General features: G+C 41.2%; 7 protein-coding genes across 10 annotated transcripts; 4 read left to right on the top strand and 3 right to left on the bottom strand.

The window, feature by feature from the left end:
* The first annotated feature begins 19,951 nt into the window (after positions 1 to 19,951).
* Positions 19,952 to 84,481, top strand: LOC145404482 (uncharacterized). Its single transcript, XM_080276021.1, has 17 exons — positions 19,952 to 20,393; positions 26,208 to 26,326; positions 26,679 to 26,812; positions 28,392 to 28,503; positions 29,576 to 29,779; positions 30,454 to 30,586; positions 31,676 to 31,779; positions 34,222 to 34,414; positions 34,628 to 34,996; positions 45,245 to 45,572; positions 45,811 to 45,925; positions 46,447 to 46,591; positions 48,128 to 48,211; positions 52,313 to 52,432; positions 77,588 to 77,615; positions 80,782 to 80,913; positions 82,032 to 84,481. Exons 1-17 carry the CDS (start codon positions 20,273 to 20,275, stop codon positions 84,445 to 84,447), a joined length of 4,857 nt encoding a protein of 1,618 aa, XP_080132147.1. The 5' UTR covers positions 19,952 to 20,272; the 3' UTR covers positions 84,448 to 84,481.
* Positions 84,482 to 102,119: 17,638 nt separating this feature from the next.
* l(3)mbt (lethal (3) malignant brain tumor) lies at positions 102,120 to 114,392 on the top strand. The gene is made up of 11 exons (XM_080275947.1): positions 102,120 to 102,221; positions 103,576 to 103,713; positions 104,213 to 104,408; positions 106,186 to 106,442; positions 107,271 to 107,352; positions 107,386 to 107,567; positions 108,223 to 108,373; positions 109,045 to 109,315; positions 110,635 to 110,875; positions 111,341 to 111,859; positions 112,296 to 114,392. Exons 1-11 carry the CDS (start codon positions 102,120 to 102,122, stop codon positions 114,390 to 114,392), a joined length of 4,236 nt encoding a protein of 1,411 aa, XP_080132073.1.
* A 4,928-nt stretch (positions 114,393 to 119,320) lies between these two features.
* Positions 119,321 to 123,563, bottom strand: mRRF1 (mitochondrial ribosome recycling factor 1). Of its 4 annotated transcripts, none has more exons than XM_080275854.1 (6): positions 123,446 to 123,563; positions 122,829 to 123,055; positions 121,929 to 122,069; positions 121,150 to 121,360; positions 120,496 to 120,655; positions 119,321 to 119,481 (listed from the first exon to the last, which is right to left on the bottom strand). In XM_080275854.1, exons 1-6 carry the CDS (start codon positions 123,448 to 123,450, stop codon positions 119,395 to 119,397), a joined length of 831 nt encoding a protein of 276 aa, XP_080131980.1. In that variant the 5' UTR covers positions 123,451 to 123,563; the 3' UTR covers positions 119,321 to 119,394. The 4 variants fall into 4 exon arrangements, with proteins under 4 accessions (XP_080131980.1, XP_080131981.1, XP_080131982.1 ...); XM_080275855.1 differs by having other exon boundaries at positions 123,442 to 123,461; XM_080275856.1 differs by lacking the exon at positions 122,829 to 123,055 and having other exon boundaries at positions 123,442 to 123,537.
* A 2,027-nt stretch (positions 123,564 to 125,590) lies between these two features.
* LOC145404428 (uncharacterized) lies at positions 125,591 to 162,552 on the top strand. The gene is made up of 9 exons (XM_080275945.1): positions 125,591 to 125,710; positions 128,314 to 128,339; positions 132,700 to 132,800; positions 137,418 to 137,632; positions 138,695 to 138,836; positions 155,411 to 155,553; positions 156,207 to 156,281; positions 157,750 to 157,870; positions 162,482 to 162,552. The coding sequence occupies exons 1-9, from the start codon at positions 125,591 to 125,593 to the stop codon at positions 162,550 to 162,552; spliced, it is 1,014 nt and encodes a 337-aa protein (XP_080132071.1).
* Positions 162,553 to 171,493: 8,941 nt separating this feature from the next.
* LOC145404333 (sterol O-acyltransferase 1) lies at positions 171,494 to 199,910 on the bottom strand. The gene is made up of 13 exons (XM_080275853.1): positions 199,877 to 199,910; positions 183,674 to 183,750; positions 182,546 to 182,715; positions 181,710 to 181,877; positions 181,283 to 181,428; positions 180,460 to 180,587; positions 179,464 to 179,630; positions 178,822 to 178,957; positions 178,173 to 178,310; positions 177,232 to 177,336; positions 176,568 to 176,715; positions 172,497 to 172,633; positions 171,494 to 172,078 (listed from the first exon to the last, which is right to left on the bottom strand). The coding sequence occupies exons 1-13, from the start codon at positions 199,899 to 199,901 to the stop codon at positions 172,013 to 172,015; spliced, it is 1,611 nt and encodes a 536-aa protein (XP_080131979.1). The 5' UTR covers positions 199,902 to 199,910; the 3' UTR covers positions 171,494 to 172,012.
* Positions 199,911 to 200,653: 743 nt separating this feature from the next.
* On the top strand, positions 200,654 to 222,117 carry LOC145404332 (uncharacterized). The gene is made up of 14 exons (XM_080275852.1): positions 200,654 to 200,727; positions 205,908 to 207,193; positions 207,395 to 207,557; positions 207,972 to 208,079; positions 208,399 to 208,681; positions 210,277 to 210,431; positions 212,596 to 212,774; positions 213,122 to 213,230; positions 214,020 to 214,278; positions 215,682 to 215,788; positions 216,630 to 216,824; positions 217,898 to 218,050; positions 218,664 to 218,873; positions 220,871 to 222,117. Exons 1-14 carry the CDS (start codon positions 200,701 to 200,703, stop codon positions 221,813 to 221,815), a joined length of 4,179 nt encoding a protein of 1,392 aa, XP_080131978.1. The 5' UTR covers positions 200,654 to 200,700; the 3' UTR covers positions 221,816 to 222,117.
* Positions 222,118 to 223,401: 1,284 nt separating this feature from the next.
* LOC145404427 (uncharacterized) lies at positions 223,402 to 242,951 on the bottom strand. The gene is made up of 13 exons (XM_080275944.1): positions 242,870 to 242,951; positions 242,313 to 242,682; positions 241,668 to 241,812; positions 241,215 to 241,364; positions 240,673 to 240,858; positions 240,205 to 240,372; positions 239,945 to 240,054; positions 239,136 to 239,286; positions 238,499 to 238,723; positions 237,849 to 238,020; positions 233,034 to 233,152; positions 227,850 to 228,909; positions 223,402 to 223,409 (listed from the first exon to the last, which is right to left on the bottom strand). The coding sequence occupies exons 1-13, from the start codon at positions 242,949 to 242,951 to the stop codon at positions 223,402 to 223,404; spliced, it is 2,946 nt and encodes a 981-aa protein (XP_080132070.1).
* Positions 242,952 to 255,000: the final 12,049 nt, after the last annotated feature.

Genomic DNA, 255,000 nt, shown 5'->3' with positions numbered 1-255,000 from the left:
AAGTGAGGCAAGGTGAGGTGAGGTGAGGTGAGGTGAAGTGAGGCAAGGTGAGGTGAGGTGAGGTGAGGTGAGGTGAGGTGAAGTGTACACAGTGACTCTCGTGTGTATGTGTGTCGCCACGTGTACAGGAAGCCACTGTGTACATAAGTGTGCTGCTTAATGCTGTGAATCTTTGTTTTTCCCCAGCACAACACTCACTCACTCTCTCACTCTCTCACTCACTCTCCCTCTCACTCTTTCACTCCTTCATTCACTCAAACCCTGGCCGACCTTGAATGACCCAGGAGCTGTATTACTGAATGAATTTGTGGCCACCTGTGATGACCCTACCTGACCATCCCCCTACAGCCTCCTACCTGACCCCCTCCTGCCTCCATCCCCACCTACCCCTCACCTGTCCCCCACCCCTCACCTGAGCTTCGGGGCCCACACCTGGCTGGGTAATTAATCCACAGGTGATTGGCAGGGTGGTCAATGGTAACCATATCTTTTATCATACCACTCACACGCCTTCTGTACCTGGGACTGTAACTATCTATCTATCTATCTATCAGTCTATTTATCTATCTATTTATGTATCCATCCATCCATCTGTCTATCCATCTACCTACATACCTACCTATCTATCTATTTATTTGTTATATTTATTTATTTATTTATGAGTGAAGAAGGGTGTACGTTGGAGGGTGGGCAGCGAAATGGCAGGGGGCAGGGCGATGTGGTGATTTGTCTGTGACCACCTCTTACGGGATTAAGGCGTCTGGCTATAGATAGATAGATAGACAGATAGATAGACTTTTTATGCGTTATTAAGATTGAAGATATTTAACACTGTGTCTTTAGCTTAGAATCAGATTTCCATGAGAGGCTGCTTGACCCTCTCTTTTTTCTTTTCCTTTCTTTCTTTCTTTCTTTCTTTCTTATTCTTGAGGCGATTAAGGGATTGAGAGGGAGAGGAGGAGGAGTGGCTGATGTCTCCTTATCCCTTCCATCACCAATCTGTTTTAATATGGTTGACATTGGAAGGAGTTGTGGTTTTATTTCAATGACATTTTTAGTAGTGGCCATTTGGAGAGGATGGAAGGTGAGAGACTAACGAGGAGAGTGCATGTGAGGTGGAAGGGGAGAGAGGGAGGGGGAGACCGAGGATGAGAGGGAGAGATGGAGTGGAGAGGTTTATGAGAGAAAGGGGGGGGGTGTAAGTTCAGGGGAGGGCAAGCAAATGGAAGGGGAAGGGTGATATATGGGCGATTTGTTTGTGGCTACCCCTTACGGAAATTAGGAGTCTAACTATAAATAGATAGATGGATAGAAAGATATTTTTAGACCATATAAATACAGTCAGAGAATATTACAAAGCCTTGAATAGCAGTGTCACCCCCGATGATACGGGGTAATTTTCTTCTTCTACCTCTTCTTCTTCCTCTTCTTCTTTCTCCTCCTCCTCCTCCTCTTCTTCTTCTTCTTCTTCTTCCTCTTATTTTTCTCCTTCTCCACCTTTTATTTTTCTTCTTTCCTCCCCTTGTTGTTGTTGTTCTTCTTCTTCTTCTTCTCCTTCCTCTTCCTCTTCTTCTTCTTTCTTTCTTTCTTTCTTTCACACTGATTGTTTTCTTCAGTAAATGAAATAAAATGACGATCATGGGATGATGATGATGATGATGATGATGATGATGATGATGGTGGTAATGATAATGTAAATGAAAGAAGTGTGTGTGTGTGTGTGTGTGTGTGTGTGTGTGTGTGTGTGTGTGTGTGTGTGTGTGTGTGTGTGTGTGACGAGCCGGACAGAGTGTGTGTGTGGGTTGTGAAATGTCGACCAGTTCCCACGTGCTGTGAGTTGTAGTTTTTAGCTGAGCTGTGTGTGTGTTTTTCTATATTGAGGTGTGTGTGTGTGTGTGTGTGTGTGTGTGTGTGTGTGTGTGTGTGTGTGTGTGTGTTTTCTATATTGTGGTGAGTGTGTGTGTTTTTCTATATTGTGGTGTGTGTGTGTGTGTGTGTGTGTGTGTGTGTGTGTGTGTGTGTGTGTGTGTGTGTGTTTTCTATATTGTGGTGAGTGTGTGTGTTTTTCTATATTGTAGTGTGTGTGTGTGTGTGTGTGTGTGTGTGTGTGTGTGTAGACTTAGAAAGCAAAAAATAATTATACACGTACTGTTAAACATGCTGGCACATATAAAAAACTCGACTGAAAATAGCAACACGACAAGCTGTACGAAAAGACGCAAGTTCGATCCGGCTGGGGCAGGGAACGATTTGATGTACATATTTTCATTTTAACAGGCTTTACTGATCTACAAAACTCACAAATATACGACACACCAGCTAATACCTTTACAGAAAATTAAAAGAGAGCACCCTAGCATATCTATACCGAAAACAGTGTGAATGTAAGCACGCGACACACTCATACAGCTTTCCTCATGCGACAGGTTATGAAAAGAAACAATACCAACATAGTGAAGGTGACACGATATTGGCATCAGTGTGAGGCTAATATTAACCAGTGAGCTAATTTTATAGAGAGAGAGTGAGTGAGGCCACCAGTGTCGGGGCTGCAGGTGGCGTATACACAGAACCGGCCTTACTTCACACACATTGACCTGTGGGAACGACGCGACATTTACTGTGGAGATGCGTAAGGTGATGGAGGGACGGATGTTAGGGCGTGCGGTGGTGACGTAGTGGTGACGTAGTGGTGAGGTGTTGGTGACGATCTAAGCGGTGACGCCATCACACATTAGTCAAGTGTAGCAAGAAGCATTGAACCACTCTCAGTGCCGCACGTACGCACTACCTAAATACCCTCACACAGCCATGTTTTATTGTTTTATAATATATGTATGCCTACATGCACACACACACACACACACACACACACACACACACACATACACACACACACAATCATATATATATATATATATATATATATATATATATATATATATATATATATATATATATATATATATATATATATATTACTAAGCCAGCAGCATAAATCCGTCACCATGCATAGCCCGTGTTGCTTGGTCATTTTTTGCTACTTGGGATTATTCTTGACACGTTTCGTTTTGTGTGCGTGTGCGTATGTGTGTGTGTGTGTATGTGTGTGTGTGTGTGTGTGTGTGTGTGTGTGTGTGTGTGTGTGTGTGTGTGTGTAAGAGAGAGAGAGAGAGTTGATACAGCATATACTACAGCACATCAACTTGTTTCTCATTTTTTTACCTCATCATTTTTTTATATTCCTCCTCGTATTAGCTTTATAATCCACCCCCCTCATGCTTCTCTTCTTTCTCCTCCTCCCTCTCTTCCTCTACTTCTTTGCTGTCCTTATCTCATTCTAGTAGTTCAGTTACTCTCCTAGGAGCTGCCAATAGCATGGGCCAAGCGGCCTACTGCAGTTATCCTCTCTTCTTATGTTCTTCCTCCTTCTCCCCTTCTTACTCTTCACGACATTCCATCGCTTTTGTACAGTTTAAATTGATGCTTCAAAAAGTTTGTACCCTGAGTCTCTCTCTCTCTCTCTCTCTCTCTCTCTCTCTCTCTCTCTCTCTCTCTCTCTTTTTCCTCCATTACTATTGCGATTATACTACGACTACTACTATTACTACATATACTATGACTACTGGCAGTAGTAGTACTACTACTACTACCACTACCACTACTACTACTACTACTGCTAAGCTAAAATACTGACTAATTTACTCCTTGGCTTACTTGCTTACTCACTTCCCTACTTACCAACACAAGAATAATCAAACAAAAACATGTGCCAAACAGCCAAACACATTTCCGGCCACCCAGTCCACGTTTTCTTTGAAGGATGACTGTGGTAATCTGCTTTCCCTACCCACCACCTCCTTCTCCCTCCCTCCCACCTTCCTTCCCCAAATTTCTCCCTCCCTCCCCCCCTACGGCATCTTGGCAACGCACTCTCTCTCTCTCTCTCTCTCTCTCTCTCTCTCTCTCTCTAAGGAACACTCATTAGATGTCATGCAAAGCAGCAAAACCGCTGAACGACGAGCAGGAGGCAAATGACCGTTTTCTCATCGATTAAGGAAGCTCCCTAACACATTTTCCTAAGCAATTTATTTTGTTTATTACACATTACTGTCCTAGTCTTAGATAAATCCTTCAAACATTGCCATCCTCTGCATATATATCATACAAAAGGATTTCAACCAAGCTTATCCAAAACTAAATCGCTAAGGAAGAGGTGTCAGGGAGCCCCCGAAATTAAAGACAACTGCACTTTCAAATTTCTACAAGCAGAAACATATATATATATATATATATATATATATATATATATATATATATATATATATATATATATATATATTTCTATAGCGGAACACAGCGATGAAATGGAGGATGACTGCCCTAATTCCTCTAACTTCTATACATGCATCAGGACCAGATTCATCACTTTGGAAAAATGGGGGAGGGCGTGAGTAATAGCAGAATTATAACTCAACGTATTGAAGTATTCCAAATGTCAAAATGTGCTATATGTGTACTTCTTTTAAGCATAGGAGTACAGCAGTAAGGACGAATGTAAGGACAGTAAGATATTTTTCATGTATGTTTTATTACATACTTTTTTGTTTTTTGAAAGTCAGCATTGGTATACTGAAGATAGGGGGGGTACGGTCCCATGTCCTCCCACCCACCCAAATCCGTGCCTGTGGAAATATTCCGAGGAAATGTCAGGATTGAGAATATTAACAACTTTGTACAAAATAGAAGAGTTACCCATTACAGTTTTCTTTGATGAGAGAAAACGTTAAATTTTCATCGTTAACATTTACAAAAAGCATATACCAACTTTCATATACCTTCATCGTTATTTATTCATTTACTGATTTATTATTCCTAGTCCATGCGATTTTATTTACATTATGAAGAGACTTTTCGAAATAGATACGTAAAAACGGAGGAAGGAGAGAAGGAAGGATGAATAGGAGAAATGAAAGAAGGAGGAAGGATGAGGAACAAGTGAAGGAGGAGAAAAGGAAGGAAACAGATTACCGGGAGAGAGAGAGAGAGAGAGAGAGAGGCCTTTCGTAAGCTGAATAAAATCGTCTGGAAATAATAAGAAAATAATTCTCTCTCTCTCTCTCTCTCTCTCTCTCTCTCTCTCTCTCTCTCTCTCTCTCTCTCTCTCTCATTTAAGAAATTAATAATCTCTTCATTTCTTCTTTCCTGGTCTATCTGACTCTCTTCCTCCTTTCATAGATACTGTAGTTCATTCCTCTCTTCCTCCCTTTACGGCTCCCGCTTTATCTTTTCCTTCCCTCCCTCTCTCCCTCCCTCCCTTTCTCCCTCCCTCATTTCTTATCTTCTTTCCTTCCTTCCCTCTTTCCCTTCCTTTCTTTTTCTTTCTCTCTTTCTCTCTCTTTTTCCCCTTCTCCTCTTCTTTAGTTGTAAGTTTATATTTTTCCTCTCCCTACTTCTTCACTTCCTTCCTTCCCCCCCCCCTTCTCCTATTCTCCTCTTCTCTCTCTCTCTCTCTCTCTCTCTCTCTCTCTCTCTCTCACACACACACACACACACACACACGCATCCACACACATTTCTTGACTCCCTTACAATTGTGTTTCTCTCTCTCACACACACACACGCATCCACACACATTTCTTGACTCCCTTACAATTGTGTTACTACTTCTACTACTACTTCTACTACTACTACTACTAATTATAGTCGAATTATTATTATTATTATTATTATTATTATTATTAGTAGTAGTAGTAGTCGTAGTAGTAGTAGTTGTAGTAGTAGCTGCAGTAGTAGTAGTAGTAGTAGTAGCAGCAGCAGCAGCAGCAGCAGTAGTAGTGGTAGCAGCAGCAGCAGCAGCATTATAGTGGTAGTAGTAGCAGCAGTAGTAATAGCAGTGGTAGTGAAAATCATACAAATACTACTAATACTAATACTACTACAAATACTGATACTAATAACAAGAACAACATAACTACACATAAGGATAACAATAACACAATATGTTCTTCAGTAACTATATTTCTTCTTCACTGATAACAAGATAACACACTTCCTGTTTACATGTATGGCGTAGGAGGCTCCCTAACACCTCTTCTTTGGCGAATTATTCGTATTATCCTGCAGTATATTCTTGCAGGTTCTATTCAGCCCGTTTTCTTTACCCTCTGATGTTCGGGGAAACTCTAGTAATGATATGAATGTCCATGATGACTAATGTTCTCCATTTTTCCTTTTTATTTATTTATGCTGACTCCTGGCGATTTTATTCAACACAGGAAGGATTTTTCGTACTAATGAGGTTGATAGTAATTCTCTCTCTCTCTCTCTCTCTCTCTCTCTCTCTCTCTCTCACACACACACACACACACACACACACACACACACACACACACACACACACACACACACACACACACACACACATACACACACACACACACACACACACACACACACACACACACACACACACACACACACACGCACACAATTCACAAATTTAAGGATATGTACGATAAATATGGTTTAAGACACGGGACAGTACGAGCTTGACTCATTCCTGTAAAGATACAATTAGGTAAGAACACACGCACACACACACACACACACACACACACACACACACACACACACACACACACACACACACACACACACACACACACACAATTCACAAATTTAAGGATATGTACGATAAATATGGTTTAAGACACGGGACAGTACGAGCTTGACTCATTCCTGTAAAGATACAATTAGGTAAGAACAATTAGGTAAGAACACACACACACACACACACACACACACACACACACACACACACACACACACAACTGGTTGGATTTGCCCCATATTTAGATTTAATGCAATAAAGGCTGATCTACATGTTTACTTTGACAGGGAAGCGTCATGACAAATAATAATAATAATAATAATAATAATAATAATAATAATAATAACAATAATAATAATAATAGGTCACTCCTGATAGAGATCGAAAGATTATGGACCTGTACGCAAGCAAAGACCAAAGCCATTACCTTAAATATGGGCCTTGTGGTTCTATAATGTTCTGTGTGTATGCATCACGGTATTGTTCAACTGTCGTGTTTATACTGTACAAATGAGCAAAAAACACACATTATGCAGTTAAATATGACGTCCTCTGATTCCTAAAACCTTCTACAGCAGAGTTTTGTGTGTGTGTGTGTGTGTGTGTGTGTGTGTGTGTGTGTGTGTGTGGAAGAAAGTGCTGGCATTTTTTTTTTTTTTCAGAAATGTCCTTTCCGCCATTTTCTCCTTCCGTCTTCCTCTTCGTTTTGTCCCTTATCTTCTTCAGTCTCCTTCTTCCTCGTCTTCTGCAGGATGTGTGGAGGGCGTCTAAGATGTTGCCCTGCGGTTCTTCCTCCTCCTGCAGCAGACGACCACCACCGCCGCCAGAACCAGAATCCCCACCTCCACACTCAGCACAGTCACGGCCATCTCGAAGGTCCAGAAGCTGAGCAGGGGCAGGTCCTCCAGTCCACACTCGCTCCAGTCCACATCCTTCCCCTCCACTGTGAAATAACGAATGGATCCAGCGACCATTGTGGTGGCCTTTTGAACCTTTCCGTTTACGCCCATGTAGAACCGTTTGCCGAAGTCGTTGCCGGAGCAGTTGAGGTAGAGTGTTTGTGGCTTGGTGTAGATAGTGACTGGGTTTGCTATCTGGTGTGTTTCATTGTCAGTCGCGTAGTAAACAGTGATGGTGCCGGAGTAAATCATAGCCCGAACTGTCAGCTCCGTGGGGACGCGCGTGAAGTTGAGAGAGGTGAGTTCTTCCCATAGGCACTTCTGAGAGGGCGTGGGCGTGGGCGTGGGCGTGCTAGAGGCAAGGGCGGGTAGGAGAAGTAGTGTCAGAGCCAGCATGTCGTCTAGGGCGGGGTAAGGCGGGAACTGGGACCGATATCTCCCCTATTCGCCATCACAACATACAGGAAACACAGCCCAAGACTTCCTGTTACTGATATTCTACCTACCTTACACCTCGCTACACACACACACACACTCTTCTTACACACACACACACACACACACACACACACACACACACACACACACACACACACACACACACACACACACACACACACACACACACACACACACCAATCTCTCAATCTCAGGACGTCTTCACACATATACACATTTCTCAAAACAGGATGCAGGAAGACAGTGATAAGGAGCAGCTGATAAGATTACAATATTCGTATTCACGTATTCGTATTACGTATTCGTATTTTAGTAGCAGGAAGGCAAAAAGATAACTCTGTATATACGTTTTGATTTATATTTCCTTTTTTTGAGTTATGGATGAATATTACTTTGCATTTTATTTTATTTTATTTTATTTATTTTCACATTTTATTATGTTTAATTCATTTATATATGACTTTTATCCTATTTGTTTATTCATTTTATTACTTTATGGGATTATGAATGACTTTTTTTACCCTTGTTTATTCTATTTATACATTTTATTATATTTATTTTATTTATTTATACATCCCATTTTATTTACTTATTCATTTTATCATTTTAAGGGATTATGTATGACTTTTTTTTACATTTTTTTTCGCCTCTTAGGGATCATGAGAAAAACGAGGATTTTTTGTACCATCTTTGTTTTTCTAGAGATAATTAAAAGATTATTATTCCTTTTTATTTATTTTCCGTATTTCCTTTATTCTGGTTTCATTTCTTTTACATGTACAGTACGTTTCAGGCATTGTTAAAAAAAAAAAAAAGTAATTTCAATGATCATACACCCAAAGCAGACTCTGTACTCTCTTTTATCAACAGACTCTCTCACTCCACATTACCCGCGAATCTTTGTGTTTCTTATTCTTTCCACTCGACACAACGCTCAAAATATCCCTCGCTAATCACCTTTCTATTCCTCTCCATATTAGCTTTCCACATTCATGCCACACCAGGTTCTGACATACTCCACTTCCTTCAGCCTCAGTACACTTCACTTCACTTCCCTCTCCATCCGTGTTCGCCTCATAACATTACCTCGTACAGTCTGCTCCGTCTCCAGCCAGTCCACTTTCAGCCTGCGTCCCTTCTTTCAGTTCTGCGTTCTTCATTTTCAGTCCGCCTCCCTTTGCTTACGTCTGCCTCTCTGCATTTTCAACCTGCCTCCCTTCGTTCAGCTTTATGTCTCTCATTTATACCTGCATCCGTACGTTCAGATCCGCGTCTCTTCATTTTCAGCTTGCTTCCCCTCGTTCAGCTTTGTCTCTCATTTTCAGTCTGTCACTTCACTGTCAGTTCACCTTCAGCTCCATCTTCTTCCTTTTCAACCCTTTGTCACCTCTGTCTGTCTTAATTTTCAGTCTGCAGCTCCTCAGTCAGTCCACATTCAATCCTCGTCCCTTCATTTTCAGCCTGCATGTTCTCAGACAGTCCATCTTCAGCCTGTTTCTCTTCATTTCCAGCTTGCATGCCCTCCTCGGATTCATCCTTCCCTAGACTGGACATGTTCCTAACCTGGACGCTGGTGAAGGTTTGTTGTTGCCGTCGTACATACAAGCACGCAGCCACACATTCACCCAGCACCGCCACCACCAGCACGCCTGCAATAACCAGAGGGACCGTGGAAACAACGTCGCCCATTTTCGTTGCAGTCTCGTTTGAGTGTAACACGTCTGTGGCGTGTATGAGGTTTGGCGTTGTGTGAAAGGCGTTCGTAGCTGTCCAGATGGAGTCCAAAGTGGTCTGAGTGGAATCTTGGATGGTGCTGAGTTTAGTGGAGGGTGTGGTGTGCGTGTCTTGGTCATCCCTAGTTGTTGTTGTGATACCTGTGTCTACGCTGCATACCTGCAGGTCTCCCTTTACCTTAAAGCCGTGAAACACGTCGCCAGACACTGAGCGTTGTACTGGAGTCTGTCCCGTGACTGCGGCACGAAAGGCCTTCCTAGTCTTGCCCTCGTCGGAGTAGTTGAGGTAAAGACTGTGACTACTGGCGTTAATAACAACATCCAAGAACGAGAGGCTGAGGGTTGAGCCGCCACTCCCCACAGAAGCCGTGACAGAGAGGTTGGTACTGTGCTGTCGGGCTCTGAGGGTGAGACGTGTCGGGTTGTCAGTGAATGTTTGTTGTTGCAGCTCCACCCAGTCACACTCCTGGGTCATGGGTAGAGATGTGGCCGACTGATGTGGCCACAGTGCCAGCACCAACGGCCACACCGGAGCCAGCCTCACCACCCACATGATGGCGAAGCAGGGTGAGGCAGGGAACTGAAGGAAGGAAATGAGGAAGCTTGAGGCAGGCGACTGAGGCAGGGTGGGGCAGGAAGTGAAGCTGCAGAGAGAGAGAGAGAGAGAGAGAGAGAGAGAGAGAGAGAGTGCAGGTACATATACAACACCGAGCATTTTCCTATAAAAAAAGAAAAAGTCAACGCTACTCTGTTGCAACCCTCCATCTGACCAAGCACTTCCCCCACCTCCTTGCACACCTAAGCAAGCGCATAACAGTCCTCACCTCACCCCCTCCTCTGTGTACCCTAGAGACATTAAGAGTTTCAAATTTCAGTAGTTTATCCATGGTAATAATGAAGTTGTGAGCAGATCTAATGAAAGTATGACCCGTGCTTTTTAATTTAGGCAGCCATTTTGTATGATTACATAATAGATACAACCATGAAACTTCATACACAATTAGATATTCATATAATCATTTAACATGTACAATTTCTGCCTCCTTGGTATAATAGTTGCAAAGTATTGATAGAAAAATGCATTGGTCCCTTCAGATTCCTTGCACAAGCGGCAGTGATATATGAGATTCTTATTTTTTGTACTTTTTCATTATTTTCAAAAGAAATAAAAACTACTTAGGGCACAATTCTACCCACCAAAAGACACCAGTTCACTATCAGACACATATCTACTTGATATTTCATGACTCTATAGTGAATACTTTCTGAATTCTGGCCCGGAAAAGAAATCTCTACGTGACCTAATGTTGTTAATTGATCCCAGTGATAACAATACCCTCCTCTGACTTCGCCAGGTGGAGGATAAAAAAACAACTATGGAGGGACGATAGTTGGCATAGGAGTATTGGTGGAGCCTCATCGTTACTGGTATACTGTATTTTCCATTTTACAGGACACGGTTTTATTGGTATACTGTATTTTCCATATTGCAGCTCACGGTACTTAATCCTGTAGCCTATATTATGCTTCATCCTATGTTGCCCCCTCAGGAACGCAGGAACCTGGGGCTAGGCAAGTTGGTCCTGAAATTTAAGATGAGGGTGACCAGCCTCACTCATCCCTGAGTGGCATTACGTGAGCAATAACCTCAACCATCCCCTGGATATAAACCTTCACCGACTCAACCCGACTGGAGTGCTTTAATTACACACTAAACCACCAGGCACCATAATTTGATTATATGATTACCACCCAGCGCAGTAAATGGTTTCCTGGTGTACAGGAAACCATTTGGCTTGTCACTCAATGTAGAGTCACCCATATGCAGAAGGAAGAGGAAGGAATGATGGAAAGAAAGACAAAAGACTGAGTGTAAAGTCTCCCGTAGGCAGAAGGATGAGGAAAGAATGAAGTAAAGAAAGAAGAGGAGGGTAGGAAAGGAGCGAGGAGAGGAAAGGGCAGACAGCCGAGAGCAGCACCACATCGAGTGAGTGGATGGTGAGCGACCCCACCTACCACGAATAATAATAATAATAATAATAATAATAATAATAATAATAATAATAATAAAGAAGGTATCCTGTTTATCAGTCAGGGGAATTGATAACTTTATTTACATGTATTTTATTATCAGTATATTCTCAGACCAAGAGAGGAAATGAATACGTTTTCTCGCTCTCTCTCTCTCTCTCTCTCTCTCTCTCTCTCTCTCTCTCTCTCACACACACACACACACACACACACACACACACACACACACACATACACAGAAAGAATCAACACACCCACCCACACGCACACACAGGAAGAATCAACACACACACACACACACACACACACACACACACACACACACACACACACACACACACACACTGGGAGAAGTAAACACAACATGTTTCCTATCAGTTTATTTTATCAATTAATTTCTGTCCCAATAACAGAAGCAAAATTTATTCACATTCTTTATAAAAAAAATTACGTGCATTTTTTAACCAGTATTTCGTAACACTTTCCCGTTGGCGATCTATGCTTCTTCTTACGCTTGATATTCCGTTGTATATTACTGAAAAAAAAAAAAGAGTCGATATTAAGGAGATAAAAAATATAAAAGAGAATAACAATGTGTGATAAAGAAAATAAATCGCCAAGGAAAGGGTGTTTGGAACACTTATATGGGAATTATTTTAAATGGGACTTTTTGTGCTTATATACTTATAATAAAAGTATAAGGTGAGAGAGAGAGAGAGAGAGAGAGAGAGAGAGAGAGAGCGAGGAAGCTACTTGTAGATAAATATTCACAGATAAGAAGAGAGAGAGAGAGAGAGAGAGAGAGAGAGAGAGAGAGAGAGAGAGAGAGAGAGAGAGAGAGAGAGAGAGAATGTATACTGGCATTATTAACAACAAGATATATTTTGAACAAGAGAGAGAGAGAGAGAGAGAGAGAGAGAAAGGGGGGGGGTGAACTTAGCTCACTCTTCACCTTAAGTTGGCATGAAAATCAACATCTTTCCATATTTAGTGCTGAGTTGTTGCGTAGACTAGCACCAGAATATAATGCTAGTCACGAAGAAGAGCTGGAGCCTCAGTACTACCGTTTTCTAGCACTGAGGAGCGTGGAATAGGCTGAGAAATAGCGAAAATCTGTGATAAGTTATTTTCTTCTCTCTCTCTCTCTCTCTCTCTCTCTCTCTCTCTCTCTCTCTCTCTCTCTTTTTTTTTTTATAGAGGGTGAAAAAAAATCCATATCAATTTACAGGCGTTCTCCATTAAAAAACGTGAAAATGAAAGGAGTATAGCAAATGTTTACTTAAAAATACAGACCTAGAGAATCATATTTAACATCTGTATTTTGTGATGTACTGTATACGCAAAAAATACATACTGTATATTCTCATTTTATTTTCCTTCATTTTCATCTTTTCTGATTTTTTCCTAACCAAAAATCACTCATGTCACTCTTGTTCCTGAAAAAAATGAGGGAGGTCTTCTTGGGTCCCTCATATTTTCATTTTTACCTCCATTATTTTGGCCTGTTTGCTTCCATCTTTGTCTGCTTCATGTGGGCCTGTCTGCTTTCCATCGCATCCATATCAGCTACAGAGCACTTCATCTCTGCCTGTCTGCTTTCAGTTCTGTCCCTATTCAATTTACTGTGTTCAGGGGCGCTGCCAGAATTTTGTAATAGGGGGGGGACCTGCATTTTGGTTGTTATTATTTTTGAAATGCAGGTGCCTGGTATTACAAGAGTGTCTAGATTAACAAAAAATGTATCTGGTATTAAACAGTAAAGGAAGTAACCCAAGAATCAATCATTAGTACCTGAATGAATAAATTAGAATATAAACATACGACTCTGTGACTACCTTCCCATTCAGTTTTTTATTTTCATTTTTTTTTTTTTAATAGAAAAGAGGGGCCCGTGTCTCTTCTCCCTCCCTTAGGACTATTTACTTCCTTTTCCATCCTAACCTACCTCAGAGCAATTGGTTTTGGCCTATTCACTCCCCATTCCTTCTTTGCCTGCTTCATTAGGCATCATTTGAATCTCCCCGTTTCCTTTTCCATCTTTGTCTGTTTCAGCACTCTTCATCTGGGCGTGTCCGATCCCTTTTCCATCCTTCTTCGCTTCAGCATGGTTTGTTTCGACCTTTCTGCTTCCTTCTCCATCCTTCTCCATATCAGTACGCTTCACCTGGGCTTGGTCGCTCCCCTTTCCATCCTCCTTCACTTCCGTATCGGTTGCTTTGGCCTGTCCACTCCCCTCTCCATCCTTGTCCACTTCAGTACGCTTTGCTTGGGCCTGTCCGCGTCCTCCTCCATTCTTGTCTGTTTCAGCATGCTTAGCCTGGGCCTGTCTTCTTCCCCTTCCATCCATGCTGTTCTCTCCGCATCCCTGCTCAATCACCTCCAGCTCAGTATGCTTCTCTTGTGTCACTCCGCTCTTCCCTCCACTTCCCCCAGCTTCAGCACACTTCTCTCCATCTTTGATCACCTCAGTACAATTCTCTTCACTTTCTCCAGCTTCGCCACTCTTCTCTCCACCTCTTGCTTCATCCTTGACGATTTCAACAGACTCCCATTCAAGTTCCTCTCCGGCCGCACAACTCTTAGTGTACGTGGTGAGTATGCCTTCGATACGTCCCACCTCCGCCTCCCTCAGACCCTGTATGCCACTGAGCTGGACACTGGTGGAACGTTGGCGCCTCTGTCGGGTGTACAAGCCTGCAACTATACACGGGGCCAGCAGCACCACCACCGCCAGCACGCCCGCCACAACGTTACGTGCAGTCGTAACAGCGTCTTGCACTTTGCCTGAGGTCACGTCATTTGTGGTTCCGTCGATCGTAGGAGTTGAATCTGAGGTCTGTGTGGAGGCCAGAGTAGTACCAGTGGATTCTGAAGTGGTCTCCGTACGGGCCAGTGGAGAGTGAGCGGATTCCGCAGTGGTCTCGGTGGGGTCCAGAGTAATTTGGGTGGATTCTGAAGTGGTCTGAGTGGAGGCAGGTGTGTGTTGAGAAGTGTGAGTGGAAGTAGGTGTGGGTTGAGTGGTGTGAGTGGAAGCAGACGAGGGTTGAGTGGTGTGAGTGGAAGCAGACGAGGGTTGAGTGGTGTGAGTGCTTTGGTCATCCCTGGGTGATATTGAAATACCTGTGTCTGCGATCTCCTTGTCCCTCTTCACTCTGAAGCCGCGAACCACGTCACCAGGCACTGATGTATGTTCTGAAGTCTGTTCCGTGATTTTGACATGAGTGGCCTTGTTAGTGTTGCCCACGTCGGAATAGTTGAGGTGAAGACTGTGATTGCTGTCGTCAACAACATTATCCAAGAGTGGTCCGTCGTTGGCTGAACTGCCATTCCCCACAGAAGCGGTGACAGAGAGGTTGGTAGGCCTACCGTGCTGTCGGGCTCTGAGAGTGAGACGTGTCGGGTTGTCGGTGAATTTTCGTTGTTGCAGCTCCACACAATCACATTCCTGGGTCATGGGTAGGGATATGGCCGACTGATGTGGCCACAGAGCCAGCACCAACGGCCACACCAGAGCCAGCCTCACCACCCACATGATGGCGTGGCAGGATGAGGCAGGGAAGTGAGGGAAGGACCTGAGGAAGCTTGAGGCAGGGAACTGAGCCTGCAGAGATACACAGTAGAGACAGCAAAGGCAGCTACTCCACCAGCCTCACCGCTCACATGCTGACGCCGCGGAGGTAGGACAGGAACTCAAAGACCAGAGAAACTGCCGAGTGAGAGATATCGAGGTGTCGTGGAATCTAGTGTTATTCTCCCAGCAGCTCTTCCTGTCTGATAATTATGCTGCTCCACACCTGCACTCAGATTTACAAACACGCTTACGATCGATTCTCTCTCTCCAGTAACGAAGAAGAATTTTGATTTCCAGGAAGAAGAAACATGTTTTTTCTACTCTTGTCTTTCCTTGTTATTCTCGTCAACTCAGGATGTTTTGTAGCACGTCTTCCTTAACCTTTAATTTTCTTGTTACAAAATTTTCTCGCGGGTACTAATTATTATTGATTATGTGTGTGTGGATGAAAGGATGCGAAGATGTATATTGGATGCAAGAGTTTATAGAGGTTGGGGGAGTGGACTTTCTGACCACTACTTGGTGGTGGCCAGAATTAAAGTCCAAGTAAGATGGAGGAACAGAAGAAGGGAAAGACGAGAGGAAGGAGTAGTTGCAAGGAGAGTGGAAAGGTTACAAGAGGATGAGAAAAAGGCAGAGTATAAGAGAGAAGTGGAGGAACGATTGGGCAAATATGAATTGGAGCAGATGGGGGACGTGGAAGGTGTGTGTAGAATATTTACAGAAGAAATATGTGCAGCATGTGATGTGATGTGTGGAAGGAAGAGAAGACGGAGGGGGGTGCAAGGAACAGCGTGGTGGACTGAAGAGGTGAAGCAGGCTGTGGCACAAAAGAAGAAAGCATACAATGAATGGATGAGGAATAGGGGCGTGGAAGAGGTTGAGAGGCGGAAGAGAGAGTTATATGTAGAAAGAAAGAGAGAGGTGAAAAGATTAGTAAGAGAGAGTAAGAAGAGAGTGGATGAGGAATTTGGAAGGAATTTGAGTGTAAAGTGGAGGGACTGTAAGAAAATGTTCTGGAGAGAGGTGAAAAGAGTAAGACAGGGTGGAAGTGAAGTTAGCAGGGGAGTGAAAGATAAAAATGGTAGATTACTAGTGGAGAAGGGAGAAAAAGTGAGCAGATGGAGAGAACACTTTAAGGAATTGTTGAACGTGGAGGATGGAAGTAATGCGAGTATAAGTGGCTGGGGAATGGCTGGGAGAAGGAGGGAGGTGAGAAGACAGGAAGAAATCAGTAGGATAGAAGTTGTGGAAGCAATGAAGAAAGTTAAATCAGGGAAAGCCCCAGGAATTGATGGAGTGTGTGGTGAAATGCTGAAGCATGGGGGAGAGATAGTAGTAGAATGGATGTGGAAGATGTGCAGATTGGCCTGGGAGGAAGGTAGAGTCCCGGAGGATTGGAAGTCAGGTATAATTATTCCCTTGTACAAAGGAAAAGGGGAAAAAGAAGTGTGTGGTAATCATAGGGGCATTTGTCTTCTTAGTATAATAGGAAAAGTGTATGGTAGGATACTTATTGACAGAGTTAGAGAAAGAACAGAGGAATTAGTTGGAGAAGAACAGGGAGGCTTTAGGAAGGGAAAAGGTTGTGTAGATCAGATATTCATTCTCAGATCTTTAGTGGAAAAGTTTCTAGAGAAGGGAAAGAAGTTGTATGCGGCTTTCATGGATTTGGAGAAAGCATATGACAGGGTGGATAGACTAGGATTGTGGAAAGTGTTAAGAATATATGGAGTAGATGGGAAGTTGTTGAATGCTGTGAAGAGTATGTACGATGGTGCGAAGGCTGCAGTGCGTGTGGATGGTGAACTAAGTGAATTTTTCTCTTTGAAAGTTGGGTTGAAACAGGGATGTGTCATGTCTCCATGGTTGTTCAATCTGTACATGGATGGGGTAATAAAAGAGGTACAAGGTAGGGTAGTGGATGTTGGAGTGGCCCTGGTGAGAGAGGATAGTGTTTGGAAACTCCCTGTGCTGTTGTTTGCAGATGATACTGTGTTGTTGAGTGAAGACGAAGGGGAGCTGCAAGGCTTGGTGGATGAGTTTGGGAGAGTGTGTAAGAAACGGAATCTAAAGGTGAATGTAGGGAAGTGTAAAGTGATGGTCTTTGAGAGAGGTGAAGTCAGTGAATGTACAGCGAGGTTGGATGGTGAGGAATTGGAAAATGTGAGTACGTTTAAGTACTTGGGTAGTGTGATGAGTAAGGATGGAGGTTTGGAGGGTGAAGTGCTTGAAAGGGTACAGCAGGGAAGAAAGGTTGCTGGTTCTTTGAAAGCAGTGATAAGAAACAGGGAAGTGAGCATGGAAGTGAAAAAGTTACTACATGACAGTATTGTGATACCAACTCTAACGTACGGAAGTGAAGCTTGGACGTTGTTGGAAGGACACAAGTCAAGAGTGAGAGCAGTGGAAATGAGTTATTTAAGAGGAGCCTGTGGAGTCACATGGAGAGACAGGCTGACGAATGAGGATATAAAGGAGCGTTGTGGTGTTGATGTGGATGTGATAGGAAGCGTTATGAGGAACATACTGAGGTGGTTTGGCCATGTGGAGAGGATAGAGGGTGAAAGACTGACGAAGAGACTGTATGTGAGTGAGGTGGAGGGGGAAAGAGGGAGGGGGAGGCCGAGGATGAGATGGAGGGATGGGGTGGAGAGGTATATGAGAGAGGGGGGTGTGAGTTGGGAGCAGGGGAGTGAAATGGCGGGGGACAGGGCGACTTGGAGGCGATTTGTTTGTGGCCACCCCAAACGGGACTGAGGCGTCTGGCAATAGATAGATAGATAGACTAATTATTATTTTTTTTTTAAGATATTGCTTAAGTAGAATACAAGATATTGCTTAAGTAGAATACAAGAATACATTAGCAGCTATATATAAAAATTTGGTGATAAGGAAAACGTACAACGGAGGTTACAATGGTACGACCCTAAAATAAAAATATGCATTCATCATTCATGGCTCCTAATTTGGAAATGCATACTAGAATCAATGAAAAAAAAGAAAAACAGATTAAGACTGTCTCTGATACCATGATAAACCAGACCAAATTAGTTACATCCTTTGATTTCTTTGACTAAGGAGACTGCACCACGTTTTACTGATTTATTGTGCTGTTTCTTCTTTGTACTATAGTGTATGTTATTAATATCTTTTTAATAACAACACAATTGACAGATTTGGTAGCATGCTTTACACAAATATTGGGAGTTTTATTTACTGAGAAGTAAACAGTTTTAGCCCGACGTGAACCCTCTTCAAGTAGAGAGGAAATGTTTTATCTTTATGTGTGTGTGTGTGTGTGAAGGAGGATTCAGGGAGAGTTAAGACGAGATCAGGGGAGAACGAAAGCAGCGGGGTTGTAGGAGATAGATAGATAGATAGATAGATAGATAGATAGATAGAGAGAGAGAGAGAGAGAGAGAGAGAGAGAGAGAGAGAGAGAGAGAGAGAGAGATTCTATCTATTTGTATGTGTGTGTGTGTGTGTGTGTGTGTGTGAGGGAGGAAGGGAAGATCCAGGGAGAGCTAGGACGAGATAAAGGGAGAAAGAAAGCAGCGGGGTTGTAGGAGAGAGAGAGAGAGAGAGAGAGAGAGAGAGAGAGAGAGAGAGAGAGAGAGAGAGAGATTTCAATAGATCAAGCAGTTTATTCATTCATTTACATCCACACCGAGATGTGTACATACATTTGTAAAAAAAAAGAAAAAAGAAAAAAAAGGAAATTTGTACATTCCTTTTCATGATGTGCCATCTAAATTTCTTTTGTGTTTTCTTGAATATCACTTTATGGTATGGTTTCTTAGCTGGAAGAAGGAACATTGTGTTTAGTATAAATGATCAAAAGAAAAAGGCCATCTTATCTAATCCGATCATATCTTCTCACGTACGCTACACTCCACCACTTCCACACTGATCTCCAGTCCCTCCCCTACCTGATATTCAATCTCACATGTAATGGAAACCAGATTATATGATTGGTTGTCTTTTTTTTTTTATCATCCCCAGTTTCTTCATCCACTATCGTAAATGAAATACAGTTTTGGTTCTTGATTTTACATATCTCATTTCCACATGGAGCAGTGATTTATGCATACAGTGAAAATGGCTCCTTATTATTGAATATTATAGGTGACCTCACTTCTTTCATCGCTAGTACCAGCTTTCACAAGATTAGTCATGCATTATACTCACGTTTTTTTTCTAACTTCAGCTCTTTTTTAGTCTTACAACCTGACGCATCTCGAAAGTTCAGAAAATGAAATATACGAGTAGTTGAACATGTATTTTATTTTATACTACATTTTATATCACTCATTTATCTTTCCTTATTGCTTCCCCTCTCTCCCTTTCCCCTCTCTTTTTTACTTCTCATATGTGGCTCCTCTTCATCTCTGACCACTCACCTCATTATCAGTCTACCTTTCCTCTTTCGATCAACCATATGCACATTATTTGCCCTTCTTTCATTCTTCATTTGCACAACGTAACTAGACTGGGAACAATGTAGCTCAAGGCCGATCAGAAATAAGAATATAACAACAAAAACCAAATTCAAGGAGTATAATACAATGCTGTAGTTACCCCGGTCAAAATGTGGGGGTGGACGTTTTCTCTTGTGGGTGTATTATGACTGAACCGGAAGCAGCCATCTTACACAGCTGAGCGACTTGTGACCCTCCTCTTTCCTTCCTCCTCGTTCCTCCAGCCCTCGGGATGAATCGGTAGTTGAGCCTAGTGACGTGCAGTGATGGACTGACATGAAGGTGCACAGAGTAGTATTTAAGGCGAAGGTGAAGAGTTAAATAAGCTGCCGCCATTACCACCACAAGTCTTCCACCACCGATAACCACCACAACAGTTATGGGACCTGTCAATCTATAAAGCTAAATATTGCCCCCGAAGCTTTTACTGTGTCCCACCCGCCCAGGAGTAAGTCGATGTTGAGCAGGGCTTCAAGCTGACCAAAATGAAGAAGCTGTTCGAGAAGATAGACCATTCCAAGAAGGACCAAAGCCACTCGAGTTTCATAGGCAAGGTATTCGTGGTGGGACGAAACTCTGTCACTGTGGAGGAGGTCATAGCTGAGGGTGAGGATTTTATATTCATTTAATTAAAGAATATTTTAATTATTTGAATCCCGGAAAAGGAAGTAGTTTTCTAATTTTCATTTTTTCTGTGCTGTGGAATCTGTTCAGAGAGAGGAATATTTCAACCACAAAAATGAGGTAGTTTTTCAGATTTTCCCAAAAACTTTCAGTATAGCTGACTTGGGCTTCTGTTGATAAATAAGAATATTTGAACAGTGGAAAAGGGGGTAGTTTATTATATTGAATATTTCCACTGCTTAGGATATTGTTGAGAGATGTGAGTATTTGAGGTTCAAAAGGAAGTAGTTTTATAGATATCAGTACAACTTCAGTGTTCAGGCTGCTGTCGAGAAGTACCGGGTAAAGATATTTGAACAGCAGAAGAGAAAGTAATTTGTCAGATTTCCCACCTTTTTCAACTTTATCTTTCTGTTTAGAGTTTAGTAAATATTTTTTTTGAACCTAAGAAAAGGAACAACTCTGATTTATAAAGTATCATCAATATTACTGTCCTTTTTTTATAATCATTATAGAGAATGGTATAGATGTTTGAGATTAAGTTTGGTAAGGATACTAGATTCAGCATGGTTAGGTATGGTAGCTAGGTTGTCTCATAATTCCCTTTGACCTTCCTGTTCTTTCACACTTTTATTAAGTTCAGCCTGAATCCCCAAGCCTGCCCTCTTTATGAAATAGTTTTGCCTATTAAGGTGGGCAAGAATTGAGAAAAATCAACCATACTGTACTCCCTTTACTCTAACTTGGCCTAAAATTGCCCTCTCACTATCATTAAAATGTGATGCTAGTCACAAAGATGTGCAATGGAAAGGATGTAGAGTTGTAGTACCGGTACCTGTATTTCTTTTTTTCTCACTGGCATACATGAATCAAGCTGCAATAGAAAAAATATGTGGGCCAAGGAATTGGAAAATGTGAGTACGTTTAAGTACTTGGGTAGTGTGATGAGTAAGGATGGAGGTTTGGAGGGTGAAGTGCTTGAAAGGGTACCGTACAGCAGGGAAGAAAGGTTGCTGGTTCTTTGAAAGCAGTGATAAGAAACAGGGAAGTGAGTATGGAAGTGAAAAAGTTACTATAGTCTCACCAATCTAAAACCAAGGTTTGGGTGGGGTCTGGCGCTGGGTGCAGCCATGCCATACTTCCTAAACGAGCGATGAGTAGATTCTGTTATATATGTAATAGGCATCACAGATAGGTACACACATACTAGTACAATATAAACGTAAGTATTCTAGCATATCAAAGGAAGGTAAACTTGTAATGCATATGGCTCTTGTACATCAATAAAGAAACGTGGCATACATATTTTACAGTGGTGCTGAAAAAAATGTAGTTACTTTTACCGACTTTCACGGTAGTTCTAAGCTGGGTAAATAATGTAACAATTATGTTTATAATATAATTTGAAGGAATCAGTAGAACATACGCTATTTTCTTAATAGAAATAAATAAGTTAAAACACTCACGAGCAGCAACATCCAGGCCCATACTGGGAGTTAATCCATTGGAGGGAGATTAAGCTTCTGTCACGTGCTTCCACTGTTCACTTTGTTATATATATAACTTAAATTATATTTATGACTTAAATTAGTTTGTCTTTACACACACACAAAAAACACACACACACACACACACACACACACACACAGAAGTGGGTGAAGTCATGTCAGGCCAGGTGGCGAGGTGTGAGCGGACGAACTCTAACGGTGTCAGGTCAGCCACTAGCCAATCAGAGTATAGGAAACAAGGCAACGCTGTACGCCGGGAAATCCCCGGCTGGACTCCACCCAAACCTTGGTTTTAGATTGGTGAGACTATACATGACAGTATTATGATACCAACTCAAACGTACGGAAGTGAAGCTTGGACATTGTTGGAAGGACACAAGTCAAGAGTGAGAGCAGTGGAAATGAGTTATTTAAGAGGAGCCTGTGGAGTCACGTGGAGAGACAGGCTGACGAATGAGGATATAAAGGAGTGTTGTGGTGTGGATGTGGATGTGATAGGAAGCGTTATGAGGAACACACTGAGGTGGTTTGGCCATGTGGAGAGGATGGAGGGTGAAAGACTGACGAAGAGAGTGTACGTGAGTGAGGTGGAGGGGGGAAGAGGGAGGGGGAGGCCGAGGATGAGATGGAGGGATGGGGTGGAGAGGTGTATGAGAGAGAGGGGTGTGAGTTGGGAACAGGGCAGTGAAATGGCGGGGGATAGGGCGATTTGTTTGTGGCCACCCCAAACGGGATTGAGGCGTCTGGCAATAGATAGATAGATAGATAGATAGTGCACTGACTTATGAACATATTGAAATCAAGAAGGCAATAGCTAAGAAAAAATTCTGAAAATACAGTAATCAGTTTCTGTCTTGTAAGGCTAAACTACAATACAGTATTATCATCCATTTCTTGACGTTTACCTGGATGTGTGGAAGATGTGATTGTAAATATTAACTATGTAGGTTTGTGTGGAGATATGTTACTTACCTTTTTATGGTGGGAGCCCCCTGACCCCTCATTAATCTGGGTTATCATTGTGTACCAGCAGAAGGGATAGGATATTCACTTGCCAGGTTTCTTGGTTAGGTTTCACAATAATCATCTGGAGGTAGCAAGATTATACTGAAATATACATTAACAGATTTTTTTTTTATAGCCAATATTTTAACAAGTGCCTTTTTTTTTTAAATGTATAGGCAAAGAATATTAGTACTGTAATGTTTTCCTCCAAGTAGTAATCTGTAATGCCACTCAGGGATGAGTGAAGCTGGTCATTCTCATCTTAAATGTCAGGTTCAACTTCCCTAACCCCAGGCTCTGCTTCTCATGGGGCAACATAGGATTGGATGGTGGATGGATGGACGGATGTAATCTGCTGTAACATACGAAGGCAGGGGGGTAGGGAGATTACCATACAGTATAACTGTCACTTCCTGCCTCTTTAGTGCTTGTCCTGAATTGACATCAAACCTTCGTACCTTTCATCTCTAACCCATGTGAATGGTACAGGAACAATTTAGTTAGGGTGATTTTTTTCTTGTGTTATACAGGTGTGATTTGTTATGAAAGCTAAAATGTAATGTTTTGAAGATTTTCAAGCAGACATAGTACAGTATTCTGCTTTCAGATATTGATACAGCAGTTTGACAGCTAATGACAAAGGAGGAGGTGTCCACCACCTATTAACTGTGGTGCCAAAGCTATCATTACAGTTAGGACACTGCAGGGGTTGATATGATCTGAGATAGGTTACATCAGTATTGCTTCTGCAAGTATTACTGGTACTTTGTCAAGGGATCATCAGGAGCACTTACTGTATGTGTACCCTGAGTGGCAGATAATGAGGAGTGTAGGTAGTGAATGTGGTTTGTTCATATTAATGTTTGTGGAATAATGTAGAGTAAAGCCTTACTGTGTGAAACCTTACTAAGGGAAGACCCAGTCTTATAAAAATAAAGTTTTATGTAAGCCAACTTTCACAGTATCAAGAGTTTGTGGATATAACTAACGCAGTTCAGTATTTGAGAGAAAAGTCTGGTGTATCAGTATGAAACCTGAGAGAATACTTTATGGATAGTAGTGCCTTGACTGTGGTGATGTATTTTTGTAGTACTGTATATATACAGTATTTCTGGTACTACCAGACTAGTTAATTTGGAAGAGCTCTGATAGTAGTGAGAAGGATAATGAAAACTATAACCTTTTCAGTGTCTATCCCAAGCTGAATATAACCATCTTGAAGTAGGAACAATAAAATAGAAACGATGTCATTGGATGGAAAGGATTAATACATTCCTTGTGTTATAAAGAGATTAAATGAGTTCAGCATAAATGATACAATTCTGACAGCTATTCATGTCATCATCCTGAGTGACTAATGAGCAGAGGCCTTATCACAGCTGTTTAAGGACATTCAGTGACGAGTACCTATCACTGCCAACTTGCACCGGAAATGACAAAAATTACTCTGCTCAGGAGAGGCCAGACACAGGATGGTGCACAGTACTCATTTATTTGTTAATCTGTTATTACATAATGTCTTGGATATGTACAGGAAAATTGGTACTGTGAGGGAAGCAACTACTGTATATATAAGTGGAACTTGCTCTTGGTTTATAGTTGATATTACCAGTTCTGTACTTGACAGTATTAATGTGTATATATATATATATATATATATATATATATATATATATATATATATATATATATATGTATATATATATATATATACACCGTATATAGATAGATAGATATATGATAGCGCTACAGTCAAGTACTGAACTGGGAACATCAGCTATAAACCAAGAGCAAGTTCCACCTATAGTTGCTTTCCCCATGTGTGTGTGTGTATATATATATATATATATATATATATATATATATATATATATATATATATATATATATATATAGATATATATATATATATATATATACCGGTATTTATATACCAGTATATATATAATTTTCTTCTCCTAATGTCTCTGAATGCTTTTGTTCAGTTTATTTATTTATTTATTTTTTTACTGGAGGGGTTTGACATTGCCTTAAGTAAGCATTCCACTGCTGGAGGTTATATGTTGAATAAAATCATCTGGAGATAGCAAGAGTAAAGTGAAGAGCCTTCCTCTTGCTGTAGGCAGTAGTGAAGTTAACACATTCAGGCAGTATTGATAGGATTTGGTTTTCCCATATCTCAACACATCATCCTCTTAAGAATAGTTAGTTTGTTGCATTCGTTCTGGTACCAGTAAAGAATTAAGTGTTTATGGTTCATTTCCTAACCTAACAAAGATCCCAAACCCGTCAGCCTGGTTGATGGTTACATGTTGTCAGATTGGTGAGTCATTTTAACTAATAACCAGGGTGACCCATTTTTACCTCGTAACTAAGGCTCATTGAACTTCATGCAATCACAACTTACCACTCAGGTTGTAGGAGTGGTCCAGTTGCATCAGGTGAAAACAAGCGGACATTAGTAGAGGGTATGCCTTTCATTCGCTTAGTTATGATTGTAGGTGATGTTGGTGAGGTCATGATGCTTCTTTCAGTTCTCATTTAGTTTAGGATTTGTCCTGGCAAAATGTTAGTTTTTGTGAAAACTTTAAGTGGTAAAAGCATCTTGGTTTTTCCACATAGGGGTTTATAATCATCATCATCATCATCATCAACTTGAACATCATCATCACCATCCTCATCCATATCTCTTTTCTTACAGAAGGACACGGTGAGGAAGTCTGGGTGTAATATTCCTTGAAGGGAGATGAGCTTCTAGTAGGGTCACCATAAAATAAAAAATAAATAAATAAATAATAAAATGGAGAAGGTATAACGAATGGTCACAAGGATGATACTGAGCTTGAAAAAGTTGCTTTATGGGAGATACTGGGGAAGTCATAGTTACCAACCTTATGTGAGAGGAGGGGGAGGGATTTGGGTATGATGTACAAAGGTGTAAAAGGACTGCATCAAATGGATAAAGAAAAGTGATTGTAAAGGATTACGAGAGGACAAGAGGGCATGAATTTACACTTAGGAAAAGTGTCTTAATGATGTAAAACCAGTTAAAGTCTCTCATATGGAAGTATGGGTATTAGGAAGAGCTTGAAGTGCAGTTGATGCAAACAGGGGATATGCATGTGTTTAAATGTATAGTGGATAAAAATAGTTATGGAGACAAGGCAATATGAGCTTAGATTAGATTGTGTATATATAATGTACTGTACTGTGACTAGGTAAATATGCACACAAAATACTTAACTAGGTTATGTGTATTCATTGTTTTCCCTTTCCATTACAGGGGGATTTGCACTAGTATTCCTGGTGAAGGGCAGCGGGGGTGTCCGATATGCCCTAAAGCGCCTGTATGTCAACAATGAGCAGGACTTGGAGGTGGCACGCAATGAGATCAACATTGCGGTGAGTTGGTAGCATCACTTTGAGGTGTGATTCTCCAAACATGGAAGTGTCTTTGTCAGAAATACATTTAGATGATATGGACAAGACATATCTTTTAAATGAGAGGACTGTACCTTTTATACTCTAACTTGGCACAGATTTTTGTCCTTTTGCAGCTTGCTTCACACAGGGTGATAGCAAAATGAAGCAATACAGTACAGGGGCTCAGCATCATTTTTTGTAGCACTTCTTCGTGTCTAGTCCCCTTTACTAATGTTAATTTATTGTTACAACTCAGCATTTGAAATGAGATGTCATATTTAGGCCAAGATAGAGTAAAAGAAGACTAATTGACTCGTCCTTCTTGGTACAGAAAATGTTAAGTGGTCCACGTACAGTGGTGGGGTACGTGGACTCGTGTGTGACCCACATAGGTGGTGGAGTTTACGAAGTGTTGCTGCTCATGACCTACTGCAAGCGACACCTTCTCCACCTCATGAACGAAAGGTCGGCTTCCCTCATCCACTATTTGTTGTTGTGGCCCCAGGCTCATCTGAATGTGAACCTGGTGGACTACAGGCTGGAGTTTCTCTTTTCCTGCACTCTGCCATCCTTCTTTTGGGGTATAGGGAGGGATGTTCTGGGTACATTGGTGTTACCACATGAAGACATCCCTCTCCAACACTTTTCACTGGTTGATATACCTGTACAGTTATTTCTCACTTAACTCCTTCACACCCAGGATGTATGTGCTGTGCCCAGTAGTATGTCCGCGACATACGCCTTTACGTCCTATTATATCAATGTTTTCTCAGTGCTTTTCACTTGGTGGTACAGAGGTGTGGGAGTATTTTCTGAGTCTGGTATAGGCCACTGAAGCTCTCAGAAGCTCTGCCCACGAACCATTCATGCACGTCTGGGTGCAGAAGAGTTAATGCTGCAGATATGTTGCAGAAAATTATGATGTTAAGTTAAATTTAGTATTATTAAGTGCTGTAAGCCTGCAAGAAAAATTGCTTCATTCACTGAAAGTCATATTTAAGTTTGCAAGCATCAAAATATCTCAGATGTTTTGATTAGGGGTATGTGAGTACTGTACGAGGTCAGTTCAGAGAGTATGTGACCATGGCATAGTAGCTAACCTATTGAGCTAGGACTCTAATGCCCCTCAGTGTAGGCCCCTTCTGACTTGAAACTCATAGCCCAGTTTTTTTTCCACTGCCTGAAACATTTTTCACAGTTGGTTTTCGTCTGTCTACTGCAGGTGCTTCATCGCATTCATCATAATCTCTTCACTTGTTCCAATTCAGGAACCCGTCAGCGGAGTTTTGAGCCAGGGCAATAGCCAAAAACCACTCAGGACCATGTCTGGTGAGTAGGGAGCCTGCTGGACCTGTGCGATGTTGTGCTTGGCCAACAATCTCAGAAGCAGTTAAGGAAAATAGGCAGGGGCATTGTCATGGTGCAGCTTCCAACTTGCTGCATTCCAAAGGTTTGGTCTCTTCCACAGAACTGCATCATGAAGACAATGGATAACGTTGACTTAGGACTATTTTTTGACAGCCTGACCTTCTGGTGCGTATTTATGATGTACAACATCACGGTAGTCAAAAAAAATTGTCAACATGCGAGTGCATTTCACCTTGTTGCGGATCAGTTGTGCTTTTTTTGGCCAAGGCAACCCTGCATGCTTTCACTGAGATGATACTGCTTTGGTTTCTGGGTTGTACCTGTACACCCAAGTCTCATCTCCATTGATAGAAGTCTTCAGAAAGTCTGGATCTTGATTTGGACACTCCAACATGTCTTAAGCAATGTTCATCTGAGAGATCATGATGAATGTGACAAAGTACCTGCTTTAGATACCAAAAACTGACTCTGAAAAATGTTTCAGGCAGTGAAAAGAATGCTGGGTTATGTGTGTTAAGTCTGAAGGGGCCTACTTTGAGGGGGATTAGTGTCCTAGCTCAACAGGTTTGCTAGTTATTTTTTCAGAGCCTAAGGTTGGATACCTTCTGAACAGATTCTGTTCACAGTGTTAAATCTGATATGATGATTATGGTGATGATTTTAACTTTCATTTCAGGATCAACACAGGGCTAACTGAGGCTGAAGTTCTTAAAATTTTCTGTGATGTTTGTGACGCTGTATCCAGACTCCACCACGCCAACCCTCCAGTCATACACAGAGACTTAAAGGTAATGTTTGTTTGGTGACTGCTTTTCTGGACTGATTAACAGACAGTCTTATGATCAGTTCCCTATCATTACTTTTTTTTCTTTTTCCTCCAGGAAGGACAAGGAGAATGTAGAATCTTCCCTTGTCCTCTGTTCCCTATGCAAAAACAAACTTGAATATTATAAGAGGAATACAAATAGTTTCATTGATATATACCGGTATATATATATTACTTTGTAAGAAGATGAGGACGGGAGAATTCAGAAACTATCTTCGTCTGTGCTCTTCCTGAAAATAAATGTGTTGATCATAAGTTTGTTAGTTAATCCAGGCTTTCAAGCTGGCATAGCAGCTGGTGTTTATGGTATAAAGAAGATACAGATGCAGATACAGTTGTCTTGTGCAAAATAACGATTCCTTACCACACAAAGGATCATGTATCCGAAACCTGCATACCTGGAATTTAATCCGATAGCTGCTACGTACCTCATATGAAGAATAGCATGTGACCGCTACGTACATCATATGATCAAGCTCTCTCTCTCTCTCTCTCTCTCTCTCTCTTTTTTTTAAGGCGTGCTACATTTTTCACCCAAATATCCTTAAATGGCATACCACGGCCAAACTAAGGTAAATAATGAACTCCTATTTGGTTTTCCTATTCTTTTCCCTGCACTCTTTCATGTATAAGAGCAAAAATTATTTTTTGAAAAAAAAAAAAAAAATGTGCATGGGGGGATCGACCACAAAACCTAATGCCACAGTTAATGGGTTAAAAGCAAATTATGTTAATGATATGTAACACTTCCCCTTGCAGGTTGAAAACATCCTGATCAGCAGTGGTGGTAGCTGTGTGTTATGTGATTTGGACTAAGAATACCATGAGTGCATTTTTTTTATTGTCTTCATACCATTTCATTCAATTTTTATATTTTATTCATGGTGTGGTATTTGATTCATGCTGTTTTCACAGTTTCTTTCTGCTTTTGTATTGCATTTTGTTCATTTGGTCTCCATGCAATTATATTAAGCTTAAAGTTATTCATAGGAACCAAAGTGATGATAAAATGGCAGTAACACTTTTCATCACAGGTTGAGAACATCCTAATTAGCAGTGATGGTAGCTATGTATTGTGTGACTTTGGTTCGGCCACGTCGCGGGTGCTGTGCGGTCCGGGAGATGGGGTGGCCAAGGTGGAGGAGGAGATACAACGCTACACCACCCTGGCATACCGCGCCCCGGAGATGATCGACCTCTACCTTGGCCGCCCCATTACCACAAAATCTGACATTTGGGTAAGTTTGGCTTCAACCCCTTCAGCCTGAAGATGTTGTTTGCCCTTTGCACTTTGGCTTGACATCTTGGAAGGGTTAGATAGATTGATAGTTATGTACAGTAAGGCTGTGATATAAGTTGCATTTTTTACCTTACAAATTTGCTATTAAATTCATGGTAACTTACAGAAAAAGTGTCCTGTACATTTCCATTTCGTCCTTTAAAGTTTTCCAATTTCTCTTAACCAATGCACCAGTTGTATTGTGATATTTTTTCAAATTTTGGAACACATCCTTGTACTAGAAAGTATTAGATGTACCTTGAGATAGTTTGATTATGTGGAGAGAGTGGAAAATGAGAGACTGAGTAGGAGAGTACATGTGAGTGAGGTGGAGGGGGTGAGAGAAAGATGGGGATTGGGTGGAGAGGTATATGAGAGAGGGGGATGATCTGGAGAAAGGACAACCTGGTGGTGGAGAGGTGTATGAGAGAGGGGGTAAACTGGAGAGAGGGCAGCCTGATGGTGGAGGTCACTGTGACATGGAAGCAGTGCATTTGTGGCAGCCTCTTCAAGGGTTAAGGCATCTGGATGTAGTTAGACAGACAGATAGATATAGATCAATCCTTGACTTGCATTGAGGTCTCCCTGTACCCGTTATTTTATCAGCGGACGGTATTCCAATCTTCCTCCTAGGCACTTGGTTGTCTGCTGTACAAGCTGTGTTTCTTCACTCTACCTTTTGCCGAGAGTCCTCTGGCCATATCTTCTGGAAACTTCACTATCCCAGACAATGCAAGATTCTCCAAACACCTTTTAATGATCATACGTAAGTGTTTGTGTGCTTATGTTTTTTGACTTCTTGATTTTTTTTTTTTTTTAATAACAGAACAGAGGAAGGAAAAACAAAAGAATAAAAAAACAAAAACAAATTCATGCACCAGATTACTGGTGTCCGCTGTTTATAAAATATCTGTAACAGTTAGACTTGAACAGCAGTAGGTTGAAGTCTGGAGGGAAACAACACTGGGGAAGCGAGTTCCAGAGAGATGCAGTTCGGGGAATGAAAGAATTCTGATAGGCAGAAGTTCTGCAGTATGGCTGAGTGACATTCCAGTCATGAGTGCTGCCAGCTGCCCGTGTAGCACGAGGGAAGGCGTGGAGAGGTGACACCATGGACGCAACTTTGTCTGAGCATTTGCTGTAGAAATATCTAAAATAACGCAAGGGAGGCAACATTCCTTCTTACTTGTAGGGGAGGTAGTTTATTAGTAATAGCAGGGTTATTAATAATTCTAACAGCTTTGTTCTGAATTTTGTCTACTTGTTTTGATGCAACCTCTCCACATCCGCTCCACAAGGATGAGCAGTATTCAAGCTGAGAGCGCACATGACTCTTATGAATCATAACTAACGGCTCATCAGTGAAGAAGTTACGGACTCTGTACAATACTCCAAGACTCTGCTACTGAAGTGTTTATTTAAAGTTCCACCTGAGAATTTTTATATGATAAAGTACAGTGATGAGAAAAAGAGAATTGTTGATAAAGCTTGTAAATGTCGATCTTGCACTTGTACAGTTAAAGAGGAATATGAGAGTAATTAAATTGAAAATAAAGGCATACTTTAACTTTTCCATTTTATTTTGAGGGTAATTAAGCCCAAAGCAGGGGGAGCTTGTAACATTTTGTTCTTTTTATGACAGTTGAATGAATGTGATGAATGGCTTCATATTAAAGCTCCTCTGTGTCATTATGTGATTGCTGCAGTTTACTGTTGATTTAATTGTTTAATGGCAAAGACAAAGAAAAATAGCACGATGATCTGATTGGATACAAGACAGTGAATTCATAAGTATGGAGAGGGGAAAAAAAAAAAGGAGTTTACAGTCTAGTACCGTATTTTTTAATTCTTTCAGGATACATGCTGGACCCTGACCCCGACACTCGACCTGACATCTTCCAGGTGGCCAGTCTAGCATATAAGTTGGCAGGCCGAGAGTGCACCATAAGGAATAACAATGTAAGTCACACACACACACACCTTTATTCTGCTTGTTATAGTCTGTTTATTCTAACTGTGGAAAACTGAGCCATGCCCTTAGTGTGAGTGCCAACCTGTGATAGAGTGATTGAGAGTGCTCCATCTTGAATATCAGTTCGTCACACACACTTACTCGGTGTACTGTAGTCTGTTTATTTTAACTTGGCAGATCTAGACCTTTCCACCAAGTTGAATGCTGAGCTGTAATTAATTTGAGGTTGAGAGTGATGCATGGTGCAGTGTTGAAGAATAACGGCCTATTATCCATTTCAGAGGCGGAGTTGCGCTGTTTTTCGCAAATATCTCCTAAGCGAATCGTTGGATCAGTATGATATTTCAACACAGTACTTTTGACATCCGGGCCTAATTTATGACCCTTAAACCATACTGCTACATATGTTACATTAGGAGTTTACTGAAGGAAATTAAGCCTAATCCAGTCATCAAATCTAAGGTGTTATACAAAATCGGACGAGTGCGACTGTGTGGGGTAGCTCCTCCACTAACACCCTGAACAACCCTCAGACCATTCCTTCCCTACCCCCCAATATCGCGTTCACCCCCTCCCCGTTTCCCTCTTCACTCCCAGTCACACTATCCCTCTCCCATCTTTGCACTTTCGTTTTCTTTTTTCATTTTAATTGCATACATAATATTTGAATATGACAGTATGTATATACTTATCATACATTAGTAATATTATTTAACACAGTTACACAGTATTGTAATAATGGTAATAATTTCTCCGAGAAGGTTCAGGCAACAAGTGATACAATTTGTAGTTCGTGAATTGCAATGGTTGACCATAAACACTGCAAACATATAGGCATAGCTTCTGTTACATGTACGTAATCATCCTGATGTACAGTACTTTCTACGCGAAATACGACTTGCATCCATTGCAAATAATCATATCAATACGTGTACAACTACATAACATTCTTACATTATAATACAGTGCTGGGATAATGAGGGAGGGACACAAGAGTGATGAAGGAGGCGAGGAGCTCGGGGAGAATAGGAGGGATAACGAGGACGAGAAGGGGGAGAAGTAGGGGTAGTTAAGGAATAGTTTGGGAGGGTGTTGGGGGGGCAACACTTTCCTTCGAATGCGTCAACATGACTAGTTGACTTTCTGTTATTTTTCACGAGTAAACTCCTCACATAACAAATAGCAATATGGTTTAAGGGTCATAAATTAGGCCCGGATGTCAAAAGTAGTGTGTTGAAATACCATACTGATCCAATGATTCGTTTAGGAGATATTTGCGGTAAACAGCGCAACTCCGCCTCTGAAATGGATAGTAGTAGTTTTTGCAGTAATATCAATCTGTCATCTGCTAGGGTGGTTGAAGCATCTTTGCCAGGAAATTTACAGCAGTTACTTTCTTATTTCAGGGTCCCACTTGTTTGAAATAAAGGGATATCTGGTTATGGTGACCAACATATTGATCAGGGAGAACTGGCCACATACTTATTGGTAAAGTAGCTAATGTGGTGGTGGGATAAGGCACTCCAACCAGATATGGCATGTAAGGGTTTATAGCTGAGGGGTGGGTGGGTTTAAAGTGAGTATAATGTTACTCAGGTGAAGCACCTAGTCTGTCAGTCAGTTTATAGTCGGATGGTGTAATCCCATAAGGGGTGGCTGTTTGTCTTTGAGTTAGTTGTTTTAAGAGGTGGGACACTAACCCTCCTCCAACCCACTTGTTGACTTGCAGGGAACACGTGTAAGTTGGTTATATGGTTACCACCTATTAGGCATGCCACTCAGCGTAAAGCCACCTGAAAATGAAAGAATAATAATAAAAAACAGAAAAAGATGGGAGAAATAGGAAGATAAGAGGACAGACACAGAAAAAGAAAGACAAAGATGAAGGAAGAAGTAGGCAACACTACATCAGGTGAGTAGATGATAGTTGTCACCACCTACCCCTTAAGGACTGGGACTAATTAGCCCATCCTCAGACCCTTATGCTCTTCATGGGACAAAAATAGAGTGGATGATGGTGGATGGATGGCTAATGCCATTGTTTGTCAGTTGTGTAATTTTCTTGCATCAGTATCTTCTGTGATTTTTTTTTTTCTCTCTCTCGATGGAACTGAGCTTTTGAAGACTTGGCTGATGTGTAAATGCTTTTGTGGTTCATTTTGCTGGACATGCCATGTGATAGTTTTCATTCCCAAGTGTGTTTCTCTCTTGTGTCCTGCATATTTAAAATTTTGTGCCCGACTGAATTTCTTGACACGGTCATTGGATCAGGTAAATCAATTCATAAATGTCCTTAAATGACAGTTATTTTTTATTCTTACATATCTCAGCAGTTGTCTTACTTCCCTGCCTGCAGCAGCATGTATTATCTCAAATTGTTTGTTTATTTTTATTTTAGTTTATTTATTTATTTTTTTGTGCCCTGGCAGAATTCCTCGATACAATCTCTAGATCAGCTGAGTCAGTTGTTGAGTGAGCGTGAACAGCAGTCGTCAGTGAAGCTGAGTCGGGTGAGTCAAGGCCCAGTGATCGAGAGTACGTCGGTGGCCCCCCGGCAGCGGCCCAAAGCATCACAGCACCCCACTGCACCCCATCCTCTTGGCCTCACACTCAACACACAAGGTCTGTACACATGCATACCGGAAATTTTTCCATATACTGTACTTGCTGAGCCTTATGTAGGGACATTATACAAACCAAACTGGATGAAACCCTTCCGAACAATGACCACTACACTTTTCATTTTCCTGTCTTCCAAGTTAGGAGTGAAGGATGCCAAGGTTAGGATCAAATTACGTGTCATTCACATTGATGATAAATTACCATATTTTACAGCCTTGAAGAGAAATATTGCAACATCAAGTGATAGTGGTAGCACACAGCAGCAGGCTCCAGCTCAGCAGTTGACACAGCAACAGCAGCAGCAGCAGCAGCAGCAGCAATCACAGATGCAGCAACAGCAACAAGTCCCACAACACAGCCAGCCAGGACCTCAGCCAGAGCTGAGTCCCACGACAGCCTTTCCTCCGGCTGCACTGTTTGGGCCAGGCACCTTCCCCCCAGCACAGCAGTCCTTCCCTCCTAGTCAGTTTGCATCAGCAGCAGGCGGCCCTAGTGCAGCAGCGGCAGCCGGTAGCAGTCATCCCTCAGGCCTCGGTGCCCCAGCTGGCTCAGGCTCCCTTGAAGCATTTTTCCCACCCTCAGGTAAAGCACCCAGTGCGAGTCAGTCATGTTCTGTTGCCACCAACCCTTTCCTCTCGTATGTTCCTCCCTCAACCCCCACCACAGCCACCGCCACTACACCTCCTGGCACTAACACTCACTCACTGCTTAATCCTGTAACCATGCATGCTGGGAGTTCTTGGTGGAGGGAAATAGTCGAGGGTAATGCAGCATCCATGCCCAGTGCTCAGACCCCCCAGGTTGCCTCTGAGGACCTGCTAAGCTTTAGCGAAGTTAACACTAGCACCAGTGATGCCTCTAACATGGAAGCAGCTAAGACACAGATTATGCGGATGTTTGGGGCGAGTGGGTTGGCAGGTGAGATGGGGGCAAGAGTGTGTGGTAATGCACCCCCTAGACATACACTTTCTCAGGGGCCAACGTCCACTCCACACTCACGCCCACTGACTGTGCCGGTGAGGGTTGGCTTCTCTGCTGTGAGTGAAAACAGTTATGTGATAAATAACAACGGGTGTGGGTGGGTGGTGAAGGAGCAGCAGTGTAGCAGACAGATATCCACAAATATCCGAAATACTGTAGTTCCCAGTGTACCCCCTGCCCACTGCCACCCCTACGCCACCCTGTCTCGCCTTCCCTCCTCTGTCTCCCTTGCCAACAACAATGGCCATGTCTCCCCGACAGATAATGGGGATCTTATCCAGTTCTAGTTTATATATGGTTCATAATGTGACTTATTCTCGTCTGCCATAATCATGTTTACCTCAGCTATCTTAGTAATACTCAAGCTTTAACTTAATAGTGTTGCTCAAAAGAAAAAGGCATTAATAGCTAATGCTATGTCCCATATTAGTATATATTCAGTCTTCACTGGTATGTGATAAAGTGGCATATATATAGCTATATATATATATGTTTATGACAAAATACTATATATATATGTATATTACATAGAATGTGTTCACTATTTTCAAAATACATTTAAGAAATACGTACGTTAACGTAAAAACAAATCATATATACGGTATACAGTACAGTATATGCATAATATTTGCAATGGCCTGCCTTGTATATTAGGCAGTTGTTAATGTGGGTGACACTGCAGTATTACTGATCTTCCCAAGTTACCAATAAAAGAAGGGCCCAATGTGACAGTGTTTTCTTTCACACCTTCTCTCTGGTGCGCTTCTTGCTTAACATGGGAGGTTGGTTGGCCTGGCTTCTCGCTCGCTCTTTAACCCCTTGAATCTGGCGATGTGTTAATGTATTCTTTGCTACTGCCAGACATTAATATTGAATTTTGGAGAGCCCTTTCGAACAGGACAGGGTAGATATAGTCTTCATTAATTCCTTTACTACTATCCATCCATCCATTATCCAATTCTACGTTGCCCCATGAGGAGCGTAGAAACCCTCATGGAGCAAGAAGGCAATTTAAAGAGAAACTTTTTGATGTGGAAGGAATAGATAAAGTCTTCTGTTAAACCCTCACTAAAGGGGTCTACCAGGTTCAATAAACTCATCTGGCATAGCAAGAAGTAAATAAAAAATATAATTGGATTGAAGGGGTTAACTCTGACACTTGGTTCTTACTGGCCCTTCATTTATGGGTAATGGTGACAATCTTCTGATCTCCAGTAGCTCAGCACATAGACCTTGCAACCTTAGTCATAGAATAAGGAGTTTTGAAATCGCTTTTTTTTTTTTTTTTTTTTTTTTAAGGACTATTCACCTATTAACTCTAAACCCAGAAGTGTCTTTTTTTCATTTTGTTCTTGCCCTCAGATGATTTCATGCAGTTTTGGAAGAACTTGATGAGCTGATTGGGTTGGATATAGCCTTAAATAAACCCCTTTAGTACAAGAGGCCATTCCTAAGCTGAATGAAATCAACTGCTAGTAGCAAGTATAAACCAAGAAGGATGTTGCCTGGAGTCAGGGGTTTAAAACTGATGAATAAAATTAGTCTGCAGTATTGAGCATTTTTTTGAACTGATATGATAATAGAAAAAGGCCAAGACTGATTGGCTGTGTTGACATTTGATCTATATTGCACTCTTTTTTTCATAGTGCACTCTCTTTAGCAGAATTGATAACTGTACATTATGTAACATTTATTTCAAAACTCAGGCAAGTAATGTGAATTCTTAATGAATGATGTAATTTTCTGCATGTTACTACATCTGCTTTTTAAAAGTTAGAATTTAACAGTTACTTATGAAGGAAATAGTTGACACCTTTTCTTTTCATGGGAAATATTTACTTTATTTGGGACAGTTGAAGGACCTTGCCAGTTCGGTTCATATCTCTTCAGTTTGCTTTGTGTATTTTTCTGACTATTTTCAGGGTGATAAATTACCTTTTCCTGCTGAAAAATTTCCCACTGTTTTTATAATCACATTGCTTAAGCCATACCAACGGTTGTTTGGTTCTGGTGTAATGGAAGGTTCTTATTCAATGTACTCAAAGGTGGATTTTGTTTCCCAACTGGATGCTAGGAGATTAAATTACTAGGTACAATTAAGATAGGTTAGGTTAGGTTTAGTTAAACAGTTAGGTTAGGACAGTCCTTTCCACCAATTTGCTGGTGAATCAAATGAATTTACAGTGGAACATAGCTGAAAACAATGGGGAAACAGATTAACCATCCTGGAAATAATCAGAAAAATATAACAGACCATCATGAAGAAGAACTGATTTAGTAAGGTGCTTCTGGTACCTTAAATAAAGCATATGTTTACTCTTTTCACTATAACCAGGGTTCCTTGTTCATGGAAGTAGAAAAGATTTGACTCCTGGAATCTCTACAGTAGTTCTTTGATGAGAAAGGTGATAGTTTCTCTTTCATTTGAAGTGTTCATTTGCCATGTGGTTTGTTCTGATAAATTGGTTCCCAGACAGGGTATGAGTTTATTGATTTCAAAATAAATAAGAGCGTCAGGTTGATAAATATAGTGATTGGTGAGGAGAGTCAGTTTCAAGCCTGTACTCTTTCAAAAAGGCATGTAAATAGACTTGTTTATTGCTTTATTTTTATATTTTATATATTGGTTATTAATTTATCCATTTTCTGTTGTTGGCCTGTTTTGGGGTGAGATATGGGCTTGGAACCAAATTTTCTCAGACTGAAGGGTAAATTGGAAGGTCTTGCAAATTCTGAGACGTCGTGTGGTGAGTGAGTGAGTGTAGGCCACCACATATATGCTATGATGCACATTGCTTTTATCAGCACAAAGCTTAATGTCATGACTGTATATTCGTCATAAATAATGTCCGCATTCTAGATGGCATAGGAGATTTCATATCTTGTAGCAATTCATTTTGTGTAATGTATTACACCTTAATATTCTCATGTATATTAGTTACAGCTTATTAGTGGCACAGTTTGCATCAGTAACTTACATGAGGATATCAAGGGGTAATGTGCAGAATAAGTTGTTAAAGAAGAGGTGTCAGGAAATCTCCAAAGCCGCATACAGTATGACTCTAAATGTCCACCAGCATTCCATATCAGAGCACATTTTAAAACTTGCACACTTGCTATTTTGCATGATTATATTGTTTTTTGCTTACATTGCACCACTATGCTGATATTTAAATAAATTTCACCAGACACAACAAAACTTTAGAAAGGAAATTGTCATTGATGATGAGCAGACAGTTTGGGAGGTTATTAAAATACTTCACTACAAAAACAAAAATGGATGCTGTTTATGTTCTCCTTTGCTTCACAGTAAGCATAAAGAGACATCCCAAACAATTTACCTCTCTCTCTCTCTTTCTGTTATATATATGAATGTATATTTATATATATATATATATATATATACACAACATATACAGGGCTCTTGCTAACTGCCGATGGTTGCGAGCCATTTGGCTCCTAAGGTTTCAGATTTATGAGCCAAATAAATTTTTAGTAGCCAAACTGACTACGAGCCGAAATATTTTATGAGCAATAAATATATTTAATTATTTACACATTGTGATGATTAGAATCATAAAATGAGGTTTTAAACATTCACATTGGTGACAAGGAAAGACTTAATAATCAATCACCACCTGCTTTTTTGTTCATTTAAGTGAGATTTACTTAATTTCTAGTTTACTGGGTTTTGAAGTGGATGTATTTTCTCCTCGCCAAAAGGCGACTTACATGTAAGGTATGTTCACCAAAAGGAAAAAATACTCGCATTTGCAAGCTGTGGCTCACCAAACAAGAGCTCTGATATAAATATATTGGCATAGCTATTAACAAAAAACAAAGCAAGAAAAGTTGCTTCTTTGCCTCCATATTTTACTACATGTTTCTCATAATAGATAAGAACTGTTAGTACAGTATTTGTTAATATTATGCAATCAGAGTTATTTTACAGTACAATATGCAGAGATTTGATACTTGCTGTCTAGCTTCGTAAGACAGGTTAATGAATTAATTTGACTTTTCATTCTGTGTTGACAAAGCTGACCAAGCAGTCAAAAGACATGAGGACAGCACAGTAAACATCAGTGCTGGGTTAGAAATAAAAGGTAAAGTGTGGAGAGTATTAACCTGTTGGGTTGTTAATAATAGAGAATTATAGCAGAAAGTGAGGAGGTAATGGTAAATAAATTGAAAAGTATATACCAAAGCAACAGGTCTTAACCATCTTATTCCCTGCTGAGCTGCAAACCCCATATGAGGCACAGTGAAGGTCTGCACAGGTTAAGCTGCAAGCCTCATATGTGTCACAATTTACATTGGTTAAAAAGCAATGTTAGGGGAGGTACGCTGCCTTACAAAGAATCTGCCCAGCAGGGGTTAAACTATACCTTAGGACAAATTGTGAACAAAGTCTGCAATCCACATAATATATTTGGATATATAAGTACACAGGAAAATAAATAAAACAGTCGACTGATTGAGTGCAGTATAATTATAATAATGAGTTACTTGAGAGGAGCATGTGGAGTGACATGGAGGGACAGGTTGACGAATGAAGAAGTGAAGGAACGTTGTGGGATAGATGTGAATGTGGTTGAAAAGATTAGGAGAAATACACTGAGGTGGTTTGGACATGTGGAGAGGATGGAGAATGAAAGACTGACTAAGAGGGTGTATGTAGGTGAGGTGGAGGGAGGGAGAGGGAGGGGTAGACCGAGGATGAGGTGGAGGGATGGAGTTGAGAGGTATATGAGGGAGGGGGGGGTGAGTTGGGGGGAGGGGAGTCAAATGGTGGGTGACAGAGTGACTTGGAGGCGTTTTGTCTGCGGCCACCCTGTGCGGGATTAGGGCGTCGGGCTATAGATAGATAGATAGATAATTATAATAGGCATCAATAAATCTTAAGTTGTATGAAAGATGTCACTAAAATAGATCTGCAAAATTTTTTAGAGAACTGAATGTGGCCAATGTGGCCTACAATAGAGACCTTGATTTTGGGTAATGACCCAAAGTTGAAAGACAGTGAGAAAAAAGGTTTTCTGAAAGTAAATACAGTAGATATAAAAGCAAAGTAATGATGTTTCTAAGGAAACTGATAGTTTCTTTAAGTATGGAATTATAGACGAAAATTTTTTTTTGGATGGATCATGCAGCAAACTCCCAATTATCCGTTGTTGCTATATCTGGTGCTATTGGCTTGGCTCTATTATGGCAATATCCAGCAAAATTATGCAATACCTGTATCCGGCGCTGAAACGGGATGTAACTGGCATGTCCTAAGCTGGTGTTGAGATGTATTAACTAGCTTTTAAACGGTAGCTAACCAGTGCTGTATTTATTTTATCATTACTTTACTGGATTTTATGCTTAATTTTCATCTTTAACTAATAGACAAGTTTTTAGGATAGAGGGTCAAGACAGATAGTAATGCAGTATCTGGCTCGATGCTGAATATTGAGCTGATGGCGGGTACTATGCAATATCCGGCGTTTCACGTTGTTTGGCGTAGGGCTTGGGTGAATTACGCCGGATAATTAAGAGTTTACTGAAATGGGAGGAGACAGTCTTGAAGAGGTGGAGATGTATTATGCAAATGTGTTATAGATTTAATGAGATCAACCCTGTAAGGATGAAGTACTTCGCAATGGTGGGGGGGGGGGGAAAGAGCCTCAACAGTTCTGTAGGCGCTAAAGAGATCGCTTTAGGGAAAAGTGTGATAGACAGCAAAGAAGGGTATAGGTTGCTTGGTTGTGTAAAGGGGGTAAAGTGCCACAGCAAGATGTAGTTAAAAGATTAAAATCCAAGAAATAGTTGGGGTTTGTTGCTCACATAATGTCATCCAGGTGCCTGCGGCTGATCATTCTTGTCCTGAGTATCTGGACTGAGTGTAAAGGATGTGACATTGTTTGTAGAAGACAGACTTCAATAGTGAATGAATGATGCTTTCAAGAGTATGGGCTACAGAGATTACTTTTTCAGAACTTGCTGCAGCCATAACCAAAATGGTTTAAGTAACAGAACTTCTGTGAAAACTCTGGTAAGGTAGAAAGATCTGTTGGTGTGTTGTGAGAGGCATAGCAATATATGTATATATCTGTATCCATCCATCTATCTATCTGTCTATCTATATATGTGAATACTCAGAGACTGTATTTGCAATTGAATAGATTATGAAGAGGAGCATTCAAGAGAATGGTAGAATATTACAGGAGTGAGGGAAGTAGTAGTGTAAGATTGATATATAAGATGAAGTAGCCTGGCGATGGTTCTACCCAAGCCATAATCTGCAGAGGAGTTCCCAGGAGGATTCTAGGTACTAAGAGAGAGTTAGGAAAAGTTACTGAATTTGCTTTAGGATTAATACTTGGTTGGATAGTCTTCGAACTCACACTTTGTCAAGGTGTCAAGGGGGGGGGTTAGGTAGACTGAGGATGGGGTGGCAGGACGGAGTTGAGAGGTATACGGTATGTGGGTGTGTGTGTATTGGGGGGGAGAGGGGGATGGATAGAGGGATGCCTGGTTAGTGAAGGGCAGGGAGATATGGAGACAAGTTATTGATAATCATCCCTCCAGTATTTAGGGAATCTGGTAGTAGATGACAACAAATAGCCCTAGCATTATATCCATGTAAATAGTTCAGTTGTAGTGACTTTATGATATTTTGGTGCACTGGAGGACAGCATAACATTAGTGAATCTGGTATCTAGCCTACACTCTGAATCTGGTAATTCATGATAGTGTAGAGAGATCAGTGTGAAGAAGTAATGTTTGAGGATGGCCAGGCATTGAGATACCATTACGACTGAAGGTGGGGAGAGATGCTGTCCCAAGTAGGAATGATTCAGGTACGAGTAAGTGGTGACGAGACTGACATCTAGGACTTCCCTTGACTGAGAAGATGGAGGGATGGCTCCTGAACATTTCCTTAAGGGAGAGAAAGACCAGTAGGGAAATGCAACACAGCTGGTGTGAAGATTGGTGATATAGTTAGGGAGAGTAAAATGAGATGATTTGGCCATGTGTGGTATTTTTTAGAGGTGGCAAAAATAATCAGCACTAAGAGTGAGGGGGAATTCCTGAGGGAAGAAATGTGAGAAGAGGACAGAGAATGAGGTGGTATGATGGAATAGAGGTGCGCATGAGGAGGATTGGAGCCACGAAGGAAGTCGTGAGGGATTGAATGTGATGGAGACATCTCATCAGAAGGGAAGTTGGTCCCCAGCTGATGTAGTACAGACTATCTACGATCATCTAGCCCATGAAGATTTATATCAACAGAACAAAATTTGTGTTAGCCCAATCAAATTCTAGATGTACCAATAACAGAACGAGTATATTGAGACTGAAGCTGAGACTGCAAATTTCGGGAAGTGTTTAGTCTGCTATTAAGAGAGAGATGGAGCTTTCGTCTGCAGTATTTCTGAAACTCGGTGTGGACTTCATAGCAAAGAAAATGTGAAATAAGGCAACTTTTAATGAGGAATTACTGTTTGAGGAATATTTTCTCAGTGGCCAAGTGAAAAAACTGGTATGAACTGGTTGGTTTTTCTCTTGTAAATCCCATGCAAGCAAAAATCTGAGTATATGAAAAGCTGCAGCTGTATTTTGCATCTTTTGATATGTTATAAGTCCACAGCAATTTACAAAGAAGTTGCTTATTAACCAGTAAAATTCAATGATGTCTGTGGTTTGTTCTTGCTATGTCCAGGTGCCATTCAGCAAAAGAAAGGTCTGTCACATATTAAATAGCTTAATGAAGGCCATATCTAATCCCTCCTGTTTGAATAGCACTTTTGATACTGAAGAAAATCTGTTGGCTGCATGAATAATATGTGAAATATATCGTTGAATTAAAGTCAAAGTTCCATTGGTGCTTGTAAAACTGATTTTCCAGTTTCCCCTCAGTTTATAGTACCAGTTGTACTAAAAAAAAAAAAATGATACATGGAGAGAGGGGTAGGGGAAGATAGAGGATGAAATGGAAAAATGGTGTGGAGAGGTGCTTGGATGAAGGGAAGATATATAGAGGGTGAGGTGGAAGGATACGGAGGAGAGGTATATGATTGAGGGGAAGATAGAGGATGATGTGGAAGCATAGGGTGGAGAAGTATATGAATGAAAAAGGGAGAGGAATAGGTAGAAGGATAGGGTGGAGAATTATATGAATGAGGGTGGTTTGAGCTTTAGGTAAACCAGCCTGATAGCAGAGAACAGAATGACATGGATGCAATTATTTCATGCCCACCTCCTCTGGGATTATCCCATTAAATCTGATGACATACTGTTTTATTCATAATACCTCCAAATGATTTTTTTTTTTTTTTTTTTTTTTTTGAGAGACCATTTGTAGTGCTGGAGTTTGAAATGGACTCCATTTACCTTATCACAACCTCATTGCTCTCATTAAACTGAAGAAAGTCATCTGGAGGTAGTAAGTTCAGCATTAAAACTAGAAAACACTCAGCAAGTGCATACCTCCACCAGTGCCAGTGGTATTAAAAAGGATCCAGATCCAGATCTGTGGTGATATTGTGTGGAATACCTAGACTTTGAATTTGCCCCCAAATTTAATTAATTGTTCCTAGACCCTTGCCCCACTCTTCCACAAAATTTTATTGAATTTCATTGAGAACTTTTGGAGATATTGTGCAGGACACATAGGATCTAGATCTGGATCCAGATCCAGATCTGCCCCCAAATTTAATCAGTTCTTTCTTGGCCCATGGCCCACCCTTCCAAAAAAGTTCATTGGAAATCATTGAGAACTTTTGGAGATGTTGTGCAGTACGATCTGGATCCACCTCAAAATTTAATATCTTCTTCCTTGGCCCGTGGCCCACCATTCCAGAAAATTTCATTGAAATTCATTGTGAACATTTGGAGATATTGTGTGGACAGACAAACAGGCAAACCTAGGTGAATACATAACCTCCTCCAACTTTGTTAGCAGAGGTAAAAGCTGACATTGGATTGAAGGAGTTAAGGTATCTGGTTATAGATCTGATATATAATGAGGACTTGTGTAGTGTCCAGGGGAGAAGGGTACTGGGCCATATTTGATTCAGTCCCAGAAGGGATCAAAGGACTATTATGTAGATCCCATTACCTTCTGTGTACAGTAGTTGAGAAACTGAACCAGTTTTCTAGATCTCTCTGCCCTATTTATTTTCAGTTCAAAAAATCTCTCCTAGCCTAAATATAGTCATTTAAAATTAGAAAGGATGTACAGTAAAGGCCTAATGCTCTACACTTCTGAGTCAGGGATGTTTTCCAAAATGACAACATTTTCCAAGCAAATAAGTCTGTAAATCAGGAGAAACAGGTATATTACCATTATTGTTAGCAGTGGAACTGTTCAGGCAGTATTTCCATAATTTCCACAGACTTACAAAATATATCTAGAAAGGTAGCTTATAGCATGGACTAGCTGTCTATGGGTAGGTAAATTTTTAGAGTATTGTGGTTTGTGAAGTGAAGGAGCATTATGGCATTAATGTGGATGTGCTGGGAGCCATAAGGAGAGAATGGAGAATGTGAGGTTGGCTAGGAGGGTGTATGAGAGTGCAGTGGAGGGGGGGAGGCCAAGGATTAGATGGAGGGATGGGGTAGAGAGGTGGCTGTATGAGTCAGGGGGATGTCTGATGGCAGAGGAGAGAATGACACGAGACAGTTAATTTGCGGCCGCCCTTTTGGAGATTAAGGTACATTGATATAGTACATTGATAAAGAGAGAATTGTTGTATCTCTTCCATCCCTCAAACAATTGAAGAAGAGATGTTAGTAAAGTAATTAATGCAAAGAGAATATAAAAGGAAGCTCTGTAAGTTAATTTTCCCCAACCCTACATAGGCTACCCTGACCCATTCCGAGAAGGTGAAAGTGAGGGCGGCAGCGGAAGTCACAACCCCATCAGCAGTAGTACCGAGGGTCTGTTCCCACCCCACACCCCAGGCGGCAGCATCAGCACCGGACCCCAGAGTCTCTCCTTAAGTCAGGGTTCCATTGGTGGCATGGGCGCTGGTTCAGGAGTGGGACTGGTGAAATACGAGAGTGATACAACGGGCCTGAGTCACCACCAGCATCACCAGCAGCTTCCCACCCCAGCCTCACCCACACCCGGCCCCCAGCACCCACGCACTCACCGCCGCAACGTTTCAGACACTTCTGCCTTTAACAAGTGAGTTTTTTTTTTTTTTTTTTTAAGTGGTTAATAGGAAGAAAAGAGGATTGGTTAAAAAGCTATTGCAGATAAAGCAGAAAACTGAGTGTGGTGTAGGTCACATGTTGTTAGTGTTGGAGTTTATTTATTCATCATCATCAATGCAATCCTTGGCTCTGTTTGAGGTGGTGTTGATGATGATGATGGTGATGGTGATTAATGTATGCAACACCTTATTTGATGCACTTTTCCACAGGACATTTGCCACAGAGACGACGCAGTTCCTGGCCCCATTTGAGGCATCAGTGAAGGGAGCAGAGAGGGACGCGACTGCACCTGTCACTACCACCCAGCCTGAGGAAGCCACACAGGTAAACACTAGTGGTGATCAAGTGATCAAGGAAATGATGTGTGTGTGCAAGGATGCATGTTTGATCCCAGACAAAAGCATCTTTTTTTTTTTCTTTTAATGCACTTTGCACACACACACACACACACACACACACACACACACACACAATCATGCACGCACCAGATGGTCAGTTGATTGAAACTCAAGATAAAAAATGGGTGCCAAGCTCATGCCATGACCTCTGTATGTATGGAGAGAATGGAGAATGAGATATTGACTAGGAGAATGTATGTTATTTGGATGGAGAGGGAGAGGGGAAGGGGGAGACCAATGCTAAGGTGGATGGATGGGGTAGAGGTATGTGAATGAAGGTGATGTGAGTTGGAAGGAGGGCAGTGTGATGGCAGAGGATTGGATGATATGGAGGCAGTTTGTTTGTGGCTACCTTCTTCTGGATTTAGGCCTTCAGCAGTAGATAGGTACTGTAGATAGAACTTAATGTAATCCATCCTGAGTTCTGATTGACTTGCCATTTTTCAGGAGGGCCTGGTCAGCTCTGAGGGCAACCTTGCCTCTGATGTACGTGCTTGGAACCCCTTCAACGACATGACCCCCTTCAGTCAGATGTCTGAAGATCACATCTTTGGCGCTGAGTTTGACAAGATCAGACGAGGTTCACAAAGTAGTAAGTTATGACGAGTTCATATACAGTACACCCTCTTTATACTATACAAGTATTCAGTATGCAATAATTTGCTTCTATGATCAGTAATAATTTAGGTTCTTTTTTTGTGTTATGGTTGTTTTTCACTTATACAATTGCTGCATTGCCCAGTTTCTTGTTATATGACTGTTGTTCCCTTTTATACAATTGCTAGTTAACTTCATTATTTGATCGGTTTTCAGAAATGCATCCCAGTCATAAAACTAGGATGTGTTGTATATCCTTTCATTTGAACATGCATCCATGGTCTTGTGAAATCCAAACACACAGCATTATGGTTACTTTTGATTTTCTAAGTGGGAATAGGAGGAGGATTATTAAATTTATTTGTTGGGAAGAAGTCAGTTTTATTACAGTACAGTAGGGCACCAAGTTTTGCGACATCCAGATTGATGAAATGCACTTTCGCAGCGGCCATCAAATATTCCCATGACTGAACATTTACAACAAAAAAACACAGTTTCGCGTTCTCCAGCACCACAAGTTTTGGATTCTCACCACTTCGATGCCAGTGCCAACACTTAGTTTTGGCCTGCCTCCCACATGTTTTCATTGTGTCTGCAAGTTGACTGTTACACTCCCGCATCCTTGATTAGTAATTGACAGAAATGTGTCATCTTGTGCTTCAAGTGGAGCCAGAGGTGGACCAGGTGACAGTGGAAATGGTGTAAGAAGGCGTGAACCTGGAACAGCAGGCAATAAAGGGAAGACCAAGCATGACTACCACATGGGGGGAAAAAAACGCAAGTATGATGATGAGTTAAAAAATAAAGTCGTGGCAGAAATGGAAGAATTCTCAGGCTTTGTGGAGGAGCAAGAGAGGCAAGCTTCAAGGGAGAGGCATAACAGAGTGAATGTGCTGCATCAATGGGCACAACAAGAAAGTGGTGATGATGATGGAGATGGCGTTAGAGGCAGTGGTGGGGCCCACTAGCCCAACATAAAGCCTCGGATACCCCCCTAGCATCAAGTCTATTAAGCCCATCACCCCAGTCCTTCTAGAGAGTGCTGTGTTTGAATGGAGGGAGTCTATTTGTTGTATGTATAAGCCAATACATACTGTATTTAAGTGTACTGTACTGTATTTTATGATGTTTTTAATTTTTATGTTTTATTGTGAGTTACTTTATGATTTAATGTGTTAATAGCAACATCGCAGGTAACTAAGAAATATTTAAAGTAGGAAATACACAAGGGGGATGAGTTTTCTTACAGGCCCAGTCCCTGTCAGCTTATTTCCCATAAGGTCAGTGCTTCAGCTTTGGCAAAATCAATTTTGGCGGCACTTTTCATGGTCCCTATTATGCGCGAAACTTGGTGCCTTACTGTGTTACCTCTCTTGAAGTTTGGGATCATCTAATTAAAATAAATGAAAATAATATACAGTAGTTTTTCCCATGATTAAAAAAAAAATGATGATAAAAAAAAAAAAGCTCGGCATTATAAAAAATTCAGCATGTACTTATAAGACTGTAACCCTCAATTTTTTCCCCGTAGGTATATCTAATGTTAAAAGCCGTGAGAGTTTAGTAATGTCAACTGAGGATGACCCATTTGGTGCAGCGCCATTTAATGCTCCAGGTAAGTTCGTTGGTGAAGTTTAGTAATAATTTATTGTGTTAGTTTATATTGACGATGATGATGATGATGTTTATATTGTTTGTTTCTGTTTGCGGCTTTATTCGCCAGTTACCAGCATACAGTAGTAACTTCCCTCGTCTCCCTCCCTTCCCCTGAAAGGAGGAGGCTGGGCTGCATGAGGAGGGCAGTTTCAGCCTGCATCCACTGGGTTCCTGTTTCAGATGAACATGGGGCTGCAACTACTACTACTACTACAACCATTTCTACAAAGATTGACATTTTCATTTAGGTGTTATAGTAATAGTAGTCGTACTTGTAGCTATAGGTTCATGTGAAATGTGAACCCAGTGGAAAATAGACTTAAACTGCCCATCTGCAATCCATAATCTTCCTTGTGGGGGATAGGGAAGTAGATGAGGGACCTTCGTATAACCAGGCAGTTGAGCCACCTGGTTATATTGGTGCCACCTCATGATGGCGGTTATATTGGTGCCACCTCATGATGGCGGTTATATTGGTGCCACCACATGATGGCATCCCTCTCCCATCCCTCTCCACCACAAGGTGTAAATACTTGACAACTTGTCTTCATTGGGTGTGATGCTTTGGCCATGACTTCCATCTGGCCAGGGGGTAGGATTAGAGGGTGAACAGAGCCAGTGCTCATGAGTGTGCCATCACGATTTAAGGTTTGCTTACATTTCCATGCTGACTGTGGTGAGGGGAGAGTGTAACATGCAATATTTTTATGAATTGGTAGAGAGATGGCCTGCAGTCCTAATCGACCCAGGTTCGAATCCTGACTGGAGGAGGGAACAGTTTAAGGATTTGAATTTCGTTAAAGCAGACTTGACTGATCTACCAGAAGACCCACTGACATGTCATAAAAATACCCCCGCTAATGCCAGTACATCAGTCATGTATGACACAGGCATAGCATTTATGTACACCAGTCATGTATGAGACAGGCCTAGCATTTATTCAATATGGATGGTGGGCGTTAGCGCCGAAGTGGTGACGTGGAGGTGTATGGAATGTAGGAGGACTACTGAGCCTTGCGAATGGGCTGTGAAGCATATGTTCAGAGTCAGACACCTAAAAATATGTATTATCAGTATGAAACTATACGTAACAGAAGAGTATTAGAGTATTAAGAAGGCATAATTAAATGCAAGACGTGGTGCTAACAGAGGATTGTCATCGAACTTTTCCTTGGGTAGTATGGTAAACTATTGTAGTGTCCAAGCAGCATTGTAGTTGTCAATGATAGAATGATAGTTGTATCAATAATGGCCAGTTGAGTGTGGACACACATTAGTCTGACACTTGTACAGTTTCAAGTGTAGCTTTTTATTGGCATGGGAAGAAACTGCATTAGGATAATAGCTGATACTTAACCTAGTGTTTAAACTGTTCTGTAACTCCTTAGTTTATTGCTGTACAGTTTTGTATTTGTGGTGCAAAGTCAGTCATCAAGCATCTGTTGATCAGTTGGCTGCAGTTGCAAGGAGCTGTCACACTGTTCTTTACATGCTTTTTCTGATGTATGCTGGAAGTCACAGGCTTTGCAGTTTTTCCTGAATGAGCTTAAGACTTCATTTCAGAAAAATATGTTTAATTGTTTGAGTATAATTCATAAATTTAAAGTATATCAGGTCACCGAACACCTTAAAAGAATATTTTAGTACTTCAGTCATGTTGTGTAGCAAAATATCGTGGTGAGTAGATTTTAACTGAATGTGACCCCCCTGTGTGATGCTATTTATATTTTCATAATTGTGTCATGGAAGCTTATACTCCCTCCTCCCCCTTTTCCATCTCATCCCACCACCTCCGTCTCCACCACTTCGGTTAATTTGCATCACTGGAATCGACTCCCGGGGCCCCCTGGTGTCCCCTTTATCGTAAGCCAATGTTCTCACTCCAAGGATGTATTACTTAAATGAAGAGTGCAAAAGTTTAGACAAGCCTTTGTATTTGACAATGTTTTTTTTTTTTTTTTAAGTAAACTGAGTCCAAACTGAGACACATATTACAAATCTAATTACACATGATTTCCCCCCCCCCCTTAATTGTGTCCAGCAGCTTTCTGAAAGTAATTATCTGGTCTTGGCACTTAAGTTAGTTCCCAGCCCATAGAAGACAGTTGTACCATGGCCAGTGTTATTATTGGGATTCCCTAAGAAGAGACATGGTTTCATTTGATTTAATTATTCATTGTGAAGCATGTGATGATGATAGAACATGTTTGACCTTTCTTTATTATTGCTAGTTACACTGTGATATAGGATGGAGGCTGGTCACATCCAACAATTACAGGAGCTCTATAAAGCATTGTCAAACATTATGGGCTTGCCTGCACTGTAGCACCCTCAGTTTTGATAATATGTCCGTAACCCCCTCAGTGTGGTTGTGCTCAACACACTTACAACTGGCAAACTGGCACAGAAAGCAAAAAGAATCTCACCCGTTGATAAACACACGGAAAACAGTCTTCACAGCTCACCTCTCATCAGACACTCAGTCTTCATATAGCACTGGATGTGTTCAGGCAAATTTCAAGGAGCATTCAGACATGTTTCTGGTTCGTAACTCAGAAAAAAAAAAAAAAAAAAATCTCACTCTAAAATCATTTTATAGTGGATCATGAACAACTTTAGGCTTGTTGACGTTACTTCAGGCTCATTTTGATGTGAGCTCAGTGGACTGCAAGCTAACGTCCTTTTCCAGCAGTCCACCATCCTCCGTTATGAGGAAAGAGAGGGAGTTGAGGGACATTTAAACTACCATTTATATCAGTCACAATACAGGATGCTCTCCCTCTGTACCACCAACTTTGAGTGAAAAATTGGTATGAATTCTTTAGGAGATCAATAATGAAATGGGGATTAACAATGGCTAACTGCTGTGAAAAAAAACTGATCTGATTTGAAGTTTTAATGTTGTTTTCTCTGTGTTTATTTGTGGATAAGTATTCTTTTGCTCAATATTCTTCTGCCTCTACAAGCATGATGCCCCAGATGCAGACAGTCGCCACTGATTTTGACCCTCTATATTTACCCGTTTTGTCATGGTAGTGATTATTAGGTCCTGTCCTGGATATTGTACTGTACTAATACTGTTAGATGAATAGATATGTCCTTCCCATTCCCTCCAACCCAGATTCTTACCAGAATCTGTGATGGTAACATTTTTTCCTAACTAGAGCAAATGCCTACTCACTCCACCCCCTAACAAGAGTAAAATACTGTAGTTATACTGTAGTTTGCTTCTTGAGCTTAGCTTCCATTTTATATCTGCCAAAAATGCATTTGAAATACTTTCATAGACTTGACAGGGGCAGCACCCGGCACTTCAATATATTTAGTGATCTAATGAATGTGACAATAAGTTCTGCATATGTATTTTACTTCCATATCAATGTACAGTATAGTGGCACTGATACATAGATGTAAATCAATTTGTATAGAACTATTTATCAGCATTTTCCTTTTTTCAGCCAGTAGTTTGTTAATCCTTTAACTATCACTTCAAGGCTGTTCCACCCAGACTGTGTTAACAGCTGCCTGTGCAAATAGTACATAATATTTTTTATTCATTTATATGCAAAACAAATCCTATTTCCAAAATCAACATGGTCTCCAGTTATTATGTGAAGAATTTTTGTATATTAGGAGAAGAAACAAACATTAGGTAGATGTTATGAAAACCTTGTTTGTCAGAGTTTAGAGAGATTATTTTGTAACAATTGTGATGGCAGGTTTGTGAATTGCAGAGGCACCTGGCAATGGTGTATTTCTAATGCAAAGTATCATAGGTATATTCAAGTGTATTGTTGGACAGGTACACTGTCTTTAACTGGGAAGCTTTATTTGTAGTTCTTAAGAAGATAGTCATATGTAACCAATGTGGTCTAGTCAGGTAAAGTGCACACTGTCAAGTGACTGGTCAAGCATTTGATCCCGTCCATGGGCCTTTGGTTGACGTCAGGAAGGGCATCCCAAAGTGTCGTATGAGCCATTAAAGGTCCTCTAATTTAGGCAGATGCTTTAGTTCCCCCCAGCATTTCCACCTGGCATCATTTTGCATTGTCCCCTCCAGGTTCCCGTCGCCTGAAAACTTCATCCAAAGGTGGGGGCAGTTGTGAGGCTCAGACCAACAGCAGCGAGGAAACGGCACTCGTGTCACCCCCGGACCTTGGCCCGGTACCGGCCAGTGGAGGTAACCAACCCTAACCATCATAGTACTGTATAGGGATCATGACTTGTAGTGTGGCCCCAGGTTGAGAAAGGGCAGGTTTATTATTACAGGCAGCCATTGTTATATGTCAGGGGTTTGTTCCACATTGTTAGTTCTGGAGTTCATTCCTGACCGGTAAGAACTATTGTATGTTTTATTATTATTATTATTATTACAACAGTATTATAATGGATGCTCATATACATATATAGCTGCAGCAGCTGCAGGCACCCAGATGAAATGCACCAAATTTATGTAGTGTATTATGGGGGCACTATATTAGGTTATAGTGGAAGAGTGGAGAATGGGAGACACTCACACCAGGTTAGTTTAATAGTTTTGAGTATAATATTTTTACTATAAATGTATTTCTGTCCAAATATGATATTTCCTACCCTCACTGAGAGCTCTATGCATGCCTGGTTAACCAGTATATATATAGATGACAATTCCTAGTGACTTTTTTGAGCCTAGTTCCTTTCATACAGAAGATTTTATACTGGTATGGCAATTGTTTTAACAGAGTTGTTCCTATGTATAATTTAACATGAATTGTCCCCCATCATTGATAATTACAGTATACTTACATATTGTTTATATGGATAGATTTAGAGGTTTTTCAGTTCATATGTTGTTACTTCCTTTTGTTATGATATATTGATAGTTTACAAGATTGAATTTTATAGATTTATATAAAAATTATGGAGGCTTTCTGATTGGCCTCGTCCATTTGTGTCAGTTCAGTGTGTTCAGCCACATGATAGATTGCTTTTGTTTTTCCTGGCTGTGTACATTAACATTGTTGTATGCATTATGGATTGGCCCACACTGTAGTTGGCATGAGAGGCTTTGTCCCACCTCGTCCTCAGGGATTTATTTTGCATATTGCACTTTATTGTTCACTTTATACTATTCATGTCGTTTTAATACGGATATCTTTAGCAGAGACGAGTATATTGAGTAATATGTAAAATAAGTATCTAAGGAAGAGGTGTTCATAAAATTCCAAAGCCACTTAGAATATGGCCATATGTCTGAAGCCAATGTACACCAAGCACTGTATTAAAGAAAAAAAAGAAAAAGAAAAAAAAAAAAAAAAGAGGATTAATACAGTACTTGGAATATGATATTGCTAAGTTAGGATAATAGAAGCAAAGTGAAATTCAGCAAGTCAAAGACAGTTTTTGTATGTGAGCTCTTTCTCTTACCACGAAGATCAGCTCATGAGACGTGTTATTGGTCAATAGAGTCTGTGTGAGTGTTTTAGTATGTTGTTGTACTTTGTTAGGGATAGTGTTTAGTTTATTCCAAGTTATAATTACACTCATCCTCAATTCACACCATTCTACATCTTTCCATGCTCCCTCACTTTAACTTCATCACCTTTAACACTATGGAAATAAATCACTTAATAACACATGACAATATATGCAGTACATTAAACATAAAAATGGTACTATATTTCCTCGTAAGGAATCCATGTTTTGGGGTTGGCCATGGTACAGCTAATGTTTTCTGTGGACTGGAAGCTAAAGCAAGTGCCAAAACCAGCAAATTACTTCCTGCAGTTGCTGGAGGCTCGACTTTGGAGATTTCTACCAGTAATTAAATTTGTAACAATGTGAGTCTCCTCTTGGACAACCGTGTACAGTCACTCCGAAGATGGGTCGCCGAGTGACTACTTGCAGTGGAATGTTTTCTGCCTAAGAGTGATGACTGTTTGACTGGTTGCCAGTTTGTAGTCACGGTTCACTTTCGTGGTTGTACCTCCCAGGGTCGATGTTCAGCATCCATCCATTACCTAAAGTAATTCTGATACAAAGTTGACTGTATTGCAGGTGATGGAGTTGACTAAGGAAGTATGGGCAGGTGTGGAAGGGTGTGAGTCTTAGTTGAGAGTAATTCTAATTCTGAATGAACTGTAAAATAACTTCAGGCCACAGGTGGAACTGTAAAGTACTGTACACAGAAGGTCAAGTTAGTGGAGATACCCAAGTGATAGAAGGTCAAGTTAATGAAGCAGATACTCAAGTGATAACATCATACATGAGTGATAAAATATCATGTAATCTACTAGATGCTTATCACCTTAAGTTAAAGTATTTTCATAATGCAGTACATTACTGTTTTCCTTGTTAAATCCTAGCTACTTAGCAGTAATTTTTAGTACTGTACGCAGAAAATTTCTTTACTTACCAATAAGATTTGGCTCTTCATTATAGTGATGTATTTTTCATTTTATTTGTGCTATCCAGAATCTTTCTCAGCTTAGGATGGCACTGATGAGGAGGCTTCATGTGGTGGCATTGTGCACCCTGGGTGGAGCAGCTGCAAAATCCACCCAGGAGTCAAGCCTTCTCATATTTCTGTACATCCTGCTTTGGGAAGGACCCTGGTCCAACCCTGGTGAGGTGCTTTCTGCCACAAGAGGGTGCCAGATTCCTACACAATGTATGTACTGTACTGGACCTGTAGGACAGCCCCACAGAAGCAGTTGCTTGCCTTTGGTCAGTTGGTCTGCTGTAGCAGACGGACTGGGGTAGGCAACAACACCAACAATGCCATAGCTTCAGAGAGGCTTTTGACACTACAGTGTATCTCTCCTAAACTGAATAAAATCATCTGGCATGAATAAAACTGAAAATATGTCTTTCGATTCAAAGAGTTAAATGTTCTCTGGCAGTGGTGAAAGTTTAGCTTTAGTAGTGCAGTTTAAGGATATTTATTTTGAAGTTAGAGTATGATGGTTCTGATCAATAATGGCAATTTTGTACAGAACTGATTGTTTTGAAGTAAGAATCAGGTGACTGATTGGAGCTGGTTGGAAGTTTTGTGTTGAAGTTATGTCTTGAAATGGTAGTTTGATGTACAGAATCGATATCTTGTTTGTTTGAGAGTGTTGGTGTGGAATGAAGTAGCCAGTATGTCTTCCAAACCATAGCATAATGCCTAAAAAGGAAAAAAGAAGAAAAAAAAAGACCAGCTTCTCTTGTGATCTAAGTGTTTACCTCATACATATCTTGCATAGGCTCCTAATTGTATAGCAGTGTGGAGGTCATGGCAGTTTTATTTTATTTTTTTCTTTCCCCTCCTTGTGTCTGTTGTCTGGCCTGTGGAGTTTTACCCTTTCAATTCAGTGACATTGTTTCATTGATGTATTCATGTTATCTGTGGATGGATGGAGGCCGAGGGTGAGATGGAGGGATGGGGTGGAGAGGTATATGAGAGGTGGGTGTGAGTTGGGAGCAGGGCAGTGAAATGGCGGGGGACAGGGCGACTTGGAGGCGATTTGTTTGTGGCCACCCCAAACGGGATTGAGGCATCTGGCAATAGATAGATAGATAGATAGATGCTGGTTAGGGACACTTTCTTACATTGGCACTGATATAACCAGTTGGCTTCACCGGCTGGTTATACAAACATCCCTCAACTCCTGCCCTATCCCCCAAAAATAGGATGGTGAGCTTCAGGAGGAGGGCAACTTCAGATGAGCCTGGGGTTGTGACTACTACTGGTACTACTATCTTCAGATGATTCTGCTCAGCACCGGAAATGCGTAATTTTCAATGGGTAGATGAAGGGTTTATTTAGCCTCTCAAGTTTGAAAAGTTTTGCTTAAGCTGAATAAAGTCATCTGGAAATAGGGAGAATGAATTAAAGAGTACAGTATGTTATCATAAAGGAGGAGGTAACAGTGACAGTCTTTGTTTCATGTGCTTGCTGAACAGTGAACGTAAATTTCACCGGCCTTTCCCAGGCTCATACTTAGGAAAGAAGAAATCATTAGTTTTTAACCGTCGGTACTTGAGCTGGCCTCTGTCATTCAACTCAGCCCAGTGAAAAAGTATCAGGATTCCTTTCAAGAGCAGAATCACAGCAAGCTTTACTAAACTGCGTTTTAAGTAGGGACACCAAAAGTTCCTCCTTTACTGATAATTCTTTGAGTCCAGGGATTTCCTAATCCTTTGAGTTCAGAGATTTCCTTTTTATTTTATTTTTGAAATTTCATGATGATTTTACTCTGGTTAGGATAGACTTTTCAAATTGGAGACATTAGATATAGCCTTGATAAATCCCATTAGTACAAGAGATTTTTCCCAAGTTTAAGGAAATTGTCAGGTAGTAGTAGTAAGAATTAAGTAACAAGGATGTTACCTGGATTGAAAATGTTAAAGCATGGAGTATGTTGCTGTTGGAGTCCTCATGACATTGCCCTTTGATGTGAATGTGTGCCTCTTGCATATTCTGCATTACAATTCTTTTTCACAGTTGATGCTTAGACAAGGACAGTTTTCAGCACAGCAGCCACTATCCTTGTACTCATTTCCTAGTGAATGCACGGTCATATTTAATTTTGCCCCTTATATCTAGTCATGCATAATGTATTACCTGTATACTGTATCTTCCTACAACCAGACAGCTTTTACTTGCTTAGGAAGAGTCTCTAGTTGTGAAGAGGTTCATTTAAATAAGGTTGTGTCTGGCCCCTCCAGCTCAGACAGTCTCTCCCAAGCTGAGTGAAGCCATCTGTAGTAGTACTTGTAGCCTCAAATTCATCTCAAGCATGAACCTAGTGGACTTCAGGCTGAAGATGTCCTCCTGCAGTCCACTATCCTCCCTTTGGGGGATAGATAGAAAGGGAAATGAGGGATGTTTGTATAACTGGGTAGAGTAGCCATCCGGTTTTACTAGTGACCCCATCCATAAACTGAAAATAATGCATCATCAGAGCAAAGGGGTCAACTGCACCATAGGCATCTTGTGTGATAGTTTAAAGTGTTCTGTGCCACTATTAACTTTGTGTTCAACAATTTCTCAGCATGCCAGGAAAGCATGGTGTATCCATAATTATAGGATATTCTGTTCAGTTTATTCCATCCATCCATCATCCAATCCTACATTGCCCCATGAGGAGCGTAAGAGCCCGGGGCTAGGCAGTTGGCCCCAACATTTAAGATGTTCAGTTTAACCAGGTATAAAATTGCAGGCTCCATCTTGAATGCTGAGCTATAGCTAGAGATTAACACTGGAATGTGTTTACTGAAGAGTGTAATTGTAAATGTGTACAAGGGGATGAGTGATGCCCTGGAAAGAGGAAATTATAGGGGCATAAAGCTTTTGGACCAGATAATGAAGGTAATGGAGAGAGTTCTAGAAGGTAAGATGTAGAGAAAGAGTAAATATTGATGAGATGCAATTTAGGTTTATGCCAGGCAAAGGGATCACTAATGCCATATTCATTGTTCAACAGCATTAGGAAAAAATATAGGAAAGAAAAGGGAACTGTATTTGTTTTTTGTTGATTTGGAGAAGGCCTTTGACAGAGTCCCTAGAGAGATGGTGAAGTGGGCAATGAGAAAGCTTGGGATCGAGGAGTGGCTGGTTATAGTGGTTATGGCCATGTATGTGGGTGCTTGCACCCAGGTAAGGGTGAATGGAGTTTTGAGTGAGGAGTTTTCTGTGAATGTTGGTGTGCATCAGGGGTCAGTCTTGAGCCTCTTGTTTATTATGATACTTGAAGTCCCCTCACATGACTTCAGAATTGGACTGCCTTGGGAGATGTTGTGCGCTGATGTTTTGGTGTTGATTGCTGAGATGAAAGGGAGGCGGACGAAAGATTCAGGAAATGGAGAGCTGGTATGGGGCTTAAGAGTAAATGCAGGTAAAACAAAAGTGATGGTATCTAGGACTGGGGGCAGTACTGTCAGAAAAGAGGGGGAATGGCCATGTGCAACCTGCCATTAGGGTGTGGGAAGTAATTTCTTCTTGTGCAGTGTTTGTGATAAGTGGATGCATAAGAGATGTAGTGATATTAGACTGAGAGATAACGCTGATTTCATATGTGCAGTGTGTCGAGAAGAGCATGTGGCGATTGCCAGACTTGAAAGGATTGAACCTGCTGGTGAGTCTCTTGAGTATGTGAAAGAGTTTTGTTATTTGGGAGACATGTTATGTGTTGGAGGTGGGGCTAGAGCTAGCCTTGTGGCTAGAGTGAGGAGTGGTTGGAAGAAGTTCAGGGAGCCATTGTCTTTCCTGACATTGAGAGGGCACTCCCTCTGTGCTAAGGGATCTTTGTATGTGGCATGTGTTAGGAGTGTAATGCTGTATGGTAGTGAGACCTGGGCAGTAAAGGAAGAGGATATTCTTAGGCTCAAAAGTACAGAAATGGCAATTATTAGGTGGATGTGCAGTACGTCCCTGAGTGCAAGGCCTGGGGGGGCTATGTTTGTGGTTGAAGAGTTGAGAGGCAGGATGGGACTGGAGTGTATTGGAGTTGTGATGAGGAGGGGTAGATTGAGATGGTTTGGGCATGTGGAGAGGATGGGGGATGATAATTGAGTGCAGAAAGTGAGAAGTGTTAATGTTAGGGGTAGTGTAGCAAGAGGTAGACCAAATAAGACCGGGGACAAGGTCATTGAGTGTGACCTCAGGGACAGGGGACTAAATAGGGAAGCCACCAGAGATCGAGCAGTATGAAGAGCCGCTATTAGGTGACCAAGGCCGACGCATGCAAGCATGTTGGAGCCTTAAAAAACAAAATGAAATGAATGTGATGCTGGTCATGAAGAAGAGCTGTGGCAGGGATATAGAACCATAGTATTTTCTCACACTAACCATTGAGCTATAGAGTATAAGCAGCAAAAAGAGGAAAACCTCTGCCTAGTTAAAGTGAATAAACTATAGTCCTGACACATGGAAGCTAACAGGAGCATTCGATAAGCACCACATAGCTTTCCTCTTATATCAACCTCTAGTGCCTCTTTTCTTCCATATATCATTAAGTACCCTGATCATGAAGTGTCTGAAACAAGATATGGTGAAACAGACATAAATCATATGTCCAGTATTCCTCCTCATAGCTTGTGCCTTTTTTTTTTTTTTTTTTTTTTTTTTTTTTTTTTTTGCATATTCATTGTGTGTGTGTGTGTGTGTGTGTGTGTGCATGTCTATGTTGGTATGTACATTAAGGTGTGTGCATATGTGCTTGTCTGCATGTGTGCATGCATGCTTTTTTTTTTTTTTTTTTTTAATACAAAACTTATATATAATCCAGACATATTATAACATTGTATTGTGGGAAGATGTTTGCTGTGTTACACGGGTGGTGTTCATTGTTACAGGGGTTAGGAGTGGGGACTGAATGAAAAACATACTGTACATTGTGTCCTCTCTTACTGTACTTGTGTATTATTAAAGATCATTTGCATCTTTGCTCTTTAGTGTAATGCTGGGTGATGCACACTTAATACTGCGTTCCCTTCATTTTGTAATTTTTCAGGGCATTTCTGGGTTTTCCTTTTTTTTTTTTTTCCCCCTCCCTCTCTTAGTAAACATATTTTTGCTTTATTGTTGGTCAAGGGTCATTTGGATATGAACCTTGTGGACTGCAGGTTGAAGTTGCCATTCTACTGAAGTCCACTGTCCAGTTGAGGGATATGGAAGGAGTTGAGGGATATTAGTAATACTGGGCTGTGAAGCTGTCATGTTATATTAATGTCTGCTTGAAGGCACTGTTCTCCACATTTACACTGACATTACTCTTCTGTTTCCCATAATTTTTACATACTGTACTTGAATTATTTCATGAGTTCTTGTTATCTGAGGGAATTCACCATTGTTCTTGACACCAAAGATGATTTTATCATTATAATGCATTGTTGACTATGTCCTGTAGTGCATTACCAGGATACTTTTAGTTTGTGATAGTGTGAGTGCACATTATGTTTATATGCATATACATTGTTTATATGCATTTATATGTACTGTACATAAGCATGTATATGCATATGTATGGATAGATGTATAAGTGTATATGTATGGGTAGCTATGTACATATATATGTATGAGTGCATACAGTTTATTATGCTTAACATTGTATGTGTTTTTGCTTATTCAGTATTCTTAGTTGCTTACTTATTTTGTATGATATAATGTGTGCATGCATGTGGACATATGCCACATATGTGTGTAACCATGCTGGACTGCCTGCATCTGACCCTCCTTTCATGAGTGTTCAGAATCCATGTTTATACAGTATAGTTATTAATTTTTGTGCGGCATGTTCAGCTTCTGTGCTTTTTTAACTTTGAGCAAGGAGACGCCCTTTTCATTTTAAACTTGCCATCTTCTGATGATTTTGTGCTCTGCATTCGATAGACTTTTTGAACTGCAGGGATTAGATACACCATTACTAAAGACATGCAATACAAGGGATGGTTCTGAAGAGGGATGCCTTCATGCAGTGGCACCAATATGATTGGATGGTGAAAGCTACCTGCTTGTACAAACATCCCTCAACTCACTCCCTGTTCACTGAGAGGAGAATGGTGGGCTGCCAGAGAAGGGCAACCTTAGCCTGCTGTTCATTGGGTTCACATTTTAGGTGTTTCAGAGGTTATAGCTACTATGGACTATTACTACTACTGCTACTACTACTACTATTACTGTTGCTGCTGTTGTTTCTACTACTACTATTACTGTTGCTGCTGTTGTTTCTACTACTACTATTACTGTTGCTGCTGTTGTTTCTACTCCTCCTCCTCCTACTACTACTAGTACTACTGTAGTAGTAGTAGTACTAGTAGTAGTAGTAGTACTAGTAGTAGTAGTACTAGTAGTACTAGTAGTAGTAGTAGTAGTAGTACTAGTAGTAGTAGTACTACTACTAGTAGTAGTAGTAGTAGTACTAGTAGTAGTACTAGTAGTACTAGTAGTAGTACTAGTAGTACTACTACTAGTACTAGTACTACTACTAGTACTACTACTAGTACTACTACTACTAGTACTACTACTACTACTCACTCTTGGCCTATGTCTTTGTAACAGTAGATTAACACTATTATAGAATATGTTACTGGTGACAGAGAGGTGCTATGAAAATGATGTACAGTCCTAGTACTGTCTTTTTCTTCCACTGAGCTACATGAAATGAGCCATAAAAGGCAATTGGGCCAATTTAGTGTTAAAAAAATAAAAAAAGAGTACAGTATGCTACTAATATGAGGTCTTGTCTTAGTTGAACTGAATCATTGGGATGTGGCAGGATTACATGTTAAAGGATGTCATCTGGATTAATTTTGTTAATAGACATCATTGTCCTTGGAAAGCACAATAAACGTAAGATACTCAAGATGCTCATTAACTTGGAGTCTGTGCGGCTGATTTGTGATTTGTTCTGATACTTTTGTTGTTTTGACATTTGTTACATCCACTATGCCAACACAGATGCCTAATGGAGAAATATTAGTGTACTCATGTATTTTATGTGGTTTAAAGTTAATGAAGAACTTGATGGTACAGATTATAATACCACTGTTTTGTAATATATATGAGCAGCTTATCCTTAAGTTTGGCTGATACTGTGCCTTTTTATAATGTACTTTCTTGTAACTGACCATGACCCAGGCACCTATACTTGAACAAACATTACAATGTTATAGCTGTAGTGAGATTTCCTCCATAGGTTATTTGAAGATTTTTTTTTTTTTTTTCTTGGCATTGTGTAGTATAATGGAGACCTAGGGTTATGTATACTGCATTAAGATTCTCAGGATGAAGGAGAGACAGCAGACTTTTCTAAGTATACTCATGTGGAGAGGTGTGTGTGTGTGTGTGTGTGTGTCCACAGATGTTTGTGTCATTTTCCCAGGAGCATACCTTTTTTCCATTTTATAAGATAACTTAACTATTGACCATTAAGACACAGCAGCTTTGTATTAATCACTAAATTTCTCTGTAACTAAATGTCATGAACGCTGTGAATGCCATGTTTAGTACTCTTATCTCTGTACATTGAAGAACTTTATTTCTAAGTAAGATTGTAAAGCTTATGAGGCTATTGATTAGTATCAGCAGTTTGACAACTTTACTAATGTTAGTAAATAATGATAATTATAAGAATAGTCAGGCATGCACATCTTAACAGAACTAAGTGTTATCTTTTAAGAAAGAAATTGACTTCATATCAGCACGATTATTTTATGAAGATATATTTTGTGAACAAACATTGTTGTCTTAGATTTTTTAAGAGTAGCTGTTGCTGTATTACAGAGATCAGGGCAGTGTTGTTTGAAGGTAAACTTGGTGGCAGTTTGTTGTCAGTGTGAGTTGTTTTGTGATGTGTTGCCCCCTGGTGCCCCTGCCATGCCACTGACACTGATGCTGACACTAACACCTTTAATATAATGTTCTCCACTATACCCATCCCTGCACACACACACACACACACACACACACACACACACACACACACACACACACACACACACACACACACACACACACACACACACACACACACACACACACACACACACACACACACACACACACACACACACACACACACACACACACACACACACACACACACACACACACACACACACACACACACACACACACACACACACACACACACACACACACACACACACACACACACACACACACACACACACACACACACACACACACACACACACACACACACACACACACACACACACACACACACACACACACACACACACACACACACACACACACACACACACACACACACACACACACACACACACACACACACACACACACACACACACACACACACACACACACACACACACACACACACACACACACACACACACACACACACACACACACACACACACACACACACACACACACACACACACACACACACACACACACACACACACACACACACACACACACACACACACACACACACACACACACACACACACACACACACACACACACACACACACACACACACACACACACACACACACACACACACACACACGGCCAGTGGCATTACCTAAATTAGTATCTTTGAATGAGTCAAGCTCTGTACCAGGTTAGACTAAATGATTTTTCATTATTAAAAGGAAAAGAAATAATAAGTTTAAATAAGACTGGTTCAAACAGAACAAAGAACCACAATGCGCTGAGTCAGCTGGGTTTGTTTAGACTACAGCAACACGGGGAAAGTGTACATACTCTGTAAGTACATACTCGGTTCATTTAGTATTACAAAATGGATACATACTTCAGTAAAACAAATTTGGAAAAGAAAAGGGATAAAAGTAAAAAGCAAAATGATTATTTCTACCAAGAACTGGTTGAAGTGGAGACACAATAGACTGGTTGAACGTGTACACAAACTAGAAATGGCTTTCAAAAATGAAATTGATGAAATATAGAAGCAAATGCACTTGCAAAAGGAAGAGATAGAAAAACTAGGAAGGGAGGCCAATAAGAAAGAAACAACCATCAGTGAACTAACAGTGGAATTGGGTACGCTTAGGAAGAAAGTGAGTGAAATGGCAAGAACAGTAGTCAATCACGAGAGTGTTATGGAAGAGTTCAAAAATAACGCAGAGACAATTAGGCAAGCAAGCAGTCTTATGGACCAGAGCAGTGATATTGAGGAGAAGATAACACAGGTGAATGAAGCTGTGCAAAGCTACAAAAATGATGTAGAAACCACGTATGCTGAAATGGTGAAAGTAAAGAAAGACTTAGAAACAAGGGTGGAGGAAAAAAGCATTAAAAAGGAAGTGAAAAGAATAATCCAAAACAATCCAAAGTTAGTCAGAGATTCAGTAGAGATAAATAAATCAATAGTAATCACTGGTATAGAAGAGGAAGAAATTAAAAACAAGATCACTAGAGACAAAAAGGAGATGGCAAATGTAATGAGCTTACTGAAAGAAGTATCAGAGGAAATCTGTAGTAAAGACATAGAGGAACACAAAAGGTTAGAGAAATACGAGAAAAGCAAGACAAGACCTCTAAAGGTGACTTTCCAGAGTGTAAACACTGTGGAAGAGATACTAAAAAATGCAAAGAATCTTATGGAAAAAGAGGAGTTCAAAAATGTATGGATAAAAAGATGCCTAACACAAGAGGAACTGGAATTACCGAAAGAGAAAAGGGAGGAAGCAAAAACAAAAAATGAGGAAAGATCAGAAGAGGAGAAGAAGAAATTTTTTTACAAAGTAATAGGATTGCAGGTACGAAAGTGGTACACAAACAGGATGGAAGAAAAAGGAGGAAGGTAGTAGAACCATGTCATGACAAGTATATAAACAAGATGATAAAGTTGATGTACTCAAATGTGGATGGAATGGTATCTAAATTACTAGAGATGAATGATTATGTCAGAGAAAATGAACCACAAATAATATGCCTAACTGAGACAAAATTAACACCAAGGATATCCAATGACATACTAAACTTAGAGGAATACAATATATGGAGAAGAGACAGAAATTTAAAAAGAGGAGGAGGAATTATAATATTAACTAAGAAAAATCTAAAAGTCAAGGAAATAAACCTAGATATACCATCACAAGTAGAACTGATTGCAGTAGAGATCGACACATCTGAAGGTAAAGTAATTGTAGCCAATTTGTACATGCCACCCAGATCAAACACATGGGAAAGAGACGAATATCAGGACCTGGCAGAGAGTACAATTCAGAGTATAAGATCATTGCTACATAAAATGGAAGAGAATTCGGAAAGAATTATAGTAACTGGGGACTTCAGTACAAATATAAATTGGAATACTATAGATATAAATAGCCAAGAAAGCTGTTGGGACCAAAAGCTCCTTGATCTCGTACAAGAGTTTTTCTTAACGCAACATGTGAGGGAAACCACCAGAAAAAGAGGATTTGATGTACCTTCAGTGCTAGATCTAATATTTACTAGGCAAGAAAATGACATTGACAGTTTAATATATCACCCTCCACTCGGCAAAAGCGATCATGCAGTACTAAATTATAACTTCAGGATAGCATATGACATAGTAAACAGCAATGACAGTTACAAAAAGAGCCTAAACTATAAAAAGGGAAATTATCAAGACCTAAAGAAGTATTTCTTAGAAGTTGATTGGGAAAATGAGTTTAGAGGACAAGATTTAAATGCTGTATATAAAATTTTTTGTAAATTTTATGAAATAGGAGTCCAGAAGTACATCCCACAGCACAAAGAAACAGATAAGAAAATACAGAAATGGTTCAATACAGAATGTAAAAAATCAAAAGAAAGAAGAGATTTGTTGTGGAATAGATACAGAAGACACAATAGTGAAAGGGCGTATAATAATTACAAACAGGCAAGAAACAACTATACAAGAATAAGGAGGGAAGCCCAAAAACAGTTTGAGGAGGATATAATAAATAAAAGTAGTGATCAACCAAAGCTGTTTTACAGCTATATCAGAAGCAAAACCAAAGTAAAAGATATAATACAATCCATTATGGACGAGGGAATCACTTATACACAAGAGAAAGATATTTGTGAAGCACTAAATAAGAATTTCCAATTAGATTTTACAGAAGAAAAAAATTTTGAGAGGGACTATGTGGAACACGCATGTCCACACATACTACCAGATATACAAATAGCAGAAAAAGTAATACAGGAGGAGTTAAGTAGATTAGACAGAGGAAAAGCAAGTGGTCCTGATGAAATTTCATGTTGGGTATTACGAGAATGTGCAAAGGAGTTAAGTAAACCATTATTTTTAATTTTCAAGAAATCCTTGAGTCAAGGGAAACTACCTGATATTTGGACAAAAGCAAATATAGTCCCCTTATTCAAGAAAGGAAATAGACAAAATCCTCTCAGCTACCGACCAGTATCACTGACCAGTGTTGTAAGCAAGGTATTAGAAAAACTTATAAGAAAAGCTTGGGTAAATCATCTAGAAGAACACAGTATGAAAACAGAAAGACAGTTTGGTTTCAGAAAAGGAAAATCATGTGTTACTAATCTGTTGAGCTACTATGACAGAGTAACAAACACAATACAGGAAAGGGAAGGATGGGTGGACAGTATCTATTTAGATTTCAAGAAAGCTTTTGACACAGTACCACACCAAGGACTTTTATGGAAACTGTACCATCAAGGAGGAATTTGAGGCAAACTGTTTTGTTGGATGCAAGACTTTCTCATAAAAAGAGAAATGAGGACAGTACTAAGAGGAAACTACTCGTCATGGAAAGAAGTGACTAGTGGAGTACCACAGGGTTCGGTGCTGGCACCAATCATGATCATGTTTTTAGTGTATATAAATGATATAAACAGTAACACTGGAAATGAGAGCTATCTGAATATGTTTGCAGATGATGCAAAAATACAAAGGAGAATTACTAGCACAGACTCTTGTATGGAGCTACAAGAAGAATTAAATAAACTTCATGAATGGAGTAGTACATGGCAAATGGAATTCAATGTGGACAAGTGTCATGTAATCAAGTTTGGTAAAAGTGGAAAAAGACCTGATTGGGATTATAAGTTAGGAAATAAAACCCTATACACATCAGAAAGAGAGAAAGACCTAGGTGTGATTATCAATAACAGACTATCTCCGGCTGACCACATCAGCGAGAAGGTACGGAACATGTATACACTGCTTGCAAATATGAGAATAGCATTCACATATATAAATGTAGACATGCTAAGAAGGATAATAACATCATTCATTAGACCAACCCTGGAATATGCATCAGTAGTCTGGAGTCCTCATCTCAAAAAGCATATAGACAAGATTGAAAAAGTTCAAAGGGTCGCTACAAGATGGATACCAAGCTTAAGGGACCTAAGCTACGAAGAAAGACTAAATAAACTGAATCTACCAACACTACAGGAGAGAAGGAAAAGAGGTGACATGATAATGCTATATAAGTGCGTATCAGGAAAGGAGAAAATAGACATAAATGATTACTTATTATGGGGAGAAGCATCAGCAAGAGGACACTGCAAAAAACTGCATAAGAAGAGAGGTGATAAAGACGTAAGGAAATTCAGTTTCCCAAACAGAGCAATTGATCAGTGGAATGCACTACCGAATGAAATAGTGTGTGCCAAAACAATTCACAAATTTAAGGATATGTACGATAAATATGGTTTAAGACACGGGACAGTACGAGCTTGACTCATTCCTGTAAAGATACAATTAGGTAAGAACAATTAGGTAAGAACACACACACACACACACACACACACACACACACACACACACACACACACACACACACACACACACACACACACACACACACACACAGAGTAGCCTAAGCACATACTAAAGCTTATACACATGGTCATACATAGTACACATTTGCATACACACATACTCTGACAAAAATCTAGGGACAATGCCTTAGCCCCACAAGAGGGGAGTGCATGATGTAAAGTTGCATATGCGCTGATAAGCACATAGGCATGTACATGTATACCATACTGTATGTGTTGTTTTATGCATTCACATGTGCATACATGTATAAGTATAGATATACATGCACACAATATATATATATATATCTGTACATGGATGGGGTAATAAAAGAGGTACAAGGTAGGGGAGTGGATGTTGGAGTGGCCCTGGTGAGAGAGGATAGTGTTTGGAAACTCCCTGTACTGTTGTTTGCAGATGATACTGTGTTGTTGAGTGAAGACGAAGGGGAGCTGCAAGGCTTGGTGGATGAGTTTGAGAGAGTGTGTAAGAAACGGAACCTAAAGGTGAATGTAGGGAAGAGTAAAGTGATGGTCTTTGAGAGAGGTGAAGTTAGTGAATGTACAGCGAGGTTGGATGGTGAGGAATTGGAAAATGTGAGTCATTTAAGTATTTGGGTAGTGTGATGAGTAAGGATGGAGGTTTGGAGGGTGAAGTGCTTGAAAGGGTACAGCAGGGAAGAAAGGTTGCTGGTTCTTTGAAAGCAGTGATAAGAAACAGGGAAGTGAGCATGGAAGTGAAAAAGTTACTACATGACAGTATTGTAATACCAACTCTAACGTACGGAAGTGAAGCTTGGACATTGTTGGAAGGACACAAGTCAAGAGTGAGAGCAGTGGAAATGAGTTATTTAAGAGGAGCCTGTGGAGTCACGTGGAGAGACAGGCTGACGAATGAGGATATAAAGGAGCGTTGTGGTGTGGATGTGGATGTGATAGGAAGCATTATGAGGAACACACTGAGGTGGTTTGGCCATGTGGAGAGGATGGAGGGTGAAAGACTGACGAAGAGAGTGTATGTGAGTGAGGTGGAGGGGGAAGAGGGAGGGGAGGCCAAGGATGAGATGGAGGGATGGGGTGGAGAGGTATATGAGAGAGGGGTGTGTGAGTTGGGAGCAGGGCAGTGAAATGGCGGGGGACAGGGCGACTTGGAGGTGATTTGTTTGTGGCCACCCCAAACAGGATTGAGGCGTCTGGCAATAGATAGATAGATAGATAGATAGATATATATATATATATATATATATATATTGTATATATATATATATATTTATATATATATATATATATATATATATATATATATATATATATATATATATATATATATATATATATATATATATATATATATGTATATACTGTATGTATATATATATATATATACAGTAAGTAAATAGTTACACACAAAGACCTGCACATATATTATTATTTAAAATGTATGTACAGTATAATCAGTCAGACTGCATGCACAGATTAATGTAACTTTGTGTTTACTTTGATTGATAGCATGGTGTTCACACACGACCCCAAACCACACAGCTGCACTGCCAGACTCATACAGGGTATGTGTGGCAGCAGGATGGAATAATTTTGCCGCCAGGTGGTCTAGTGGGTTAATGTACTCCAGCTAGATGAGGCCCGTGAGGGTATATATAAGAGAAGTGTCTAGGCTTTATTTATTGCTTATATAATGCCATTTAAATGTTTGAATGAAGCATCCAATCCCCAGGCCCCCATGCTGCTGTTAAGGTAACACGACTGGATGATAGATAGCTGAATGTCTTGACATTTTCACAGTGGTAGCTTGTAATGAAAGGTTGCCCATGTTTTAGATATTGAATCACATGGTTAAGCCTCAAGTGATATTATATTGTGCTTTTATCCTCATTTACCAACATAGCTGTGAATAATAAGATACTCCTGATTAGGGTCATGCAGAAAATATGTAATGCATGGAAGTACCTTCTTGATATTTCTAGATATTACAGTAATCTTGCATTTTGTAGTCAGTGCTGATGTCATTTTTTATTGTCTGCACCTTGCCTATATTCTCATAAATGGTTTGTGGTTCACTTGATGAAGAATATAGAGTACCAATATCGATGTCTCAGTTATACAGACAGTCCATGCCATAGGTGTAGGATGCCTTCCAAGACTTCAACTTTTTTCTTGTAACAGGTACTGCAAAGTGGAGGACATTGGTAGTTGTACTAGTATAGTGCAGTGTCATAACACCAGGTCCATCTGAAATGTTAATTTTTGGCTTGTAGGCTGAAGTTGCCCCATTTGGGAATAGGAAGGGGGTTGAATGTTTTGTATAACTGGGCAGCAGACCTTTCTGGCTGTATCAATACCAGTGCATGAAGGCATCCTTCTTGAGCAAAAGGGTAACATTGGTAAGTCATCTTTATGGGTGACAGTGTCATTTACATAAGCCGACATTTTATGACTGTCTCTTATACTTGACCTCTTCAGTACAGTAATGTCATATATTTTGTTGTTGTTACCACCAGACAGAATTATCCAGTTAAGGAGTGAGTTTTTCCCATTCCACAGCCCCCTAGGAGTGCATGGGCTGTAACATGTCTCCAGGTGGGGATGTTGTTTCTTCAGGCAGAGGGTCTAAGAGTAAGCATTGTCATAGCAACCGGAGCATGACAGAAAGCCTTTTAAGGCTAACCATGGTATTATTAATTTTTCCTACCCAGGTTTCATAGAAGCTGTTGCTGTGCAGTAGGGCTGAACAATTTTGCTGTGCCTGCTTTGAACCAAAGGGGTTGTAGCCGTGTTAACCCATTAACTCCTAGGATACGCAATTCGATCAACTGATCATCCCTGAAAACCTGTATATGGAGCCGATTTTTTGACTCTTACAGAAATAACAAGTGTTACGCCCAAGGTTTAGAGCTTGAATTTACACACCTTATGCCACAAACCAGAGCATTCTAGACCAACTGGTTACTGAGCTATAGCCTGTCAAAGATAATCAAAAATTGACATTGGCAACCCCTGCACATAGGCAGAGAGGAAAAAAATTGCACCAATATTAATTTTGGTATTATAGAATGAAAGATCTTGATTTTACACACCAGAAAATTTATATATCATTCTCATATGTCAAATGTTTACCACATAGCCACAGCGAGAAAATAGAAGGAGGTGGAGGGAATATGAATGGGTGGAGGGAGTATGAAGGGGTGGAGGGGGGAGAATGAGGGAGGATGGTGGGGGGGAGTTTAGCATGGAATAATCAGCTTTATAGAGTTGGTAGGAGGAGCTGTGAGTCCAGTCACAAGCAAGGGAGGGGGAGAGTGAACAAAAGATTTGGGGTAGAGGTAGGTGGTGAGAGGATGGTGGGGGAACCCCCCCCCACCATGGGTAAGGGCCCGGATCCTCCACTCCTCCCTACTCAGGACTTAGTTCTCGTTGGTTTGCATTGATATACGTCACAATCGGGGCGAAACCTAGTGTCAGCAGTTTTTTACAAAGGCACCTCTATCGATCCTATTAGGTACCAAGCAAAATTCTGGAAAAGGATCGATTGATCCTATTAGTACTTTAGGGGTTAATTACAAAGCATCTCCTTAAGCTAAATAAAATAATCTGGTGGGAGCCTGGTTAAAATAGTGTAAATCATTGGATCAAAGGAGTTAAAAGTAAAAAAGAACTCTAAAAATGGCTATGGTACTTATGATGAGAACCAGTGGATGTTTTACATGAGTTGATATACAGGAAATCCTTATTTGCTACATGTTTCATTTTTATTTTAGTTTTGGTACTGGCAATGGACACCTTCATGTGGTGGCACAGATATAATCAGGTGGCAGGCCTGTCCAGTAATACAGATGTCCCTCAGCCACTTCCTTATACCCCAAAAGGAAGATGGTGGACTGCAGAAGGGCAACTGAAGCCAGTTGAGCTTAGGGTTAGAGGTATATACTGCTGCCACTATATTTCATCATTTTTGTATTCATTCCTACATAATGTACAGAATAATTGGATGTAAAAATTCTGTTGGTACATTCAATATAAAGCAGATTTGAAAATCTCCCCTAATTGACAGGACCAATTGTATGGAGAATTTTTGGTAAGGGTGGTCCATATACAGAGCTCCTTTTCCATTCTGCTGGGTGATATGTCTTGTGTTGCGGGGATGTCTAAGTCAGTATTATCAGTGTCTATCCTGCATCATTTGTTCATTTTATACCCCACTGCCACACCCATGCCAACACCTGCATACTGAGCCATCCCTGCAAGACGGGAGATACACCCAGGTGCATTGTGAGAGCGGGCTATTTACGAACCACCTTGCATTTTGGAATGCATTCCTTACATATGCCAAGGTCTTTCTGTACAATATTGTTGCTCATCACAAGCCAGTGTAGGTTGAAGTTTTCACCTCGCACAAAAGAAGGTAAATTTCTAAGATCTGCAGTGAGGCATTTTGAAGGCACTTGGTGGTGTAGTGGTTAGAAGGCTTCAGTTGAATTTAACAGCCTGACATGGGTTTGATCCCTAAGAGGTGACTGGAGGATTTTTGATGGAGTAATACTGTTAGGGGACGTACGGTAGGGTGGTCATCTGCCCTGCTTTGCACTGGACATAGTACTATAGTCTAGCCACAGGTCCTCACGCCTCAAAAGGGGACCTGTAATATGGGATTGGCTTTTACTGTTTTGCACCCTGATATTTTGAATGCACTTGACTGGCCACATAGACAACAGTAGACACAACTGCTTGTGTACCTGTCTCAGTTCACTCTCTGTATCCAGAATATTGGGGCTCAGATTCTCAAGCATGTGTTTGATTGATTCCTTTTTGTAACTCAAGATATGCTTTGTGGTCTGCTCCTTGTCATGATTCAAGTTTGTTCTAAAACTGATTCTCTGTTGTAACTCTGTTCTCCAGCTGATCCATTGTTGTAACTCAGTTTGTTCTGTGACTTATTCCCTGTCATAACTTAGTTTGTTCGGTGGTTCCTTGTCATAACTCTGTGTTCTATGACTAATCCCTTATTGTAACTCTGTTCTGTGGCCACTTTTTTGTCATAATTTGTTCTGTGGCTGATGCTTTGTCGGAACTCTATTTTTGGAGGGTGTTCAAGGGATCATACTGTATACTCATTCCATATCTCCCGTTCTTTTAATGGAAGCAGATCTTAAGTTTCAGAGGAAAATCCATCAAGCCTTTTTTTTTTTTTTTTTTTTTAAGGACAAGAGAGAGCAGAAACTTCCCATGACTCTTTTTCTTCCTGCAGATCAGAATCGGAGTTACAAAAGGGCATTGACTGTAAGTTTGTTTCTGGAACCAGGCCATGTACAGTCAGATACTAAAGTCCATTCATCTAGTCTTTATTTCATTGTTGGATTCATAGACGCTTAATGTGACGCAGTGGAATGAGGAGCATGTTATCACCCATAGATTCATGATAATATGCGCTATCTTCCAGTACATCTAATTCAAAGTGCTATGAATCCAGCAATAAGAAAGAGACAGGGGAGACAACTGGACTTGTGTATTTTCCCATACACTTTCACCATAAAGTACCCGAACATCATAAGCACCACGAATATCATATATGACAAGAGAATCTGAAAACAGCTCTCCATGTTTGTATTGCTCCAGCATAATGGCTTCATAGTACTGTACATCACTCCCTGGCAGGCATACCAACTGTTCTAAGATGACAAGCTACATTTTGTTAATTTTCACATCCCTTGTGCCCTGGTGTTTGGGTAGTTTTGGGTGAGGGTGTACTGTAGTTGTAGTTTTAACCATTTTCATTCATGTACAGATACAAAGGAAACTGTTGACCCCATGAAAGACATTATGAATATGAGTGTATAATCAGTACTTTGTTGTAAATGGCATTTTTCAGAAAATTTTATACTTTTTAATGGTAAGTGTAACTACCAATTATTTGAATACTCTGTACTCATTGGAGCTTGTATATCATATCCATTATTGTCTCTACTGCAGTAATTAATCTTTGACTTGTAGTTTATTTTATGCAAAGCATAGATGCATTGTATGGAAGACTGTATCATTGAGCCACAAGTATTAATTTGTATTTGAGCCAAAACTTATTTGTATTGGCATAAGATACTTTCTAGCACCTCTTCCTTAGTGATTTAATTAGCATATTACCTCTCAGTATTCTCCAGTATGTTATATACATTAGTCTGAAATAGATGTAGATTGCATGAATAATGCCCATGTGAATATTAGCTCTCTCAGTCTTGGAAGAAGTACTCACAGCAGAATAAAAATATCTGGTGTTAGCTGGAGTAGAGTACTAGAATAGCCCCGGTCATGAGTGGGATAATGGTGATGGTACTGTCTCTCTGAAGCCCCTCTGACTCTCTTTCAAGTGAATGAAATAATTTAACTTTAGCAAGAGTAGAGTACTGGAGTTGTTCTGACCACGAGAGGTTTTTGTGTCATAAAATTAAACAGGTAAGGAAGGGGTGTTAGCAAACCTCTTGAGCTGATGCAGATATGGGCCAAAGTGTGTTGTAATGGTGTGGTTGTGGGTAGAGTAGTGTGAGGGTAGGTAGTGCGGTCACTGGAACAGCCCTTGTTTGTCTCTTCTTGTTTCACCACTTCTGCACACAAAGAGACCCAGTACATTTTAGACATGATATAACTTCTTCAACCGTGTACATATATACACTTACAGTATTCACTCATTTTGATTCTCTTGATCCACCTTGGATTTTATACAGTATATATCTAAATATTAAAACCTTCTTCAGTATTGCATTGTCTTTCATAGTTTATTCTCATGCCTGCTCTCTCCAGCTGATTTAATTCAGCTTAGAAGAAACTTTTTGAACTGGTGGAGCTGAACATAGCCTTCACTAACCCCCTCCACTACCAACAGACTCTTCCTAAGTTCAGAGAAATCATCTGGCATAGCAAGAATAAAATATAAAAGGCAGTTTCTTGGAGAAGGGGTTAAGATGGTAACATTAGATTTGGTTATAATGGTTTTGCCGTTGACCTAATCTAGCCAACAAACCCTCATATATACAGTGCCAGTAGGTGGATTGGAACCTTTACGGTCATACAATTAAAACTGAGTGCGCAAAGGTGTAAGCAAACCCCCGACTGTAGACAGTCATTTGTGGAACACCTGTAATTGTTAGATGTGGTTGGCATGCATCTCACAAAATACAGTCAGCAATGATACAAAGAGACTATAAATTATTTTGAAAAACTGGGGGCTAGTCCATACTTTTGCACTCTCAGTTTTGATTAGAGGTGTTGTTCAGTTACCTTTACTATAGGAGTCTTACCCTTGCTAACCCCCCCCCCTCCCCACACACACCTTGTCCAAACCTCCACACTTATACACCCTTGTCCAGACCCCCACACACATTTATCCTTGCCTACACTCACACACATATACACCCTTGCCCACACCCACACACAAATACCGTTGCCCACACCCATACACAGATACTGTTGCCCACACCCACACACAAACACACCCTTGCCCACACCCCACACAAACACTTTTGCCACCCTCCCTCACACATACACATGTACACATACCAAACACTCATGCCCACCCATACCATACATGTCACTTTCATATACACTATAGTAAATTGCAGTATAATGATATATATATATAGAAAGATATACAGTATATATATAATATATATATAAATATTAAATTACATATTATTTTCTGGTGTACAAAGAAAGCTTGTTCTCTCATAACTCCTAAGTCCTCACTTGTTACGGGAAGTTGGGCTGGAGAAGTTAAATCTTGCCGCTTCCTTTCAAGCTCATACTGTTCAGAAACAAGAATCATTGGAATCTAGGCAATAAAAAAATGGAATAAACTTAACTGCTCAGACTTTCATTACCACATCCTTTTCAGACCAGGGCTGTTCCAGAGATACCCATAGTTGTGGTTTTTACTTTTGTTGATCTGTTATTTTTCTGTTCTGTAAGACTTCTGTAGAATTATTAGAGTATAGATTGAGCCAGTTTTATGAGTATTGTACCTGGCAGTTTTAGTGCAGTATTTTGCATGTATTTCATTTTCTCACATTTTTAGATTTTCTTTTTTATTGTATTATTGCAGTTTCCCAGTCTCTGTAACAGCCTAAACTAACCCCTAAGCTTAATAATAATAATAATAATAATAATAATAATAATTATAAACCTCAGTAGTCATGGTGTTGGGGATTATGGGCTTTTATCTTCTGATAGCAAAATAGAATTTCATGAGTAGCTTCTGCAGTTCAGTTATATGCTTTGGCTGGTATTCTTCCTTTCTTGAGATAATAATATTCAGCATCGGAGATTCTTCTCAAACTAGAGAGGTTAGATAAAGGTCTGTATTTTCATTGGTTAAGGCAGCTCCCAAGTGCCTCTTCCTTAGCATTTTATTTTGGGATGTGGCTGGTTAATATCCCATTTTATGTCATTTATTCAGAGTATGGTGACATTAGAAGGATGTACGAGTATATATTACAGAATGGGACAATGAGGTATGATAAGCAAATAAATCACTTAGGAAAAGGTGTAAGGGAACTTTCCTAACTGGTAAGAATACAGACTATAGACCTAATTTACCCCAGCTTTACACAACGTGTCCATAAAGCTGAATGTGTTCACTTGAAATAATTGAGCATTGAAGAGATTTTGTGAACTGAAGAGCTTGGATGCAGCCCTCCTTTACTACACGAGGCCTCTCCAGAACTGAGTAAAATCATCCGGAGGCAGTGAGAGTGAATCAGTAGATACTGCTCATCATACTGTTGAGTGAAAACATTATCTCAAAATCTGGGCAAATAGGAACTTATTAACACTTCATGGCACAGTAGAAGGTACTGTAATGTAGTTGGTTTGTTTTCAATTGACATAGGTCCCTAATCTCTTTCAGCTTATTTGATGGTCAAATGTAGTAAGAGTGGGGGTTTGGTTTGACTAGTAACAAGGAGACTTCCCACCTTTAACTGTGACTCATTGAATTTCATGCAAGCACAGCTTAATACTGTATTTAAGTTGTGAGATTGACCAGTTTTCTCCATATGAAAACAAACCAGCTACAGTATAGTCCAGGCAGTTCTCATTATAAGCAATCAGGAAATCTATTTTTTTTTTATAAGTTATCCAGAAATCAAAGATGAATTGCTTATTAAGGTTCATTTGTTATTTGTGAAGATAATTTACTGGCTTCTCCCTGTATACTGTAGCCTTAGGTAAAAAAAAAAAAAAAAAAAAAAAGTTCAAAATTTTGAACTCATTCCTGACTTCCAGTGATCTGTGCCTGTACCAGCACTGTAGGTGCTGGGGAGGGACACCTTCATATAGTGGAAATAACTGGGTGATGGAGGTGCCTGATTATAGAAGTGTCCCTCAGCTACTTCCTTATCCCTTGAAGGGAGGACAGTGACCTGCAGGAGGAAAACTACTTCAGCCTGCTGTCCACCGGGTTCACATTTCAGATGAACCTGTGGCTCCAACTACTGTACAACTACTGCTAATACAAATACTGTGTTATTTTCTGCAGTTGTAATCCCAGGTGATCCCTGTTCTGAGATTATAGTTTTAATTTGATATCATGGTTATGGGCAAAAATAGCTTGGCCGTTTACATTATTATACAGGGAGATCTGAATATAGCACCTCCCTATTTTGTGTGCTGTAGGGACAGCTCAGTCTGCTGAGTAGTGCAGATATTGTGTTTTGTCTGCTTTTTGAAATCAGTAATCAAACTTGCAAAAGCATCAGAAGAGTTTTTGGAGTTAGGAAAAGATGTAGGATAAATACGTGTAATGCTAATTCTCCTTCTTTCCTCGTCTCTTCTTCCTCCCTTCTCATCTCACACAATATCTCCCCCAGTTTATACCCATTATATTCACCCTCACATTTTCATTTCTGCCTCCCTCTCTTCCTCATCTTTTGTCTGTCTTCATCTTCCCTATTCTCCTCCCTCCCTCCACTTGCCTCCCATGTCAGTGATACTCCCTCCAGTATCTCCCTCAGTGGCTGTCGTGGTACTGCTTGGTGTAGGAGGAGGAGGTGGTGGGAGGGAGGGAAGGAGGATGAGGTGGGGGTGTTTGTGGTCTAATATTATTGTGATAAGATAACACAAGCCAGTACATGCCCTGCCAGTGTTAGCCATGGCACTGCAAGGGGAAGTGGCATGGAGGCAGCCATACTACAAATGGTATTTAAGTAAGCTTGGACAAATGTTTTTTTTACACTTTTTTTTCTTTTTCTACAAGAATGTGAATATTTAAAGTAGAAGTGTCTCTTAAAGTTAATTTACTACATATAAAGCCTAGTTACCAGTTTCCCCAGTTTACAATGTCACTTGGTGCTGGAGAGGGACACTTTTCATGTGGTAGCACTGATATAATTGAGCTGCTCCACTGCCCTGTTGTACAAATACCCTTCAGCTCCCTCTCTGTCCCTCAAAGGAGGATGGTAAATTGCAGGGGAAGGGCAACTTTAGCCTGCACTCTACTGGGTTCATGTACAGATGAGTCTGGGGTTGCAGCTGCTATCATTGCATCACAGTTAGTTGACTGGAAAAAATTGTGATATTTTGAAACAGATCTCACAGTAAAGACTGTCTGTACTTTATTAGAAGTAAGTGCTTAAGTAAGCATGAAAAACCTCTTACTGAGAGCAAAACTTCCTTATTACAAATGGTATTTAATTAAGATTGAGGATATAAAGGAGCGTTGTGGTGTGGATGTGGATGTGATAGGAAGCGTTATGAGGAACACACTGAGGTGGTTTGGCCATGTGGAGAGGATGGAGGGTGAAAGACTGACGAAGAGAGTGTATGTGAGTGAAGTGGAGGGGGGAAGAGGGAGGGGGAGGCCGAGGATGAGATGGAGGGATGAGGTGGAGAGGTATATGAGAGAGGGGGGTGTGAGTTGGGAGCAGGGCAGTGAAATGACGGGGGACAGGGCGATTTGTTTGTGGCCACCCCAAACGGGCTTGAGGAGTCTGGCAATAGATAGATAGATAGATAGTTTATTACCTTATAGAAAAAAGTTGGTGTATACTACAGGCAGTGTAAATGTAAGCATGAAAAATCAAATATTGAGTAAAGAATGATTGTATACTTCATCAGATTTTTCAAGTTGTTAAACACCACAAATGAAATGGTAACTTTGTGTGGCTCAGAGTTTAAAATTTCAGTACTGAGATAGAAAGCACTTTGAATTAAATTACAGGTAAGTAATTATATATATATATATATATATATATATATATATATATATATATATATATATATGTATATTTTTTTTACGTGAACAGAGGAAGGAAAAATCTGTCTATCTGTCTGTTGCCAGATGCCTTAATCCTGTAAGGGGTGGCCACAATCAAATTGCCTCCATGTCACTCGGTCCCCCGCCATTTCACTGCAATGCTTCCAGCTCACACACCCCTCTCTCATATGCCTCTCCACTCCATCCCTCCGTCTCATCCTTGGCCTCCCCCTTCCTCTCCCCTCCTCCACCTCACTCACGTACTCTTTCCTCATTAGTCTCATGCTTTCCATTCTCTGCACATGGCAATGAATAAAAAAATAATTCATACACCAGATTACAGGTGCACTCTATTCTTTAAAAAATCTGTGGTTATGAATATAATGTGAATGTGTACTCAAAATACAGTTTTCTATAAACTTTATTTTCAGCCATGGTGTAATGTTTGCCATGCAGTGGTAGAAAAAATGAAAATGTCACCATTCAGTTGAACTGTGGCATTTCCCATCAAAAGGGCTTAGTATGCCCGAAGTTTCCAGTACTGTTATTTGCTTCAAGTTTGTTTGCATGAAGTTGTGTGTTTATGATACTTGATTCACTTTAGCTTGGCAGAAGTTTTCATCCTTTTCCAGCATATTTCCCACAGTTCAGTGTGAAAATAGGATAATATTGTGGCCTTGCATCATTTTCATAACACTTGTTTGTGAGAAGTTACATATTCTATTGTATCTTGTTAGAACACAGCATTCAAGATGGACAGATGGCAGCTTTCATGTGCTGTTGAAGTGAACAGGATTTACATTTATAGAGAGGGCAGAACAACAATAACCATGAACACTGTCAGTCTCATATGGCAGGTTGTTGTAATAACATAAATCCTTGTTATAAGTCACATTTTTTAATTTTTAATTTTATTTTTCTTCTACTGGGTCCACTGTCAGTTAAGTACAGAAAATTATGTGTTAACCAGTTCAGTGCAGTGATTTATATTTTTGGTGACATTGTTATGCTGTAAACAGGTGGCTTCACTGTCCAGTTTTGAACACATCCCTCAAATCACTGTCAGTCTTCTGGAAGGAGAATGGTGGGCTGCAGAAGAAGGTCAGCTTCAGGCAGCAGTCCACTGTTCAGATGAGCCTGGGTCAACAACAACAACTACCCCCAAGTGATTTTGTTAAGTTTTGGAGCGAGTTTATATTTGCGTGTTAGAAACAACCTGATACCTCTTCCAAAACTGAATGAAGTAGAAGGTAACAAGATAAAGAATTATGACATCAGATTGAAGGGGTTAAAGTTTCATTGCTACCTATAAAAGTGTTAGGCTGATTTTGAAAACCATTCTCATCTATCTATCTGTCTATCCATCTGTGTATCTATCTATCAGTCTATCACTATGTATATCTATCTGTATATCCATCTGTCTATCTGTCTATCTATATTTGTCTATCTGTCTATCTATAATATATTTCCTTGTGATGTTCATCATTCACTGTTGAGTCATCAAATAAACATGAGAGAAGAAGCCAGAGTTGCTAGGAGTTTTGGTGAAGCAAACAGACTAATGTAAGTAGGAAGTAAGAATGAAATATTAATGACACGTTTTCAAATTAGCAGGTTTATTAGCTTGCTTGATATTTGTATTACTGTATGGTGAAAAATTTTATGACATATAGTTTCCACACTTGTCCATAATTATTAGGTTCTAATGAAACACTAGAGTTTGAGAGCCCATGGAACAGAGGGAATTACAATCAGTCCTCAGTTAAAGTTTGGTATATTGGCAAGTGAAACTGCCTTGGGATATACCTCTGGTCCTGATTGGGGGGGGGGGGAAATTAAAGCAAGTTCATAATTAATCACAAGCATCTTCAAATGCAGAACAGGAGTCAGTTCATGAGCAACTTAATTGGTAATGAAAACTTTGAGTGAAGCAATTTTAAATTAGGGCTGATTGCATTATTAGAGTATTAATTTTTATAATTTTTACAGATGCAACCCATCCCATTATTGGTGGGAGGGTGGATGTTGAAAGACAAGGATCTAGCAGGTCATCACGGGACTCACAGTGCTCGGATGAGGTGACACCTGAGCAGGAGCCACATGTTCTCGCCTCATCATCACTCTTTACCCGACCACCCCTTGAAGACAGGTTTGTTGTAGGCTGCTGATGTGTTGGGTTCATCCTTCATTAGTGTGGGTGTTATGTATTTTGAAAACTAAATATAGTTAATACTTGTGAAAAGTTTCTTACTTGACAATCGCAATACCTGTTAAGACCTCAGTATAATATAGAACAGCCTAATAAGGTTTGGCCATGTGGAGAGAAAGAGAATTGAGAGACTTACTTGGAGTAAGTGAGGGAGGTGGAGGGTGAGTGGGGAAGTGGGAGATTGAGGATTGGATGGAGGGGTGGGGTGAAGAGGTATATGGGAGAGGTGAGTTGGAGAAAGGGTAGCCTGATGGTGGGGGACAGGGTGACATGGAGGTGCTTTATTTGTGGCCATTCTTTCTAGGACTAACACATTTGGATGTAAATAGTTACATGCAGAAAGTTGTAATTGTTGTTGGTGTTGTTGTGGTTTTGGTGGTGGTATCTTAAAACATAACCATTACTGTACTTATAATGACGACTGCCTGCTTGTGTACTATGTTATATACACTCTTTTGGCTCACAAATATCCAACACCTTTTCTTGATTGTTGAACTGTAACAAGGGATTATTGCTTAAAGTATTGATGATATGAAAGCATTTGTGGTATGTAGAAACACATGCCTGATATTTACCAAGGACATGCTGTACTCATCACCTGTATCTCATGCTGATTAGGTCCTTAGGCACTGGGAATATGCATGTTAGATTGATAGGCCTTATTAGGTACCCTATTACAAATACTAAGAAATATGTAATTGCTTATAAGGCCTATTTACATGACTTAGGATTTCTTGTAGCCTATGAAATCATTAATTACATCTGATGGAAACCATATAACCAGGACACCTGGTAGTCTTATGAGTTAAGGCATTCCAACTGGATGTGGCCCAGAAGAGTTTACAACCAACCAGTGGTTGAAGTGTATTGTTCATGTAATGCCACTAACTTACGGGTGAGTGATTGACCACTCACGTTAAATATCTAGACTAAGTAGCCTAGGGCCAAGTCCCTGCACATCTAACGGAGCAAAAGAAGGATTGGATGATATATGTATATACGGTGTATGTATGCATTTATGTAACTGTGAGCTGACATCTTTGGTATTCTTGGGGCAGGTCCAAGTATGAAAAGCTTCAAAATGCCCAGGATGAGGAGAGTGAAGAGGAGTTTCCCCCTGATGTCCTGGCCCGAGGGAAGGACTACCACCACCACCAGTTACAGCTGCCGAGTCGAGAGGCATCAACTGGTGACAGGCATCGAAGGCACCACCACCACAGGGTCAAGAGGAGCAGGAAGAAACGTGGTGAGAAAGAAAGTGTGTCAGGAGCAGCCAAGGATGGTAGTAAACCCGATGGCGTGTTTATTTGCAGTGTTTCAGACGATGATTCTATAGGGTCCGCCAGTGATCTGAAAGCAAGGATTAATGATGAGTATGACTATGAGCTCTGTGATCGCGGCGAAATTTCGGAGACCATAAGTTCGTCGGTGTACCATGCCGAATGCGAAAGTGTGACCACACATGAGGATGACCCCAGGACCACCGGTGAGACTGGTGACCCGGCCCAGGTGATGCGCCGTGGACCCAAACCAAGCCGGGCCGCTATCAGGGCAAGGGCCAGGGCGCTACAGGAGCAGGAGAATCGGAAGTGCACCCAGGATAGGTTACTTGGGCATGAGTATGGTGAAAAGCCTCTCCTGCTTGATGATGAGTTGGATTCTGGGGATGAGAACAGTAAAGAATCAGATGAGGAGGAGAATATAAGCCAGGAGCAGTCAGTCCCTCAGCAGCAGGAGTCACGTTCTAATATCTTCCATGTCCCCAGGCCTTTCAGAAAGTCCTCTTCAGATGAGTCTCACAAGCAGAGGGAGGATGTGGGAGATGAGGATGTTTTTGCTCTGGCCCCGTTCAAGTCCTCCCTGAAAAAATTAAACAAAAAAGTCTTTCAGAGCCGCAGTCAGCCCTCCAGTAACACAGTATCTCCTCTCGAGTCCTCCAGCCAACCTATCATCACCCCTCCCATGGCCAACAGTTCCCCGGCCCCTGCCACGCTAGGAAGTCCAGAAGTGGCAGAGCAGATGGTAGCAGCAGTGGCGACAGAGCAGGTTCGGATTCCAGTGCAGGCGGATATAATATATGAGGAGTCTCCCATCGAAGACTATCCTATTTATGAGAATGTGCTTCTCAATCCGCATGGCAGTGTGGAAAATGGGGCAGCCACTCCGAGATACCATCCCCATTATGAAAATATCCCAGTGCCGTACTCCATTGAATCCACTTCATCTGTCATCAACCCGGTTCCTAATAAAAATCCCTTTGTTAACCCCTTTGTTAGTGATAGTCCAGTGGTGGTGGGGAGTCAGGAGATCCCAGCACACCTGCCAATACAGTCAAGAATAGTAACAGAGCAGAACCCGCCCAATCCGCTTAGGAAAACGTCTCAGCCCTCAACCCATAGTATAATGTCTCAGAGCTTAGATTCCCTCACTCCCAGTTCAGTTGTAGGATCTGTAAGCTCTCCATCATCCTTCCAGAGCACAGATCTCTTTGGCTCAACTCCATTCAATGATGTCCCTGCCTCTACTAATCCATCCAGTGATACCAAAGAATTTTCACCTATGAGCCAAGGAGTCTTGAATGGAATAACACAGTTTTCCAGTCCCAGTCAGCCACAGTATTTTCCCCCCGCATCCGATACATCATCTCACCTTCCCTTCCTAAGCTCCACCCCACGTGCTATGAAGGTCATACATCCAAGCTCCAGAGGGAATGCAGAATCTAAGTCAGCTGAAGCAGATGACGATGCGGACCTGTTTGGAGCTGTGCCCTTCAAGCCAATCCTTGGCCACTACCGAGGAGGCCACACAACTGGAGGACCTCGAAGTCAGACCCTCCCGGCCAACATGAGTTCAGCTTTCCAGTCCCAGATGGCTCAAATGGATGATGGGGAAGCAGAGAGATACTTCCGTGCACCAAAACCAGTGAAAAAGTCAACGCCTCCTAGTTTCCGTAAACCCAGAATGGTCCACCAGAAACTGTCCGACTCAGACACATCAACTGATGACGAGGCAGTTAAAGGTAGCCGTAAAGCCAGTCGCAGCCGTGACCGCAGTAAGGACCGGTTGAAATACAAGAACATCAGTGAGGAGTTTGAAGAGGAGAACACTATGGTCTTGCCCATGAAGCAGTTTGGCCACCTCAAGAAGGAGAAGACTAGCAAGAAAAGCAAGAAGCATGACAAAACTGAGAAGAAGGCAGAGAAACCTGAGAAGAAGCCTGATAAGAATATGAGTTTTGAATCAGTAGGAATATCCAACATGAGCTTCGAGGACTTCACTCTGGAGGATCACCGGCGGGAGGCTCTTGGGAAGGTGTCCAGAGAATCAGAAAAGGCAAGGCAGGATGCAGAGAAGAGCAGTGGGGAGTTCCTGCAGAGCCCAGAGGAGGACGACTCGGACCTTCGGACAACGGGAGGAACCAGGTTTGGGTCTTTGAAGAGAGGCATCAATCCTTTCTCAAAGCTTGGTCGCTAGGGAATTATTGTTATGCTTCCAGTCATTTTCCTGATTCTTGATTCATCCTATTCATCTTCAGGAGAGAGGAGAATAAGTTATTCTTCTTTACCATGTGTCTTTTTAATCACTGTTTCTACCATCATCATCCTAATGATTTCATGTTTGCAAGCTACCTTTGGGTGGGAACAAGAGACAAATACTTCTTCATTCTGTAGGGTTCACTGCATGACATTCAGGCTTAAACTAGAGAAACCTTGAAGAGTGTTTCTATTCATGAAGGTTTATAAATACCTGGTACTGTACTCTGATTGAGTACATTGTGCAATCAATGAAATGTCTTTTCTGATCAATGTGATATTAAGAAGAGAAAAAGACCCTATTCACTGTAATTGTAATTATGAGTAACTTAAAGTATGTTAATGGGAAAGTAAAACCTGGAATGCAGAAATGAAGGCTGTTTCCATCTTGGGGCATTTCTTGCTTAGGTTGTCAGACTACTGTATGTTGCTGACAGTGTAGTCCCTCCCAGTGGTAAGTATGTTGGTGCTACAGTGAGACATTTGAGGAAAGTTATATCACACAGTTAGCCCTCTGCTAGTACAGGACTTTTGTTCCTTGAAAATCTTTTCCTTCTGAAACATGGAAGCTAGCCAGAGCATGAGATCATTGACAGCTGTGCAGTGCTTTAGCACTACATGTGTTTTATAGGAAGAAAGGGGTTGAAGCTGTGTCAGTGTTGAATCTGCTCTAATGGAAGGTTGACTGCCAATAATTTAGTACTTTGGCTATTTTCTGCAGCTAAGATACGTAAGTTCCACTTATGGTGTTGTTTAAAGCATTGCTTTCTACAGTAGCTTTGTGTTATAATGTTAACTAAGAATAGTTAAACAAGATTTGTATCTTGCATAATGCATGCAGTTCATGCCATCCATGATATCATAAAGAAATCTCATAAGTTTCTCTTCTATAAATTATAGCAGACCATCAAGGGGCAATATGTATACATCAGTTTTCCCTAAGGTAAAACTAATGGACAATTAATGAGCATCCTCAAAGCCAAATAATTCATAGATCTATATTTTGACATACAGTTGTTAAATGATTTTATATACAGTGTGGTTATTTATTGCGGCTTTGATGCTGGTGAATTCTGTGTAAAAGCTTAGAAGTCACTGAAGGCAGAATTAGTTACAGGTTGCTATATCATTTAGATTTTGTAGATGATCACAGTACTAATTTAACCTTCACTTTTCATTTATGTTAAGGCAGCTCTACAAGCCTGTGAAGTTTATGCCAATGTGGAGGTGCAATACACTACCATATATTGCCTCCCCCCAAAAACAGACTTGCTGAATATGGTATTTCACAATGCTAATTAACCACTGTGGTTCATATGCCAAAGCAAAGTGCGCATTTATCTTGTGAGAGTGCGACAGTCAGTTACAGCGCACTGCAGTGTACACCAAGATGCGTGCTGACAACAAGATACAGGTGTATGTATGCCACTATTGTTTTCATATGTAATGCTACTATAGTTTTCATCACTTCTTTGGTGTGTAGGAGAGATGACTAGACAAAACGGGGAACCTGGTGAAGTTTTAGTCTCAATGTAGTACATTGTTGTAAGCGTGGCGAATATACTTAAAACTGACCAGGTCGCGTGTGACTTAATGCATTCCATGAAGTTCTGAAAGACGGGCACATTCCGTATGAAACAACGACACACCTCACTAGACCTTTTTATGTTCAGTTTTACTTGTTGGCCTGTATTTTTGTCTGCTAAGGAGACTCCGTAGCACCTCTCCCTTACCAGTTTATTTTTCAGAATGCTGATTAACCTCTTGAATCCAGATGACTCTCTTTTTAGTTTACTCTTCCTGTTACTAGATTGATTTATTCAACACAGGAAGTGCCTCTTGTGTTGATTTTTTTTTTTTTTTTTTTTTTTAAGGCTGCATTTAATCCTTTAAGTTCAGAGTTTTTTCTGAGCTCTGTAATAGTTCCAGGTGATGGTAAGAGTACAGTGAAGAGGATGATCCTGAGCTCAGCGGATTAGTATTCTCTTTTATGCTGTTTATATCTTTTTAATATGGACATGGATTACATTAATAGCATACCTGGAAATACTAATGTGCATTTTGCAAAAATAAACTTGTAAGAAGAGGGTGCTAGAAAGCCTCATGAGCTGATGTCAATACGAGCTATAGTGTGTAATTTGCTTTGATGTGATGCATGTAATTTGTGTTGAGGCAGTAACTTCCCTTCCTCATTTAACATCCACACACCCACAATCACACACACAAAGCCGGGATTTCTCATGTAAAATGCAATACAGTATTGAAATGTTTACATACGATGACTGGTTGTTTTCCTTGTAAATGTTGAAACCTGATGTACCATATTTTTGAATCTCAGACCACATTGTGCTGTAACTTACTTATTTTGATTATTCCACTTATTTTCTTTTAGCATAAATTATATTCTTTAGATATGTCAAATGTACTGTGTATAATTTTAAATGTTGCAATAATGTTTTTGATGCCTGTGAAATGCACTTGGTTGTTCTGAGTGACTTGATGTTACTTTAAAATCAGTCTTGCCGTTTGCTTTTACAGTGAGACTGAAAGCCCATGATTTCCCATGTTATTTTCTCTTTAGATTAGGTGCAGTGTTCTTTGTATGACTTGAAAATGTATTTAATGTGTGGATTTTAATGTGTTCTTTGCACATGATTTTTTTTTTTTTTTTTAATGTTCTGTGAGACTCAGTTTTCTTTGTCTTGTATTGGTGCTTGTGCTTCTTTGTTTGTTTTTGGAGGGCAACTGCGAAGTGTAGGGGTTGTAATTTCTTCAGATAACCCGTTGAATCTGGGTGACATCCTTTCAGATATATTCTTGTTATTTTCGGATGATTTATTCAGCTTAGGAAAGGCCGTGTCATATTCCAGGGGGTGTATTAAGTCTACAGTCAACCTGTCTGTTTTGAAAAATCTGTCCTAGAATATAATAAGATCATCTGGAGATAGCAAGAATAAAATGAAGACAACATCCTTAGGCTCCACGAGTCAAGGTGGGTGCCAACACCTCTTCCTTACCAGTTTATTTCTGCACTTGCCACTTTAGCCTTCTCTTCTGTGTTACAGTATTTACGTAGACTAAATCTGTGTTGTTATTACTATTATGTGGCCCCAGGTTTATCTGAGCATGAACCCAGGGGACTGCAGGCTGAAGTTACCTGACTCCTGCAGTCCACCATCTCCTTTTGTGGACAGGGAGGGAGTTAAGGGATGTTTGTATAAGCAGGAGGGCTATATCAGTGGGGAGGGAGTTAAGGGATGTTTGTATAAGCAGGAGGGTTATATCAGTGGGGAGGGAGTTAAGGGATGTGTGTATAAGCAGGAGGGTTATATCAGTGGGGAGGGAGTTAAGGGATGTTTGTATAAGCAGGAGGGTTATATCAGTGGGGAGGGAGTTAAGGGATGTGTGTATAAGCAGGAGGGTTATATCAGTGAGGAGGGAGTTAAGGGATGTTTGTATAAGCAGGAGGGTTATATCAGTGAGGAGGGAATTAAGGGATGTTTGTATAAGCAGGAGGGTTATAGCAGTGCCACCACATGATGACATCCCTCTCCAGCACCAAACCTTATCCATACTACAATTATCAGTAACAGAAAAAATTGAAATGTAATGAGCAAGATAAATCACTAAGGAAGAGGTGCATGTAAAAACATCCTGACAGTATGAGAATATTGCCCTTGATGTGTTTAGAGAATGAGGCTGTGTTGGTTTCTGTTCAGTCTTTGCATAAAAATAATTACAGGCTTGTTTGATACAAAACTCCTGCACAGCATTCATCATTGCCATCCATTTCTTATATTTCTGAGAATGCTACGCTACTTCAGATACTTTATTGTTCAAAATATTTGAAGTGCTTGAAAGATAAGTCAGTTCAGTTAATGTAGAATTTTAAATTTTCTACTTTTGCTGACTGTGGCTTATTTTGTAAATTTGTTAAAGGAGATGCAAGTTGTTTTTAAAGCTTGAGAAATGTTGTTGAATTATAGTTCAGACAATAGTGTGCTTGTCAGCTGGTTATCATATCATCTGGCTCAGTAGTGCCTTCCAAGATAGTGCTTGCAATTATATACACTTGAAAGCAGTGGTTGGTATTCCCTCAGAACGTTAGTGAATGTTTCATCTACTCCAAGATGAAATAAACTCAGAAGATGATGAGCATGAAGGTGAATTCCTTTTGAGACAGGAAGTCTGTGGAAGATGATATTTCTCAGGCCCATGGCTTTTATTTGCAGGAGAGGATACCAATTGTTGTTTTTGTGTGTATTGTGCTTTCATTACCAGAAGTTTGCTGACACTTCCCTGGTAACTGTGGCAGTAGGTGTTACATGAAATTTTTTTATGTGATAGCAATCAGAAGCACACAACAAAACACAACAGAGAGTAAGAGAAGAAAGTATATTCTTTGACAATGGAGAGGAATGAGAAATACAGAAGGTAAGACATGGGGCTGGCAGAGGATTGATGGCAAACTTTTGCCTATGATAGTATATTCTCAGTTGTTTACTTAGATACAGGTAGTTTTTGTATTGACTATTTGCTGATGCATTGTGGTTTATTTATTTTTTTCTCAATTAATGGTGTGGTTTGTGTGTTTAGAATCTCATATGACTTTATTTGAATACTGCTTCCAAGACTAGTTTTGACTACTTTTAAAGGCTTTAGTACTGTACTGTGTTCACATCTGCTTATAGTGTTTTGTATTGCATGATATTCATGTCAGTTTGTTGTTTGTGTTGTGCAGTACAACATGGGAAGTTAGAAAAAGACATTTTAAAAACTTGGCCTTGAAAATTTTCATATTCAAAAAAAAGAAAAAAAAAAACTTTGAAGTTATTGAAATAGTGAATAAATACACAATACTTTTTCTCCCTCTCTCTCTTTTGCTGTCAGTCTCTCTCTCTCCTTTACAATCTGGTTACTCGTACAGTGTACATTCATTGCAGGATTTGATGCCAGTTGTGTTCCATTACTTGTGTTCTACTACATACTTTCTTTTGCTTTGAAATTTGTTTTATAATTTTGAGCTACAGTAGTTGTGTCGCATCAGCTGTGTGTCGTATCATGAGAAAGACAATACCATTGCTCTTGGAAGACAATTGGTAATTGCATACTGCTTATGTACTGTTTGAAGATTTTCCATGGATAAATTGATCAGCATTCTGGCTGCTGTTACACTGGTATGTTTAAAAAACAGTGACTATGTGAACCATTTACTCTGATCATAGAACTTTATATATACTGTACATCATTAGCCATGCTTTTGCAAACTTAGTTGTACTGTACCATGTATGGTTTAGATTCCGTATCTGAACATAAATATCTGAATACTGTGTGCAGTTATTAATTCTTTATATTGATATCATTTATGAGCTTGATTACAGGCTAGTTGAGAGACTGGTTTCAGAAACGTTAACCTCATCAGTCCAGTGATGTATTATTATTTTATTTTATTTTTCTCTTTTTATTGCCAGATGATTTACATATATTTAAGAAGAGTTCTCCATACCCCTTTTACTCTAACTTGGCCTAAAATTCCCATATCCTTGTCCTGAATACTGAGATGTAACAAGAGATTAAGACTAGATTATGATGCTAGATGTGAAGACCTGATAAGAAAACGAGGCAGAGACATTGCCATGTTTTATTCTGCCATTGAGCTGTGTGAAATAAGCTGCAAAAGGATGACATTTTAGGCCAAGTTAAGATGACAGTAGTATAGTAGTAAAGGGGTTATTGAAGCCTGTACTTAACCTCTCCTGGAAAAAATAACTGTTTAGCAGATTCCCACCTATGATTCTTTCATCTTAGTATAAAAAAAAGGGAGGGGAAGGTCTCCTAAGCTTAATAAAAATGTCTGTGAATAACAAGAGCAAAATGAAAAAATACACCACTGGATTGCCTGGGTTAGATGGTAGATGACTATGGTGTTATTTACAATTGATATCTGCCAGGCATCCAGTTGAGTCTTATTATACTGAAAGCCCTCAGCAAAAGCCATCTTTTTTGACACTTGATTTGGTGTTAATGCCCCCAATCCGGTGTCATATTTTTCACTTTCTTCTTACCATCTCCAGACTTTCATGTTCACTGTAGGGTACGCTTTTTGATTTGGAGAGGTTGTGTTAACAGTAGTCTCCGGTAACCCTTTCATTACAAGCTGCCTCCTTGAGCTGATGAATCTCATTTAATAGCAGCAAAATTATCTAGACTGTCACATGCTGAATATGATTTGAATTGATTGATTTTTACCATGTTCAAATTTTTTAGACCATATTTCCTCACTAATATTAGCATCCATTTCATGTATCCATCATGAACTGATCCTTCAGGCCAGCCCAATGAGAGCTCCGTTAAGAAGAGCTTGGTATTCCAATTAAACTAAAAAAAGAAAAAAATCACTGGACTGAAGGGGTTAAAGTGACATTGTTACCAAAATAACTGATTTGCCAGAATATATAGACTGTACCAGTTTTGTGGAAAAAGTCGAGATATTTTGGAAGGCATCCCTTACTTCTTACGAGGACTTCCTGTACAGTCATATTAGTTTCCATAAATTCATATTTCATTTTATTATATACACAGAGTTAGGATGGTATTCTTTTTGCTTAATGAAGGTTCCTAGTGCCTCTTCCTTACTAGTTTATATTTCCATATGGCTGGTGAATATTCTCTTGTATGTTATTTATGCAATCTGTGTGATATTAACACATCATAAATGGCACACATGAGACTATCAGGGAGTAATATGGAAAATAAATCACTAAAGAAGAGGTGCTGGAAAGCCTGTGTTCATACGAGTACTGTCCGTGTTACATGTCTCCACCCAAGTGTTGTGGTGGTGATACAGTATAGTCAGCCCTCATTTAAAGTTAGTGCATTAGTAAGTTGATGAATTGACACATTTTCTTCTGAAAAATTCACTTTTGAATAATTATACAGTTGCTTTGACTTGTTTTTTATATGTATGTGCAGGGGTGTCCACAGAATTTTTTGTAAGGGGGGCAAAATAAAAGAAATTATTCATACCTGTGTATGTGCAGTTATATTATATCGAAATACTGTACAAACACTTCAACTAGGCATAGGCATATACTTACATGAGTTACCTGACTTACATCAAATGCATAGTGACAGAATACATGAATCAACTCAAATCACTCAATCATCCTTGAACAAGAACTGAAGCCGTTGAATTCCAAGGGGGAGCAACTGCCCCCCCTTGCCCCCCCCCCTCTGGACACCCATGTGTGCTTGTGTGTGTGTGCTTATGTGATGACAAAGTAGCCTGGAGGCATTTCTGTCTGGAAGGATCAAGGCATTGGGGATAATAATGATGATTTTGATGATAATTTATCCCCTCAGTCATAAACCAGATGCATGTGTCAGAGATGTTTCACATGAAGTAGCATTTTGGCTCCATTCATCCCAGACTTTAAGTGAGGGCTGACCATACTGTATCATAATCATAGTAGTGTACTTAACTTTCTCCCACACTGGGCTATAAGGTAATGAAGTAGCAGATATTATTACTCAGCATTTTATATATGAGGCACTATGGGGCTGTTGTTGGGTGGAAATATTATGAAGTATATTTCCTGTCCTTGAGTGTGACTGGTGTGATACTATATATTTTAGGTAATGCCATATCCTATTGGTCAAAGTACAGTGCAGGTGATTAGAGTACTGTAGTGTTTGGTGTGTGTGTGTGTGTGTGCATGTGTGTGCTTGTGTGTGTGTGTGTGTGTGTGTGCACGCGCGCGTGTGCATGCATGCGTGCATGTATGCGTGCATGCATGTGTGAGAGAGAGAGAGAGAGAGAGAGAGAGTTGTTTCCTTTATATGCTGTACTGGTTAGTCCAGTTATGAGTTGCCTGTGAGATGTTCGGTTTTGTTGTTAACCCTTTCAATTCAGGGATGTACTTTTGTATTTTTCCCAGTTGCAAAGTGAAAGGATGGATTAAGAATATAGCTAACCCCTCCTTTTGGAAAAGTTTCCCATAACATGACTATAATTGTCTGGAGATAGAAAGAATAAACTCTTGAGATATAACCAGTTTTAAGGGGTTAATCAAGTTGCATGTGTTGGAGGGACAGGGTGGAGAGGTACATGAATGAGGGTGGTGTAAGTTGGAGGAAGGGAGGACAGCCTGATGGTAATGAGGTATATGAATTAGGGTGGTGTGAGCAAGAGGGAGGTTAGTTTAATGGGGGAGGGCAGGGTGAAATGGAGGCAGTTTGTTTGTGGACACTCCTTCCAAGATTGAGCCATCTAATAGACAGATAGAAGTTATTGCAGTTATGTATGAAAAGATTTGATATATTTGAACACGTCCTTTAACTTTAGTGTAACAAGGACTGACCATATTTTGCTGGGAATGCAAATGCATGTGTGTTTGTGAGAGTGTATGTATGTGCCCTGCATATGTGAGTAAATGAGTCACTGCTGTTTTTTGTAGACTGCCAAACTTTTAACGTGGTGGGTCTTGAGGGAATTATAGTTGGCAGTTGTTTGAAAGTACGAGCTGTTTGTGATGACGTGGTATTGGATGAGTAAAACATTGGGTGATGTAAGATGCAATTGAAGCACTGTAAATGTTTAATGGTATAAATGTAGAATGATAAGATGTCAATGTAATAAGGCCATACCAACACCAGTATGGTTTTATGTCCATTATCTCTGTATTTAACTCCTTCAGTCTAATAAAGTGCTTTGTGTTCTACTCTTGCTACCACCAGATGCATTTATTCAGCTTAGGGAAAACCTCTTTAATGGAAAGGGTTAGTGAAGGCTAGATTTAACTCATTCAATTTGAAAATTCATTCCTAAGGTGCATAAAATTTTCAGTTGGTAGCAGGAGTGAAATGTAAAAATATATGATTGGGTTAAAGGAGTTAATTTTTTCAAAAAAGGTAGATTTTTAAAATGAGGAATTGGCTGCCATATTCTCAACCGTGCCAAAGTGATATTCAGCAGTCATTTGGCAGCAGCAGTAATCTGTCATTTATTTTAGCAGTGTTATATCCACTGAATTCAGTATCAGATTTTAATCATTTTACATATTTAACAAAAACCTGGTAAAGACAGTCCTTGTTATAAGCACAGTACTTTTTTTTAAACTAATTTTTTTGTTATTGTCATCTCTAGATTAGTTTCATGTTAGAATTTCAGTTCAACCAGTTTTTGCTACTTTTCCCCAATTTACAGTAGTAGTTATATGTAAAAAAAAAAAAAAAAAGTGATATATTTTAAAACTCATCCCTTACTTATAATTAGGACTGCCCTTGTATGACTAGAAGTGACATATTGGCTGTTTTTGTAGCTCAAGTCCAGGTTCTTAGTAGACAGCTGAGCGCCCAGAACTGGATCAGTAGACAAGTGTACGATCATTTCCTGCCATAACTTGAATTTTGATTTGCAGGAAGAACAAGAGTTATGGGAAGATTTTGTAGTCTCATTTTGTACTTACTGGGAAAACAAGCACAGTTTTGACAGGGAACCGATTATAAGTTTGTGTGTGGATCCGAGCCCAGAACCAGTTATGCATCGTGGTTAAGGTGCATGAATAAATAAGATACATGTCCTTGTCAGATAGGATATACTTTGATATTTTGTGCAGTAGTTTTTTTCAGATGACATTGTACTATAACTTTGGTATGATTTATTGTGTGATTGTTGAAAATTATTAATGTATGATAGAGGTATTGCTTCTGCTGAGAAGTGGAAAGCTTGTTTGTGACAATATTATATGGTTTAATTTAATACACAACACTACAGTTCAAACAGAAGTTCTTCTATACATTAATTACAGACATTAATAAGACAATGAAAACTCCATACCTGATGAATTCATCAGTGATGTTTTGACCAAGAACTGTATGTGGTGCTGATGTTTGTGTTTAGTTTGAACCCTGTGACTGCAGTTGCTGGTCAGAACGTCTCTGTTGTTTATATAGTTCAGTATATATGCTGGTATTTTTTTTGTCACTTGGGACTATATACTCATCACTGTAGGAGGCCTTCTAGCAACTCTTTCTAAGAATTTATTTAGCATATTACATCTTACCAGCCATACCATTCTTTAGTATATTACTTATGGCATTTAATATAATTATAGGTTGCATAAATAACGTACAGGAAGTTAATAGCGTACTATATGCAGACATAAACAGGTATGGAAGAGGTGCTGGGGAGCCTCTTTAGCTGATGAGAATGTGGACTTTGGTAATAATATATATGCCAGCCAGGCGTATGTATCAGTCAGCCTGCAGTATCACGGAGAATATGGAGTTTGTCTCTTGACTTGCCAGCCTGACATGTTTTTCCCTTGTGGTCATGTCCTTTGTTTTCCTTATCACTGTCCTGGTCTTGATGATAACTTCTGCCTTCCATGAATTGTATCGAAGTTGACGTGCAGCTTTAGCTTGCCAAGGTGGGGGAAAAGGGAGTCAGTGTCTATGGAAGTTTTGGTACAGTCCCTTGCATGAGATAGCTTATAGGACTGGAGAGCTTGGTACTCAGGGTGATATTCTAAGTAGCTCTGGAGGTTTCAGAACAACTCATCCTTAGCAATACTGTATATTCTGCCTTTTACAATCCATTATCCTTTTGTATGTTATTGATTTGAACAGTGTTGATATTAAAGCAATGTAAATAACATACAGGAGAATGTTTAGGTGTAACATGCAAAATAAATAGCTAAGAAAAAGGTGCCTAGAAACCTCCTATGCCACATAAATACAGCCCTCGAACCTTAAAACCGTGCTTGAAATATTGTCTCGGTTTGACATAAACGTCCGAATGGTGGGTCGAGTCATGATGCAAACTTAGTCCGAGTCCTGCGTCCTTAGCCAAGCGTCGATAATCTCGGGCACTCGTGTAAAAATTAAGTCCTGCTCAAAGATGTGGATCAAGGCTAATGCTTCAGTACACTCCAGTTAGTTCATAGAGATGTGTTGATATTGTTGATAAATTTGCCTTAATAGTCTATTTAATGAAAGAAAAGTAATATGTTCATGGTATTTATCATGTATTTATGTATATATCAGATTGTGAATTAAACTTGGTATGAGCATATTTCTTTTAACTCACAGTACTGTAACCTAATTTCATGCATTAGCTTTAAGTTGGATTAAATTAAATAAGGGCATGCCTTGTGTAAGAAATGTTGTTATGGTATAGTAGAACATGGGCATTCAAGAAAGAGAATGAACAAATGTATGACTGTAGTTCTTAATGTTGTTGACCAAGGCACATCTGGACATGTTCTCAGTGGACTGCAGGCAGAAGTTGCTTTTCTCGTCCAATCCACCATCTTCCGTTTAGGTGAGGTAAGGGATGTTTGTATGACCAGGCAGTGTAGTCGCTGGTTATGCTGGTACGATCACTTTTTTTTTTTTTTTTTTTTTTTTTAAATGTGTGTCCAGCTCTGGGCATAGCCTTGATAGCCCGTTACCAAGGCCCAGCAGCCATCCTATATCCATACACCTCCACATGTCACCACTTCGGCGCTAACACCCACTGTCCATATTGAATATATGCTAGGGGTGTCTCATACAGGACTGGAATATTGGCATTAATGGGGGTATTTTTACGACATGTCGGTGGGTCATCTAGTAGATCAGTAAAGTCAGCATTATTGAAATTCAAATTCTTAAACTGTTCCCCTCCCCAGCCGGGATTTGAAACTGGGTCCAATAGGACTGCAGGCCAACTCTTTACTGATTTGGCCGCCACCTCCCTCATTCCTTTCGTTCACCTCCATTGCCTTGTACAAAGCCTCATCCAGTTTGTAATACCAGCTGTCTAGAGGAAAAAAAATAGATAATAGTAGTTCCAGAAAGCATCTCCTAAACTTGAGATGAGGAGTGGTTGTGTCAGTTAGCTGTTGTGTAGTGGTGGTGTGAGTTTGTTTGTAGATGTGGAGAGGCTGAGGGTAAGAAACTTGTGTAATCCATTCAACCCAGGGTACTTCTTTTTAATGTCTTGCCATCTTCTGAGAATATTTTAAAGCTTAGGGTATGTTCTTCAAAGTGGAGAGTTAGATACAGCCTTCCTAAAGCACATCATTACCAAAGAAAACTATCACCTAGCAGCAAGGATAACCCCAAAATGATGTCACTCACATTTAGGTGGTTAAAGAGGTGTGTGATTGCGAATGGAAAAAGGTGAGACCATCCAACAAAATCATGGATTGTGGTGGCGAGAGGTGATCTTAAAGCTAAGGAGGCTGCAAATAAGAAATCATTACAACTGGATTGCTGCCATTAAATACTGTACACAATGACCAACACATCCAAGCAGGGAAAATGCCATATTGTGATGGTTACAGTAAGTCTTGACTGTTGTTTTATTTATTGTTGGTATTCAGTTTACAGTAACATAAAGCTTGCCTATTAAGCTTCCACAGATACCTATAAAGTCAAATTACCAGTTTCTCCCAAGTTTACCATACCAATAATAAGGGAAATTTTGGTTTTATGTTAAGGAGTGCACATATTTTTTTTTTTTTTTCTCCTCACTGAACAGTACATTCCTAATAAACCAGGGGTTAAAAGAAGTGACAAAAGTCTTTGTTTCCATTATTAGAGCGTGGGCTTGGCACATTAGGTTCTGATGAATAGATCGAGTGTTCTTGGGTCATATGAGGTCTGGATGGTTGGGTTGGGGAATGTACCGTACCTAAGCTATCATGGTTGGATTAGTTTGGTACGGTTAGGTTAAGTTTGAATACATGTTAACAATGGTGTGTTACATTGGGGCAGGATGATATATGTTGAAATTAAGTTTATGTGATCAACAGCCTTTACAACAATAAATGTTAGTTTAATTCATACTGTAGGTTTCGTTAGGGGTTAGGTTAGGATTGGTTGTCTGGTGTAGGTGTGTAGTATAGGATGAATAGATTACGTTTTGGATACTCTAGCTGGATTGATCTAATAATAATAAGGTTTATATGATTTAGTCAACTGTATGGTTGCATGAGGTTGAGTACGTTGGTTAGCTATTTGTTTTTATATGGGATAGTTAAATGGAACTTTGATATTCATTGAGAGGAATGATCAATAAGCAAGCCCATTTGTTAAGTAATGCTAATTCTATAGTAGCCTCTAAAAAGTGCTTGTTCTCCTTAGCTTGAAGGTTGACTTCATTTGACATATTGATTTACCGGAACAAATTGAAAATAAGTTTAGATATTGTTAACAAAGTAGCGTTTGAATAGTTACATTACAAATGGATGCTTCTAATATCATTGTCACAAACGTTTCATAATTTGTAAAAAGAAAAAAAAAAAAACATACATTTTCGTGAATATGAACGCGGGGGGAACGGTATCCAGCAGGCCTACCAACTGTAACACTGCCTAGTTTATTTGTGGAATATTCTTTATATGGCATCGTATCTTTTTATTGTGTTGGTAAAATCACATGCTTAGGAGCTCAGAGACAATAATGGTTAATACGTGATGTCCCATAATCGTATACAAGATGTTATTTCCATGTTACAAATATAGTCCTTCATTTAGCCGTAACAGCACACTGTATTGCTTGTATGGTAATTTCTTTTCCGTAAGTAGTTATGACAGCATATTCTACTTGAGTAATCATCATTAACTAGTTATATTTAATTAATTATTGCAGCTTTTTTGTAAGAAAGATTTGCGTTGGTATGCGTGGAATGATAAAAGATTATTTGCCAACGGGGTATCATAATCATCATAAATGTGCTATCGTTGTTGTTTTATCATTAGTACAGTAAAAATGATCGGCTGCCAGGTATCTTGATACTACACACGGCTTTCCGGTCATTGCTAGGCAGTCAAGATAATGTAAACTCTCCGTTTACTGTCAGTTATAACTTGGGGTACACTGTGTTTTGTGATTAGTATGCATAAAATGACAACTCATTAACCTGTAATACATGTCCTGCAAGGAGAAAAACTTATATTCAGCCTCGTTTATGGTAAAATAATCGCACACTTCTCGAAGATTCATTTGGATAAGTAGAATCAATTGTTTGGAGCTTGCGTATCCCTTGACAAAGAATTAGAGGGAATTACCAAAAATCTAGGTTATCAGCATGTGTGTGGATACTCTCCATACCCTGTGATGAACTCAGGTACAATACGTACGTAAAAATATTAAGAACTTCAAAGCAGGAAAATAGTACAGACGTACACAAGTAACTTTTGAAATTTCCCTTATTGTTTCGATTGCACAACAAAATAAGAAAAATTGCTTTATGATCAGCATAAACCCTAGGTATCATAGATCAAATAAGGGACAATCCTTGCAAGAAAGGGATGGGTGAATGACTAGCATTGCAAGGAAAGTATAAGCTGGGCTGCAGAAAGCTCACCCGCCATTCTCTCGCTTGGCAAGGTTGTAGCAGGGGGGATGAGTACACGTCAAAAATAGCCTTAAAGGGTAAATGCAGCGCTAATCGAATATCATTGCCAGCCTAATTGCTTTGCAGCCTTCCCAGTGAATCCATTTATTTACTAAGGAAAGTTTGAAAAATAAGGAAAAACTGCAAAATAAAATACGTTGTGGGGCGGCGCAAATGCTCTTCAATTTGGCTGTTCCGTTTGCCTCCCTAATTTCATATAGTGAGTCGGGGGGACAGTGAGGTAAGCGGCCACTCACTGTTCTTTCACAAATAACTCGGTGAAAACTGTTTGTTACATGTGTATTGTGCTTGTTTTGTGATCATCAATATGTGGACGATATATTAGGGTAGTTATACCAGGTGTGTGGGGTGTTTCCAGTTTGTTTTTATGTGAAATGTGCAGGAGCTGTGGAAGGCTCAGTGATCAGCTGATGCTCCAGTATGTGACCACAGTCGCGGGCAGTATGACTTTACTAACACACAAAACACTTGTACTCATTCATACTTCATAGTAGAGATATTGTAGCGCTGGTAATAGCATTCAGGGATATTTTTTCTTTGATTTCGTTAGTTACTACTGACTGAAACATGCTAATTTGGTCAAAATTTGCTGATGATTGCGGAGGGTTCAGTAGGATGAGTTCACATTATCACAAAAGAATTATACGTACAAATAGTAACCAATAGGGTGTGTAAAACGAAGGAATTGAAATAAAGGATTGTTGGTTTATACATTTTTTTTTTGTTAGCATCGTATGGAATTGTATTTTGTTGAATTTAGGTGATAATTGTGACGGTGCGTGAGGGGGGAGGGTCTGGGGTCACTGTTTGCGGACGTGGGCCAGAAATCCACCATAATTAATCAGGGAACCATTATTACTTTGTGTAGAGTAAATAACGAAGGTCACAACATGCTATATCACCATACATCCCTCTGTTTCACTGCCTCAAGAACTTATTGACCATGTTTGACCCTGAGAATTGTGTTGCAATGTCAACGAAGTTCACATTTTTTATGGGTTGTACATTATCAGAGAAATAATGTACTTCACTAAACAAAAGGCATTTGCATGACAAAAGGTTATGTCGTTTGCTATGTACAATGCTGATATTTTACTACATATACTGTTCAGGCTTAACTGTATTGCAGTATTATAAGAGGTCATTTTCAGTGGGAATGTAACTTAATATACTATAGGTCTGTAACATATAAAGTGTATACTGCATGTGTATTATGTAGTAAATTCAAATAAGAAAACCCTTTGCAATTGTTCAGTTACCAGGAATGTTATTGTATTATTGAGGATCAAGGTGAATAGTGCAGTATAATGATTTGAATAATAGTTTAATTGATTTTTTTTTTTTTTTTTTTTTTTTTTTTTTTTTTTGTCATACCAGTATTACTTTTTATTATTTTTGAATAAGATGCATGGGGTTGTGTCAGCCTGGTATTTCTGTTGAAAACAGCCTTGTTACTACTGTACTGTAATAAGAAGAAGATTTGAATTGAAATTTCCACTGATATGATGTCCCAGAGTGATGCTCTTTAAATCCCCCAGTTGTTTTTTATGAACAGAAGAGGAAATGAATCACTATGATAGTGGATGTTTATACTTATACAGACTGTTAGTTTTTTTTTTTTTTTTTTTTTTAACATCTTAAACAACAAAGATTTTTCATAGTTACTTTTGTGATACCACTAGGCATTTGGGGATTTCTTCATTGGGATGTGATGGGCACACAATCCATTAGACTATTAAGTCTAATGAATTTTTTGAATAATTATCTCAGGTCTGGCTTCCATACATGTATTGTTTTATAGATACAAAAGCATCATAGCCTAATGGGAGTGGGAGGGGGTGGAAGTGCCTAAGAGTGCCCATTAACTCCACTAGTTTGATGACACATAATACAGTACTTAGTGATTAGTCTCCAGCGTATTTAATTCAACTTAACCTCTTAAAGTAGTTTCTAATGGCTAAAATATATCTAACTTCTACAATTCAAAAGTGTCTCCTAAGCTGAATAAAATGGTCTGTTGGTGGGAGGAATAAAATACCGATTACATTATTGTGTTAAAGAGATTAATTGACACAAAATGAAAGGAAAAAACTTAAGGTTACAAACTAAAGAAAACTGGTTTGAGCAGAGTAAGCAGGGTGTACTGTATGTGTGTATAGTATTGCAGTAGCTGTTCATGGTTGGGCAGGATGAATGATGTAAGTAGTAGTACTGTAGTTGCAACCCTAGGCTTATCAGAATGTGAACCCAGTGAACTGCAGGCTGAAGTTGACCTCACCCTGGACTCCACCATCCTGTTGGTGGCTAGAGAGGGAGTTGATGGATGTTTATGTAATCAGGCAGTGGAGCCACCCAGCTATATCAGTGCCACCATATGAAGGCATCCCTCTCCAACTCTATGGCATAAAGAAGTACAGTATTCAAGAAGCTTCAGTGGAAGAAATGACTAGACCATAGGAGTGAAGAATGGTTCTACTGAATGGATGAAGAGAAACACTGAACAAGTATGGACTTTCAGTAGCTATGGGTCTGAAGAAAGTCTTGGTAACTAATATTAATGTTGCTTTTCGAAATATAAGATTTTCTGTGATGTGGAAGAAAATGTACTGGTACTGTGCTGATGGGAGAGAGAGGGAAGAGGAAGGGAGGAGACTGAGTAAGAGAATTATGGAGTACAGAAGAAGCCTTGGTTAGAATAGCAGATACATGTATGAGAGGACAGAGTATTCTTGAGGTAGTGTTGTTTTGGTCATCCATTGTTTGAGGAGTTCTCAGGAGAAAGCAGGGTAGCCTGTCAGAGAGGATGATGATAGTACCAGCTAGGGATGGAATGGAATTGTGGTTATGATATAGTCATGTGAAGGTCTGTTGATAGCACCCTGAAAATAACTAGGCAAATAGGTTAATGCTGTTAGAGTGTTTCTTGGTTTTTCAACTAGCGAATATTAATTGCATTTCCTGAAGATTGTCAGATTAATGTTAAATCTTGGGAATGTAATACATTTTTGTATCACTAATCTTACATGAAAAGAGGATGATGGCCTGCAGAGAAGGGTAACTTTAGCATGCAGTCTGATGGGATCACATCTGCATGAGCCTGGTGCCACAACAACAGCACCAGTCAGTAGCTGTTGCATGAATATATTCAATATGTAGTAAATTAAGTGCTTCATATGTGTACAATTTTCCAGCTTGTGACAGAGTACATGATGGCTGACCAGCCATTGCCTGAGAAACCCCCCAGTAAATTGGATGGGAAGGGCAAGGAGCCACAGAAATTTGTGTATGTACAGTTGCAGCAGGACAGGGTAAGGCTTTGAGGTGTTTTGTGCATGACATTCCCTAGATATCAGCTGTGCTCTTGTCATTGTCTGTGTCTGTATAGCTAACCAGCTACACAGTATTAATATGTATGCCAGTCTGTACAGATCTTTCAGTCCTTTTTTTTTTTTTTTTTTTTTTTAATAAATGATTGGCTGTCATGTTTTCTCATTTAAAAAAAATAAATAAAGTTGCTTCTCCCAGAGAAAGTTAAAGAGAAAGCCAGAATGAAATTGTTTTATCTGTACCCGGCAATGTATCTGTGTTCGCCTATTTGTCTGTGCATCCATCAGTCTTTCTACCTACATGTTGTGTTTTCTTGTATCCAGATGGTAATAAGAAGACCTCATGTTAGCCATTTGTCATCTTCAGTTCTCTCTTCTGTTACATTGCACCCTCTGTCACATTAACTAAACCATTCATGATGTATCACAGTGCAGATTTGTACTTCAGGTTGTGTCAGATTTATAGTGTTGGTGTATTTAAATTTATGCTTGGAGAGGAAGCTTAACTTGCGGAGTATAACAGTGATAAAGGGCAAATTTGGTTCCCTCACTTTTACTGCATGTGGAGAAAATCTTCCAACTCTTCTTAATCTTACAAGAATATTGTACCGTAATTACCTATTGCTAGTATGTAGTCTAGACATGGATGACAAATACTGTTCTAAATATCAGTTACAGAGATCAGAGTAAACAGCTGGTAAGTATATCTCTTAGATAAAGTTAAAGGCCTCTTGATTCATTTAGCTCCCCTCCTGTTACTACATTCTTCAGCCACTCTCTGTCTCTCTTTGCCACAGTATTACATGACACAATACTCATGATAGCCCACTGGATGCTCTTCTGAACTCAGCCAGCATGCCTTCCCCTTTAAGACAGGGATACAGTACTCATCTGTCCACACACACTCACTCCTTTATTGTTTACCTCCAGTGTAGGGGTCTGTTGGCTCTTTCAGTCTTCTGTGTATACACCTGACCAGTTTTGAAACTGTTGCTCACTCCATCTGTCCCCCTGCTTACAGCCCAGAGTCTTCTGTACAGTGTGTCCAGGCTTTCTAAAATGAGTGGATCTTGTAGGCTTTAATTTGACTTTATGTGGTAGGGACATTTTTTTTTTTTCCATCTTTATGCACACACACAAAAAAATTTAATCTTGCAAGTGGCGTATACTGCATCCAGTACATCTGAACATATAGCAGTAGTATTTAAACAGTGGAAAGGTAGTACACTGAATAGCCCTGATAGGTGACAACTGATGGATTAAATATTAGACAAGACAGTTTGATACAGAAGGCATCAATGACTGATGAACTGCTTTGTTTCGCACCCTCATTCAGACGGGAGATGGGACGAGCCGGGTGGCGACGCTGGTGGGTGGGAGAGGGACTAATGCTCCCGCCCACTTCATCCCTCTAGCTGCCAAACTTAATTCCATCTCTGTACTTGGGTCTGGATCAAGAGCTGCTCGCACACAGGTTGGTTCTTATCTCATCATCATCATCATCCAGACCTCCTTTCCCACCCTAGGACTGAGTCTGGATTATATTGTTCTGTTTTTTGTTGTTTTATCATACCTTTTTTTTTTTATTTGGTAGCTGGTTCAGAGGGTCTAGTTGCTCACCTTGGTAGTCATTTGATACCCTATGGTTGAAGTGGGTGTATGGAATGTGAGGATGGGTGTGGGTGTAGAGAGAGTGGGAGTGGGAATAGGGAGGGTGGGAGTGAGAGTAGGGAGGGTAGGAGTGGGAGTAGAGAAGGTGGGGCTGGGAGTAAAAAGGGTGGAAGTGGGTGTTAGGAGAGTGAGAGTGGGAGTAGGGAGGGAAGGAGTGGGTGTAGGACATGTGAGAGTGCTATTTTCCCCAGAGGAAAATAATCCCATCTGGAGGTAGCAAGAATAAACTTAAAAAAAAAAAATGAGCTAAGGTATTACTGTATTTTCAAATGTGTGCTAACTTTAATTCTTTCACGATGCAGGGTGGTGGTGTGGTGAGCGTGGGTGGGCGAGGTGGGAGTATGGTGGGGAGTGTGGGGTCGGGACGGAGTGGGGGTGGCACTGTTACCATGGCCAGCCCCAGGGTCACCACAGCCTCTGTCACCACCATCTCGGCTAAACCCACTCCATCACCGGCAATTGTACGCAAGCCTCACAGCAGTGTTGTTGTCTCTTCAGGTAAGTGCAGAAAGAGAGAGAGAGAGAGAGAGAGCATGTATGTATGTGTGTGTGTGTGTGTGTGTGTAACTTACTGAGTCAGTCAGAATCACTTGATGGTGGTGATCGTCAGCTTTTACCCTCCTGGATGGGAGCTGAGAGCTCATATAGTCCGATCTAAGGACAAGGCTGTGACCTTCATACACACACACACACACACACACACACACACACACACACACACACACACACACACATCCCCTTGCTCAAGGGGGACAGTAACCACCCACTTTGTCAGTGAAACTTTTCGCAACCTGAGTGAGGCACGAACTCCCGTCTACCAGATGGCAAGTGAGAACGTTACTACTGAGCCAGCGAGCAGTGTGTGTGTGTGTGTGTGTGGCTTTTCTTTTGATGAGCTCAGTATCACCATGTGGGAACTTTTATGACAGAGGATGGTCTTGACAGAACCACCTCAGAGTTACTTCTCTTTTTGTACGTACTTCTCTCACTCTCAGTTGCTTCTTTCTCTTCTTCCTCTCTCACCAGTGTACCATTCCATTTATTCCACACCACATTTGGTATCAGTCATCTGTATTTTATTTATTTTTTGTAATAGCCAGATTGCTTATTCGTTTGTGTTATTACACTTATACTTCTTTGAAAGATGAGAAATTAGGTTAGGATAATGACAGTGAGTTTTTATCATCATCATCCAGACCTCTTTTCCCATCCCAGGGTGGGGTGAGAGTAGGGTCCAGAGAGCCAGAAACAATTTTGATTAAAGGAATTACTAATAATCAAAGTTTGTCCAGTTGATTGAGCCTCATCCCTCATTCACTCACCATTCAAGCCCCTGGAATCCTGGCCCCACCTGGTGGGTTTTTTTATTATTGTTTATATATTATTAGTTTTATTATTAATTATTATTATTATTATTTTATTACTATTACTACTACTGTACTACTACTACTACTACTACTACTGCTGCTGCTACAACTACAACTACTAGTTTGGTTAATGGTCTTGTGCATACTTCACCTGCCAAGTCATGAAAAGTCATACATTATCAGTGGATATACCTACAGTGAGTGACAAGACTATTGGTTTCCTGTAAGCCAGGAAACCATTTACAACGCTGGGTGGTAACCATATAACCAACCCATTCATGTTCTGTACGTTTCAGCAAGGGGGTTGGTGGAGGGTTAGTGCCCCTGACCATAAAACAACTATCTTAAAGTCAAACAGCCACCCCATAGGGGATTATGATGTCTGGCTATAGATAGATAGTTATATGCTTCATCAGGAATGAGTGAGGTGTGCAAATATTCATTTTTTTTTTTTTTTTAAATCAGTAGATTGTGTAATTATTTGAGATATTTCTGGTGTTGCTGGTGCTGAAGAATTTTGGTTTATTGTGGTTTACCATTGAGATGCTGGTAATTTGATCTGGTCCTATAATTAAAACTGAGAGAGAATTGCTATGATTGTATAATTATAAATGAAGCATTTAAATGTGGATATTTATGCCTTTAAGGTGAAGCTAAGATTCCAAGGGCTCGAATGGTGAATAAATGAATGGCCCATTTAATTGGGCAGACTACTGCAAGTTGTCCTTCTGTCAGGTTTTTCTTGCTCCCAGGACCCCATCTTACCACATCCATAGGTGGAAAAAGAGATGTGGATGATGGTAATGGTGAACTAAATATATAAATTAGTATATAAGTTAAGAGAGAAAGAAAGAAAAAAAGGCATCATATAAAGATGATTTTCTTTAGTATGTATGTCTGTGTTGCAGGTGTAGTGCGGCCAGTGCTATCCCCCAGCGCCACCACCATCACTGTGCTTGGCTCTGGAGGTGGTGGTAGCAGCAGTGGCAGCCTTCCTGTCACACCCACTGCCTCCACTCCGCCTGTCTTACGCCCGACCGCCTCACCTCAGGGCACGGCACCGCACCCACCTGTCATCCTCCACACCTCGAAGGTCCCGGCTGCATCATCAGTGGCCCCTGGCACAAAGAACTCCCCTCGCTTGGTACCCATGCCCATCACACAGGTACACATCATGTTTCAGGTCTCTCATTTCCTTCATCATCCATATTTGCTGCTCAACACGTACTTGTTTGCATATTCTTTCTCTTTTCTCTACACCCATATGTTCATTTTAATTTTAATTTTCTGTTGTTAAAAGTTATATCATTTTGTTAGTCAGAAATTAATACTGTATAACCTAATACAGTAAAACCTCAATACAATGGACTTAAGTAGACCGGAATTTGCTTTTATTGGAATCAGGGAGGTACCGGACTAAATTCATATATATTGGGAAAAGTCCAATAAAGCCAGAATCAGTCCGGACTGCCTGACCACTTCAGCTATGCTCACCCCATTAAGGTAAATGAAAGACATGTTTATCAGTGCACAATACAGTATTATTGTATGTATTTTACTGTGTGATCATTGTAGCGAACGTATAATACAGTACGGTACTGCAGTGGTGGTGAAAACAGTTTAAAAACCATTGGTATGATCTGGACTAATGTCTGATATATCGGAAAAAGTCCGGGTTAGCAGTAGGAAGTCTGGATGTCGCTTTTATCGGAATTTCGCTTTTTTCGGAATGACCTGGATCCGAGTTAGTCCAGTATAGTGAGGTTTTACTGTATTATTTTTTTCCGAATGATATGTGTACTAATGGTGCCCTGTCACCATTTAAATGAAGCATCAGAAGCTGTTATTTTATTCTTATGTTATTGATTTACTCACTGAATACTTATGCATGTACCTGATTACTAAGAAAATTTCCAGCATGACTGATTAAAAGCAATATTATGTAGCTTACTAAGACATAAAAAAAATGTAATCCCTCCTTTCCCTCCCAAAGGTGCGGACAGGAGTCCCAAACAAAGCGGTGCTCTCGTACAACTCACTCCTTCAGGCTGGGTCAGGAGGGGGTGGCAGTGGTGGTGGTGGTGGTGGTGGCAGCATGGGTGGGGGAGGTGGTGGTGGTGTCAGTACTAGTGGTGGTGGTGGTGGTGGTGGGGGTGTAAAGAAGGATGGTCATCACTCAGTCCCTCACCAGCCCCCTCTGCTCCTCCAGGCTGCTTCCCCATCAACTGTAAAGAGTGCAGCAGCTCTGGCTAAAGCTGGGAGTGCCACCATTAGCATCATCACTGGCAAGGTAGCAGCAGATCAGCACACTGCATTGAATTTTTTAAAATTTATTTTATTTATTTATTTTTATTTATTTTTAATACTCCATGCAATCTACATTTTGACAGAGCTACATAGCTGGACATGGCCCATAATGGTATAGTTCTGAGGAATGGTTGGGATTCATTGCTCGCATAATAATGCTCAGGGAAGCGACTTTTACCGTAAATGCCTGGATTGAGTTCTCAAGTGCTGGGCCTGTAGTACAGGTATATGCTCCTGATAGGGGAGTAATGGATTGGATGATGGTTGAATGATTCATCGCATCTTAAATGTAACTTAAAGGTAACTGTGAATATTTTGTGCATTTTGTATATGTTGTAGCCTCGTATGGCAGAGGAGTATAGGGAAGCGTATATAGTGTTCCCTTTTTCTGCAGATTCATGTCCTCAGAGATTGAGAGGCCTTACTGTGGATCACCATACAGTATATGAACATGGGAATTAGATTAGGATGATGATCCATCCATCCATCATCCAATCCTACATTGCCCCATGAGGAGCATAGAAGCCCAGGGCTAGGCAGTTGGTCCTGACAATTAAGATGAGAGTGAAGGATGATTATTATAGTAGTTATAGTAGCAGTGGGCTAGATGTTGCACACTATTAATTTTGTCACTGCAGGGGTCAAAACAGGGTGGTGGAGCAACAGGGCCAAGTGGTGCACCGGTCAACATGCTGTCCGTTAATTTAGCCCAGGCCAACAAGTCTAACATGATCAACTTCAAGATTTCCAATGGACAGATCCAGACTGACAGCATCCCACAGGTTGATGGTATGTTACAGTATTTCATTTTGGCCTGTGTTCATATTTATTGTGTATGAAAAAAAATAAACTGCATCCCAATTCTGTGTTGAAAAAGTTAAAGTTGATGGTGGTGATGATGGAAAAAATGGAACTAACATGCTTAAGAAAAAATAATTAAATAAATAAAATAAAAGATTTGTTTCCCTATCAGATGAGGACAGTAATTTGCAGAGATATAAGACAGTCAGGTAAAGTCTGCACAGATCCATTACAGAAAATAACCAAAGAAATAAACTTGGGGTAATAGAGGGCAGGGGAAGGCTAAGGTAGTGTTGAATAGTTTTTGACTGCTTTCCTGCCTATAAACTTTTTTAAGTTGTGATCATTCAGAGCTGCAAACCTCTTTTGAGAAGCATTAATTGGCTCACTTTTTCGCTGACATCTACACAGTACTGCAGATAAAGCTTATTAAGACATTATCACAGTGGTATTAATGACTGAATTTACTTGAAGCAGTTGATGCAGTAATGGTGTTTCATTATGTACCTGAGTTCACCATTGATTTGTACATATTTTATTTTAGATATTAGTATATTTTGTCTTAGGGGCTTATTGAATTGTGAAGAAATGAAGTTTGTAAGTTGGGGAGCAATTGTAATGATAAGAGAGAGTAGTCAATAAAATTGTTTGACCGACAGTGCTGCGTGAAACTCGACCCATGGTGTCTGGTATTAAACAAGAGGAGCGGCGTGAAGTGGCGCCTCCCGTGGTGGTGGCTGGAACTGCTCTAGCTCATGCTGTTGGCTCTGGCTCGGTCACTGTCTCTGTCACTGGATCACCCGCCACCCCAATCAAGGTCCCGGAGCCCCTTGTAGTTCCAGTCCCACAGTCAGAGTCTGTCTCAAGTTCAGTCATGGATCTCAACCCCTTGTCAAACCTCAAAGATGTCACTGTCATCGCCAAGAAGAGGTCAGATGCCATGTTTGATGTTTCGTACAGTCAGACCAATAGTTTGCACAATATTTTATCTCTTCCAGCATTCATGTGCTGGCTAATATTCTTTTCTCGTCATGGATAATTCTTTTTAATTTGATGCCCAATGGAGAAAATTGACGGACGTGTGGTTAATGTGGTGTAGATGTATTACAGTACAATAGTGGGCAAAAACAGATGTCCACAAGCTGTCTTTAGGGATAAATAAAGAATAGTTATATATTTCTTATTTGGAATGAGATACAAGCAGTGAAATACAAACTTACTCATGTATTAACATTGAGATATTGCAACCCCATTTCACATCACTTGTGGTGTTGCCTCCTAGCTTGAAGAACACAGTTGGGGAGAGATTGGAAATATTACTTCCTTCTTCTCCAAACTTTGTTCTGTTGAAGTTCATATAGCCATGCTGTAAGTTTCTGCACCTCATATGAGATTGTTGTTAATTATCAGCTCCAGTCTGTCTGGTCAAGTAGACCCATATGTCTGGCCAAGTAGACCCATCAACTGCAGGCAAGCAATCACCCCTGCAGGGGTGTCCAGTGGAGTGAACCAATGTTCCTTTGGGGTTGGCAGTGCCTCACCACAGTGAGGTGCTGGGAACAGTGTGGAGTTTTGTTCCTGGGTGAATGCTGCATGTGCATCTTCACCCAGTTAAATGCTTCTTTTCACTCTGTATTCTGATTATGTGGCTACCACCCAGTGTTGTAAATGGTTCCCTTGAATACAGGAAACCATTTGACTTGTCACTTAGTGTAGAGCCACTTGAAGTTGAAAGAAGTGTAATAAGAAGTACCAGTAACAGGAAGGAAAGGGAGAAGTAAATAGAGAGGGCAGACACAGGGATAGAATGAGAGAGGGGGGAAGGAAGAAGTAGACATCACTACATCAAGTGAGTGGATGATAGTTGCCACCACCTACCACCATACATATAAGATGATGCTGTCATTATCTACAAACTAGTGTTTGCATTGCATTTTTACTTTGAGAACAGAAGTCATTAAGTCATTTTAGATTCTACCACTGTATGTATAGTAGATAAAAGCAGACCCTAACTGTATGTGCAGTAAGTAATCATTGTATGTTGAATTGCACCAAAACATTGCAATTTTTTTTTTCCCACACAGTTGTACCGTAGTTGTAGTATAATTTGGGGGAAACTGGAAGATCAGCTTTATAGGTAGCAATGGAGATTAGACAGGTAGGTTTCATGAGTTTACTGTGGAATGCATAGAAAAAGGTGACCAAAAATATCAGCATAAATGAAGGACATAATGTATATCCTGTTGCAGGGGCAAGGAGGACATCCTACAGCGGGCAGTGAGCTCATTAGGTGGGCTTGATGAGGAGCAGCATAATGGGAATGACATTGGTGGCACTGAGGAGAATCATGATGGGGTGGCAACAGTGCAATTCCAGGCTCAGGTTGTGGAGAATGAGAACAGGAGAGGTGAGACTGGCAGCAGTGAGAGGGATACCGGCTGGAGGGATGGTGCTAGAACTGTCCTCAACAAGCCCCACCAACCCAGTACAGTAAGTCTTCATTTTACTGACTGGTTTGTATATTACACATCTCACTTCTCATGTGTTGAGGGGAAAGCTTATTTTGCTGGTGTGAGGAGCAGATATTTTGGGTAGCTGCTTGGTGAATTTTTGAGTCATATGGAATAATTGAATTTATAAAAAGCAGACAGTATAAAGTATGAGACAGATTATGGGAAGCAGAAAATAATGCAGGGTAGACACTGGCAAAGATGGCTGAGCTCTCCCTGCATCACACACAAAAATTGATGTGTGTAATATGTGGACCACCTTATATGTCGATGGTGAATTGCAGAGTAGCTGAACTTTTTTCACACAACTGATGCTGTGAGTTGAGAAAAATGACAAATCATCTTTGTAGGTAGCAATGAATGTTTGATATGCAGTTTTTCAGCTAGTTACTGTCAACATCGTTAAAAGAAACAAGTGACAATAAAGACTTTCTGTACCATTCAGCCCAGGGACGCACATAGGGAAGCACAAGATGGGGGCACAGCAGAGGGTGGACATCAGGACAAGTCATTCAAGACCACCTCCAATTTTAAAGATCCAGTTTTAGTTGCAAAGGCCAAAGTTGCTGCTGGGGAAGATGATATCAAGCCTGAGATGGTTAAGTTCTCAGACTTGTTAAAGTGGGAGGATGGAGTTGGAAAGCTGGATGGCAGTGCCCTTAAGTTCAAAATGAATGAGTTCAATGCAGTGGAAATAGTTGAGGATCGAAACCTAGAAGAACTGAAAAACCAGCAGATTAAACGGGCAGATGGGTCCACTCGCCATCATTCCCGCAAGCCAAATTATCGTGAAGTCATAAAAGATGAGGATATATTCTCAGACAACTCTCAAGACTCAGAGACCCAGGGCAACAAATCATCACGGGAGTCAGATGACATCTGTTGCTGTAAAAACTGTGGCTGCTACGGGCTTAGTTCAGAGTTCTTCAGGGACAGTAGCTTCTGTTCTGTGGCCTGTGGGGATGTAAGTATATAGTATTTGTTTGTTTCATTGATTAATGCCAGGTTTTGTGTATTGAAACTTTATCATGAGAGTTTACTTACCATTACTGGCTTTCCCTGCATTTGATATTAAGTGATTGTTGGGAACTAAACCAGCATCTTTGATGTTGATTTTTATAGTCAACTTCAATCAGTCAGTGAACTATATTCTGTAATATCTTGACATTTGCCATTGTTTCATGACATTGATTACATCCCATTTGCCGATATCATTTATTGTTACTCTCCTCTGACATATTGTAAAATATCTAAGTTTCCTCTTTTAAGTAGCTACAGGAGTATGATTGCATATGAGCAATCTTTGTATTATGATAGTTAAGATATCAGAGAAATAAATTTTACAAAATTTCTGTTGGGTAATTGTAAGGGTAAAGCAAAATATAACTTCTGTCTAACAGGAACATGATGCAAGAGAATTGGAATGGGGGAAGGAGCGCCTGAAGCAAGAGAAGGAACGACAGCGGCGGAAAAAACTGCGACAGAGTGAGAAGGCAGAGGAGGATCAGGGGGCAGAGGGCCAGCGAAGCGATGGGGAGGAAGGTGGGAGTGACGACGACTCAAAGGAAACAGGTGACTCCCTGCAGGCCAAGTTCCTGCATCCGTGGCAAGACGGGAGGAATAACTTCTCTTGGGTGAGGTACCTGGAACACTGCGGCCGGGCCAAAGGACTGGCCAAAGCTGCCCCACTCAAGATATGGCCCGAACCCTTCCCTTTTGGCCGCAACTTGTTCAAACCAGGCATGAAACTTGAAGCCATAGATCCATCCCATCAGTCACTGTTCTGTGTGATGACCGTGACTGAAGTAATTGGGTACAGAATGCGGTTACACTTTGATGGGTATTCCGACCAGTATGATTACTGGACACAAGCAGATTCTGCAGATATCTTCCCTGCTGGCTGGTGCGAGAAAAATGGTCGGCAGCTGGAGCCTCCACTTGGGGTCATTGGTTTCTCCTGGAAAGCATATATAGAACACTGCAAGTCACAAACAGCCCCAAGACAAGCTTTCATCAACAAGGGGAACTCAACCATGATCCCACCCAACAATTTCAGAGTTGGCATGAAACTGGAGGCAGAAGATCGGAAAAATATGTGGGTGTGTGTGGCAACAGTTGCTGATGTGCTTGATAATCGTGTTCTAATTCACTTTGATGGATGGGACAAAGTATATGATGTGTGGAATGAAGTGTCCTCACCATACATCCATCCTGTTGGTTGGTGTGCTGAGAATGGTATTGTTCTCCACCCTCCCAACAATTACCCTAACCCAGAGAGTTTTAACTGGCACGAGTACCTGCAAGAGACCAACTCAATGGCTGTTCCTGCACGAGCATTCAAAACCAGGTCACCGAGGGAATTTAAGAAAAACATGAAGGTGGAGGTAGTGGACAAACGTAACCCTGCATTGATCCGTGTGGGCACTGTTGCAGAGGTTCAGGACTACCAGGTGAAGGTTCATTTTGATGGCTGGGGGGATGAGTATGACTACTGGTTAGATGATGACTCTCCGGATATACACCCCCCATCTTGGTGTTCAAAGACTGGTCATCCTTTGCAGCAGCCCCTCACCCCAGAGCAACAGGCTGAGGATGTTGATTCTGGCATGGGCTGTGGGACCCCCGGTTGTAAAGGTGTGGGACATGTAAAGGGCCCAATATACACCACACATCATACAGCATATGGTTGTCCTTATTCCCTTCAGAATATCAATAAGGATCTAGAGAGCATCATCCCAGATCGGTTACATTACCCTGCAGAGAAGAAAAAGAGTAGAGTCACCTCCAAAATAAAGCTCGACTTGCGACCGAATAATGGTAGCAAAGAGGGCAGTGAGCAAGAGGAAACGGATATTCTAAAGAAGCGTGTGAGGAAGAGGAGAAAGTTCTTTGATGAGCTGACTCCCCCAGAACCTGTCAGATTACAGAAGATTCCCAAGATCAGCAATGATGAAGTCAAGATAGCAATGTCGTCATCCATGAACTTCCAGACTCCTACCAGTGGGATCTCATCAGTGGCGGGCATGTCTTCAGGTACCTTAACCCCCTCCACCTCCACCCAACCCATCATAGGTCAAGTTAGCCAACAACAACAACAAACTCCAGTTGCCCTTCCTCCTCCATCTCCCTCCCCAGCCCAACCACCCCCAGACCCTGGAGTGGATATGATGGTGCACCAGTCAGTCTTCAATCCTGGTTACAACCCCCACCCCATTGCACCCATGCCACATTCATGGGAGCGCCACCGCCACCTAACCATTTCCTTAGGGGATGCCAAAAAGTCCGATGTAGAGGGGTGGAATCCCGAGCAGGTGCGGGACATGGTAGCGCGTATCCCTGGGTGTGAGTCCATTGCGGCGGTTTTCGTTGAACAGCAGATAGATGGTGAGGCCCTCTTGATGATGACACAGAATGACCTAGTCACTCTATTGCACATCAAGTTAGGCCCAGCCATCAAGATTATGGCTGTAATATTGTGTTTAAGGAACTCTGCATGAAATCCTATGTAATGCTTTTACCCTTGTGTTGTGATGTCTTCTAATGCTCTCTGCACAGATTCTGCTGTTTCTGTTGAACAGAACCATTCCTGTAAATACTACTTCAGATTGCCATAATATACTCATATACTAGTGTGTACTGAACAAGTATTTTCATTGCAGGGAAGTGCAGCTCAATTAACTTGTTAAATGTGATACTTTTTTTGAAGCTCAATTTATATTAATGTAACACCAGTTAATAATCCTACAGTCATTGGGATAATACAGCACTAGACATTTCTTGTACATATTTCATTGTGTAAAAATCATGGTATAAGAGTGTCCACATTCCAAATAATGTATTTTTATTTGTGTTGGGTAATGGACGAATGGTCAGGACATGCAGACGACAAGTGTAGCTCAGGCCTTGGGGCTTGTATACTTGTCGGCTTGGGAGGCTTAGCTCCTTGTCTTTATCAGTTTATTTCTACATATGGCATGGTAAAATGATCTTGTATAGTATTTATGCAATTTGTGTTGGTGTAAAAAAGATATAAATAACATAAAGAGAATACTGAGGTGTAATACTTGCAATAAATTGCTAGAATAGTGGTACTCAGAAATCTCCTGCTGTGGTGCAATATTTTAGATTAATATTCTAGCTAATTGCTAAGAATGAGATTATAGAAAACCTCCTAGGCTGACGAGAATATGGACCTAGGTGGCTAGTCAAAGATCTCCCCCTCCTTCCCAGACCAGCTCTTCATGAGTGGCAAAATACAAGTAGGAGAGATTAATGTTGTGTTCATCAATATTTAAGGAAAATTCTCCAAACATTTATGTACCAGTAGTTTATCCTCCGTATGAGGGAGTCATGCCCTTTTTACTCTGACTTGGCCTAAAAGTGCTGCCTTTCCATCATGAATGCTGAGTTGTAAAAAGACATGAGTAGCAGAATAAGATGCTTGTCACAAGAAATGAAGGGGAAAGGATGTAGAGTCATAGTGTTGTCTTTTTATGCCACTGGGCTATGTGAATGAAGTTGATAAAAGACAAACATCTGGTCCAAGTTAGAGTACAAAGAGTATTTCATCTGTACCTTATTAAGAGGAGTGTGGACTATATTCCTGTGATTCTCATTTTTCTGCCAGTTAGGGATATAAGGCTGTATTCTTGTTGGTTAAGAAGGGTTTGTAGCACCTCTTCATTACTAACTTATTTCTGTAATTTAATCATCAATATTCTCTAACATGTTATTTATGCATTCTGTTGGTATTACAATACAAACTCCCAAATCTGAACATCCAAGCTCCAGAAACCTTCACTTTCCAAAAAATTTTCTATTGAATAGAATGGTGTTGAAATCATTTGCCATCATACATTTAATGCCCATTTGAAGTTCTTTTGTAGAGGTATATAAGAGCAGACAATCAATTACCAGTGCAGTGCAAGTTACTTCATTGTATTTACAGTTCATAGTACCTTAGATGATTTGTTACATGATTTTTCCATAGTTATTATTATGATTCCACTTTCAAAAATATTCCATTTTTGGAAAAGCCTTGGAAATCAAGCATTTTGCATTTGAGAGTGCACTGTACTAACCCCTTGGATTTGGGTGACATCCATTTAGCTTATTCTTCGCATGAATAGATGATTTTATTCAGCTTATGACAGGCCATTTGAACTGAAGGGATTTATTGAGGCTGCACCTAGCTCCTCCAATTTGAAAAGTCCATCTGAAGCTGAATAAAACAGATGAGATAGCAAGAATAAAACTGAACAGATATCCCCAGACCCAAAGGGTTAAGATATAGCATTCAAAATAGATAACCAAGGACGAGGTGCTAGGAAGCCTCTTAAACCACTGAGAGTACAGCCTTTAGTGCAAATCTTGTGACATAATTGTGTAACTAATGTACAGTTTTTCAAGATTAAATTATCATGGGAGGGATTCAGACATATTTACCATCAATTACCAGTCATACCTGTGATTTGTTTTGTAGGAAGGACAAGAGACAGTGGAAGTTTCTGCAGTCTCCTCTCCTTGTCCTCCCTGCAGAAAAATATCTTATCTTTTTATCAGTATATTTCTCTCTATCTATCTGTCTGTCTACAGTATTTACTTCATCCGTATATGGCCAGACACCTTAATCCTGGAAGGCGTAGCAAACGAATTGCCTTCATGTTACCCTTTCTTCCACCATTAGGTTGCCATACCTCCTCCTCATCCTAGGTCTCCCCCTCACCCACCTCATGTACACACTTTTATAGTCAGTCTCTCATTCTCCATTTTCTCTATATGCTCAAACCATCTAAATGCATTTCTCTTGCTTTCTCCATTCCTTCTCCCTGCTGGGAAAAAAAAAAATCAGTAATTCCCTTCATAAGTAAAATGTGTTTTTCCTTAAGGAATGTGGGATTTGGGAAGACCTTGTACTGTTCTTCTACTCCCACCTCTAGACTGAGATATCACGTGTGACTGGGAAATGATCATAAGTTTATTTAAGGCCCACCCAGCCGGAGAGGGATAAGCACCATCCATCATGAGATGCATGTTTTTGTTTAGAAAAACAGCTCTACTCCTATGCTTTGAATTGTGACTCATGTCCTGGATAGTTCTGACACCCCTACCTTGCAGCCTTAGAGCTAGAGAAGGGCAGGTCACAATACAAAGATGTGCATCTCATAGTGGATGATGTTCATACCTCTCAGGTCAGGATGGCCTTATCTGTGAATCCACCCCTGTGCTCTTAAGGTGACTGGTTCTGAATGCTGTGTAGTGCTGCCCAGTTCTAACCTGTACTGTATATAAAGCAATACTACCTTTGATAATGCTAATTATTGTGATCTCTTTATATGTATAGTCTTCTTTCATATCTCTCTCTTTCTGCTGTGCTGTGCATATTTCAGAATATTTTATAAAATATTATGGAAGTTTCAGATCTTTGATAGATGTCTGTTTTATCATCTACCAATACACTGAAGAGGGACACCTGCATGTGGTGGCACTGTTATAATAAGGTGACTTAACTGCCTGGTTATACTAATGTCCCTGGACTACTTCCCTGTCCCTCAGAGGGAGGATGATGGACTGCAGGAGGAGGGCAACTTGCAGTCCACTGGGTTCACTTTCAGATGGGCCTGGGGTTGCAACTACAGTACTACTGTACTACTATCATCTGCCAAGGTGATGAGATAGTCCTTTCACCTCTAAAATCCAGGTGATATCCTGTTAATTTGTTCTTGCTACTAGACAGTTGTATCTGATTTAGGGAAGGCCTCATATATTGAAGGGGTTTATGAATGTTGTATCTAAACCCCTTAGTCCAAAAAGTGTCCTGAGGTGAATTAAATCATCAGGGGATGGCAAGGATAACTAAAAAAAAGACATCTCGATTCATGGGGTTAATTACAAAGTTACTGTATCATATTATGACATCTGCCCAGCTGATGTTGATGTAAGTAGTATGTAATATAATTATGTGTGTTTGTGTGTGAATGGTGCATAAAATGCTTAAAGTTCAGGAATTATTTTTACCAACCTTTTGTATAAAGTCAATACAGCATCATCATATACTTGTTTGGTAGTTAAACAGGTATGTCCACTTAAAACTGAACAGGTTACACTTGTATTCTTGTGGGAAACTTAATTTTGCACCCGTGTATAGTCTGGATGAATAGTTTTTCATGTTGATGTCAAATCATACTTGTGCTTTAGTGTTCTTGAGTGTCCTTTATGACCTCCTACTCTTTAGTAATAGATAAATTCAGCCAAATGAAGTGAAAGTTTTGGAGTATCAGCAGATAATCTGTAAAATTTATTTAGCATATGTAGACTCTGAGCTTCATACATTTTTCTGATATAGACCTCAGCTAAAGATATCTAGGAAAAAGTTTAAAAGTGCATAATGTATTGTATATTGACAGGTTCTGCAGATAATTATGTGAAGAAAGGGATGCATTCTTAATATCAGACTTAGAGGGAAAGGTGAGATGGGGTAACATTTGGGAGTTTTTACCTCACTCAAAAGGAATATTTAATTTACTTGTGCTGCTCTTGGGTGCTTGCCCTATCCTCTCTTCTTTCTTTCCTTTCTTTTCTGTCTTTCTTTCCTTCATTTTTTTCTTCTTTACTCTGTCTACAGGTGACTCTACACTGAGTGACAAGCCAAATGGTTTCCTGTACACCAGGAAACCATTTACAATAGTGGGTGGTAACCATATAACCAAATTATGGTGCCTGGTGGTTTAATGGGTAATTAAGGGTCTCCAAACGAGTTGAGCTGGTGCAGGTTTATATCCAACGGGTGGTTGGGATTTATTGCTTACGTAATGCCACTCAGGGATGAGTGAGGCTAGTCACTCATCTTCAACGTCAGGACCAACTTGCCTAGCCCTAGGCTCCTATGCTTCTCATGGGGCAATGCAGGATTAGATGATGAATGAATGTATCACAGTTTGGTGGTCTAATGGTTAGAAGCACCAGTTAAGGTGAGGGTCATCTGTTGTGTGCATTAGGAACCTGGAGAAGTTGTTAACAGTTTTCAGTCATGTAATTCCTAAGGGGGCATAGGCAAATTACCCTGTTGCTGGGCAAGGCTTGTCTGAATGCAAACGTGGTGGACTACAAGCTGAAGATGTCCTTCACCTGCAGTTCATTGTTCTCCTTTTGGGGGATAGCGAATGAGTTAAGGGTGTGTGTATGACTCGGCTATATTGGTACCACCACCTGAAGGAGCACTATGGGACTGGCTGTAAACACTACGATTTTCATAACCCCCTTATCTCTGTGATGACAGATATTTCCACCAACATTCATAGTGCGGATTGATGGATGTATATTTAATTTTACCTGTTAAATGTATGAGTCAGTAAACTGGACAATGTTGTACAAAGGCTGAAGGAAAGTCTTTGGTAAAAATTTTAGTCTTTAATAACAAACATTTAGACAAAAATTATGAACAGCTGAGTGTGGTTAACAGAAAACACTGAACATATACTATACATCAGAGTATTATAATCATTTATTTGTTTGTAGCAACTCCTTCTGTTTGGCTGTCATCATCGCCTCTGCTTCTTGCACATGTTTGTTTGTTATCTCACGAATCTGTTCGTGAATGCAAAACCAATCTTGTTAGTTGCACTGCTCATATTGTGTTGTTTGGTATGCTGAATGCTTCCAGCCCTGAACTAAGAGATGGGCATGCTGCAACTGACAAGAGACATTAGGTTAAATTTAGAGACCACTGACTAAACTAGCATGTGTACTGAAGTTTATCTAACTCAAAGCAATGAAGTATGCACTAAAAACAATAACTCCAAATTCTACCCTGAAAGATTACCTACAGTAACCATTCAAACATGATAACACTGAAGCTTATTCTTGCTGCAACCAGATGCCTTTATCCAACTTTAAGAGAGTCCCTGGTTCTGAAGGATTTGAGGAAGACTGTATATAACACTTCCATTTAAAAAGACTATCCAAAGCCAAATATAACTGTCAAGAGGCAGAAAGAATTATGTACCAGTATATGATGTACTCAGACAGAAAGGGTTAACCACTTTACTAAAATAGGGTGTCTACTTCATTCTTACTGTCTCCATATGATTTTATGCAGTTTCACGACAGCAATAGGACTTAAATGGGTAAATGTTCTGTAATTTACTCTTATTTATTAGCAAATTCAATTATTGTCTATATCCAGCATGGGGGCCCGGGATGGGATACTTAGTACAAACATTTCCTTGCATTCGTAGCATTATGTGAGTACGGTAATAAACCTAATCATCCTTTAGATGTACACCCTTGAGCCAAAACACTGAAAAAAAGAGCTACTCATAAAGAACAGGTACTGTAGTATGGGGGCAGGGGCACATGCAATGAGGTGGTGCTATACTAAAGTCAGTTTGCTTTCACCTGACAGAACCCTAACACTCCCAAAACTTGAATACAGTACCGGTACTATGATTTGGCTGTATATTACGAGGTAGAAATGAGACCTTGGTTACAAGACAAATCAGTTCTCCAATCTGACAAAACCCTGGCTATCAACTGTGCTGAAATGGGTTAGGGTTCTTGGTCAAGTCAGAACAAATGTGGTATACTGTTATAAGTTCTCACCTTAAGCTGAACATTGTAAATAACGTCGTCAGACACGCTTCCCTCCTTCTTCTTTGCTTTGCGTATGTACTGGTTCTGTGCATCTTTCAGCTGTTCCTTACACCGATTGAACAATGTTTTTGCACTTTTGGCTAAATTTTCTCGATATTCTTTAGTGACCCTGCAAGTGTCCATAAATTAGTCAGCTTTGTAGACTGGCCAGTATCTCAACAGTACAGTATTGCTGTCATGTAATTATGACTCACTACTCATGCAGCCTAAATTAACTGAGACAACTGAGGACCAGTACAGTACAGCATTTTGTAGTACAGTACAAACTATATCGGTAACCATTAATCTCTGCACCATGACAGGTCTCCCCAAAGCTAAATATATTTTCTGCAGGTACAGAAAAAAAAAATGACTAAGTATACTGTGCCTGTAAGTACTGTAGAGTATATTGAAGATGATGTTCCTTTTTCTCACTTTGCTATTGGCACAATAATGGACATTCATTACTGCTGCAGGGTGATGTTCGTGAGATTATACTATACAGTTTTACGATGATATGAGGTAGGATTAAAAAGACAATGATTAAAAATATGGTCTAGATGCTTACACTGATGATTATCAGTGGGGTCTGGATGATGATGATGTTGATTTTCCTTTACCTACTTTGGTATTGGCACGATAATGGACGTTCCCTCCTGTTGTGGGTTGAGATTCATGCCGGATTCCCTAATGGCAGTGACAATGCCAGGTACGGCTTGTGGGAAGGCTGAGGCATTAATGATCACCATCTGGGGATTTTTACGCAGCACCTGAGCCACCTCATTCAGCGGATATTCGTCCCCCTCAAGCTGCACTGGGAGTATCTCTAAACTACCTGTGGAAGAGGGAAGAAAGGGATTAGCAGTGTAGTTTGTTAATTTTCATCTGAAGGCATTGGGTCACTCCAACACTACACTGTCACTGCATGAAATCTGGTAAGCTGGCACAGGGAGTGGTATGGATGTTTGGTTTCTTAATGGACGCTGCATTTGTGCCTCTCCATCCAGTTAACAGGGGCACCACCTACTGCCATGTCAGGTTAAATGCAGTATAGGAGAGGATATACCATTCTAGACTTTATCACTTTCCTGTTAACCCTAGTGGTAACTGTAGTTCCTGGTTTATCTGAAATGTGAACCCACTGGAATGCATGCCAAAGCTACTCCTCCCACAGTCCACCATCCTCTTTTGGGGGGACAGAGAGGGAGAGCCGAGGGAAGCTTTGTATAGCCAGGTAGTGGAGCCACATGGTTACAGAGTGCCACCACACAAAGACATCCCTCTATAGCATACGTGCTAACCCTACTTCTGTCAAGTAAATGGAATAAGTAGGACTATTCCCACCATTCAAGCCCCTAGAATCCTAGCTCATGAGATTCAAGGGGTTTAAAAACAGCTGTTACCTGTGGCTGTTCTAAGGGAGAGGTTCTTGATGTAGTCCTGCTTGAGGCCCTCCACAATATGTGCAAAATGGTCCAGCATCTTAGTCACATTCACCACCTCTGCCATCTCCTCCTCAGTCACGTGGGCCTTGGCCTGTTTCTCTGTGAGGAGGAAATTATTAATGTGTTACAGCAGGATGTAAGTGAGTATATTAGTGTACATCAAATAGCCATCCTTTACAGCAATCCCAGTGCTTCAAATAATTTCCTGTGGACATATAATGCACAAAGAGTACCAGATGCATGGTAGATCCTAAATTTTCATGTTCATCTGAAATATGAGCTTGTGGACTGCTGGCTGTTGCTGCCATTCTGTATTTTTTTTTTTTTTTTTTCAGGGGATAGGGAAGGAGGTGAGTTATGTTTGTACAACTGGACGGCAGAGCTTGTTAAACCAAAGCTACTGCATAAAGGTGTCCCTCTCCAGTACCAGGACAGTTTAGTGAATCAAGGATTTGTTCAACAGCTGACCTTTAATTTATTAAACATGATATACTGGTATATTCAACTGGTGAACACTGTTTCCTCACTTTATACTCTAAGTTTATTTTGACTGCAATACAAATATGCTATTATGCAATACAGGGCAGTGGTTGTATATCATACAATATTAAGCACTGTAATTTTTTTTTTTTTTTTTTTTTTTTTATGCGAGGAAGAAGGAACCAAAGGCCATGAGCCCGCAGTAACAGTTCCCTCCATGAGAAAAACAAAATACAATATAGAGCCAAATTCAAGATCCGATCATTACTACAAACTGACCCCTGGATCCTGCAATTTAATGTTATTTACATTATTTTAATTATTCTCTTGTAACAATAGTCTGCTACTTCAGCCTCAGATGCCCCACACTGTACTTACCTTTACCCTTTCTATCCTTGCTTTTTGCATAACTTCTTTTCTGGAATTGTAAATATTGGCTGGGAGTGAGGAGTGCTGTTTTTCTACATGACACTTCCATGCCAGCAGAGACCTGAGATGCTAGCAAGGGTGAGGAGAGCTGCCGACACACCAACCATGAGAGTGACATTGCTGGCCTAAGTCTTGATGCAGCTCCCCACCCAAACATTGTCACTCTTCGACCTGTCCTGAAATAGAAGATCACGTTATTTTCCAACATGGGATACCCAGCTCAAAAATTTGGTAAGTTTATAGTTAAGCTCTCTTGCGCAGCAATAATAGCAGATATTACATAAAGCAAGCCGAACAGTCAGAATCACATACAATACTTTACTTTAAGCCCAAAGGATGCAAAGTTAGGATGTAGGTTTCACGATTAGGCAAGGTGTTTTTTAGGACGAAGCACTCAATATGAGCAGCATTCTAAATATACAACAAGAATCTGTCAAGCCTTGTCTATACAGGTTACATCCATCCATCAAAACAGAAAATTATTAAGCCAATCAAACGACATTCCATGAAGTTATATTTAGGTTGCAAGAACCTAATTCCTCAAAAATCCATAACTACAGACTTGCTTCATATGTCCACATAAACTTTTAACTCCTCTACAGAATTAAAAAGTCCTTTAGTCCTCTTATGTCGCCAGTAAATAAGTTGTAGAAGCAGCATCCTCACATCCAGGATGTAAACACCTCGTCCCAATGACTAACATGGGTTAGTAGAATTAATATTTGACAGTTATTTGGTATTTAGCTACTAAGAAAACTGATATAATGTTATGAATTCAGTAATCTATTAAGTGTTTTAGCAAATTCATATGGTGAGAATCATCGTCATTAAAGGCGGGGGTTGAAATCCGAGCAACCCAATCGAACATCGACACCTAAATTAAACGAAGACGATGAAAGAGGGAACTAGGGATATGTCTGATGCTGTGTGGAAAGTAAAAGAGCAAGAAATAATAACTGATACGATATCCAGGTTGTTGGATCCTGTAGTTATCAAAGAAAACATCGATAGCCGTTAGCAAATTTTCCATCGTAACGTGTTTTATCATCTTCAACTAATGTAGTGTGATATAATCCAGTTATCATAAATTAGGCAAGTTATATATTCATTTAAACACAGTGTATAAAGTTTATTAAGAAAACGTGCAGAATTGAGGATGTGTTCGTGGTGGCTGGCTCCATTGGCGCCAAGAGCCGAAGACCAGTGAGCGTGTCTCTGGGTCTCGAAGTGTTATTATCAGAAGTGTTCGTTATTTCAGCAATCGTGCACCTCCGTAGTCGTCCTGGAAACACTGGATTTACCTAGGAGTCGAAGTGCAATCCCGACATGACGGTAAGTTTTATCATTAGAATAAAATTTTGAAAATAAGGACGAGTTGAGCCTTCAGGTTGTAAAATCGTTCGATTGTATTTGACCACGTGCAGCTCGTAGGAGTATTTGTTTCCTAAGAGCATGCAAGATTTATACTGTATAATGGTTATGAAATGTTATGAACAATATTGCAGACGTAAGCCCAGAGTGGTGATGAATTTCTCAGATTTTACATATCGGTGTAGTGGAACTTTTCCCACTAGCGGTACGAAGTATTGCGGTTTCATGGTTTAAGATTTGACTATCATGACGTGTAGCCTACGTGAAGGCAGCGAAGCCATAGACATCGTAGAATGATGTACACTTATTTATTTTTATTAACGGAAATTGAGCCTTTCACGTTAAGCTTGCATGATCAGTCTTTTCAGTCTTGTTTTTTCTAGACTGTCCATTCATCATCCGGATATTCAAGCGTGGAGTAGAATGGATTATAATAAGTTTGAATTTGCTTAACTTACAGATGCATCCGGTAGACGCTCGGAAACATGGAACTTTGTAGTTCTTTTGCCTTAACTTTACCAAGATTTGTCTTTTTTACTTTTTGTAGCTTATGTAGCTCAGTGGTAGAAAAGAATTGTATGGTTCTGCCTAACTTCCGTAACACTTTTTTGTGACTAGCATCATATTCTTGTGTTAATCTGCAACTCGGCATTCAAGATAAAGAGATGGCAGTTTTAGGCTAATTTAGTGTAAAGTGAGTATTACATCTATGTGTTCTGACGGCTAGGACGAGGAAAGAAAACTCTAACCTAAAATCTTCTCTTATCTCTTGTTTTTACCCCTGAAACATAGTCCTGTAGTTACGATGGAAAAAATATCTCACCCTAACTCTTTTTGTGCATCTGACGTGGACAAGATTCACAAAATACTATCGAGACGGACGGAGAGAGGAGAATCAAGTCCGTGCGATATCCTTGTGCGGTTAGGAAGCTTTCAAACACCTCCTCCTTACCCTTTTATTTTGGAGTCTGCTCCTTTACCATAATCATGTGTGTTATTCTTGCTGTCTATATCGACATTAAAAAGATATGAGAAGCAAAAAAGAGGATATGGATGAGTAGTTTGGAAAAAAAAAATCGTTAAGAGATGCCTAGGAGCCTCCCTACCCAACATGTCCCTTGTTCTTCCAAAACAATGACGATATAGAAATGATCACAAGTTCGGATGTGAACATCAGATTTACAAACTAAGTTAGGACGATTTTCCTTCTGACTATGAAATCCGTTTTGAAGGAAGACGAGAATGGGATTCTTATGCCGCCCTCCCACCAAAAAAATACAGCAGAGAATCAAGTTTGTGAGTTATGAATTGCAATATTCAAACAAATATTCCTCTTCGTAATGGCGTCGGGATATGCTGACCAAGGTCCAGAGAATTCTCTGGACCTTGATGCTGACCTTCCTTACCGTCCCCTCAGTTATATCGCAAACAGCATCTTACCTCCTGAGGCACGCAGTAGGGTAAGATAGTACGCATGTGACTGCTCTCACTGATTCATGTACCTAAATGGACCATAATAATCTTGTTTGAGATCTCCCAGTCTCATATTGTGGGAATTTGGGTTAGGTTGGTGATGCTGTACTTAATTTATGGTACTGTTCATAACACGTCGACCGGTAAGTAAGAGAATCCTTACAATTGTACATAAAGTATAGGATTTGCTTCTACCTTCAGCTGCATTGCAACAAAAGGTAGTATAAAGACAACCCTATCTGCCCGAGGACAATTTTTATTTTATTCTAGATAACACCAGACGATTTTATTCAGAGGAGGCGAGGCCCCTCGGGTTGCAAGGAATGATATGGGGTTGTAAGATACATGTAGTTGATTACATATTAATTTAAAGAACAGTGTGAAAGCCATGTTGAAGACGGTGAGATGGAAACACATTTAGCTAATAATCTTTGTGAGGATGATCTAGCATAAAACAAAAATAATGATATACCCGATGCCATTAAGGAGTGGTGGGTGATTACAGTAAGAGGCTGGGGTGGTGGTGGAGGGGTGGGGTGGTGGTAGGGGTGGGGATACAGTAATGAGGGTCTAAAACTTCATTATGTGTGCTGACAAGACGGAGTTCTGGGTGCTGGCGAAGAATTAGTGTGTGTGCGTGTGTGTGTGTGTGTGTGTGTGTGTGTGTGTGTGTGTGTGTGTGTCTGTGTGTGTGAGAGAGAGAGAGAGAGAGAGATGAGGGTTATTGTAGGTTGTACTTAAGTGCCGCTTAAGTGCAGTTGAAGTGCCACTTATGTGCCAGCTTCCAACTTAAGTTGGCACATACCTTGATGCTAATTATGCCGGTACATAAGTTGGCACGTAAGTTGGCACTTAAGTACCACTTACGTGTCACTTTAAGTTCCAACTCCCAACTGAAGTTGCTACATAAACTAGTAGTTAAGTTGGCACGTAAATTGGCTGTCAAGTTGGCACTTAAGTGTCAACTTAAATGACCACGTGTCAACTTATATGGCAACTTAAGTGCCAACTCGTGCCAATTTTAGTGCCAACTTACGCGCTAACTTAAGTACCAACTTACGTTCCAACCTAAGTACCAAATTACGTGCCAGCTTAAGTGTCAGCTTACGCTCTAACTTAAGTGCCAAGTTACGTCGGGCAGTTTGAGTGATGCCGAAAGAAACCTTGTAATTGGCATCAATATTTCATTTACAATATCGCTGTGCTGCTCTTGAATAAGGACAGATTATTAGTTTATAATTAAACTGCAGGAGAAGTAGCATAAAATAGGAGTAAGATGGGTTTAGCAATTGTGATCATACGTCCGACATTTAAGTGACTGCCGGGAAGGAGTTCCACGATTCAGGCACAGGCACTGCAGGCAGAGTCAGCGTCAGTGTCCCTACAACCTTCATAGGGGTGATACGACGCTCCTCACCACAGCCCCCTTGCCCACGCGCTCCTCACTCCACTCTTTCTGCCCATTACCCCATTCCTTATCGATCTGTTTAGTGACGCACCGTTGGATACCCATTGGGGCCGGGCATACAATAGGTTATTCACTTTTTTTTTTTTTTTTTAATCCTCCCCCCCCCCCCGCCGTCATTACTTTGCGTGTTACCTCACCATAAATTTTCATGTTCCCTTTCACTGATTCTCATTTTTCTCTCTCCCCTCCCTCCTCTCTCTCTCTCTCTCTCTCTCTCTCTCTCTCTCTCTCTCTCTCTATCTATCTATCTATCTCTCTAAGAAAAGTAAGGCTTGCTTTCATTTTATTTTAAGCTTGTATGAAAACGTACGTGGTAAAAACTTACACATGTACGCTTAGCAAGTTTTCCACGTATACGTGTAAGACTTCGTTGTAAAGGTGCACACGAGAAAGTTGCACGAGAGTACACGTAAGCTTAAAAAGTGTACAGAGAAACAGCGTACACGACTCAGGATGCACATGTGACTTGTACGCACTGGGAAACGCACACAAAAGGATGTGGAGTGTGTACATATCGGCTTCTCTCTTCCTCTCGTGTAAGTAATTGAGAGATTTCACTTTCATCTTCATCGTCATCATCATCATCATTATCGTCATCATCATCATCATCGTTTTATTACTTTTATGAGACTAGAACATCATCATCATCATCGTTGTAGTATTTTCATGAATCATGACCGTTATCATCTTCATCATCATCATCATCATCATCATCATCATCATCATCATCACCACCATCAGCATCAGCATCATCATCATCATCACCATCATCATCATCACCACCATCATCATCACCATCATCATCATCACCATCATCATCATCACCACCACCATCATTCTTCTTATCACTCATGTTTATCATCTAGAGTCTTGATCATTATAATCACTCTTAAACCTCCTCAGTTGTGCCAATTTTTTTATTCATTTCCCAACAATCAGGCCAAGTTATTCAATGTAGGAAAGCATTAAGTTGAAGAAAGTAGTCTGAAAATAGCAAGGGAGAAATGGAAGCAAATTAGACTGGAGGGTTATATAGTGTGGAGATAGCAAGGGAGAAATGGAAGCAACTTAGACTGGATTAGCTCAGGCCTCTTAACCCCATCCCTTGCATAAAATCATCAGGCTGCTGGGATAGAGCTGTCAGGACCGTGAGAGGGGTAGAGGTGATGCTGTTAATATTCAGGGGTGGGAGACTCCTAGGTGTTTACAGAGGGTTTCCAGTAGTTTCTCAGATTAATTTTTGTAGGGTGGTGCTTCCTTCCTTCCTTCCTACCTTCCTCCTTCCTTTCTTCCTTCCTTCCGTCCTTCCTTTCTTTCCCCTACCTCCCACCTTTTCTCCCTCCCTTCCTCCTTGCCACTCTCACCCTTCTTTCCTCCTTTTCATTTCTCTTCATTCTTCCTTTCCTCCCTCCCTCGTTCCCTGTTTCCTCTCCCCTCCTTTCCATATCTTACATTTCTTTCCTTTCCTTCCTACTCCACTCTTTTCCCTCTTTCTCTTTTCCTCCTTTTATCCTTCTTATTTAGTTTCCTTTCTTCCTTCCTTCTTCCTTTCCTCCCTCCTTCATTCCCTCTTTCTGCTTTCCTCCGTCCTGTCTCCTTAATTCCTCTTCCCTCCCTGTCTCCTTCTCCTCCCTCCCTTCACCCCCTCCCCCCCTCCTACCTCTTTTTTCACTCCTATGACAGTCTCTTCATTCATCTGGCTTTGACCTGGGGCGTGTATGGAGAGAGAGAGAGAGAGAGAGAGAGAGAGAGAGAGAGAGAGAGAAGGGGGGGGGGTTTAGGAAAGAGAGTAGAAGGTGACGAGGAGAAAGGGGGAGGGGGTGAAAAGGAGGGAAGGAGAGGGAGAGAGGATGTGGAGGAAAATATGGAGGAGGTGGGGGGAGAGAGGGTAAGACGGTAGGTGGGGGAGGAAGGGAAAGACGGTGAAGAGAGAGTAGGGGAGGGAGAGGGAAAGGAGAGGAGGGAGGAGGGTAGATGGAGAGGAGGAAAGGAGGGTGGAAAGAAAAGAGAAAAAAAAGAGGAAGGTGGTTGAATGTGGAGGAGAGGAGAGGATGAATGAGGATAGTAGGAAAGATTTGTAGGGGAAAGGGGAGGAAGGCTAAATGAGGAGAGGGGAGGAAGGGCGAAAGAAACGAAAGGAGAGGTAAGATGGTCAAGGGGGAGAGAGGGAGGATGAATAGGAAGGAAAAGGAGACAGAATAGGGAGGGGAGAGGAAGGGGAGGGATGAGTGTTGAGGGGAAGGTGAAAGGGAGAAGGTATCTACTTACTTATGAATGTAGGTAGGTACAAGGAAGTACAACGTAGGTAGAGAGACAGGTTAGTTGGTAAATTGGTAGGTATACAGGAAGGTGGACGGAGACGAATGTTGGTTTGTAGGTAGGAAGGTAGGCTTTCATGACCTGCCTACTCTGTCCACTTCAACTTGACCTAAAATTGCCATCTTTCAATCTTACATGCTGAGCTGTGGCAAGAGACTAACACAAGAACGTAGCGCTAGTCATGAAGAAGTGCAGCAGAATAGATGTAAAGCCGTAGTGTCGCCTTACATCTTCCATTGAGCTCTGGGGAATAAGATGAAAGTAGACAAAAATCCACGCCAAGGTAAACAAACTACCCAGGTAATTTTGTTAGGTAGGATGCTGTATCTGACTATACTCCTTTCACCTTAACCTGGCCTAGATTTTCGTCCCTTTGAAGCTTATTTCACATAGTTCATTGGCAGAAAAGGCTAATACTACATCTCCACGTCCTTAACGGAGCACTTCTTCGTGACTAGCATCGTATTCTAGTATCAGTCTACTGTTGTAACCATGCACTGAAGATGGAGAGATGGCAATTTTAGGCCAAGTTAAAGTAAAAAAAAAGGTATAGTAGACTAATTAGAATATATGATAGTAAGTAGGGAAGTATGCGATTTGGTGGGTACAGAGGTAGGGAGGTTGGTAGCAAGAGTGTAGGTTGGTATATTGGCAAGGTGGTAGGTAGTTATAGTAGGTAGAAAAGTTGGTAGGTGAAGAGGTAAGCGTGAAGGAAGAGTGTGTAGATAGGTAGATTGGTGGGTAACTGGGTGTGTAGGAAGGTAGGAAAGTCGTTGAGAAAGTAGGTAGGTAGGTAGGTAGTTGATAAAAATTTTAAGTAGGTAGGAAATTGAATAGATATAGGAAAATGGGTGGATAGTTGAGTAGATGGGTAGGTAGGAAAGTCGTTAAGTAGGTGGGAAGTTGAGTAGGTAGACTGGCAGGAAAGTAGTTAGGTAAGTAGGTAGGTAGGGTGGTTGGTAGGTAAGTAGGTAATCTGGCAGGTAGACAGAAAGATGCAGTACTGATACCTACCTTCTCCCTCCCTATCTCTCATCGCCCCCCCCCCCTCATTTTTCCTCCTTACCTCCAATCTCATCTCTCTCTCTCTCTCTCTCTCTCTCTCTCTCTCTCTCCATCTGTCGTATTCCGTCTTTGTCTCTCCTTTCTTCCATATTTAATGATATTTCCCATTTTCCTACTTCACTTTTCCTTTATAATTTTGCCTCCTCCTTCCCTCTCTCCCCCACCTCTTTTCTCTCCCCTTCCTCCCCAGTTCCTCTCTTCACACACACACACACACACACACACACACACACACACACACACACACACACACACACACACACACACACACACACACACACACACACACACCTTCATTTCTCCCTCCCGTGCCTCTTCTCCTTCTAATCTCCTCTTTCTCTTCTTCCTTAAACTCTTTGCACTCCCATATTTCATTACATTTCCTTTATCCTCCTTTCTTCTTCCTTCCTTCCTCCTCCATTCCTCCTCAGTTTCCTTTCTTCCATCCTTCTCTTTACCTCCTTCCTCCACTACCCTTCCTTTCACCCCTCATCATCCCCTTCCCTCCTCCTCTTCCTTCCTTCCCTCCTTCTTCTTAGCCCTCCTCCCCTCCTCTCTTTCCTTTATTCCATCCTTCTCTTTTCCTCCCTCCTCCCCTATTCTTCCTTTCATTCCTCCCCCAATCCTGATCTCCCCCCCCCCCCCGCAATTAGCAGCCGCAACCTGAGCCTGAACGATGGAGCGTCACTGTAATGCAACCCGGAACTTGGGCTGGACTGGTGCTTGCTTGCTTGATTGTGTGTGTGTGTGTGTGTGTGTGTGTGTGTGTGTGTGTGTGTGTGTGTAATATTCTCTTGTTTGTCGTGAAGTGTTGCAGCTTGCTTTTGTGTGTGTGTGTGTGTGTGTGTGTGTGTGTGTAATATTCTCTTGTTTGTCGTGAAGAGTTGCAGCTTGCTTTTGTGTGTGTGTGTGTGTGTGTGTGTGTGTGTGTGTGTGTGTGTGTGTGTGTGTGTGTGTGTGTGTGTGTGCTGAAGGAGTTGAAGAAGGATAAATCTAACCTGTTCAACAAGTCTGTCTTAAGGTGAAGGATGAATCTATCTATCTGTCTATCTATCCATATAACTCTCTGTCTGTTTATCTGTTTATCTGTCTGTCTACCTGTTTGTATCTCCTTCATGCTACCTGTCCACCGTCAAGCTGCCCTCTCTCCGAATCATACCCTCCGTCCCTTCTCTCCATCTCATCCTCGGTTTTCCCCTCTACCTCTCTCACATACACTCCTAGTCAGTTTCTCATCCTCCGTTGTAATGAAGTATTTAAAAGGTGAAGAAAATGTTTTAAAAATATTCCAAATTTGAAGATCCCACTGTTGTAAATACACACACACACACACACACACACACACACACACACACACACACACACACACACACACACACACACACACACACACACACACACACACACACACACACGTTTTCCCTCCATGTTCTCTAAGCTAATCCAGCGGAGAGCATGCCTTTTTGTGGTTTGATGCGAGAGAGGGAGAGAGAGAGTGAGAGGGGGGGAGAATAAATGAGTGAAAATTGTAAATGGTGAGAAATAACTATGTATGGTTGAGTGTGTGTGTGTGTGTGAGAGAGAGAGAGAGAGAGAGAGGGAGATGCGTACCGTATAAGCTTAAAGTGAGAGAAGGGAAGTATGAAAAAGACAAGGGAGTATATTCTCTTGGGATGGGTAGGTTTCCTCAACACCCCTGCTTTAAACCCCGTTCACACACACAACACGCTACGGATGACGCCAGTAAGGCCTACCAGGGTGGTCCGGGGTCTTCCGTAAGTCCGCCGGGAGAGGTATCGGGGACATCCGTTGCCATCAGGAGGCATTCATCGTCAGCCGTGGAAATATCAAACATATTTGATATTTTCTGCAGTGCATTACGGTAAATTTTCAACCGTAGGACCATCGTAGGCCACCGTCGTTAACCTTAGGCCACCGTGGACCTTCCGGGACTTTCCGTCATCAGTACAAATATATTGTAAATACATGTAAATTGTGAAGTAGTGCTGATTTTGTACATTGCATGTGAAATTTCTAGAAATGCATGTTTAAATAAATTGTGCAAACTTTTAACTTTATTTCTGTGTTGTTAGAACTTGATATAAATGGGTTTTTACCTTTCAGATCTTGTCTTGCTGCCATGGCAGCCAAAATGCCAAAGACATTCTCGACTACATGTCTGGCTTTTGATAACCGTAGCGGCACCGTAAGCATCCGTACACACCGTGGGTAATCGTGGCTCCACCGTGACTCTACCGTAGTTCCACTGGGATCATCCGTGGCGCGACCGTCGTCTTCCGTCGTCAACCGTAGCCTTTCCGGAGACAACCGTGAGCTCTTCCGTCGCTTTCCGTAGCGTTACCTTGGTGTTCTGTAGGTCCACCGTAACTCCACCGTCGTTAACCGTAGGTTAATCGTAGAGGCACCGTAGCTGATGATGCTCACGGAGAGGACCACGGATGGCCACGGTACGACAGATTTACTATACTGGCGTCATCCATTGCGTTTACTGTGTAGGTGTGGACAGGGTATTACTTGTTTATTTTGCCTTACACCGTGACCCATATTCTCCTTTCTTGAGGAGGTTCCCTAGCACCTCTTCCTTAGCGATTTATTTCTAAAAGCTCGGCCAAGTTAAAAATGAATAGACTATAGAGAAAAGTAAAATGCCATGTGCAGAAAAATACAGGCAAGGAAGATGTGCTGGAAAGACGCCTAAACTGACGAGAATACTGCTCATGAAAGGAGAGAAAGAAAGAAGGTGGGAGGAAAGAGTTGGAGGAAAATGAGGGAGGAAATAATGACGTGAGGAGAGAGGAGGAGGACAGATGGAAAAAAAAAAGCGCGCACGTGCGTGTGTGTGTGTGTGTGTGTGTGTGTGTGTGTGTGAGAGAGAGAGAGAGAGAGAGAGAGAGAGAGAGAGAGAGGAGTGTGGGGGAGGAGAAAGGTGAACTATGCAACTCTGTATAAGAGAGAGAGGGGGGGGGGAGTGTATTGTGTGAGGTGGAATATGCAACTCTGTTAATGAGAGAGAGAAAGAGAGAGAGAGAGAGAGAGAGAGATTATTGTAAAGGTAGGGGAGCAGGAAAGTGAAATATGCAACTGTGCGTGTCAGAGAGAGAGAGAGAAGCAGAGAGAGAGAGAGAGAGAGAGAGAGAGAGATTATTGTAAAGGTAGAGGAATAGGAAAGTGAAATATGCAACGGTGTGTCAGAGAGAGGGAGAGAGAGAGAGAGTATTGTGAAGGCTGGGGGGGAGGGGGAAGACGAGGAAAATGCAACTGGTGTGGGAAGAAAAATTATTGGCGGTGGGGGAGGAGGTGGGGATATGAGAGAGACGGAGTGGGGTGGTGGGGGAGAGAGGGAAGAGGGGGGGAGGAGAGGGGAAGGACGGGGATGAATGTGGGTGGTGAAGGGAGGAAATGGATAGAGGGAGTGGTGGTGGTGGTGGTGTGAAGGAGGGAAAGGAAAGAGAGGGTAAGGGAAGAGGGAATAGGGATGGAGAAGGGGGGGGAGATGGAAAGTGGACGGTGAAGGGAGGGGAAAGTGTGGGTGGTTGGGGAGAAGGGAAGGAATGGGGTGTATGGGAGGAGAGTGGAGGAGAAATTGGAAGGGGTAGAGGGAGGATGGGGAAGAGAGAATGAGAAGAGGGGAAAGAGGTGGGAGTGAGGGTAAGAGAGGGAATAGGGAAGGGGAAGGGAAAGAGATTGAAAGAAGAGGGGAACTGGAGTGAGGGTAGCAGAGATGAGGGGAGGGGAAGTGGAGGAAAAGAAGGTAGAATGGGGGAGTAGAGAGGATGGGAGAGTGGGAAAGGGAGGAAGAAAGGGGGGATGAAGGTGGACATGAGGTGATATACAAGAGAAAATAACAAAAACATAGAGTGAGGGAGGTAAAGAAAAAAAACGATAAATATAAAGAAGAGTGGTGAGAACAAGCGTGGAAGTTCACAGGTAATGCGGAGCTAGGACTTAATCTCAGGGTCAACCATTGTACTTTCAGATAGCTAAGAGAGAATGAAGTGAAGCACATTTTTTACTCTTTGATGTGGCGATTAAGGTCTGTAATTCTCTCTTTCTCTCTCTCTCTCTCTCTGGATATAGCCTATGTACTTCCGTATCTGTCTGTCCGTTCGTTTATCTACTTCCAAAATTCTCTCTCTCTCTCTCTCTCTCTCTCTCTCTTTCAATAACATCGGCTTTCAGTATAGCCCATCACAGGGTTTGGCAAATTTCGTCTATTCTACTACTCTTTCTATTTTACCCGCGCATATTTGCATGGCCCTGTGTGTGTGTGTGTGTTGTAAGTCCTGTATAGAATGAGGGTGATGTGTATGTATGTATGTATGTATGTATGTATGTAATGCTATATAGTCTATATGCATTTCAGTCATGTATATGTATAATTGTGTATGTATGTAGATATACATACCCTGAATGGACGATATCTATGTATATGTATGTATGTATGTATGTACATTGTGTAGCAATGAAAGCCTACTGTATGTGTAGTGTGTGGTATGTATGTGTGTATTAGTAGCCTATCTCTGTACTGTATCTTTATGGTGTGTGCTTATATAGATGTATGCATGTATGTATGGATCTATGAATGTATATATGTAAGTATGTATGTATGTATTTATGAATACGTAAAATATATGTCGTATTTTCTTCTGTATATACGAAGTTATCGTGTGTGTATGATCATTTATGGGTATATATTTATGCGTATGTGTATGTGCGGTTATGTATGTATGTGTACGCATATGTGAGGCTGTGTATACTTGCGTATATATATATATATATATATATATATATATATATATATATATATATATATATATATGTATGTGTATTGTTATGTTTGTATGTGTATGCATATGTATGGTTATGTGTATATATGGATGATGTAAAGGTTTGAATATGTATTGCTGTGTGAAGTTCCCTGTCAGCAAGTTAAGCAAGTTTCGTTTCAGCTTTCCTTTGGTGCTGTAATTCCCCCCTCCCCCCTCTCTCTCTCTCTCTCTCTCTCTCTCTCTCTCTCAAAAGAAAATAGAGGAAAAAAAGAGGATGGAGAATAGAAAGCTAAAGGAGTGGAGGACTGAGAAAAAAGAGAGAGACAGATAAAGTAGAGAATGAAGGAGAAAAAGAGTAAAAGGAAAAGGCAAATAAGAGAGAAAAGAGAGGAGATAAGAGGAAATTATAAAAGAGCAGAGAACGACAGTAATCGAAGCAATGGAGAGAGAGAGAGAGAGAGGAGGGGGGAGCCGTGTGATACATTGAAACCGCTCCATCGGCCTCCCTTTTGAAGAATAAATCACTGACTCTCTCTCTCTCTCTCTCTCTCTCTCTCTCTCTCTCTCTCTCTCACTTCCATTTTTCTCTCTCTCTCTCTCTCTCTCTCTCTCTCTCTCTCTCATGAAACGCAGTATTGATTTGGACCCATGTGGCCCTAATATAGCCATCCCTAAATCACATATAAATTCGTTTTTGCAGTAAATTATCGCGGTTGTTCAACGTAATTAAAGTTCCTCGTGGTTATTACTCCTTTAGGCTTTAATAATGAGGGTAGAGTAATTACGAACCCCTTCTGTATGATGACGTCTGTTGTACTTTATTTTCCTCAGCGCCAGATTACTTTTTTCGGCTTAGTAAACGTTTCTGAATTAAATAAAGGAGTTTGAAAAAATCTCCCTGAATCACTTGAGCACGGTGCCTTTGATTACCCTGGATTCTTGTTACTTTTTTTTTTTTTAGGATGAACAGCGGAAGGAAAGACAAATTAGAAAAAAAAAATCCATACACCAGATTACAGGATTATTTTCATCTGACGGAACTAGGCTATTTCCACAACTCAGTGCTAAATCATGGTGTTGTGAACTCCCATGGTCCTTAGAGAGGTATGGGAATGAGTCTCCTTGATTACTAGCTGCCCAGTTTTACCGTCCAGTCTGACCACCTTTTTGGCCATCAACTGAGCTTTTGGGGGGGTTATGGAGCTTCAGGAGAACAAACCCACTGTAGCAGGCGATTTTGTCTGGCTTGGCGATACCTGGTGGGGAAAGCCTTAGAATTTACCTCTGTCACCCTCTCAGTTCCAGGACATCTCTCTCTCTCTCTCCCTCTCTCTTTGTGTGTGTGTGTGTGTGTGTGTGTGTGTGTGTGTGGCCTTTTTTCATATATCGAGGTGAACCCGGTGGACTGCGGCTGGATTTACCCTTCACCCTTCTGCAGTCTGCCCTCATTCTTTCGGGGGATAGGGAGGGAGCAAGGTGATGTTTGTATAGCCAGGCAGCTCCCCGGCTATGTGGATACCAGCGTGTGAAGGGGTCCCTCTCCAACACGCAATGAGATAGATAGATTGATAGATATAGAGAGAGAATCCTCACCTCGTCCAGCACATTCCATTAGCGTAGGAGAGACACCTTGTAGTGAAGGGGTTAATGATAGGTTTTGTCAATAATTACGAGTTTAATTATATCCACCATGGGGGATACTGGGTGTAGTTACGAGCACGACGAGGTAATAGGTTATAATGAGGGGTAATTTAGGTGTGATTAGCCAATTAGGTTATTAACTGCTTTGGTGTCTACCCCTTTGCCTTAGTTGTGTGTGTGTGTGTGTGTGTGTGTGTGTGTGTGTGTGTGTATGTGTGTGTGAGAGAGAGAGAGAGAGAGGGAGAGGGAGAGAGAATCAATGTATCTATAACCGGATACCATCAACCCTAAGGGGGTGACCACAAACAAAACGCCTCCATGTCACCTAGTCCCCGCCATCAGACTGCCTTCCCTCCAGCTACCTCCCTCATTGATACTGGCACTGATACTTATTTTCTTTATTTCCTACAGGTTTGGTGAGGAGCCACACCATCCTACGCGGCGTGGAGGTGCCCCAGTATTCCTTTGCTGGTGGGGAAGCCAAGTTAGGTTGCCGCTATGATCTACGCACCACACGCCTCTACTCCCTCAAGTGGTACCACAATGCATCAGAGTTCTACCGTTACGTGCCCACAGAGAGAGCGGCACCCATCCACCGCCACCCCTCCAATGCCTTCACAGTCACAGTAAGTACTTATATTTGTCTGTCTGTCTGTCTACCTGTCTATCTGTATGTCTATCTTTCTACCTGTCTGTCTCCGCACTCATCCACCGCCACCCTTCCAACGCCTTCTCCGTCACGTAAGTATCTATATCTGTCTGTCTGTCTATCTGTCTGTCTGTTTATCTCCGTCTGTATTTCTGTCTGTGTCTGTCTGTCTCTGTCCGTCTTTGCGCACCCATCCACCGTTACTCTTCCAATCCTTTCACCGTCACAGTAGACTAAGTAGCTATCTGTATCTGTCTATTTATCTATCTGTCTGTCTGTCTATCTTTCTCTGCACCCATCCTTCATCACCCATCCAATCCCTTCATCGGCACTGTATGTAATTCTGTATCTGTCTGTCTGCCTGTCCGTCTGTCTATCTATCCACTCATTTATCTATCTTTAATTTGTGTATAGTCACTTTGCATTATTTCCATGTTGTCATTCACTCACTTGCTTATTTACAAACTGAATTATCTACTTGCTTATCTGTGTACCTCTCCATTAGGGCCCTTATCTAATTATGTATCTAATCACTCATTTATCTGTTTATACTGGGTATTTATTTATTTATCTATCCGCTTATATATCTATCTATACTGGGTACTTATTTATTTATCTATCCACTCATTTATCTATCTATACTGGGTACTTATTTATTTATCTATCCACTTAAGTATCTATCTATACTGGGTACTTATTTATTTATCTATCCACTTAATTATCTATCTATACTGGGTACTTATTTATTTATCTATCCACTTATTTATCTATCTATACTGGGTACTTATTTATTTATCTTTCCACTTATTTATCTATCTACTGGGTACTTATTTATCTATCCACTTATTTATCTTTCTATACTGGGTACTTATTTATTTATCTCTCCACTTAATTATCTATTTATACTGGGTACTTATTTATCTATCCTTTCATTTATCTACGCTGGGTACATATTATCTATTTATCTATCCACTTATTTATCTGTCAATGCCGGATACATATCATCTATCTATCCACTCATCTATCTATCTACTTGCAGGAGGTGTGGCGAGGTGAGGGGGGCGTGAAGGTGCTGCTGCGGGACCTGCGTGTAAGTGGGTCAGGACAGTACCGATGTGAGGTGATTGCAGAACATCCCACATTCAGGACTGAGGCTGCGTCTGCCACTATGATTGTGCTAGGTGGGTGGGTTCTCTCTCTCTCTCTCTCTCTCTCTCTCTCTCTCTCTCTCCCTCTCTCTCTCTCTCTTTCTCTACATCTAGCAGTCTTTATCTTTCTGTTTATCTTCTCCCCCTTTCTCTGTCTACCTGTGTGTGTGTGTGTGTGTGTGTGTGTGTGTGTGTGTGTGTGTGTGTGTGTGTGTGTGTGTGTGTGTGTGTGTGTGAGTGAGCGACCGCCGTATCCCATTCCTAATTTAAGATGTGAAAGTAAATTGTTCTATTAATACGACTAGCCAGGACTGCTGTCTCTCTCTCTCTCTCTCTCTCTCTCTCTCTCTCAGCAGTAACAAGGTAACTAACGAGGCAATTACGAATATTGCGAGAAAAAAATATATGGAAGCATTTATTGGTATTATTAAGGCTTGGCATTATTTATTGCACCGCCTGGTCGTTATTTTGTACCACTGCAAGGGCGGGGGGTCGTAGTTGTGGTGGTGGTGGTAGTAATGGTGGTGGTGTTGTTGGTGGTGGTAGTTGTGGTGGTTGTGGTGATGGTGGTACTTTTGGTGATTTCTGATACTCGTACTTGTGGTCGTGGTGGTGGTCGTGATAGTGGTTGTAGTGGTAGTTGTGGTGGTAGCGATGAAGTCTCAAAAAGTCGTGGTGGTAATGGTGGTGGTACCTGTGGTTGATAACGGTGGTTGTGGTTTTGGTGGTGGTAGTGATTGTGGTTTCGGGTGTGTCATAATAGTGGTGGTAGTGGCTGTTGTGGTCAGAAACAAGCACACACACACACACACACACACACACACACACACACACACAGGAACGAACTAATTACTCTACATAACTTTCTCCATCTGTTCCGCCTTTTAAAAACGTACATGTAGTTTCTTGACTTTGTGTACGTATATTCCTGTGTACATATTTAAGAGTATGCATCTGTGTACGTTCATGTGTGTATGTGTGGTTCTTATTTATGTACACGTGTGTGTGTGACTAGCTGGGAATGTGTATGTGTACTAATTTGCTTATGTACGTTTATGTATGGCTAGTTGGGATGTTGGTATGTGTGTATGAGCGTATGTATGTATGTTTTCGTTTTATTACGGGAATGTGTGTGTGTGTGTGTGTGTGTGTGTGTGTGTGTGTGTGTGTGTGTGTGTGTGTGTGTGTGTGAATGCATTTGTGCACGTTTATCTGTGAATGTGTGTGAATATGTGTACGTGTTTATGAATATGTTCCGGGCATGTGTGTACGTGTCTGTTGGAGTGTGTGGGAATGTGTGTGCTTGTTAATAGCAATGTCAATATGGCAGTTTGTTCAGCGATGTCATTAATGATTATAACGGTTTGTACACTCATAATAATTGGTAATAGCAACAATAATAATAAAAATAATAATAAAATAGAAGTAGTAGTAGTAGTAGTAATAATAATAGTCGTCGGAGTAGTAGTAATAATGGTGGTAGCAGTTGCAGTAGTAGTAGTAGTAGTAGTAGTAGTAATAGTAATAATAATAATAATGATAATAATAATAATAATAATAATAATAATAATAATAATAGGAGAAACAAAGCAATAAAAGATACGCGTCGGGAATGCCGGCAAAAAGAGACAAAAGTCCGAAAAAAAAGCAGATAAATGATGTGGAAGGAGAAAATGGCGATCAGATGAGGAAGGGAGAGGGAGGGGAAATGGAGGAATGGAAGAAAAAAGAGAAGGGAGGGAAAAATGAAGAGAGGGAGAGAAAGGGAGGGGAGGGGGAGGTATGAGTGTTACTACTACAGAGAAGAGGAGGTGGAAGAAGAGAGGAAAGGGAGGGAGGGAAGAAGCAAGTGTGGAATGGGAAGGTAGGAGGATGAATTGAGGAAGAGGAGGGAAAAGAGGAAAAGGGGAGAGAGGGAGAGGGAAGGGGAAGAGAGGGCATGGAGGCATAAAGAGGAGTGAGGAAAAACTGAGGAATGGAGGAGGAGGAGGTGGGAGCAGTTATTGGATGAGTTTCTCCTCCCATCTCAATCTTTAATTTACACCCGTTCTGGCGCTGGAATGGGACGCCTTCATGTGGTGGCACCGATATAATTGGGCGGTGGAGCGTCGTGGGTGTACAGACGTCCTTCGCCTCCCCCACTATCCCCCGAAAGAAGGAAGATGAGCTACAGGAAGTGGGAATTTTCAGCCTGCAGTCCACTGGGTTCAAGTTGAGATGAGCTTGGGCCAGAACACAGACATATACTCCTTCAATTTTTCCTTCCCCCTCCTTCTCGGTCTTCCTCTTCTTTTATCCTTCCACCTTCTCGGTCTTCCTCTCCTTTTATCCTTCCCCCTCCTTCTCGGTCTTCCTCTCCTTTTATCCTTCCACCTCCTCCTCGGTCTTCCTCTCCTTTTATCCTTCCCCCTCCTCCTCGGTCTTCCTCTCCTTTTATCCTTCCCCCTCCTTCTCGGTCTTCTCCTTTTATCCTTCCCCCTCCTTCTCGGTCTTCCTCTTCTTTTATCCTTCCACCTCCTTCTCGGTCTTCCTCTCCTTTTATCCTTCCCCCTCCTTCTCGGTCTTCCTCTTCTTTTATCCTTCCACCTCCTCGGTCTTCCTCTCCTTTTATCCTTCCACCTCCTTCTCGGTCTTCCTCTCCTTTTATCCTTCCACCTCCTCGGTCTTCCTCTTCTTTTATCCTTCCACCTCCTTCTCGGTCTTCCTCTCCTTTTATCCTTCCCCCTCCTTCTCGGTCTTCCTCTCCTTTTATCCTTCCACCTCCTCGGTCTTCCTCTCCTTTTATCCTTCCACCTCCTTCTCGGTCTTCCTCTCCTTTTATCCTTCCCCCTCCTTCTCGGTCTTCCTCTTCTTTTATCCTTCCACCTCCTCGGTCTTCCTCTCCTTTTATCCTTCCACCTCCTTCTCGGTCTTCCTCTCCTTTTATCCTTCCCCCTCCTTCTCGGTCTTCCTCTCCTTTTATCCTTCCACCTCCTTCTCGGTCTTCCTCTCCTTCTATCCTTTCACCTCCTCGGTCTCCCCCTTCTTCTCCCCCTATCCACACTCCATCAACTTCTCGATCCTCCCCATCCACCTGGCTCCACCTGAACCCTAACTTCCTTAATTCCTGACGCCTAGGGATGTGTCTTTTCTTCTCCCTAGCGCTGTGTTGTTTTATTCAGTTTAAGAGTTACCTTATGGCTGAAGGGTAGGGGTATTCAGAGAGAGAGAGAGAGAGAGATCAACAGAAGATAGGAAAAGATTAGGATAAAGGAAGAAAGGAGAGATAGAAATAGCAGATACATAAAGGAATTACAAATGGATATTACATAGGTCATAGATGTATAAACAGATAGATAGACTGGTGGATAATTACCCAGGTATATGTAATAGATAGATAGATTGATAATTAGATAGATAGCAGGGGTAATGGATAGATAGAGAGGTGGTGGGTGAGGGAGGAACAATCAGGGTGAGTGCCCTTCCCCTGGGGCTCTCTCACCTCGGGGGGAGAGAGAGAGAGAGAGAGAATCAGCAGAAGAAAAGGAAAGATTAAAATACAGGAGAGAAAGAGAAAGAGAGCAGAAGAAAAGGAAAGATTTAAGTACACGAGAGAGAGAGAGAGAGAGCAGGGGCTTATCAACACGCTCTTGACACCCCCTTCCTCCCTCCTTCTCTCCCTCTCCCTGTCTCTGTAAAGCCTTTTCTCTTACCCTACCCCCCGGCTCGCTCTCTCTCTCTCTCTCTCTCTCTCTCTCTCTCTCTCTCGCTCACATAATGGAGGTGGACAGTAACTTAAGTTGATAAAACAGTGGAGAAAGCTGCGTGGGCATGATCTGCTTGTATGAGTGTGTGTGTGTGTGTGTGTGTGTGTGTGAGAGAGAGAGAGAGAGAGAGAGAGAGAATATAAGAAAGAAAAATCGAAGGAAGAAGAGAAGGAAAAATGGAAGGGATACAGTAGTGATATTGGGAAAAGAATCTCTCTCTCTCTCTCTCTCTCTCTCTCTCTCATGGGGGTGTGATCCGGAAATTAACCTGGTGGAGATAGTGGGATGCTGTGGCTTTAGTGTGGCGTGGGAAATTTTGGGACAGCTTGGGAAATTTTGGGATAACGTGAAAAATTTTGGGATAGCGTGGGAAATTTTGGGATAAAGTGAAAAATTTTGGGTCTGAATGTGAAATTTTGGAACACTGAAAAAAAAAAAAAAAAATGGTTAGACAGAGGCGCTTAACCATGGTGCTCATATCCTTAACTTAGGTCTTTTGGCGATTAATTATTCTGGTATGCAAGACCATCTAGAATATCACAGTTAGTTTAGTCTACCTGTGTTTCGCTCTTAACCACCACGGCATAATTCTAAGCTGATCCACTTCCCCTAAGCAGACCTAGCGTAACCTAACCTAACCTAATTTAACCTAACTTACCCTGCCCAAAGCTAACATGATTTAACCTAAACTAACCTAACCTAAACAAGCCAAAACCTACCTAACCTAAACCCCCTTATAACCTAACCTAACCCATCCTACCCTACCCTACCCCACCCTATCCAACCCTACCCTATCCTACCCTAACCTAACCTACCATAACCTACCCTGCCCTAACCTAACCTAACCTAACCCACCCTACCCTACCCTACCCTACCCTACCCTAACCTAACCTAACCTAACCTAACCTACCATAACCTACCCTGCCCTAACCTAACTTAACCTAACCTAACTTAACCTACCCTACCCTACCCTAACCTAACCTAACCTAACCTATACTATACAAGCCAAAACTAACCTAGCCTAACTCAATCTAACAAGCCAACTTAGGACTTAGCTAGCCAATGAGCCTGCACGCTGGAAGAAATGTCTGCAGGGTGAGGGAGTGTTGAAGTATCGAGGGAGACTGAGGAATTCCAGACAGTTTTTCATTAAGAAGTTTGGTTACGCGTCCCCTCCATGGTGAGAGAGAGAGAGAGAGAGAGAGAGAGAGAGAGAGAGAGAGAGAGAGAGAGAATAAATAGGTATATTAAGATTGGCTGAGGAAGACTGAAAGAAAAATGAGAAAAGAAGAAAAAATAGTAGGCGACTATAGAAGGACGGTATAGGAGGGAGAGGAAAGGAATGGTGGATGAAGGAAGGAAGGAAAGAAGGAAGGGGGAGAAGAAGAAGAAGGAGGAGGAGGAGGGGGTAAGAGAAGAGGAGGAGGAGGCCTGTCAAAACTATGATAAGAAGGGGAGAGGTTGACGTGTTCCTCCCCCCTTCCCTTTTCTCCCTTCTCTCCCTCCCCCTCCCCTCTTATCCCTTTCCTTCCACCCCTCCCCTTCTGTATCATCCTCCCCTTTCCCCATATCCCTCCTCTTCCATCCCTTCCTTTTCCTTCATTGCTTCCCTTCGTATATCTTCCTTTTTTCCTTCATTGCTTCCCTTCGTATCCCTTCCTTTTTTCCTTCCTCGTTTATCAAATTCTTCCTTTTTCTCTATAATATTAATTTCTTTGGGTCCATCTTTAATTCCTCTCTTTTCACACTCTCCATCTCTTACGTTGTATATTTTCTTTTTTCTGCCATTTCTTCTTTCTCTCCCACTCATTCCTCCCCCCACCCCGCTCTCTCTCTCTCTCTCTCTCTCTCTCTCTCTCTCTCTCTCGTATTTTTCCTTTTTTTTTTTCTCATCCTTCCTCTCCTCCTCACTGTCTGTCGTTTCGTTTCATTACCTCCCATCTTCCTCCCCTCCTCCTGTCTCTCTTCTTTTCTCTCTTTTCTCACTTTTTGTATCACTTTCTCATTTACTTTCATTACCTGCACTCACCTCACTCCGTCTCTCCCTTCCTCCTCCTCCCCTTCCTCCTCCTCTTTCTTAAATCTTTCCTCGATTTTAACTAAAAATATTTTTTCTTTTCTTTACAGCCTCCTTTTTATCTTTTTTATTTACCTTCTTTCTTTGTTTTCTTTCATTCCCAATTTAATGTCTTTTTTTTTTTTGCATTTTCCCTTTCATTATTTTCCTTTTCTTCCTCTTTCCTCATCCTCCTCATCTCTTTTCTTTCACAACGTCACTCTCTTTCACTCTCTCTATCGTTTGCCTTATCTCTGTGTTCGCTGCACTTTCCTACCCTCTTCTCCCTCTCTTTTTCTCTCCCCTATTCCTACTTTATACATGTATATATTTTTTAATTTCTTTTCCTTACGTCTGCTCACGTCTAAAATTTCACTTCATTATTATCTTCTCTTTTCTAACTTTGACCTTTTAATTTTTTTTTTACATCCCCAGCTTTCCTTCTCTCTCTCTCTCTCTCTCTCTCTCTCTCAATGTATGTATGTGTATGTACCCTATGTGTACACTCGTATAATCTTTTTGCTCTTGTCTTTTCATTACTTTCCGTCCTCCTACCCTTCCCCTCCCCATCTCCCCTTCCCTCCCCAACACCTCGTTACACGCCCCATCAACCTGTCTCCCTCCCCTAGTTCTTCTTACCTCCGCATTCTCCCCTCCTAACCTCTCACCTTCTCTCTCTCTCTCTCTCTCTAGCTCCCTTTCTTCCCTCTTCCATTACCAGGCTTTTTCCTTTCGCATTACCCGTCTCTCTCTCTCTCTCTCTCTCTCTCTCTCTCTCTCTCTCTCTTCCTTATTCACTTTTTCTCCCTTTATCATTTTGTTAACCCTTTACATATTTCTCCTTCTCTTCCTCCCCCTCCCCTTGTCTCATAATTCTTCCCTCATTTCACCTTTCCCTCCTCATTTTCTCCCTCCCCCACCCCTCCCCTCCTATCCCTTCCCCTCCCCTCCCCTCCCCTCCCCTTATCTAATGTTATCTCTTCTTTTTACTTTTCTCTTCTCTCTCTTCTCTTCTCTTCTCTCTCTCTCTCTCTCTCTCTCTCTCTCTCTCTCTCTCTCTCTCTCTCTCTCGCTTTCTCTCTCACATCCTTCCTTTTCCCCTCCCCCTCCCCATCCCCCTCTATCCTTCCTCTCTCTCCTCCGTTTACTACCCTATACATTTTCTCCTTAATCCTTCCCTCCCCCTCCCCTCCCCTCCCCTCTCCTCCCCTCCCCCTGCCCGTCTTCCTCGTACTTTTTCCCTCCATTTTTCTCTCCTTGATCTCCTTTTTCCTTATCCACCTCTCTCTCTCTCTCTCTCTCTCTCTCTCTCTCTCTCTCTCTCTCTCTCTCTCATTTCCTTTCCACGCCTCCTCGTCTCTTCTCTTTCATCTTTATTTCTTTCACTTTTCTTTCTCCCCCACTCTCTTCCTCGCTGCCTCCTTCCTTTCCTCTTCCTCCTCCTCCTCCTCCTTCTCACACACACACACACACACACACACACACACACACACACACACACACACACACACACACACACACACACACACACACACACACACCTCTTGTTCTATTTCACACCTTGTTCCTGGGAGAGTTATGGCACTACCCTCTCTCACTCTCTCATTTACTCTCTCACTTTCTCACTGTCCTCCTCACTTAGACTTATCCCAACTCTCTCTCCCTCTCTCTCTCTCTCTCTCTCTCTCTCTCTCTCTGTCAGTTTGAAGAAAACAATTAAGTGGGTGTCCAGATGTCTAATTATTTAAGCCCAGATTCATACTATTCTACAAAATTTTCTCCCTTTTTTGTTTTTTATTTCCCTTCGGAGTGTTCAGAGGAAGATATGGACTGACCTGCTTGAGAGAGAGAGAGAGAGAGAGTGAGAGAGGGAGGGAGAATTGTGAAGTACTGAAATTATAGTGAGCAAAAGAAAGAAAGGAAGAGACTGATCGAATGCAAGAGAGAGAGAGAGAGAGAGAGAGAAGTCGGAAGTGAGTAAGACTGACAGGGAAATTATCGGAATAATATGTCGCTGAAGACGAATTGCAAAGTCTGTAATTGATATTGATTGAGGGAAATTAGGAAGACATGGAAGGTTGAAGTTGATGAGGGGGAAGGAGTAGGATAGGAATGGAATGGAGGATCTTTGCTCTCTTCACTTTAACTTGGCCTAAAATTGTCTTCTCCCCATCTTGAATGTTGAGCTGGAACAATAGATTAACACTGGAATATGATGCTATGCTCTTTTCACTTAAACTTGGCCTAAAATTTCATGTCTTCTTTAATATTGAACTGTCACATTAACACTAGAATATGGTGCTATACTCCGTTCACTGTAACTTGGCCCAGAATTTTGTCCTCTTGCAGCTTATTTCACGTAACTCAGTGGTAGAGAAGCCAATACTACGGCTATATATTATTTCCATCGCACATCTTCGTGACTAGCGCTATATTCTTGTGTTCGTCTTGTATTACAGCTCAGCATTCACGAGAGATGGCATTTTTAGGTCAAGTTGCAGTGAAAAGAGTATAGTTGATAGGATGGAAAGGGATGGAAGGAAGGAATGCAGTTGGTAGAGTTGAAGAGAACCGCCAGAAAGAATAATTATGATGCAGAGAACAATAGTGTGTTTGCTCCAACCTGACAGTGATTTTTAACCCCTTTCGGTTCAGTTGGTGGTCAGGCATAGGCAGAATGGAGGGCTAATTTGACTAGTAACCAAGGAGACTCATTTGTATCTCATAACGAAGGCCCATAGAATTTCATCAAACCAAGGCATAGTTTTTTTTTTTTCTTTTTTCTTTTAATAGGGCGGTTCGTGGGAAGAGTTTTGGCAAAGAAGATACAGTAAAAAAAACAAAAAAACACTTAGAATATGGTTGTATGGTGTAGGTTGAGTTTGGGTTGAGTGTGTGTGTGTGTGTTGAGAGAGAGAGAGAGAGGGAGAGAGAGACTGCAGATAATGAGAACATATGCTGGAAAGGTAATTAAGATAGATTGTACGACTGCAGTTGGTCAGAGAGAGAGAGAGAGAAAGAGAGAGAGAGATGATCATATGCTTAAGCAAAAACTGTCATTCCACAACTGTGTGGTCGGCGCCCTCCACAAATGTATTTTACAGTTTGTTCGTATGCTTCGCTGCAGTTGTGGCGTGGAATGAGATTGGTAATGATGACCCTACAAAAAGGGTGGTTTTATTATATTATTTGTATCTGACAACGACTGTAAAGAACCTTCTAACGCTTAATATTTGGCATCCCATAAATGTGGATTTCACAGTTTATTCAGGTATATTATTTGGTGTGGAGTGTTGTTCACGGCCTCCACACTTTTGTTTAACCATTCGACCATTAGTTATGAGGTAAGAATGAGTCTCCTTGGGTACTGCTGTAGTCAGATTGATGCTCCAGTCTGACTACACCTGGCCACCAACTTACCTGACAGGAGTAAGGGGTGTGCCAGGAGAAAATAGATCAACTGTAGTTAATATTACAGTGCATTCGTCCTACCCCACCTGCCACCTCACCCACCTGCCCGATCCTGCAGCAGCCAATATTAGAATCACTAACTAATTAACAAACTCAATTACAGAACTTAGCTCTCAAGTTTTAATGGTAACTTTTATGCCTGCCTGCCACACGCCCAATGCAACCTCATCAACTCCTTCCTGCCTTCCTTCCTTCCTTCCGTCTTGGCAATTGCACGATTCCTTGTGGGTTGATTTTAGTGTCAGTAGTTTGGATCTGTGATAAATGCAGTGCTCTCTCTCTCTCTCTCTCTCTCTCTCTCTCTCTCTCTCTCTCTCTCACACACACACACACACACACACACACACACACACACACACACACACACACATTAGTTTAGATAGGAGTGTGTGTGTGTGTGTGTGTGTGTGTGTGTGTGTGTGTGTGTGTGTGTGTGTGTGTGAGAGAGAGAGAGAGAGAGAGAGACGTGTGTGTGTGTGTGTGTGTGTGTGTGTGTGTGTGTGTGTGTGTGTGTGTAACCTGCCTCATTAACGTGAAATAAGGTGTATATGAAGGGGAAGGCGGGATAGGCCTAGACGAAGGTGTAATATTCTGGGAGAAGAATTGACCTCATAAATACCGTGACGCCTTTATTAGTGCTGTTTATTCTGCCGCCCTTTATTTATTTTTTTATTTATATCTTTACGTTTGGTACCTTCTGATGATATTTTATTTATGAATGAGTTAATAAAAAAATGATGACGTCACTAGTTTGAAAAGTATATTCTGAATTGAATAAAATCTTATGGAGGTAGCAGTAATAATAATAATAATAATAATTACAGTGATAATGACAATAATAAAATAATAATAATAATAATAGTAGTAGTAATAATAATAATAATAATAATGATGATAGTAATATACCGTAATAATAATAATAATAATAATAATAATGATAATAATAATAATAATAATAGTAATAATGATACTACTACTACTACTACTAATAGTAATAATAATAATAATAATAATAAAACAAAAGAATATCGTGTGTAGACTGCAATCATTATTTGTAAAAAGTCTTGTTACTGAAGCTCTGAGGATAAAATGCAGGCCAGATGCGAAGGAGGATTATGTGTGTAAAGTGGCTTGGCTTGGCTTGGAATGGATTGAAGTTAAGCCAGGATAGAATGTGAAAGTTGATGATGGAAGGTGGATTAACGTGGGGTGGAGAGGTGGAGTCCGGGATGTGCCAAGCGTGGAAGAAAATGCTATGATTTGAGAGTTGTTGTGAGGGAAGTATTAGGATTGAAGAATAGGTAGAGATTACAGTGGAAGGATAGTCAGTGGGAGGGATAGTGGATAGTCTGGAGCACCCTACAGACTCTGCCATCCTTCCTTCCTCTTCCTTCCATCCGTCCTTCTTTCCCTCCCTCAGCCTTGCTACTCATCTTCCCTTTTTCCTTGTCACCCTCCCTCCATGCTTTTCCACCCCCTTTCCTTCTTTCTTTCCTTCCTTCCTTCCTTCCTTTTCTTTCCATCCTTCATTCTTTCGCTTTTTCAGCCTTTCTACTCATCCTACCTTTCTCTTTGTCTCCCTCCCTCCATGCCTTCCCACCCCCCTCTCCTTCCTTCCTTCTTTCCTTTCTTCTGTCTTTCCTCCCTCCTTCCGTTCATGCATCCATCCATCCATCCATCCATCCGTCCGTCCGTCCGTCCGTCCGTCCGTCCATCCATCCATCCATCCATCCATCCATCCATCCACCCACCCCATCTCCTTCCTTCCATCCTATCTCTGTCTTTGCCATCCTCCCTCCTTCTCTCCCACCCTCCCTCCATCCATCCATCCTTCCCTCCCTCCCTCCATCTCTCTTCCCTCCCTGCCTGTCTGCCAAGCTTCTTTCCTAACAGGTGTGTGAGTGGGGGTTAAGCCGATCACAGACTTAACTGTACATATTTTTAACATTGCTTTATTTTTGGTGTGTGTGTGTGTGTGTGTGTGTGTGTGTGTGTGTGTGTGTGTGTGTGTGTGTGTGTGTGTGTGTGTGTGTGTGTGTGTGTGTGTGTGTGTGTGTGTGTGTGTGTGTGAGAGAGAGAGAGAGAGAGAGAAACTAATAGTTATCTTCATAATCATCATCATTATTATCATTAACTAAATCCCATCACTTAGGTATGGATGATGGTGTTTATAGTTGGTACAGTAATTTGACATTCTCTTTCTCTCTCTCTCTCTCTCTCTCCCCCCCCCCATTTCTTCCGTTCTCCCTATTTTTCTCCTCTCTCTCCTCCCTTCTCGTCCCTTCCTCTCCTCCCCTAGCCTTTTCCCTCTCCTCCTCAACTTCTCCCTAGCCCTTCCCTTCTTCCTAACTCCCTTTCCCTTTTCCACCCCCTCCCCTTCCCTCCCTTTACTGTTTCCTTCCCTCCCTTTACTGTTTCCTTCCCTCCCCTCAACATCTCTCCCTCTCACATACACTCCCTTCCCTCTCCTCCCTCCCTCATCTCTCCCCTCCCCTCCCCTCCCCCCGTCACCAGCTCACAATGAAGACGATTTTAGTCTGGCATTACAGGCAAAACCTTTTACCCTCCCCTGCCTCCCCCTACCTCCCTCCCCTGCCTCCATGACTCTGTTTCCTCCCTCCTCTGCCTCCATGCCTCTGTTTCCTCCCTCCCTTCCTCCCATGCCTCCATACCTCCGTTTCCTCCCTCCCTCCCCTGCCTCCATGCCTCCGTTTCCTCCCTTACTCTGCCCCACCTACCTCACCCTGCCTCACCCATCCACCTTCCCTCGCCCTGCCTTACCCTGCCTCACCCAACACCCTCTCCCCATTCATACCATGCTCATTCCACCTCTTCCCCCTTACCAGCATCTCTCTCTCTCTCCCCTCCTCCTCCTCCTTCTCCTCCTCCTCCTCCTCCTCCTCCACCTCCATCATCCCTCCCTTCCATAGTAAGCTTAAGCCTGTAAGCTAGAGAGAGAGAGAGAGAGAGAGAGAGAATTCCCATTTTTCATACAGCCTTTTTTCCATTCTTTTTTCCTTCTTCCCTCCTCCTTCCTTCCTTCCATCCTGCTTATTCTCTCCTTCCTTCTTTTTTATTTCTTCCTTCCTTACCTCCTTCTTTCTTATATTATACACTTACATAAAATTTCCTTTGCCTTTTCTTCCTCAATAATCTCCCTCGATTCATAGTTCCGTACTTCATTTTCCTTCACTCCGTCTTTCCTTTTTCCTTCCTTCCTTTTTTCCTTTTTCCTTCCTTCCTTTTTTCCTTTTTCATTCTTCCTCATTCTTTTTTGCCCTTCCATAACCCCTTATATTTCCTTCTTTCCTTCGTTCTTTCTTGTCTTCCTTCCCTCTCCCGTTCGTCATTTTTCCCTTTTCTTCCTTCCTTCCTTCCCGCATTCACTTCTTCCATCGTTCTCTCCTTCCTTCCTTTCTTCCTTCCCTTCTATCGTTCCATTCTTCCTTCCTTGAGCCTTGATTCCCTCCCTTCCTTTCTTCCTTCCTGCCTGCCTTCCTTCCTTCTTTCCTTCCTTCCTTCCTTCCTTCCCACCCTCAACCATCATTCCCCCCGCCTAATCTCCATTCAGATGTTTCTCCTTTCCTCCCCTCCTCCCATCTCCCTCACCCATTTCCCTCTTTACCTCCCCCTCTCCTCCTCTCTCTCTCTCTCTCTCTCTCTCTCTCTCTCTTTCCAGTCTTTTTTCTTCATGTTTTCCCATTTTCCGTCCTTGTCTCCTCTCGTTTCCTGTCTTTCTTCTCTCCTCTCTTCCCTTTTCCAAACGTTACTTTTCCTTCTCCCTTTCCCTCCTTCCCTCCTTCCTTCCTTCCTACCCTCCTTCCTTCCTTCCCTGTACTTCTTCATTCTTCATTCCCTCCTTCGCCTCTTCATTTCCTCCCTTCTCTCCCTCTTGTCTTTCCCCTTCCTTCCCTCCCCTGTTTCTTTCTTTCTTTCCTCTACTTCTTTTCTTCCCTCCCTCCATCCTTCTTCCTTTCCTTCATTTCCTCCTTTCTTCCCTCCTGACCTTCCGTCCGCTCCTTCCTTTTTCCCTCGTCTCCAGTCTCCCCTTATTTCCCTCCACTTCTCCCTCTTCCTTCCCTCCTCTCCCCCTTCCTCGCTCCCTTCCCCCCTCCCTTCGTCACACCACTCCTTCCTGACTATCCTCCTCCTCTCTCCTCACCCTCCCCTTCCCTTCCCTTCCCTTCCCTCCCCTTCCCCTCCCTCCCCTTCCCCTCCCCTCCCCTCCCCTTCCCCTCCCCCTCTCCTCCCCTCCCCTCCCCTCCCTCGGTAGGGCTGGTATAGATTAAAAAAGAGGGCTAATGGTTCTGGTAGGGGCTGTTGCGGGCAAGTAAGAGCCGCTGAGGGCTGGTGGGAGGCAAATAAGGGCTGTTGGGGCTAGTAAGGGCTGGTGGGGGGCTAGTAAGGGCTGATGGGGGCTAGTAAGGGCTGGTGAGGGGCAAGTAAGGGCTGATGGGGGCTAGTAAGAGCTGGTGGGGGCAAATAAGGGCTGATGGGGGCTAGTAAGGGCTGGTGGGGGGCTAGTAAGGGCTGGTGGGGGGCTAGTAAGGGCTGATGGGGGCTAGTAAGGGCTGGTGGGGGGCAAGTAAGGGCTGGTGGGGGCTAGTAAGGGCTGGTGGAAGGGCTAGTAAGGGCTGGTGGGGGCTAGTAAGGGCTGGTGGGGGCAAATAAGGGCTGGGTGGGGACTAGTAAGGGTTGGTGGGGGCAAATGAGGGCTAGTAAGGGGTTGGTAAGGGTTAGTTAGGGGCTAGTAAGAGTTAGTAAGGGCTGGTGGGGGCTCGTAAGGGCTGCTGAGGGGCTAGTAAGGGCTTGTGAGGTGCTAGTAAGGGCTGGTGGGGGCTAGCAAGGGCTGGTGTGGACTAGTAAGGACTGGTGGGGGGCAAATAAGAGCTGGTGGGGGCTAGTAAGGGCTGGTGGGGGCTAGTAAGGGCTGGTGAGGGGTTGGTAAGGGCTGGTGGGGGCTAGTAAGAGCTGGTGAGGGGTTAGTAAGGGCTGATGGGGACTAGTAAGGGCTGGTGGGGGCTAGTAAGGGCTAGTTAGGGGCTAGTAAGGGCTGGTGAGGGGCTAGTAAGGGCTGATGGGGACTAGTAAGGGCTGGTGGGGGCTAGTAAGGGCTAGTTAGGGGCTAGTAAGGGCTGGTGAGGGGCTAGTAAGGGCTGGTGGGGACTAGTAAGGGCTGGTGAGGGGCTAGTCAGGGCTGGTAGGGGGCTAGTCAGGGCTGGTAGGGGGCTAGTCAGGGCTGGTGGGGGCTAGTAAGGGCTGGTGAGGGGCTAGTAAGGGCTGGTGGGGCTAGTAAGGGCTGGTGGGGACTAGTAAGGGCTGGTGAGGGGCTAGTAAGGGCTGGTAGGGGGCTAGTAAGGGCTGGTGGGGGCTAGTAAGGGCTGGTGAGGGGCTAGTAAGGGCTGGTGAGGGGCTAGTAAGGGCTGGTGAGGGGCTAGTAAGGGCTAGTTAGGGGCTAGTAAGGGCTGATGAGGGGCTAGTAAGGGCTGGTGGGGACTAGTAAGGGGTGGTGAGGGGCTAGTTAGGGGCTAGTAAGGGCTGGTGGGGACTAGTAAGGGCTGGTGAGGGGCTAGTAAGGGCTGGTAAGGGCTAGTAAGGGCTGGGTCTGATACTGGTCCACGCGGCACGTTTTCATTATGCAAATCACCCATGTCTTCCCAGGCCACTCTCCTTCATTCATCCCCTCTCATTCATTTATTCATTTATTTTTTCAGTCATTCGTTTACTCATTCATTCTTTTCTTCTTCATTCTTCTTCCCGTCATTCATTCTTCATTCAGTCGCTCATTTTTTCTCTACATTCATCCGTCATTCTCCATTTATTTTCTTCTTTCATTTTTCCCTCATTTGTATTTTCTACTTCCTTCCTTCCTTCCTTCCTTCCTTCCTTCCTCCCTCCCTCCCTCCCTCCCTCCCTCCCTCCATCCATCCATCCATCCATCCATCCATCCTTCGTCTCTCCTTCTGTCTTCTCTCCATCCTTTTTCCCTCCTTCCTCCACATCTGTTCCTCCTTCGTCTTCTCTCATCCCTCCCTCCCTCCAGCTTTCCTTTCTCTCCTCCCTTCCTTCTCTCCTTCCTCCCTGCCGTCTCTCCTTCCTCATTCTTCCATCCCTCTTTCATCTCCTCTTTCATCCTTCCCTCTCCTAATTATTTAACCTTTACTTGCTTCAGATTTTCGTCTTTTTGCGACTCATTTCCCGTATCTATGCACTCTTTTTGTGGCACTTCTTCGTGACTAGCATCATATGCTTGTGTTTATCGTTACCACCCAGCAATTTTGATGGCGAGGGCAGTTTAGGCCAGGTTAGAGTAAAATGAGTATAGGAATGTATCGCCTCCCACGCCACGCATACATATATCTCTTCCTTTGTTATGCTTTGTTATCCTTATCGCCCATGCACACAACACAGCATTGTCTACCCCATAACAGACAACCTACAGTGGACCGGTAGCTGTGTTTGAATTCCTTTGTACTCCTTTGATGAGAGAGAGAGAGAGAGAGAGAGAGAGAGAGAGAGAGAGAGAGAGAGAGAATCATTGCACGCATGAATAGCCTCCAGTCTTAACATAGTCTCCATCTGGGACCCTTTCACCTTTGATTCATGTCCCCGAGTCGATTGGAGCCGTCTGGAAATCACCCACACTCATGCAAAACCGGGAAGAAAAATGATGATAGTGATGATGACAGTGATGGTGGTGTTGGTGGTGGTGGTGATGATTGATGATGATGATAATGATGATGAAAAAGAAGATATAGTGAGGGGAAATTTAGTACAAGTGGATTCTTCCCCTTCTTTCCCCCTCTGCCTCCATGCTCCCGTCCTCTGCATCACTTCTCCCAATCCATATTCCCTTAGTTTGATTCCCCTCATCCTCTCCCTTCATATCCCACACTTCTTCTTCCCCTCTCCCTCCATGCTCCCTCACTCTTTTTCTTTTTCCTCTCCCTCCATACCTCCCTCCCCCTCCTTTCTCCCTGTCCTTCCATTTTCCCTTCTCCTTTCTTCCTCTCCCTCCAAATCCCCTCCTCCTTTCTCCTTTCTTCCTCTCTCTCCATATTCCCTCCAGTCTCTCCTAACCCCCTCTCCCCCCCCCTACCGACGTCCCTTCATACCTCCCTCCCCCTCCTTTCTCCTTGTCCTTCCATTTTCCCTCTCCTTTCTTCCTTTCTCTCCATATTCCCTCCAGTCTCTCCTAACCCCCTTCCCCTCTACAGACGTCCCTTCATACCTCCCTCCCCTTCCTTTCTCCCTGTCCTTCCATTTTCCCTCCTCCTTTCTTCCTCTCTCTTCATATTCCCTCCAGTCTCTCCTAACCCCCTCCCCCCCTGCAGACGAACCGCTACGCCCTCCACTCGTGTCCGGGGGGCGTGAGATTTACAGCCCTGGTGAGCGTATAGAGGTGACCTGCCGGGCGCGACGACCCCCTCTCCCGGGACACCCACTCGCACTCAACTGGATCATCAACGGAGAGAAGGTAGAGTGAGAGTAGATTAGGCGAGGTGAAATGAGACTAGGTCAGCTTAGGTGGGATGTGGTCAGGTTAGGTTAGATTTAGTTTGGTTAGGTTAGGTTTGGTTTGGTTAGGTTAGATTTGGTTTGGTTTGGTTAGGTTAGATTTGGTTTGGTTTGGTTAGGTTAGATTTGGTTTGGTTTGGTTAGGTTAGATTTGGTTTGGTTTGGTTATGTTAGATTTGGTTTGGTTTGGTTTGGTTAGATTTAGTTTGGTTTGGTTATGTTAGATTTGGTTTGGTTTGGTTTGGCTAGGTTAAGGTAGGTAAATGAAGCCAGGTCAACTTCGATGGGTGTGGTTAGATTAGGCGAGGTTAGGCTTTGTTTGGTTTGGTTTGGTTAGATTAGCTTAGGTTAAGGTAGGTTAAATGAAGCTACGGTAGGTCAGTTTCGATGGGATGTGGTCAGGCTAGGTTAGATTAGGCGAGGTTAGGCTGCGTTTGGTTTGGTTTGGACCTTAGATGCGATGAGGTTTGGTTAGATTAGGATAGATGAAGTTAGGTTGTATAGGCTAACCCAAAATTTTCAGGAATGTAGGGCACCAGGAATCAACTTATTGCTGCCTCAGTGAGCCTCGTGTGGTGGATAGGCAGTTGATTAAGCCTTCTTCTCTGCCAGGTGGGCCCGCAGTTTGTAAGGAGGTACTCGAGGGACGGAGCACCTGGGATTGACCTGTTATTACCTGCAGAACACGTGAGTTGCTTTATCACCCGCAGAACACGTGAGTTGCTTTGTTACCTGCAGAACACGTGAGTTGCTTTATTACCTGCAGAACACGTGAGTTGCTTTATCACCTGCAGAACACGTGAGTTGCTTTGTTACCTGCAGAACACGTGAGTTGCTTTATTACCTGCAGAACACGTGAGTTGCTTTATTACCTGCAGAACACGTGAGTTGCTTTATTACCTGCAGAACACGTGAGTTGCTTTATTATCTTCACTATTATTCACTGATTTACGCTGACTTGCTCACTCATTCACTTTTACTATCTTGCTAACTCATTCACCTTCGCTATCTTGCTCACTCATTCACCTTCACTATCTTGCTCACTCATTCACCTTCACTATCTTGCTCTCAGTACCTTATTCACTTCCACGTCTGTCACCCACCGAACCATTGTATCCACTGTTGACTCATATGACGTATTTGGCTGTGTGATGGCGGGCTTTACTCCAACATCCCCATGATTCACACCAGCCATACAGATCCCCAGAGCTGGTGTGTCTACAGCGGCAGGGCGGGTGACACACGCTCCACATTACCATAACTCGGCCCTTCCATGCTTTTTATACGGCCATGGCTCTCACAGGTTTTGGATGCCGCCCAGAATGTGTTTATGAGACAGCCGACGACACTTGATTTCATTTTTTTATCGTAACATATATCACAGTTATTGTAAAAAGAAAAAAAAAAGACTGTGATATATTGGTACTAGAGTGATTGTGTAAAGATACATAAGTTTATACAACAGTTTTCATGATTATTTAAAACTCTCATCTGATAACTTTCTTTTCATTTTATGGCTGTGTGAAAAAATTATTTGAAATCTATATAAAAAATAATACTGTGTACGTATGTATAGTGAGGTTTAGTATACTGGATATGTTCAGTTTGCTGCGAGGTATGATCAGAAGGTTCAGAAAATTATTATTAAACTAAATATTAGCGAACATTAGACACATACTTCATCAATCCCCCTCAAAATACTCCTTTCCTCCATGAACGATCCCGTCGCTAAAGACAGCATCCTTGCAACCCTTCCTTTTTTTAGTCCCGTCAGAACACTCATGCTTTCAGAGTTTGAATGTGGCTCGCTCTTGTCTTGTCTTTGTTTTTTCTTAGAGGGAACAATCTTGCGGACTTCTGGCCTTTCGTTCCTTCTTCCTTGCATTAAAATAAGTTATGTTAAAATTGTAGTGTCTGTATTTGCAGTCGAGTAATTATAAGCGAGCAAATGTAGCAAAGCGATGTTTACGTTCAGCTGAGAAATAGTTTTGATGAGAGTAGTAATGATGATAATAATAGTAATCCTCCTTCTCGTCATCATCATCATCATCATCATGCAGATCTGTTTTTCCATTTAAGTGATAAGAATAGCAATAGTAGCAGTAGTAGTAGTAGTAGTAATAATAATAATAATAATAATAATAATGGCTTGCAGGTTGTGCGTGAAGGGGGTGTTGTTGAGTCCGAGTGCCGTGTGCGTCTTGGAGGACACCAGCTGGCCACACACAAGACGCTGAGGGTTCCAGTAAGGCAGGTGTCCTATCACCGATCTGCAGGTACGTACACACACACACACACACACACACACACACACACACACACACACACACACACACACAGTTAAGGTGGTTGGTGGTAGGGCCTGAGTGGTGACATGTGAAGATGGCTTTTTGGGACCTTACCTTTGTTTTAAAGACAGAAGAACATAGGGAGCGGGATATCTGGCCCATTTTGAGAGAGAGAGAGAGAGAGAGAATCCACCTTTTCATCAAGCCTTGCCCTTCCCTCCCCTTCCAAAATACAGAGTTGTGGAGTAATATGGTCCTCGCCAAATCCCACTTGATCCCTACAGAGCAGCCCACATCTCCCTGCACCTCCATCACTCCACCCACTTCTCCCCACCCTCCATCACTCCACCACTTACCTCCCTACACCTCCATCACTTCACCCTTAAAGTAACCTCTCCCCGCCCCCCCTTCCATTTCCCACACACCTACAGATCACAAAAGAGACAGCTTATGATTTTTTCCCCCCCAATCCTATAGGTGTCATCTGCATCTCTCCTCTCCTCGTTTGCTCATACCCCCCCCCCCCACCTCTCTTTCCTTCTCCTGCTTCTATGTTTTTGTCTCCTTTCTTCTCCTGCGCCTCTTCCTGTGTCATCCTCTTCTCTTCTGTTCTCACCTCTACTCTCTTCTGCGGCCTTCTGTCCTCTCCTCTTCTCTTCTTTTCTAACAAAACTCCTCTACACACACGAGAGACTCACCAGCAAGATCAATCCCTTCCCGCCTGACAACCTCTACATGTTCTCTTCGGCACACCGCACACACGAACTAAGCGCTGTTACACAGTCTGCCTTTAATACCACTACATATGCACGCACCTATCACAAACACCGCGAGATGGAGTTATTTCCCACAGCCACACTTGGTCACTCTCCCTCTGCTTTAACAGTACCACCACCAGCTCTAGGTATCATCACTTTTGTTTTATCCACATTTACCTTCTAACCTTTGTGCCCCCATTCCGCCTCTCCATTTCCTGAAAATTTCCTCCACCTCCCGTTCATTCTCCGCAATCAGCACCAAGGCATCAGCATACATCTCTCACGGGAATCCATTTAGCCGAAGTAATCTAACATCACCGTACTGAAGAGGTCTTAGGTCCTTCATTATGTCATGCACACCGCCCTCCACTCCCTTACGTGACTCCAGATTCAACATTTTATGCTTCCCGAATTTTGTTACTCTAGAATTCAATTTAACTTTGGCCGAGTAATGTTGCTGTGTACATTAACTGTTTTTTAGACCTCCGCACCACAATACAGCCTCGGTAATACACACACACACACACACACACACACACACACACACACACACACACACACTACACAAACACCCACTCTCCTTTCTTTCATAGATTCACATAAAAACGCACATAAACACACGCACATGCACGCACACACGCGAGGAAGTCTGGATTATGCTTTCGCTTTAGTGGATATTTTATGGTGGGGAGAGAGAGAAAGAGAGAGAGAGAGAGAGAGAGAGAGAGATCGTGTGACTGAAGGGGTGAGAGATTAATGGGGAGAGTGAGAAAGAAGGTGCGTGTGAAAGAGTGAGGGAGAGGAAGGGGGGGGGTGAGTGAGTGATTGAAGAGAGAGAGAGAGAGAGAGGAGGGGGTGGGGGGGAGTGGAGGGGGGAGGAAGAGAAAGGGTGAGTGAATGAAGTGGAGGGAGGAAGGTTGAGCGAATGAAGGGAGAGGGAGGGAAGGAGATTGAATGGATGAAAGGAAGAGAAGGAGGGAGGGAGGTAGGAAGGGAGGGAGATACGGAGGGAGAGAGGAACGGAGGAATGGAGGAAAGCGACATATCAGGATGGATTTCCGATAGAGTGGACTGCGGGTTGGTCACTCCCCTCCTCCATCTGCATTACTCCTCCCCCTCCTCCTCCTCCTCCTTCTGCTCTTTTTTCTCTTCCTCTGCATTTTCCATCTCCCCAATTTGGTTTTATTATTTTATAGTTACCGTATATTATTAGTATTTGTAGTGATTATTGTGTTCAGTATTATTATTAGTCTCCACTTATTACGTAAGTGGAGAGTATTGTTTTCGCTGTTATTATTATTATTATTCCCGCCTTAGAGACTTGCAACGATTCCAGGAGAACCGGAGACTTCGCGAGGAATCAGAAGTGCCCAGGTTATGTGTCCTGGAGTGGGCCATTGGTATTTTAAAAAGTTCTCTAAATCCTTTACTCGCAGTGGAAGGGCATGTCAGAAGGAGTTCATATCAGTTTTAAGTTGTGAACGAAATAAGTTGGTCGTGTCTACCGGAGATTTCAATACGACCTGCACAAGAAATCTGAGTGACCCAGGTTGTGTGTCCTGGTATGGGCCGTTGCTGATTGAAAAAAAATTCCAGACCTCTCCAATGGGGTCAAGGTCATTGTAAGAAACAGTAGCTGGAGACTAGTGACTGTCCGCAGGAGAGTTACAGAGTTCTAGTTATTATTATTATTATTATTGTTATTATTATTATTACCTTCTCTATCTCTGTCCTCTCCATTGCTCTTGTTTCTCAGCTTCCCCTACTTCACCTTTTATGATTATTTCCTCCCTCAGCGAAGTTGGAGGAGGTTATGTATTGCCCATGCTTGTCTGTTTGTTTGTTCACACGATATCTCCAAAGTTCTCAGTGAATTTCATTAAAATTTTGTGGAAGGATGGGTCATGGGCCAAGGCAGAATTGATTAAATTTTGGGGCGGATCCGGTTCCTGCAGCGGCATTGGCGGAGGTATGCGCCCTCTGATTGCATTATTATTCTTTTTCTTAGTCTTCATATCCCTCTTTATCCTCACCTTCCTTCTTATTTCCCTCCCTCTCTTTTCTTCCTTTTTCCTCCCTTCCTCACCATTCCTTCTCTTTTCTCCTTCCCGTCCTCACCTTCTCTCTCTTCTCTTCTCCTGCCCCTCACTTACCTCTCTCTTCTGTTCGATCCTCTCCCTCCCCTCTCTTCCATTTCTCTTCCCTTCCCTAAAATCCCACTAAGCCCTCTCTCTTTCCTCCCCTCTTCCTCCTCCTATCCCCTCCTCTCCCCCACACATCCCTCCCCCTCTCCTCCTCCCTACCTTCCTTCCTCCATATTTTCCCTTTTCATGCCTATTCCTCCCCGTCCTTTTTCTTCCCTCATCCCTCTCCATCTTCCTCCTCCTCATTCCCCCTTTTCATCCTCTCTCAACTTATGTCTTTTTCCGTTCCTCCTCTTCTTCCTCCTCCTCCTTTTTCTTCCCTCTTCCCTCCCTCCCTCCCTCCCGTCAGATTTCACTAAACCCTCTTTCGTACTCAGCCTCCCACCCCTTCCCCTCCTCCTCCTTCCTCCGGCGTTTTCCTGTTATAATGTTAGGCTAGAGAGAGAGAGAGAGAGAGAGTCAGCCGTATGCGGTACCATCGTGGGCATGATGCAAGGCGGAGGTGTGGTGATGTGGTGTGATGTGTAGTGTGGGCGGGTGTGGTGTGACATGGTAAAGCTGTGATATGTAGTTGTTGTTGTTTGGGGTGGTGTGTGGTGCGATATGTGATGTTTTGGTGTGGTAAGAGATATGGTACGGTGTGACGTTCTGCGGTATGGACGTGGTGTGTGGTGTGATGTGGTAAAGATGTATAGTGTATGATGGTGTGGTGTGATATGTTATGTGATGGAGGTGGTTTGATAGTGTGGTGTGGAATTGGTATACCATGTGCTAGTGGTGATGTGATGTTGGTAGTGGCGGTGTTGTGTGATATAGTGTGGTAGGAATGTGGTAGAGTGGTGTGAAAAGGTGTGGTGTTGTATGTGGTAGTGGTGGTGTGGTATGGTATGTAGTAATGGTGGTGTGGCATGGTATGCGGTAATGGTGGTGTGGTATGGTGTGTGGTAATGGTGGTGTGGGATGGTATGTGGTAGTGGTGGTGTGGTATGGTATGTAGTAATGGTGGTGTGGTATTGTACGTGGTAATGGTGGTGTGGCAAGGTATGTGGTAGTGCTGGTGTGTGGTGTGTGGTAATGGTGGTGTGGAGATGGTGTGATAGTGATAAAAACGCTATGATTGGGTTTTCATCACTAAGGAAGAGTTATTGAGGCATTAGAATTTATTACAATGAGGTGATCTATGTACATCAATTGAAATTAAAATAGAACAGTATAACATCACTAGCTTTTCTAATATCTTTTATAATGTACTGTGTGTTGTTCTATAATATATTCATACAGGGAACAGTGAAAGTACTAGAGCCTTCACTACACTTCATTTGTAACTGTTAGCATGTAAAAAATAGCAGCCAATATCGTACGAGGTCTGAATGTGATACCCATAGCATGTCACACAAGAGTTGTTGGGTTTTAATGCAGTGGCGGGATTTGAGGGCCATTGGGAACACCAGCCCTTAGTTGGTGTGGCAGGTGACTGCTGGTGCAGTGGTAGTAGTTGTAGTAGCAGTAGAAGTAGTATTAATAGTAGTAGTTGTTGTAGTAGTAATAGTAATAGAGTAGTAGTACAAGCAGATGATGACAACGATGACGGCAGTGATGACACTTCCGTATTACCCATTGGGAGGGGTTGAGATGACAAGTCAAGTACATTTGAGGGTAGACTAATATTAATAACACAACTAATTGTCCGTCTGCAGGCCCTCAGTTGGGTGTGCCAGCCTTCCTTCTCATTGACCTGGTGCTGGCCTTTCTCCTGGTGGCACTGTGATGTCCGAGGTCACTGCAGATCTTCAGGGATGGTGCCACAATAAAATTTCCCTGACATTTCCGTGCCAGGTGTGGTGACTGAAAGTTTTGCATAAAAAATGGGTGCTGGAGAGGGACACCTTCATGAGATGGCAGTGATATAACTGGGCAGTGGACCTGCCTGGTCATGCAAATGTCCAACAACCCCCTCATTATCTCTGGAAAAGAGGGTCGTGGTCTGCAGGAAAAAATACATTTTCATCCTGAAGTTCACTGGGTACACATCCAGATGAGCCTGGAGTTACAACAACTACTACTGCTTGAATAATGTTTGATATTCAAAAATGCTTTGTGATGTTTGGGGAGGAATGGCAAATATGTAATTCAGGACACAGTGCTGGCAAGGGATTGTCAGCAACTTTTCATTGTGATAGTACCGCAACACATCAAACTGGGGTCTTCTTATGCAATGGCTCGGATGCAAATGTTTGTTGTGCTTATGCAAGACTCAAGACTTTCATTTTCAAGCCTTATAAAGAATATAGTCATATAGAGTACAGACTATGATTCATTTGCATGTAAGGAAATTATATTAAAACTGTGAGTGCAAAATAGTGGACAAGCCCCGAATTTTCAACAATAATTTCTGAAGCATGTGATGATAAAGCTCGTCTGACCTTTCTGTGTTGTTAAGACTGCTGTCCGTCATGCGGAATGGAGGCAGATCACATGAGTAAAATGTGTTCCAATAATGACTCTGGAATTGAAAGCTTGCTCTTAGCTTCATGCTTTCGGTTTTAATACTTTGGTTGTAAGATATAGCTCCAGTAAAGAATGTATAGAACCGTAGTTACTCTCTTTTCCATATTGTAAGACAAGTTGTTGTTTATAATACAGTATGTAGTAGTGATTATGATATGCTCTGTATCAGTTTACTTCCAAGAGGTGCTTAATAATAAGTGTGTTGCGCGATTACAGGTATGACTAGTGATGGAGAGGGATTTTTCCAGGTGGTAGCACCAATATGACTGGGTGGCTGCACTTCCTGGTTCAACAAATGTCTCTCATTCCCTCTCTTTTTCTTAAAATAAGGGTGATGGAAGGCATTTGAGGTTCAGTTTCAGTCTGCAGTTCATAGGGGTCACATCCAAATGAAGCTGGGGCTATGTCTATTACTAATTCACTGTTTATGCATGTATGAGGCCTTTGTTGCACCAAAGAAATAGTTAGGCATGTGAGGTGGGCTCAGGATTCTTAGGGTTTGAATGGTGTGTGAATGAGTGTGTGGCCCATTTTACTGGGCATGATATTGACAGTTCTCCCTTTTTTGTGCTTCCTCCTTATGTAATGGACACTAATTCATCTCATCTGTAGGATGAGAAAAAGCTGCTGCTGCTGCCGCTGAAATAGTTGGAGTTAACCATTTTGAAACAAGGAATGGACTGAACAGTGTTTGATAGAACCTCTACCACATTACCTTTTGTAGGTAAGACTTAAAGAGAAGGTTGTTTTGTGTGGTGCTGTGACCAGTTTTGCATTTGCAGGCGAGTGTTTGAGGTGGAGTTTTCCTGAAATGTTTATTGACTGAGAAAAATAGATTTTGTGTCCTAGGTCTTGTGGTGTAATAGTAAAGGTCATTGCGGGTCTCTTGCGTTATTATTTATATACAATATAATGCAAAGTAATGCTGTACTAACGTTTCAGTAAGCCCTCTTTATATGTCAGGTTTGTGTTTCAGTATGTCATAACTTTTTCCATAATTTGTTGAGGCTGTAAACTGAAGACAGTTGCAAATCAATTTTTTAGGTATCAGTGAAACTTTAAGTGGCAATCTTTTGATAATTTACCTAGGAATTAATAGCCAAAAAAAGGACAAAAAAAAAAAATGACATATTGTGAGGACTTATTATATACTCCTTGATGCAAAATGTATGGTATATAACTAATGTAAGTCAGTATATGCATATCATAATAACACATATCTCCTGTTATAATACTTTACTGCCATGTGTAGGTGCATGCTAGAATTTCATATACTGTAACGTACTGTTGATCATTCATGCCTAGCTAATTTTCCACTAACTTAAGTAGGTGTACAGTAGATATTAACCTCATTATAATACGTATTATACAGTACTCAATAAAATGGCTGTGATGCACTGTAGCCTTATTGTGAATCCCTTGAGAAGTTAGTTTGTCTATCTGTCCAGCTTACTATCTATCTATCTTTATTGATCAATCAGTATCTATCTATATCTGTTTGTACGGTATCTTTGTCTGTCTGTATCTATCTATCTATCTATCTATCAGGATAACCACTGTATAGCCAGACACCTTAATCCTGGAAGGGGTGGTCACAAACAAATCATTTCCAAGTCACTATAACATAGTAAGGAAGGGAGGAGTATGCTGCATTGGCTAGCACGTACAGCGTGCAACTGGAAGAACCTTTGTTTAATTCTCGGGTTGGTTACGCTCTTGGATGGTCTTTGTTTCCCCCCTTTTCATCCGGAATTACAATTAGGAACCTGGGTTTAACATTGACTGCTATGGGTTGTGTTTTGGAAGAAGAGTGGGAATAAACAATACTGGTTGTCTCAATAACTTGTGTAATTGTTAGGCATTAACTGTTTCAGTCCGTTGGTGTGTATATTTGCCTTATTATTTTATTTCTGTTGCAGTTATGTTATTTTATTTTTTATTTTATTCATTTTTTTTTTTTTTTACTGGAGGCATTAGATAGTTTCCATTAATCCTCTCACAGCTATAGGTCCTTCCCATGGTGAATAAATAATTAGATGGTAGCAAGAATAAAAAGAAAATACTGTGTTATCAGGTGAAAGGGGTTAGACTTATTCCTCTTCCGCACTTAATCAGAACTTCTTACTAAGGTTCCACACAGTCTTAGTAGCTCCCATTGTATAGGTTGTAATGTAAATGGAGGAGATTACACAGCACCTCTTCCTAAGCAGTTTATTCTGCCCAATGCACGTCATTATCCCCTTGTTTATTATCACTGCAAGTTGTGTTGATATTAAAGTGATATAAATAACATACAAGGGAATGTTAAGATGTAATGTGCAAAATAAAGCAAGTGGGAAGATGTGTTATGAAGCCTTCTCTGCCACCTAGACTACACAAACAGTCTTAGGGGCCTCCACCTTACATTTCACCAGGGTGCAAGTCTAAGGGGTATTTGGCTCGTGTTTCACTAACCTTCTGATAATTGTACTTATTTGTTATTACTATTTTCAGACGGTTTTATTCAGTAGAGAATCCTGTTTGGTTATGAGGCTAACACTATTATGGTAGAAGGTACTGTAGGTAATAGTTATTGTATTATATTTGTACTAACTTTAGACAGTGATCCAGTAAAGAAATTCTCTGTAGTCAAAATGCTAAGTTCTGTGATGACAGAACTTAGGTATTTTACTCTGGTTAACACCTGATAAATTTACTTGCAGAGGAAACATACACCATCAGAGGTTCAAAGGGTTAATCAAAGTCACTGTAGTACTGTACATGAAATCCATCATTTGCACCAGTATTTTCTTTCTTTTTTTTTTTTTTTTACCTCTATTATTTTTTCCATTTCCATTTCAAAAGTATTTTTTTCCTCACCTCCAGCACCATTTCCATTTACACCTCCATTTCCATTTTCATTTCCACTTCCAGATCCATTTCATGTCCATTATTCCATTTTCATCACACTTTCACAAATTATTTTTTGGTCTGAGTATTAATTATAAGTTGTATTCTCCTTTCAGCCCAAGAACATTATTTATATTTTCTCTTGCTACCTCCTTCCCTTTTTATTTTGTGAAATCCTCTTGCAGTGAAGGGGATAGGAACAGTCTCCATCAAACTCCAGGGCTAAGAAAGGTCTCCTCAAAGCTGAAGTAAACAGTTAGGCAACAGAAAGAATTTTAAAATATGACCTCTGACTGATGAGGTAATGGTAATGCTGTCCCACTCCACTGGGTGATTTCTCCCGTGTGGCAGTGATAAATCGGTCAGTTTTACCAGCCAACTCAATATCATATAGTTATTTCCTCACTGCATCATTTCAACACACCCAATGCCATGCCCCTGCCCACACCAGCAGACTGAACTATTCCAGCTACACAAAATACCACCAGGTGAATTTCAAGTGGAGTGCCACTTTTAGGCCACCCTATATTTACATAAGTGGGGTTTTAAAAAATCATGATCTTTTCACCGTTTTATTAAGTAAAAGTGGACAAGAATGTACTGTATTAAGGAACAGACAGTAAGCCTGCAAAATAATGCATGAAACAAATATTGATCATCATGAGTTATTAATGCTAGAAAGTTCTGGTAGCAAAGCACTCAGAGGCTAAGTAATAGTATAAAAACAACAAATATATCACAAGTTAAAACTAAATTATAAAACCTTTAACTAGCATCTTCTAACAGAGAAAACTCATTCAAGTGAGTGTACTGTATGCAGTCTACTTGTTTTTGTTTATAGGTTTAAAATTAAATGTATTCAGGCCAGTATCCATAGGAACCATTATAAAATTATAAAAACTGGATTGACCTATATATATATATATATATATATATATATATATACACACTATACATATAAAGGAAGTCCTCGTTACAAGTACACGTAAAATTATATGCCCTGCAGTGTCAAGGCTTCTTTTTTACATACAATTGTTGATGTAAATTGGGAAACCTGGCAAATCAGCTTCTTGGACAGCATTAAATTTTCAGTTGTTAACTTTTCCTTTTTTAGCACTTACAGTAATAGGAAGAAAGGGACATAAAAAATAGAACCTGTAATGAGGACATACATTATTAAGGCATTTCTTAAAGGTTAATAGTGTATAGTACTTAAATCCTATTGCGGGATGCCTCAAGGGTAACGCTGGTATAATTTTTTCACACTGAAATTCATTTGGCATAAACTGGTCCAAAACATGAGGCAGTTGTACACTCACTCAAAAAAGTATCATGTAGGAAGAAGGTGATGTTGTCCTAAATGATCAGTCTAGCTTGTGATATCCCAAGGAAATTAATCTGTATCTGAATATTTGGATAATAATAATACTGGCTAGGACATCCCACAAGCAAGTGATATAATGGATCCTCCTGAAAGGTTTATGAACATGAGTTGGAATCATCAGGCATTTTGCAGTAGCCATTGCCTGTAATGTCAGATTATCTCATGTGAACTTTGCTTTGATACCTTTTGGAGAAAGTGTATAGTCAGCATCAATATCCTGTGGCCTCTCATGCTTTTCTTTGCATGAACTTTGAAAATCAGTGTGGTGAATCTGCGGCAACTGGCACTGATAACACTATTCTGTGGTCAAACGAGGTTTTGGCTGCTGCGGATGCACCACACTGATTTTTAAGGTTCATGGGGAAAAAAATTGAGAGAGACAGAAGGATTTTCGCTGCAAACAGTTCATAGTTTCTGGCCACTCTCTACTCTTATCCTGGCTGGAGGGAAGTCGTCAGGGTTTCACATCACAACTGTACATACGGTACAAGTATTATTGTTGCACAGATTGGTCCCACATCACACTTCATATAACATTCCAGTCTCAAGGGACACTACATGTAATTTCATTTAGCCCGTCCAGTACAAGAATGATCCTTGCCATGGGGAAGGACCTTAGTAAGGCAATGTCTACCACAAGTGGGCATATGAACTGTACTTTACCAGCAGGACAGCCTCACAGTCATAGTTGCTTACCTGTGGTTGATGGGTCTACTTCCCAGACAGACTGGATTTAAGCAACAACCCTTATTCCAGCACTGACATGCAGATATCACTGATAAAATGTTGTAATATGCATGCCTATTACAGTCTTGCATCTTAACCCCATCAGTATAGGGATGTATTTTTTAGTTTATTCTTGTTATCCTAACTATTTTATTCATCTTACACTAGAGTTTTCAAACTGTTAAGGTTAATGTGGGCTATAGGTCTGGCCCCTATATTTCAAATATCTCGTAAGAAGAATAAAATAGTATGGATGTAGCAAGAAGATACAAAATAAGTCAGTATGGTAATGAGGCTAACAGGAAATTTCATGAAGAGGAAAGACGAGATTGAATAATGGACACTAAGCTGAAAATGTAGACAAATAATTCAAACATGTGCAAGAGATCAGTAAACCATCACAAAATACAGTAGGGTTGTGATTTCATAATGCTGTGTAATGTTCAAATAAAAGAAATTATATCAACATACTAAAATTATGTTTATTGTGAAGATATGACAGTTTCAGTCCAACTTGGACCCTCTTCAGGTATCTTCACAAGTGCAGTTTCAGTAAGTGGATATAAATTTTTCCATATGTTTGGCAGGTTTTTGTAACATTGTTTAAAGCTCATCATCCCAGATATACATGTAATATGTCGTTAACTACTATAACATGGTTACTACCATGAGCACAGCCAACACTATAATAGCGTTTTTAAAATACTGTACAGTGTATGCTCTGGAAGCTCTGTGTTCATTTTTTTTTTTTTTTTTTTAATTGGATACAGTAATCTCACACATACACAAGTCTGCTCTGTCTCACTGCCACACTCATTAAGGTCTGTAACTGCACTGTACAGTATGTATGTTCATGCATACACACATGCACTCTGACTGACACACACACACACACACACACACACACACACACACACACACACACACACACACACCTGCCATCATCATTAGCTCTCATCATTAGCTCATTCCTGTCACTACATGCTCACACTGATTGGTGCTGAATCCTAATTTTTCTCAGCAAGGTTTCTTTCAAGCAATTATTGGTAGAAATGACTAGCATTTAAAAATTTTAAAACTTCATTGGCTTGTATAAGAATGCCCTTGGTATTCTTTGGTTATAAAACTACAGTATTTACACATATCCTACTGTACTGTACTTCTGTTGCACGCCACTGTTACATTCCCTGAATATCCAGCTGCTGATTATCCTCTTCACATCCCACCCGGTAGCTACTCTATATTCCTAACTGCCCACCACTGTCCTAATCCTCAACACTTGCTATACGTTACTGTCAACTACTCACAGTTCTTTGCCAGAAAATGGACTCGTATTCCAACCTCTCTGAACCCAGCTTTGATTACTCTTCCCTCGGTTCCCCCAGTTCCTTGCCATAACTTATACTGTACTGTATATATTTATGTACCATTGTCTTAATCTTCCCAAGTATGCATCACTGAAGAGTAATCTAAAATATGCCCCACAACATTAGTACTACATTACAGTACAGTATAAACATTCATCTTGTAAGGCAGTTTTCCATGCTTACACGGGTTAGCCTTCTTGCACCTGATGGCTGCTTTCCAAACTGCAGTGTACAAGTATGTACAAGTATACAAAAATACATCATCCATTGATATGCAACACATAATACTTATTCATGGTCTTCACTTACCCACGGAAAGGATTCCTTTCATATATTGCTTTAAAAAATGTCAACTGTACAGGTAATTGAGTTGCCTCAACTATACATTTCTTCAACCAAATTGTTACTGAACAAACTACTTTGCTTTGGAAGAGCCTAACTGTACAGTTACACTACAATCAACATTGCCAGTTGCTTAAAACTAACCCTTACATGTACTGCATTACCATGTTTTCATTTTAAGGAGTGAAGCATGAGGGAAAAAATGAAGAAAGAAATTTTTTGCATGAAGAATGGGAGACTGGCTGGCATATAGTACTAGGCACTGACCCAAAATATAGGCCATGCCAAATACTGCATCACATACAGCAGGAAGAGATAACTTGTGCACACAGTTTTTTGTATGTGGTAACTAGTTTGTCTTCTTCAGCATCTGTGTGGAAATAATCTCAGTCACTCATGCATTGGTCTGAAGTATCTAATTGCAGTTGATATTCTAGTTTTCAGCAGCTTATAATTTCCCATGCATTCAGTGAATTCATATAATCTTACTATTGTTTAATAGCAAGACTATGAAAATGGGGGTATGGCTGTGTCCCTTTTAATCAAAACTTAGAGTCCACAACGTGTGGTTTGCACAGTGCACGAGAAAAATTGACCCTAGGTTGCCTTTTCCAGATTCACAAATATTACAAAACTTGCTCCCAAAAGGAGTCAGAATAATACTAAAGGCTAAAACCTCTGATCACAGCTTTAGCTATAAAACTGCAAAATTGGCAACCCTATGTCTGAAAATTCATGCTGCATTCTTATGGCCAGGCACAACTGGTACTGATTCTGAGTGAGTCTGGTGCTGGTCATGACGAACAATATTCTGAATAGAGACCAAATGCTTATCATATGTAGTACATAGTTTGGTAGTTCTGTCAGCATCTGATATCCATCTTTCATACTGAACACCCAGAATGAGCATGAAAGGATGGAAGATATGAAAACTAAAAATGAAAATTAGGAAAAATACAAAGATTATTGGGATCAACTGGACTGTCCTCATGGTCTAAGCCATGTATATGTTTGCTGGTCTTACTGTTCACAGTTTATAAGGCACACTATGTTAATGGGACTTCATGGGACAACACTTCACTCAAATGAAGTGGTGTATGTATGTATACACAGCATACAATATAGCAATGAAATATGTCTGTTATAGACTCAACACACCTGTACTGTACTAATAGCTCCCATTGGGGAGTAAGGCATCAGGAACACTATATGATTGGCCCCTCATATGTCACAGTATTTTTCTGCAGGTTCTAAGTTTGACAACACCTATATAGTTATTCATGACATAACAACATGGTTCTTTATATTTCTTTGACATTTAATTAACCCACTGAGCCACAGGATGCCCTTTTCATTCTATTATAGATATTTCCAGATGGGATTTTATTTTCAAAATGAGTACTTGTAGTTAGATATCAGTATAACAGGCCTTTCTTTTGTAGAATAAAATCATTTTGTGGCAGCAAGAACAAAATGAAAATATGTCACCCAGCTTCAGGGGGTTAATACAAGGCTAGGAAGATTAATGGATATTTACTTAAATGAGGATTAATTCTTACATTTATCCAACCCTCATGTGCATTAACCAGCTTCATAAATAATGGATCTGCTGTACTGTTCTCAGCCTCAGATGTTTAATATAGCTCGGTTATTACTGTGTTGATAAGTTTAGGTTATGATAAATTCCTAAAAATTTTCTGTTATGTCTGTACAAGGCAAAGTTTAGCATTATTCTCTACGTTTCAGTACTGAATTGTTGTGTTTCTTTTATCTCAAAAGTTTTTGTTGTTTACAATGTATTGTTTACTTATTTTACAGGATGATGATATGTAGTGGGAAGCTGTTGGTGATGCAAATTTATGATTCATTATGTTTTGGTTTTGAATTATGTTTTGTTTCTGTTATTTCATACCTTTTTTTTTTTTTTTTTTTTTTTTTTTTTTTTTTTTTAAGGCAGATGATATGTTGTGAAAGATTCTTGGTGTTGTGAGTTGTCTAGTGCTGCACTCATCTCACTCAGAATCAGATGAGAACTCACACACCAAACTTCTAGGCACCACATAATCCCAGAAGCCATTCTGGAAAGAGATGAGATTATTCAGCCAATTCTCAGAATACAGTATACATCTTGACAAAGTAAGATTTATGTATGGTAATCCCTCAACTACAAGTCTCACATCTATAAAAATTTGTTTTTATAATCAGTTTCCTCACCCTGCTCTAGGGTGGGAATGGAGGTCCAGATGATGATGATGATGATGTTTTTATTATCAGTTCTGTCAACAAGCATATACATCAGTCCCATGCAAGTACTGAATCTGTATTAAAAATGAAGTATTCCAGCTGTATACAGTATAGTTCAGTATAGAAAATGTCAGTGTTGTATACTTCAGCAGTTGATATCAACAGTAAATTGTAATACAGATGTCCAAGAAAGCTTGAATGTTTGAATACATAGTGTATTAAAACATCCAACAATGTTCTAAAATCACTCACATAGACTGGTGGGCAGTTGATCCGAGCATACCACTCCATACTGTAGAGACACATGAGGATGCCAGTGCCGAATATAAGAGTCACCCACAGGAAGATGTTAAACTGCCGAGCTTTACTGTTGACGAACATGAACGCCACTGTAGGGGTGGGACATATTGAGGTAGTTGAGAAAAGATCCATTGAAGGCAGAGAATAAGAGTTATTCTATCTATCTATCTATTGCCAGAAGCCTCAATCCCGTTTGGGGTGGCCACAAACAAATCGCCTCCAAGTCATCCTGTCCCCCGCCATTTCACTGCCCTGCTCCCAACTCACACCCCCCTCTCTCATATACCTCTCCACCCCATCCCTCCATCTCATCCTCGGCCTCCCCCTCCCTCTTCCCCCCTCCACCTCACTCACATACACTCTCTTCGTCAGTCTTTCACCCTCCATCCTCTCCACATGGCCAAACCACCTCAGTGTGTTCCTCATAACGCTTCCTATCACATCCACATCCACACCACAGTGCTCCTTTATATCCTCATTCGTCAGCCTGTCTCTCCATGTGACTCCACAGGCTCCTCTTAAATAACTCATTTCCACTGCTCTCACTCTTGACTTGTGTCCTTCCAACAATGTCCAAGCTTCACTTCCGTACGTTAGAGTTGGTATCACAATACTGTCATGTAGTAACTTTTTCACTTCCATGCTCACTTCCCTGTTTCTTATCACTGCTTTCAAAGAACCAGCAACCTTTCTTCCCTGCTGTACCCTTTCAAGCACTTCACCCTCCAAACCTCCATCCTTACTCATCACACTCCCCAGATACTTAAACGTACTCACATTTTCCAATTCCTTACCATCTAACCTCGCTGTACATTCACTAACTTCACCTCTCTCAAAGACCATCACTTTACTCTTCCCTACATTCACCTTTAGGTTCCGTTTCTTACACACTTTCTCAAACTCATCCACCAAGCCTTGCAGCTCCCCTTCGTCTTCACTCAACAACACAGTATCCTGCAAACAACAGTACAGGGAGTTTCCAAACACTATCCTCTCTCACCAGGGCCACTCCAACATCCACTACCCTACCTTGTACCTCTTTTATTACCCCATCCATGTACAGATTGAACAACCATGGAGACATGACACATCCCTGTTTCAAACCAACTTTCAAAGGGAAAAATTCACTTAGTTCACCATCCACACGCACTGCAGCCTTCACACCATCGTACATACTCTTCACAGCATTCAACAACTTCCCATCTAATCCATATATTCTTAACACTTTCCACAATCCTTGTCTATCCACCCTGTCATATGCTTTCTCCAAATCCATGAAAGCCGCATACAACTTCTTTCCCTTCTCTAGAAACTTTTCCACTAAAGATCTAAGAATGAATATCTGATCTACACAACCTCTTCCCTTCCTAAAGCCTCCCTGTTCTTCTCCAACTAATTTCTCTGTTCTTTCTCTAACTCTGTCTATAAGTATCCTACCATACACTTTTCCTATTATACTAAGAAGACAAATGCCCCTATGATTACCACACACTTCTTTTTCCCCTTTTCCTTTGTACAAGGGAATAATTATACCTGACTTCCAATCCTCCGGGACTCTACCTTCCTCCCAGGCCAATCTGCACATCTTCCACATCCATTCTACTACTATCTCTCCCCCATGCTTCAGCATTTCACCACACACTCCATCAATTCCTGGGGCTTTCCCCGATTTAACTTTCTTCATTGCTTCCACAACTTCTATCCTACTGATTTCTTCCTGTCTTCTCACCTCCCTCCTTCTCCCAGCCATTCCCCAGCCACTTATACTCGCATTACTTCCATCCTCTATGTTCAACAATTCCTTAAAGTGTTCTCTCCATCTGCTCACTTTTTCTCCCTTCTCCACTAGTAATCTACCATTTTTATCTTTCACTCCCCTGCTAACTTCACTTCCACCCTGTCTTACTCTTTTCACTTCTCTCCAGAACATTTTCTTACAGTCCCTCCACTTTACACTCAAATTCCTTCCAAATTCCTCATCCACTCTCTTCTTACTCTCTCTTACTAATCTTTTCACCTCTCTCTTCCTTTCCACATATAACTCTCTCTTCCGCCTCTCAACTTCTTCCACGCCCCTATTTCTCATCCATTCATTGTATGCTTTCTTCTTTTGTGCCACAGCCTGTTTCACCTCTTCAGTCTACCACGCTGTTCCTTGCACCCCCCTCCGTCTTCTCTTCCTTCCACACACCACATCACATGCTGCACATATTTCTTCTGTAAATATTATACACACACCTTCCACGTCTCCCATCTGCTCCAATTCATATTTGCCCAATCATTCCTCCACTTCTCTCTTATACTCTGCCTTTTTCTCATCCTCTTGTAACCTTTCCACTCTCCTTGCAACTACTCCTTCCTCTCGTCTTTCCCTTCTTCTATTCCTCCATCTCACTTGCATCCTAATTCTGGCCACCACCAAGTAGTGGTCAGAAAGTCCACTCCCCCAACCTCTATACACTCTTGCATCCTTTACACATCTTCGCATCCTTTCATCCACACACACATAATCAATCATTGCCTTCCTTTCATTCAGTTCACCACCCACCCTTCTCATCACTCGCCATGTATACCTGTGGATCATTTTATGCCTGAAGAGGGTATTGGCTATCACCAACCCCCTCCCAGCACAAATGTCCACTAACGCACTCCCATTCTCATCTATCTCGGCAGGCACACCCCACTCACCAACTATTCCATCCACCTTCACATTACCAACTTTACCATTCATATCACCAATCAAAAACACTCTCTCATTCCTTCCAAACTTTTCCATGCACACTTCCACATTTGTCCAGAACTCTTCTCTCACTCGTCTAGCATGATCTTGCGTTGGCGCATACACACACACAATCGCCCACATTTGTATTCCAACTTTCAACTTTACCCACACAATCCTTGACCCAACTGATCCATACTGTCTTATGCTCTTCTTTCATCTTCTACTCACAACTATACACACTCCTTCCTTTGCCCTCTCATTCTCATCTACTCCTGCACATATACCCCATCCATACTCCCATTCTCTCACACTTTCTCCTCTCCATTTTGTTTCAGTTATTCCACATACATCCACTTTCGCACCCTCAAGCACCTGGACAATCTCTCTCTCTTTCACCTCATCATTCGCTCCTCTTACATTCCATGTACTCATTACCAAGTCCTTTGTCCGGTCCTGGGTCGTCATCGTTTGGTCAGTCCATGTCCGAGGCTTCTTGTTTGTTTTTTTAGTTAGTTGTTTTCCGGGGAGGGGCACTAACCCTCCGCCAACCCTTTTAGTCGCCTTTTACGACAAGCAGGGATACTGGGGGAGTATTCTTGAAACCCCCCCTACCCCCAGGGGTAATTAACATCAATATTCTATACACACTATCACAAGGAAATGTTTATCATCAGTTCTCTGCCAGCATTGTGTCCTCTCCCATATTTCTCATTCCCTCCTCAAAGTCAGTGAGCATCCCTTGTCATACTCTTGTTGTGCTTCATATTCTTACAGCATGAAAATATTTCATATAGCACCTTCCACCACCACAGCCATTAGGGAAATGTCAGCCAATATTTGATTGAGATAGTACTGTATGTATAAAGAACACTGAGAGCCAATTCAAGTACAATGTAGTTAGGAAAACTATAGTGTAATTAGAATGATGACTAGTGGCCAGTACTGTATGGATAATGTATATTATGAACAAATCTATCTACAGGATGATAATGATGATGTACAGTACTACTTTAATGAAAAACAGTTCTGTATGGTATACAGACGATTTTATTCAGTACAAAAGACCTTTCATAATGATGAGGCTTATTATGGCTATACAGTATTTAATGCTTCCAGTCTGAGAACTCCTTCCTAACTGAAGAAAATTGTCAGGAGATGGCCCGATCAAAATTAAACAAGTTTCTCAGCTGAACGGGTGAATGAAATATTCCCAGTCCACAATGAAAAGATAACTGAGATGGAACTCTCTCAGAGTGAGCAAAGAAAGGCAGAGATATGTGAACAACAACTATGCCGCTTACCACCAAAGCCACCAAACATGACCAGAAGGACAGGGTAGAAGAATCGGAATGCGAAGGCAAGGATGTACTCGTGGACCACAGAGGAGATCAGGAACACCACTAGCATGGGCACACATCTCAGACGTGCACACCCTGCACCCTGGCGCCGCTGTGAAGATACCCAGTAGGTTACACGGGAGGAAAGGCAACATAATTTTAAGTTTTCTGTCCATTTGTCATATAGCATGAGTCAGATGAGTTTTCCTTATAGCACTCCTCCCTCTTGCTGTCTTCTGCATAAAGTCTCAAGTAATATCTTTAGAGCTACTGATGTGCTGTAGTACTGATACTCTTAAACTTCTGTGACATACTCTTAAGTGAATCAAATTATATGTTGTTTCACCCCTGATGACAGTGTGGGAGGACAGACAGGAGGAAAGATAATATCATCCTTTATCTCACAAGCCACGCCCTGCTGCAGCTGTGGGTGAATCCAAGTTGCAATGAAGGAAAGGTGATACAGCCTTCTGGGACATACATACATCAAACTCTGCTGCCACTGTGGGTGGACCAAGTTTACAGGGAAGGAAAGGTAGCTTCATAGGTGAAACAAGCAGTGTAGTTGTTGTTAACCCGTGGATTAAAAATAAGTTTTGAAAATGTAACTGAGGCACAAAAGACTTACCTGCCAGTTGACCACATCCCTGTAGACATATTCATACAGCCAATCATGCACCACACAGTTCCACGTGCGGTAGAAACGGGCATAGGAAGTAGAATTCCACCAGTCCTGCAGTAATATTTGTGAGTACAATACAGTATATCACTGATTACTTTTTTTTTTTTTTTTTTTTTATGGCTCATATGTGGTTGTCCTTTGGCTGAAGCATACTATATATATATATATATATATATATATATATTTTTTTTTTTAAGTATAGGATAACTGAAGTACCTGTAGGAACTTTTACACTACCAGAAATATATTTTTGAAATGTAGGTAGGAACTACCTGTATTTTGTCTTGAACTTATGTATCAGAATTCTGTGCATACTAATATAAAAGGTACAATACATTCACTAATGCAATGAGGACTGTACGTAACATACTGATTATTATCTTGATCATCAGTACTATGCTTTACTCCATCTTAGGACCCTCATGGAAGAGTACAGTCAATATCTTCATACCATTATGTTCACGTGTGTTTGTTTTACACCTTTATTCAGTTTGCCTCTTGCTTGCAATACTGTATTCTGTTTTTTCAACCACAGGCAGTCTCCATCTTCCAACACTGCCAAATACCTAATAAACTGAATACACTGCTAGGCATCCTGTTTGCATGAGTCTGTATATGTATCCATGCAGCCTTGAAATATCCTCACTTATCACTTAACAGCATCACAAACCATTCCATAACAGTATTTCAGTACTGTTTCAGAAGACTGTGTGTTAAGCAGGGATGTCCACTATTCACTACCATACTTCAAAATGACACCATGCTTCCTCAAGAGGAAGCATAGGAAGCATGGTGTCATATGACTGATACAGTCCTATGCTGTACTGTGATACTGTTGGCAGACAATGAAACTGATCCAGGGAACATGTTTTACAGTATATTCTCACTTTATAGAACATCCTGTCAGCAAACCGCAGCATCTCAGCAAATGCGTTGAGCCAGGCATGTAGGATGGCAAAGAACCCACAGAGCAGCACCAGCGACCCAGGAAACATACACGAGAACACTGCCACCAACAGGTTCGTCTGAAAAATTGTTTTGGTAAAGGGACTGAATACAAAAAACCATATTATGTTTTTCTCTTCTATTAAGTTCACAGTAGATAACAGAAAAATTGCTTACACTTATTATATTTCCATTGCAACCTGCTGTATAAAGCTGATCTGCCAGTTTCCCTAATTTAATGCACCAAACATGAAAAAGTTGTGATATTCTGGAACACATTCCTGACATATTATGCACCAAATGATTTGAAAACTTGTTGGACAGTAGTATATTAATTCCAGTCTGTTTATCTGGTATAGTACTTCCCTCTTGACTAGGTTTTGAAGAGGGATGCCTTCATGTGGTGGCACTGATGTAATTGGGTAGCAGACTTGCCAGACTATAAAGAAGTCCCACAGCTACCCCCCTGTTCCGTGGAAAAAGGATGATGGTGAATTGCAGAAAGAGGGCAGCTTCAGCCTGCAGTTCACTGGGTTCACATTGAAGATGAACCTGGAGCTACAACTACTACTACTTCACTCTTGACCTTACCCCAGTGAAGGACTCCCGACCAAACTTCTGGAAGACAGGGACACAGAAGCGGGCAAAGAGGAAGTGCGTGTAGAAAAGACAGCCAACAACATGACCAAGGTCGTTGATAACCTTCTGCCAATCACATGTTTCATTCCTGAAAGGAGAGTAGTGTGAGTTTTTAGCAAGAGTCGACATTATAATAGTTCAGTGCACAAAAGGCTTTCTTTATAATAGTTACTAGACAAAAGTCTTTCTTTATAATAGTTACTACAAGCTGTTAAGCAAGAAAAATTATATTCACTTCTGTTCCATTGATACAAACCTAAGTCTGGCTTTCATTCATTTTTAAAATTTACTGTAGCTAGCGCAGTCTTCAACACATACTCTTAAGTAGAAGACATTCCAGTTCTGTAGATACAGTTTGTTTTCTGTACTATGCTGCATTCTGCCAACATGAAGAAGATCCCAAATCTCTTTTTATATCAGCTGATGGCTTAGTCAGATTGGAGGGCTGTTTTGGCAAATAACTAAGAAGATTCATGCCTATGGCCCAACAAATTTCATGCAACCATAACATATTAAGTATTTTATTTGTCGGAATGGCCCAGTTCCATTAGGTAAAACAAACTGATTATATTCCTCAGTATCTGCTCCCAATACCTTGGATATTTGTCTCTGTACACCAGTGTGGGGGCAAACAGGAAGAACAGGTAGTGGGAAAAATCTGGGCACAGGATGTCATCTTCAGTGTCGTCATCTTTCTTGTATGCCCGAGCTCGGGGAAGGTTGCTACGTACAAATGCCCAAGTCTTCATGAACATCCGAACCTGTGGGGAAGAATAGGAATGGGTCTGAGAGCTTGACAATGTGAATTAAGTATGATATTATTTGATAGGAAGGTACAGTATATACGTATTGTGCTCCTTCAGCCTGAGGTTAGAAAACCCTTTACTGTTACATGATGTATAATACATAAATCTAATACATTTTGGCACTTTTGTCAAAGTAAGCATGGAAAAGAAAAAGTTGCTGCATGACAGTATTGTGATAGCTCTAATGTATGGAAGTGAAGCTTGGACCTTGTTGAAGGGACACAAGTCAGGGGAGAGCAGTGGAAATGAGTTATCTGAGAGGAGCATGTGGAGTCACATGCAGAGATAGACTGACAAATGAGGAAGTGATGGAATGTTGTGGTGTGGATGTGGATGTGATAGGAAGCATTAGGGGAAATACACTGAGGTGGTTTGGTCATGTGGAGAGGATGGAGAGTGAGAGACTGATGAGGAGAGTGTACGTGAGTGAAGTGGAGAGGGAGGGGGAGGCTAAGGATGAGATGGAGGGATGGAGTGGAGAGGTATATGAGAGAGGGGGGTGTGAGTTGGGAGCAGGATAGTGAAATGGCAGGGGACACGGTGACATGTAGGTAATTTGTTTGTGGTCACCCCTTACAAGACTATATAAGGTGTCTGGCAGTAGATAGATAGATAGAGGCTCTTGTCAAAGCTGCAGTCAGTATTAGCAACATGCTCAACTCATTTCATTGCAAGTCAGTTTTCCCATGCTGGGAAGACTTAAACAAGATTTTTATTTATATATATTTATTCATTTGTTTATTTATTTAGTTGGATATCAGTCAACAGCTTCAGCATCCCTTACCTGTTCAGCTAAAACGATGATGGACGAAGCAGGAGGGAGTTCATAATGGAGGACACTTCTCATGGGCAGAAAGAGAAAGAGGCAAAGATACACCAAGTACATCACACCCGCAGTCACGTCATATGCCACTGGATGGTATGGTCGTCATGACAAGGAAAGGCAAAAAAGAAGCATAACAGTCCTTTGCTGTAAGATGCATTTATTTATTTATTTATTTATTTTTTTACAAATCTGTAATTCAGAATGTAAGAGATATAGGGAAGTAACAAGAAGGAAGCCTGTTATGTCTTGAGGGACAAGTATCGCCTAAAGCACAATGTGGGTCATTAGAAAAACCACAACAATATTGGCAGAATGGGTAATATTGTAAAAAACCAAACCAAAAATAAACCGTAAATATGCCTGAGTAGTAAAAGGGTCTGATGCCTAAAATATGTCTAAATATTTAAATCAGTTTTTTCACCACTACATCATAAATACTCCAAATGATCAATCCAATTGTAAAATTATATAAAGTACATGTGGTTGTTTTGTCTACTTACTTTCACATGATATGTGATTCACTTGGTTTCACCACTTGAATCAGGGTGGCATTCTTTCTAGCTGAATATTACTATCATCAGACAATTCTGTTCAACTTAGAAAAGGGTTTGTGTATTGAAGGAGTTTAGGAAGACTGTATCTAACTCCTCTTGTTCAAAAAGTCCCCTCTGAGATTAATATAACTGTCTGGAGATAGCATGAGTGAATGAAAGAGTATGTCATCAGACTGAGAGAGTTAACTGATATTGTACTGATTTCTACCACCAGTGTGATTTGCTACCTGGGAGTGTGTGTCTGTGGTGAGCCCAGTGGTGGAAGCAGAGGTAGACCAAGACGGATGTGCTAGTGAACATACACACCCAGATGACGATCACACGATCCAGCCCACCAAATGCCCATGCAATCAGTGACAGGTCTAGGTTGGGGCTACAAGGAGAGAAGCAGGAAATGAAAAGACTATGATAAACATAATAGAGTAAGTTCTCATTACATGTTGCTTTTTATTTTTATTTTTTTTCATGCAATCACAGGAAAACTGACTACTGTATTTAGGTTTTACTTTAATTGCTGTCTCTGAAGCTGCTTTCTCTGTTTCCCCAAATTTACATCACCAGTTGTCTGGATAAATTTTTTCTGCATAAAGAAAGGGGGATTTTGCCTACTGTAAAGCAATTCAGCACTAAAAACATTACATGTATGAGACCAACCTGCCAGTTTGGACTGTCTCCTCTAACACCTTGTTGCAGAATAGAAGGACAAGGATGGCCACAAAGATGTTGTAGATGCTTTCTATGTGGTTAACTGTCAGTAGCTCCTTCAGTAGTGACGGCCGAGGCACAAACTCTCGCTTGGGCAACTCTCCAGATTTCTTCATTCTGTAAAACAACACTGAACGTAATTAAGTTTGGGCAGGAATTGTACCATATATTTACAGTAAATGACTTCTGATACCTTTGTTATTGATGAATCATGCATTTTATTATTCATTCCTGGACTAACTGTTTTTAGTTAGGAACAAACTTCATAACAGCATACAAATTTTGCTGTATGAGAAAAACCTGTATAAAAAAGGAGAAAGCTGCATGTATGTATTTTATTATTTGCTTTGATTCTTGCCACGTGCTGTTGTCAGACATAGTAGTTTAAGCATAAGGAATCAAGACAATTGCATGAACAGAAGCAGGAAAAAGAGTTAAGTGTGTGCTGTACATAATGGGTAGCCAAGTTAGCTTAGCTTTCATTAGATTCTTGCTATTCAAGTGTTCTAACTATAATTATTATCTAATTTTTCATCAGTGTTCTGTAGAAATACCTTGTACATTTCATGATTTACCCAAGTCTGTTTCCAGGCTAAAGGGATTATTAGTGTCACATGTCACACACTTTGCTATGGATGTTGTTCGTTAATATCTGCTATGGATGTTGTGGGTTAATGATTTAGCCACAGCTATTTCCAGGACCAAGGAGGAGTAGTGTCCTATAGGTGAATGACTTGGCTACATTTGTTCCCAGGACAAGCAAGCATTAGTGTGTTGTGCCACACCCTTTGCTGTGGATGCTGTGTGAGCGAGTGAGTGCAGCGGTGAAGGAGGATGCAGCAGAGGAGTTGCCTGCCACCAAACACCCGGCTACAGGGAGGTGCTCATCCTGGAAGGCTGACAGACGCCTTTCCACCACAGACCCAATATCATACTCCATCATTTTGTGCAGCTCCTGGGGGATAAAGACCACTTCAGAGGTAAGTACAGCAAATCTTTTCATTTTTTGGGGTGGATATGATTGTCGTTTTTATTGTGGCCCTAGGCTCATCTGAATGTGACCCTGATGGACTGCAGGCTGAAGCTCTCCTTGTCCTGCTGTCCAACATCCTTCTTTCAGGAAATATTGAGGGGAGGGGAGGGATTTTCATATAAATAGGCATCAAAACCACCCTGTCATATCAGTGTCACTGCATGAAGGTGTTCCTCTTCAGCACAAATGACTTTCATCATTAGATGCATGCAGTGTTGTAGTAACAGTAAGTTTCCATTATTTTTTCAGTAGCATATACTCAGATTTTGTGGTTTTGACTATTTGTGGGTTTACAGTCTGTGTTTTTCATCTGTGCCTTAAAATGAATGGGAATTTGTGCCACATGAGTTTTTGCTGCTGCTTGTACTACAATATTTGAAATGGCGAGTACACAATCATTATCCATTCTAGTTTTACTGTACACATATATTGTATTACAATACTATTAATTTTGTATTGCAATTTTGTATGTACTTTATAGGAATACTGTTCTTATGTTTTAACATCTGTGTATGGTGTTTTAGAGAAAGAAAAGAGTTTTTAGGTTGTTTTATGTTGAGTGTAATGCAATGACTGCAAACGGCTCTGTAGTAAATTTAGGTTTGTCAGGAGTGTGTGTAGGGTTTGGAATTTGTAGGGCTTTAGAACTTAACCCCTGTGAACTGGGGGGGTATATTGCATACATATATTGATAGCATAGATAAAATTATTTCCATATTACAGCCCACCTGGTACAGTATTTACAGAAAACTGATTACTGTATATCATTAAAAAAAAAAAAAAAAAAAAAAAATCAGTGACTAACTTCTTTTATTATGAAATTGGCTAGCAAAAAGAGGACTACAGGTATATGTAAATCCAGCAAGGTGTTGGCACTAACCTTGAGCCTCTCACGTAGGTATATATTGTGTAGCACCTGTTCCTCTCCGTCACTGTTGGAGGCCTGAACCTCACTCACTGCATGGAAAGAAGAAAGCTTGAGTTATGGTAGTTGAATGAACTGCGTACAGCAGAGCACGTAACATAGATTTAATGGGACTGTACATGGATTGAGTCTGCTTGATTGGTCATGTGAAGTGTGTCTAAAAAGAAAAATGTCAAAGAAACACATGCAGTAGGTCATGCCTTTGAGTGGGAGCTTGTGTTCTGGGGGCACAGTGAAATAGGGAGAGAATAAGTCTGTGGCCAATTTCAGTGGGAATAAGTTCTCCCTGTATTGTGTTTTCTCTTTCCTTGCTTTTTGGACCCAGCTTCATACTATCCATAGATGGAAAAAAGGTATGGATGATTATGGTGATGGTCAGGCTAAAACTAACTTTCTTGGGATGGGTTAGGTATTGGCTAGGGTTTGTTTAGGGTGTGTGCAGTTGTGGAGTTGGGATAGGCAGAGCTGGGTAGGGGTGAATTGGGCTTGGTGGTGTTGATGACTTGGCACTGAATTGGGATGAGTGGGATGGGTTAGATGGGGTTTGAGTGATGTTGGGTTGGATTTGGTTGGGTCAGGTGGAGGTTGCGTGGCACTGCATTGTACTGGGTTGGATTGAGTGGGAATGGGTGGAGATGGGCTAGATGGGATGTGTATGATGTGCTGGGATGTTGGGTTAAGCTGGATGGGGTAATATGAGACTGATTTCGAGATGAGTTCAACTGGAAAGAATGAAGCTATATTAAGATGGGTTGGACGGGTTCAGGTACAGTTGAGTTAGGCAGAGCCGAGTGGTAATGAACAGAGTTGAACTGAGTTAGGTTTGGATGGGATAAGTTATGTTTGGTTAGGCTGGATCATCTAAAGTAAGCCCATTGAAAGTGCTTTTTTAAGGCACCCTGAGCAATATTCATAATGACCAAATGTCCATAACAATAATAGTTATCATAGGTCATACTGTTTTTTGTAAACAGTATTCTCACTTTAAATTTACCCTGATTGTGTAGAGTTTGATACCCAAGATGAGAGAAGACAGACATATATACAGTCTTATACACAGATTAAGCTTAGATGAGTTTATAGATACAGCCTGTTGTCGAGAGAAACAGTAAAAATATAGGTTATGTTTAGAGTGAGGATGAGTCTAGTTGGGGTAGGTAATCTGGATCTGATTAGATTAGATGCTGCAACATAAGCGGTATCTGATTTTGAATATGTAATGAGAGTGCCCCCCCCCCCCCCACCACACACAGTTCTCAGTCGTAAGCTGCATTTGTTTCTGCAGGAAGAATAAGAGGCATGGGGAGAGTCTGCCCTCTTTTTCCTAGCCTTCCCTACAAAACGAAGACATACGAGTACAGTACAATGGGGTCGCCTCTTATTTCACCTCCTCTGCTTCTCACTTTAATAATCTGTCTAATATTCCCAAAATGAGAGACTTAGTACGAGTATGTTGCTTAGCTTTAGGCGATGTTCTTTGATATAATGCATTAGGATGGAAAGTGTCGGGCATGCCTTGAGTGGGATGAGAGTAGCGCGTTTGCCCTAACGTGACAAAGATCCCAGCCTCCTTTCAGCTCAGTTGATGGTCAGGTGCGATCAGACTGGAGGAAGGGATTTGAATAGCAACCAAGGAGATTCGTACCTACTGTACCTCATAAGTAAGGCTAATCGAATTTCAAGCCACCACGATTTGGTATTCGCGCTGTGGCCCAGCTCCGCCAGATGAAAACCGACTATAGTAAGCGAACTTTTTGACTCACCAAGCATTTGAACCCTTCAACCCTTGATAAGCTTCCGTCACTATCACCCCAGGAAATTAAATGCTAATCCACATCCACGAGATAAGCTGATGTGAAGGTGATTTTTTTAACCCTTCATCTCACCTTATCTGGGCAGGTATCAACAAACCATCGTAACCTTAACCCCTTTGCTCCATTAACGTATCTTACAATCATTATTGCTTATTACCGGACGATTTTACATGGTTTTGGAGAGATTTTCAAACCTGGAGTAAGATAGAGAGGTCCGTCTTCTCGTCGTTTATGGAAGCTCCCTAACACCTCTGCCGTAGCGATTCATTTTTTTAAAATACTGGTTAATATCGATTTCTTTGTTATTTATGCTGAACACTGTGATATCTGAATCAATGATATGACAGAAGACAGAGTAATGCGTAATAAGAGTGTTTTCACTTTCTTCACTGCTATACTCTTTTTACTATATGTGGCTTAAAATTGCCATATCTCCATCTTGAATCCAGAGGTGTAATAGAGTAACGCTAGAATATGATGCTACCCAAAAATAAGCGCCATGGAAAAGTATGTAGAACCGCAGCATTGTGAGTTTTTGCCACTGAGCAACGTGAAATAAACAAAAGGCCGAAAATCTGGGTCATGTTAAGTGCGAAAGAGCAACCCTAGGTTTATCGGAACGTGAACCCAGTGCACTGCAGGCTGAAGTTTCCGTCTTCCTGCAGTCCACCGTCCTTATATGGTGGATAGAGAGGGAGTTGAACGTTTGTATAACCGAGTAGCTTCATCGCCCAGCAATATCGGTGCCACCACGTGAAGGCGCCCCACTTTAGCACCCTAGTGAATATTAATGTAGACTAATACAACCAGAGATACGATTCCCTATAATAATGCACCATGATGGAAGATCGTCATGAAAATTGAATAGGATCTTTTAGGAAAACTCATCTCGGTTTCCCCCACTAACACATCTCACCCATTCCGTAGCCAGATATCCGTCCTGAGCCGGATGTAACTGCTTTGTGTTAGAATGAAATTGAAGGCCACGTAGTTCTGAGGTATTTAATAACTTGACCTAAATCAGTCCTGTATGTTATCCTGAGTTGAAGTCGACTTGTATAAAAAAAAAAATTGTCATCAGTGTGTAACTTTAAAGGAAGGTATTTTCTCATGCCTTTAGCCCTAGATGTCCTTCTTTGAAAAGTTAAAGTGTGTGTGTGTTCTTACCTAATTGTATCTTTACAGGAATGAGTCAAGCTCGTACTGTCCCGTGTCTTAAACCATATTTATCGTACATATCCTTAAATTTGTGAATTGTTTTGGCACACACTATTTCATTCGGTAGTGCATTCCATTGATCAATTGCTTTGTTTGGGAAACTGAATTTCCTTACGTCTTTATCACCTCTCTTCTTATGCAGTTTTTTGCAGTGTCCTCTTGCTGATGCTTCTCCATGTGTTAAGTAATCATTTATGTCTATTTTCTCCTTCCCTGATATGCACTTATATAGCATTAACATGTCACCTCTTTTCCTTCGCTCCTGTTGTGTTGGTAGATTCAGTTTATTTAGTCTTTCTTCGTAGCTTAGGCCCCTTAAGCTTAGTATCCATCTTGTAGCCGCCCTTTGAACTTTTTCAATCTTGTCTATGTGCTTTTTGAGATGAGGACTCCAGACTACTGATGCATATTCCAGGGTTGGTCAAATGAATGATGTTATTATCCGTCTTAGCATGTCTTCATTTATGTATGTGAATGCTATTCTCATATTTGCAAGCAGTGTATACTGTACATGTTCCGTACCTTCTCGCTGATGTGGTCAGCTGGAGATAGTCTGTTATTGATGATCACACCTAGGTCTTTCTCTCTTTCTGATGTGTATAGGGTTTTATTTCCTAACTTATAATCCCAATCAGGTCTTTTTCCACTTTTACCAAACTTGATTACATGACACTTGTCCACACTGAATTCCATTTGCCATGTACTACTCCATTCATGAAGTTTATTTAATTCTTCTTGTAGCTCTTTACAAGAGTCTGTGTTAGTAATTCTCCTTTGTATTTTTGCATCATCTGCAAACATATTCAGATAGCTCTCATTTTCAGTGTTACTGTTTATATCATTTATATACACTAAAAACATGATTGGTGCCAGCACTGAACCCTGTGGTACTCCACTAGTCACTTCTTTCCATGATGAGTAGTTTCCTCTTAGTACTGTTCTCATTTCTCTTTTTATGAGAAAGTCTTGCATCCAACAAAACAGTTTGCCTCGAATTCCTCCTTGATGGTACAGTTTCCATAAAAGTGTTTGGTGTGGTACTGTGTCAAAAGCTTTCTTGAAATCTAAATAGATACTGTCCACCCATCCTTCCCTTTCCTGTATTGTGTTTGTTACTCTGTCATAGTAGCTCAACAGATTAGTAACACATAATTTTCCGTTTCTGAAACCAAACTGTCTTTCTGTTATCATACTGTGTTCTTCTAGATGATTTACCCAAGCTTTTCTTATAAGCTTTTCTAATACCTTGCTTACAACACTGGTCAGTGATACTGGTCGGTAGTTGAGTGGATTTTGTCTATTTCCTTTCTTGAATAAGGGGACAATATTTGCTTTTTTCCAAATATCAGGTAGTTATGGAAGAGTTAAAAAATGACACAGAGACAATTAGGCAAGTAAGCAGTCTTATTGACCAGAGCAGTGATATTGAGAAGATAACACAGGTGAATGAAGCTGTGCAAAGCTACAAAAATGATGTGGAAACCACGTATGCTGAAATGGTGAAAGTAAAGAAAGACTTAGAAGCAAGGGTGGAGGAAAAATGCATTAAAAAGGAAGTGAAAAGTATAATCCAAAACAATCCAAAGTTAGTCAGAGATTCAGTAGATATAAACAAATCTATAGTAATCACTGATATAGAAGAGGAAGAAGTAAAAAACAAGATCACAAGAGACAAAAAGGAGATGGCAAATGTAATGAGCTTACTGAAGGAAGTATCAGAGGAAATCTGTAGTAAAGACATAGAGGAACACAAAAGGTTAGGGAAATATGAGAAAAGCAAGACAAGACCTCTAAAGGTGACTTTCCAGAGTGTAAACACTGTGGAAGAGATACTAAAAAATGCAAAGAATCTTATGGAAAAAGAGGAGTTCAAAAATGTATGGATAAAAAGATGCCTAACACAAGAGGAACTGGAATTATTGAAAGAGAAAAGGGAGGAAGCAAAAACAAATAATGAGGGAAGATCAGAAGAGGAGAAGAAGAAATTTTTTTTCAAAGTAATAGGATTGCAGGTACGAAAGTGGTACACAAACAGGATGGAATAAAAAGGAGGAAGGTAGTAAACCATGTCATGACAAGTATATAAACAAGATGATAAAGTTGATGTACTCAAATGTGGATGGAATGGTATCCAAATTACTAGAGATGAATGATTATGTCAGAGAAAATGAACCACAAATAATATGCCTAACTGAAACAAAATTAACACCAAGGATATCCAATGACATACTAAACTTATAGGAATACAATATATGGAGAAGAGACAGAAATTTAAAAAAAGGAGGAGGAATTATAATATTAACTAAGAAAAATCTAAAAGTCAATGAAATAAAACTAGATATACCATCACAAGTAGAACTGATTGCAGTAGAGATCAACACATCTGAAGGTAAAGTAATTGTAGCCAAATTGTACATGCCACCCAGATCAAACACATGGGAAAGAGATGAATATCAGGACCTGGCAGAGAGTACAATTCAGAGTTTAAGATCATTACTACATAAAATGGAAGAGAAATCAGAAAGAATTATACTAACTGGGGATTTCAATACAAATATAAATTGGAATACTCTAGATATAATTAGCCAAGAAAGCTGTTGGGACCAAAAGCTCCTGGATCTCGTACAAGAGTTCTTCCTAACGCAACATGTGAGGGAAACCACCAGAAAAAGAGGACTTGATGAACCTTCAGTGCTAGATCTAATATTTACTAGGCAAGAAAATGATATTGACAGTTTAATATATCACCCTCCACTCGGCAAAAGCGATCATGCAGTACTAAATTATAACTTCAGGATAGCATATGACATAGTAAACAGCAATGACAGTTACAAAAAGAGCCTAAACTATAAAAAGGGAAATTATCAAGACCTAAAGAAGTATTTCTTAGAAGTTGATTGGGAAAATGAGCTTAGAGGACAAGATTTAAATGCTGTGTGTGTGTGTGTGTGTGTGTGTGTGTGTGAGAGAGAGAGAGAGAGAGAGAGAGGTCCTCTGAAAAGGTAAATGTGTATGAGAGAGAGAATCTGACGTAACGCTATGACACTCCTACCTCACACATCAGGTGTAAGCAATCTCGCAGCTCCAGCACCACAAGCGGTAAGATAGAACTGACTGGGATTTATAAACGATAAGGTACATGCGTGCTATTAAACAATGGGCGTCGGGGTTTTCCACAATCACTTTTATTTACCAAGGTCAAAGAGAATAGAAAGGTATACCCGCTGTCAAGAGAAAATGGGACTCGCCCGCGCATGACGTCACTGGCCACTCGACCCGCCAAGACCTCCTGCTCCAAAGTGCACACGCGAGATCAAAACGGCGCGGATATTCAAGTAACTGACGCATAGTTAATCTGCTGAAGGTATTTCTGGTGTTTGTTGTGAAAAGGTGACACTACCTACACACATGCACTACATACAGTACCCTACATGCGCGCACATACACATGCAGTCATGAACTCATGGTGAAACATGCATATACACATCCTGATAAACACATATATTGATACACATAAGGTACACAGACTTGGTAACACATACATACCGGTATACATACAAGGTAATGCTTACATGCCACTGCATACATACATGCATATGGTATTACACACACACACACACACACACACACACACACACACACACACACACACACACACTTGTAAGCCTTCATTCATTCATTCACTCTCAGATTACACCTTCACTCTTTCACATTATCTCTCATGCACTGTGTCTGACTATCAGATTTTAGTGATTTTTTAAAAGCAACATTTCATAATTTGAGAGAGAGAGAGGGAGAGAGAATCATTTGCACATCTTATCACCACTCACATCTATCTCTATCTCTACCCCGATCTAATCAACACCATTGTTAGAAGGTCAGCGCGAGGGCATCCGTGTGGTCGAGAAATATGATAACCAAATATAAACCATTTCACTATCATCATTATCTCCTGTTTCGCTGTCTTCTTCCACTGTGTCCTGTTTCACTGTCTCCGGCACTTGTTTCATTGTCAGCGGCCCTTGTTTCACTGTCTGAAGCCCTTGTGTCACCGTCTCCAGCCCTTGTGTCACTGTCTGCAACAAAACACGATCTTCTGTTTCACTGTCTGCTGCCACTGTTTTGCTTCATTGTCTGCAGCACTTATGTTTCACTGTCTTCATCACCATCATCATTATCTTCTGTTTCACTGTCAGCAGCACTTGTTTCACTGTCTGTATCACTCTCTTCTGTTCCGTCGTAGTGTTGTCTTTTCCTGCCACTGAGCTACGTGAGATAGGATGCAAATGAACGAAAATCTAGGCCAGGTCAGAGTAAAAGGAGTGTAGTTTTACGAGAAGTCACTCAAGCAGTAACTTATCGGTGTTAATTTTGTTTGGTCCTCTTCTTTACACTTCAATATTCACACAGATTTTCACCTTGAAGGCAAATGTATACTGGATGAGAGAGAGAGAGAGAGAGAGGGGGGGGGGAGAATGTTTGAGGTTTATAACTACTTAGAGCCATCGATTACCTGCTGAATCACGAGAGAGAGAAAAAGAGAGAGAGAACCGTGGTTTGAACCATACTGTTAACGCCTAGTGCAATGACACCTTCTTTATTCTGGAGAGAGAGACAGAGAGAGAGAGCACAGACATCGTTATCAATGTTCCTCTTGTAACAGTGGCATGCGGATCACGTGATGAAGAAAGATAACTCGCAGACAGAAGCACAAGAGGTGAGATATTGTGAGAGAGTGTAATTGCTGATGATGATAGGGTGTGTGTGTGTTGCTCTCTCTCGCTCTCTCTCTCTCTCTCCCTTTCTCTCTCTCTCTCTCTGTACACATCCATTCATATACGGGTACATATTATGAAGGTGAAAGATAATCGTACTGTAAATGCATAAACATTAATTACTAAGAATATTACACACACACACACAGCTGTATCTCTTGAGTTGCTAAGTAATAATAATGAACACATGTAGTAAATTCACACACACACACACACACACTTAAGATGACAGGTAACAATAAGCTAAATTAAAAAAGAAAACAGTATACATTTTTTTTTTTTTACTGTCTGCAAGTTGCCTTGACCTTTAACCTTGACATCGAAAAAAAAAAAGTACTGACATCCTCATTCATCGCCTGCTGGTCTTGTGCTTTAGCCTATTCACACCGAGGCCTTATATATATTTTTATTCCTGTTGAGACGATTTTCTCAACTTTTTCTATAACAGGAGGGGTTAGGCAGTGGTGATGGTTGAAGTTTCTCTCTCTCTCTCTCTCTCTCTCTCTCTCTCTCTCTCTCTCTCTCTCTCTCTCTTATCATCTGACGTTTGGAAGAATTAATCAAAAGTTACGTCTCTGACCGATAATATTAACGAAGTCTGTTAACCCCTCCACTGCGATATTTATCTCTTGATGTCAATAGAATAATTACAACATCACCAGGAGAATGCAGGATGATCTCCACTGAAAAATCTCTAGCACTCAAAGACGTAATTGTTCACATTCCTCATCGCAAAAGTTGATACACTGTACGGAATCGCGTTGCCACATTTCACTGAATATATTTGTGCTTGGTTTAACCTCTTATTTCAGAAAATCATTTAAAAGGACATAAAAATGAAGAAGGTATCTTGGGGTATTTGCCCAAGGAAAAATGTGATGGGTGTGAAGTGAATTGGTGAAGCGGAGGTATGAAATAGGTTGAAAATTTTTGGAAGAAAGGAAAGGAGAATAAAGAAGAAGGAAGCTTAGCCCAAGGAATAATTGTACTAAGTTCTGAAGAGTATTATTGAAGAAATGAAGGAATGACACCCAATCAAAAAGTGTTTGGAAGAATGAATGAAAAAGAAAAGAAGGAATAAGGAATGTTTGGAAGAAAGAAAGAAAAGGAAAAAGGAAAATGAGCAAATGCAGTACGGTTTCCAGGATACCTGGAAAAAGCATTATAATCTGGCAGCAGCAATAAATAAATAAATAAATAAATAAATAAAATAAAAGACGTCATGAAGGGAAATAGTTCACCACAAGTGTTCCTTTCGGTAATACTGTGAATTATAGTTTTTTTTTTTCTTAATTCAGGCTTCCACATCTGCTAATTACTTTCGAGCATTTATTCTGTGTTAATTACTGCTACAGGCTGGTGGTGGTGGTGGTGGTGGTGGTGGTTGTGGTGGTGATGATGACGATGATGATGACGATGGTGATGGTGATGATGACGACCAAAGACAGATGATGGTGTTTGTGATGGTGATTATTGTGGTGAAACTGATTACTGTGATGATGGCTAAATTCTGCCAAGGCATCTCTCTCTCTCTCTCTCTCTCTCTCTCTCTCTCTCTCTCTCTCTCTCTCGACGATTTTTTGAAGTTTAGGGGATATATGACGTGCTGAAGGGATGATCATGACTACTGAGGTATTAAAGACGCTTCATTCCATGCTGTGTGTGTGTGTGTGTGTGTGTGTGAGAGAGAGAGAGAGAGGTGAGACGAGTTCCGGCCTATTAATGTGTCCTTCACCTGTCCATCATCCATCGTGAGTCTGCATCTTTAACTCCCCGGATTTGAATGACATTGATTTGTATTGCTTATTAATTTGTATTGCTTATTGTATTGCTTATTGATTACAGTGATTAATAGGGCAGCCATGTGTATCAACCTTATCACTACCATTATTTAGCTTTATTAACGGCAGACGATTTCATTCAGTAGAGCTCCCTCCTGTAATATCCTTTTACCTTAACCTGGCCTACGGTTTTCTCCTTTTGCAGCTTATTTCACGTAGCTCAGTGGCAGAATGTGACAATACTGTGGATCTGCAGTCTTTCCACAGCACCTCTTCGTGACTGGCATCATATTCTAGTGCTAATTCATTGTTACAACCCAGCATTCAAGATGGAGAGATGACAGTTTTAGGCCATGTTAAAATAAAAAGAGTATAATGAATTTTAAGAATGTTGGAACGTCTGTGCAAGTAATAGGTATACAGCAAGTTCTTTTGTATACATTATATCGCCTTCTTAATGTTCTTTTAATTCTTTTGTATACATTATCGAATTTAATAACAAATATATCCATTAAATTTTCGCTGATACCCAAAAGGCTGATCTGCTACTTTCCTCAACTTAAACACTAAATATATGGGGAAGGTGCGATATTTACAATCCATTTCCGTAGTATATCGAGTATCACATATATGAAACTTATTTTTTTCTTTTTATGTAAGGAAGAAAGAACCAAAGGTCATAAGCTCAGCCAGATTGTTCCTTCAAAAATAAATAAATAAATAAATAAATAAAAATAAAAAGATCACAGAGCCTAGTTTAATGGTACGATCAGTTTATTATTATTATTGTTTTTTTTTTTACTCCAACCTGCGCTAAAAATGCCTTTTCTCCATCTTGAATGCAAAGGTGTAAGACTACATTAGAATACGCCGCTAGTCACGAGTATGTGCTGTGGAAAGGATGTAGAGCCGCAGTACCGTCTTTTTCTGCCACTGAGCTACGTGAAATAAGCGGCAGAAAGATGAAAATCTGGTCCAAGTTAAGGTGAAAGGAGTATATGTTTTCCCTTTTTATTCTTTGCTATTTCAGGACGATTTTCTTTACCTCAGGATAGGTTTTTCGTACTGGAGGGGCTACAGCCTTCCCTTGAATAAAATCGTCTGGTGTTAGTAAGTCACCGATTGAAGGGTGTTAAGATCGAAGAGCGTTACGCAAGATCTGTCAAATGTAAACAAGGTGGTTGTCTGTGTGTGTGTGTGTGTGTGTGTGTGTGTGTGTGTGTGTGTGTGTGTGTGTGTGTGTGTAATTCACCGGGTCGGTCAGGATCACTTGATGGTCGTGATCGTCAGCTTTTTACCCTCCCGAAAGGGAGCTGAGAGCTCATATAGTCCGATCTAAGGGCAAGGCTGTGACCTTCACAGACGCACACACCCGTCCCTTTGCTCGAGGGGGACAGTAACCACCCACTTCGTCAGCGAAACTTTTCGCAACCTGAGCCAGGCGCGAACTCCCGTCCACCAGTTGGCAAGCGAGAGCGTTACCACTGCACCAGCGAGTGTGTGTGTGTGTGTGTGTGTGTGTGTGTGTGTGTGTGTGTGTGTGTGTGTGTGTGTGTGTGTGTGTGTGTGTGTGTGTGAGAGAGAGAGAGAGAGAGGGAGAAGAATGTGTTTGTTTACTGTATATGTATGTGTATATGTATGTATTTGTGAATGTGTGTATGCATGCATGCATGTGTGTGTGTGTGTGTGTGTGTGTGTGTGTGTGTGTGTGTGTGTGTGAGGGAGAAGCATGTGTTTGTATATATGTATGTGTATATGTATGCATGTGTGAATGTGTGTATGTACTGTATGCATGTGTGAATGTGTGTGTGTATATATATGCGTGAATGTGTGTGTGGGAATGTGTGTGTATGTGTGTTAATGTATGTATCTGTGAATGAATGAATGTATGTATGTATGTATGTGCGTGCGCTGGGCAGATCAGGCAGCTTCCCTTCCAAGAATTATCAGATCTCTTCTTTGCATCTTAGCCAACACATTCACCTCGACAACATCTTGAGTTTATTATCGCTCCAGGCGATTTTACTCAGCCCAGGAGGGATTTATTGAACAGGGGGATTTTTTTATATACCGTTCATTAACTCCTTCGCTCTGAGGGTGCTCCTGTTAATAAAGTTTTAGAAGCGAAAAGGAAAGTAAAAATCTTGTTGTTGGGATAAAAAGGGTTAGCGTGTCCTAAGCTTAGTCTTGTACAGAGTTTTGCCTTTATCAAGTGCATGTCCTACCATATCGTACCATACCAAACCACATCATAGCATAGCATAGCATACCATATTCCAAACCATACTAAACATTATACCATACCATGCCAAAACGCACACCACTGCATACCCTGCCCTACCCTACTATACTCTTCCATACGATACCAAACCACGCAATACCATACAGTGCCATGCCACACACCATCACATACCATACCACACCACGCCATGCCATATCACGCAGCACAGCATGTCATAGAGCAACATAGCATACCATACGCGAACTGCATCATATTACTTCACCACAGATGTTGCAGCTAATGAGCGAGACTTCCTCCAGACCCACACTTCATAACCTGAACCATACTTATTTAAATATTTCACACGATTATTATTATTATTATTATTATTATTATTATTATTATTATACATTTACATTATTCAGAACACCTTGGCTGATCATTGTTGTATAATATTTGCCTATATTTACCACAACAGCCTTGGTTAACATTGAGCCGTTTAGTACTAAAGTTAAGCCTATTTTATCTATTTATTTATTTATTTATTTATTTATTTATTCATTCATTTATTATTATTATTATTATTATTTGCATTTGTAGTATTATTATTGACATTCTTTTTTTTTTCTTCTTAATCATCGTCAACACGTGACCAAGGCCGGCATATGCATATTGGAGCTCTTATAAACGATACAGTACGATACGATTCTCCTCCTCCTCATCATCATCATCATCAATCTGCAGACTGAACTATTGCCCCGTAGTAGTGAACAGTGAGAGTTTAATATTTCTGTTCATATATTACTGCAAACCGTCCTTGGGTGAGTAACAGTAAAAATATTTGCTCACAGAAGCAGTAACACTTGCCCAGCAGCAATAACACTTTTTTTTTTTCCCCAAGGACGATTGTGTTTTTTATTCTTTGCTAACTCCAGACGATTTTATTTTTATTGCTAACTCCAGACGATTTTATTATTTTTTGTTGCTAACTCCAGACGATTTTATTTTTATTTTTTGCTAACTCTAGATGATTTTTATTTATTCTTTGCTAACTCGAGACGATTTTATTATTATTATTCTTTGCTGCTAACTCGAAACGATTTTATTATTTTTATTCTTTGCTAACTCCAGACGACTTTTATTTTTGTTGCGAACTTCTATTTTATTTTTTCTTGCTAACCTCAGACGATTTTTATGTTTTATTCCTGCTAAACCCAAACGATTTTTATTAAACTTAGAAGAGATTTTTTAAAAGGGTGGAATTACAGGGGATGCAGACTTAATAAACCCCTTCATTATTTAAAGATTATTTCTCAGCCGACTGAAATCGTGTGTGTGTGTGTGTGTGTGTGTGTGTGTGTGTGTGTGTGTGTGTGTGTGTGTGTGTGTGTGTGTGTGTGTGAGAGAGAGAGAGAGAGAGAGAGTTAAAAAAAAAATCCATACACCAGGTTAAACTTAAGCATGGTAAATTTGTCCTTCGTTTAGTCAAATGAAGGTGAAAAGTGGGTTAAGTCGCAGCCAGAAAGCTGCCACGAACCAAACTCCACGTGGTTGGTGGTTGCCGGGGGTGTGAGTGTAGATGAGCCCCGGCTGGAGTGAAGTGATGGAAGAAAACAGTGAAGACGACCTAATATGACTGAAGGCTGAGCTGCTGACGAAGACGTAGAAGTGTGGTTCCCCGTCTGAATCCTCCCCCCCCCTCTTCCCTCACGTCTCCCGCTTCCCCCCTCCTCCTCCCCTCCTTCTCGTCCTGTCCCCTCCTGTCTTCTTTCCCCCTTCCCTCTCCCCTCCCTGTGTTCCTTTCACCTCCTCCATCGCCCGTTCCTCTTCCTTCATCCTTTCTCCTCTCCTCGTCATCTCCTCTTCCCCCTCCTTCTTCTATCCTCTCTCCCCTCACCCATCCCTCCCTCTGATCTGATTTTCCCCTCACTCCCCCTTTCCCTTTAACTTCCCTCCCTCTCCCCTCCCCTCTGTCCTCTTCCCCTTCTTCATTTTTTGTCTCTTCATCACCTAGAAAGGATCATAAGTTCTGTGTGGTCTGCAAAACTATGTAACTACACATTAATTCTAGCTGCTATTCTCTCTCTCTCTCTCTCGCTCTCTCTCCTTCCCCTTATCTCCTTAAAGCCCTGTTCTTCCTCCCCCTCCACCTCTCCCCTCACCCCCTTACCTAAGCCTAACACATACCTATTATCTCCCTCCCTCCCCTCCCCAACCCATCTCTTTTCTCCCCCGCGACCCCCCCTCCCTCCCCTCACATCTCTTCTTCCTCCCCCTCCATCTCTTCCCTCTCCTGTCCTTCCCCTCCTTCCCCTCACAGCCCTCTTCTCTTTCCTCCCCCTCTCTCTCTCCCCTCACCCCCTTCCATAGAACTCGCGTATCTGTTATCACTTCCCTCCGTCTCTCCCCACCCCATCCCCTATCTCTTCATCCCCTTTCTACCCTATGACCCCTCCCCTTCCTTCTCCTCCCTATTGCTTACCTCCCCTCTTCTCCCCTTCCCATAAGCCTATCTTATATAACCAATCTCCTCTCCTCTCTCCATGCCATTCCTTTTCCTCCTCTTCGACCCCCCTCCCCCCTCACACACACACACACACACACACACACACACACACACACACACCTGAGCCCCATATTACAAGTGGTATCATTTCCTCCCTCCAATAACCTTTATTTTATTGTTTTATTCTTCCAGACGGTTTTCTTCATCTAGGGGCCACCTATGCAGAGTAAATCGCTAAGGAAGAGGTGTTACGAAGCCTCTTATGGCACCTGGAACCCTTGTCTCTTCCTCTCACTCCATCTCAGAGCAGTTCACGTTCCTATTACCACTGCCGTCTCATCGTTATCACTTCCTTTTACCTGTTGTGAGCCTTATCAGCTTGTGTGTGTGTGTGTGTGTGTGTGTGTGTGTGTGTGTGTGTGTGTGTGCGTGTGTGTGTGCGCTTCTCCTCCTATAATACAACTAAATAACTAGGAGCGCTTGTGTACGTATGCACATGTGTACAAGATGATTATGTTTTGGGCTCATTTGTCTGTCTACTGTATCTATTATTATGTGTCGTGCCTGTTTGTCTGTCTATTTATCTCTATCTATCTCTTTCTGTGTCTGTCTGTCTATTTTATCTATCTATCTCTCTGTCTGCGTCTGTCTGTCTATTTTATCTCTATCTGTCTCTCTGTCTGCGTCTGTCTGTCTATTTTATCTCTATCTATCTGTCTGTTTCTGTGCATCTGTCTGTCTATCTATTTATCTCTGTCTGTTTCTGTGTGTCTGTCTGTCTGTTAGTAATATAATGGGAGAAACGTTAGATGGATTTGCACAAGATTTGGAATACTGAGCACACTATCAGGGGAACAAGAACGTGCGAAAAAGGTCAAAGGTCAAGGTCATAAAACTAATGGAGAGAGGGATGGTCCATGTGCTGTCTGTCTGTCTCGTATTTATCCCGTAACACCTCTTCCTATGCGATTTATTTTGGACATTCTTCCACAGTATCCTTTGTTATTGACGAACTCTGTTGATATTAAAGTCACATAAGAAAACTTTATGATGTAAAAAGGAAAAAAAAAATCTCTAAGAAAAACACTTTATGTCCCTATGATGTGTGTGTGTGTGTAAGCCGGTGCATACATACATACAATATCCACATACATTAAACATACATACACTGTACACACATTATACGTACATACACACTATATACATACACAATACAGAATAACAGAGGGGGTTGATCAACTTTTAACTTTTTTTTTGGGGGGGAGGGTTGGACATTTTTTTGGGGGGGAGGAGGGTTGGACAGGTGTGTGTGTGTGTGTGTGCGTGTGTGTGTGTGTGCTTGGGATTAGGACAGCGGTTTCCGGTTGGCTTGTCTTGTAAGGCCTGTCGGAAGCTCTGATAACCCTCGTCTGTCAGTGCACTAGTGCTAGGGAAACCCGACAGGAAATTCCTACTGTCACACGTCTTATTATTTGACCCAGTTTGGAAAAATACGTAGGAATCAACTACTCTGTCTTTGTCTGCCCCCCCCCACCTTCTCTCTCTCTCTCTCGTTTCTAAATATAAGGTTGTTGCATTAGCTGAATGAATATTTCGTATTATCCTCAATTCTTCTGTGTAAATTCCATGTTTACGCCTTTACAACACTGACTAATACTATATGCAAATTACAGTCGTATTACAGGTGACGTGGTGTTAATTTGTCCTGACCTGTCAAGCTAGGTCACTCGATCGTCTCAGTTCCACTAATCCATTTGTTAACTTTATGAACCACGTAAGCTGTCAATATTATACTTTTTACCACCATCCGATACATTTATGCATGTCTGACACTTGTACTTACCAGGTGAAGCTAAATCTCCGTTCATGGTGAGAACGTCAAGTTAACCACTTCCACAGAGAATTCTCCTACCACCCACCCTCCAACGCACTTGTGTTTACACTGTGGGATCAAGTGCACTGCCAGTCTCGTCAAAGTTATCGTACCTGTATCTTGTGGAAATATTTATTTAGCGTTTACTTTATATGCCGTCATGTCTGTGCGTTCGTTTTGTCTCTATTTCGATGATGATCTTTTTCAAGTTTGATTATAGTGCTTGCTTATGTTTTTTTGCTTGTGAATCGTGCGTGCTATAGATCGCTAAGTATAGCGTTCGTGAATCCGGATATTCGTGCTTTCAATCGTAAAATGAAAATGTTAACTTCTTTATCGAAGCACGGTCATATATTATCTGAAAAGACGTATGATTATGCTGAATCTGAGTACGGTAGGAAAAAATTTATATGATACATTCATATAGCATCTCTGTTAACGCGATACAAATTTCCTGAGAAGAACGATCTCCAATACGTTCGCGAGCATCCATGCTATTGCGTCACGCGACAGAGCGATATTGACCAATCACAAGACGTCCATTTGCCTACCAAGGCTGATTGTCAACTACCCTCGTATATTCGTTTATCACCTTTAGATTTATGATTATATAACGCTAAAAATAATTATTCGTTTATTCCAACGCGTTTACAAGGAAAATGCTACCGGTTGGAAAGTTTACAAGGAAAATTATATTATTTATTTACCAAGTACTAAGTGTTGCTGTCCAGTGCATACCGCCATGTTGTTTTTCCTCGACATGAAGCGGGAAGCGGCCGAATTTTGTCAAAATAATGGAAAATTTCAACGAATCTAGTGAGGTTTGTCAGTTATATTTGGTTTGACAAAAATCACAGGAATTCAGAGATGGGAAAACTTCAGCTCCCTGTGTGAAATGTGTAATGGCTGCAGTAATGGCGCTGGAAAATATCGACATGTTTTCGTCGGTGGTCTGAGGCGCAGTAGCGTCGGGTGTGAGGCCGCGCCAAGTTTGAAATATGCTGCAATATCTGCCTTTTTGTGCTAATGCCTTAACTGACGAGCACTGTGTTGGTTTATTTTGTAATTAGCAATGAATTTATATCAGTTATCCTCCTTATAATTGTTGCCTGATCGCAAGTTGATGCATTTTCAGCCCTAGAGAGTCCTTGCTTGAGCACGCTTGAAGGATGTTTTCTGAAATTTTTGGCAGTATCGTAACGTGGTGCCATCACTTTCATGAAATAAATAAATTTTTACCTTTAAAAGGGATGTCTAGTGAAGTATAGATACTAGGAGTGCATAGGGTTTTTGGAGGCAGACTCTAGCTCCCACTTGTTGAAGAAGAGGGAGAAGTAATTCCTTGGTAAACTTGGCAGCATGATCATCAGATTGGTCAGTTTATGCTTTTGTACAACCATTTCCAGTTGCTAGTCAGTATGGTTTCACATTATACTAAATATTCATTTGCATTTAAATGGATATGGATAACAGTGAGATTTAACCTACAGTGTACCATAGGCAGGATGAGGAAGGAGTGGACAGGACCAGTTACTTATATGAAATTTGTCACATTACCCTTTGAAACTAGTGGGATTCAGCTGTCTTTTAATAGAAATCTAATGTTATGGATTAAAAAAATCTTAAGGACAGTACATTAATGGATTTTTAGATAAAGGAGACATAGGATCACCTCAAACATTAGCAAAAATTTTCACCTAACTGAATTGATTCAATTAATTCATAAATGTTTACAGAAGTGCATTTTATGGGTAAGAACATCCATCAGTAAACAAGGAAACTAAGATTACCCGGTACACGAGGTATAGCTCAAGATAAGTTTGGTTTGGGGTAATCCATAAGATGTAGGACCGCCTCATAAAGAAAAAAAAAAAATCCCTACCTTTGAACTGATTCTGTCACTAGTGCACAGAAGTTCATTTTTGAGTATGAAGAGGATTCATCAATAACATGGAAAATATCATTTCATAAGTGATAGATTAGGATGTTTGGTTAGGTTAGCGTAGAATTAGTTAGGTTAGAACAAAATAGGTTAGTTTAGGATAAACTAAGTTGAGTCATGAAAATTTAGGTTAGACTTGGAGAAAGGGCACTGATGAGGGTAATTTCATTCAAAAATGGCGTTCTAAGGTAGCAGCTGTCTTCACGCACCACAAGATGGTGAGATGGTGTTGGTCTGTAAACAAATCTCACTTTTTAAAAATACTTTTCACCACTTAAAAAAAAAATAGTTGAAACTTGAAAACTCAATCAGACTATATATACCGGTATATATATATATATATATATATATATATATATATATATATATGATGAGAGAGAGAAGAGAGAGGTATATGTGAGCAGGAGAAGGGAGGTTAAGAGACTGGTGAAGGAGAGTAAGAAGAAAGTGGATGAAGAGTTTGGGAGGAATCTGAGTGTGAAATGGAGGGAGAGTAAGAAATTGTTTTGGAAGGAGGTAAAGAAAGTAAGGCAGTGTGAAAGGGGAAATAGTAGGGGAGTGAAAGATAGGAATAATAGATTGTTGGTGGAGAAGAGAGAGAAATTGAGGAGATGGAAGGAGCACTTTGAGGATTTGTTGAAGGTAGAGAGTGAGAGCAGTGTGAGTATAAGTGGTTGGGGAATGGCTGGGAGAAGAAGAGATGAGAGGAGGGAGGAAGAGATCAGTAGGTCGGAAGTAGTGGAAGCGATGAAGAAGATTAAGCTGGGAAAGGCCCCAGGAATTGATGGAGTGTGTGGTGAAATGCTTAGGTATGGGGGTGAGATTGTTGTGGAGTGGATATGGAAGTTGTGTAGATCGGCTTGGGAAGAGGGAAGGGTTCCAGAGGACTGGAAATCAGGTATAATTGTTCCTCTGTACAAAGGAAAAGGGGAGAGAGAAGTATGTGGTAACCATAGGGGTATTTGCCTTCTTAGTGTGACTGGTAAAATATATGGTAGAATACTCATTGACAGGGTGAGGCATATGACAGAGGAGCTAGTTGGAGAAGAACAAGGGGGATTTAGGAAGGGAAAAGGGTGTGTAGATCAGATATTTGTTCTAAGATGTTTAGTGGAGAAGTATCTAGAGAAGGGAAGGAAAGTGTACGCTGCCTTCATGGACTTGGAGAAAGCTTATGACAGAATAGATAGGAAAGGTATGTGGAAGGTATTAAGAATATATGGAGTGGAGGGGAAATTGTTGAGTGCTGTGAAGAGTATGTACGAGGGAGCTAGGGCTACGGTGCGAGTGGATGGAGAGCTGAGTGAGTTCTTTGATCTCAATGTGGGACTGAAACAGGGGTGTGTAATGTCTCCATGGCTGTTTAATATATATATGGATGGGGTCGTAAAGGAGGTACAAGGTAGGGCAGTGGATGTCGGGGTGGCCCTAATGAATGAGGGTGATATTTGGAAGCTTACGGTGTTGCTGTTTGCTGATGATACAGTATTGTTGAGTGAAGATGAATGGGAGTTGCAAAGGTTTGGTGAATGAATTTGGGACAGTGTGTAGGAGGAGGAAGCTGAAAGTTAATGTAAACAAAAGTAAAGTTATGGTGTTTGAGAGGAATGAAGTCACAGAGTGTGCAGTGAGGTTGGATGGTGAGGATATGGAGAATGTGAGTGCATTCAAGTACTTGGGTAGTGTGATGAGTAAGGATGGAACTTTGGGGGATGAAGTACGTGAAAGGGTACAGCAGGGAAGGAAGGTTGTTGGCACACTGAAAGCAGTGATGAGAAATAGGGAGGTGAGTATGGAAGTTAAGAAGTCACTGCATGATGGTATTGTGATCCCTACCCTGACGTATGGAAGCGAGGCGTGGACCTTGCAAGAGGGGAACAAGTCAAGAGTGAGAGCAGTGGAAATGAGTTACTTGAGAGGAGCATGTGGAGTGACATGGAGGGACAGGTTGACGAATGAAGAAGTGAAGGAACGTTGTGGGGTAGATGTGGATGTGGTTGAAAGATTAGGAGAAATACACTGAGGTGGTTTGGACATGTGGAGAGGATGGAGAATGAAAGACTGACTAAGAGGGTGTATGTAGGTGAGGTGGAGGGAGGGAGAGGGAGGGGTAGACCGAGGATGAGGTGGAGGGATGGAGTTGAGAGGTATATGAGGGAGGGGGGGGTGAGTTGGGGGGAGGGGAGTCAAATGGTGGGTGACAGAGTGACTTGGAGGCGTTTTGTCTGCGGCCACCCTTTGCGGGATTAGGGCGTCGGGCTATAGATAGATAGATAGACGTATATATATATATATATAGGCCTATATAAAGAATCCCATGAAGAGCTAAGGGATGGGAAAAACAGTCTATCTATCTATCTATTGCCAGATGCCATAATCCCATAAGGGGTGGCCGTTTGACTTTGAGTTATTTGTTTTACGGGGAGGGGCACTAACCCTCCACCAACCCACTTGTTGACACGTAGGGAGCATGTATGGTAAAACAGAACACTGCAAAATAAGGTGTTTCCATGTTCCTGTAAGGATTACCTGGTTAGGTTAACATACAATGGGGAAGGTTAGGATAAGTATAATTGGGTTGTTGCAAAAATTTTGGTTGGTTTGGATAAATAGGTGCTGATAAGGATAATATTTAAAAATGATGCTCTTAGATGGTGATCTGTCTGTCTTCATGCATCACAAGGTGGCATCCATATGTCTTTGGCATTGTTAGGGATTGCAAACTCCACTTTTTAACACTTAACCTGATTGCTGCGATGTATATCATATGATGGAAAACTTATAGGTGCAATGTACATCATATGAGCAAGCTTTTTTTTTTTTTTTTTTTTTTTTTTTTCCCCAACTGTAGATCAACATACCGGTATTTCTCCTATATGTTCTCATTACAGTACTTCACCACAGCTGAACTGAGGTAAAATAATAATGAACTTAGGCCAATATTTGCTTTTCCTGTGCTTTTCCATGCACTTTTTCATTTCATACAAGCTAAAAATATATATATTTATTTATTTTATTTTATTTTTTTACCCATGGTGGGGTAGACCAGGAAATCTAATGCCACAGTTGTTGGGTTAAAAGTAATAAAAATGTTAAATCTTGAAGACAGAAAATACTTAAAAGAATCCCATGAAGAGGTAAGGTAAAGAAAAAAACAAAATTGCAAAATAAGGTAGTCTTATGGCTCCTTAAAGATTATCAGTGTTTGCTTTTTATGATATACAGTGTATTAATCTGAAACACACACACACACATTTCTGTAATGCTGTATTTCCCTTTGAATATTTGTGCATACATTCAAGTTCCATTTGTAGGATGACGTTTGACTTGGTACCGGTACTGACAGAGTTAGATTAGTTATTATGGACTTGCAAGAGAAATTTATATAGTAAGAGTCTCTTTGGTGCCACCACATGAAGGTGTCCCTCTCCAGCACCAGAATGGGTTAGAAAAAATTTAATATCGGTTTCAATAACTTTGAAGGTAATGCTGAGTAAAAGACATATAATCAGGCAAAGTGAAATTAAAATTAAGCATTGTATTGCTTTTTCTGACAAAGGGAAGTTATACAGTATATGGAACTGGAAGGGTTAGCTGTAGCCTTTAATAGCTAACCTCCTCACTACTAGGTTGTACTTCTAAGAAGAACGATGTTCTGTAGTCAGCATTGAGAATTAAATATTTGGGAAATAAAACAGCTTCTGATTAGTAGTTCTATAGGCAGTGGTGGTAGTAGTACAGTAGTAGTAGTAGAAGTTCCTTTCCATCTCCACGAGTGTGAACTCGTTAGACTTCAGGAAGCTGTTTGTCTTGCAATCAACCATCCTCTTTTCCGAGGGTAGAGAGGGAGTTGAGGGACATTTACATAACTGAACAGCAGAGGTGACCTATATAAGTACCACTGCGAGATGATGATCTCTGTCACCATATCATTTGAGTAAGGTTGTTTAACATATTTTTATATCTAGCTAACCAAATGAACACCCTTTATGACTACTGATGATGGGAGAGGTATACATTCTTCTGGTATGGTGTGCCTTTATAGTTTATTATTTTTAGGTGAGTGAAGGTGCAACATCAGTGATGGCAGGAGATGAGGAGGACACCATGGAGTCCCCAGCACTACTAGGAGGCCAGATGGTTATATCTGGGACTAAGGACTCAACTGGTGATGGTCAGCAAGTGATCATGACTCAAGCTGAGGCTGTTGTCATAGATGGAAGACAGGTGATAGATGGAGCACAGGTGGTGATGGAGGAAGGTGCGGCCATCATTGATGGCTCCCACGTGATAATGGAAGAGTCCCAGGTGGTGATGGACGGGTCGCAGGTGGTGATCAAGGAGTCTCACCATGATGCCATACCAGTTAGTGAGTCCGGAGTGATGATGGAAGATTCACAGGCAATGATGGAAGAAGGTGGTGGGTCAGGGGAGTTCAGGGCATTACAAAATTCCTGCCAGCCTGCCACGACCAATGACCCGGTCATCATAAAGGAGGATGACCTAGAAAATGGGCAGTATGGGCATAATGAGCAGATCTTAGGGCTGGTGCATCATGGTGGTGGTGAGGAGATTACCAAGGAAGAGAGTATGATGGCAGAAGAAAGTGACCTTGACCCCAGCTCAGGCGAGATGCTGTTAAGAAACTTGGTGAATGAGACCTTCCACTCCTCGGCCAACACTATCACCTCCACCCAGCACTCCGATAACATCATCGTCACAACCAGCACCATCAACACAACCCATGGAGGCCATCACTCATCCCTCACTACTCCCACCCTTGTACAGCGTGGAGTGGTGAGCAACAATGTAACGATGGGTGGAGTTTCTACCATCAGCAACACACCTACTAAAATCGTTGTGCAGACTAACCAGGCATCCCCAGTCAAGGCCAACCAGGGTCACTTTTTGATTCAGGTTGGAGGGACCCCTGTAAGTGTGGCACAACCCCAGCTCATCTCCACAGGGAGCAAGAACCACATTGTGATTAAAGCAGGAGCCAGCCAGACCAGCATGCAGGGGACAGCATTAACTACCAGGCATCAGGAGGAGGGTGAAGGGGGACTGGCTCCTGGGAATATTTTTCGTGTGATCATCCCAGAGGGCACCACCAAGTACACAAAGACCACAGCTACCTCTGCCACCGTGGGACAAAACGAACCTGTCAGGAAACACGTACAAATCAACTTGTCAGACGGCACGTTGAAAAAACCAGTACGTTATTCCTCACACACCTCACAGACACTAGACGGATATGATGAAGATGATGGTGATGCAGGAGACACTAAAAGGCTCTATGAATGTCCTACTTGTAACAGTAAATTCATGAGGCCTCTATATTTAAGGTATGTCAATATTTTTTCTGTTATTTATTCATTACAGTACCTGTATACCATCTTATTGTCTTATATTTTGATGAAATGTTAACTGCTTTCTTCATACTGAAAGGAAACCACTGTAAATGAATTCTAAATTCACATTTTATCAGACTTTTTACTCATCAGTTGCTTGTTTTCAGTTTAAGTGAATAAATATTATGATTACAGGAAACACATGCGGAGCTGCAAAAAGGAGGAAGTAAAAGTTGAGAAAGCCCCATTGTACATGTGCTCGTTCTGTAAAATGACATTCAAAACTCGACCACAAATATCCCAGCATTTCCTCAAGTGCTACCACAGTCCCTACCGTAAGAAGTCACTTCCAGTCAAGGTCAGTTGCTTGCCTGTGCCACTGGCCATTTATCACAAGTAGCCTATTCTGAAGTTTAGTTTATGCAAGTTGTTTCTTTTATTTTCAGTATAAATTTTGTGGACTTTATTAATCATAGCTACTTTGTGTAATACAGTAGATGCAGTTCATTGTGGTAATATATACTTTGGCCTTCATTAACACATTGAATTTTTGGCCCTGTTGGAATAGATTGGTTTTGTTTATTTTTATTGTTTAGTCATCAGTAAATTAGAGACAAAAAGCCATTTGATGTTCCATCCAGGTTGTATTTAAAAACTTATTAAACAACTTCTGCCTTACTTGGAGTGTGGAATATGTGTATAATGGGTTGTGTTGCTATGCGTTATCATTTACGTGATGGTATAACCTGACTTGATGATTGTTGGCGTGAAGAGGAAAGGAGACGACATAGGTGACGGTGACTTGCCGGCCAAGCGAGGCAAGATGGAAGTGGTGGAGCTGGACCCTGCCCTCGAACAGGCGGTGCAGTTCAGGTGTCAGGTGGGCCAACTGTCTTTTCATACTGATTGTAACCTTCTTGGTGTGATTTATTTAGTACTCGTCCCCAGATTATTTTACTTGGCTTAGGAACCTTGACTGTAGCAAGAACGTTTGGCTGTATCAAGCTTTACGTCATGTGGAGTTGACAAGGATAAATTAAAATATCAGATAGAAATAGTTAATTTTGATTTTTTATGATTTGTACTCTTTCCATTAATGGTGATGGTATACTCTAACCCCATCCTGAGGTAGGAAAAAAAAAAGAAAGATAGAGAGAGAGAGAGATCAGAAACGATGGAGATATGGTATGTCTTATCAGGACTGTGATCGGACATTCAGTAAGGAGCGACAGTACTCCAGCCACATTAAGCGGTGTACCAAGGTGTCCGTCCACGACCTGTCTGGGCCACGTATGGAGGAGAAGGGAGAGGATGATGAGGATGATGATGAGCCGGAGTCACAGGAGGACCCCTTTGCTGACCCCGACCCTTTACCTCCCCGCCGTGGTCGTGGAGCCGGCCGGCGGGGGAGACCTCCAGGCAGAGGTAGCCATGCCACACCGCGGGGACCGGCTAAGGCATCATCACAACTCTTTGAGGGAGGTCAGTATTCAGCATACTGTATTCTGCCTTGTATATTTCAAGGCTACTCATCAACACATCAGCAAATCACAATTAGCCAATGCATCATCAGAGCTTAGTGAAGAAGGTAATGATCAACATTTTAACTGCACATTAATTGTTTTATGTTTTTTATTATGAGGTTGGGAGACATGTTGTATGCTGGAGGTGGGGCTGGAGCTAGCTCTGTGGCTAGGATGAGAAGTGGTTGGAAGAAGTTCAGGGAGCTGTTGCCTCTCTTGACATTGAGAGGACTCTCCCAGCGTGCTAAGGGGTCTTTGTATGCAGTGTGTGTTAGGAGTGTAATGCTGTATGGTAGTGAGACCTGGGCAGTAAAGGAGGAGGATATTCGCAGGCCCAGACGTACAGAAATGACAATGATTAGGTGGATGTGTAGTGCGTCCCTGCGTGCAAGGTCTGGCGGGGCTGGGTTTACGATGGAAGAGTTGAGAGGTAGGATGGGACTGGAGTGTATTGGTGTTGTGATGAGGAGAGGTCGATTGAGATGGTTTGGGCATGTGGAGAGGATGGGGGATGATAAATGGGTGAGGAAGGTGAGAAGTGTTAATATTGGGGGTGGGGTTATGAGGGGTAGACCGAGAAAGACATGGGACAAGGTCATTAAGTGTGACCACAGGGTTAAGGAACTGAACAGGGAGGCTGCAATAGATCGTGCAGCATGGAGAGCCGCCATTAGGTGGCCACGTCCGACGCATGCAAGCATGTTGGAGCCTTTAAAAATGAAACAATATGAAACAAAATGTTGCTTATCAGTTTAGTAGCATATTAAACTTACTTCAAGGCTACTCAGCCATACTTTTCTAGCAATAATTATCATAATTGCAAATCACACTTAGAAAATGGTGCCAGGGTGTCACATATTGCTACAGTAATTTCTCATAATGTGTTAAGGATGTGTTCCAAAGTATAGCATGAATTATTTCTGTACAACCAGTAATATACATTCATTCATTCATCATCATTCATCATCCAATCCTGTGTTGCTCCATGAGGATCCTAGGAGCCTGGGACTAGGGAAGTTGGTCCTGACATTTAAGATAAGAATGACCCGCCTCGTTCATCCCTGAGTGGCATTATGTGAGCAATAAACCCCAACTCCCGTTTGATATAAACCTGCACTGACTAATCTGATTGGAGCACCTTAATTACCCACTAAACCACCAGGTGCTATAATTTGGCTGTGTGGTTACCACTCAGCGTAGTAAATGGATTCCTGGTATACAGGAAATCATTTGGCTTGTCACTCAGTGTAGAGTCACCCATAGACAGAAAGAAGAAAGAGTGAAGGAAAGAATGACAGAAGAGGAAGGATGGAAAGAAGGAAGGAAGAAAGGAAAAGGCAGGCATCTGAGAGCAGCACTGCATTGAGTGAGTGGATGGTGAGTGCCCCCATCAACCAAGCCATAACAAGGAAAATTCATATATGTCAGCTGTATAGGTAGCAATAGAACCTTCAAGGCAGATGTTCTGTAACTTACTGTGTGGATTTGCATGCAAAAAAAAGACCATGCATATTTACAAGGACTTACCCAAGCTCCCAATATTTGTCACGACAGCATATCCAGTTGGGAACTCACGAGGACTCTTGGTGGCTGACAACGAGGGTTTAGTTCGCAGCACCACAGGTCTGGCCCACACCGTCCAGCTCAGTCTTGAGACTGCCAGCCAAGAGGGACAACCACAGCCAACTGCCCTTGTGGCAGACTCTAAGGTATGTTGCTATATCTTACATTGGTATATACAGTATCTGCAGTGTTTTTGTGTGTGTGTGTATGTGTAGGACATGAGGCATGGTGCTGTACAAGATTATACTTGATTAGTATATCGTTGGACCAGTAATACATGGGTTTGTACTGGTTTTTGGCAGACCACATTACCAGTATGTTCCTGTTAATATGTATACCTATTGTCCATCTGTCTGTCTATTGCCAGATGCCATAATCCCGAAGGGGTGGCCATTTGACTTTGAGTTATTGGTTTTATGGGGAGGGGCACTAACCCTCCACCAACCCACTTGTTGACACGTAGGGAGCATGTATGGGTTGGTTATATGGTTACCACCCAGCATTGTAAATGGTTTCTTGGCTTACAGGAAACCATTTGGCTTGTCACTCAATGTAAAGCCACCTGTAAAGGAAAGAAGAGCAATAAGAAGTGACAGGAAAGATGGGAGATATAGCAAGAGAGGAGGGCAGGCAGAGAAAAAGAATGATAAAGGCTAAAGAAGAAGTAGGGAGCACTACATCAAGTGAATGGATGATTGTCGCCACCACCCACTACCAATGATTTACCTAGTAAAGCCATAATCTTGTAGGTTTACTTTATCTTAGGTAATATGTCTTAGATAGTTTCCCTGTATAGTTCAGTACTTAGGTCTGAAAGGTGTCTCAAGGATTGCCCTTGAAGGAGGGGTGCCACCCATATGTAATTTTTCCCATAAGGTTATGTATTCACAGTATGCGAATTCCTAGTACACGACGTCCTCTGCCGCCCATATAGGCACGTACTAGGGGGTTGTACTGTATTTGGCACAGTAATATCCTCACCTTATTCCTTATGTGTGCATAGTCAGTACTGTATGTATCACTGTTTACATGTACACATCATCGTTTCATCATCATCATCCTGACCTCCAATCCCACCCTAGGGCAGGGTGAGAGTAGCAATGTCCACACAGCCCAAGTTTGCCCACTCCAATGGGCCACGCTTCCATTCACTCATCATTCAAGCTCCCGGAATCCTGGCTCTATCTATCGTACTCAATAATGCATATATATCTATTTACACAATAATGCATTTAAGGGGGGGTATTAATCCACACTGCACTAGGGCCATAGATATACATCCCCCTCTAAAATGCCAGTGATATAGATCTACTGTACGTCCTGCAGCACTGAGAAGTCATTGCATGCAACCAAAGTAAAATGGAAGGTAATAACATTCCTCACTAACTTCAGACATTTTTCTGTTATGCTAACAACACTGACTTAGGAGTGCGGGGGCAAGTAACAGTTTTCACTGGCTCACAGCTGCTCAGCTGTCAGTACCCTTGAAGATTTCGGAGGTTGAGTGGCACCAACCCAACCCGGTTCAACCAACTTTCTGGCTTTGGTGATTACTTTTATTAGTGCCAGGGATCTTATATTGATGTATTAAGCCCATTTAGCCCCCAATCTAGTGTATTCTGGATTAGTTGCCAGACTTTATAAACACAAACTAATTAATGCATGTTTAGTAAGAAAACTATTTTTCAACTTTTTTCTGTTGCGTGGTGATGGTGGAATTTACAGTGAAAATATATGAATATTATAAATCAAAATAATAAAAAATTAGAGCATTTCTGTGTCATTAAAGACAAAAATTTGGATATTATTAACAGTGTGTGATCCTGTATGTATCATTTATCAGTTTGGTGTATCAGTGATACATATTGTATTGGCCAGTCAAATGATTCAGACCCCATAGCAATACACGTGAACCAGTGTTAGTTGCTACTGTACTGACATATCCTACTTAAATAATCCCTTTTTTTCCTTCTGGCAGAACAGTAAATGAAAGAGTTTGATTTAAAAAAAATGGTGAACCATTTACCCCAAGAGCTGGCAATACCTATTTAGATGTTCCATTAAATGAGTTAAGAAGCAAATTTTTTGTCATTGCAAAACTATCACATTAACCCTGATAAGAGCATTATCTTCCATGGGAGAATAGTAGATGGAAGAGAGTGGTGAATGAAAATAGATTTAGAAAATATACTCTGACAATATTCATTTCCATTTTTCCTTAGCAGGTTCTTGGATGTAGAAAGGCATCATTAGTGGTATTGTATAATATGAAGGATCTTTGAGTTACCAATGTCTTGATGTGTTCCATAGGGTGTTCGAGGGCGAGGGCGTCCGCCTCATGCGTGGTCGTTGGTGTGTGGGCTCTGCCAGAAGATGTTCATCACTAAGGCTGCTCTGGCACATCATGTTATCTCAGAACATGGCGCTGACCTCCAACATGCTCACCGGGTCCTCCAGGGCAAGGTTAATGGCACAGAAAATATTTTCAGGTGAGGTTTAAAGGAGAAACCAGCTGTTCAGTTCCTTTTTGCTTGCATTCTAGAACTTACCTCACCCCATCTTCAGGTGGGAAAAAGAGGTTGGGATGATGGTGATAGTGATGCTTAGTAGCAGGAGATGCAACCTCAGGCTCATCTTAAATGTTAACCCTGTGGACTGCATACTTAAACTGCTCTTCTCCTGTAGTTAACCATCTTCCTTGCAGGGTTAGAGAAGTAGTTTAGGGACATTTGTATAACAAGGCAGGTGAGTTGCCTAGTTATATCAGTGCCACCATATGAAGGCATCCCTCTTCATCAGATTGATTAGCTGCAGTCATTTGCCTTTGTCCATGCAGGTGCCCTGTGTGTAGCCTAAACTATGAGGCAGAGGAAACGTTCTTGGAGCACATCGTCCTGCAGCACACGGCCCGGCTCCAGGAAACTTTTACACGACTCCAGGGACAGGTACATTACCCAACCTGGAATCATCCTTAAGGCTGCATCCACATCAAATGCTTTCTGGCATGGGTGGGAAATCTGCATCATTGTAATACTAAGAAGTTCTTGCCTGCATCTGCTGTCATTCAGTGGGGCATCTTGCATGGGCTACAGTGTTATGAAACTCCTTCCTATGCCAACTAACATCTGGGTTGGATGTGACATAGCCTAACCCCTTAATCTCATCGGTCCAATGGCTTATTTGTTTTATTTTATTCTTGCTACCTTCAGGCTATTATTATATAGCGTAGGTGAGACTTTTTGAACATGAGTTGTTAGATAGAGCATTCAGTAAGACCTTCACTGTTAGAAGTCATTCTTAAATGTGGAGGTAGCAAGAATTAAAAAGGAAAATTATCATGAGAATTAAGGAGTTATGCTAAAATATGCCTCTTAAGCTGAATATACTGTAATTTTTTGAAGATATGATAATTAAAGTGTGTCTTTGGATTGAAGGTATTAATTGAGGTGTTGAGAAAACAGGGGCAAATTAGCCAAGATCAAGATTAGAGAAAATAAGATCTGAAGTTTATGCATTTCAGGCCCACAAGTTTTTGACCATTTGAATAAGTTAAAAGTGTTAGTAAGGTAAAGGCAGACAAACCAAACCATTCCTTGCTGTAAGATAGAGAAAACAATGATGTAAAAGTCAGTATTTTGTTCGAGTGGTGAATTCACCCATTTCTTTACTCAAAGCCTCTATTCATTGTGCTAATGAAACATCTTTTATTGAAAGGACTTGCTTGATATCCACAGACAGCAACATATGTGTGTTCTCTGTGCTCACTGGTGCTGTTGACAAGGAATCTGCTCGTGGAACATCTCAGTCTGACGCATTTAGAGGAGCTTGAAACTCAGGCACGCGCAGATAGCACACACGTGGAAATACCCAGCAAGACATTACCTGTGCGCAGGAGAAAGGCAGTGGAGGGAGAGCCAGAGGAGGAGGAGGAAGAAGAAGAAATTTTGGAGGATATGGAAGAAGGGGATAAAACCACTCAGCAAGATAGTCAAGGTGTGTGTGTGTGTGTGTGTTTATTTTAGTTGGTTATGGCTCTCCAACTGCATGAGGCTTGCAAAGGTTTCCATCCAGAGGTGGTTGGGGTTTATTGCCCAGATAATTCCACTCGGGGGCAAGTGAAACTGGTCTTCCCTGACTTAAATATTGAGACAGAGTAGCTGAGCCCTGGGCCCTTGTGCTCCTGATGGGGCAGGAGCAGATTGGATGATGGATTGATGAATATCACCTCATGTATGAAGAAAGAGAGAAGAAACTCATCATATTTCTCTAGCATTTGTACTCTCTCATTCCATCTTTTCTAGATCCTGCCTCACCCCATTCCTAGGTGGAAAATATATATATATATATATAAAATGATTATTATTTTTTTTCCCCATAATACAGTAGTCTTGGCTCACTAACTGTCCTACGTAGTTTTCATTGTTCATTAATTTAGAATATATTTTATCTTAAACAAGTTATCCATTGAGTATTGAAGAATCTTAACCCTTGCCAAGCTGCAAACCTTAGTCAGTGGAGGTCTGCATGGCCCTAGCTGCAAGCCTCATTAGTTACAATTTACATTGGTTGTAAAACCATGACACAGGATGTAAACTGCGTTACAGAGAATCATCCCAGCAGGGGTAACCCTATATTTTTTTTTTTATACAAGTTTATTTAGCTTGAGAGACTTTAAATTGAAAAAGTTAGATACAGCTTCAATGACTTCAGTATGAGAGTCCTTTTTTAAGCTGAGTAAAATCACATGGAGATAGCAAGATTATAATGCAGAGTGGTTTGTAAATAGTACTCCACTAGAAACTTGCAAGCTATCTTTCTTACGGTATATGGTGCAGGGACAGCTCATTTTGATGGTGTGGGCGTGGGTGTTGCAGTGGGCGTAGGAAATGATTTAATGTTGCCAAGTAGGCATTGATAACAATGACTGAATCATTGCTGCAGCACACAATAAACCGCCCAGTGGGGTGAAAGAGAAGTGCTATGTATGGACCATCCTCTCTATATAATGTGCCAAAGGCATGAGAGGGTAAAGTTTATGGTTCATAAAGAGGTTTGTGAGATTGAATGAATTAATGTTTTCCTTCATAACATTTAGCCATGATACTGTGCAGGGGCTTGAATGGTAACTGAGAGTGTGTGACCTGTTACAGTTAGCTTACCCTTGATTAGTTCTCACCCTCTTCTGTTTTTCATTGCTTTCTTGATCCTGCCTCATCCCATCCTTCCATCCTTAGGCAGAAAAAAAGGTCAGGATAATGATGATTAGGGTAATAGTAGTGGTATTGATGGGGGTGATGGTGATTAGGGTAATGGTAGTGGTATTGGTGGGGATGATGATGATTAGGTTAGTGATGACCATTGTGGTGATCGTGATGATAATGATGATGTGCCCTCAGAATCTTGCAAGGAGGACCATCCTGGGCGCCTGAAGCCAGACCAGAATGATGACACCAGCAGGGAATGTGGCTTTTGTGGGGAAGAAATGGCTTCACAGGAGGACATGGTGAGTATATAGCTAATATTCTCATTAGCTAAGGAGACCTTGCATCACCATGTCCCTTCTAGCTTATTACTATATTCGGTGATTAATATGGTCTTGTTTGCTCTGGAGAATGAGGGACTGACTAGGAGAGTATGTGAGTGAGGTGGAGGGAGAGAAGGCAAGGAAGGGACCATGGGTAAAGTGGAGGCATGGAATGGAGAGATCTATGAGAGTGGGTGTGTGAGTTGGACGAGAGAGAGAGAGAATGTGTGAGTTGGAGGGACACCAGCCAAATGGCAGAGGACAGGGCAATGTGGAGGTGGTTTTTGGGAACCATTACGTGGTTTAGGTGTCTGGCAATGGATAAATGTTATGGAAGGGGAAACATTCAATTTGAGAAGGATTTGTACAGTCATAGTGAAGGGGTTTGACATACCTGGTAGCCGTCATTAATCCCTTCACAGTTATAGTTCCTCCGTAAGTTGAATAAGATCACCTCACAGTAGCAAGAATGTAATGAAAAGTAGTTACCAGATTAAAAAAGTTAAAGTTTACATTTTATTTCCTTTATTATTTTCCATTTTTCAGACTACTGAGGTTGAACAGAGTACCATAAGTCATGGGATAGAAGGCATTACAAATAACTCTATTTCCCTTGTCGTCTGGTAGTGACAAGAATATAAGGAAAATATGTTATCTGGCTGAGAAAGTTAAACTTCACATTTTATTTCCTTTATTAGTTGCTGTTTTCTGACACTGAGGTTTTACACTACATTGAACAAAAATGTGTCATCAGAGTAATGGAGTTACAGGTCGCACCAAATTTTCTCATAAAATTTTATATTTTTGTTCCAATAATCAGGTTGAACATTACATCGAGCACCACGGGGTTGAGACGGATGAAGATGGGTGTTTGTTGGACCTGGGCATTGACGTGGACATCCGCGTGAAGGACACAAAGGGCCTCCTGCAGCTGGCTGATGGACGGATGGATGATAACGTTCCAGAAAAGACTGTCCTTATTCGCAAGAAGCCACGCCAGAGCTGGCAGTGCAAGGTGGGCATTGCATAGATTTCTTGTGCATAAAATATATTTTATTGGAGGTGCCATGCAGCTGTATGTGTGGAGTTAGTGGCAGGGCCTGGGAGAGGGAGGTGTGAATACATGTAGTAGTAAAACATCAGGGTCCAGGCTAAGGTGTGTATTACAAAATAATCTTCAGTGTTACATACTATACTGTAAGTGATATCTTTTCATTCAATAGGATTTTTTTTTTTTTTTTTTTTTTTTTTTTTTTTTTTTTTTAAGGGGGACAGTCCCCACAGCTGAAGGATAGAGGGCCTAGGATGTTTCATAACATTAGGATGCCTAGATGTCTCTCCTGGGCCCTGATTAGTGGGCAGAGCAGATGGGATTGTCATCATGAGTTTTGGCACCTCTCATTGTCTGATAATTATGATAGAGTGGGAGGAGCCATAGAGATGTGGTATAGATACCAGTTCATCCCCTTGGTTGGTTAGGATAGTGGTTGGAGCATATGGGAGTGGCATCACAAGTTTCTCACCTCCCATAGGATGAGAGCTAAGTGAGTGAGGGGTGAGGGAAATGGAGGAAATGGGTAAGGGAGGCAGATGGGGAGATGGGTTTAGGAGGTAATAGGGATGGGGTCAAGGGGGGTAGAAAGAGAGATGGGATCAGGGAGGTAGAAGGAGGGATGGGGTCTGGATAGTAGAAGGAGGGATGGTGTCAGGGAGGTAGAAGGAGAGGGTCAGGAAGGTAGAGGAAGGGATGGGATCAGGGAGTCAAGGGACAGTTGGAGTGAGGGAGGCAGGAAGAGAATGGGTTGAGGATACAAGCATTTTCATATCATAGGTTATTCAGATCCAGTCCTGGAGACTACCTTATGTTGGTAGTCTTTTAACCAGATGCAGCCTTGCAGAATTCATGGTAGTAGTTTTAGAGAGTATCCATATCAGTAATTTCAGGAAGACCAGTGCATGAAAACTTGTGTTCCTTCTTGTACGACTGTAGAAGTAGGTAATTAGTTCTGAGTAAGGCGTACTTATTTTCATGAGTTGTTTAGTGCATGTATGGTTTATGTATAATGATCATCCATTTCTTTTTGTCAGGAGTGTCAACAAGTGTTCTCAAAGCACACAGACTTTTTAAAGCACGTGCGTGAGGTCTGTACGGAGGTCAGCCCCAGCAACAAGCCGTCTGTACCCCGAGGTGGCAACTTCAAATGTCAGGAGCCAGGATGCAGCCACCTCTCTTTCTACCAGGTCAGTGTGTCTGATAGTTTTGATATTTATAATAAATTTAGAGGTAGAATTGACAGGTGCATTGAAAGTTACATTTTTGAAAGCCTTTTTTTCACCCATTGTAGCAACTCACAGCTTCAGCACTGCTGTTGTACCACCAACAAATAGCATGTATGTGTTTTTTGATGGCCATCTTCCCTTACACTCTTCATCTCATATCTAGGCCTTCAGATTTTAATGCAAAGGTTTCGTCTAGACCTGCTGCCATACAAGACTAGTGAGTCTATCATACCATCCTGACTTGTCTGTACTGTAATATGTAGATCCTGACCTAATTATTCATTATGTTTACCCATGATATTACCAAGCCCTACTATTTTTTAGCTTGTCATATCCTTCATCACCTGTGTTTGTTTTTTCTCAGTTGGATTGTCCAAATTCCCAAGAAATGAGTAAATATTGAGAGAAGTACTGATAACATTCACCAGCTTCCTGTCACAGTTTTGAGATGGAGGCAAATAGGCGAGCCACGATCTTGGCCAGGAGACCCGTACCAATAAAGCCACGATTGTGGGCAGGAAACCTGAAGGGGTTAAATCAACACCATTTTAATCTTGATCCTTAACTCTTGTAGGTAAAGCTGTTGTTCCGTCACATGGAGGAGGTGCACAAGATCATAGTGCCCAAGGAGTTCAAGACATTCAAGAGTCTCAACTTGTTCTACCAGTGGCTGACGGGCGAGGAGAAGAAGTATAATGTGCGCTATATCAGGGACACCACGCGCATTGAGAAGAATGACATGAAACTCATACAAATGGTGTGCCACCGTTTCCACACAGCTAAGGTTTGTGAAATAGATTTACCGTTTTTTTTATGATGATATAAAGAATGGATATCATTATTGGATTGACTCCAGCTGATGTGTATTGTGAAATACATGAGTATGGAAAATTATACATTGTGAGGTAGAGTCATGATTTTGCAGGCTTCGGAGGTTGTTGAATGTGTGTGTGGCCAAATTGATTGAGAAAAGTGTTGATCAGGTCTACCTTGGCTTATTTATTTACTTATTTTTCCACTAGACTGTACCTAACCCCACATTCCATGGATTAAAAAAAAGTTTGTGATTATTATGATAAAGAGTGATTGACTTCAGCAAAATTCTGTGGTAAAGTGACTGGTTGTGCAATTTCCACAGGTCAGGTGTGTAGTGTGTTTGTTTACAAGTCACCTGAACCTGGATTCTACTTTTATGTATTCCTAACCCAATTTCTGAAACACCCATTCTGTGTGTTTTGCCAGCTGCTGGTATATACCTAACACTAAGTTCAAGTTTTGTGTTGAAGCAAGAGGAGAGACGTTTTCTCTCCTTGCAGATTCTAATCACATTCTCTTTGCACAGCACTGTCTTAGGTGTTTTTTAAATAATGGCTCTTTTTCAAGGGCATGGTTTGTAAAACATTCCATTCTGATCCCCAAATCTTGAAGTCCAGTCTCAGGAGATCATTCGATGCCTTCTTTCATATGTCCATTCTACATTCAGATATGATGAAGTTCAGTTTCAGCTACAATTATCAGTATGTACTGTGGGATTCTGGTCTGTTAATGTCTCGAGGACAACAGATCTTCCTGAGTACAAAATATCTCTGATAAGCTGAAAAAAATACTATCATGCTAGCCAGAATAGAATAGATATTTGTCGCTGGTGTAGTTAAGGGGTTAATAATCTTTTATATGACTGTACAAGTCAGTAGTTCCCCATACATTGAGTTACATAACTGTTCTGGTATTGGCTTTTTAGTTGAAGCAGAGAATTTAGATCAGTTTAATTATCATTTTAATCAACAGCCCTGTTACCTAAGAGGGGTGAGTAAGATGCAGATATAGGAATACAAGAACATGACAGAAAAGCTGTCATTGGAGTTGCCTAGTAAAAATCTGTTCACATTTCAGTCCTTCAAGAGTTCTGAACTCCATACTATACTGTAGGCAAGCCATCCAACACATGATGTACTGGTAACTCTGACAACACTATTCCCATGGAAGTATTCCTTGTTGACTGCATTGTTTTATACACATCCATGTCCTGTTTTTTCGTCATTTGCATCCATGATGTCTTTGTATCATTTTTTCCCATATGTGTGTGTGTGTGTGTGTATATATATATATATATATATATATATATATATATATATATATACAGTAATCACTCCAATATCCGACGTAATAGAGCCATAGGTAGGTCCGGATATTGGCTCTGTCCGGATATTGGGCCCCAGCTTATGGACTTGTACTTATGGACCCTAACTCAGAGAAACACCTATACAACTCCCTCTGGACATGCATAGGACCTATTTAAGACCCAAATCACACCAATAAGGCACATAAATGACTGAAATAAATGCAAAAGAAACATAAAATGAGGGTTTAGAAGTAGGTTCTTACAATAATAAACATTCTGGTGACTGGCTCCTGGACTGGTACTTATGGACCCTAACCTAGCCTAACTCAGAAAAACACCTTCCTACTGCACATGCATAGCTCCTAACACCCTATTCACACCAATAAAGGACATTAATGAGTGAAATGAGGTAAGTATAGTATGGAAAAAAAGTACAGTGTGAAACATTCTTATGTCCGGATAGTGGGGATGTTCGGATATTGGGCGTCCGGATATTAGAGTGATTACTGTATATATATATATATATATATATATATATATATATATATATATATATATATATATATATATATATATATATATTACAATATTTTTTTCCCCATATTAGTTAATTAATTTTTTCTAATTAATCAGATATATTTTCCTCCAATATCTTGCAGTTTGATCAGTCTAAGGAGAAAAGAGAGGGTGAGGGCAGTGAGAGTGACTCACCAGCGAAGCAGAAGCGTCGGTGGTTCGTACGGATCCAGCGATCAAGCAACTGTCATGCTCGCATCCATCTCAAGGTTCAATACAATCCTGTCACGGAGGACTATGATGGTGAGACACAGATGGTATACTACCCACAGCACACCCATGCTGAGACAGATCATCCACAAGACCTCATGAACAGAGTCATGGAGCGCCATGCTCGAGACAAGACCAGCTTCCTCTCTCGTAATGGTAACCGCAAGCGCCTTAAGGAAGTACCAGAACTCCAGGTTCGTGGGTCTACAATAAGGGGCAGGGCTGATGCTGAGGTGGTTACTATTGAGGGTGAGGGTGAAGGGGAGGATGGGCATGCTGTGGGAGGGAATGTAGTGGGGCAGTCAGGAGTTAACCTGGAAGAGGGAGCAACACTAACTGTGGACCAGTATATGAAGGAATTCTGTCAGACCCAACTCAAGGGGGAGGTTGAAGGTACCACGCTGGTCGTCTCTGGTGGCAGTGGTGGGAGCGGGACTCAAACTACTGTGCTACATACAGGAGCACGGCATGGGACCCCAACAGTGCTCCTGAGGGGTGATGGTTCAGGTCAGTCCACTGTACTAATGGAGGGAGGAGAACCAGGGACTTATGTAGTACAGGAGGGGGTAGTAGGAGGGGTAAAAGAGGAGGCCACAGAGGAGTATGTCCTCCCAGCTGATGAATCAGAGTGGAATAAACTGTTTGACGTGCTGCGGCTACGGTTGGTGACATCGGAGCTAACTGAACAGGAAAAGGGAGATGGGGAGGGACTGCTTTCATACCAGAATGTTATATCATACCTACCACTAGCTGAGCAGGTCACAATATTCCAGCAACTGTGCGTTCTAACCAATACTGCAATTGAAACTGCTGACTAAAGTTATGGCCTTAAGCAATGCAAAGAATGTGCATATATTTTCTTAAGGAAGTGATGTATGGGTATAAATATTGGTTATTATATGAACCTGTAATTGCCTGTAATTGTTTGATGCCATATCTGCACTGTAAGAAGTTAAGTAAGACATAACAAATCTGTTCAAAGATTTGTATTTTGCTTCAGTGGTTATACTGTACAATACATAAAATATTTCCTTTACAATAGTGAGTTTTGTTTCCAAGCACAATGTCTTATAACCACTTCTTGCACAAATCTTAGGTATGACCAGTCACTAGAGTTTAATCCCCCCCCCCTTTTTTTTTTTTTTTTAATAAATGCCTGAAAGGCACTGCTTGGTCCAGTTGTTGCAGTCCACTCGCTGGCTATACATTGTAAATATTAAGAATATTTTTTGTACCTATATGTATGTTCAGTCGAGTTGAGTTTAGTTAGGCGACAGGGGCCAGTGACTCAGTCCGTAGTTAGTTTATGAGGTTATATTCCTGTTGGTTAAGGAGGCTTCTCAGCACCTTTTCCGTACCAGTTTAATTCTACATATGACGTATTAGTATTCTCTTGAATGATATACAGATTAGGTTGGTATCAGTAGTAGTAGTAGTAGTAATAGTATTTGCAACCCTAGGCTCATCTGAAAGTGAACCTAGTGAGCTGCAGGCTGAAGTATTCCTTTGTCAGCAGTTCACCATTAACCTGATGCAGGTTGGGAGGGAACAAGGGATGTTTGTATAATTAGGCAGCTCCACCGCCTGTTCATATCATTGCCACTGTGTGGGTGTCCCTTTCCATTTAGACAAATGTAGTATGTAAATCACATGGCAAAGGAAAAGGTGTTGGAAAGCCTCGTAAACTGACAAGAACGTGATCCATGTTATGTTTGTTTTCCCTGTTGTAAATATTAGATCATGAAATTTGTAATGTGGTCAGTAGTGTTGAGCAAGAGATGGCTGTGTTGTTGTGAAGGCTGGGGTTGTATAGAATTGCTCAACATTCCTGACCTACGAAGAGCAGTATATCTGATGCTAATCCCTTGAATCGGCTGATGTATTAGTTTATTTTATTCTTGCCACCTCTAGGCAGTTTTATTCACTCTTAGAAACACCACTTATATATGGATGTTCTTATGAAAGCTTTATCTAACCTCTTAAGTGTGAAAAATCCTTAACTAGAATATAATCATCCAGAGAAAGCAAGAATAAAACTAAAAAATATGTCATCGGGTTGAAGGTATTAAGCACGATTTGTTAATTTATTTTGGGAAACCTGTTTATTGTAATTTTATTAGGAATGCTATTTTGACTGTTAATTTTTGGCATCTGATGTTATTTTATGGACGTTGGTGATCATATTACATGGTCAAAGGAATTCTGTTTCCTCTTGCAAGACATTCTTTAAAAAAAGCCTTGTTAATTTCTCTTCTTCCCATCACCTTTATTATGGTAATTTCCAGAGCTGAATTCAGAGTACCTGATGTAATGTGCTCTTGTTTAATGAAGAATGAGTGTCCAGGTGGTTGTTGGCTTGGACACTTGCTGTATAGTTGTAAAAAGATGAAGATATATTTGCCTGTCAAGTACCTGCAAAAAAATATAGATATCAAAACTTTAGGGAGTGTGAATGCCCTTGTTGATAACAACTTACATAGACTGCCATGCCCTTGTGCTGTACAGTAGCTAAAAGGAAGTACTGTATCTCACAGTGGGTCCAGTGTCATCTGAAATTACACATTCAGTTCAGTATGTGCAGGGAGAGATTTATTTTTTATTTTTGTTTATTTATTTATTTTTTTAATGCCAAATTTAGATCTGAGTGCTTGTATGTAGTTTTGTTTATAATGCTTGTGGGAGAAAGTCATTCAGATCAACATGTGACTTTAATGTGAACAGAATAATGCACAGGTCCCAGAATCTGTCATCAGTGGTCTCGCACTGTTTCACACATTATGCACTCCCCCCCCTACCACCCTCTGCTGTTGAATCTGCAGGTATATTCTTAATTTTATAAGATTTGAATGATTGTGTTGCTCTTTTCACAAGGCATACTGTTTGATAGTTCTACTTTTGTACATTCTCTTTGTTTCTGGATCTTATGTTAAGCTAGGAATAAGGGTTGGGGAAATGATGATGATGATGATGTTAATGTTAACTTGATTATCTGACTATGCTAGATGGTAAGCTAAATGATTTTTGTAACCTTTTGTTGTTTTTGGATCTTAAGAGTAAGGGTTGGGATGATGATAATATTCATTTGAATATGTGACTACACAGGGTGATAAACTGTATAATATCTGTGACCCACAAAATCATTTACTACATTTGGTAGTGACCATATAACTGACATCTGAATGCCTGGTAGTGTACAGCATTATTATATTCATATCTGATGTGGCCTTTATGGGTCTGAAATGTGAGAGGTGGTCAGTGCTGCTCTCAGGTGACTGCCCTTTCCTTTGTTTTTTCCTTCTTTCCTTCTGTCCTCGTCTGTCTTTCTTTCTGTCATTCTTTCCTCTTCCTTATGCCTATGGGTGACTCTACACTCCCTCTTCTTCTTCTTCTTCTTCTTCTTTTTTTTTTTTTTTTTTTTTTTTTTGCGTATGGGTGACTCTACACTGAGTGACAAGCCAAATGGTTTCCTGGTGTACAGGAAACCATTTACTACACTGGGTGGTAACCATATAACCAAATTACGGCACCTGGTGGATTAGTGGGTAATTAAGGTGCTCCAGTACTATTGAACCTGTGCAGGTTTATATCCAGGGGGTGGTTGGGGTTTATTGCTCATGTAATGCCACTCAGATGTGTGAGGTTGGTCACTCTCATCTTAAATGTTGGGACCAACTTGCCTAGCCCTGGGCTCCTACACTCCTTGTGGGGCAGCACAGAATTAGATGATGATGACGTAATGCTTATCAGGGGCCTTAACCCATTCCATCTGGTGATGTATATTTTCAGTTTATTTGTGCTACCTCCAGATTTTATCAACTTTGGAGAAACCATTTGTAGTGACAGGGTTAGAAACGTCTCCATTAGCCCTTTCACACCTTGTTTTCTCCCACTAGGCTGAATAAACTAACTGAAGATAGCAGGAATGAGATACAAAATATGTCATTGAATGGAGGGGGTAAACACCTGGACCGAGTAGCCTAGCCATAGCCTCTACGCTCTAAATGGGCAGTAAAGGGTTGAGTGATGGATGGATGAATGTCTAGCTGACCATAGTGGGGGATAGGGGGCTTAAAAAAAATAACCTTAGTAGTAGTAGTTGCAACCCCAAGGCTCATCTGACTGAATCCAGTGGACTGCAGGATGAAGTTGCCCTTCTGCAGTTGACCATTCTCCTTTCTGGGGATAGGGAGGGGACTAAGGGATGTTTGAACAGCCAGGCAGCTTCAATGCCAGGTTATATCAGTGCCACCACATTAAGCTGTCCCTCTTTTGCACCCTCATGAAATGAATTGGTTAAGAATATTCTGCACATTAGTTCCTGCCATCATGTAAAGGAAGTCTTCATTTCTACATTTGCTGCAGGTAAGTTGGAGAAGCGGTAATGAGCAGTGTACATAAATGTGATAAAAAGTAATGTGACGGTAGATAATACAGTAATGCATGATACAACTCATTTGGGCTTGGTGACGTTTACTAGCTTTATAATAATGGTTATACCCATCTGCAGTTGTACGTGTTCCATAGTATATTTGATTACCCCGGAATTTCTCTTCCAGCAGCAAGATTTGAGGGAAGGTCAAGTTAAAGGATACATAAAGTCCACACCTCGAGCTGTACTGGCCTGTTTCTAGGAACTGGCTGTCATCCTAGAGTTCTCTTCAAAAGCTTGGCAAAGGTATGTGTAAGTTCCTCTTCCCTGGTGTAGAGGTGTGGTGTTTGTTGGTTGTTTTTATGTTGATCTATTAGTGGTTGGAAAAAGTACCATGCTTCTCAGGAATTGCAGCTAGCAGAGGAAAGTAAGAGGTAGATGTAAGTTTCATCTCCAGCTGCACTGAAGAATTGGGATATACAGTATAAACAGCAGTTGGAAAACACATTTATTTTCCCCTGAAACTTTTGATACAGAGTGTAGAGAACATTTTTGCTGGCTTCAGATTGCCTTCAGGTAGCACTTTATTTCATAGTCGTAAAATAATTAGCTCTAATATGTAGGTTAACGTCAGCCTTGATGACATATGGCTTGTTAAAGTATAAGGACAATATATACAGGTAATTTAACAGAAGAAATCTGCAACACTGGTGTTTATTTCTGGTTAAATTGCAGTATGCCATAGGAAACTTTATTTCTTTTTGGCTTGGTATTATTTTTCTTTTATATTATGATTGCACATTACAGTACTTCATGATTTCCTATTTATTGTTTTGTTGCATTACTGTTATTTTATGTTGTAGTTTACGTGAGAAACTAATCCTGCATCGATGCTTTTATACTAGGGCACAGTTAGAACACATGATTACACAAACACTCATGCTTGTGGTGTACACCACTGCAGTACCACACCAGCAGTAAATAACACTCGTGCATCTGCTTTGTATTCATTGTTACAAGTCCACACTATGTAATAACTTACTCTGCATTCAGTTGTAAAAAAATCATGTCCTTCAACAAGTCATTAATGTTTTTAACTGCAAAACTAAACAATCTTAGGAAACTGAATACACTGTAATCCAAGCCATTTCAATGTGAAAATGGCTTGGTAGTGATTAAGGCAAATGGCAGTGTTTAATGCACACATGACTTAGCTTATTGTACATAGTACATATTAGTATGTAGTTGTAACAACTACCAATAACACAACATCAGTCAAGTTATTTACATAATCTACAGTTAACAAAAAAAAAAAAAAAAAAATGGAAGCACCTGATGTGACTTAGAGGGGCGCCTGGCTCCTCCCTCGCTCACCACCTAACTACAGTTGTATCGTTACTTGTGTCCAGTAATAGTTCTCTTCACAAGTAGGTGCTAAAACAAAATCTTGGATGGGTGTGCTACTTGCTGGGGATATGTGAGACAGCATATGCAGTTGGTTTGTCTTACAGTACCTGATGAAGATCCCTAACCCCATTCAAATCACCAAATGGACAGGTTTAGTCAGATTGGAGGGTTGATTGACCATTAACCAAGGAGATTCATTCCTACATTATAACTAAGGCTCACAGACCTTCATGCAGCCATGACTCGGTGATCATATTGTAAGAGATGCCTACTTTTGTCACATAAAAACAAGCTGCCTGTAGCCACATATTCTCTGCTTGTTGCAAAAGTAAACTGAACCAAGATTGAGGGACCCAAATCCTATCTTTCTACCCCTACACCTCTCACAGTAGTTGTCTCATTGTGCTCTCGCTGCCTCTTTTTCCCCCGTTTATCCTTTCTTTTCTTTTTCTTCCTGTTTGATTTCTTTTGTGGTTTTTCCAGCTTCTTATTTCCTGTTTTCTTATCAGTATTCATCAAGTCTGTTTGTTCACCCAAGTCAATTTCCTTTTTGCCGTTTTGTTTATTTTGGGTTTCGAGGAGAGTTTCCCACGTGTCCCACAGCGTAAATGTGGGAGTGTAAGACCTTGGGGAGGAAGACGATGGGTGAGATGAGTGAAGAAGAGATGAAGAGAGGGTGGAAAGAGATGAGTAAGGTGTAGAGGAAGATAGGGAGGAAAGAGATGATTGAGGAGTAGAGGAAGAGAGAGAGGAAAGAGAGAAGTGGGAAGAAGAAGAGTGTGAGGAGGAAAAAGAGGAGTGAGAAGAAGAGGGCTGTGAGGAGAGAGGAGAGGTTTGTAAAGGATTGAAGGAGTGGGAGGGAGATGTGAAGAGACCAGAGTATGAGGATGTGGTGGTAGTGAGTGTAGGTGCTGGGCTTGTGGTTGGAGGAGTTTGCATGTGACCATTTGATTCCTTATCCTCCATTCTTTCTTGCATCCCTTGGTATAAGTGGCCCTGTCTCCTGTGTCCATTTTCTCTATGGTGATGTCTGATATTGTGGTCTTGTCTTCCTCTTTCTGCTGTTCCTTCTTCACCTGTTTTGAGTGATGAGTTTGTGTTATTTTCATTTTCACAGTTATCTAGATTTTGGGTTGTATTTTGCTTATCTTCGAGTGATGCCCATCTGCTGAGTGACTTGTTGCTGTTTTTGTTCACTCCCTCTTGCTGGAAATCCATCTGGAATTTCTTTATGGTTGCCTGAGCTTCTTTTAAAATTTGTCGGAGATTGCGGATACCTTCATCGACACTTTCATTGTCAGGATAACTGGGTGCTTGCGACTTCCGGTCTCCACACTTTTTCCTGTTGCACTTTGGTTGCTTAGGCCCATCATTTTGTCTAGATAGTGTTAATCTTGTATTGTTCTGTTTTCTCCCATTTATTTCTTCAGTTGATGTGTTCTTGGTTTCAGGCTCGTGTGTACTTGTCATGGCTCCGTTATTACTGATCAGTCGAAGTGGTTGAAGGATCTTGCTGAAGGAAATAGTGATATCATCATTTATCTCTCCATCTCCACTACCACTCACTTCCGCAATCACCGCTTCCACTTGTGTGCTGTGTCCTTCCTGCTGCTCCTCATCTCGACTGTTTTCTCCTGTGAGTTCATCTGTATTAATATTGACTATAAATATAGACTCACTCTCATTCCCCCTGGTAGAGTTACTGTTGTTTCCGACTGAGAATGTGTCTTCAGTGCTGACAGAGAGCGTGTTGTCTTCAGTGCTGGCTGAGAGTGCATTGTCTTTAGAGTTGACTGGGAGTGTGTTGTCTTTATTGCTGGCTGAAAGTTTGTTGTCTTTAATGCTGGCTGAGAGTGTGTTGTCATCAGTTCCAGGTCTGTTGTTTAAATTATCATCTCCTTGACCCACGGACGGCATATCAGTGGTGGAAGTTCTCGTGGTGTTAGTAACTGTACTGTTGCTTCTGTCTCCGTTTTGCTTGCTGTTGGTGTGACGGATCCTGGGTTGGCTGTGTGCTGGGTTGTGAGCGAGGGAGGCAACTTTAGTGTTCTCCAGGTGATGTCTTTGTGGACTAGAATGCAAGTCTGGTGAGGTGGGGCTGGCATTATAAGCAGTCCCTTGCAACTGGTAGGTCGCCTGCAAGAGATGGGAGCAGTGAGCAAGTTGGTAGTTGGGGATGAACTAGTGTATGGGAAAATACTGATGTATGGGAATTAACTAGTGCATGGAATTACTAGCATATGAGAAGTAACCAACATATGAATATTAATTAACATATGGGAATTAACTAGCAGATTTAGAGTATTAAGTGAGAAAGTACTAGTTAGAAAAAAAAAAAGTTTTTGCATAACAAGTCAGTAGGGTGAAGAAAAAGTAAAATGGTAAAGAGGAAACTCATTTTGGTATTTTTTGTTGTTTAAAGAAAAATTATTCTGAAATCTTATTAAATTACATTACACTTAGATAAAATGAAACATGAAAGGAGGCAGGCACAGTACTAGCTGCTCATTGATCAGTAATGGGGAGGTGGTGACCAAATATGATACAGCAAACATGTAAACATGATGTCAGCAAGCTCATATTATATGTATTATCGAAACCTATGTTCAGTTTTTAGTACATTAACTGCAGTAGTATCCTCAGCTGTGAAAATATGGACCTGATTGATGAATACTGTTTTGTACAACACTGAATGGCATACTGGAATACTGTTTTGTAGTACAGTACTACATTGGAGCTTGCCAGGATTAAGTTATGCAGTAATCAAAGTACATGAAATGTAATGTTCGTAAGCAGCCAATATAAAGAATATGAAGGCTGAAGGTGTAGCAGAGTGCACTGAGCACAGATCCATAATGTTTTGTATTCACACTGCTAATGGTGACCCATACCATAGTACTGTGCCAGTATTGCTATAATGTACTGTACAGTAATAATAATCAGCTTACAGTAGAATTATGCTGATGATGTGCTATTAGTTCCAGTAACAAGAGAATTAAAGCAATAAGTCAAGATTTTACGATGTTGCATATAAAAAAACAAGAATTAAACATGCATCTACCCCTGATATCTCCATGGAGGCCATAACACATGCAGCTGGGTCACAGTTCATTTTGTCATGCAGTCAGTCTGTTGGCTCACATACATGTTGTGAGTTGGAATAAGAAGTGGGGGAAAAGAAGCTGGAATGGAAGTTTGTCTTGGAACTATATTTTGAGAGTTGTTTTTATAGGTAATATGAAATATTTTGTAGACATCCCAGTGTTCATAATCCATAGGGAAATGTCATGAAGTTTTATGCTGTATGATTATTTATCCATTCTACATTCGTGCACACCAGCCATAAGGCTTGGGTACCAAGGTCCAGTGTATTTGAGGGTAAATGATCAGCATACTCCCCTTGGTGGTATTACATGACTGAAAAGCTCCAGTTGCCTCTTAGAGATCAAACCTGTGTATCTAAGGCGAGGCTGTCACACTCAGATGAGTACTGGTAATCCCACCTTTAGACAACTAGGAAAGGCCATATTCCCCTCCCCCCAACTTTTGTCTGTATTCTTACGAAAAGCACAGTACAGAACTAGTACAGTATAAAATTTTTGATGACTGGATTTTTGTATTTGACTTTTATATTAAAATTTCCAGGATTTGTAAGGCCATTAACACTTGATACATTTACTGGCAACAATAAATCAACAAGACATGTTATACCCAGGACATACTTCCAGGAGAGGCTTATAGTACAATATGTCAGTTAGATATGTACATATATATAAGTTTGTAAAGTAACTACTGTATATGATAATTAGTACTGTAATACCATAAAATTGTGGTGGTCCGTCACAGCTCAGACCTGGGTAAGTGGCGGGTCTGTCTTCATCCTAAGTACCCTGGGGGCTTCTTCTAGGAGGTGGAAAAACAAAATAAAAATCATAACACTTGTCAGGCTGAAGAAAACTGAATGAGTCCTGAGTGAGGGATGCGGGAACAGTGGGTTAGGGAAAGGGTGGATGTCAGTGGAAATATGATGATACAGTAGTGTTTACATTTACCCCTTCAATCTAATGACGTTTTTCATTTTATACCTGCTACCTCCAGGCAATTTTATTAAGCTTTGGAAAGACCATATGTCTTGACTGGAATAGAAACAGTCTTTATTAGCCTCTGCACAACCTCTGAATACAATAATGTGAAGCCAGCAAGAGTAAACTTCACTTAGGAATATGTGCTCAGATTGAAGGAGCTAGTTGATGAATTTAACACCAAAGTTGGTAATGTTAATGATTATAAGGAGTACTCTGTTGTGAAATATGGAACTGCATGAAGCCTTCACTTATCACAAACCCTGCACAAGATGGAATTGCTTCCCATGACCTTGTGGCAGATCACACAGGGCCACTATCCCTCTACTTTGACAGTACTGCCCCCAGCCCTAGATACCATCACTTTTGTTTTATCTGCATTTACTCCTAAGCCTTTGTGCCCCATGCCATCTCTCCACTTCCTAAATCTTTCTTCTGCCTCCCTTTCATTCTCTGCAATCAACACCAAATAATCAGCATACATCTCCCAAAGGAGTCCATTTCTGAAGTCATGTGAGAGGGCTTCAAGTACCATAATAAACAACAAGGGGCTCAAGGCTGACTGCTGATGCACAGCAACATTCATGGAAAACCCATCACTCCATTCACCAATACCTGGGTGCGAGCACCCACATACATGGCCATAATCACACTAATTAGCCACTCCTCAATCCCAAGTTTTCTCATTGCCCACTTCACCACCTCTCTAGGGACTCTGTCAATGGCCTTCTCCTAATCAACAAAAACAAAGTACAGTTTCCTTTTGTTTACCTTCATTATTTGGTCCAAAAGCTTTATGCCTCTAAAATTTTCTCTTTCCAGGACATCACTGTTCCCCTTGTAGACATTTACAGTTACGATCTTCGGCTAATCATCTGGTACAACACACTCTTATATAATCGTATTTTCAAGTCAGAGACTATCCCCACTCCTAGATCTCCTGAGGCTTCAACATTTCGGTAGTCATCCCAGACACACCTGCTGCCTTCCTCACCTGCATCCTGCCTATTGGCCTGCTCACAGTAGCAGTGTCAATCAAAGGCCAAGGGCCAGACACTGGATCTGTTTACCCCAAACCTTCCCAGTCCCAGTCAAAGTCCTCATTCAACAACCAGTTATAATGCTGTCTCCAGACATCTTTAATAACCCCACTGTTCACCACTACCTTTCCTTTATCATTCTTCACACACTGCTCGCCTATGATATCTCTCTTTTCCCTCTTCATCTGATTTGCCACATTAAATATCATAGTCTTCCTTTCCACAGTATTTAGGTTATCAAGTAAAAGTCTCTGAGACTCAGACTGCCCTGTAAATCTCTTTTCTTGCCCTACACTTAGCAGCCAAGTATTCCTCTTTGTTACCACCTTTTTTCCATTCCTGGAAAAGCCTTCTTTTCTCCCTAACTGCAGCATTTACACCCTTTTCCCACCACCAAGTTACTTTGTCACTTGTATTGCTTGGCAGTACTTGGCAGGGACTTGTAATATACTGTACTTTACTGTGTTTTAGCATTCTTATCCCATTCTTGTTTGAATGCATCTTTCTTGACTCCTTGACTGTAACAGTTGTAGGGATTACCATGTTGTAGTTCATATCCTGGTGTAATGTAATATAAATACTGTATCTGTTAGTTCAGAATATTAAAATGATCAAAGTATAGTCCATGTCATTTGGGTAGTTATTAAAATAAAAAATCACTAGATTAGCTCAGTAAATGAACTCTAAGTTGTCAACTCTTGTGCAATTAGGAGTTAGTGTTAACTCAAGAGATGCTGTACACAGTCAAATCAGTATCTGACCACTGTTATTATTGTCTGTCTGAGTACAGTGTATACTGGTAATGTCCTGCTTATGCTGTACAGTTTATATCAGGAAAGTTTAGAAACCATATTAAAAATATGGTATTGGGATTATTTAATTTAATTTTTGACAATATATATGATTTTTGAGTTGCTTGTTGCAATGTTGGTGTGTAAACATATAGATGTGTATCGGAATTCTGCTTAGATGTTGATGAAGAAATAATGTGGCAGTGCATAGAAGTACTGATGTTTAGCTAAGTACAGTTAGAGACGTGTGAGATAGCTGTGGTGGATACTGAGTGATGTAGGGCTTGGGTATATGTATTTAGCGTAGGATATTGTAGAAGACATCATGCATGATGGGTGTGACGCACATTGGGTGGTGGGTGGTGGTGGGTGCCACTGTGACCATCAGCCTGGGTTGACTGGTAGAGCAGGGAACCATCAGGAAGCCTGGACACCAAGTACCCCTCGTCATCCTCATCCACAGTCACTGCAACGGACACTATACCGTGTTTGTTTCTACCCTGATGAAAATCCCTAACCCCCACTGCAGCTGAGTTGATGGTCAGGTTTAATCAGATTGGAGGGTTGATTTGACTATGAACCAAGGAGACTCATTCCAACCTCAGAACTATGGTTCACTTAACAGTAATTTCATGCAGCCACAACTTACTGGTAATATTCAAGTTGTGGAAGTGGCCCACTTCCTTCAGATGAAAACAAGCCAATTGTAGGGCACTGTTGGCTCTGCTTGCCTGTCAGACTCTCCAGCTAGATTGCTCTCTTTATGATGTACACTTAGTGAGATTTTTGCATTCATAATGTTTTCATCTGTATATCCATGGCTGCATTTTTAATCCCATGGGGGGCAGCAATGGTCATTCCCGTAGAGGGAAGGAAAATCAGCTGCTGTGCCAGCAGAAATTATGGAGGATGAATTATTGCTAACTGATAATGGAATTCTTAAAAATTTCTGCCGGGTTTACTAAAGCTGCAGTTGTTGAAAAATTAGTATACTTTAATAGGGAAGAGGCTGAAGTTAAGCTTATGTGTTAACAGATAAATGAAGGAATTAAGGAGCCTGTCACAGGTAGTCACAGACAAGGAAGAGGTAAACAAGTTCTCCATTTGTGCAGTGCGACTCCACCTGAATCCCTGTGGATAGTCAGGGACAAAACTTTGGGTAATGTAATTGTGTTTACAACACATTTGGGCCACATCTGTCACTTTCCTCATCAACGTAGCATAACAAAGAGTGTCATGTATGGGCAGAGAAACATATCAAGCTTCTTTTAGCTTAGGAATATTAGGCAGCAGAGGAGAGTAAGAGGTAAAAAGAGGTGAAATACAGTAGCAGGCAAAATTTCATCCCAACTGTACCATGTTTGTCTTTTCCTGTAAAATTTTAGAGTAGCTTAATGGTAGCATACAGTGTCTTCATATCACAAAAGCCTTGACAGCTCCACCCTTGCAACTCTGCCTGTAGATTACTGGGAAAGACTGAGGAAGTCATTACAGGTATAAAAACTTTGCAGTTTACCTCATATAAGAGCATGTGACAGTGGCTTTGGAGGGTAAAGTATATATGATGAAACTGTACACGATATATATGAAAATTGTTATGAATTTTATAGGCATGATCATCGATTGTAAAGTACACAATAGATACGTACAGAAATATAGTACAGTAATCACTCTAATATCCGGACGCCCAATAACCGAACATCCCCACTAACTGAACCTTATCGTCCTGGGATCAAACATTCCCAAAATGGTCCGAAAATCCAAAAAAATTGGAAAAAAAATCTATTTTTTGCCGTCCGTAATTTGAACTTGCCGCGCGCGTCGCGTGAGAGCATTGTTTTGGTTCGTCATTCCTCCGACATCCGATAGAGCGCCGCTGCATCCTCCCCACTTCCCGCCTGTCTCGCACCGCGACAAAACCTATGCTGTTCGCCATGGCTGCCCACGTGCTCGCTTTTGTGGTGGTGCCGTACTTGCTGCAAGGCCTCCTGCTGCTCTCTGCCCTACTTTTAGTGTGTGTGATGATGGCCCCGCCTCCTGAGAAAAGGAAGAGAGTGGTGTTGACTCTGGAGAAGAAACGGGAGATATTGGAGAAGGTTGATGCGGGTTGGTCTTTCTCTCGCATTCTCCGCGAGTTCAACCTGGCCCGGTCGACTTTGTTCGATATCAAGCGTTCCCGAGACAAGCTCATGCAGTACACGGCTGACTTCTCGTCGAGAAGCAAACGCAACGTGGAGAGGAAGGTTATGTTTACCCCCAAGTATGCAGAGATCGACCGCTCCACGTTGATTTGGTATAGACAGCAACGTGCAGCTGGTGTGATGGTACGTGGAACGGAGCTGAAGGCTGCTGCTGAGAAGTTTGCAAGGCTTCACGACGCCCTTGACTTCAAGGCATCCGAGGGTTGGCTCTTCGCGTTCAAGTTATGACATGGCCTTACTAACCGTAAAGCACATGGCGAAGCATTGGACGCTAACGAGGATGGAGTGGACGAGTTTCGGCACAAGGTGAAAGGCTTGATCGACAGGGAGGGCCTCACTCTCGGTCAAGTCTATAACGCTGACGAAACTGGCCTATTCTATCGCTCGGTGCCAACGAACACTCTGGCCGATGAGACGGAGAAGCGTGTACCTGGCCGCAAGCTTTCTAAGGAACAGATATCTGCTTTGTGTTGTGCCAATGCTAACGGCATGCACCGGCTTAAGCCCGTTATTGTTGGCCGTGCAAAGCAGCCTCGGTGCCTTCGTGGGGTGATGGATGTCCTTCCTGTCGTATGGTACCATTCTTTGAAAGCATGGTTCACAGCTGTGATTTTCAAAGACTGGTTTCACCATCACTTCGTCAAGGAGGTCATACATTACCAGACGAAGACACTGGGAATTCCTCGCGACCAGGTAAAGGCTCTCCTTCTCCTCGACAATGCACCTGCCCACCCGTGCGACAAGGACTTGGTTGCTGAGAATGGCCATATTAGGTGCATGTTTCTGCCACCTAATACGACTGCTCTCATTCAACCAATGGACCAATGAGTGATCGTGGCAACAAAGCGCCTGTACCGTCGGAAGTTCCTGGACGAGGTGATGGTGGTTCTCGAGGACGAGGACGAGCGCAGGGAAGGACGTGACACTCGAGGCAAGCGGACTTTGGAAAACCTTCGCCGCTACAACATCAAGTCTGCGCTGTACAACTGGGCTAGTGCATGGAAGGAAGTCCCTGTGAAAACTCTTGAAAATGGTTGGTCTCGTCTGCTTCTCGGAACAGATGTGGAGTACGATTTCCTAGGGTTTGACGTGGATGACTTCCATGCACGGCTACGTACACACGGCGACTGTGTTGATGTGGACGATGTTCGTGAGTGGTTGGACGATGATGAGGGCGATCCTGGGTATCAGACGTTGTCTGATATCGAGATCGCTTCTTCGGTTGCTGGTGTCAGTCCCGAACTTGAAGATTCTGATGATGAGGCGATGATGATGCAGACTCCGCCCAGCAGGACACTACTCCAGCCATCCCCAAGCTGAGCGCACTCTGGGAACATCTAGAGTTCGTCCTAGACTACCTGGAACACCCAGACTGCGACAGGGAGATGGGGCCCTTGGGACTCGTGGAGGAAGTGCGTGCTTTCCGGCAGCGCATCATCAATCGCCAGAATCGTCGGTCCTTGCGTCAGTCAACGATTGACAGTTTTTTCAGGCCTGTGACCCCCGCTGTGCCAAGCCCTGGTTCCACTCCGTTGCCTCCCCAAGACAGGCCCTCATGCTCCGAGCCACAGCCCAGCACGTCAGCTACAGTGGAGTCACTGCTCGACGTGAGTTTGCGGCTGTCTTCAGAGTCTTCTGTAGTCGGTACGCCATCACCACTACCCACCGATGCACCCCTTGGACGCCTGCCAGTGATACTCTCGGGCTCTGACAGTGAATAAACGGCAAGAACTTCTCCACTAGACCACACGGGAATTTTGAGTGTTGTGCAGTGAAAAAAACGGTGTGTTGTGTTAAGGTTTTCAAGTTGGGAGAAAAGACTAAGTAGAAAAGAAATTTAACGTAACTAACCTTCTTTGTTTTGGCTTTGGAAACTTAAAAAAACTTGGGAAAAGTTAATGTGCAACACTTAAATTTAATGGAACATTATTTGGACTAAAGTGAACACTGTGAAAAGAACGGACTTCTGTGTGTTAGTGACCAAGTTCAGTGCAAGACTTCAGGAAGAGTGTAGTGCAAGTGCTTCAGGAAATCGTTCTTACTGTCAGAGTCCGAGAGGAGGCGGTTATTCATCGAGGTGGCCAGGGACTTGCTGTAAGTAGCCAGAATGTTTCATGTTGTACTATTTTCCATACTATATTTACCAGAATGTTTCATATTGTATTTTTTCCCATACTATACTTACCAGAAAGTGTCATACTGTACTTCTTTCCATACTAAACTTACCTCATGCATGTGCAGTAGGAATGTGTTTTTCAGAGTTCGGTTAGGTTAGGTTTGGTTAGAGTCCATAAGTACCAGAATGTTTATTAATGTATGAACATACTTCTAAACCCACATTTTATGTTTCTATTGCATTTATTTCAGTCATTTATGTGCCTTATTGGTGTGATTTGGGTGTTAAATAGGTGCTATGCATGTCCGGAGGGAGTTGTATAGGTGTTTCTCTGTGTTAGGGTCCGTAAGTACAAGTCCATAAGCTGGGGCCCAATATCCGGACGAAACCAATATCCGAACCTACTGATGGCTCTATTGATCCGGATATTGGAGGGGTTACTGTAATACGTAAGTGGTATGATGAGCAACTTATAAGGGGAGGTACAACAAGTGAAAGTAAGAATGAATGGAATCCAAATGGATTGTTGGAGAGTAAAAGAACACAAAAAAAGCTAATAAATAATTAAGGGAGGATATATGAAATTAAATGGAAATGATAAGAAAGTTGCTGAGAGGTGAGAGATTATATTTTAACTTAGGAAAGAGTTAATTTTATTGTCATCATTTCAGATGCTGTGCTTCCTCCTGGGAATCCCCTGACAGGGAATGGCCATGACATAACTGTCTCCAGCCTACTTCATTCGCACACATCTCTCTCACACTTTTAAACACTCCTTTTCCCCATCATTCTTCCACCAGTATACTATTCCACACTGTTTTGTACCACTTAAGTTCATTTTGTACCTGAGGCAAACTGGAGGTCTTCACTTAGGAACCTGTGTAGGTCGTGGTCACGCCGGCGTAGCTCGGTGGACATGAGGAGGGCCCAGTCACTGATGGCTGAGCACTGGTTGTCCAGCGCATCCTGACGTTTCCGGATGAACCGTTGGAAGTCACCACGCTGCTCCTCCAGCACCTACACCCAAAACCAAAGTGAGACAAACAGTTGGGAGGATGAGATGCTTCAGATTTAGAAGAATTATTTAACCCTTCAGTCCAATGATGTATTTTATATTTTGTTCCTGGAACCTTCATATTGTTTTACTCATTTCTGAAGAAAATTTTCAAATGAGTTATATATAACTTTCATTAACCCCTCCACAACTACATGTCTGTCTCAGGCCTAATAAAATAATCTTGTGGTAACAAGAATAGAATAATATATTTTCATGGGACTGATGTGGTTTTTGTACATTTCTGTACCTGAATTGATAATTGCATTTAGATATTTAATTGAACATTTTAATTAATACATATGTGTAGATAAACTGTGAGAAACTCATCCTGAATTTAACTGTAAATTCTATTCTTTAAAATTTGTGTTGTATAAAGATTATAAACAGTCCTTGATCTTAAGTTGTTACCAGTCTTCTTTCACTAGCAAACATCCCCACCTGCTCATGAGTCTCTGCCACACTGCGCATGCCAGACAGGACATTCTGTGTGTGGTGTGTGTGGGCCTGAAGAGAATGTGTCAGGTGATCGGCCTCCTTGCGTAACTCTGCCTCTTGGTTCAGGTACAGCTCATTCCATGCTGCCGTAGCTGTGCCAACAAACACTCGGGTATCCAGCTCCCCTTCCTCCACATGGCTCACACTAGCATGGTTTGAGACCAGGGCCTGGAGTAGGAAAAGATGGAGTCTTTATTAGGCGACTTGACCATGCTTCTTTCGAGTGTGATAGTGTGTATGATATTTTGCTGCAATCTCAGAAGAGTACAATTAAGTTTGGAATGGTGAATGTTTAGTACAAGTATTCATTTTCATGATTTCTAATCCCATGATTCATCTGCCATCATGGTTGCACTGCCCGTTACAGTTTACTAAAGTTAAAATAGTGAGAAGAGTACAATATGCTGTACACTTATGAGGTTAGTTATGAACTGTTCTCTGCCTTTGGTTTCACACCTCTTTATGTATATACCTTGACTGTACAGTACTTTTTTTCTCATTCTTTCCCTGTAACTGCGTGGTCCTCTAATTATACCACTGTTCGCTGACTAATGTCACACCCTTTTATTTCCAGGCTCACCTCACTGACTCCATTCTCAACTCTGGATGCAAATTGGTCTGTCTCTCTTTTGAAGACTTTCCTGAAGTCCTGCTCTAGGTGGGTGGCATTGCTGAGATGCCGGTGCAGCCCTTGAGACAGTTCCTCCACAGCTCCTTGGGTTTGGTTCAGGCTGTGGCAAAGGAGAATTGGAGAGTGAGAGAATGACAAAGAGAGCATATATGAGGTGGAGGGAGAGGCTTGCAAGAGGGAGACAAAGGATGAAGTGAAAAGATATGAGTGTAAGTATGTAGTGTGAGAGGGAAGGAGCACTGCCTGATGGCAAAGGGCTAGTCACTGTATCTCATTTTTGTTGGTTGCCACCCACTCCAGGATTAAGGCATCAGATTACAGGTAGACAGATAATCCTAAGTGACCTCTGTCTGGTGAATAACATGGGCATTGACTTGTCAAATTACCATTGTTGTGTTCATAGTAGATTAGAGATCAAATAATGTATGTAATGCCTGGGAAATGGAACTACTGGACATAGATTAACAGGAAGACTTCATGTCTATGAGGCACAGAGGCAGCAATATGTATTAATCAGGAAAATATCTACAGTATTTATGATTAGGCCTGTCAAGTGGAGCCAAGACCTCAGGTGTTTGACTGATGTCGCCCATTTCGCTATGTGTGCTGTTAATAGTTTTCCCACTCGTATTTTCTCTTTCCTCATTTCTTGATCCTACCTCATCCCATTCTTTGGTGAGAAAAACGGTCAAACTCATGACTACTTAAGTGGAATGGTAACCAAACTGCAGTATTGTCTTATTATTTCTGTGACCTACCTGAAGGCAATGTCAGAGTGAGTGTCATTACTGGTGGTGACGAAGCTCTGGCTCTGCAGGCGTATCAAAACCAACTCCTTCACCATATTGTTCACACGTGTTTGCAGCTCCTGGCAGAGAGGTGGTGGAAGAATGAAATAACATTAACATTACAGTGATTCAAGTTTCTTGCCCTTGTGGGCCACACTTGGTTGGAGTGCCATAACTCATTAGATTACCAAGCATCAGTTGATAGACAGATGGGATGGAAATAAACCTACCCTGACAAAGTTCTCAGCAGTGAGGTGGAGGTGGTTGGCATGGTCCTTGGTGCGGGTGACCATGTTGCTATGCCGGGACTGGAACATGTCAACTTCCTGACTCAGCTTCTTGAGTGTGTCTGCCTGCCGGGTGGCATATGTCAGGTATACATCCTGCAGCATCTCAACCTGGGGACAGGATCCTGAGTTAGATGGGGTTGGTTATGTTATATTTGAGTTAATGCTTGCTACCTTCAGACCATTTTATTTAAATAACAGATGTTTCAAAGTGGAGGAAATACTGTACTGTAACTTATTTTTGAATTCAGAGAAAACATGAGAATGTTTAAGTAAAAGAGGATGTTAATTTATCAGTATTGCAATACATGTAGTGAAGCAATTAGGGAAAAAAGAAAGAAAGATGAATATCATAACTTTAGAAGTGTCCATCTTTGTTCTATCTGTTTGGGGATAGTGCTACCCTCTAACCTTAGTGATGAGTGTGACACCCATGGAGGTAAGCGCTGAGGCCTGTTCAGTGAGGAGGGTGGCCACGGCTGCAGCCACGGGTAGGAAGGTGGTCTTGTGGTAGTCCTGGATGGCTCGCACTTGTGAGTCTCGGATAGCCTGTGTGATGGCCAGGGTTTTTTCGATGCTCGCCTGCCCTGCATACATCTGAGGGACAAAACGTCACTGTCATATTACCTCTTTCAGTCAAGTGATATCTGTTTGTAGTTTATGTTGCAGCTACCAAACTATATATTTGGTTTAAGACAGTCCCTGTAGTGTAGGAGTTATTAATGCTGTATGAGTATCTAACCCCCTCAATTTTGTTTTCTCTTCCCAAAGCTGAATTTATTCATGTGTTGGTAGTACTGTAATCATAGAATAAAAAATGCAGGAGATTCAAGAGGTTAACGAAGTCATGATTGGAACACCTCTAGTATTCTCAGCCCATATCAAATTATTTTATTCAGCTGAGAGTAAGTCATAGTAGCCAGGGAGCGTTAAGTGGGTCAGTGTATCATCACCTGATCTGATGCAACTTTCTCCAGTGCAGTGATCTGAGTGGTGGTAGTTCTGACAAGAGCTGCGATCTGGTCAGACAGTGCCTCCAGCTCCTGCCCTCGCTTCTCCAGCCTTGCCCCCAGGTTGTCACGTAGCTCCTTACAAAATGCTGCCTGTGATGAGAATGTGTAAACATTGGAAGAGTAGAGGAAATAGTCATCATAATCATCACTCTCATCTCTTTGTCTTACCCTAAGATCATGTGAGGTAAGATCCAAAAATAAGGAGAAAAAATATGGCCAAGTGAGAACTGTCAACAGCATGTCTGGAGAAATGGACCACACAAATATTCAGATATTTCACACATGTAAGGAAAATTCCATTAAATGTTGCCAATGATGAATTTCATGGATCATCAAAATTTTCTTTTCTGTCTTACCCAGTCCCCCTAAACCTGTCCCTAGTCATTGTTATACCTGTGTATCTGTGAACTGCATGAGCGCTTCATCCATGCGTGAGATCTTCTGGTTAAACCCTCGTCTAAAGTCAGTGCTCATACGGTGTGTCTCTCTGGCTCGGTGGTGCTGCTGTGCTTCTTTATTGTATTCAGTCCGCTGCTCACTGCTGGGGATGCCAGGATTAGAGTCTTGCTAGCTACCATTGAACCGCTTAATTTAAGGTATGGTAGCGTATGAAAGATGTTTTGAACTGGAGGGGTTAAGCCTGTCCATCTATCTATCACCAGATGCCTTAATCCCGTAACAGGTAGCCACAAATATATTGCCACTTTGTCACCCTGTCCTCAGCTAACAGGCTGCCCTCTCTCTAACTCACACACCACTTGTGATATATACCTCCACCCTATTCCACTGCATTCTTGGTCTCCCCCACCCCCTTGCTGTGCCACCTCACTCACATACACCCTCTTAGTTAGTCTGTCATTATCCATACTTTCCACATGGCCATACCATCTCAGAGATCTTTCCAGCCAAATTTTGTCATGTAGATGCAGCAAGAATAAAATGAAAAACTATGTCCTCAGACATAAGGGATTAATTTCAGTGAGCCAGATTACTCAGTACTTGTTTTATGGGAACACATCGAGTATAAAAATGTTGCACCTGTATGCCACATCAGCCAAGAGTGTGTCATGGTCCGGAGTCTTTTCTCTGCTGGTGGTGGCTGTGGTGTTTGTGGTGGTAGTGGCAGCTGTTGTGGTGGTGGTTGATGTCACTGGTGTGGCAGTGGTGGTTGTGGTTGTAGAAGGCCTTCCTCCCTTTTTCTTTTTCAGATTCTTCTTTCTTCGCTGCCTTTGCCGTTGATGAAGTAGCTTCTGTCGTCGGCGGTGCTCCCGCCAGGCTTTGCCACCACCACAAATGGCCAGCCTCTTCTGAGGCCGTGCAAGGCAGGAGCGGCAGGCAGATACACGTGCCCGCAGTTCCCTCGCCTGCCGCTCTAGCAAATCCAGGTAGTCCTGCCGGCACATTGTCACTGCCCGCACAATGGCATATGCACATCTTAACCACTACACTATCAGGCACAGGGACACTTATATGCTCAGTTCAGTTATACATTATACTTTGATTGGATATCATTTAAATGCATGAGATATAAAAGAAAAAGGTTTTCTTATACAATACTGTAGCCATAACCTTTATTCCAGGAACACTGACCTCACTTATGTGGGTGGTTTGTGAAGGTGTTTGATCACTCAGCATAATGCCAGCCAGGCTGCGAGGGGGTCTGGTGCCCCCTTCCATGCCCTCTTTTCCCTCATGAGCCACTTGAGCACTGGCGGGGGGTGCTTTGAGGGAGGGGAGGGCAGAGGATAACAAGGAAGAGGGTGATGCAGGGGAAAGGGAATGGGAGGGGGCACCAATTGGGCCTTCTGGGGGAGTGGAGGAGGCAACTAATGGGAGGGGAGGCAGTGGAAGTGGTGAGGGAGTGGTGGTTGGTGCAGGGAGGAGATCAAGGGTGAGGGAAGGGAGGGGGGGCAGGTGTGTGGAGCCCAGCTGGCAGAAGAGCAGGTCACGTCGCAGAGCAGACACCTCCGCCCAGTAGTCCTGAAAAGTATAGACTGGTCATTCCTTGTCTGCATAACAAAAGTGTACATAGGTCATTACTGTACATGTCAGCTGCATAAGAAATGTGTCCACAGGTCATTACTTGTCTGCCTAACAAACTAGAGTCTTTACTTCAAAGTGCCATGAATTAAAAAAAAAAAGAGAAAATTTTACCCTGTTATTGAAGCTGTGTATTGTGAATGTATATCACTGTAGGCCTGACTGGAATTCTTTGGGTATGAGTACAAATGGGAACACTTATGTTATTAATATATTTATATGCAAATGTTCTGTTTCTGTTCACAACTACCTGAAGATAGTCCAGTTAAGGCCAGAAGTGTTGTATCTTCACAGTGAGCATAATTTTAGTATATGAGTATACAGTAATTTATTCCATAACAGGCCAGCTGGGGCAGACGCTAGTATCACCCAGAATCTGTTCTTAGGAGATGAGTACAGCACTGTATGTGTGTTTGCCTCTTTGTGTACCTGTACAGTATGTGATTTAACAGAAGGTATTGTATAGCAACGGAGTAAATTTCAGTCTTCCTTGCAGTGACCATATTTTTCTAACCAGTAAGCAGACAGAAGTTGTTTGGTCCAACAAGATGTTTAACCCCATAAAACCAGGGAATTTACCAGGCCTGGGCATGTGTGCACTAGGGATATTTCAGTAAGTCAGTTTATGAGTACTGTACAATAAATATACATCACCCAGAGCTGCCTTAAGAATAAGTGTGGGTGCCAGTACCCCTCCCATGCTTTAAGAATTAAATTGATTTTGTCATTTCCCACTCGGTTAAATAGCAGATCATCATTTGGAATGAAAAAAAAAATAAAAAATAAAAAAGCTGGTCACTCATCATGTTTTGACAGACCTAGGGCATAAGAGGACCTGGGGCAAGGCAGCTGTAGTCCTAACCTGTAGGAGACCACTCAATCCCTGGCAGCATTTACTTATTATAAAAACCACTGGCCATGTCTTGGATTTGAACTACAGTATGGTAGCATATGACTGTCTTGGATTTGAAATGTAACGTGACAGTCTTTGGCCCGAAACTTGCTCGTATACCACCAGACCACTGTACAGCACAAAGAATTAGGCATGTGGAGGCAGACCCGGTGCATTTATCTTCAAATAAAGATATTTAATAATATGATCTAGAATTCACAATTGTAATGAATTTAGCTAGTGACTTGGCTAAAATAGTTCTTCACATACTGTACATCATGCAGTGCAATAATGAACAGTAAATTGCTTAGGATCAAGGCAAACCCATAGCAAAGGCATGTCTAACATTGTTACTGGTGTAATCTCAGACACTCCTCAGTTGTCAGCAATATATGTGAGGATTTTCTAAATATAAGTTGGTTGTATTATCACCCAGAAGTGAACTGCATTAACTTGATGGCTATGATTCAGTACTTCATGTGTTATGGGCTGTATTGTCACATCTTTCTCCCCTCCTGTCCACCTACTCTGCCTGTATTACATTATGAACTGAAGATCTCTGTTCTGTTTTAAATCCATTCTTGCATTTAATTTCCATTTTCCCCATTTTTAACAATCTACAGTATTCACTTTGTGCCCCTTCCCTTCCCCATTTTTCAAAATTCTCCAAAATCTAAGAAACAGTATATGAGAGATAAAAAAGTATATATTTGATAAAGCGTCCATACGATTTTCGTAGGCGATAATTTAAATGATATTACTGGTTGTGCCGTGCGCATCACGTCTGTCATTTGTTATTCCCGAGCGGACTGTCCGATTGTTGCGCGAGGTGATAATTGTCCCCATTTAAGTGCATATAATGTGACACAGAAGGGCTCCGGGGACTCAGAAATGTGTCCACATCAGCTTGAAAACTCCGAGGTCGCAGGAAGGTAGGTATGATAGGAATCAAATGTCTGTTTTTGGGATAATGAATGGAAATTGTTTAGTCCGCCCATGGGTTCTCTAGGAAGGTTCCAGATATGCATCAGTAATGCTCTTTCATGCTTGACTTGCCGTTGATGGCTGATGCTAAAACAAGGTATACCTGTAATATGTAGGGTACAATATTTTACGGTTAATTTCCATGGAATTTGTTTGCAACAGTCACGCATTAACCATTATCTAAATAACTTCCAGCATAAGTCACTCCGTGCATACGACACCGGGCAAATCATTTTCTTGAAGACAATGCACGAGTTTTTGTTCCCTTGCTCAAACCTGCTAGCTTCAGCCGTATTTAAAAATACTTGAATTTTACGGCAACATCAGTGTTGAATATTGGTTGGTAAAATAATTTTCGATGTTTGTTGGTTCTGATATTTGAAAGTGAAACATCGAAGCCAGCGAGGCGACATTAGGGCTGTCGCTGTGCCTTGTTTACTTATGTGGTAGGTAACGTAAGAATTTTGCCCCAGTTATTTCTTATTTGTATTTTTAAAAGACTGGGATATTAAACTCTTTTCTTCCGTACAAATGCTGTATAAAGCAGTGGTCCTGGCTTGGGATTTGGGGAGGAAGGTAGAGTCGTAAGATATTTCGGGCATTGCATCTCGACGAAAAGAATCCCCCAGCATGGTGGTCATTGTACAGTTACGTATGTAGATCACTAATGATTCCGAGTTACGAGTTCAGATATGTTCACGTTAATGTCCGTGTGCCACTTTAGTGGAAACAGATAAGTGGAGGTTTTATTCGTTAGCATCTTAACAACGAAAAGCAGAAGCAGGGACCGGCATTGAATAATTGGAAGTATTCGTTAGGAAGCGGCGACCTCAACGAAAGGACTTGCAAGCATCGCGCTACTCGATTGCGCCTTGTTTCCGCGGCACCAGCCTTGCAACTACGTTTTATTTATTTATTTTTTGTTGTAGCTACATTGCACCACATTTCATATTACAGAAACATTATCGCAGTTACTTAATACCCTCATGTTTTGCTTTACTTTTAAGGACATTGTGGGTGCCGGAAGGTGATACTGGAAAAAAACGAATCCAGGGAAGTAGCCTATAAAGAATTAAGATTAGCAGTCATTCCGAATATGCCTAATTTGCATTTTTCTTACAGTGTAACGGTATCGTGCTACAGTGAAATATTAGTAAATAATTGTCTTCCAAAAAATTTGAAATTACATTTTTTTAACTTTTTTTGTTCAAGAATTTTGCCATTTCTATCGAAAATGTCAGGTGTATGCCCTTCCACCCATATTTCAGAATCTATAGTGAACCGGTCCCACGAATTATCCAAATGATAGAGAACCCAAGTTTCGTTTTCGTTTTCGTTTTTAAAGGCTCCAACATGCTTGCATGTGTCGGCCTTGGTCACCTAATGGCGGCTCTCCACGCTGCACGATCCATTGCAGCCTCCCCGTTTAGTCCCTTAACTCTAAGGTCACACTTAATGACCTCGTCCCATGTCTTTCTCGGTCTACCCCTCATAACCCCACCCCCAATATTAACACTTCTCACCTTCCTCACCCAATTATCATCCCCCATCCTCTCCACATGTCCAAACCACCTCAATCTACCTCTCCTCATCACAACACCAATACACTCCAGTCCCATCCTACCTCTCAACTCTTCCATTGTAAACCCAGCCCCTCCAGGCCTTGGACGCAGGGACGCACTGCACATCCACCTAATCATTGTCATTTCTGTACGTCTGAGCCGAAATTATCGAAAAATAAAAAATAAACACATGACTGGTAATCCAGATGATCCTAAATGAATATTGAAATGACTGAGAAAAAATGAACCAAGATTAATACAAAAATTAGAAAAAAATAAACCATAATTACCCAAGTTTACAGTGTCTGCCATCGTTTCAGATTGCTGTTGTTTTGGTCTTATTTTGATATCTAGTGGTTGCTATGAGTGGAAGTTGAGGGGAGCCTGTGTTTATGTAGGTGTAGTACTGTAGTTTGTGCGTGTTTACAGTTTTACAATAAGCATAACTGAACATCTCTGGGGCTAGTATAGATAATTGTCTAAATATACAGTACAATATAAACTTGCACACTTTGCTGCCTAAATAAGTACTGTACGTTAGTTTGTGGTTCACTCTGCAGCATAATTTTGGACACACACACACACACACACACACACACGAGTTGGGATTGCCCAGTACATTTTAACGCCTCTCCAAAATGTAATTCGACGTGAGTTCAGTGTGAACTAAAGATAAATGCGAGAAAGAGGCATAGAGATGGTGGGTTGCCAAGCACTTCCATGTGTCGTTTACGTGGAGAGAGAGAGAGAGAGAGAGAGAGAGAGAGAGAGAGAGAGAGAGAGACGGACGGTAAGAAGGATTTATGGCCAAGCAGATGGGATGAATAGAACTTGCTATGGTAAAATGACTGCCTCTTGGGTACACGGATTTGACTTCGTGCCTCCTGGTGTAGGGTATATCAGTATCGACAAAACAGATGAGCACAGTACTTTGATATGGTACGTACATTTGAGTAAGAGTTAATAGGTAAAAATGTGGGCCAGTTGGCCGTTTCAGACAACCATGGATTTTAATTACTTCTGCCGACGAAGTTGAAGGAGGTTATGTACTCACCTGTGTTTGTCTCTTTATTTGTCCACACGATATCTCCAAAAGTTCTCAGTGAATTTCAATGAAATTTTGTGGAAGAGTGGGCCGTGGGACAAGAAAAATTTGATTAGTTTTGGGGGCGGATCCGGATCCGAATCCTATGTATCCCGCACAATATCTTCAAACATTCTCAATAGATTTCAATAAAATTTTGTTTTGGAGTGGGCCATGAGTCAAGGAACAATCAGTTATTTTGGGGGGCGGATCCGGATCCCATGTATTCCACACAATATCTCCACGGATTCGTATCCGAGTCCTCTTTATTGGCACTGGCGGAGGTATGCTTTCTCAGAGTGCTTTCTAGTTACGGCATTTTTCTTTGTGAATCGATCGAATATAACCTTCAAACCTGTCGCAAATCAATCGTTATTAGGTTGTCTCCCGCCCTTTTGATGATAGCGGTATTGGTGGGGAATCGGGGTTTTTGGTGGGGAAGCACGGCTGAAAGGGTTAATTTCCTAAAGACGATGGTAGAATATATGGATCATGGTATTAACTATCTCATCGCATGCAAACCATACCAAAATGCAGAAATCGCATCTCCTTGTTTAAGGCAGATCATCACAATAAGAACCAGGGAAAAAAAAAAAAAATCCTAATAGGGCTTGCTTACTCAGACCCCTTCCTCCGACATAAACCACCTTATTTCGTTCAAACCTAGGCTAATCTTCAAAATGCAGAAATCTTACCTTAAGGTTGTCCAGCGTGCATAGTACCATAAATGCCTTTTTTGTAATTACACGGTAGTTTATATTTAGGATAGACAACCGCTCTTGATAGCTGCAGCGTCTTGGGGGGAAAAACACAAATGTCCAGTATTTGTAAGAACATTCACCACACCCACCAGTCATTTTATAACTGCTTTAAAATAAAAATTCAGGCGGCTGCTCACGCAAGTGTTACGTGCTGCATGCGTTTCTCACGTGTCCTCCAAAAAACTTTCATTGGCTTCCCTACTTTATTCTGACTGGTCGGCTCAACCTCCTTGTGTGTCCGCCATCGGGTCTTCCTGTTTGATCCCCTTCCTCAGGTGACGTTCGAATTAAAAATTTACGTACTGTGGTTACTGTTCGTTTGAGACAACTACTTGTGAAAAGGTTAGAAAATAAGACCTATAAACTGTCAAAAGGAAATATCCAAATTCATGGAAATTTGTCCAAAATGTGGAGGATTTGCTAGTTAAATGGACGAAAAGCTTAAAATGTGAATAGGAGTTAATAGGTGGTTATATAGAATGATGTAGAGGGTCTTGCATTGGATGTGCAAGGAAATTGTTTGTGTTCCTCCATGTAGGCTAATGTACCGATAAACTTGAATTGAGAGTAAATTTTATGCTGTATTTTGAGTGAATAGTTTTGTGTAAATCTGTTTGCATCGTGTAAAGAAAACTGTTATTCCTTCTCATTCGCGTGTGTGTAAAATAAGTATATAGAAATGTATATACGGTGTTACATCGTGCTTACAGTAGGTACCCGAGACAAGGCTGCTCAGTGTCGACACTCAAGGCAAGAATGACCAGTCACTTTTCTCTGGGTGGCATTACATGAATAAAGCCAAGCAGGTAAAGTTTGATGTTTGTTTGTATTGGATTTTTTTTTTTTTTAACTGGAGCATGATAAATTTGGTAGACGTAATATAGAGGGTAACGTACTGTAGATACATATCGGTTTAGCTTGCCTGGTGGCTGTAAAGGATGTGAATGTGGCGGGGGGAGTCGTTGGAGTGAAGGGTTGATGTACGATTATGGTAGGGTTGTATAGGAGTAAATTGTGTAGTGTGTGTGTGTGTGTGTGTGTGTGTGTGTGTGTGTGTGTGTGTGTGTGTGTGTGTGTGTGTGTGTGATGGGAGATTGTGAATGGCTAAATGCGATAATGGAAGATGGATATTTAGAGGGTTAAGTGCGATAGTGGATGATGGATATTAGAGGAGTGCTTAATTGAATGAAAGGATGATAGTGTATGGATTGGATGGGGTACTCTCTCTCTCTCTCTCTCTCTCTCTCTCTCTCTCTCTCTCTCTCTCTTTCTCTCTGTGGATGTGATCAGAGCATTACCTTCGCCATAGCCTTACCTCTGCCACACCCAAATATAGAAAAGCAAGCAGCCACACCTTTCCTCATTCCCACCTCTACCTTTTCCCCCTCCTCCTCCTCCCCACCCCTCCTGCTCCTCCTCCTTCTGGTAATATGGGCAGGGTCAAAAGTTAGGTTGTACTTCCTCCCCAACGCATCGTTTAAAAGAGAATCATAGTGGACCCCCCCAAAAAAAAAAAAAAAAAAAATAATAATAATAATAACGAAATCTTTCTCAGTTAAGCAACCTTTGTCATCAGAGGGCAGTAAAAGAGGTGAAATACTCGTAATAGGCGAATATTTGTCTCAGATTGCACTTACAGCTGTCCAACTTTTTCCTTCCTATCTTTCAGTCTTTCTTTCTGTCTGTCCCTTCTCATTCTAGTCCTCCATCTGCCCTTTCCTTTCTTCCGTCCTTCCTCCCTTCTTTTCATTTTTTCCCTTTCCCCTCCCATTCTGTCCCGTCGTCACTGTTTTTCTGTTACTTTTCGTCGTACTGGTACTTTTCTTCCTTTTTATTCCCTCTTCCACATTCCCCCTCACCCACACTTTTTCCAACCATTGCACGACTTTCTTCCTCCTCTCTCTCTCTCTCTCTCTCTCTCTCTCTCTCTCTCTCTCTCTCTCTCTCTGCCATCCCACTTAACCTCGCTTCAAGTCTCTCCTTTTCTTACACTCCTTGCTCCCAATATTTACTTTCCTTGACCGACTGAGAGAGAGAGAGAGAGAGAGAGAGAGAGAGAGGTTAGAATATTCCGAGTATAAAAAAGCTGTGTGTGGGTGTGTTTGTTTACTGTATGCACGAAGTTGCCTTAGTACATTTATGATAAATTCCTAGAAATGTGTGGCTCCAGAAATTTTGGTACGTTTCAGTATGCAACCAAATTAATCAGGAATACTATATATATATATATATATATATATATATATATATATATATATATATATATATATATACTCGTGTTACTCAATGCAGCCCCAGAGCAAGTGGTAAGCGTACCGTATTAGGCACCAGGTATGAGTACACATTCGCACCCTATTACAGTTCACTAGTTCAGGTTACTATATGCTGACTGGTGGTGAAGTTACATAAAGTCGATGGCGTTAAACTGAATGGCATACTGATGTTTCTGCCGTATATACCCTGCATGAAACCTTATCCCGTCAACACCAGTCTTCATTCTACCTTCGCTCAGCCCTCCTAAGTAAGAGTATGGTGTATTTATTTACGTATTTATTTATTTATTTATTTTTATTCGTTAATTCTTTTTCTCATTTGTGGAGACTTGCTGATGATGACAGTTGTTCAGGCAGTGAAGCTATGTGTCACTGTTAGTGCAGTACTTGTCAGGTCATACCAAGTCGAGGATATAGGGTAACGTTTAGCAGCAAATGAAGCCGAACTCACGCTATACTCTCATTTCTCGTATTCAACAAGTGCCTCTGTACATGTAGCACACCAGCTGTCGGCCCGTCCCATATCACAGACTGGCGCAGTATTCAACGTAACTTGCCACAGTGAGAGACCTTGCTAGTGCAATCAACCGAATTGACTGTGTGTGTGTGTGTGTGTGTGTGTGTGTGTGTGTGTGTGGAGTTGCTGAAAGGGAAGTGACTCCCCCTTCCTTTGCTTCCCTTTCTCCTCTCTCCTAGTCATTACCTTCCTCCTTTGTCCACATTATTTCCTTCATCCTCCTCATCCCCCACAACCTTCCCACAACCATACTGAATTAATAATGAAGACTGAGCTGCGTTGTTACTATAAAGGCATATTAGCATAAACTTCATTAACATATCATTACCTGCCGTTCATTGTACCTGTGTTTACCTGTCTTGTGTGCGTAGCGGTTTGGATGAGAGAGAGAAAGAGAGAAAGAGATTGTTCTTTAGTGTGTGTTTTCTAGTGTTTATTGTATGTGTTCTTTAGTGTGTGTGTGTGTGTGTGTGTGTGTGTGTGTGTGTGTGTGTGTGTGTGTGTGTGTCCCTCCATCCCATAGCCCCCTGTGAAGTGACTGAAAGAGGTAACTTCCCAGTATGGTGGTGTACCCATTCATACGGTTCACTTTAGGCTCCTACCCCACCCACTCTCTCTCTCTCTATCCATATTTGTAAACTTAATTTCACATAGCTCGGTGACAGAAAAAACAATTCTATGACTCAGCATCCTTTTCACAGCACTTCTTCGTGATTAGCATCATATTCTTCAGACTATGCTAAGTTTAAAAAAAAAAAAAAAAAAACGTATTGTCAGTAGAATATTATACAGATTTTTGTCCCCATCGTGCCTGGAACGTGAAGTCATGATCTTTGGTCCGAATTCCCGTTGGTTAAAGAGGCTCCCTAACACCTTTTCCTTAGGGATTTATTTTTAGGTATGGGTGGTTATTATTCTTTTGTGCGTTATGCAAAGTTTCGCCCCCAACTACACCTGGAGTAGAAAGTCATGGTCCTTAGTCCGAATTCTTCGTGACACCTCTTCCTCAGCGGTTTATTTTTGGATATGGGTGGTTAATATCTTTTTGTGCGTAATTTATGCAGTGTGGCGATGTTAGAAGGATTTATACAACAGAGTAAGGCAATAAGGCGTAATAAACAAAAGAAATCGTTTCGGACGGATTTACATAGCACAGAATAGGACAGTAAGGCATAATAATAATAAAAAAAAAACATTCCTTAGGAGAAGGTGCTAGGGAGCTTCCTTAACCGACAAGAATACCATCCCTTGTCACTCCTTGTCTCCGCCTCTACCCTGCTTCGGTCATATCACTCTTCGCCCTTCACTGCCTCTGATTACCATACTGATAGACTCTACATGTCCCAGTCTCTCTGCCACGTTTGTTCTTTATTCATTCTTGTGTGTGCTTGATTCTTCTGGTTTTTTTTTTGTTTTTTTTTCAATTCTCTCTCTCTCTCTCTCTCTCTCTCTCTCTCTCTTTCACCAAAATACCCAGATTTATATACAAGGTTCACATGTAGCAAAGAAAGAGAGTAGTTTTGATCTTAGAACGTTCACAGTGAGCATGGCTTTTTAAGATTAGTCAAATATTTCAGTGACATCAAGAATAAAATTAAAAATGGCCTAATAGTGGAGAGTGAACGTTGATTCCATTTGCCTTCTCGTATTTAAAGGGTTAATTAAGGATATTATAGTAACCCCTTTGAAGAAAATCTGGAAGTAGGAAGAATAGAAAAAAATGTCCATGGTGTGAAGGAGTTTGAGATATGAAAAAAAAAAAAAAAACTTAGGAAATAAATAAATAAATGTAGTGGACGGTGAGGGTTGTGTTGAGGGATGGAGGCTAAATCAGGGTCATGGTGAGTGAAGTGGGTGATAGGATTGGACACTGGACAGGGGATAGAGCCTTATTTATAGCTAGGACACGCTGCGGCAGGGAGAGATGAGGGGTGGATAGGGAGGGGAGGGTAAGGCGAGGTGAAGTGAATTGGGGATGGTAAGGGGAGATGAAGGGTAGAGGAGGTAAAGCGTGGTGAGATGAAGGGAAGGGAATGTAAGGCGAGGTGAGATGAGGAGAGGGGATGGTGAGGTGAGGTGAAGGGAAGGGAAGGGAAGGGAAGGCGAAGTGAGATAAAGGGAAAGGAAGGTGAGGTGAGATGAATTGATGAGAGAAATGACAAGCTTATTTGTATCCAGGACATGCTTGAGATGAGATGAGGTGAAGTTAGTTGAAGCGGAAGAACAAAAGAAAGGAGCACATCTCTAACCAGGATTCGGTGGGGCAGTGTGAAGCGAAGTGAGGTGAGGTGAAATGAGGTGATAGGGAGGGACAAGGGATAAGACCTCGATGGGATAGGGTGAGGTGATACAAGGGACAGGGGCATAGTTATAGGCAGGGGAAAGTGAGGTAAGGTGAGGTGATAGGGAAAGGACAGGGGAGGTGAGATGAAGTGGGGTGGAGTGAGGTATGATGAGGTGAGGTGATAAGGAAGGCCAGGGACAAGATCATATTTATTACCAGAACTCAATGGGGCAGGGTGAGGTAAGGTAAGGTGAGGGATGAAGTGAGGTGGGGTGAGGGATGAGGTGAGGTGAGGTGAGGTGAGGTGGGGTGGGGTGGGGTGAGGTGAGGTGGGGTGGGGTGAGGTGAGACTGACGTTATCCGGAGAGCCCGGCACCTGATACGTTTACGGCCTTGTCACTTCGGTCTTGAAACTATTAGCATCCCATTAACATTCAACAGACTCTTGAATTGAGGTGGAGAGTCCGGTCCCTAATGCATTTTCGGCCTTGTCATTTCTCTTTCTTTCTCTCTCTCTCTCTCTCTCTCGGCCTGTGATGCGTTTTCGGTCGCGTCACCTTCCCCTTGTGCCTTTTATGTGTTGAGTCATAGTCGACGTGGCTTTACAGACTCCCTAACACCACTCCATTAGCGATTTATCCACCACATTACACCTTATTATCCTCTTGTATGTTATTGATTCAAACTAAGTCTATATTAAGACGGTATTAATAACATTCAAGAAATTTTTTAAGGTGTAACATACAAAATAAATCGCTGAGACTGAGGTGTTACGAAGCCTCCTGTGCCACTCAGAATAGGGAGCTTTTACTTAGCATCTTATTCATATTCCCAACCTCCTGGACATGAACAGTTCTCCCTACACTCGCCTCCTCTCCCTCTCACACTCCCAAACCCTCACCCACTCCCACACCTTCACCATCTCCCGCTACCACTCCTTGTATGTGTGTGTGTGTGTGTGTGTGTGTGTGTGTGTATGTGTGACGGTACATCTGGTAGCCAAAACGAGTAAATAAAACCATCACTACTCGGATAAGTAGCCATTTTCTATGATGCCTCTTCCCTCCAAATTCCCCAGGCGAGACAAGCTGCCCTTCAACCTGTATGGGCGGCATTGGAGGTCAGTCTTCTACGGATGGTGGGAGGGGAGGTTCCAAGCCCTGTAGTCTCTTAATTCACACACACACACACACACACACACACACACACACACACACACACACACACACACACACACACACACACACACACACACACACACACACACACACACACACACACACACACACACACACAATAGCCAATAATTTACTAGGCCGGCTTAGAGGC

The sequence above is a fragment of the Coenobita brevimanus genome, chromosome 63 (genome assembly GCF_032717465.1).
Source record: "Coenobita brevimanus isolate Jiangsu-jjx chromosome 63, ASM3271746v2, whole genome shotgun sequence".
Classification (NCBI taxonomy): domain Eukaryota; kingdom Metazoa; phylum Arthropoda; class Malacostraca; order Decapoda; family Coenobitidae; genus Coenobita; species Coenobita brevimanus.
The sequence above is the reverse complement of the archived record's forward strand: the minus strand, read 5'-3'. Positions and strand labels throughout refer to the sequence as shown.

Coding starts and splice junctions, on each gene's coding strand:
- mRRF1 (XM_080275854.1), bottom strand. Junction 121,361..121,928: donor CTCCCTTAGAACAGCCACAG/GTAACAGCTGTT, acceptor CCTCTTCCACAG/GTAGTTTAGAGATACTCCCA. Junction 119,482..120,495: donor TTTACAATGTTCAGCTTAAG/GTGAGAACTTAT, acceptor ATTCACGAACAG/ATTCGTGAGATAACAAACAA.
- LOC145404482 (XM_080276021.1), top strand. CDS start 20,273: ATGAAGAAGCTGTTCGAGAAGATAGACCATTCCAAGAAGGACCAAAGC. Junction 20,394..26,207: donor GGAGGAGGTCATAGCTGAGG/GTGAGGATTTTA, acceptor TTTCCATTACAG/GGGGATTTGCACTAGTATTC. Junction 28,504..29,575: donor TCATACACAGAGACTTAAAG/GTAATGTTTGTT, acceptor TTTTCATCACAG/GTTGAGAACATCCTAATTAG.
- LOC145404428 (XM_080275945.1), top strand. CDS start 125,591: ATGGCGTCGGGATATGCTGACCAAGGTCCAGAGAATTCTCTGGACCTT. Junction 132,801..137,417: donor CGTAAGCATCCGTACACACC/GTGGGTAATCGT, acceptor TATTTCCTACAG/GTTTGGTGAGGAGCCACACC. Junction 138,837..155,410: donor TGCCACTATGATTGTGCTAG/GTGGGTGGGTTC, acceptor CCCCCCCTGCAG/ACGAACCGCTACGCCCTCCA.
- LOC145404427 (XM_080275944.1), bottom strand. CDS start 242,951: ATGGAAGGGGGCACCAGACCCCCTCGCAGCCTGGCTGGCATTATGCTG. Junction 242,683..242,869: donor TTCACAAACCACCCACATAA/GTGAGGTCAGTG, acceptor TTGTGCGGGCAG/TGACAATGTGCCGGCAGGAC. Junction 241,813..242,312: donor TTGGCTGATGTGGCATACAG/GTGCAACATTTT, acceptor CATCCCCAGCAG/TGAGCAGCGGACTGAATACA.
- LOC145404332 (XM_080275852.1), top strand. CDS start 200,701: ATGGAAAATTTCAACGAATCTAGTGAG. Junction 215,789..216,629: donor TGGCTTCACAGGAGGACATG/GTGAGTATATAG, acceptor TCCAATAATCAG/GTTGAACATTACATCGAGCA. Junction 218,874..220,870: donor ACCGTTTCCACACAGCTAAG/GTTTGTGAAATA, acceptor AATATCTTGCAG/TTTGATCAGTCTAAGGAGAA.
- LOC145404333 (XM_080275853.1), bottom strand. CDS start 199,901: ATGAACGGAGATTTAGCTTCACCTG. Junction 181,429..181,709: donor GAGACAGTCCAAACTGGCAG/GTTGGTCTCATA, acceptor CTCTCCTTGTAG/CCCCAACCTAGACCTGTCAC. Junction 179,631..180,459: donor TCATCGTTTTAGCTGAACAG/GTAAGGGATGCT, acceptor TCTTCCCCACAG/GTTCGGATGTTCATGAAGAC.